Source organism: Podarcis gaigeae, assembly GCF_964106915.1.
Source record: "Podarcis gaigeae genome assembly, chromosome: Z".
Classification (NCBI taxonomy): domain Eukaryota; kingdom Metazoa; phylum Chordata; class Lepidosauria; order Squamata; family Lacertidae; genus Podarcis; species Podarcis gaigeae.
In genome coordinates, this window is record NC_139691.1 from 15,951,687 (window position 1) to 16,225,221 (window position 273,535).

At 45.4% G+C, this 273,535-nt stretch overlaps 4 protein-coding genes and 2 long non-coding RNA genes across 30 annotated transcripts; 2 read left to right on the plus strand and 4 right to left on the minus strand.

The window, feature by feature from the left end:
• Positions 1 to 17,377: 17,377 nt before the first annotated feature.
• On the minus strand, positions 17,378 to 77,732 carry FUBP3 (far upstream element binding protein 3). 11 transcript variants are annotated; one of them, XM_083721481.1, is made up of 20 exons: positions 77,546 to 77,674; positions 77,368 to 77,492; positions 62,968 to 63,073; positions 50,883 to 50,933; positions 50,275 to 50,308; positions 48,458 to 48,504; positions 47,196 to 47,267; positions 45,788 to 45,845; positions 39,520 to 39,682; positions 38,251 to 38,349; positions 36,592 to 36,696; positions 35,253 to 35,355; positions 33,997 to 34,097; positions 32,216 to 32,357; positions 26,547 to 26,707; positions 25,428 to 25,501; positions 24,691 to 24,767; positions 22,869 to 22,940; positions 20,640 to 20,767; positions 17,378 to 19,030 (listed from the first exon to the last, which is right to left on the minus strand). In XM_083721481.1, the coding sequence occupies exons 2-20, from the start codon at positions 77,455 to 77,457 to the stop codon at positions 19,022 to 19,024; spliced, it is 1,692 nt and encodes a 563-aa protein (XP_083577607.1). In that variant the 5' UTR covers positions 77,458 to 77,492; positions 77,546 to 77,674; the 3' UTR covers positions 17,378 to 19,021. The 11 variants fall into 11 exon arrangements, with proteins under 11 accessions (XP_083577607.1, XP_083577611.1, XP_083577610.1 ...); XM_083721485.1 differs by lacking the exons at positions 77,368 to 77,492; positions 77,546 to 77,674 and adding an exon at positions 77,692 to 77,732; XM_083721484.1 differs by lacking the exon at positions 77,368 to 77,492 and having other exon boundaries at positions 77,585 to 77,716.
• Positions 77,733 to 77,880: 148 nt separating this feature from the next.
• LOC310836376 (uncharacterized protein) lies at positions 77,881 to 120,897 on the plus strand. 10 transcript variants are annotated; one of them, XM_083721497.1, is made up of 7 exons: positions 78,268 to 78,344; positions 80,400 to 80,477; positions 82,468 to 82,673; positions 94,095 to 94,176; positions 106,720 to 107,047; positions 107,178 to 107,664; positions 120,454 to 120,897. In XM_083721497.1, the coding sequence occupies exons 1-5, from the start codon at positions 78,300 to 78,302 to the stop codon at positions 106,729 to 106,731; spliced, it is 423 nt and encodes a 140-aa protein (XP_083577623.1). In that variant the 5' UTR covers positions 78,268 to 78,299; the 3' UTR covers positions 106,732 to 107,047; positions 107,178 to 107,664; positions 120,454 to 120,897. The 10 variants fall into 10 exon arrangements, 1 of the variants encoding a protein (XP_083577623.1); XR_014560052.1 differs by lacking the exons at positions 78,268 to 78,344; positions 94,095 to 94,176 and adding an exon at positions 77,881 to 78,000 and having other exon boundaries at positions 106,720 to 106,787; XR_014560051.1 differs by lacking the exons at positions 78,268 to 78,344; positions 94,095 to 94,176 and adding an exon at positions 77,881 to 78,000 and having other exon boundaries at positions 106,720 to 107,664.
• Positions 81,489 to 91,485, minus strand: LOC310836378. Its single transcript, XR_014560060.1, has 3 exons — positions 88,917 to 91,485; positions 83,732 to 83,883; positions 81,489 to 82,267 (listed from the first exon to the last, which is right to left on the minus strand). It is a non-coding gene; the product is annotated as an uncharacterized lncRNA (long non-coding RNA).
• Positions 120,898 to 123,323: 2,426 nt separating the features above from the next.
• Positions 123,324 to 201,895, minus strand: ASS1 (argininosuccinate synthase 1). 2 transcript variants are annotated; one of them, XM_083721490.1, is made up of 15 exons: positions 201,803 to 201,895; positions 198,769 to 198,881; positions 197,388 to 197,456; positions 196,103 to 196,291; positions 189,018 to 189,074; positions 186,693 to 186,767; positions 176,552 to 176,622; positions 176,008 to 176,038; positions 162,659 to 162,749; positions 156,809 to 156,893; positions 155,119 to 155,183; positions 147,998 to 148,129; positions 136,011 to 136,167; positions 125,914 to 125,979; positions 123,324 to 124,568 (listed from the first exon to the last, which is right to left on the minus strand). In XM_083721490.1, exons 2-15 carry the CDS (start codon positions 198,874 to 198,876, stop codon positions 124,517 to 124,519), a joined length of 1,248 nt encoding a protein of 415 aa, XP_083577616.1. In that variant the 5' UTR covers positions 198,877 to 198,881; positions 201,803 to 201,895; the 3' UTR covers positions 123,324 to 124,516. The 2 variants fall into 2 exon arrangements, with proteins under 2 accessions (XP_083577616.1, XP_083577617.1); XM_083721491.1 differs by having other exon boundaries at positions 201,808 to 201,827.
• A 9,511-nt stretch (positions 201,896 to 211,406) lies between these two features.
• On the minus strand, positions 211,407 to 269,707 carry NCS1 (neuronal calcium sensor 1). 5 transcript variants are annotated; one of them, XM_083721494.1, is made up of 11 exons: positions 269,284 to 269,346; positions 259,843 to 259,972; positions 254,240 to 254,581; positions 253,563 to 254,082; positions 232,163 to 232,187; positions 221,295 to 221,433; positions 216,901 to 216,979; positions 216,455 to 216,543; positions 215,800 to 215,877; positions 214,726 to 214,843; positions 211,407 to 212,764 (listed from the first exon to the last, which is right to left on the minus strand). In XM_083721494.1, the coding sequence occupies exons 4-10, from the start codon at positions 253,624 to 253,626 to the stop codon at positions 214,745 to 214,747; spliced, it is 573 nt and encodes a 190-aa protein (XP_083577620.1). In that variant the 5' UTR covers positions 253,627 to 254,082; positions 254,240 to 254,581; positions 259,843 to 259,972; positions 269,284 to 269,346; the 3' UTR covers positions 211,407 to 212,764; positions 214,726 to 214,744. The 5 variants fall into 5 exon arrangements, with proteins under 5 accessions (XP_083577620.1, XP_083577618.1, XP_083577619.1 ...); XM_083721492.1 differs by lacking the exon at positions 259,843 to 259,972 and having other exon boundaries at positions 269,284 to 269,707; XM_083721493.1 differs by lacking the exons at positions 259,843 to 259,972; positions 269,284 to 269,346 and adding an exon at positions 256,411 to 256,507.
• Positions 234,045 to 249,848, plus strand: LOC310836379. The gene is made up of 3 exons (XR_014560061.1): positions 234,045 to 237,782; positions 239,191 to 239,279; positions 241,617 to 249,848. It is a non-coding gene; the product is annotated as an uncharacterized lncRNA (long non-coding RNA).
• Positions 269,708 to 273,535: the final 3,828 nt, after the last annotated feature.

Genomic DNA, 273,535 nt, shown 5'->3' on the forward strand with positions numbered 1-273,535 from the left:
TGGTGCCTATGGGGAGCCCCCTTCCTGGAATAAATAACTGACCCCTGCACATCCGTGCAAGGTTCTAAACCTCAGGCTCTCCTGCACCTTCTTATCATGCCTTTATTTTATTTTATTACCTTTCCTCCCCCGCCCCTTTCTCAATCTATCCAAAAAGAAAGATTTTGGAGGAAGCCAGTTTAATATTCATGACTGTTAATAGAGCAGACCCCTTTTCTTCCAGACTCATTGTTGCCCTGGTATTTCCTTCTCTGTACTCCCACAGTGATTCAGAAGGACTTTAATATTCATGGGTGTTAATAGAGAACCCCTAGTATATTGGGGCATTGTTCGGAGGTGTACATATTGCAAAGGACTCAATAGCCACTGTTTCCCTTTTCTCTTTCTTCTGCCCCCCTCCTTTCCCCCTCCCTTTCTTTCATTTTTTTTCCTGCACTCCAGATTGTGATGGGACCCTCCCCCCTCCCTCCCCCAAGTCCTTTTCTCCTTTAGAAAAGGAAACATCTTTATTCCAGCTTTAGACTTTCTGGTTTCCTATTCAGAAGGCCTCCGAAATAATGTCAGGAGCAAGAACAGTGCATCAAATCAATCTTGCATGGTCTTTTGGAGACCAATTTGACATCCATGGAGTCGTGGTCTCTTTTCGCTAGCTTTTTTTTTTTTAAACAGAGGAGGGGTGATGAAGAAAGACGTGCAAAAGAAGGAGGGGTATTTTGGGAGGGAGAGAAACTAGAAAGAGCCCAAGGATGGAGTGATTCAAGGGGGTGGGTGAGAGAAGGAAAATGAGCAGAGATGTCAATGCGATAAAAAAAGATTAGCCCCCAACAGCTGCTTTGGGTGGGGTGGGGTTAGCTGGGAGGGGTCTTTTCCAAGCCTCTTTCAGCCCCCCTAGTGCATGAATAGGGATGTTATGTGTGTTGTGGGGGGGGGGGGGCGGAGAAAGAGAAGAGGCAAGATTGATTTATGGTTCTTGAGCGTCAACATTTATTGCTCTTAAAGTGTGCAGGGGAAAGTCAAGAGAAAAAGGGGACCCCCATGGAAAGAAGGAGGCCTTTTGTAGGAAAGGGGATCGAATGAAGAGCGGGGAGCTCATCTACAGGGACTGATGGGAATTTGATTGGTGAGGGGGGGGGTGTATATGTGTGATACAGATTCTTTTATCGCGCGCTGATCTCCCTGGTTCTTTTTTTGGGGTGGCGATGTGAGAGAACGGGGTTGGTTCTGCAGCTGATAACTAACTATTGGGGGGGAGGCAGATTTTCCTTTTTTCCCTCAAAAAAAAGGGGGGAGGGAAGGAGGAGGGAAGAGAAAGAGTCCTCAATAGCTCTTGAAGGCCTCTCTGTGGCTACAATTACCAATTTGTGAATGGGGGAAAAGAATAGGGTTGAGTTTCCCTCCCTTGAGTTTGTCCTCCTTTTCACCCCATATCCACACACACCTCTTTTCACCCCGTGTATACAAACACCTCTTCTTTCCCCCCATCTTTTTTCTTTTGAAAGAAATCCACCCCAAATCATACTGGGTGGCCTTTCTGTGGCTAGTTGGTAGTGAGCCACATGTGGCTGTGAAATTAATGAACTTGAGAATTATATAGATGCAGATTGTCTGTCTGTCTATCTATCTGCATCTATATAATTCTCAAGTTCAGACAGACAGACAGACAGACAGACAGACAGACAGACAGACAGACAAGGATATAGAAGGATTATTATTTATTACCTGTCCTTCCACCCTGAGGCTTCAGGGCAGGTTACAACATTGAAATGTAACGTCAGAAGCAGTTTAGCATAATGTATACAGGTGTAATGAAATGGGGGGAAGAATAGGGTTTCTTTTGGATTACACAATTTATCTGCATTTACTGCTGAAAACGCGTAAGGACAATTTTTTATTTTAAAAAAAGGAATCAATTAATGGGCCTATGTTAGTCACGCCCATTCATTTCAATGGGCCTACTCTGAGTAGGGCTCCTGCTGGAGCCAAACCCCTAAGAACTCAGGCATAGCGATTAGAGTGTTGATCTAGGATCTGGGAGAGGCTAGGGTTCAAATCCCGGCCTTTCTGCTTATAGCCTATCTCACAGAGTTGTTTTGGGGATTAAATGAGTACTGGGACCTGGGAGACCAGCGTTCAAATCCCTACTCGCCCCCCACGTACGTGGTTCATTCTAGTTTCACATAGCCACATGGGTCCCTCTCTGCATGCAATGAGTATGCAAAGCCTAAAACCTTTCAGGCAAAGTATTCGGACGGAAGTTGATTTAAGTTAATTAAGGTACTCTATTTAAACTGATGAACGCGACTCGTTACAACTCCCAGCACCTTGAACAAACTACAGTTCCCGGGATTCCTTGGGAGAAGTAATACATAAAGGTATGGGTCATTTAAGTTAGGGGGCATTAAAAAAAGGATGGTGAGGAGAGAGCCAGAGCGCCCCCCCCCCCCATTCCCCACTAAGCGGAGCTCTGATTCCTTTCATTCACCCCCTCCTTCCCAGCAAGCAAATCGATTGGGGACCCCCCTCCCCAGAGGCCAGAATCGTTGGGAGGGAGCGAGAGATACATTTTAAACCAGTGGCTGAAAGTCTGTCTTTTGAACTTTCTCTCTTCAATCCTCCCCCTCCCCAAAAGTCTCCCCTCCTTTCGCCTATGCTAGCAGATTTCCTTCCCAACATCTGCTTGGCCACCAAATCTAGGCTCTAGGGCAGATCTTTAAGCCTCCCTGGTTAGGGCGGGAAAGGGGGGGCAAGTCATTAAAAAGATATTAGCGACCCCGCGAAGACGCAGCTAAAGCACCGGGCCATTTATTGATGTAGTGGCTGGGGGGGGGGGGCGAGCAAAAGGAAACCAACCAATTTCTTTTAAAAAATGAAATAGGGATTTCTGGACCCTGGAAGGAAAAGGCACTCCCGCCTGCGCTGACTTTAACTGCCCGCCCCCCCCCCCACTTCCAATGGGTCCTTTTAGGAAAAACGCCGCCGGTGTCTCTTGCAGCTGAACCATCTGGGAAGGGGGCTTGCCTGGTTCCCCCCCCCCCACCCGCCCGATCAGCCTCTGCCTTGCTGCTCTTCCGTCAGTTTTCTGCCTTCTCCTCCGTTCCCCTCTGGTTGAGTTCTTGGGACTTTTTCTTTCTCTTCGTTTTCTATCTCTCACCCTCTCTCCGCCTCTGTCAAACACGCGCGCCCACATTCATTCTGTCCCTCACCTACTCCTGCCTTTCTCACCCCTTCTATGACGACGACGACTAAATTACTATTCTTACTGCAAATATTCTCATTATTGCTAAATAATAATGGATTTGACGCAGAGTGCCCAATCAGTGGGTCTGGTTTTACTCAGAGTTGACCTATTAAAACTAATGGAACCTTAGTGAGTCAGGTTCATCGAATTCAAGGGGTCTGCTCTGAGTAGGGCGAGCAGCGGATACAACCCAGTTCTTCCCTACCAGCTTCTTCTTCTCCCCGCGCCCACCTCCTCAAATCTTTTCCATGCCATCTCTCCGCACTGACCAACAACAAAATAAAATTAAAACCATCCCTCTTTAAAAAAATAAAAAGGATAAACTAAGCCTGGAGCCATCAGGTACTTTGCCAATGGAAGCCAAGCTCCCAAGCTCTTCCTCCTCAGCCTGAGATTATGCGCTCTCGTTTTTGGTGGGGTCCACTCCCCCCCCCCCCGGCAGATCATTCTCAAGGTGTCATCGACGAGCACGTTCTTTCAGATTTCCCAAGCTCACAAAAGGCCAAGCTGCTGTTTGGGGTCTTCTGCTTTCTGGAAGCCCCCCGCCCCAAGAACAACAACAACAGCAGTAACAAAAGAAAGAAATAGCCAACGTTTTTCAACAGCTCTAACTCAAGGAGGGAGCGGAGGAGGCGCCCCTTTTTAACTAGAGGCGATCCGGGCCTGGGAGGAGGGGGGGGGGTCGCTTGTTTGTAGGGATCACGTTTAATTAGCTGTGGACAATTCCAGGAAGACAAAAGCACCTCAGTCTGGATCCAATCCGAAACTCATTTGGAACAGCCTGAACAAAAAAAATAAGAAAAAGAAGAGGGATCAAGCAAAACAGCTACAAAGGGGGCTTTCTTTGGGGAGGGTGAAGAGGAGAAGGCAGGTGACTGGCACGTGGAAAAGAACAAGCCTCCGTCTCCCCCCGCCCCCTCAGGTCCGAGGTAGGACTTCAGAAGAGTTTTTCAAAGCTGCTTCAACATCCTTGACGGGGCTCGCCCAGCTCTTAATGGGGGAGACAGAGGAACCCTCTTTTTGGAGAGCCGTGCCTTTTCGTCCGAACGCTTGGGAACGTCGCCAACTGTTCCGTGCGCCCCGGCTGCTCCTCGCCTGCAGACAATGCCTTTGGAAAAGCGGGCCTAGGAGGGAAGGAAGGAAGCGGAGCTGGGGAAGGGCATCATCATCCAATTAAGGTTTTCATCGGGCATCCAAGGAAGCTGAATGTTGAAAGTGTGGAACAGATAAAAGAAAGGCCTTCTTCACACAGTGCATAGCTAAACTGAGGAACTCTCCGCTCCCCCAGGAGGCAGGCAGTGGTGGCCACCAAATTGGGTGGCTTAAAAAAAGGGTTGAACAAATCCATGGAACAAAAAAGCACTATGGCTGCGTTCTACTTTGATGGTAGATGGCAGCAAATGTTTCTGAATACTGCTTGCTGGAAACCACAGGAGTGGAGAGTGCTTTTGTGCTTGGGGTCCTGCTTGTGTTGCGGGTGTTCCATTAGGGCATCTGGTTGGCCACTGTGAGAATAGAACACTAGACTGGAACATTAAGCGCATTATTAAACTGTGGAACTCCCTCCCACAGGAGGCTGTGATGGCCACAATATTGCATAGCTTTAAAAAAGGAATGGGCAATTTAATGGCGGAGAGAGCTATCAGTGGTTACTAGCCATGATGGCTGTGCTCTGCTTCCGGGTTGGAGGCAGCAATACGTCTTCAGACCAGTTGTTGGAAACCACAGGAGTTGTTGGTCCCTGTGAGAAAAGGATGCTGCACTAGATGGGCAAATGGCCTGAGCCAGCAGGCTCCAATTATGTTCTTAAGGGCACATCCCAGCTGGGCAAGAACATTTGAGGTGTGAAGCAATGGCCTTGGGAAGGGTTTTGGTGGCCAAGTAAAGGTAAAGGGACCCCTGACCATTAGGTCCATCTCGCTTTATTGGCCGAGGGAGCCGGCGTACAGCTTCCGGGTCATGTGGCCAGTATGACTGAGCTGCTTCTGGTGAACCAGAGCAGTGCACGGAAATGCCGTTTACCTTCCCGCCAGAATGGTACCTATTTATCTACTTGCACTTGGACGTGCTTTCAAACTGCTAGGTTGGCAGGAGCAGGGACCGAGCAACGGGAGCTCACCCCATCGCTGGGATTTGAATCGCCAATCTTCTGATCGGCAAGTCCTAGGCTCTGTGGTTTAACCCACAGCGCCACCCATGTCCCTATTATGGTGGCCAAGTAGAGAAGCCCAAAGGGCTGCATTTGGCTTGAAATATTTGCCACACCTTCTTTTGAGCAACAAGCCCTTGCTTTGGTTAAGTAAATACATGACTCTATCATAGCTGGCAAGAGCTTAGAAATGAAAACAATAAACACCTTTCCTTTTTAAAGAAAGAAAAACATGATATCAGTTGACCCGCTTACGCCCATTCAGCTACACTGATTGGCAGAACTGGCCTTGTGACAAGTAATGGCCATTCCACATTTGTAAGAACTTGCTGTTTTCCCTTGGAACTCTCTGCCTATTGACATCAGGCAAGTGCCTTCACTGCACTCTTTCCCATCACCTGCTAAAATCATTTTTGTTTAGGCAAGCCTGCCCAGTGCTTAGTGAGTTGATGCAAGACTTAACTTGTTCTTAGTCTATTGTTGCTTTAACTTTTTGAGTGTCTTAAATTATTGTTGTTAATGTTCCTTGGTGATATTTTTATTGTTTTGTCTTCTTTGTAAGAAGCTTTGATACTTTGCAACAGAAATACAGTAATAATAATCAAGCGGCGTACAAAGCTTATGAAATAAATAAGTTAATAAATAAATGTAGGGGAGACACTTTGCAAACTTCCAAGAAGCAGGGCTCGTGTCGTCTTAAAATTAATTGCCAAGGTCAAGGATTTGGAAGTAGTGGGCAGCAACCATGTAATCAATTGGCACGCCATGCTGTGCATTAATGGCCTCCACTTTGAAAGATGGCACTCGGGGGATTTTGAAAATGTACCTGCATGGTGCCAGCCACCCAGCAGTCTGATCTTGGAGTGGCTGAGATATTTAAAAAGCCCATTTCATTCCCAGAGTCTTGACTTCTCTGCAGTCTCTCTGGTTCCTGTGTAAACATAGCCCAGGTCCATCAACAGTCTGATTATCATAGCGGAGAAAAGATTCAGGCATTGTGTCATTCTCTTTGCCTCTGTGGGCATCACCAGAACCATTGTGAGATATTTGTGCTCCTTTTCCGCTCCTATAATGATATTTTTTTCAAGATCACTTTAGCAAATAGTCCCGCACATTTTTAATGAAGTGGAAAAGGCAGCCTTGGGGTGAATGTGCCGTGTTTCTGAGCTATCCCATCAGTTCATAATAGGGTCTTGGGAATAAGTGAATTGCTCAGTTTCGGCTTTTTGCAGATTCTCATTTTTTAAATTATTATTATTATTATTATTATTATTATTATTATTATTATTAAATCAAAGCTAGCGTCCTGTAGTGGCTAGAGTTTTGGACTAGGACAAGGTAGGAAGCCTAAGGCCTGAGGGCTGGATGCGGCCCAATTGCCTTCTCAATCCAGCCCATGCATGGTCCGGGAATCAGCATGTTTTTACATGAGTAGAATGTGTCCTTTTATTTAAAATGCATCTCTGGGTTATTTGCGGGGCATAGGAATTCATTCATTTCCCTCCCCAAAATATATTCCAGCCCACCACATGGTCTGAGGGACAGTGGATGGCCCATGGCTGAAAACGTTTGCTGACCCTTGGACTAGGACCTGGAGACCAGGGTTCAAATCCCCCACGCTGCTATGAAGCTCACTGGTGACCTGAGGCGAGTCACTGCCTCTCAGCCTATCCTCATTGCAGGGTCGTTGTGGTGTTTAAATGAGAAGGAGGAGAACCATGTTAGCCATTTTGAGATCCTTGGAGCAAAAGCTGGGATATGAATAACTAAGTAAAACAAAACAGTGTATATACAAAATACTCCAAATCAGCAAAATGGTGTCAATAAATTTAGCCTGGCACAATCTCACACTTTGTACAGCTTGGCATTTTGAAATATCAGAAAAAATAATAAAATAAAAAAATTAAAGAAAAAGCCCTAATGAATAAGACTTCCAACATACTAAGTGGGTTCAAGTTTGAATTTCAAACCATCAATAAGATAGATATTTATCTGTGTCAATTTCCCATTTTGCTCATAATATTGATTATAAATAATAATAGGTTTGTAAAACCCATGCTGCTCTGTAATCTTATATATTTGTGTACATTAAGGTGGGCTATGAGTTCAAGAACTAAGCAGCTAATTTGTAAGTTTGCGGCTTTTGAAAACTTACAAAATTATTTGCTTTTCAAAAAACCCCTATATAGTGGAGTTTGACTTTTTTGTTCTCATTCTCAGATTCTTGCTTTTTAACTTTAAATTTAGTTATATGCATTTCCACGAAAATTTGTTATTTATATCCACCACCAACACCCCATCTATCAGCAGTGAATTTCTCCGTGGTTTTCTCTATGGTTTTGACTAAAATACACATTCTGATGAGCAATTTCCCCCTGAATTATTGCAATCCTGTAAATCATTTTCATGATTATACCCTTTTTCTTTTTTCTCTCTTTTTAACACATACTTTCCTTTAATATGTGCATTTGTTTGATATTTGGGGGGGTTGGAGAATTGCATTGCAAAATTCACAGAAGGGCAAATTACAAAGCCTGGCTGCATTTTGGTCTATGAAGCACAAATTAGGTCATTTCTCATCAAAGCGAAAACAAAACCCAGGGTTGTTGCCCCCTCAGTGTTTCTCAGAGTAGGCCCACTGAAGTTATCAGGCCTAAGGTAGCCATGCCCATTCCTTTCAATGGGCCTACACTTGGTGGGTCTAACATAGGCTATAACCCTGAATTTCCCCCCCTACCAGGGTCTCAAGCAGAGAAGGTTCTTCCTTACACTCCAGAGAGCTTTTGGAAAGAAAAAGCTCCAGGGTGGTATGCTACACTCAAGAAAAAGGGAGCCCCCACCCCAACAATATGAAACATGCATCACATCAAACTGTGGTTCCTCACAGGCTGTGTTTAACTACCAAGGCAAACCAAACAGATATACAGTACAATGAAAATCTGTGGCATTTTAGTGCCTGCTAGCAGTAGCAAGCCTACATTTTGGAGGCCCCTTCACAAACAACAACAAGGTCTGTTATCTTCTTCTCTGGAGTTGTTCCACAACAGATCATTGCAATTTTAAAAATTTAATTTAACTACTTCATCTCAGATTTTGATTAAAATTGCTGTGCTGGATGGTCTCACAGATCAAAATCCTATGCCTTATAGTTCTTGAGTTACGTGAAGGTATGAAATTTACTGAACCTAAATTCCAGGACCCCTAATCTCAGAAGTGCCAGTTTTGGGGCAGTTCTAGGATTAGGGGTCCTGAAATGTAAGCTTTGTTAATTTAATAGTAAATCTGCTCCTGCCTGCCTGCTAGAAAACATCAAAATTTGATTACTATAATGCCGACTGTGTTGGGCTCACCTCATGCCTAATCTGGAGGCTTCAGCTGATGAAAAAACTGCAGCTAAACTCTTGATGGGGACAGCCTATCGCCAGCGCATAACAACAGCGCTCAAAAGTCTGCCCTGGTTGCCTATCCTCTACTGGGCCAGGTTCAAGTTTCTTAATTCATGAGGCCCTTAGCATCTTGGGTCCTGGATACCTCAGGAACCACCTGATCCTTTATGTCCCTGCCCAATCACAGAGGTCTGTTAGCAGGGGAATAGTGGGGGAGCAGGGGGGCTGTTGCCCCAGGTGCACAATCTTCTGCAGAGATCCCCATCACGGTCTGCTTGCAGTGGGGACTGGAGAGTACAGAGGATGAAGATCACTCTCTGCGCAATCCACCCGGCACATGAGTGCTCACCCATTGGTGGTGGGGGCTGGGGAGTGCAGAGGGTGAAGAGCACCCTCTGTACCCCATACACCCAGCATGTGTGCAATCCTCCCCTGCTTGGGGTGTGTGCATGCACACCCACCCAAGCCATTGGCAAGCAGCACTACATCCTTAGCTGTTTGTGGGTCCCCCGTGACTTGGATCCACAGCTCATATCCATCAGGAATCATGCTGCATCCAGTATTGTAGGTTCAAGTCTGTGGAACTTCTTCCCACCTGAGATCAGAGAGGCCCGCTTGAAAAACACTTATCTATTCCAGCAAGGTTTTTTTATTTGAAGCCTGGTTTTATAGTTTAAACTTATTTTTTTACCCTTTTCCTTCACTGTTTTAAATTTTCAGACAACTGAGATAAGAGGCAGGATGAAACATAACCCAGATAAATGGTTATTATTTTGAATTACGAGGGGACACTATAATCTTTTCAGTGTTTTCAGTGTTCCACTGGCCCTGGAAACACACCTAAAGTTGGAGAAAGACAAAGGGGCATCTTTTTAACTTTTCCCTGTTGACAAGTGATCTTCTGAGTGATGCTTGAAATATATACTAGGAAAGCCACCCCTTCCTGGCTTTCCATTTTAACCATTGCCTGCCCACCTGGTCTGCAAAAATAAACAAAGACCAAGAACTACAGGAAGATTGTTGTCCTGCCTGGGGTTCTGGATAAGTTTAATATTCTCCAGTGAATAGCCCAGATATGGGTTCCCGCTGGCTGCTGAGAGTGTGAGGTGGGGTAGGGCAGCTAGGTTGAGTGATATACCCCAGACAATGGGAAGGGCCCAGTTAATTGCTTTGGGGCAAAAAGGACACCTGCACCCAGGGATTAAGAGAGCCATCCAGGAGGGACAATGAGAGATCAGAGGCTTCATGCTCTCCCCCTCCCCGCTAAAAAACTAATTGAAAGAGGATTTCCCTCAGAGATAAGGGAAGGGGTGGAACAAGGATTTCTAAAGCAGGAGGGGTTGTGTTTGTGTGTGGAATTAAGAGATGGATACAAGCACATTACAGGATGCACAAAACTGTACCTGAATCTTTCATCAGTTAATTGGTTGGATTAATTGGTTAAAAGTTTTGGGTTGCATCCGGCAAAGTTTACTTGGAGGAAACCCACTGAAATTAATGGATATAATATATGAACATAAGAAGAGTCTGCAAGATCAGGCCAATGGCCCATCTAGCCCAGAATGCTGTTCTCACAGTGGCCAACCAGATGCCCCAGCAGGGAAACACTCAAGCAAAACCGAAGCAGAACAATTCTCCTCCTGCTATGGCTCCCTGCAACTGGTATTCATATTATTTTCTGCCTCTGACCTTGGAGACAGAGCACAGCCATCCTGGCTAATAGCCTTTGATGACCCTCTCCTCTGTGAATTTGTCCAGGCCATCTAGATTGGTGGCTATCCTTTTGTCCTGTGAGAGTGTTCCATAGCTTACCTAATGGGGTGCATGAAGAACTTGATTTTGTATGTCCTTCATCTTCCAAAATCCAATTTTATTGGATACCCATGAGTTCTAGTGTTATGAGAGAGGAATGATAATGTTTTCCCACCCACTTTGCCCAGGCCATATATAATTTTCTAAACCTCTATCATGCCATGTCTATCATGGTATCCACTTCTCACAGCAGCCAACCAGATGCCTATTAAAGGGAAGCTTACATGCAATAGTGGGACTGCAGTAAAATCAAAATGTTTTGGCAAATGATATACAAAGAGCTAAAGAAAATGTTCCATTTAACATTTGGGGAAAAGCCTGGAGCTTTCTTATTAGGGATAGTGGGAAAAGACCTGCCAAAGAAACTAAAAAATATCTTTATGTATGCAACAACGGCGGCAAGAATCTTAATAGCACAAGGATGGAAGAATGAGAAAATCCCGACGAAAGAACTGTGGCAAGAAAAACGGATGGTTTATGCGGAATTGGCAAAACTGACACACAAACTATGTGATAAGGATAACTGTGACTTTAAAGACGAATGGGAACCTTTTATGAAATATTTGAAGAAGCAACAAAATGAACTGGACTCTTTGGCAGGTTTTGAATAAACATTCATAAACTGTTTATTTTAATATATAGATAGACAACTTGAGGATCTTTACAATTTTATAACATGCAGATAGAAATATGTGTTGAGAAACCAGAGAAAGGAGCTGAGGGAAGTCTGGGGGTGGGGGTGGGAGGTTGGGTTTTTTTGTTTGGGGGGAGGGGAAAAATAATAATAATGTGGATGATGTACCGTATTTTTCGCTCTATAAGACGCACCAGACCACAAGACACACCTAGTTTTTGGAGGAGGAAAACAAGAAAAAAAATATTCTGAATCTCAGAAGCCAGAACAGCAAGAGGGATCACTGTGCAGCGAAAGCAGCAATCCCTCTTGCTTTTCTGGCTTCTGGGATATCTGCGCAGCCTGCATTCGCTCCTTAAGATGCACACACATTTCCCCTTATTTTTTAGGAGGGAAAAAGTGAGTCTTATAGAGCAAAAAATACGGGTATTTTTGATAAAAATTTCCTATATATATATTCCCTTTATATATATATATAAAGGGAAGCTTACATGCCGGACCTGGGTGCAACAGCAATTCTTCCTGCTTGTGGTTCCCAGCAACTGGTAACTCTGCCTGGGGAGGTAGAACATAAGCAGAGGCTGGATGCTGGATCAGGTTGATGGCCCCACCTAGTCCAGCCCCCTGTTCTCACAGTGGCCACCAAGAAGAACCTGGGTCCAACAGCACTCTCCCTGCTTGTGATTCCCAGAATCTGGCATTCAGAGACATGCTGCCTTAGACATTGACACTTTTAATTTTTTTTTGTTTTAAACCATTTGGATACCAAAGTTCAGATAGTTATTTTTTTATATGCTGGTTTGCACACATACCATGCAAGCTTTGCAAAACCGAGTGAGAATTTTTCATTGTGATGACATTCAGTTTCGCCTGAGCACCCGCTGCTTTGGTAGAATCTTGCCCCAGCTGTTTGCCTTTAATGACATAAGGACGAGTGAAAATACACACACACCTGGCCCAAATCGCTGTAGAGGAAAGTGTTGGTGAATGGGTGTTTGTGTGTGTGTCCAACCCCCCACCCATCAATAAGTTATAAATACGGTGAAGGGAAATAAGATCGCAATAAATCAGTGTATTGTCAAATGAAAATACTTAAGTTAAATAATGCTTGAGCCACCAGCAGCGAATCTCTCTCCCCCCACCCTGAGTTATACTTTGCTATTACAAATTACTGTAAATAAGATGGGGAGAGAGTGCGAGAGAGCGTGATTTAAGCACACAGGTTGCTTATGAGGAGGCATGCAAGGGAAGAGACCTATCTCCTTTCATTTAAGAATGACATAGAAAATCTATTTTCATTTCAAAGAATGTTTGGTACATGACCCACACTGTGAGCTTCCTCATGTTTGTTTGAAAGTAAATCTGTGTGCTGCAGGGATTGCTCCCATGCAAGGCTGTGATCCTTATCCAATCTACCTGGGAGTCAGTCCCATTGACTTCAATATGGCTCATTTCTGAGTAAGATCCAAGTGTGGGGAGCCTTTGGCTCTCCAGATGTTGCTGGACTAAAATTCCTATCAGTTCCAGCAAGCATGGCCAGTGGAAGATGGGAGCTGGAGTTCAGCAATATCTGGAGGGCCAAGGGTTCCTCACATCTGGTCTACCATACCTGAACGAATTCCATGGGGCTTACTTACTGCCAGGTAGAGAAGAGGGAGAAATTTGAAGCAGTTCTGTCCTTGAAAGCCTCATAAACTTGAAAGCCTTGTTATTTCTTGCTAGCTAGAGTAAGATGGGTTCATAAATAACCTTGGTGCTCTGGAAGTAAAGGATGGGGGGTGGGGGTGGGGAGAACTGACTCAATTCACATTTAAAGGTGAACCTACCTAATTCACACTTTCTGAAACAATACATAAACTGAAAAGCAGCCATCCTTTGAAATTCACACTTCTCAGAATTTTGCAATGCAATTCTCTAGCCAAGTAGTGTGTACAAAAATTCACATACAAGGGTACAGAATGCAGATAAATACACCTGTTAGGAAAAATAAACATACAAAATACATTTTACTAGGGAGCACTGCTTTACAAAAGCTGTGTACTGTATATTGGAACTGCATTTTAAAAAGTGTGTCGCGGAAAATTCATGTTAAAATGATGAACACTCATGAGAACTTAAAATATTTTTTTTTGCAAAAACTGAGCAGGAAATGTGAAAAACTGAATTTAAGATTGAAAAATTGAGTGGGGGCAGGAGAGATGGATTGGTATATTCACCACTACCCCTGTATGCCTGGAAAGATGGATTAGGATTGCTACCTCAGGCATCAGTGAACCCGATCCAGAGATGTGCAAGTCCAAAAGGACAGATGGTCAGATCTAGATACCCAGAGGACGGATACCATCAGCTTTCTTTCAGTATGATAAATATTTATTCTTGCAATGTTGACAGAACAATATCCAAACGAAAGAATATGTATGGAAATAAAATATCCACTTAAAATGAAGACTAGAGCCATAGCAGTTAGAGAATATAGAAGGTCCCAAGTTCTATTCTGAATGACTTCACCTGGTAGGGCTAGGAAAGCCACTGCCAGTCAGTGTAGACAACACTGAGCAAGATAGACCAATGGTCTGATTCAGTGAAAGAAAACTATCCCATCTTTGGTAAATTTATTTCATCGCACTGGACACACCTTATAAAAACCCAGAGAGGACTGGCTATAGGCCATGGTAAATAACTGAGCTTCTGTGGTTAGAGGCAGCAGCTATCCTCCAAAGACCAGCTGATGTTGCCTTTTATGTTGCCTTCTGAGGAGCTGCTTCCCAGAAGCTTAGGTTTGTATGCAGTAGACCTTTGGTCCAAAGCAGCCAGATAGTTCTTATGGAGGAGCAGATAAATTGAATGGGGGGAGTTTGAGAAGATGCTGTATTTATCAGCAACTGCTAATCTTGGTGTTCCAGTGGAGGGTGAAGGTGCTGCCCCACTGACCTCATTCTGCCCTCAGCTGGCCCTCAGCGGCTTGCCTCCTTGCTTACAACCAATACGGGAGGCGACACAGCCCATCAGCTTCCTCCTCCCTCTCAGTCTCAATGTAAGAAGAGCCTGCTGGATCAGGCCAATGGGCCACTAGTCCAGAATCCTCTTCTCACAACAGCCAACTAGAAGCCCTCATGGGAAGCCCATAAGCAGGACCTGAGCACAAGAGCCCTCCCCCCCCTGTAGATTCCAGCAACTGGTGTTCAGTAGTATTGCTGCCTCCAGCTGTTGAGGCACAGCAAGGATATCCTGGCTGGTAGCCTTTTGAAAGCCCTCTCCTCCATCAATTTGTCCAATCTATTTTAAAACCATCCAAGATGGTGGCCACCACTGCCTTTTGTGGGAACAAGTTCCATAGTTTTAACTCTGTGCTACGTGAAGAAGTACATGTTGTGTGTTGCCCTCAAAGAATTCCACAGGGAGAATGGAAGCAAAACCAGAATTGATTGAATCTGTTTGTCATTGGGGTCTGCCTCAATGTACTGTTCCTCTCCTTAACCTGTTCTGCAAGACCCAATTGAATTACCACCTTTTACATGGAAGCCTCAACGAGGATGGTCTTCCTTGCTCACTGGACCAATGGCGGCCACTAATAGGGCAATTGCATGTATGTGAACTTGTGGCCCTCCAGATGTTGAACTACAACTCCCATCAGCACTGGCTGTTGGCTGTGCTTGCTTGGGCTGATGGGAGATGCAGCTTAGCAATTTCTGGAAGGCCAGAGGTTATTTCAGTCATAAAATAAGAGGTCCGCAGTTCTGGGGCCATCACTGAGAAAGCCAACCTAACCAATCTTAACCATAGGCAGCCAAGGAGGACCCCCCCCCCCCAAGTAGATCTTAGCATATGCACCAGGATCTACAAAATATAGAGGCTACAGCCTGCTTAAGGGATTTTTGGCTCTGCTTTATCAGGGCTTGTGTTCATAAAAATACTGAAGAAAGCTCATTGCAGGCACTGATACTGGAAGAACTTCACAGCGAAAGAGATGAGGATTTTAAACATAGAGCTAAATATAGTTGTAATTTCCAGAACATCAGGAGAAAGTGTAGAGAGGGCTGTAAGAAATGTGGGTGGTGCTGATGGTAGCTCAGAATGATTCTGGTAAGGATGAGCCACGTCACCAGCAGTTAGGTGCAGGAGTAAACATTAATGGAAATATATGGTTCTGTAAAAGCGAAACCATCCACAGTTGGTTCTGGATGCCAAGTTCTCTCCCCCCCCCCCGACTTTCCTGCAGCTCTTAGTGCTGGGTGGGGGTGGCAGAGATAAAGAGATGAAAAATCGATTGCTCGATTTGGTAACATTTCAAGCACTTAAAATACTTATTCCCTGACACCAGACTGCTTATGAAAAACTCGGCTCCATGAGGCGCCATTCTTAATGGCCGGCCCAGTTCTGAGGGCCTAGCGAAAGTAGGTTGCCCCACCCACTCAATATTTAAAGGGAGGGGGGAGTGGGAGGACTAGGGCTGCATGAAAGCCAGTTTCCATAATTCATATTATGGACATTTCCACTAGGGAGCTGCTATCTCATGTGTACTTACAGATACATTTAAGAAAATGCATCCTCCCCAGCTTCTCTCCCTTGGACCATTTATGAGTCTCGGGTTGGACGAGCCGCAATGCTCCTGTCTTCAATTAAAGGACACCTTTGGGTTCATTATCACACAATTGCTCCCTGAGAAACCTACCAAATGCTCTTTTGGCAGCGAGCTTGGAAGATGAATTAGGAGGAAGTCTTCTCCGTAATGTCCTCCTCCTCCCCCCTTATTCCCCATCATCAGCATTTATACCTCCTCTTCCCTGTTGCATACCAACCGTCCGTCCATCCGCCGCCCCCCCCCCCGGCTTTTCTTCTCTTCTGCCCAAGTGGCTATTACCATTCCCATCTTTCAATATGTGCCTCTCGATTCTCTGGAGGTGTATTGAAGAGATGCCATACCCAACCCCTCCTTTCTTCCGGCTTTCAACCGGGGCCCCGAGTTGCCACTTTTGCAGATGGGGTCGTGTGTGTGTGTTTTTAAAAAGAGTGAGTGAACAGATGCCAGGCTGGTTGGGGAGGTAAATGGGTGGGGCGGAGGGGGAGAGAGAGAGAAGAAGATGAAGCTTGATAGTGGGTTTCATTCTTTTCTTTCATAAAGTCAGGGTATGACCTAATCTGGGTTGGGAAACCAGTTGAAAAGTTTCTCTAATCCCAAAAAAGAAAAAGGGACACATTCAATCTAGATTGACAGAAGGGGGGATTTTTTTTGGGGGGGGAGGATAAATAAGGGGACAGACATGCACACACACATGCATACACACCAACATATATAATTTTATTTGTATGCCTCCTTTCCATAGGTCAAAGCATGCTCAAGGTGGCTTACGACATGAACAGAACACATTACATGATAAGAAAAGCAGTCATAAACAATAAATCAAACATCAAAAAAACACACACAACCAAATCCATTCATTCTCTCTCTCTCTCTCTCTCTCTCTCTCTCTCTCTCTCACACACACACACACACACACACACACACACACACACAGCTACTACGAGTGGTAATGATACAATTATCTTCAGGAAAGGAGTTTTATGCCAAGAACTCGGGGGGAATACAGCAGCATTTTGCACCGTAATCTGAGCCACAACCAACCCATGGAGGAAGACTTGTTGGGTTCAATAGGGTTTACTTGCAGGTAAGTGGGGCCAGAATTGCAGACATGAAATTAGGAGGGTTCTGGCTGGGAAAGGAGGGGGAGAAATGAGAGTGGTAGGCAGAAAAAAATGCCACCTTGTTCCCCAAGTTTGAGTTGCAGAGAAGAGAAGCAGGAAATCATCTGAGGTTTTTTCGCTTATAACATGCCTCCTTTTAGCGAGATGATTCCTTGCTCTGGGGCTGTTCCATAACCACCTTACTTTGGGGAGGGAAAGGAGAGACCACCTTTGCAGCTCTGCGGTTGCAAGAGAACCTAGGTGTGAAATTTCAGCACAGTTCACAAAGAATGAAAGGTTTGATCGGGAGCTAACAGCACTATAATATAGCCTTTAAAAAAGCTAGTCACACACAGAAACCCACAAAAAAAAAGATAAAATAGAGAGGATGGGGAGGCGTACTTTTTTTTTTTTAAATGCTGCTTCTACATGACATCTTTTTTTCCCAGGTAATGGAGCAGTGATAAAAAACAGACTTTTAATACTTAACCCACAAGTTTCCTTGTGGATTTGCTTTATTATAGAGAGAGTGTAAAATGCAACTGTCAGTCAAATAAAAAGAACAATTTTTCATTTGTTTAAAACACATCATGCTCAATATTATCCAATTGCATTTACCTATAGTTAGACATTTCAAGCATTATAAAGAAATCAGGGAGGGGGAAGGATCCTAGAACAATAACTTCAGTACAGTTCAAAACGGAATGTCCCGCAGGTCAATTAAAAATGTCAAGAAAAAATAGCTTTACTTCCCGTTATTATTATTTTTTTCTCCTTTAAAAATACACTGTTATCTGTACAAGAAAACACTACAAGTAAACATTGGAAACCATAATATCCCTTTTATTAAATCAAAAAAGTATTCAGCGGCATACCTGGGGTTAATACTAGATTTATTTTTTTTATTATTTCTCTAGGTAAAATTTTGACAAATATTAAGATAAGAAAATACTTATAAACGAACAAAAAAAATTGAGGGGTGGGGGAAAGCAAACACACACACACACCCTGGAATTAAAAAATAGTTACTACTATTTTATATGACTTAATGTTCCACAGTGTTTGTTAAAAGTACTAATAATAGCAGTTTTATCTTAATATTAAAAATAAGAGTATTTATTTCTGAAATAGACAAAAAGTATTTTGTTTTTGTGTGTTTTTTTGTTTTAGACAAAGCTTGGAGGTCTTAGATACGCAGATGCAACCAGAAAATGGAGAACATGGAAAGCAGAATAAAATTGCTAAAAAAAATTAAACACATCTTCTTATATTACCCCTTTAGATCTCTAAAAATTATACAGCCCCCCCTACAAAAATTCCCCCTTGATAACCAGCCTGACAGCAAACAGTAACTGTCTTGATAAAAGAATTCACACAATTAATTACAATAACATACCATAGTTCAGTTTCTTTTCTTTCTTTTCTTAAAAATGCAATAAAATAAAAAAGAGCCAAGATACAAGAAATTAGAAGTCATATATTTAATGAATTTACATATTTAAGAATATTTAAATACTGTTTTTCAAAAATTTCTTTCTTTTTTTTAATTTGTTACATATCACCTAAGACTTCCAAGCCTTTTTTTGTTACAACAGAAAAGATTTAAACAAGGTGGAAGAAAGGGCGGTGGAATACACACAATAAGAGGTGGGGGGACGGGGACTAAAAACACTTGTTGAAATGTCACAGCTCTGGGGTAAGATTCGATGATGGTTATTCTCTGGCTTCTCCCCCCAACCCCCAAAAAAGGACCCTGGAGTTTCACTTATTTTCTTACTCTCTCTCTTCTTTTCCTTATAAATTTGGAAAACAAACAAAAAAGCCTCCCCAAAATAATTAACATTTTCCCCAAAACAGATTACCCAGCAAAGTCCATAAAGTTAAGTACATTACTAATTGTTCCTGATTCTTAGAAAAAAGTTCAGTGTAGATTATCCTAACAACTAGTGTTTCACCAAAAAAACCAAAGCAAGATTTCTTCATCAAAATGGTGCAAATCTAGAAACCCTCTGTTACAAAAAGGTTTGTTTCCACAATGATTCTGAGAGAGCAAGAGAGAGAAAAGGGGGGGGGGGCAGGGAGGAGAAAATAACAAACAAAGAAGAGTCAAGGATGTTGTTCTACTGCTCCTGCAAAGGGGGAGAAGGGGGGAGGGAAGAGAGACACAAAATGAAAAGCCACTGTTAAGAAAGAACACTTTAAAGAACATTTTAGAACACAAGAACCACCTTGCTGGATCAGACCGGGAGGGCACACCTAGATTAGAGGTGGCTAACCGGTGTGGATTTCCAGATGTTGCTGGGCTGCAATTCCCACCTGCTCCAGTGAGCATGGTCGGTGCTCAGGTGTGATGGGAACGAGTCTTGCAACAGTTAGAAGGCCACAGGGTCGCCCTTCCCTGATCTGAGAAACAGCTTCCCTGCTGCATGCAAGAGGTGGAAGGATGCCTCTGTCTGGAAGAGTCATTATTTTGGGGGAATGGCAGCAGCTCCCAGCCCTACGTGGAGATGCCAGTGGGCATCGAACCTGGGAACTCTGATTTATAGAAGACACCTGAGGGCAGCTCTGTAACGGGGAGTTTTAAATGTTTGATGCTTTAGTATGTTTCAACATATGCTGTGAGCCGCACAGAGTGGGTGGTTTATAAATTAAATTAAAATAAATAAAATAAAATAAAAATTCAAAGTAGATGCTCTACTACTGAGTTACAGCCCCTTGGAGTGGGGGCTATAAGGCAGGGGAGTGGGCAAGAGCACCCCCTCTTCTCCAGTTAGCAGAAATCTACCACTGGCCTCTGCACAGAAATGTAGGGGGTGGCAATTCTCAAGTATTCCATGCTACCTCACACCACCTTAAAAAGCTAAAGTGTACGAGCAAAGTGTGACTTCAATTTCAATTCAGAAAAGAGGAGTGCAAACAAACCTCAGCTCTCAGAAAATTTGGGGAAACAGAAAACCAGCTGCTTGCCAGCAGGGAGCCCATTACTTGGAAACACAAGCTACACTATTAACAGTTCTGGCCTTTGCTTTCACCAGGTCCAGAAGAGGCTAAGCCAAGTTTGGAAAACTTCACGTAAGAAGAGCCAGCTGAATGAGGCTAATGGTCCTTCTAGTCTATCCCCTCGTTCTCTCAGTGGTCACATGGATGCCTGTGGGAAACAGGATTTGAGCACAAGCCCTCTCACCTCCTGCAGCTTCCAGAAACTGGTATTCGGAAGTGCCCCTGCTTCTGTGGAGGCAGAGCGTAATCATCGTGGCAAGTAGCCATCGATAGCCCCTCTCCTCCATGAATTTGCCCAATCCTCTTTTAAAGCCATCCAGGTTGGTGGTCATCACTGCCCCCTGTGGGAGTGAGTTCCACAGTTTCACTATGCCCTGTGTGAAGAAGTCCTTTCCTTTCATCTGTCCTGAACCTTCCAATGTTCAGCTTCACTGGCTGTCCATGAGTTCCAGCGTTATGAGAGAGGGGGGGAAAAAACTAAGTTTCAAGTTTAAACGAAGTTAAACTTTGGTAAACTAGGTTTGGATGGCAGTCACCCCTTCTAGAAAACCAGGCAGGAAATGTTTCAAAAACTGGGAGGTGATTCTTTGGGAGCAAGCAGTTGCTGATATGTCACAAGCGATCTTGTAAGATACACAGCACTGGTTGTTTCTGTGAAATTATTTCATGACTAAACAATGCAAGGAAACAGCTATCAGGAAGAAGGGTGTAGATACAGCAGAGAGAAGCGAGACCCACCTGGTTGTGGGCCTGGCCTTGCCCTAATGTCTGCCCATAATAAGCAGCCTGCTGTCTGTAATACTCTGCCCAGGCCATCGTGTAGTCAGGCTGGGAGCTGGCTTGAGACACAGCAGTGGCAGCGTGACCTGGAGGGATAGGAGGTGGAGAAAGAACAACAGAGAGTCAAGCGTCAGAGGAAGCAAGTAAGAAAATACTCAAATGCACCCACCAAACCCTGATCCCTCCCCTTTCCAAATACAGGATCCAGGGAAGGCATCCTTTAATCATGATTAGTTCCCCCCCCCCGCCAACAACCCTCAGGGTTAAGATCCCAAACATACACAGTAAGCATGTCCTCAGCCCAGAACCTTGGGTAGCTACTGACAGTGTCTGACTCAGAGAACAACCGCTTCTTATATTCCTACTTAAATCAGACTCACGAGGACTAGAATCTTTATTTTTAGGAGAAAGGCTACAACACTGTGGTAGAGCATCTGCTTTGCAATACAGAAGGTTTTAGGTTTAATCCACAATGACTCAGGCCCCAAATACCTGGAAGATTACCTCCATACTATACACAATTTTTCTTGGTTGCTAAGACTGGTTGCAAGAGAAATGACGACAGCAGAGAAACCCCTTACACATTGCATTCATAGACCTGATGAAGGCCTTTGACCTAGTCAACCAAAGAGACTCTTCACATAGCTTAACAAGACAGGATGTCCACCTAACCTCCACAAGATCACTGTGTCCTTCCACAAAAAACGGGTGCAGCACCGTCCAGAACTCCAGCTCATCCTCCAGTGACTTCCCTATAAAGAGTGGTTTGAAGCAGGGCTGTGCTCTCAACCCCAACTCCCTTTGACATATTCTTCTTCTTGTTACTCTCACATGACTTCAGTTCAACTGCAGACAGTGTGTACATCCACTCTAGGAGCAATGGGGGTTTGTTCACCCCGGGAAGTCTCTGCGCCAAGACAAAAGTGTCTTGAGATGTTGTTTGCAGATGATGCAGCCTTGACAGCGCACTCTTGAGGAAACTACAGAAACCATCTACCATTTTGCCTGAGTCTGCAGGGAGTTCGGCCTCACCATCAGCTTAGTGAACACCAACATTTTGGGTCAGGATGTCATCAGCACTGGCGAACACACGCTTGAGGTGGTAGATGGTTTTGTCTACCTGGGCTACCTGGGCTCCACCATAACCAGCAACCTCTCCACTGATGCTGAGCTAGACAAGTGTATTGGCAAGGCAGCTACAGCAATGGCTTGTCTCTCCAAAGGGATATGGGAGAATATGATGCTAAGTCCAATACCAAGATGAAGGTCCACCAAACTTACATATTGAGCTTTATGGTAGTGAGACATGGGCAGCTTACACCTGCCAGAAGTGTAGCTTCAATGCCTTCCACATGCACTACATCAGGAAGGCTTGGGGGATCACATGTCCAGCAGAGTCTCAAAAGAATATGTGCTCTTCTAGGCAGGCTCCCAAAGGATGTGCTGTACAAGGAGCTGGCATTAGGCACTAGGTCTGTTGGCAGACCAACTGTGTTACAAAGATGTCTGCAAATGTGAACTGAAAAGCTGACAACATCAACCCTGCCATGTAGTAATCCCTTGCAGACAACCACAGTGCCTGGAGACAGTCAGGTCATGCATTAGTAGCAGTGACCAGAGGAGGATTGACTACTGGGAGGAGTGTAGAGAGAAGAAACGCCATGGTGCATCTGCAGCAGCACAACCAGCATTCATCTGCCCCAGCTGCAACAAAACATTTTTCTTCCGTTTTGGTTTCTACAGCCACAGAAGGAGCTGCAACTCTCCAACAGTTTGACTTCACCCCCAAAGGAGCACTCCTTCATTGTCCTTCATTGAGGTAGACCGGGTGCCACCAAGAATGTTGTACTTCTTCATCCTGGGTTTTGACACTTGAGAGGTATATTTTTGGAACCCAGCTTATTTCTGTAGTGGCAAGGTGCTTTAAAGTGCTTTTAATTTTGTGTTTTAATTCTTGTAACCCACCCTGGGACCTTAGGGTGAAGGGTGGGTAAATTAGCAATAACAACAGCCCACCTGTCCCTGTAACCTGTAAGGAAGGCTAGGCTGAGAGGTAGCGACTGGCCCGTAGTCACCTAGTGAGCTTCATGGCCAAGTGGGTATTTGAACCCTGGTCTCTCCCAGGTCCTAGTTCAACACTCTTAATTACTGCAACACCCGCCCCCAACCCAACTCATTTTCACTCACTTTGTTTCTTGTAATAGTCCTCCCACGCCTTGCTGTAGTCTGGTTGGCTGTTCTGCTGTTGGCTCTGTTGACCTGTACAAGACACCAAGGAGAGAGGAGAAAAGGAGAAGAAAGAATAATGGGTGGGAGGTGCAGAGAACAGTGCTTCTTACACTTGGGGGGGGGTGTTATTGGGTTGTTGTTTTTATTTTGATTATGTATTTTGTGGTTTTATATTTTGATTTTATTCTGTGAACCACCCTGAGACCTCCGACTATAGGGTGGTATATAAATTCAATAATAAATAATAACACCACAACACACACAACACTAGCCCTGCATGATAGGCAATTAGGCCCCCAAAGTAGCTCATGGTGGAGAGTGTACTTCTTCCAAGCATATAATACCAGGCGTTCTCTACCACAACCTGCCCTAGTTTGCTAGTAATGCTAAGCTATACCATAGCTAAGCATCCAGCTTGGATGGCTTTGAAGGGGGATTAGACAAATTCACAGAGCATAAAGCTATCTGCTTTAACCACTGAATTATGAACCTTCCTCTAAAAAAGCAAACCAAGGTTTTAGTCTCCGTAGTTCTGAATAAAGGGCTGAATTAAACAGGAGCACAGGAAGCTGGCTGTTAATGTCTGGCCATTGGTTCATCTAGAGCAGCATTGTGTACAGACTGGCAGTGGCTCTCTGGAATTTCAGACAAGCATATTTCCTAGACTCACCTGGAGATTGAGCTTGGAACCTTTTGCATGCAAATGATGAGCTCAAATGCTGAGCTGCAACCTGACTACATGCCCAGAACAGGGTTTATGGAGAAGGCTTCCCTCTAAAGAGCTGGCATTCTAGATTTTTAATGGAAAGCGGGCAATAAAAACTAATAGCACCTTCTGACCACCTAACTACCCCCCCCATCCTGTTGCAATGGGAAGTTTTTGTAGCAAGGGTGGTTGTGTGGTGGGGGAAGAGGAGGACAGTGATGTGCAGGGAAGCAAAGTCCTAACTTGAAGAGTGTTGAGAGCAGTTAAGAAGGACTTGACCAAAGCATTCTCTTCCCAGGAGAACGACATAGAGTCTGCAGCAAGGTTGATGGGACACCGTGTTCCATGGCAAAGTGTTTTCACCCCACCTAATTTACTGAAGGTGGGGAAATTAAAATCTAGAGGACATGTGGGGGAGGGCTGGGGGAGGGGAAGGTGTCCCCTCTGCTCAGAGGCAGAAGGGGAAAGAAGCAGGTACTTGTTGTTAGTTCTGATGAGCAGAGCTCTGAGCACGATTCAGTCTCAATCTTAAAGGCAATGGAATTATTAGGGTGGGGAGAGTGGGAAGCCCAAGTTAATAGGCTGCTACAGATATGCCTAACACGCAAACCTGAGCTCATGGTTTGTCTTGCTCCAGACAAACCAAGAGCCTAGATCTGGACATAGGGTTAAGCTAAACCATAGCTTTGGTGTGAGTTGTGTGGCAAGCAGGATGACCGGAGGGAGTGGGGGAAGGAATGAAGTGGCTGTGATTTTTACAAGTTCCCATATGCACCTGCTTAGCAAAAGTTTAGCTCAAGTGCTAGTAGAAAAATGGGCTGCCGCATGACAGGGAACTCCAGATATTGTATGTTTGAAGTCATGCTTCCTTTACAAGTCCCAGGGTGGGCAACCTGTAGCCCTCCATATACTATTGGACCATGACTCCCATCAGCATAGCCAATGGTAAATGGGAGATGTAGCCCAGTGACATATGGAGAGTAAAAGGTCCCCCACAGCTGAGCCAAATCAACTTAAACATGGGCGATCCTTGCACCCGTCCTCCTGCAATCTCTACAATTACAATACACTTACTTGGAACCTGCTGCCCAGGCTGCTGCCACGTCGGATAGGTGCCACCCCAACCCTGCGTCATGAACGCCTGAGGACCGCTGTGGAAGACAAGGCCATTAGCAACAGAGGAGTGAAAGGTAGTCCAGGCACATTGGTGAGTTGGGATTAAAGTTTGTTGAAAAGTGCTGAAACAGACCATGCTGTGTAAGAGATTAGGTGTGGATAAGTTTCACTACTGACACATTGGTATAAAAAGGCGCTGGTTCCAGTGGAGTATTTTCTTAGAACCTTTCCCATGCCCAGATGCTGCTGTACTACAACTCCCATTAGCCCCAGGAAGCATGGGCAATAGCCAGGAATGGTGGGAGTTAACTCAGGAGAGCTAACAGTCTCCCAACTTGATTTAAGTCAATGGTAAAACGGCCTCCTGCCCAACCAATAATCCAATGGAAGGAACCAATGAGATTTATGACAGGGAAAGGAAGCCCATGCTATGTTTATCGACCTTCTAAGGCCGCATGTGGCTACAGGCATCCCAGTAACACTTGGGAGGGCCACAGTCCCTGCCCCCAACTCCCATCTCCCAGAGCCTCGAAATTACAGGCTTTAATTAAGTTCATCAGGGCAGTGCACAGACTTCTTGTTCTTTTGTAAAATCATGGCAGACCACTGCTCAATGATAATCACACCTACAATCCTATTTGATGGCGGGGGAGCAGCCTAAAGGTGAAGGGAAAGCAGGCAAGTAAACTACTTACTTTTGGTGAGGTGTAGCAGGTGCCTGATTGAAGGGGCTCTGGCCAAAACCTCCAGGACCACCCAGACCAGTACCCTGGAGAAAAAACAAACAGGTAATTTATTCACCACTCTGTCTGGACTTAGTAAGACTGCACCTGAGATTTAAGGTGCTGAGGAAGGCTTCTCAAAATGAAGAATTACAGATTTATAAACAGCTTCACAGTCAGAGGCTGTTCAAAGAGGGGTACAAGATAAAAGTAGGATAAGCAATGCAAAGCCCACTTTATTAAAAAAACAAACAGTAAAATCATTCCCTGAAACCACTAAGAGCAGTAAATCCCTATATTATGAATTCTAGAAAAACAGTAAAAAAGCCTATCTGCATATATGCAATTAATATTACGTAAGGGATTGGGCCACCCACTGGGTAAGGCCTTCTCAAATAAAAATGCCTTCAAATGGGCGCCTGAGCATTGTGATGTTAGTTGCCTATCTGATTGCAGCTGGCAATTAATCCCAGAGTTCTTATGCAAGATGCATAGGATGTGCTGCATGGGGCTGTTGGGTTTCCCCAGCACTGGCGCTAGGCCTCAGAACAGTTTCCGCATCTGTACAATGGGAACAATGGTGCCCCAAACCATTTCCTGGGACTCAGCATCCGGCAAAAACGCCAACCACCTTTGCAAATAAAAAAAGAGCCTCAAGTACTGAAGGAGAATGACCACGGTGGATGTTTTGATCCTGGTGGGGTTTTTTATAGACCAGGCATAGGCAAACTCCGGCCCTCCATATGTTTTGGTACTAAAATTCCCATCATTCCTAGCTAACAGGACCAGAGGTCAGGGATGATGGGAATTGTAGTCTCAAAACATCTGGAGGGCCGGAGTTTGCCTATGCCTGTTATAGATCAATTCAATGGTGATTTGCAAGGGGTTGGACTAGATGGCCCTTGGGGTCCTTTTTCAACTCTACAATTATATGATTCTATTATTTCAATACTTATCACTTCTTTCTAGCTGTATACTGTAACAATGACATTGTTTTGCTTGTCTTGTTCTTCATTGGACTGCAATTTTCAAAATATTTTTTTATTTTAAAAAATGAAGAAGAAAGTAGATGGGGAAGGGAAAGAAACTTACACCAACTTTCTCATCTATGAGATGTCTCGCAAGCTCAATCTGCTGGGAGATGCCCCGAATAGTGAATATCCGTACATTAGGGTCGGTGTTGGGAGGCGGGTTTCTCTGGAGCTCTACATGGGCTCCAGAATGTTGGTTTATGCTCTTGATATTCTCTCCCCCTGCAAAGAAGAAAGAGGGGAGGAAGAAAAAGGAGAGGGAACATGATCAGACTTTTACTTTATATATTCAGCAGTTATTGTGAGTGCATGAAAGAGAAGGAGGAAGGTCCAACCACATGGATTAGATCTGTCCTCATCACACTGCCATGTCCTTCAACTATCTTGGACTACAACTCCCATCATGCCCCAGTATAAACCAGTTTTCCCAACTTTTTTTGGCCCACCACCCTGCTCTGTGGTTCTATAAACTCACCTCAGTGCCCCCTATTAAAAGCGTTATTCAGAATAGCAGTTTGCATAATCCACTAAGAGAGCTAACAACACAATAAAATTCAAAACAGTAACAATTAATGGCACATTTATTCAAAACACAGTTAAAACTATTTAGTTTTAATTTACCTAACGTAATTGATTAAACCGATCCAATGACGCCTTTTCAAATAGTTATTTACATCTCCAGCTCCCACTGCCACCCATTTGCCTCTTAGTGCCCCCCTGAATCTGGCATGATAGTAAGTTAAAGAAGGCACCCTGGCACTCTTCATGCAAGGAAGGTGCTTCCTTGCATGAAGAATGCCAGGGTTAATCCCCAGAATCTCCAGGTAAGGCCGGAAATGTTTGCTGCCTGAAACCATGGAACGGTGCTGCTGATCATTGCAGGCAATAGGCGTAGGTGGACCAACGGTCTGATTCAGTAAGGTAGCTCCCTATGTCCATATTTAAACCAGCCCTTAATTCAGAACCATGAGGACTGGAATCTTAAGTTCATTTTTAGGGGAAGGACCAAAGCTCAGTGGCAGAGCAGCTGCTTTGCATGCAGAAGGCCACAGGTTCAATCCTCACTGAAATCTCCAGGGAGGACTGGGGACATTCCCTGTTGCCAGCCAGTGTGGACAATACTGAGAAAGATGGACCAGTGGTCTGACTCAGCATAAAGCAGCTTGAGATCTTCCTGAATTGGTAGCCAGCGCAGATTAGAAGGAAACCGGTAGGTTAGAAGAGAGCAACCCTGCAGGGGACCTAATCTGCAGCTTCCTTTTGTAGGTGAATAAGCAGGTGAACAGACACTGGTGCAATTAGCTGCTCCCTCACAGTGCAATCATGCACCCAGAGCACAATTTATCCCAGCAAATTCCCAGAAGAGGTCTTTGGTTATCTCAGGAAGAGCTTGTGGGATGTCTGCCGATGGTGAAGTAAACTCTGAAGATGCTACCTTTGTTTTGTTTTTTAAAAACAAGTGTGAAACAGTAGCAGCTTGTACTAGGGTGGAGCACGACTAATGAAAGTTTGGTTTGACTTGGCGGGCCAGGAGGAGAAAAAGGCAGCAGCACACATACGGTCTTGGAGGAGGGTCTCGGTCTCTTAATGAAATTTGCTTAACAAAGGCAGCGGCTACAATGGGCCAATTCTTCTTCTGTCGGAATTTCACACAAGAGGGGAGGTTAGCCTCAGCTTGGAGAGAGGGAGACAAAAGGGGTGGGGAGTTGTGATATGCTTGACCCCTCCTGGTCCTGGATACAGCCACCAGTCAAAACCCAAGGCAACAGGGTGGAGAGGGCACTCTGCCGATCCAAGCGGACAAAACCAATTAGTTGAGCATCTGCGGCAGCTTGCTCTGTTCCGCCAACTCCCTTTCCGATGGGTTAGCGCAAGTAACTGGAGCAACTCCCAAGCTGGCAGCTACCAGGAATAAAAACGCACGCTGAGTTGATATCCATGCAAAGCAAGCAATTCAACCTAGCATGGAACGAAATGGCTGCTGCTTCTCCCAACTCTTAAGAAAACCATCCAATCTGACCGATTGTATAAGAAGAGCCTCACAGCTGGATCGGGCCAGCAGCCCACCAAGGCTAGCATCCTGTTCTCACAGTGGCTAACCAGATGCCCCAGCGAGGAAACCCTCAAGCAAGACTTCAGCACAAGAACATTCTCTCCCCATCCTACAGTTTGCAGCAACTGGTATTCAGAAGCACTGCAATCAAGCAAATGGTTAAAAAAATCTTCCTGGACTATAACCAATTCAGGCTTCGAGCAGTAGATTAGATGTTATTTTATTACAATCATAACCTGCCCCAACTCCCAAAAGGAAGCCAGGGCAGCAAACATGCCTGTGATTAAAAAATAATAATAAAATGAAAAGAAAATGTAAGTAAGATGTTTAACAACTTCTAAAAATGTCTAAAAAACACATTTATGAACAGACTTTACCAAATCATTCCTCTCCGGGTAGGCCTGCCGAAACGGAAAGGTTTGCAGGGAGATGGTGCCTGCCTAATGTCAAGAGCCAGGGAGTTCCAAAGGACCTCCCACACTAGAGGAACAACTCATAATGAATGCAGAGCAGAGACTGTGTGGCTGTTGTAGAAGTGGAAATTCTACAGACTGGAGGGACTTACTTGGCACACTTCCATTTACATCTATTACACACACAAATGCAAGTTTGTGAAGGAGAAAAGTTGAAGCAACAGCCTTTTCATGGGCATGCATGCTTTTTTCTGCATGTACAACTTAAAAATGGTGGGGCAAGTATTGTCACCGTAACTCCCCCCCCCCCCCCCATGATCAACAGGCACTGCCAGCTTTGCGTTTTGGGGGAGTCTTTGGGCAAGGCTGCCTCCGTGGGGGCCCCTCCTTCAGTTAGTCCGCCTTCCCACTGCATTCAGGATCCCTCTTTGGTTTGTTACTACCAACACAGCCGATTCGTAAGCAATACAATTCCAAAGGGACTTTGCTAAAAAGAGGACTTAAGGCATTATCCTGCAGCTCAATTTACTAAGTCATCACATCACTCAAAAACAGCCCGTCAGTTAAAACCGGCTCATAATGAAACGCCGCCAGCGAGCCCACTATTTGAAATACGTTGTTTCAAAACATGACGTTAGGATGTCATGAAACTTAAATACACCATTATCCTCTTTCTTTTAGGAAGCTTCTTGTTTGGATGTTAAATGTGTAAGTGAGCGTCACCTTTTCCCCCCTCTGCCCCTTGAGAAGTCCACCCATCGGCCTTGGACCTTTTGCCCTCCCAGAGGCATTCAAAAGGGGAATCTCACTCCCAAAGACATTTCCTTCGAGGAAGGAGAAATGAGGACAGATAATTAGCCGCTACTCAATAAAACGTCTGCTTATGCCTCTCAGTGCCGCGTTAATTTGAGTATGAGATTCTTTGAAAAGAAAACAGGAAAAAAAGAGTGTGGTTCTCCGTTTCAAAATAATTAAATTCTTTCTATGGGCTAGGAGTGAGGAATTCTGCAAAGCTAGCTGGGGACGGACTACTGATCTCTCAATAGAGGAGAAAAGCGGTACAATGGAGGCAGTGATTGGTCACAGACTCACTTTTGTCTGACCATTGCCTCTGGTCAAAAAGAAGTTTTGTAGCGTTCTCCCCCTTGCCGCCCAAAGCACTACAAAAACCCACAAACACTGAATGGAGGAAATATTTGTTGCTGCAAATAAGAAAATGCACCACAGGCACTGATGGTGAGTTTCAACTCTCTGGGAAAGTCTAGCTTCCTCCCATCCCCATTCTGAGCAACTCCCAACCCACACAGAGGAAGCGCCTTCAAGGGCAGCTCAATTATGAGGGGGGATGACATGACGTTGTGCTGCCCAATGCCAGACGTTTCGCCTCTGTTCACGAGCGAGGGTCACCCGCTTCGAACATGGCGCCTTTCTGCACAGACCCATTCAACAGGAGAGCTTCCATTCTTCCACCTGACCACGGATGCATGTGGGTGGGTGGGGGAGCGACCAAGCAGGCGAGGCCCCCCACAGCTGGACGTGAAATTGTAAAGCAATTAATCAAACGGGGCTAAAAGGCAATGTTGACAAGAGAAGGGACTGGCCACGCTATCTGTCAAGACTGCTGCGTTTATCATGGAAATCCAATGGGGCCCCGGAGAGGCAGCTGTCTGTCTCTGCAGCAGTGGCACACACAGGAGGGAGGAAGACTTGACCACTGCAGAACAGGCTGGCCCCAGACCTCAACGCCACCGTTACCCTTTTAGAAAAGGAGGACCAGGCTTACCGCCACTTGACCCCCAGAGTAATGATTATATAGTGAGGATATTTAAAAGTAGACCAAAAAAATTGAAAACTGATGCAGAAGTGTAATGAGCTGCAGACTGGAAAAATGAGAGAACGTAACAGGCAGCTCCAACTAGTCAACACATTTACCTGATATATTTACAGTCTATGTTCCGCAGTCTTAAAGCGTTGTGAGCACAGAGGCACTCTTGGTGCCTGCTAATGTAAGACACTGATTCCATTTCCCTGGAAACTCAATGCCCAAGTCTAGGTGTCACCTGGAAGCAGTCACCATGTTGGACTTAAGAGCAAGTAGGGGACCTACTTCAAAACCCCTCCCAACCACGAAGCTCACTATCTTGCTTTACAGGATTCTTATCAAAGAGGGGGGCGCTGTTTCATGTACCTGAGGCTCCTCTGAAGCAGGACGAAAAGATAGCAAATAAGTACTGTCCCAAAAATGTATTCTTAAAGCAGCAGAGCCTGAACCCCATGAAAGGAGCCAGGCAGGTCACTCAAGGAAGGGAGTTTCAGTCTGGTGGCCACCACAGAAAAGGCCCTGCACATTGCACCTCTGTCAGGTGGCTGGGTTTTTTGTTTAGTTTTTAAAGAAAAACCCCATAAGGCAGCTTGAGCATGTAGGCCAGTTTCCACTGGGAGAGGGCAAAGAGATGCTATTGATTGATTGATTGATTGATTGATTGATTGATTGCCTTTATATTCTGCATTTCTTCCAAGTTGGGATTTGGCTTCCAACACTTAAAAACATCATTATAAAATACAGTAGCACCTCAGATTATGTTACCGTCAGGTAACGTAAACTTCAGGTTGTGAAAGTGGCTAACCCGGAAGTGTTTTGCTGCGCGCACATGTGCAGAAGCGCTCTACCACGCCGTGCACATGTGCAGAAGCATTCCCTCCGGTTGTGGAAACCTCAGGATCCGACCAGAGCTCTGGAATGGATCCCGTCCACAACCAGAGGTATCACTGTGCAAAGTAATAAAAAGAAACTAGTTAATAACAAGAGCTATAATACATCCAAACACATGGATGTGTTTGGATTAAAACCAGCAATTCAAATCCAGTTTGCCCCAACAGCAGCCCAGTGATCAGCATTCCCTACTCCTGAGTTTCCAAAGGTCCATCTGAGCAAGGGAATCTTAGCTTGCCAGTGGAAGGAGAACAAAGAGGGAGTTAGTCTGACCTCTTGGGAGGAACTCCACAATATGGAATAAGCCACCAAGAAGTCTCCCTCTCATGTCACCACCAACCATGTCTCTGATGCTGATGGAAGACTGGAAGAAGGCTGACACCAGAACACTGGGAAAACTTCCAATATCTGGCAATGCAGAACTACCTCCCACCTTTAAAGCACAGAGTTTTAAGATTTCCATGCATTGAGTTCTGCTTCCTACAGTCGTTTGGACTAGATGCCCCTTGGGTTCCTTTCAACTTTACAATTCTATGATTCATGCTGCTTACCTTTGCCTATGACCAGGCCGCATTTGTCCGCTGGCACTGTGTAGGTGATTTCATGCATGCCTCCAGGGGTCCCAACACTCCAGTCTCCGCGGCTGCGCCCTCTTCCCCGAGCCACAGTGAGGCTTCCAAAACCATCACGCTCCTTGAAGAAGAAAGAGAGCACACCTGTTAACATGTTTACGGTCCTCCTGGGACTTGCCGTTTGCTGCATCGCCATATGTTCAGACAACAGACTTGCTGCCCAATGGATGCATTGAGTCACTTAAAATCAAAATTTGCCAACCTGGTGCCTGCCTGATGTTTTGGTCTACAACCCCCATCAGCAGCCCCTGCTTTAATAGCAAGACCCAGTGAAACCACAAGGATTCTACACTCAGCCACAATATCTGTGTTTACAAGTCCCTCCCATCCTGGATAATGGGCAACAAGTTTGTTGGCCTTCTGTGACTGTGGTGTGGTCTTGATTTTTGACAGAAAGTGGGGTCATCCTCCTTTCCAAGTTTCTAGTCAAGGGAAATAGGTTTGAAAATGGGAAGTCAGTGTCCAAGTGTTGCAATTTTTGGACAGGTATTTTGCCAAACGATTTTCAGACTAAATTTACTGCACCAACATTCACCAGGGTTAACAGCCAACTTAAGGACGTGTGAATTACCATATTTATCTGTGTATAAGACTAGGTTTTTTAACCAAAATATTAGGTTTAAAATCGGGGTTCGTCTTATATACGGGTAGTGCTGAGGGGTGTTTTCTTAATCTGGAGCCCCAAAAAACAGGGAGAGTCCTATACACGGAAAAATACGGCAATTTACTCTAAAGTAAAGTCTCTTGCTAGTATGCAGAAGAGATGACAACATCCATGTTTCTCAGCTTCAATATATGCAAATGAATGAAAGGTGGTATCAGCCAACCTGGTAACTCATCCAGCTGGTGAATTTCCCCCCTCAAAAATCACCACTGAAGTATGTAACTACCAGCACTTATAGGAGAAGGGCCATGGCTCAGTGGTAGAGCACTTAGCTTTGCATGTAGAAGGTCTCAGGTTAACTCCCCAACATCTCCAGGCAGGGCTTAGAGTGACTGCTTGAAAACCCCAAGAACTGCTGCCAGTCAGTGTAGACAATACTGAGCAAGATGGACCAGTGCTCTGACTCAGCAGAAGTTAGTTCTTATTCAATTCAACCTTTTATTCAGAACTGTATGAGGACTAGAATCTTACTTAATTTTGAGGTGAAGGGCCATAGCTCAGTGGTACAGAACTTGCTTTGAATTCGGAAGGTCCCAGCTTCAATCCTTGGCATCATCTCCTGGTGGGACTGGGATGAATTGCCCAGTCCAATACTCTGGACAACTGCTACCAGTCAGCATGGATAATATTGAACTATAATATTGAGCTACATAGACCAATTGTCTGATTCAGTATAATAATAATAATAATAATAATAATAATAATAATAATAATAATAATAATATATTTATACCCTGCCCATCTGGCTGAGTTTCCCCAGCCACTCTGGGCAGCTTCCAACAGAATATTAAAAACGAATAAAACATCAAACATTTAAAACTTCCCTAAACAACTTTATGTAGGGTTAGGGCCACAGTTAAATAGCAGAACGTCTGCTTAGAATGCGGAAGGTTGCAGTTTCAATCCCCCCCAATGGCATGGGAATGTTCCCCTGCCTGAAACCTTGGAGAGCTGCTGCCAGTCAGTGTAGAAAGCACGAATCCAGACAGATCAGTGGCCTTACTCAGCATCTGAAACTTTCCTATGTCCCACCTACCTGTGCAGTGATAATGAGTTCGTTGATTATGTGAGCTGCGTGCTGACACCGATCCGGAAGGCCCATGACCTGTGCGACTCTTTCCGGACTAATCCCATCATCTGTGGAGCAAGAGGAGACAGACCTTAAATTAAATACAAATACAAAGTGGGAAAAGGCAGGGAGGAAGGAGCTTCCCATGAGAAGGGAACTAAACAAGCCACATGGTCACTCAGTGCCGCCAATATATGCACATCTGGCTCATGAAAGGCTATACAGAACCACCATTCTCAATACAGACAGAACTTACTTTTATTATTTGTAAATGGAATCTCTATCTGTGTTAATACTTTATCATCCCTTTGGAGTTGTGTTGTATCTTTGTAATTTGGTCCTTCAAAGCTGTGACACTTTAGGGTTTAACTTTTAATTCTTCGTTTTAGTTACTTTTTGTTATGTCTGCATTTTTGTTGTTAACAAATCAATAAAAACCAACCAATAAATAAAAAAGAAAATTTCAAAAAGGGATAAAACATGCCTCCAGGACTATAGCTGAGGAAGCAATATTTACATGGTGGCAACAGGAAACTCAGGGGCAAAATCTCCCAGAGGAAAGGACTGCCACATCACATGAAGAATTTAAGGCTATGCAAGCTGGCACAGGAGAAAAAACAAAATATGATACCTTGGAACAGAACCTGCCCTTGCCCCAGACATATTCTAAGACTGACTTACAATTTTGTAATTGTTTTAACATTTTTATTGTGTGATGTTATTTGATGCTTTTATTTAAAAATGCAACATACACTAGTAAATTAAGCTCCTGTTGCTTTGGACTGATTTACAGTGCCCCCCCCTCCAAGCGTTCCCTTGTGCTCTGATCCCCTCCCCAGATCTTTGGCTATGGGCCTTGCACCGAAATGAGATGGGGATGTGACTGTAAGCTCAGGGGTGCAACACCTGCTCTGTGTACAGAAAGCCCCTGGGTTCAATACTCCTGCCATTTGGTGGTGGCAGTACTGAGTTCAGTGAACCGACTTTGTATAAAGGCTATGTTCTCAACTTTAGGAAAGGGGCGTAGCTTGGTGGCAGGCTCAATTCTCAGCATTTCCAGATACAGCCGAGAATATCCCCTGCCTAAAACTCTGGAGAGCTGTTGCCAGTCAGTATACAGACACTATCTGAGCTGAGTGAACCAATGATATAAAACAGCTTCCCTGGAAGGGAGAGAGAAAGTGGTTGCCAGTTACAGGCTATACACTAAAAATTAGACAGACCTGGTTTAAATTGAATCCTAACACCAGCATCATTCTGAATCTTCTTTATCATCTCTCCATTTCTTCCTATTACGATTCCCACTGCAAACCTAGGCACCGAGACCTAGCGGGAGGAAAGAAAAGCAGTGAGAGGAAGCAGACCCAGAAAGGTAGCACACAGATGCCCCATTAGCTACATCAGGCAGCTTGAATACCAAGCCAAGAGACACGTTCACATACTTAAGAAAAAACATTGCTCCCACTTTCTGCAACAGGAAGCAAATTATCCCATGCTAAGTCCAGCTCTGCAATTCCCAGAGGCAGCCACACCCATATCAGGAAGGGGGCAAATCTAAGCATTGTTTGCCCCCACTTTATACCTCAGATTTGAAAGAACCCTACACTCCACATCCAAAGCTGGGTATGGGTAAATGGGAAACCTTAAAAGCCTAGTAGTCAGATGTGGCCCTTTCAAGCTTCTCTGTCTGACCATTGGGACATGCTGGCTGGGGTTGATGAGAGGGAACTGGGCTGGGGGGAAACTGTGAACACTGTTTTGTGCATGTAGCACAGCCTCTTTCCCAAACTTGTTTTCTGTATTTCTGGAAACCTGAAGGGCTGGGAAGGCAGGATGATGAACCCAGAAGAAGGAGGGAGGACAATGACTCCTTGTCCCACAGGCGCTGGCTGATGGTCCTCAGGGATCATATTCCTCCAGACTCAACCCTGGCAATCCAGGGTGGAAGTCAAAAGGGTGACAAAGGCTAGACAAGGATGAAGTTGACATCACTGGACAAGATGAATACACCAAGGGGCTGACTCAGTACATTATTTTGCTTAGCATTTGCTTATACTCTATTGCACACACCCATACCCCGCAAAAGCAGAAGTTGGTGTCATCAGCCCAATCCTGCAGAATCAGGTCTTCCAATAAGAAATTCAGCCAGTGTTTTCTATTTTAACCTTCAAAGGGGTGCTTTAAAATTGTCTTGGCCACCAGCCTTATGCTGACAATTAAGAAACCATTTTCTGCAATATGCTAGCTGATGACAGGTTGTTTAAAATTTTTACTGTGGTTTTTATAATTGTTGTTGACTGCACTGATACTTATTTCTATGAAACTGCAATATAGAAGCATTTATATATATATAAATGTGAAATTTCCACAGCCACCTAAAACTATGCAAGTAACACTCAGCAAATGAATGAATAAACATGATGATGATGATAATCCCCCCACTCCCTATTTTTTCTCCAGGGAGAAGATTCCTGCACTGCAGGGTGTTGGAATAGATGACACCTTGAGAGCCTTCCAACTCTACAATTCTATTATTCTGTAACATACAAGACATGTCCATACCTCTATGCTGCCTCCACCCATTCTGGAAGTAAAGTCGTTGCGTACACCTCTGAAGTCCGCCTGGTCTTTCTCTCGAATGATCTCCAGTACCATCTCTCGTGCTTGCTGTACAAGTGCAGGAGGAGGAAAACAAGCTGATTACAGATTCTTGGGACCCTGGCAATAAAATGTGATCCCTGCCTCCTAACAGGAGTGGCTTCTCCACAAGCTAACCATTTCCCTCAAAGCAGGGGTATTCCATTCCGCCTTTTCTCTTCTGACACGCTCAACACTCCATAACTACTGAGCATGCTCAGTCGACCCTGTTTGGGATGCGGTTTCTTCCCCTTCCCTTAGAGATTGGGGTTTCGTTTGGTATTTTGTTGTTCTGGTTTTGCCAGAATATGCCTCCCTTTTCATTCAGTGGCTTCATCTGCATCAGCCCATTACCACCCGTGTTGAATATTTACAGTGCGCAACAACACTGCCCTGCTCCTACTAGTCAAGCAGACTTGCAAACCTGCAGACTCTGGTTTCGGGGGTGGGGGATGCATCTAACTTCCTGACCTCTCTTAAGCTTTCATGAACAAAGCAAAAGTTTTGTTTCTAGACCTTGTGGAGGTAAATTTAAAAATATTCAACCACCACAAAAAGCTTACACTGTTTAAGAAACTGAGCTTTCAGATTTGGCCCTCCCTCAGTACCACTTTTTCAGGCCACCAATCCATAGTTAACCTCCTGCCATAACCTCACTTCCATTTCCAAAATACACCATTACTTTATTCGAGTTCCAAAGGTGTCTTCTCAAAAAGAAGATTACACCTATTACACTTCTCTCCTGCTAATCTCCCAAGGCTCTCAAGTCTGCATATATGGGTTCCCCTATTTTTATTATCCTCAAAGCAACCATGTGAGGCAGGATTAAGAATGCAAGAAGAGCCCAGCTGCTAGTCGAGCATCCTGTCGGCCAATCTACTGGAAGCCTGCAAGCAGGACATAAGTGCAACAGCACTTTCTCCTTCTGTGGTCCCTGGCACCAGCTATTCAGCATATGGCCTCTGACAGCGGAAGCAGAACACAGGCATCAGGGTTAGGTTGGCCCAAGGTTCTCCAGGGAGCTTCATGGCTGAAGTGGGGAGTGATCCAAACCTAGGGCTCCCCTCACCTAAGAACATAAGATGAGCCCTGCTGGATCAGGCCAAAAACCTATCTAGTCCAATATCCTGTTCCCACAGTGGCCACCCAGATGCTTCTGTGAAGCCTACAAGCAGGACCCAAGCCCAAGAGCAACACTCTCTGTGTTTCCAGCAACAGATAACCACTAGCCTGAAACAGTTTTCCAGCACGCCACACTCAGTCTCTTTATTGCAATTTCATGAAGCATGCAGAGGCAGCTTTATCACTGCAGTGCAAGGATTTGCATACTATTTTGGTTCATTAGTGTGGGTCACTAATGTAAAGGCAGGGTGGGTGTGGGGTGCAAGTTGTAGATGGGAAAAGGACTGTTTGGCCCATAGGCTTTAGATGCCCCCACCCACCTCCATCGTACACACACACACACACACACACACACACACACAATACGAGAGACTGTGGCTCACAAATACTGCCAACTGTGCCATTATTCTAAATCCTCCTAACGTTCCATCAGCACGACGGCAAATCCTCTTTGATACACACCTGTACTTTAAAAGCATCGCCGGTAATCCGGAGAGGTTTATCCGCTCCAGTCGGCAAAGGGCCATCTTGGATCATAATCATTTTCACGCCCGTTCGTTCCTGCAGACGTACCAATGGCGATGGGGAGGGAGAGATAGAGAAAGCGCCACAAAAAAATAAATGGAAATGCCAAAACAGGCAGAAAGGCTACGAAAGTAGGAAAGGGGGGGGGGATTTTTAAAAAGCACAGATAAGCAATAGGAGCACCACCACCACCACCACCACCGCAGCTATGGACATTTATGTAGTTAAGTGGCTTGGTCTGGCCAAGCTTTCCTGATAACTCCATAAAAGAAATGCAAGCAATCATAAAATGAAGAGGGAAAAGCAGACAAGGAAGCCACACTTTACCACCACCACCCAAACACAGACAATTGCAATTTTACTTTGCATTAAAAAGCTAGTGGTCATGGTGCATTCATAGAATTGTAGAGTAGGAAGGAACCCCCACTGGTCATCTAGTCCAGCCCCTTGTAATGCAGGAATTCAATATATTTTATATAAAACCCTGCAGGGGTGGAAACATGGTTGCCAACATAAACTGTTGCAGGTACCATACAACCCAAAATAAACTGCACACTTATACTGGCTACAACTGAATGCTTCCTTCTAACCTTGCTTTGTGGGGTGTGGGGACCGTGTGGGTGCACCCACACACAGGCACACCCAATTTAAGGTGCTGGCTTTGACCTATACAGCCTTATTTAGTTATTTATAAAAAATATGTATATACTGCCTGCTGAATCTCTATCGGCAGAGCAACCCACAGGACTGGGCTAATTACACTAAAGGCTTGGTTTCTCTTTATCAAGTGAACCTCACTAATTCAGAGAATGATTAACAATGCTCCTGCAGATGATCTCAGTGATCAAGTGTTCAGGCCATCCCCGAGATACTCCAGACGTAAACTGCCATCCGGGTTTAGTGAATTAATACATGTATGGCTTAGGGCATCAATGCATCGAGGACGCCTCTCTATACAAATTGAGTGCTGTCTGAGGCGCATCTAGTTCAGCCTCCTGCTCTCTCGGTGGCCAACCAGATGCCCACTATGGGAAGCCTGCAAGCAAGGAAATATGAGCACAATAGCACTCTCCCTATCTGCAGTTCCCAGCAACTGGTATTCAGAGGCATCCTGTCTCCAAGAGCGGAGGCAGAAAATAGAGCCAGCGTGGCTGGTAGCCACAGACTCCTCCTACTAGCATCTGTCCGAAGCTGCATCCTGCCCACCTGTAGCTGCTTGATGGTTTCTCCACCTTTGCCAATGACGAGGCCCACTTTGGACGCCGGAATGAGGATCTCTTGGATTGTGCTGTTGCCGTCCACGTCGTTGTGGAACCCAGGCCCATTCCGACAGCGGTCCACAATCTGCCCCAGTAGCCGCTTTGCTTGTCTTTGGGGGGTGGGGTGTGTGGAAGGGAGAGAACAGAGGGGGAGAGAGAAATAGCCTCAAGGAAAACAGCTATTATATTGCAAACACCCCCATCTTGCTGGGTGTAAGGGGTGGGGACTACCACTGGAATACAGGGAGTTTGGGGAGGGGAGGAGGAAAAAAGAGAGAAAAGACAGGATACAGAAGGGAGAAAATAACCAGCGGCCATGATGGCAACTCTCTGCTTTGGATCAGATTCCCCTCTCTCAGGCGCACCCCATTTTGGAGTAGGAGAGAGCGGAGAAGGAGCTCACAAAGTCCAACCAGCGCCTCAAATGCTTCCTTTTCACTGCGGTGGCTTTTCCTACCCGATATACCTCTCCCATCACCTTGTCCACTTGTAGCTCAAGTGGAAGAGCATCTGCCTTGCATGCAGAAGGTCCCAGGTATGATCCCTAGCATCTCCAGGAAACCCTACAGAGACCTCCTGCCTAAAAGGCTAGAGAACCACTGCCTGTCAGCGTAGACAACACTGGGCTAGAGTCAGTGTAAGGAAAGCTTGGTGCTTAAAATCATTCCTTTATTTAGAACCATGAGACCAAGATCCTTTTGTTATAAGAGAAGGGCCATAGCTCAGTGGCAGAGCACTTGCTTTGCATGCAGAAAATCCCAGGCTCAGTGCTTGGCAATTCCCAGGCAGGGCTGGGAAAGTCCCGTTGCTCTCAAACCTCTCTAGCCACTGCCAGACAGTGTAGGCAAAACTGAGCTAGATGGAGCCAAGGTCTGACACTGTATAAGGCAGCTTCCTGTGTTCAGTCCCTGATGCTTCTGGTCCCTATGGCACCAGTTAGCCACTGGTGAACTGACACCTAGCTCACCCAGCAGCACACAAAAGGAGAAAAAGACACCATCCTTCCACCTTTGCATTTGTGCAGGTTTTGAAAAGGATGAAACTCAAGTGAGTCACCGTGATCATAAATTGCAGCAGCAAAAGGAAAGCGCTCTCTCTCTTCTCACGTAGCTCTGAAGAAACAGACCTTTAAGCAGAAAGCCACAAAGTCTCCACCCAGGTACTCTGTGCAAGAAATGCATAATGCACATCAGTTTTTCTGGATCTTATAGCTTATAGTTTTCCTTTTGCTCCAAAACAAAAATACTGGAGGAAGGGTAGAGGTGAGAGGGAGCCCACTTCAGTACCAGCACAAAATAAATACGCAAAAAATCCAACCAGACTGCTTTGCCCTCTAACATGCACCTCTCAGTTATATTTATCCTTACACCTACGGAAGAAGAAAAAGAAAATCCAGGAAACCTCAATGCTTTTTTCAATCATCCAAACGCAACTGAAAAAAAGGAAAGAAAAAAAAGATCCCAACAGATGGATTTGGAAAAAACCCACCTACCCAAAGGCTGCGGGAGAGAAAGAGCAGCTCCATATGGCTAAGTGGGTTCCTGTTAAAGCCAAAGGCTCGTGGCTCCAAGTCCCAGCGGGGAGGTGGTCCTCAAAATGGCTTGGGAAGAGGCAAGCTCAGCTCCTGGGGAGGGGGAGGGAGGAAACACTGACCCTAAATTTTTCTATAGGGCGAGAGAGAGAGAAAGAGAAAGAGAGCAGAATCCCCACCCACCATCCCCCAGCTGGGCTGCTGGGTGGAACATTCTTGCAAGGGGCTTTGGGAGGGGCAGGGGGTGAGGGGGGAAATAGCCAGCAGCACCTAGGACAATGTCTCACACCAAAGGAAGTGGCCGGTGGTGATGGTGGTGTTAACTGACACATGCCCGGCCCCAAATGGAAACATTTTGACCTGCAGGTTTCTGCAGAACCAATGCCTCATAAGTTAATAAGCATATAAGAAGAGTCTGCTGGTTCAGGGCAATGGCCCACCTAGTCCAGCTTCCTGCTCTCACAGTGGCCACCTAGATGCCCCAGTGGAAAGCCCCTCACAAGCAGGACATGAGAGCAACAGCACCTCTCCCAGCTTGTGATTTCCAACAACTGGCATTGAGAGGCAACCTGCTCTTGATACTGGAGGTGTAAAATCAGAACAGCCCTGCCAGATCAGGCCAGTAGCCCATCTGGTCCAGGATCCTGCCCTCAGAATGGTTGACTAGATGCCTCATGGGAAACCTGCAAGCAGAAGCTGAGCACAACATCACTCTTCCCTTTGATTTCCAGCAACTGGTATTCAGAGCGCACAGGCAGAACATAGCCATCAATAGCCTTCTCCCTCTGATGAGGATAATTAGTTGATTGAGGTATGTTTCTGGTAGTGCCCTTTTTAGACTGAGAAGGTAGATAAAGGAGGCCACTTGAGCATGCAGTCATCCTGGGGAAATCAAGAACTCCCCTCATTTGATCAGATGTGGCCAATGAAAACTAGCCAGTAGACTAGTCCAAAAACCCATCCACCTAGGCAGGTGTTTCACACCCTCCAAGCACTAGGGTTGCCAACGCAATGCTCCCCTCCAGGTGTCTCTTGGGACTCCCATTTCCCCTCACCTTTGAGGATTGGCCTTACTGGCTGCTGGGTGTTAAATACTCAACATCTGGAGAATGCCACACTGTCTGGCAAGATACATTTTCTTCCTTCAAGAGAGCAGTGATTAAAGCATTGGACTAAGACACGGGAGATCAGGGTTCAAATAGCCACTTGGATGGACTTCCAGAAAAAGGGAACGGTGGACTGTCGTTCTATCAGAAGATATTTATGTGCTGATTGATGATAGAGACATTCTGGATATTAAATCACTCTGGAAAATAAGGGTGAATGAGTGAGAGAATCCTCATATACTTTGATTGAGGCTGTTCTCTGCTGTCTGTGACTGGGGACTTGTACAGGGGTCAGAACAAGCTGAAGAGCGAGTACCTGATACTATGTAAGAAGTATGCCTTTATGGGTATAAAATCTGTATCCTCTCTTTCATAAACACTTTCATGATAAGAAAAACTATCTCGGATAGATTTATATGTCTGCTGGCTAAAATCTGTAATTGGAAATCTTGTAAAAACTACTTTCTGTCGTTAAGAGTAACAAAGGGAACATGGGTCTAAGCAAGAGCAAAAAGCTTGATTTATGAATGACAATAAAGATTAAACGGATGAGGAGACTACTTCTTTTCCTTCTTTTGGAAAAAAACGAAACTGAAAGTAAAGAGCCCTCAGTGGGGAAAGAATCTTGCTGTGGCTGTGAAGGTGCTCTTAAGGTGGAACCTTAAGGGGGAGTTGGAACTTATAAAGAGACTGAGTTACAAATAACATCAAAAACATCAAAAGTATCCAGTATAGCAAATATATATTTGACTTTTCCAGTGACTGTTGGGATCATTCAGCAGTTGTTGGCTGAACAATTAAAAACTATCAGATCAATGCTTGATGAATCAGAGGGCAATGAAATGGAAAATATCTAGAGACTTCAGACCAAATCAATGAAAAGCTGGCAGGACTGGATGATGAAATAGTAAAATGGAGGAAAGCAGATGATGGAATGGAATTGCCTTCTATTCAAGGATTTGGAGGAGAGGATGGAATTATAAATGGAGAGATGGAGAGTCATCTGCATTTGACATTGATGGAGCTGCGAGAAAAAGAAGTCTAAGGAAAACCCCAGTCCTGGCCTTTCTTCAGTTCTAGCAGAGAGAAAGTATTCTGCATATGATTTGAAGTGGATTCAGATAATTATGCTAATAAATACATGGTGCTTTCTCTGAAAAAAAATATGAAAAGGGAAGCTCCTAGAGGAGGAGATCCAGAAACTATCGTAAACAACATAAAATGGAAAACAGGAAATTGAATGTGAACATACAGAACTGGGTAAGAATTGAAGAATATATAGTAAGGGGAAGGGGAAATTAATATTATTAATAGAGGTAAAGTTAATTACTAGTAATAACAATTTGGGAATCTCTCCTAAATATTTCGTAAGAAGAAGAAATGAATGATTAAGACACTTTGACTTAGAATATGGTTTGACAGAAAGAGAAGATGGATATTAACACTGACAGAATGTCGTTAATAATCTTTTTCTTATGTAACCGACAGACAGAAAATTGGAAGCTTCTTTTCTCTATCTTTAATGTTTACTTCCCCATTGGTTCCCCCCCCCCCTCTTGTCTTTTCTTATTTCCCCTCCTCCCCTTTTTCTTCATGTTTCTTTTGGAATACTAGGTTTGGGGGCCTTTATTAAGCTCCAGGACTTAAGTATTTGTTGGGTGTGGATGGCTGATGGAGGACCCTGGGTGGAAGAAAGGGAAGTGTTGGTCTCCCAGGGTGAGAGGCTGGGGGAGGGATTCCAAGTGAGAGCTAGGAGGGACTGCTATCCTCTATAGGTTGTGGGGGCTGAGAATCACCTCCAGGAGAGGACTCAGTATTCTACTTGTTCTCTTTGTAGTTTCTGTAGCTATTATCTTATTGATAAACAATGTATTCAAATACCCACTTGGACATGAACTTTATTGGGTGGTGGCCTTGGGCCAGCCACTGCCACTCTCAACCTAACCTATCTCATGGGATTGGTGTGGGGATTAAATGAAAACTAGGACCTGGGAGAACAGGGCTCAAATTCCCCCCATGGCTATGAAGATCACTGCCTTAAGCTAGTTACTGCCTCTCTCAACTTAACCTACCTCTCAGGGTTGTGATGGGAGAAAAATGGGGAGCAGGAGACAATGTCACCTTGAGCTCCTTGGAGGAAAAGTGGGATACAAAAAAATGTCAAAATAAATAAATAAAAGCTTTTGCATCTGCTGTTTTTCATTCCTCTGCTGCTGCCCTTTCTTGACTGATTGTCCTCACTGGCAGAGAGAGGAAAGAGGTTCTCTTTGCTCACCAGGAGCGGGGTGGGGGCTTGGAAATGTTTCTTCTCTTCAACAAGCCACTGTTCAAGTGAGCGAAGACCTTTGGATGCCTCTGCAACAGGCTTTTTAAAAAATGTTTTTTTTACACAAAAGGGAGAGAGATCCTTTGTGCTTGTCTAGGAGGTTTGAGAGAGTATTGAGGGGCCTCCCCTCATTAACACTATAGCTTGAAGATGGTAAGTTACACCAGTCTTCGGGAGCTTCTTCTCTTCATCAAGCTACAATGCAAGTGAGAGAAGACCCCGGGTATCTCACTCAAGACCCCGGGTGTCTCTCCCACTGTTTACTTTCCCAATACTTCGGTGCAAATGAAAGAGGACTTTGGGGTGGGGGGAGGAGGCAAGCAAAGTAAATAAACACAAGCATAGAAAGAGCTTGCTGGATCAGTCCAATGATCCATCTAGTACAGCATCCTGCACTCATAGTGGCCAGTCAGATACCTGTAGGGAAACCTGAGAGGACCAGAGCTTGAGAACACTCTCCCCTCTTGTAGTTTCTAGCAACTAGTATTCAGAAGCACTGTGGAGGTAAAACATAGCCATCACAGCTAGTAACCATTCTCCTCCATGAATTTGTCCAATCCCTTTTTAAAGCCATACAAATTGATGGCTATCACTGCCTCTTGTGGAAGCAGGTTCCACAGTTTTAACTATGCACTGCATGAAGAAGTCCTTTATTTTATCTGTCCAGAATCTTCCAACAACCAGTTTTCTTGGATGTCTGAAAGTTTTCATGTTACAAGAGAGGGAGCAAAACTTTTCTGCATCCACTTTCTCTATGCAATTCATACTTCTATAAATCAGTTTTTATAAACAGAAACAGAGGCTCCCCCAAAAGCTAATTATTTATATGTGGAACCCTCCTCCAAGTGACGGGGCTCATCACTTGCCATTAATAACAAGAGTTGCATGTCAGAAGGCCAGTTAAATGCTTCTCTGGGGTCTTCTCTGCAACACCAGGGTAACATTTCAACCCTTAAAAGGGTGCCCTCGTTCAAGTAAACTCAAGGGTTTTTGTAGAGGACCACAAAGACAGTCTACGCTGCGAAATGGAGGTAAACAGCCCTTCAATGGGCCAAACTGTTGAGCTATTATGTATGAGATAGAAGTGTTTGGAGCAGAGTGAGTCTATGCTGGCTATAAAGAGGACAGCAAGCAACTGAAGAGAAGAAAAAGGGTAAGAGAAAAACAAAAAAGGAAGAGGGAAGAGGACTAAGGGGAATAAGTGGAGACAACCAAAGTTATATAAATGTATATGCCAATTTAAAAAACTCACTCAATGCTCTCCGGCGTTCCAGTCAGCACGCAGGGTCTCTCTGGCATTCCGCCGCTGTCTGTAAAAGACAAAGCAAAAGAAAAGAAAGATCAACAGGTACTGGGTATCTGATAATTCTTAGCAGCGTATCAGTTTCCAGCTGGTTGAATAAAAAAGACTGGATTACTTCAGTGCATTCTATGTTGGGCTGCCCTTGGGCTTGGTTTGGAAGTTCCAACTGGTGCAGAACACAGAGGCCAGGCTGTTCATGGGGGCACCTGGCAGACAGCATGTGACACCTTTGTTGAAACATCTGCACAGGCTGCCCATCCACCACTGAGCCAAGTCCAAGGCAAATTAAAGGTAAAGGTACCCCTGCCCGTACGGGCCAGTCTTGACAGACTCTGGGGTTGTGCGCCCATCTCACTTAAGAGGCCAGGGGCCAGCGCTGTCCGGAGACACTTCCGGGTCACGTGGCCAGTGTGACATCGCTGCTCTGGCGAGCCAGAGCTGCACACGGAAACGCCGTTTACCTTCCCGCTAGTAAGCGGTCCCTATTTATCTACTTGCACCCGGGGGTGCTTTCGAACTGCTAGGTTGGCAGGCGCTGGGACCGAGCAATGGGAGCGATTAGTCTTGTACTAATTTAAAAAGCCTCAAATAACTTAATAACTCAAATAAATAAAGCACACGCACAGACGCACACTCTGCCTGGCTATGTGTAAAACAGAGTTTGGCTTTTGGAAGCACAGAATCTTGAGTTCTGTCCCCTGTATAAACCATCCAAGCAAGCAGGCAAGCAAATTCTGCACACATTCCCTTCAGCGTCCTTGTTTTATTCTCAATATTGTTACTCACGGGGAACGGAGTGATGCCAGGCTTATACTAAAGCTAGCGTGAGCAACGAAAAAAACTCACCTGGCATTGAACAACTTAGGACCAAGGTTGCTATATCCATTGTCAGCCCTACTCAAGTGTAGACCCCTTGGAAATTAATGGACCTAAGAGAGTTGGTCAGGTTTATTGAATCCTCAGAGTCAACTCTGAGTAGGACTAACAATGGCTACAACACCATGGCTCCAAAATTGTTCAGGGCTTTTAAAGCGGTCTCTAGATTGCCGCCTTCTAGGGAGGAAGGAAGGTACTGATTTTGGGAGAGGAATGTGGGCATGTATTTTTCCATTGGGACTGATCCTTCTTGTGAAAGGAGAGGGAGAAGGCTCTGGCCCTGGTGAGAAGCCTTGCAGGAGAGTACTTTTGGAGTCTAATAGAATGTTTTATAGGTCATTTCTATTATCCTAGCTTTCAAGTTGGTCAGAACGTTTTATATTTAATATACCAATCTAAAAGACTAGCAGGTGTGTGTAATCTTAGTGCTGCCTTGGTTCTTTGGGAAGCTGGAGGTGGTGAGGGGGTGAAATAACCTTACCTGGCGCAATCTGAATTTTGCAGCCTGACTCTGCCTGAATCCGAGAAATCTGCTCACCACCCCGGCCGATAACTGAAATAAAATTTGGAATTGGTCAGGATTTTGCTGCTGCCAACAGACTAGAATATTGCTGGGTTTATCATTATTTCAAGAGCAAGATGTGAACAAGCACATGACTGAAGTTTTGCATACATCTATGAAGGGAGCATTTGTAAACTTAAATGTCAGGAAGAAGATGAAGCGAAGATGCAATGCTCCGAAATCACAAGTTTCAGGTCCTCCACCCACCTATTTGTTAAGTGCAACTGAGTTGACACCTTCAGTCAACAAAAAATTTACCACTCCCAGGCAGCTCTGCTAAACCAATAGCTAAGTCTCAAATTCTGCTGGCAGGCCATCCTGCTTGCAGCCTTTGGGGCATCTGGAAAGAACAGGATGCTGGACTAGATGGGCCTCTAGCCTGATCCATCAGGGCTTCTCTTAAGTTCTACTTGCATGCCTGGAAGCAGGCTGCCTTTGTATACCAGTTGCTGGGAGTGCACTCAGCTTGATGACTTCCCACAGGCATCTGGTTCATCAGTGGGAGATCCAGATGCTGGACAAGATAAGCCGCCTTTGGCTGGATCCAGATGCAGGGCTCTTCTTATGTTCTACCACCACTACCTCCGAGTACTAGTTGCTAGGAACTACAGGTGGGGAATGTGCTGCTGTTGCGCTCAGGTCCTGTTTGTGGGTTTCGCAGTGTGGGTGTCACAGTGGCACCTGGTTGGCCACTCTGAGAACAGAAAGCCAGGCTGGGTGGGCCACCTTTGGCCTGATCCAGCAGGGCTCCTCTCCTGAGCCTGGGACCCTGAGCAGGCAAGCACATGCTTCACCACCAAGCTGCACACCCTCCCCCTTGAAATAGCCCTTCAATGGTATATCCTCCCCCCCCCCACATACACCCCAAACCATTTCTCCTCTGCTCACCCCCTCCAACCCCTCCCTCCCAGCACATTACCGGCAAAGTTGGCCATCAAGGTCTTTAACTACAGGCCACTGTAGCACTCAGGAAGTAACTAAATTATCCTCAATTGATTTTAAGGTTCACGTGGAAAGCATTTCCCCCGAAATTGCCACGTTCTCAGCAGCATTAACAGAAATCTGCGCTGTTATGCTGAGCACTACCTATCATAATATATATTAGTCTTCAGATGGAAGGAGTGTTCACAAAGGCCCCGTATGAAGGAAAGAGAAAAATTGCTGCAAACCAGAATACTTACTGAATCCAACCATTTTATCAGGCACTTTGAATTCTTCGGTTATTACCCTGAAGAAAAGAGAAAAGGGGAGACTCATCACGACAGATAGACATCGTCGCCTTTTCCAATAGCATCAACTGTCACAGGACATTTAGGAAATTGAGTTTCCATCTCCAGAAAGTGAAGTAGGAACTAGTTCCAATGTTATGGGAAACTGGGTGATGAAGAATGGAGCTTTTAGCCAGTAGCCCCCTACCAGCTTCCTACAAGGGTGTCTGGAAAGGTGCCCTCAAACCAGTCAGCCAATGCCCTAAGTGCTGTCGGGAAGGGCTTGCTCTGCCCCACCTCAGGGCATGAAGCACATTACAGACATGGGCACGAGCTTTTCAATGTGGTGGTGCTGCAACTCTAAAGAAGGCTTGGCACCAATGCTGCTGAGATTACAAGGCCAGTTGAAAGGACACTTCTTTGCCCAGGATTTTGCAGGGGTTTGATTCAGTTTGGCTGGCTGCAAATTAACAGCTAGCCCATCTGTACTACAGTCATACTTCGGGTTGAAGTAGCGTCAGGTAAGTATTTTCGGGCTGCGTGCTGCAGTGACCCAGAAGTAACAGAGCATGTTACTTCTGGGTTTCGCTGCTCACGCATGCGCAGATGGTCAAAATGACATCACGTGCATGCACGGAAGTGGTGAATCGCGACCCGCACACAGGCGGGTTGCATTCGCTTCTGCATGCAAACAGGGCTCCGGAACGGATCTGTTCGCATCCAGAGGTACCACTGTACTGAGAAGGGGAGGAAGTAAGGAACATAAAACTTACATATTGCTGATTGTGGAAAAACAACAACCTCAAAGTAGGTTGCGCCAAGGATCCTATTCCAAAGGCAAAAACTGGGCTGGGATCCAAAAAGGCAGGCTGTTTTTGAGTATACATCTGGTCGGGGTGTGTGTGTGTGGCTTTGGGCTTGCAGCTCTTGCATACCACCAGAACAGACATCATGCTACACGGCAACCTGCTTTCTAAACCAAGTGGGAAGGGCCACAGCTCTCCCAACAGCATTCTCCAGGTAGGAATTTTTTGTAAACCACTTCGAGGGTTTTTATACGACCAAGCAGTGAACAATTTCACCAAATAAGTAACTCAATAATAGGACATGGGGTGTCCTCTGGCCTCACACATGTGAGAGCTGCTGACAGCCAGAGAAGGCAATACTGAGCTAGATGGATTAATGGTAAAAGGTAACTTCCTATTTGGGAAGAGACATAGCTCAGTGGCAAAGCACCCGCGGTGCATGCAGAAGTTCTCAAGGCTCCAAACCTGACAGCATTCTCATGTAGGACTGGGAATGACCCCGGTCCCAACCCTGCTGCCAGTCAGAGTAGACAATACTGCACTAGATAGATTGTCTGATACTGTGCATACACATACAAAAACAACACTCTTACTGATAGCCTTTCAAAAGAAGCCTATGCTTTGGCACAAAAATCTCTTGTTTCAAGGTTTTCGTGGGTTTTCCCCAAACTCCATTTGGCTACTCTAAGCAGCTTCATGAATCTCAGCCCAAGACACAACGTTTAATTCAATGCAGACCTTCCTTTCTGCGTTACCCACTGCTTACGCGTGCCTCATCTCTTTCCAAACAAATGCATGCAATATCCAGGAACGCAAGCAGAAAACTTCAGTCTTGGGGCGGGGGCGTGTGGGAAGAGGAGAAACTGAGCCTACGCAGTTCTGCCACGTTCTCAACCTCTGACTCTCTAACACTCCAGTACAGATGGCAGATCAATAAACAATTAGAAGTGATCAATAAATAATAAAACATAACCCACTGCTTACCTTTGATGTACCAGGGCCCCTAACTGGTTACCTACTGTGTCGGAGAAGAGAGAGAAAAGAAAAAAATCAAAGCATTAGTACGGATAAACTAACTTCATCTCTATAGCAGGGGGAAAAAAGAGTTCTTACCATTTTCATCAAGGGGGGAAAAGAGAGCGAGAGAGAAAATAAAGGAGAAGCAGCGCTAAAAAACAGCAATTTGGGTTCAGTGGCTGAAATGAATGTGTTACGTGGAACAAGAAACAGGAGGGGATTTCTTGATCAACAACAGCGGAGAAGCGAAGTGTCCAGCTGAACGCAGGATAGGAAATTGATCCACCTTGCTCCCATGTGGTGAGAGGCATGGGGAGGGGGAGAAATCCAGCACCTCAGGATCCCAGAATCCCTAGAAAAGTGCAGCCCACCCCAACCTCCCCAAATTAAACCCAATGTAAAAAAAAATAAATAATAAAAGATCAAGCAGATTGGTACAGCATTTAAAAGGTGGGGAGAATAAGAAGCCATAATACACAAGAGATTTGGAAGGATTTAGTCTAATCAAACGCACTGAGAGAGAACAGAGAGAGAGAGATTGAGGAGGGGTTTGGGAGGGGGGACTTGCAACATACTTCTCTGGGTCTCTCTTAACTGTGCTCCATGGAGCCAATTTACCCGAAGACCTGTTAAAGGAATAGGGCTGTTAAAGAACCTTGCATCATCACCAAGTTTTATGTGCTATGACATTTCTACTCAATACGACCAGGGGAAGAGCTATGTGCAAGGTTGTCTTCTGTGCGTGTACACACACACCCCAATCGGAAAGTTTCCATTAGTTGTTGTCACTACAATTTATTACCTGCCCTTCACCCTAAGGATTACAATTATTAAAACACAACCTTAATGCTAAAACACAATACTGCATGATATCAGAAACAGTTTAACAAAACTTAAAATTACAAAAAGAGCTGTATCCTAAAAATATACATGTCTCAAGTATATACAACTTATTCTTGCATTTGCAGCGGGGTTGAATAGATGACACTTTGGGTCCCTTCCAACTCTACCATGCTAAGATTCTATGTGCCAAAAGCCAGGGTAGGGTGATGTGTCTTCTGCATTCGCCGGAAGATGCATAGTGAAGGCACCATATGCACCTACAACTTAGGAGCTTAGCACCAGGGAGAGTCTGTAGGGAAGGTCGCAATGTTTCAGGTATTTGTGGTCTAAGCTAGTTAGGGCTTTAAACACTAATGTGAGCACCTTGAATTGGGTCCAGAAACAAACCAATACATCTATTTAAAAACAAGGGTTATACAAGATCTGAAGGGAACCCCAGCCAGCAATCTGGCCACCACATTTGAGGCCAACTGAAGTTTCCAAGTTGTCTACAAGGGCAGCCCCATGTAAGGCACATTGCAATAATCCAATGTGGAGGTTACCAGAACACAGAGTACAGTGGCCAAATCATCTCTCTCCAAAAGCGGCTGTTAGTGAGCCAGTTAGTTAGTGAGCCAGTTTGAGCTGAAGAAAGGCATTCCGATCAGTGAGGTCACCTGAGCCTCAAGTGACAATGTTGAATCCAGGAATGCCCCCCCCCCCACCGAGTGCAATAATCTCTCCCACATCAAAGGGCTGAATTGCAAAAAAGAGACAGTAGCAAAGCTATGGGGGGGGGGAGGGGGAACGGATGGACCATATTGTGTCCAACTAAATTATGAACAAGTTCCTCAAGTGCAACAGAACTTCTCTCTACCCTACTTCACCCCTGCATCTGTTCCAGAAAATTGTGGTGGAAGAACACCAGGGGATTGGCCTGGGGAGCTGGAGGCAGAGCAGTGGTGGTGGGAAGTTATGTTGTGCTCCAGAAATTATTTAGCACCCACAATAATTACATTGACTCCTCAAGTTGTGAGGCTTTGAATACATATATAATTGATCTAGAACAAAAGAAGAGATCCAATGATATATCAAACTCAAGGGGTATGCCCACACAAATAAGTGGACTAATGTCTATGAGCTTCAGGGGGCTGACTAAATGCCTAATTTAGGTACCACCTGAAGAGTCTCCTGGCACCTTAAAGGCTCATTGCATCAGCTTCCATGGACTCCAGGCCACTTTGATGGATCAGCAGTTTTGGCGAAGAGTCATTCCTTGACCAACAAACCTAAAATTGTTGCTAAACTTTTAGAGACGATACCTGCCCATACAACAACTGTGAACACAGGAAGAGCCGTAGGTCAGTGGAAGAGCACCTGCTCTGCATGCAGAAGGTCTCAGGTTCTTTCCACAACAGCAATTGCAGGTAGGACTGGGAGAGACGTCCTGTCTGAAACCCTAGACAGCCGCTGCCAGTTAGCTCCCTATGTCCCTGTTTAAATCAGCCTTCAATTCTGAACCCTAAGGACTGGAATCTTAGCTCATTTTCAGGGGAAGCACCACACACAGCTCAGTGGGTAGAGCAACTGTTTTGAAGGCAGAAGATCCCAGGTGCAATCCCCAACATCTCCAGGTGGGGCTGTGAAAGATCCTCTGACTAAAACCAGGGAGAAACACTGCCAGGCAGTGTAGAAAATACTTAGTAAGCTGGAGCAAGGGTCTGATTCAGTATATAGCAGCTTCCTTTGTTAATACAATGGTTTGTACCTTAAGGCTATGTGAACCAAACAGAATCCACTTGCTCACCCAAAAATGGGGGTTTGGGGGGCATGCTCAGTAGGAAGCACCCAACATATCCCATTTTATGCTCATGCAAGCAGAACCTTAGCAGAACGTCTCACAAAAATGAGTTGCTGAGATATAACAACTGGCAGAAACCATTTCAATTGCATCTCCTTGCTGAGGTGCAAACAGACTAAACTTCAATGAGATAAATTTTTGCCTAACCACTACCCTGGGCACCCACATACTATTTTAAACCTGAGATTAAGTAGGCCATCCTAGGAATCAAAGTGGTGTCGGAAGGGCAGGTACAGACACACACACAACACGAAATTGAGGAGTGATAAAATACTACCAAAGCTCATCACAGTCTCTGATTAAATACATGTTTTAGGCAAATAAACACAACAGGCAAAAAGATGGCCAATCTATTTCTGCTCTACATCAATCACCTCCTGACAATACAGGTCCCCAAAGTCATCGACCAAGTGCTAATATTTTTATTGCTCTGCATCTCTTAGAATGGGAGCTGCCACTGAGCAATTAACACCCTGATATGCCTTTTGAAAGTTCCCACTGCGAACTGAAGGAGCTCGTATTGGCTTCTGATCAATCTCATAGGAGCAGTGTATGACGGAGCGGGGAAGCTGGTGGCCAGAGCAGGAATCTACAAGGGATGCAAAGGTCTTTTTTAAATTGTGGAGAATGAGGATGCTGGGAGTGTTGGGGGCGGGGGGGGGGGAGCTTGCTAACTGTCATCCCAAATCCATGTCTGCTCCTCTCTACCCAGGACCGCAGAGGATTAAAGGGATGCTCTGGGATGTCTTCTACCTACTAGAACAGTGTTTCCCAACTGGGGGCCAATTCCCCCCCCCCATTGGGACCACAGGTGAAAATTGCATAAATGGGGGGCCACAGCACAAGGCTAGGGGGCCACAGAGGGAAGTGAGAAGTCAAGGGGGGGGAACAATTGTTAAAAATCCTCATTGGCTGGCTATCCACTTGGCCAATCACAAATGGCTAAGGGGCAGGGCCTAGCATTCCTTTTTGCCACATGCATTTTCTTTGAGCAGTCCTGGTTTGTTTCTGAACTCAGTGCCTAGTTGAGCGGGGTCTTCTGGTGCTACTGACTTGCACCTAGTAAATAACTAAGTGTCTACTCAGCAGAAAGCTGCACTGAGTTCAGTGGGCATTACTCTGAGGTAAGGGTGTGTGGGGCTACAGCGTTTTATCTAGGCAGCCAGGGCTCCTCCGGATGACAATATCTTTTTGCATCAGGTCAGTGAGGACCACGTGCTTTTTTATTTTTCCCCATATATACATAACTCTCTTTGCGCCTTTCGGACTGTATCTGTAGCTTTCCTCCTCTGTATCAAATAACTAGGGTCAAATGAGTGTTGCTTACTTTTAATAATACATGCTTCAACAACATTTCAGTATGTTCCTATCATTTTATGTAACAGTATTTTACATAATGGAGTGCTCTGGTCCATGGGGTCATGAAGAGTCGGACACGACTAAGCAACAACAAAAAAAATTGTATAAATTATAAAAATTATAAAACATGTTTTGCTTAAAAACAAAACATTTAAATAGCTTCCTTTCTACCGGTGGGAGGGGGGGCATGGGCGTAGCCAGGACTTTTGTGAGGGAGCAGGCTTTCGTTAAGAGGGCAGAACATCTTATTTGTATTGGTTTTTACTTATTGGGGGGACAGCTAGCCCTCTTACCCCCTTGGCTACACTGAGGGCTGGGCACAGGAAGGAAACAAGGTTAGAAGAGGGCCATGGTTGGAAAAAGGTTGGGAAACACTGAACTAGAGGACAGAGGGCCTCTTACGCTAGCAGCTTAGTGAGTTTCAATGCTGTGCAACACAGGGATCCAACACTATGATGGAACTAAAAGAAACTCATCCAAATGGTGCAATCTACTAGGCAATCATCACCTGTTTATGCGCACTCTAGTGCAATGATGTTCCTTTGGGACAAAATGTTTTGCTGGTGGAACAAGTATTACATACACACACAAACACCCCACATCGATTCTCGAAACAGACTGTGGGAAAAATTTCAAATTGCTAACATTGACAGCAAACTTCTACTATTGATCCAAGAACTATTCAGCAATACAGAAATAACAGTCAGAGTAGGTTTAAATGGTGATATGACTGATGCTTTTTAAATGTCACGAGGAGTGAAACAAGCTTGCCTTCTGGCTCCCACTCTTTTAAACTTTCATATTAATGATTTGGTGCCAACGCAAATTCCCCATCCCTAGTAATTAGGAACAGAAATATCTCAATATTAATGTAGACAGATGATTTAGTGCTCCTTTCCCAACTGGGCCTCAAAAATCTCTTGGAGGTGTTCAGTACATCATGTAAACAAGAAGGCCTACCTATAAATTACTCATTATTTTAGGCAAACACAGTCCTAGGTATAAATGTTCAGATCAGGAAGCCATAGGACAAACTTGCTCATTTAGATGCCTGGGTGTACTCTTTAGTGAAACCCCCTGTTGGAAGTGTCAAATGCAGGCAGTGCAATTTAAAGCACAGAAAACCATAGGGACATTGATGAAGTTTTATTACAATAAGGGAGGGCAGCTGGTTGAACCTGCCCTAAATATATTTGGTAGCAAGTGCTTACTCAAATTTTCTGTATAGCACTGAAATCTGGGGCTCTGATTTGAACTTCATTAAAGTTTTGGAAACACTGCAAAATATATTTTTTTGGGAAGCTATACTCTCTACCAGAGCTTTTTTCCAGCTGGAACTCACTGGAACTCAGTTCTGGCACCTCTCAAGTGGGCACCATTGCCATTATAAGAGAACAAGGGTGGCATTCTTGGTGAGTTCCAGCACCTCTTTTTCTATAAAAATAGCACTGCTCTCTACCATCAGGTCAACAGCTCTTCTTCATACAGAATCCAGGTAGTCAACAATTAAGGCAAGAGCAGACTGCACTCACTTAATCTTAAAAAATGCTACTATGCCTATTGAGCCTCTTCCTGTGTTGTGCTATATAGAATTGGGTGATAACCAACTCCAGAAAGCAGCTTGTCAAGATATTTTGGACTATTACTATTTTCAAGAACTGAGCTCTGCATTGACTTTGGTAAGTGTCAACTAAGGCATTGGCTCTTCTGAATATAATCCAGAAGGGACCTACAACTAATCTGAAACACAAAATTTTCCCCTTGGTATCCACTCTTGCAAACTAGAGGTAGTTATCTAACTCTGACTAGTTTCCTTAAGAAATGCTTTTATTGAACTGTGTTTCTAAGTGATGCCCACTGCAGTCTTGGATGGTCACTACAACAGAGTCCCATACACAGGGAGATTTTGCATTTGTATTCATGTCATGTTTGCAGACATGAAGGCTGGCACCATCAACTTGGCCAAGTAAGAATCCTTTGCAGACAGCCACAGTGCCTGGAGACTGACAGTCAGGTTGTGTATCTATAGCAGTGACCAGAGGAGGAATGACCACTGAGAGGAATGCAGAGAGAAGAAACGCCACGGTGCATCTGCAGCAGCACTACAAGATGCCTTCATCTATCCCAGCTGCAACAAAACATGTCTCTCCCATATCAGTCTCTACAGCCACAGCAGGCACTGCAACCTTCCAACAGTTTGACTTCAACCCCAAAGGCACACTTCTCCATAGTCTCCCGGGAAAGACAGATGCCAACAACCAGAGGCACCAATAAACTCATCCAGTGTGATTTCATATTAAACTTCCAAATCACTACAACAATTTATAGTGATTTCATCTAACTCCTTTCCCCCTGGTGTTTTCTTCTCTCTAGTATAGCATGTATGTTGGCAAATTAGGTTTTAAAAAGGCAAAATAATATTGGAGCTGTCAGAGATGCACAAGTGAAACTGTTTTAGTGCTCAGGAACTTGGCAATGTCTTTATTTTTATTATGGATAATTATATCATGGATATATGTTCTGTATTCTTTTATTAATACTATTACCTAGTACAAGTTTGTCATGGCCTTTGGGCTAGAGCAATAAAATACAGTAACTTGAACAACAAGGGTTCTACAGGTTTCCTATAATGAGTGAGAAGGAATGCTCAAAGTAGACCTACAGAACTTAATGGGCCTAAGCCTACGTATGTACATATGAACAAAAACTACTTCAACCCACAGTTGGCTCATATTTTTAAAGGACCATAGATTTTTAAATATTTGTTTTTTACAATCGCTTCAAGTAGAAAATAAGTGCATCAAGGAACAGAAGGCTGAGTCAGAACCAGAACTACAGTTTCCTAGTTGCAAGAGCATCTGTCTCTTCTCATTTTTGAACAGGGTGTGGGGGACATTCAATTTGATACACACACCTGTAGCACAGTCCACTATCTCATGTCAAGTTTCTGCCAGGATTCAGAGCAACCTTAAGCAAAACATGTTCAAAAGATCACCTTTTTCCTCTCCTCTATAACACAAACCCTGCAAGACATGGAAGCATGTGCAAGCAGTTAAGACTAGAAGACAGTTATCCTTCCTGACAGCCCTTGTGGAAGAAATAAATTAAAAGAACATCAGAGCTCAAGGTTGCAAGGTACAGACAATCTAAAGCTCTATTTGCTGTCAAACAAGCCCATTTTGCTCTGAAAAGAGTTAGGCTAATAGAGAAGCAAACCTCTGGCTTTTTTTTTTAACGGGGAGGGGATCGTTCAGAATGCAAGCTGCCATTTACTATCGAGGCAGAAAAAAACTTCCCATCTGCCTCCGAAATAGAAGGGTCGGCTGAACTTGCAGCCCCCATCATCGCGTGTGCACTCTTTCCCCTCCCCACTTTTACATCTAGCGGGCACAATTTTAAGTTTAACGGCTGTCATTTTACTGCAAAATAAGGGAAAACGTTGCATAAAAATCGGCCCCATTTTCCAGGAGCAGCCCCCATCATTCAAAAAAAAAAAGTCTGAATCTACCTCAATTGAGATTTACTCTGAAGAAAAGACAAGCAACATCCACAGGATGGATTCATTTTTGTTTTGTCTAAATGAAAACGTTTTTGACAAGTGTTGAAAAGAGGACAATGGCCAACCACAGCAGATTTAGACCACTTCCACCTGCTCCTGTCTTCACTACCTTCACTAAGGGACATAGTCACAGTGGCCTTTGAGGCTCTTAGCTCCTGCTTGTTTCAAGACAGGCAGGCAGGCACATTTTGCAGCACATAATTTAAAAAAGGGGGGGGGGAATCTGTTCTGTGTTCCCAGCTCCATTTCAAGCCCAGGTCAGTTCAGCCAATTCCAGCTGCTGCTGTATATTAAGGATACTTTCAGGGAAGGAGGTGGGTGTTAAGATTGCATCCTCAATATGTCCAATAAAAACCCCTCCACCCTCTCTTCTCCCCTTCCCCCAACACCCTAAGAACTTGTTACAACCAGCACACTGCTGTTAAGCGCCTCATGCATAATCCTCCATCAATCAGCTGCCCATTTACAGAAATGGATAGGTATGCTGTTAAAAGTCATATCTGACGCTGAAGCTCATTGCTGTTCATCCCAGCGGTTGAGAAAGCAGGTCCAAGAATATGCACGAGTAATAGAGGTGAAGAAAAGGAACAATGAGATTTTGAATGCAAGCCCCTTTTTCTCTTGTTGTCCCCCTGCCCCCAGACAGGTTCAGCAGGAACAAAATAGGTAAATGTCAATTCAAAAAGTTCCCAGAACTTTTCCCACTGATGCAAACATTTCCAGGCTTATTTGCACTGGGGGAAATTTCCAGTGTCTTTGAAAGCAATATAATTTAGCATGCTTTAATAAACATAACTAAAAACTTTGAAGCACTGCCATGCTAGCTAGATGTACTTAGGAAATAAAGGTAGTATTCCCCCCCATCCCCCAAAAAGGAAAAAACAGAACATCAGAATAATCTCCTGGTTTGAGAAATTTCTTCACCCCACATGGTAGCTCAATCACCATACAACCAGGGGTACATCCTAGTTAGCTCCCTGCCAGCACCAGGGCTGCTGTGGAACCTTCTCTATGGCCCTTATTTCTCTTTCAAGTGAAGATCTTCATTATACTAGTCTGCATCTTTCTTGGAGTTACTTTTAACTCTTCTTATTTAACGAACTGTTTGTTTTCATACTTCATTGTGGTGGTAACCATTTTACTTGTTTCATATTTGTCTATATTGTTGCAACCTGCCCTGGGGCTCTATGGTAAAGGGTGGGCAAGAAATCAAATAAATAAATGAATAGAACAGGGATCAGCAACAGCCTCCACAGAAGGCTTGGGATCTGGGTGAAAGGGGTGCATTGTGTAGCAAATTCTCTACATTTTCAAAGCTAAGCAGGGTCAAATATGGTTTCACATTGGATGGGGGACAGCGTGTTGAGATTCCTACATGACCCTCAGGCTCTAACTTCTAACTCTACGATTCTCTGAATTCTGAGTTTTGCAGTTGTATTAATGGTTTTTTTGAATCAATGTTATTGTCAATTGTTATAAAATGGTTATTGATTGCTTGAATAGTCTGTTGACTGCAAATAAAATAATGGTAAAGGTAAAATACTTAATAAAATCAAACAAATCAGGGGCAGTCTTCTCCCTTGCTGAAAGAAGCAAGGCTTCCCAGGCTTGAAAGAAGAACCTGCAGCCAAGATGTTGCAGCATGTGTGCTTGGCTGCGCTGAGTGCTTGTGGGGCCCACAACAGTCTCTCCGGTTCACAAATGTGCCCAGGAAACCTTGACGAACACAGTCATAACTGAACAACTCCAGGGCCACCAGCTGTTCCATGTGACAACCAAAGTTAAAACGTACGTAGCAAGCACATATAGCTGACTGGTGCTGAAATGTATTATAATTTAAGTCAGTGCCTAGTCGGGTTGTCTGATACATTTGTGAAGTTTTTGTTTCAGAAATAATTATAGGGAGCTGCTGCCCACTAAAACACTCAAAATGTCTTTTTCGCCAAGCATGACATGGAGAGCACATTGCAGCAAGCCAAGAGGGGGAGGGGGGTCACCCCATAGGTTATTTTGTTTGAGCTTAGAAATAAAGTAAAACTCACTACAAATTAAGAAAAGAGACAAAACGAGTTCAGAGAATGCACATCCTTTCAATGCATTTAGGATCTCACAGTGAGCTAGAAGAACATTTGCATAGTTAGCTTCAGACAAGAGGGCAAAAGCATTTACACACCATGAACTTAAATATGCCTCAAGCATTCAGGAACTAATCACAGAGGAATACAGGTTTGATGGGGGACCTGAGACCTGCCAGTGACCTATAACTCCTATCATCCAGGCTGGTTACGGCTGAGAGGAGTAGAGAGTTTAACAATACATGGAGGGTGAAACAGCCCCGCAGCCCTAATCTAAGAAGAGGCATCCTTCCATCCCGATTGTACCAGGGAATTCTGTTACTTAGATCAGATATGGGGATACATGGGGCCTTCCAGATATTGCTGGATTCCAACTTCTATCATCCCTGGTTATTGGCCACTATTGGTGGCTGCAGGGGCTGAAGGGAGCTGGGGTCCAACAGTATCTGAAGAACCCACAAATATCCCCCAGTTCTTGTTTGCACTAACTAAACTTAAGCATTTTGATCCAGAATTTAGAACATTTAAACATTTCACTTTATATTCTGAAACCACTCTTATTTTCCCCTCCAATCCTTCCCAAACTCACCAATGGTTCCAATATTGGGCGGTGTGTGTGTGTGTTTGTATGTATGTATGTGTCAGATGAGGGTTTTCCATGCACATACCGTACTTTTCCGTCTATAAGATGTCCCCATGTATAAGACACCCCCTATTTGGGGGGACTCAAATTTAAGAAAATGAGGGGAGATGGCCCAGAGTTGCTGAGCTTTTTTGTGGAGGATTGCACAAAATCCACCTCCCATCTGCCCCATCACCGTCAGCAGCTGCCTAACGCCCGCCCAACTGATAGAGCGTCAGCCAATCAACACCACCCATTGATGCAGCAACAAATAACACACACAATAGCTGCTGACAGCCACGGCAGCAACCAATCAAATGTTCACCCTATGCACTACCCATGTATAAGGCGACCCCTCACTTTTTGGCATGATGTTTAAAGAAAAAAATATAATCTTATACACGGAAAACTATAGTACACTGATTTGGCCAACTTATTTCTGAATGCAGCCGCTCATGTGGCTGCAGTAGATGCCACTCCAAGAGGAGTTTTCTGGGAAGCCCTGGATGCAACTGAGGGATGCGGAAAAAAGTCTCAACACACCTGGCTCTTTAAAACCCAGCCAATAGGATTTTTTTAAAGGGGGTATTAAACTGGAGACCATCTTAAAATCACAGCAGGTTAAACAGACCACATTTAGTCAGGGCAGTAAGCTTTCGAATTCCAATCTCAGGAGGGGAGAACTGTTGCACACAGCTCCTGCTTGTGGGCTTCCCACTGATTTGCCACATGAGTAAGAACAGAAGGTTGGACTGAATGGACCAGGGCTCTTATTATTTTCTGTTCACTTGGGTTAACATGAGCCAGCTCAGTGGGGTTCACCAGCCAACCTATCTATGGTCCCACACACAGAGTCAGGCTACTCACATAATGAGTTAGGGGTATATCAGCCTATGGAAACCAACAGACCAATAGGACATACCTAACTCTGCAGCCGTTGGAACTAGCAGACTATAGCTGCCCTCTCCCCTCCCCTCACTTCCCAGGCACAGCTTCAACTGAATTTCACCATCAACTAATCAAGGGAACATTCAATCTAGCTTCATAAGCACTGCCCAAACCTACTTGTCATTTGACAAGCCCTGCCAGCCAGGTGCAAAAATTTGATCAGTGGCGTTTAACTACCACGGTTCTGCTTTGTCTGGAAAAAAGAGTAAAGTGGCTGTCCAGATATAGTGACTGTGGAAGACATTATTCTCTTAATCACTTCTGGCATTCCAGTGTTAATCTTCTTTTTTTAAAATAATTTTATTCATAAATTTTAACAAATAAACAACATTTCAAATTTAGCAATCCATCATTCCTCCTACAACCTCCCCTCCCTCCCTCCATGGTTCCCTCAAAATTTCAGCTTATGCTGCATATTATAGTTACTCTATAACTTCACCTTATGTCACAATAAAAACAAAAAGTTCACCCCTACTGCTACTCTTACTCAAATCCTATTTGCGTTAACATTTTTCCAGTAAGTTTTAAAGTATTCTGCAAATATTTTCCAATCTTCTTTAAAATCAGTCTCTTTCTTATCTCTAATTTTACATGTCAAAACTTGCTAATTCTACATACTCTATCCATTTCAGCTGCCATTCTCCTTTGGTAGGTACCACCTCATCACACCCTTTTTGTGTGTATAATATGCTGTCATATTCCGGAAAGAAATAGATTTATCTGGTTTTTTGGGGGGGGGGGGTATCTGCTCCAGTTATCCCTAGTAAAAAAGCTTCCGGTCTTTTGGGGAAAGTTACCATAAATTCCAACTCATTATAAATCATCTCCCAAAAGTCCTTAGGTATTTTGCATATTCACCACATGTGGCAAAATGAATCTTCTACTACAGGGATGTCTAACAGGTCAATCGGGATTGACTGGTCAATCCCTGGGAGGTTCCGGTCGATCACTGTTGATCGCAGGCTCCTTTTCCTTTGTTTTTGCCTAAGAGCAGCCATCCCCCCCCCATCTCCCCGCCCTTCATTTTCGCATGATTGTAGGAATGGAAGTCGGAGTTTTTGCTGTAAGGCAGATTGTTTCCATAGCTATCATTTGGTGAGCGACTAATCTCCTTTCCCCTTTACTCTAGTCCGACATTTCCCCCTTAATAACGGGCCTTTCCTCCCTAAAGCAAGCTCAAAAACTTTGAGCTGAACCCCCCCCCCCCCCGGGGTAGATCACTGCCAGTTTTCCCCCCTGTAAGTAGATCACAGTCTCTTGGGAGTTGGACGTCCCTGTTCTACTACAATGCTATTCTATTAATTTGCAATAAGCACTCTGCCAGCAGACATCATGCCACGAACACCCTCCTCATAATAATATGAGTAACAGCAAGTATCAAAAGGCAAAACAGAAGAAAACCGAGGAGACTTACTTCCATCATCCAGGGGCCGTTTTACTCCGTAACCGTACACTGAAGGGTCCACAAGCGGTGTGGAATTATTCAAGTGAGGGATCTCACCAATTTTAGCAGCCATTTGCTGTAGAGAAAGAAAGAAGAAGTTTGGAACAACATGAGCAAACTAGTTTACTTCTTATGTGGCTGAAACAGCAAGAAACAGCTTTTACAGCAATATTGCGGGGTGGGGTGGGGAATCAAAATTTCATTATGCTAGAGCGTGACCAAAAGACACACGCTGCAGCATGAGTGAGAGACGGAATCCAAGAGGAGGCTATGCAGATGGCGGCAGGTTTATAAAGGCAGGAGAAGGAACTGATTAGTTAATGAACTGAGCCAACCAGAGCACAGTACGGGTTACCTGGGACCTTGGTGGGTTTGCTCCTATGGAAGTGGTTGACGCAGATACTGCCAACAAAGAAATAGCAAGTTGCACCCCTCCAGGGTCACTGCAACATTATACTCTCCCGCTGCTCATGCCCATTTTCCTGACTAAATTAATTAGAGGTGCTTGTTCCTAGATTCTGTTAACAGTTGAGCAACAGGCTGAAAACAACCCCCACAGAGATGCTTTAGGAGCACATAGGACCATGGTCATACCCTACCCACCCACAGCTGTCATTCTCCCAATGTGGAAACCCATACATGCTGCTCTCTGTACCCCAGAACAGCCACAATACATCACGTACCCCTATGTCAGGATCAAGCTAATAGCTGACAAATCCTGAGCACCTTCTAATACCAGAACACAAGGGGTGGGGTACTAAGAACTCTCCCTCTCTCTATAAAATTGTAACAGGGCTAAACACATTTTCACAAATGCCATATTAAAATGGAAGATTTATTGGGGGTGTCAGGAACAGAAAAGAGACTTGCTTATGATGTTCTTAAAAAAGGTAAAGGACCCCTGACAGCTAAGTCCAGTCGCAAATGATTCTGGGGTTGCAGTGCTCATCTCGCTTTACTGGCTGAGGGAGCCGGTGTTTGTCTGCAGACAATTTTTCCGGGTCATGTGGCCAGCATGACTAAGCCCAGGGGTAGGCAACCTAGCCGCTTCTGGCGAAACCAGAGCAGTGCATGGAAACACCATTTACCTTCCCACCGAGCGGTGCCTATTTATCTACTTGCACTTTGACGTGCTTTCGAACTGCTAGGTAGGCAGGAGTTGGGACTGAGCAACGGGAGCTCACCCCGTCGTAGGGATTCGAACCGCTGACCTTCTGATTGGCAAGTCCTAGGCTCAGTGGTTTAGACCACAGCGCCACCTGCGTCCCTTACGATGTGGACATAAAAACAGAAGCCACCTTATCACACCAGGCAACCCTGACAACTGCAAAGCTGTTGCAGAGACATCTCTTTTTTCCACTTTAACTTGTCTCTCACCCCCTTTTTAAAAAGTACAGTAGAAATGAGAAATCTGTGACCCTAGTGATGTTACGGGGAATCCAACTCCCATCAGCCCCTGAAGCCAGTATGGCCAATGTTCAGGGATGGTGGAAAGTGGAGACCAGCAACATTTGACCCCTGATCTAGCTTGCAGCATCATTCCCTACTGCTTGCAAGAGATGGAAGAAGCCCTCTTATTTAGAAGAGGCAACCCTCATGAAAGAAGAGGTGACCTCTTCTTAGATCAGGGAACTGTGTGGCCTTCCAGACTATGTTGGGACTCCAATTCCCATCACCCCCAGTCAGCACCCCCCAGCCCAAGCCCCAATACCTCTCCAGCTCACACAATCCAGAGGGGCATTAGGGCTCCCTTAAACTGCTCAGCTGGGGGTGGCAAGCCTCCCGCTCCCCAGCTAAGCAAGTCCCCATATCACTCTGGCTCAAGCGAGCTGATGGGAAAGGGGACTTCTTCAAAGGCTTAGGCAGGCAGAGCCTGAGAAGTGCTTGCTGTGGCTGGGAAATATATCGTCCAAAACTGATGTGAAGTCCATTTCACTCACTCTTTACTGACCCCTGCACACTCCTTTTGAATACAAGTGACAACCATTTTAGGTACGTCCAAATGATATATGATCACTAGTGCACAGGTCCTTTTGGACCTGTATGAGGGAAGAATGTAGGTGGAATGGGGGAGGGGCAGAGCACACTTATGCGAGATCTGCCAATACATGTGGGGGCCGGGAACAGAAACCCCCATGTGAAATGGTTGTTGCCTATAGTCACATACATATAACCTTTCCTAACTTCTCAAACTATGGTTTACACAGGTGAGAACAAGTTCCTGGCTTGTCTGCTTCCCACTGTCTGCTTCCCACTGTGTTAAGGCTTTAGCATTCCACTGTGGCTCACATTAAACCACAAAGTATCTGAAGAAGTATACATGTACACGAAAGCATATACCAAGAACAAACTTAGTTGGTCTCTAAGGTGCTACTGGACAATTTTTTAATTTTTTAAATATATTTTGACTGCATCAGACCAACATGGCTACCTACCTGAATTAAACCACAGTTCCCTGTTATATCTAGAGAACTCTAGCTTAGCATTGGTTTATGAATGAGACTGATAAACCAGTATCTCCTGTCTTATTACAGAATCATAGAACTGTAGAGTTGGAAGGCACCCCAGAGGTCATGGTCCAATTCCCTGCAATGCAGGAATCTCAACTACCCTGGTTAGATGAGATTAAACCACACCTCCCCACTTGGAAACTGCCCTTGCAGTGAGAATTAGAATGGCGAAACAAAGGGAGTGGGGAGTGAGCAGCACAACCATGATACATCAGTAGTAGCAGGGAAAAGAACTTACATAGACAGAGACAGACCCATAAAATTGCTGCTCCAAACATCTGCCCTAAAGTACATTCCTCTAGGAAGAACCCCAACCTTCTGATCTACCCACAAAAAAGTCCATACCAACAACATACAACCTACATTCGAAATCAGCAAGAGCAGCATCGTTCAGGCTTCCTAAGAAACAAGAGTTATGTCAGCCAACTCACTTATCTGAGACTTGTGATGCCCAGCATAAAGGGGAGTACGGGGGACAAAAAGACTAGAAGTTCATGAGTGCCTGTCACAATAGAAGACGGCTGTCACAATGGAATTGTCACAAGGGAATGAGCTGTGGGGTCTCCCAAGGATCTGCTCTGGGACCTGTGCTATTGAACTGGGTTCAAAAACAGGGTTAGAAACTCAGATATATAAGCTAGGCACCAGATGGCTCCTTAAACCAAGGTTAGTTGCTAAAACAAAATATCTAGTTGCCATTTAAGGGCAAGATGACTCTAAAGTCTTCTTTTTCATAGACTGACGGTGACTGATTATCAGTTAAACATCTGGTTAGTTCTGATGACAACACTGGGCTAGGTTAAGAACTTTGAGAACTTAAAAGACCATTCATAACATAATAATATTCTTCACAACTGTGAACAAAGCAGTGGGGTGGGGTAAGTGCAGACAAGTTACTTTTAGTCCAGCATCCTGTCTTCAAAGTGTCCAGCCCAGATGCCCATGTGGAACCAGCAAACAGGATTCAAGCAAAAGAGCACTCTCTGAATATCCAGCAACTGATATTCAGAAGCACTGCTGCCTTCAAAGGTGGCAGCAGAGCATAATCTTTGTGGCTAATAGCCATCAATAACCCTCTCCTCCATGAATTTGTCTAATGAAAACAAGGTGGTTGTTTTTTTTTTAAAAAAAACCAGGATGGTGAAAACTCAACCAGACTGTGAAGCACTCTAAAAGACCTCTCTGAACTAGATGAACAGGTGTCAAAAATAACAGATTTTAAGTAAAAGTAAAGTAATGCATACCAGGCAGAAGTAAATCCCTAACTCGACTCATACACTGATGGGGGTCTGAACTGGCAGTGGTTGACCAGGGAAAAGGATTTGGAATCATGGTGAATAATACCACCATTATCATTATTTAAATAATTTATATAAGAAATACTTCTGAAATTCATTTCAAGAAGAAATGCCAAGGCGCTTCAATAAATAGTTCCAGAAAATCAAAGTTTGCATGTTGGTATTTGGCAAGATCACCACTATAATTATTACATGTATAGGGAATAAACACAGACCCTCAGAATCACTTATTAATGAAACATTTTTGGCAAGCCTAGTGGATACTAGGGGACTCAAACCCATAACTCATCCACCACATACCTGCACATTGTGGGTTGAGCCTGAGAAACTCTAGTTTGCCCATGGCCAAAGATGAAGGAGTTGAAACCCAAATTTCTCAAGCTACCTCTGACAAATCATGTGGCCTCCTCAGCTACAATGCAGGTCACTGATAGAGGTCAACTATGCATGTGCAACATACGAGTTCAAAAGTTAAAAGGTCTTGGCACAAACCTGCTGTCAGAATAGAAAGCAGTTTTATGGCCAACAAGATTCTAAGGCAACTCCATACATCTTTTCACATACGCTCTAGAGCAGGAACTTTTACAGGCGTGGGACCCACCTTTAACCCAACCCCCACCACCATCACATTTGTATGCCGCCTTTCCATAGTTAAAATGATGCTCAAGGCGGCTTTGCAATATGAATCATTTTCATGATTGCAAACATAACAGAAGTAGCCATAAACAAGAAATAAAACACATCAAAGGGTACACAACAAAACTGAACAAATTCCCACATAATTCATTTTAAGATCTAAAAATAAAGATACAATAAATAATATCATTGACAACAACACCGCACTAAATAATACAGCAAGATTCTGTTCACCGCCCAGGTCAGGTGGAGAAAGTCTTGCAAGGTGGGGAGCAGGTCTTCCAGACCTCAGAGCTGAACATGTTTGGAGACCCATTCCTTTTTTTCTACAATAGATGCACTGTGTTAGGGCTGTGAATCCAGCCCACCTTAGATCAGTCCACAAGCCTTTTTTGGATGGATGGATGGATGGAGGGTCTCAACACATCAGCTGAAGACCAGTGCTCTAGAGCATGGGTAGGCAAACTAAGGCCCAGGGGCCAGATGCGGCCCAATCGCCTTCTAAATCTGGCTCGTGGACAGTCCGGGAATCCGTGTGTTTTTACATGAGTAGAATGTGCCCTTTTATTTAAAATGCATCTCTGGGTTATTTGTGGGATCTGCCTGGTGCTTCTACATGAGTAGAATGTGTGCTTTTATTTAAAATGCATCTCTGGGATACTTGTGGAGCATAAGAATTCGTTCATTTCCCTCTCCAAAACAAATATAGTCTGGCCCACCACATGGTCTGAGAGATGGTGGACCAGCCCATGGCTGAAAAAGGTTGCCAACCCCTGCTCTAGAGTTCACAAGAGTCCTTTCAATCAAAAAAGGTATTTAACACACACACTGTGTGGTATCAGCCAAGCATTACATAGAAGCTGACATGTCCCAAGAAGGGCAAAAAGTAGCAGGGAAAAATTAAAAAGTTCACATTTCAGTGATGCAGGGGGTTGGACTAAATGAGCTTTTGGATCCCCCTTCCAATCCTACAATTCTATGAGGTTTATTCCCAGTTATACTGCCACAAAGCTTGGGAGCATATTTGCAGTTAGAGAACACTACTAGCCCTCCAGCATTTATCATCATGTCATCCACTATAGACAGAGTACTCACCTAAATCCCCTTTTCACCCCCTCTACTTTCAAGAAGATCATTAAGAGGCCTTAAGGAGTTCCCAGATTGCTGCCCCCTCCGCAAAGGATAACGGAGGGCAGGGCACAAGAACTTCAATCGTTGCTGATTTCTACTTTCTGTCTTCCCATCTTTCATTTTCCTTTCCAAAAGACCAGACCAGAAAGAGGAATCTCTTGAGAAAGATTCTAGACTGGTTTGTGCCCCACAATCAGTAATGATTATGAAACGAGGCAGCCAATATGTCTTCTGGCAACTAACAGATGTTTGGTGGCACAACTTTTCACAGGCCAGAGCAGAAATTGGGAGCTCCCTTGTTTTCTACAACTCTCATCATCCAGCCCTAATTGAACATGCTGGCTGAGACTGATGGACTACAGATTCCCCATCCCTAGCCTAGAGTCTATTTCTTCAAGGTGTGTGAAGTATTACAGTCGACTAACAATGATATTATGTACAGCACTTCCCACACACACACATACACCAAAAAAATAAGAAGAGATTACTGGGAATTGTAAAGCACGCCAGGTAGAATGCAGCTCTACCATTCTCAAGCAAACAGAAAGATCTGTTGAAACATACATGTATGGCAGAGATATAAAGCAGAGCCTTTTGCCAGGTAGCACAAAGGCGTTATAAATCTGCTCTATGGGAGAGAGGCACCTCATGCTCTTTCCTAAGTATGGAGGGTCAAAAGTTGAACAGGTGCTAAATACATTACTGTACTGGTCACCATATCAACTGGTCATGGTGGCTTAAGAGTTTGGCATAAAAGGTAAAGGTAAAGGTACCCCTGCCCGTACGGGCCAGTCTTGACAGACTCTGGGGTTGTGCGCCCATCTCACTTAAGAGGCCAGGGGCCAGCGCTGTCCGGAGACACTTCCGGGTCACGTGGCCAGCGTGACAAAGCTGCATCTGGCGAGCCAGAGCTGCACACGGAAACACCGTTTACCTTCCCACTGGTAAGCGGTCCCTATTTATCTACTTGCACCCGGAGGTGCTTTCGAACTGCTAGGTTGGCAGGCGCTGGGACCGAGCAGCGGGAGCGCACCCCGCCGCAGGGATTCGAACCGCCGACCTTTCAATCGGCAAGTCCTAGGCGCTGAGGCTTTAACCCACAGCGCCACCTGCGCTGGGGGGGGGGGAGGCCTTCCCTGCCCTGCCCACAGTCCCAACCAGAATATGCCAATGGAAAATAAGGCAAATTTATTTCAGGAACTATTTGGGCTCTATTGAGAATTTGATCACACCCACAGCATACATTTAAAACACATTAAACCACAAAACTGCTCCAAAAGAATTATGAAAACTGTAGTTAAAAAGTAATGGAACGTGTAGAACTGTGAGGAGTAAAGTAAAGTTCCCAAGATTCTTGGCTCTGTGTGCTTTAAATGTATGAGATGTAGGAAGCCTGACTGTGAGAACTGCAGTCCACAAAAGTTTATACTACAACAAATCTGTCTTTTAAGATGCCACAGGAATCTGAGCTGCCACAGAATGGCAGCCCTCTGGATGGCGAAACAAGCAAAAATCATTAAATTAGAAGAGAACTCTTCCAAAAGTATCATGCTGGACATCTCCTGGTTCTGGCCCCTATCATCTGACCCCTACTCCCCGCATTCCTCTCCAGGAGCCTCCCCCAAAAGAACCCAAGAATCTCTGACAAACACATCCCACTCACGCCCTGAAGAGATAAAACCAAATGAAAACAGTGAACAGAAAGACAAAATTGCCAGCTTCTTAATTCCATTACACAAATCTGTGTGCTGAGGCCCAACACTTACAGTTCCAGTTGCTGTATCTCAAGAAGGATACAACACAGCTGGAAAAGACATAGAAAAGGACAACTCTTCTATGAGGAAAGGCTACAGTGAGATTACTGAGAATGTTGGCCTTAAAAAGTAGGTACGAAATGTGCAGGGGGAGGAGATACACCTCCACTGTCAGAGGCAATATACCTCTGAATACCAGCTGTGGGGAACTGTAAGTGGTGTGTGAGTATTGTTGCACTCAGGTCTTGCTTATGAGCTTCCCAAAGGCAGCTGCTTGACTACAGTGAGAACAGGACGCCCAACTAGATGTGACTCTGCTGTAACAAAGGTTTAGATTCACAGGGGGGTGGGGAGCTAGCAATAGCTACTTGCCATCTTGGTTGTATGGCAGGGGCAGCAAAACTGTAGCCCTCCAGATGTTCTTGGATTCCAAATCCAATTAGCTCTAGAGAACACAGCAAATGGTCACAGTGATGGGATCATAGTCCAACAATATATGGGACCCAAAGATTGAAGAAGGCTGGCTAAGGGGATGGCAGGTACACCACATGGTATACAATAACAGGCCCTGCAGGAGCATGATTTTCCATTAATTACCCTGATGCCACCGCCCATTCCCTAGGATGCTACCTCACTGTGTCCTAATGGTAGGGCCGGCTCCAGGGTCAGCGATCACACATTCCTAACTCAAGAACTCAACTCAGCCACATCGGCTGTATGTTACCTCCAAGTTCAAGAGGGATACTGTACCAACGTGCTAAGAAGCAACATCAAGGACACTACTGCCTTCATCTATTTCTTTGCTTCCTAGACAGCTTAGGAAGGTATCTAATGAGCAAAGCATCTGGCTTGCATGCAGAAGGCCCCTGGTTCAATTCACAGCAGCATCTCCAGGTGAAGCTGGAGAGAAAATCCTGTCCAAAACTCTACAGAACTGCTGTCACTCAATGTAGACAAGACTAAATGGACCACTAGTCTGACTTTGTGTCAAGCAGCTTTCTATGATTCCACGAAGGGCTCTGGCTCTGCTGCAGAGCACCCGCCTTGCATGCAGAACATCCCAGATTCAATTCCTGGCATCTCCAGGTAGGGCTGCAGCTTTCTACATTACTGCCCACTGTGAGAAAACAGGCTGCTGCCCTTGTGTCCTTGATCCTACAAGGCTCACTTTTTACTAAGCCATCCTAGGAATAGAACAGGAGTCAGTAAGCTTTTTCAGCAGGGGGCCGGTCCACTGTCCCTCAGACCTTGTGGGGGGCCGGACTATATGGGGGGGGGAGAAAACGAATTCCTATGCCCCACAAATAACCCAGAGATGCATTTTAAATAAAAACACACTTTCTACTCATGTAAAAACATCAGGCAGACCCCACAAATAGCCCAGAGATGCATTTTAAACAAAAGGACACATTCTACTCATGTAAAAACACACGGATTCCTGGACCGTCCGCGGGCTGGATTTAGAAGGCGATTGGGCCGGATCCGGCCTCTGGGCCTTAGTTTGCCTACCCATTGAATAGAACATTCATGTCCAAAGGCAGTCCACCTGGCAGGTGGGTGTGGCAATAGCAGAAAAGGGCTGCTGTTTTCACCCCCAGCTTATGGGGCTCTCCAAGATGCTTTGGTTTTACTGGTTTGGGTGGAGGGGAAAATAGAATGCCTGTTTGATTCTACGTCCAGCAGAACTCATTTAGAAGTTCCTTTAAAAAAAAAAAAGACAAGAGAGACGCCATCTACTTTTGGCTCTTCCTCAACTGGACATTTACATCTGGCTGAAGAGCAAAAGCAGAGGAGCCCAGCATAGAGACCAGCAGCCTTTCTGCATAGAGACCAGCAGCCTTTGGTTCCCTCTCAACTGTCACCCAGTGGCAGACTGAAACTGTTATCTTCCCACCCACCCCCATTCTTCTTTCCGCTTGCATCATGTATTTTTGATAGCAAGCCTGTGAGGGTAGGGACTGTCTTACAACTGACCTTTGTTAAGCTGCTCTGTGAGCACCCTGTCCCCCCACGGCCACTACCATGGAGCAGGGTAAACAAAATTCTCTGAACAAAATAGATGAAAACATCATCAGCATAATAAAACTTTCATTTTTCTTCAACAAAGCCCTTTTGGTTTTATTAACCATGACAAACATTAACTGTCCAGAGGCAGTGTACCTTACAAAAAGCAACTGCTGGAGAGGGCCATCGCCCCTTATCCTGCCTGGGGTGCGGCTCCCAAACAGGGTAATGGGATGGTGCTCTGGTTATCTCCCACTTGGACTACTGCAATGCGCTCTACCTGGGGCTACCTTTGAAGGTGACCCAGAAACTACAACTAATCCAGAATGTGGCAGCTAGGTGACTGGGAGCGGACGCCAAGACCATATAACACTGGTCTTGAAAGACCTACATTGGCTCCCAGTACGTTTCCGAGCACAATTCAAAGTGTTGGTGCTGACCTTTAAAGCCCTAAACGGCCTCAGTCCAGTATATCTGAAGGAGCGTCTCCTCCCCCATCGTTCTGCCCGGACACTGAGGTCCAGCTCCGAGGGCCTTCTGGCGGTTCCCTCACTGCGAGAGGCCAAGTTACAGGGAACCAGGCAGAGGGCCTTCTCGGTAGTGGCGCCTGCCCTGTGGAATGCCCTCCCATCAGATGTCAAAGCGATAAACATCTACCTGACATTCAGAAGACATCTGAAGGCAGCCCTGTTCAGGGAAGTTTTTAATATGTGACATTTTAGTGTATCTTTCATCTTTGTTGGAAGCCGCCCAGAGTGGCTGGGGAAACCCAGCCAGATGGGCGGGGTACAAATAAATTATTATTATTATTATTATTATTATTATTATTATTATTATTATTTATTAAATTTGTATACCCGTAGGTCTCAGGGCGGTTCACATGATAAAATCTCAATATAAAAACACAAAATACATAATCAAAAGAAAAGCAACAACAACCCAACAATACCCCAGCACATTTTAAAAGGGCGTTGAATGTCATATTGGCCACTGTCATGAAAACATGACAGTGCCCAATATAGACATTATGGGACTAAGCAAGCAAAGCTCCACGATAGCTTTTTCTAGCTACAACAGGGAGCAAAGGCTTCACGCCCACAGGAAGTCTACCTTTGGAGACCAGTTGCTGAAGGAGGGAAACGGGTAGAGAGGGAAGCCAAGCAAGGGAGGAGAAGGGCCGATTTGGGAAGGCTTCCAAAAAAGCATCTGGGCTTGAAAAAGAGGCTGCTGAGCTACTCCTCCATGTCAGAGGCAGTCTACCTTTGGAGATCAGCAGCTGGGGAGGGGGGGGGCTGGAGGTGAGGTCATGCAAAAGAGAAGGAAGGCTGCTTCAATTCCTGCATTGCAGAGGGCTAGAGTATATGATCTTTGGGGTTCCTCCCAACTCTACAATTCTATGACTCTATGAAACATCCTGCTTTGGGAGGGGGCTTCCAAAGTGGAATCTGAGTTGGGAAAAATGGGGAGGGGCAGTGTTAGAAACTCAAATACATAAGATAATTGCCAAATGGCACCTTAAACCTAGGTTATGGTCGCCACAACAGAATATCTAATGGAAAATCTAATAGTAATGGAATTTAGTAGTAGTAGCAGTAGTAGTATTCATTTCATTTCTATACTGCTTTATATTTCAATGAAAAAAGTGGTTTACAACACATTAAAACATCAAACAAAACAATCCAGAATACAGTCATACCTCGAGTTGAATGTGCTTCAGGTTGAGCGCTTTCAGGTTGCGCTCCGCGGCAACCCAGAAGTAACAGAGTGCGTTACTTCCGGGTTTCACCGCTCACGCATGCACAGATGCTCAAAATGACGTCACACGCATGCGCAGAAGCGGCAAAATGCGCCCCGTGCATGCACAGACATGCCATCGCATTCCATTCAGGATGCGAACAGGGCTCTGGAACAGATCCCGTTCGCATCCCGAGGTACCACTGTACAACAAATTCAAGCTTCAAGAAATATATTTCAGAGCCTTCCCTAAGTGACATTTTGCTTTCCCCATATTTATTTATCTACTTAATTTATATAGCCGCCTCATGGCAGAAGTATTCTAGCATGTCGGACTAGGACCTGGGAGATGATCAGAGTTTAAATCCCCACTAAGTCATGATGCTCACTGGGTGACCTTGGGCCAGTCACAGCCTCTTAACCTACCTCATAGGATTGTTGTGGGGATTAAATTGGGGGGAGAAAAAGGTGGGATATAAATGCAATAAATAAGCTCTTCCGCTTACCTGCTTAAGAAAGCTGAAGCGGCAAGTCAGATGGAGATGTTAGTTACCAACCTGACATCCAAAGATTCCCACATAGTCACAATTGGACCTGCACCAGTTGCAAAATGCACCTGGTGAATTTCTAGCATGGGTATGTGTGGCCAACATTAATTATACGCAGCGTTAGACGCACTGAAAATTATTTGGCATGAGTAGCTTGAAGTTGACTGATTTCAATGAGTCTGCTTCGAGTATTATTATCAATAAATTGTAGTTAAACTTACTACCAATCCTTCACCAGCAGGTCCCAGGATTGGTTCAAACAATTTAAAAACTAGAATTAAAAACAATTAAATTGCAAACAATATTACAATCACAGTAACGGGGTGAGCACCCAAAACACACCTCAGGTGTCAAAGGCCACTTAGGCAGGCTATAACATCCTAGGTCAAAGAGACCCACAGCTGGGCTCTTCTTGGATTCTTAACTTGAAAACCTGGAGAGCTGCAGCTAGTCTGTGTAGAAAATACAGGGCTAGATAAACCCCAAAAGTCTGACTCAGTACAAGGCAGCTCCCTATTTAATTCAAAACCCTGAGGACTGGAACCTTGCTGTAACTTTAGGGGAAGGGCCGCTAAAGTTCATCATTAAAGAACGTGCTTTAAAGGTCCCAGGTTCAATCCTCAACATCTGCCCAACATTCTGGGGAACTGCTCCCAGTCACTGTGACAATACTGAGCTAGACGGACCAAGGGTCTAACTCTTTTTAGAGGAAGGGACCATGGCTCAGTGACAGAGTATGCATGCACAAGACTCCAGGCTCAACCAAAGCAGCATCTCCAGGTGGGGCTGGGAACTCTCCCCTGCCTGAAACCCTGGAGAGCCTCTACCAGTCAGTGTAGGCATTAGTGTTTTAAGACAGATCACAATACTCTGACTCAATATAAGGCATATCTTCCTATGTTCCTAGTTTTAAAACCACGACCCTATTCCTATGCAGTTTGGTCACAAGCCAAAAAGGCTTCTCCACATCTGACACACAGCATTAATATATGTCACCCTTTCCCACACTGGTCTCCCAGTGCATGACAGGTGGCCTCTGCCTCATCCAGGCCTGCCCCAGACCAGCCTTCTGAGCTTGATGGACCAACAGTCTGATTCAGTATAAGGCAGCTCTGCAAGTCCCTATTCAAATCAGCTTTTATTTCAGAACCATGAGGACTGGAATCTCAGTTCATTTTTAGGCGTAAGGCCACAGCACAGTGTTTAAACATATGTTTAAAAGTCCCAGGTTCAATTCCCTGCAGCATCTCCAGGTAGGGCTTGGAATTGCTCCCTGCCTGAAATCCTGGAGAGCTACTGCCTCTCAGTGCAGACAACGCTATCCAACAATGAGCTAAAGGTAAAGGAACCCCTGACCATTAGGTCCAGTCGTGACCGACTCTGGGGTTGCGGCGCTCATCTCGCTTTATTGGCCGAGGGAGCCGGTGTACAGCTTCCAGGTCATGTGGCCAGCTTCTGGCAAACCAGAGCAGCGAAAGGAAATGTCGTTTACATTCCCGCCTGAGCGGTACCTATTTATCTACTTGCATTTTGACATGCTTTCGAACTGCTAGGTTAGCAGGAGCAGGGACCGAGCAACGGGAGCTCACCCCGTCGCAGGGATTCGAACCACCGACCTTCTGATCGGCAAGTCCTAGGCTCTGTGGTTTAATTGACAGCGCCACCCGTGTCCCTTAACAATGAGCTAGACAGACCCTAATAATCTTACTGTAAGGCAGCTTCCTGTGTTCTTATATTATGGGGGATGGTTGTAACTCTGTTGCATGCAGAAGGCCCCAGGTTCAATCTTCAGGAGCATCTCCAGCCACAGCTGGGAAAAGACCACCTGCCAGAAACCGCTGAAAGCTGCTGCCTATCAGTGTAGATGGCACTGAGATAAACAGACTCCAATGTTCCAACTCAGGAAGTTACCTTATGCCTCATTGTGCCCCATGGGGAAAAATGTCTCCCCACACTTGACACACGCCCTTTCCCACAATGGCATCCCTTCTCCCAGGAGGAGTTGTTATGGGCCCACCTTCCATATGCCTACTCCTCCTCCTGCCATGGCTTAGCCTACCCCATCCCAGCCCACTAAGCTAAAGAGGACAACGTTCTTACTAGGTATAAGACAGCTTTCTCATGCTTTCCACTTAACTCATCCCTTTATTCAGAACCACAAGGACTAGAATCTTGCCTTCCTCTTTGAGAGACAGAACTGTGGCTTGGTGGCTCCAAGTCCATTCCCCCATGCCCACATCTCCAGGAATTGTGAAAGGTCCCTGCCTGAAATCCCTTAAGAGCCACTGCCTGCCTGTGTGGGCAACGCAGTCTGCCTCGTTTGGGAAAAGCGGCCACAGTTCAGTGCTAGGAACGTTTACTTTACACAGGACCGTCGAGTTTCCCCCCAACACACACACACCAATCCGCCTGAAACGCTGGACAGCCTCTGCCTGCCAGTGCAGGCAACACTGAGTTCGACCCACGCCAGAGAACTCGGGAAGTTGTCTCGCGCGCCACGCTATAGCCCCTGGATGGGATGCAGTTCGGGGCAGACCCCTGGAAAGGACCAGAAACGCCTCCCCGCGCCGGCCTCCCTTCCTCCCACACACCCCAGGAGGAGGCCCGAGGGGCTACCCTTCCTCATTTCTCCATATGCTGCCTCCTCCTGCTGCCAAGGCCGAGGCGCGCGGGGCGGCGAGGTGAGGCGAGGGGCCAGGCCGGGCCCTCCTCGCCGTCTGCCATGCGGCCTTCGCCCCCACCCACCCGCTCTTACCTGGCGGACGCGGTGCAGCGCGTCGACGAAGCCCTCGCTCTTCCCCGCCCCCGCGGGTGCCGCGCTCGGCCCCAGAGCCAGCTCCGCCATGACGCGCGCGCCGCCGCCGCCGCCTCGGCCCAGGCCTCCTCCCGCCGCCGCCTCGGCCTCCTCCTGGGCCTCCTCCTTCCTCCTGGGCCTCCCCCCGCCCGGCCGCTCCTGCCGGCCGCTCACTCACTCAGCCTCTTCTCCGTCCAGCGCCCGGGGGCTCAATCTCGCTTCGCCTTCCTCTCCCTCCCCCCCTTCTCCCTCTCCCTCTTTCTCTCTCCGCCTGGGGACCCGTACCCGGAAAGGGAAATCCCGCCCCTCGCTTCCGCCCGAGACAGGAAGTAGAAGGAGGGAGGGGCAGCCAGGGAGAGGAGAGACAGGCCGGGAAAGAGGCGCGGCGCTAGCCAAGCGAACCTCTGCTTCCGGGGGAGGCGGGCGGGAGGAGGAGGGGGTCACGTGTCCAGGGGCGGGCTCCGCGTGGCTCCTCAGGAAAGGCCCAGATGGGAGGAGCCTAGGAGAGGAGGAGACGGGACGGGGAGGAGCCTTAAAGAGTAATAGAGTATGTGCTGTGCATATTTGCGGTGATCGAAAGCACACCTGCTGCGGGTTTGTTTTTTAATCTAGTTTTAACGTTGACCACGTTTCTGTTTGCATGATTCAGGGCAGCTGCAGGACTCAGGCCTGTTGCAGCGCTTTCAGTCACCTTTTGTATTTTGATGATGATGGTGATGATGATGATAATGGATGCAACCTGCAGAACTCCAACTTTGGAGTCACGTTTTATATTTGTATAATTTAAATAATAATGTTTATGTCAGCTGCAGGGCTCAGACTTGTTGCAACTTTTGGATTAACATTTTATATTCAGATAATTTAAACAACAACGAGAAGAACAATATTGTTGCATGCTGCCCAAGTCACTGAGCTGCACAAAATTCCAAGGGTTCCAGGTGCTTATGCCATGTTAAGTTTCCTTGGAAGCAGGGATGGTGGATACTAGTATTTAAGGATATATGGGTTTATTTACACAAATTTACACTGGTCTCCCAAGGTCGAACACTCTAGCCCAGGGGTCAGCAAACTTTTTCAGCAGGGGGCCTGTCTACTCTACCCTCAGACCTTGTGGGGGGGGCGGACTATATTTGGGGGGGGATGAATTATCTGTGCCCCACAAATACAGTGGTAACTTGGGTTACATACGCTTCAGGTTACATACGCTTCAGGTTACAGACTCCGCTAACCCAGAAATATTACCTCGGGTTAAGAACTTTGCTTCAGGATGAGAACAGAAATCGTGCTCTGGCGGTGTGGTGGCAGCGGGAGGCCCCATTAGCTAAAGTGGTGCTTCAGGTTAAGAACAGTTTCAGGTTAAGAACGAACCTCCGGAACGAATTAAGTATGTAACCCAAGATACCACTGTAACCCAGAGATGCATTTTAAATAAAAGGTCACATTCTACTTGTGTAAAAACACACTGATTCCCGGATTATCCATGGGCCGGATTTAGAAGGCGTTTGGTCCGGATCCGGTCCCAGGCCTTAGTTTGCCTACCCATGCTCTAGCCACAAACTTTCCTCCTCAATCAACCAAAAGAAATGGTGGGGGGCGGGGTCTGCCTGTGCTTCAAAAGGTGGCAAGGTGACCCTCCTGCTCATTCCACTGAATGGAGCTCTGGGCCCATTCACTAGTTTTTGACACAGCTTCCCCCCCCCCTCGAGTCACAGCGCAGCTGTGTGTGATGATTCACTTAGGTGCCTCATCCTGCCACTTTTCAATGTGGTTTTTCCTTCTCATAACAAACATATATAAACAACATCCTTGCCAGCCAGCTCCCCCTGCCACCCCCAACTAAGCCCATGGGCTGAATGCTGGGGCTGGAGATGCTCCCTCAGGATTACAGGGACACCAATCCTTTGAATTGTTCTCAGAAACGCACCAGAAACGTATCTAGGTTGGTGGCCATCATTGCCTCAGTCTTCCAACATTCATGGAGTTGCCCATTAGTTCAACAGTTTTTTCCTACAGGTCTTTTCAGTGCTATTTTTCTAGAAAAAGAGGTGCCAGCGGTTGCCATGAACTCCTCCCTTGTTCTCTTGGAATGGCAATGGCGTCAACCTGAGAGGTGCTGGAGTTCAGAGCTCCGCCTGAAAAAAAAGCCCTGTGTCTTTCACAAAGCATGTCAGATAAATAGTGGAGTTTGGTGCCTATTTCAACTGCTAGGGTGGAAAACAGGGAGCCCAAACAATAGGTGGAGCAGAGCCAATGAGATGGAGGAGCCAACTAATTCTAGTTTGGTCCACATCCTCCTCCCTAGTGAGCAACACTGAGAGTAAGGAGGCGGAAGCCGTTAGGCCGGTCCACCCCTGGATGAGATGGGGCCCCATCTCTATTTTTTACAATTACAATCGGGATTTGGGCCCTGAAGTTCTAACCACCCTCTGATGACTGCATTAAGGAGTAAGGGTTGCCATATATCCAGAATTCCCCTGACGTAGCTCGTATTCGGCCCTCGTAAACAGCGTCTGCGTGGAAATCGCTTAAATGTCCGGAAAATTCCAGGCCTATGGCAGCCCATGTCTGAAGTGTTGTTTTTGGCAAATTTCATTAAAAATAGCTCAAAAGCTCAACAAGTTTGGGCAAAAGAAAGGGCTAAACAACTTTTGTGTCACTATTTTGAAATATGGCAACCCTATGATAGCTATGAGCACTCATTTGATGGTAATTGATATTGATAGCTCTGGGATTTGGTGCTAATGGATCAACTAACATGCCGATGTTGTGCACACCAGAAAATTCAAGCCACAGAAAAATTCTACGCAGTCTAGTTAAGTTTTATTTCTTATGCCAAGATTAACGAACATGGATAAAAACCACCAAGTTCATAGAGTCTTTTCAAGGTCTTGTTAAAGACTTTGAACATATCTACACTATACATTTAAACTGTGCTCTTTTTCTAGAAAAAATGGTCCTGGAACTCACCATGAATGCCTCCCTTGTTCTCTTAGATTGGCAATGTCACCTACCTGAGAGGTGCCAGAACTGAGTTCCGGCAAGTTCTGACTGAAAAAAGCTCTGGGTTTAAAGTAAGGTTACCAGATTTTTTTCATCGAATCCAGGGACATTTTTTAAACAAAAAAAAGAGGATTTTTTTAAAAAAAGTTATTTTTTAAAAAATTAAGAAGTAATATCTTCTCTTTTGTGGTCTCCTCTGTCGCACAGCCTTCCTCTGGGCCCTGACCTGCTCTCTTGGAGCGCTAGCCACAGTGGAGGAGGCTCAGATAGGGCCTGGGCTCGGCCACATGTCCTTGCCCTCCTGATGCTCTCCTACTTCTTGTCCTCAGTTGGCGCAGCAAGGTCGGGGCTCCCCTCTTTTTTCTCCTTCCTCTTTCTCCCTCTTGCTTCTCCTCCTCTCCTCCTTCTCCCTGTGTCAGCCCCGGAGCGTCGCTGGGCTCTCGCTCCCAGCTCGATTTGGGTCACTGGGCAGGGGTAGCGGTTCCCCCAGTTGACGCTGCAGGCGTCCCCAGATCCCCCTTGGCAGTGGCAGCGGCAGCAGCAGTCTCAGCAGCCCAGAGCCAGCCTGGTAGCACAGATGGCTCTGGCTGGCTTCAGGAGCTGCTTGCTGCCGTGGCATCCACCATTTTGCCTCGTCAGAAGTCCCCATATGATGTGTCTTGTGCCATTGAACTAATCACGCAACATTCATTCCCTACTAATAAATCTACAACACTTAAAATATAAATCCAGGGACGTTAAATGCAATCCGAGGACATTCCGGGGACGGATTTTGTCCAGGGACAGATTTGTAAATCCGGGGACTGTCCCCGGGAAATGGGGACATCTGGTAACCATAGTTTAAAGCACATTTCATGAGCATGGCTTCCCCCACAAAATCTTGGGAACCACTTTACTCATTGCAGAGAAAAAATTTCAGTACTCTTAGCAAATTAAAGTTCTTAGGATTCTTTGGAGGGGAAGCAGTGTCCTTTAAATAGGCTTTAAATGTATTGTACAGATGTGCCCATGCTTTGATACATACTTTTGTGGGAATTGATCACTGCGCATTCCCATTCATTTTGCTATATTGTTTGGTTTTTGTAAAATCAATACAAATAGTTATAAAATATATATATTTGTTACATATGTTATATATGTTTGTAATAAATGTGTATATTATATAGATGTTCAAAAAGTTTATGTGGAGTGTTAGGGGAGGGGTAGAATCTCTGGTGGGGGACATGTCATATTCCTTCTGGGGTTGTCCCCCTTTGGTCCCCACCCTGCACACAGCTCTCACCTGTAGCTCCTAGAAGCTGTCAGCATGGAACTGCGGTCACACCACACCCCAGTAACGTATTTGATTGGTTGGCTAAACTAGGAAAGGTTTTCCATCTAGAAGGAAAACTCTGATCCTAAACCTCTGCTGCCTTGTGGGATTCTTCAGAAGAAGAAAGGGCTATGGAGTAAACCCTACACAAATATGGAATGGAGTCCCTAAGACAGTTGAATGGCGCCTTGTGTGCCTCCTTCCGGTAACTCCTGCAGCCAAGCTGCTGCCAAGGGTGTTGCTATGCTTTCCTTTGGGTCACATCAGCGAGGCTGAGAGGGGACCACTGTCTGGGCAGCCCAGGACCTCTGTACACACTTCCCAGGTTTGCACCCATGGGAGCTCACTTCAATGCTGCTAACACAGCTGTTTGACTTCAACCCAGAGGTGCACTTCGTTGTCTCTCAAGACAAATGGATGCCAATAAAATATGTTTATATATTTATTTTGATTTATTTATGACACATTTCTTATCCATAGCCTTATATATAGGGCTGAAATCATGGTGGCCATTTATCCATTGTCCCCCATAAAGGAAGTGCATCACCCCTGAAAGAGGAAAACAAATCTGCACTAAAAAATTATGCACTCATTTAGATCTATAGTTGCAAATTAGAAACAAATACTATAATGTAAAGATAAATACATTTCCCTGTAATGGGGAAGAATGTGACCAGGTGATCTGTCCAGGTGCTCGCTACTGATAAATGTATATTTCAAGGACTCTGATATCTTTTCTTATCTTTAAGCAGAACTTGCACCAGGTGGCCTTCAAATGGAGAACACTTTGGAATAACAGACTGCCCTGTAAAAAGTCCTGGGATATGGTCTTGAAGGCACACAAGACCAGCATCTTGCTGAAGTTAAGCAGGTCTGGGTCTGATCAAAATCTGAATAGAAGACTATCTGGGAACTACACATACATCATCTTGAATTCCATGATTGAAGAAAAAGGGTATGTCTCTCTTTACTATTGTTATGTATTGGGTTTAACCTATTTTATGTTACAAGGCGTGTTCTAACCAATCACAGAAGCGTTGGTAGACGAACGTTCTAATGGCAAGTAAGCGCATGCTCTTTCAACTGTCAACTGTCAACGGTCAGTTTATGCTTGGGATTATTATCAGGTTGTCCAGTCAGTTTGGTTCTTGTGTTCCTATGAGTAAGCTGTTGTCACTAACAAATGTTGAATAAACTTAGTTGAGGAACTTATTCTGCCTTGGGCTTCTGACTTTTTCGGAACATTTAACATTGGCAACAAGGATGGGATATTGATGGGCTCCCAGTGGCTGCCAGAGGCCCAAGACCGCACTGCAGCACCACCGCCTGCTGCCTCGCAGTAAGCGTGACCTCACCACCACGCTGGACTCAGCAAATAGCCCCGGAAACGAGACCGTGCCTGCCACTTCTTCGCAACCACCCACAATCACACAAGCAACTGCTCCAGGTCTGAGGATGGCTACCAGTCATAGTCGGCCGCCACTGGACTTCAATATGAGCCATCCTGCAGAATGGCCGCAGTGGCTCTGCCAAATAAGGAGCTACGTCCAACTACAAGGCTTCACTAGGGAGGCAGACAAGGTGGATGTGCTACTGATGGTGCTGGGAAGTTCTGCCATCACTCTACTGGAAGGTCTGGTGGCACCCAGGGACATAGAGGCATGCACTTTTGATGAGCTGACACAGGCTACGACAAGACACCTCACGCCTCAGCCAACTAAGAACCACCACCACTATGACTTTGCAGACAGACAGCAACAAGTGCAAGAGTCAGTGAGTGAATACATCGTAGTGCTCCGGGTGATTGCGATGTATTGTCAATTTATTATTGCTGACATCGAGGAGCGACTTCTCGAAAGGTTCATCAGTGGCATGAGAGACAGCCGTCTCCTCTGCAAGCTGCTGGCAAAAGACGACATCACGATGATGGAAGCAATGAATATGGCCACGGCCTTTGGGAAGGATAGCGCCCATGAGGCGGCCTGCAGCCTACGTACCAAAAGGAGAACTCACCGCATCCAGCAAGACCGGTCGTCTTCCGTAGGTCCCCACAATGAGGATGTCCACTGAGCTTCGGACCTATCCGACTGACACCACCGCTCCCAAGCTACGAGCGCATCATTGAACCAGCGTTCATCTGATACACCTTGAGGGACCTGCGCCAGCTGCAGAGAAAACCACGAGCATCGGACATGCAGGTTTTGGACGCCACATGTCACCGTTGTGGGAAGACTGGGCACATTGGTCGAGTCTGCCGCTCCAAGACCTCCACAGCATGACCCAAGCAACATGTCCATGAGGCCTACATAGAGGAGTTACAGTCCACCTCTCCAGCCAGGGTACTTCAGCTTCCGTCTCTGGGGTCCAATAAACTTAGTTTACAACTTTAGATAGAGGGAACCCCGTGCACTATAGAGTTGGATACCGGCTCATCCTATTCCATAATATCTGCTAAGACTCTGAAAGAGCTTTGCCCTAACGGCGGTCCTCCTCTCCGGCTCCCATAGTGCTGCAGGACTTCCACAGAAAAAGAATTGAGCTAAAGGGGGTGGGCACCTTCAAGGTCCAGTTTAAGAAGTACACAAAGAATTTGAACCTCATCATAACTGAAGGCCCATTCACTAGCCTTCTAAGCCTAGCATGGTTTGGGCCATTAGGCTTAGATATTTCAGGGTTTAATCAGATTTCCCCAGGGGCAGATTTTGAATCAATCTGCCAGGAGTTTCGAGCAGTCTTCAATGGAACCCTGGGCCTCTACAACGGACCCCAGATTTCCCTATGGCTCAACTCCACTGTACAACCCATTCAGGTCAAGGCCCGTAGAGTCCCGTTTGCGCTTAAACCCAAAATTGCTGCCGCAACCACGAAAGATAGGCTGTTGTCCCGCATCTCGGACTAGGTGGGGAGGGGGTGACCCGGGAAGCCAGGTCCAGAATTTTCATGCTACACCGCCCACGTAGACAAGCTGTCTATTCACCGAGGATGCGTGTTATGGGGTAGCCGTGTCATAGTCCCCCCCGTTAAGGAAAAAAGTCTTAGAAGGGCTGCATGTGTCTCACCCGGGGATCGTCTGGATGAAGGCATTGGCCCATAGCTATGTATGTTGGCTAGGCATAGATGCAGAGATAGAGGGCTGGGTGAAACGTCGCGAGCCCTGCCAGGTCTCCTGGCTGGATCCACCCAAGGCACCAATAGTTCTGGGAGTCCACACAGTCCCCATGGTCTCAGGTGCACGTGGATTTCGTGGGGCCTTTTCAGGGCCAACACTTCCTAATAGTGGTCAATTCTCAGTCCAGGTGGCTCGAGGTGGTGCTGACCTCAACCATGTCCCCTAGAGTGACTATAAATGCACTCAGGAAGCTATTTGCGACACACGGCTTGTCAGACACACTGGTGAGTGATAATGGGACCACTTTTACTTCGGCGGTATTTAAAGAATTTGTAACCAAGAATGGAATCCGCCATATTCGTTCCGCTCCTTTTCACCCAGCCACTAACGGTCAAGCTGAATGCATGGTCCATACTACCAAAGATGCACTTAGGCGCATAGTCCATAGAGACTGGACTCTCCAGTTAGTGGAGTTCTTATTGGCCCAACACATCACCCCAAGTGCAGTGACTGGCCAGAGCCCAGCAGAGTTGCTTATGGGGAGCCCGACTGGGCTCTTGAGCAATGACCATCCACGGTGGTGTGGGGGGCTCCAAGAGGGTTCTCCCTGGGGGACACTGTGTACGTCCAAAACTATGGGCCCAGACACAGTTGGGTTCCTGGTATCATTGCCCTCTGTACAGGTCCGGTTTCCTACGATGTAGGGTTGGAGGAGGGACTGGTTTGGAAGAGACACCTTGACCAGATCAGAGCCAGGGCACGTCCAAACACGGAACTTCGAGTGGAAAACAGAGGACAGAGAAATGGGTACTTCAGGAGATTCTGTGCCCAGACCAGAGTGGGAACCCAGACGGGTTGCCGGTGACTGAGTTATCCCAGCAGGGCGACTTCAGGCCGGAATCCTCAGTGGATCCATCGGCAGTGACCCCTTCCGAGCCGGCCTTGCTGACTGCCCCACTCAGACTGCGGGTACCAGAGGAACATCGTGGGTCACCCACCTCCTGGGTACTGGAGGAACCTCCTGGGTCACCCACTCGAGCACAGGAACCCTGACAGTCCCAGCGGGAGCGGAAAAGGCCGGCACACCTTGATGACTATGTTTGTTCCTTTTGTTATGCATTGGGTTCAACACATTTTATGTTACAAGGCGCGTTCTAATCAATCGTAGAAGCGTTGTTAGACGAACGTTCTAATGGTAAGTAAGTGCATTCTCTTTCAACAGTCAACTGTCAACATGCTTGGGATTATTATCGTGTTGTCCAGTCAGTTTGGTTCTTGTGTTCCTATGAGTGAGCTGTTGTCACTGACAAATGTTGAATAAACTTAGTTGAGGAACTTATACAGTGGTACCTCAGGTTAAGAACTTAATTCGTTCTGGAGATCTGTTCTTAACCTAAAACTGTTCTTAACCTGAAGCACCACTTTAGCTAATGGGGCCTTCTGCTGCCGCTGCACCACTGCCGCACAATTTCTGTTCTCATCCTGAAGCAAGGTTCTTAACCCGAGGTAATATTTCTGGGTTAGCGGAGTCTGAAACCTGAAGCGTAAGTAACCTGAAGCATATGTAACCCAAGGTACCACTGTACTGCCTTGGGCTTCTGCCTTTTTCTGAACATTTAACAACTATATTTTCTCTAGTCCATCACCGTGCTGTTTTCATTGGCTTCTCCTAAGAGACTAAAGGCAGAGCGGGGGGGGGGGGGGACAGGAGGAAAAGGAGGGGACTCTGGTTTGTAGAAAATAACTTGAAGAGAGGTTAAGGAAAGGCCTTGCTGCAGAGAAGAAGGGTCTTTCTGTGCATGACACCTTCAGCTTTCTGATGGCAAGGTGGAAGAGAAGGGAGGAATTGGTGGACGTAAAGGTGGCGTATGGAGGAAGGGAGAAAATATGGTTGGGAGGGAGGCAGATGGGTGAGACAGTTTAGGGTTCTGGGGATGAGGAAGCTTGAGAGGAGAAGGAATTGGGGAGAGGGAGGAGGAAATAGATGGCATTAAAGGGGGCATTTCCAGGCGGCACTAAGGTAAATGAAGGGGAATATGTCAGCATCCTTTTCTTCCTTGTCTGTTCCTTTGCTGCCTCATATGAGAGTGATAAAGGATGATGAGCCCTCACTTATTCTGTAAAACCTGCACACATTTCATCTCACCCTGGCACCATGTGTTGTGAAAATGAAGTCCTAGATCAGGGGTCAGCAAACTTTTTCAGCAGGGGGCTGGTCCACTGTCCCTCAGACCTTGTGGTGGGCCAGACTATATTTTGGGGGGAAATGAACGAATTCCTATGCCCCACAAATAACCCAGATGCATTTTAAATAAAAGGACACATACTATTCATGTAAAAACATGCTGATTCCCGGACCATCCACGGACCAGACTTAGATGGTGATTCGACCGGATCCGGGCCCCGGGCCTTTGTTTGCCTATCCATGTCCTAGATTCAATGTAGTAATTTAGAACAGGTATTTCATTAAGTAGTAAACACCCATGTATGTACAACATATGTAACAACACAGCTCATACCCTCCAACCGCCCCAGTTTTTGGGGGACACCCCGGATTCCCAGAAGCATTCCCAGCTTCTGTTTGGATCTGGGAATGTCCCCCTCCATAACCGCCGCTGCTGAGCTCAGGAGGATGAGCTGGCAGATCCTCTCCATGGCCACCGCTGCCAGCCTCCTCCCTTTGGCAGCTCATAGTGGCTGCTGGAGAGTGGGCAGAACAGAGGCGTAGCTAGGGGGCAACAGGTGTACTGGGCACCAATCACCCAGGGGGCAGCACTTACCATGGGGCTTGCAGTGCGCCCAAGCTACGCATCTCTCCTAGGAATGACGCAGTGGCTCAGGCGCCTGCAGGCTCCGTGCTGCCCAAAACAGCAGCGTGGGGCTTGCGTCCACCCGCCACATCCCCCTCAGCCGCCCTACAGCTGAGGGAGAGGAGGTCGGCAGACTGAATGCAAGCTCCACACTGCTTTTTTGAGCAGCGTGGGGCTGGCCTGACTCAATAGAAGGCAAATTCCTGTGTTCCATACCAGGCCTCAATTAAAAAACATTCCATTTTTGCTGGCCCTGAAGTCTGAGTGGAGTGAGTTTGTACAGACCTAAAACATAATTCTTAGCACCTTCACTGAACAGTAGGTCCCAGGATCTTTTGCAGGGGGAAGCCATGACAGTTAAGCTGTATATTTGTAGTGTAGATAATATGTGCTACTAGCTGCAACCAGACACCTTCGAGTTACTTTTGTTGTTTTGTGAGGTAAATGTGATGTCAAAAAGAGAGCTACAGCTGTTGGCAACACATGTTGAGATATATAGAGGGGCAAATGTGCACCAGGCAGGAAACTTGAAGCAGGAACCATGGCCGCTTTCCATGCCACCTTCCCCAAGAAACTCTGTTGTAAGGCAAGTGTGCCGTAAAATTACGTCAAGATCAGGAAGGAAAACGATCTGGCATTTGGGCACTCTTGACAACCCCAGGGCCTGTGGTGTTTTTGAAATGGATCAGCTAGGCAGCTGACAGCTTAAAGCTGACAGAAAGATTGACGGCGTTTTTGTGAGGAAAGAAAAACAGCGGCAAAATGAAGCTCGGGTGGGGGGGGGAAGCTGAGGGAATCAGACAGCATCAAATGGTAATTGAAAGAGGAGGAAATTACAGTCCTTAAACACTCCCCAGAAACAAATTTTTGATGTAAATCTTTTTTCTCTCATTCATATATATATATATATATATATATATGACAAGAAAAGAAATCTTGATTCAACAACACTCTTCTCCTCACAAGAGCTTGCGCATACAGACACACACACCCCTTTCTCAACACACACTCACACACACACACACAAGCATTCAGGAGAATCAAAATTAGTTGTGACAGCTGAAATTCTGTACTCATCTAAGGACATTTTGACAGGGTACTTAAAAAAAATACACATAAGAAGAAAAGAGGAAAGTGGTTCGGCGTAGCGCTAGGGGGTGAGGGGGATGTGGGGGGATTCAAAGTGATACAAGACGCATAATTCGAACCTCCTTGGATTGCAAAGCTCCTTTTACCTAAGGGGCCTGCTGCCTTATTTTTATCCAAATGGCTCAATTACCTCAAAGCCCCACAGAGAAAATTATGGATGCTGGCCTTTATTTTCTCTCGCTCTTCCTTCCTTCATTTCTCTCTCTCTCTCTCTCTCTCTCTCTCCCTCTCTCTCTCTCTCTTCTTCTCTCTCATCTCAACAACTGTAGATATTTTGTTTTCTTTACATTCTCTTTTGTTTTGGGGTGTTTGGTTCCCCCCCTTTCCCCATCCCCTCATGGTTATCAGGGAGGAGGGTGTGTGTGTGCGTGCACACACCTTAAATGTGTTCTCATATAAAGGTTTTAGAAATTTCAAGAAATTACGAAAATTTGGAGGTGAGTGCGGGGGGCCAATGAGTTGTGGAAATAAAATGAAATAAATAAATAATGTGAAGGCCAATTTTTCTCAGGTAAATATTCCCACTGCGCCTTCTCCCCCCCCCCCATCTCCTCTCTCAAATTCACTCACTCTTTTTGCACAGTCACCCCACCTCTCATTTTCATTTTCCCCACCTCTCTTTTCACTGCCCCCCTTTCCCACCACTCCATTTTCTCTTCTTTCGTACACCTCTTAAAGCTGCCGTAATAGTAGCCTGTTTGGCACTTCACTCAGCCTCAATGAGAAAATATCCCCTCTCCCCATCGACGGCTTCGTTATTTCCAAACCCTGCAATAGCTCCTTTGCAAAAGGGCCACGGGGAGTAGCCATTTTTCGGCATTTTCCTTTGCCTCATGTTTGTCATCCTTCGAATTACCACTCCAGGGGGTTCTGCTCGGACCAACACTGGGCCTCGCTATTCACGCCTCTCCTGCTCCTTGAGATCATGCAGGGAGAAATTAGTTATTTATTTTGAGCGCCCGCTGCAACTCGTTTTATCTTCAGAAGTGTTTGTTTTGATTACTGGCAGGGGGAGGGGAGCAAAAAGAACGAGGCTCAGCAGGGAACAGCTTTGGAAACGCTGAGCCGTGGCGGCCTCACGGCCCCTCCACACCCAGCAGGGAGTGCTAGAGAGAAGTGTGCAGTGGATATGTAGTGTGTGTTTGTATATATAACAGACAGACAAACAGATATGGTTGCATATGGGGGTGAAGAATGTTAGCAGAATGAGTGCAATGAAGCAGACAGAGTCCAGAGAAAGAGAAAAGTGATATTACTTCACCGATGTAAAAAGGAGGATAGGTGGAGTAGTTTTTCACAAGGAGTCATTCCATTCAGGGCCAGCCCACCCATGAGGCCAGGTGAGACAACTGCCTCAGGCAGCAGGATCTACCAGAACGGCAGATCCCAATGTCAGTCTTCCTTCCCCAGTTGTCCCTGATGTAGATCTTTCCTCACCTTATCCCCTCGTAGGAAGTGGTGGGACCATTTCGGGTTCCACCTCAGGTGCAAAATGTCTTGGGCTGGCCCTGGTTACAGTTTTTGTGTCCACTTTGTCCTCACATCCAAACTTAGCAGGTGATAAGTGCAAGGAATAGGGCTGGGCCACAGGCAGGAACACCTGAATCCATACCTAGGAGGTACCAAGGTATTCTGAGCAACTTGGGCAGATGAAAACCAGGAGCCTGAAATCTGGCAAGCACAACATTTATCTCTGCTTATCTGCCAGAGGCAATAGGAAGGACACAGTCTTGCTGTATATACCAAGGCTGGATAATTCCAGAGGACTTTGTACCATCTGCTAAATCAGTGCTAAGGAAACTGGCCCTCCAGATGTGAATGGACTCCAATTCCCATTAGCTTCAGCCAGCATACCTGATGATCAGGGATGCTGGCAGTTATAGTACAAAAACTTTGGAGGTCCACAAGTTCCCCATCCCTGGTTCAGAAGAGGAGGAGTGGGAGACAGAGGCAGGTGGTAATAGTGTCTATATTTAAGTTATTCTAAGAGCCCAGAAGATAGATTTTCAGACAGTTGGCATATATTCTGAATGGCCTCTCCGAATGGAGAGTTCTAATGAAGCAGCCTTCTCATTGACAATCAGGCCTGGGGACTTCAGGATTTTTTTCATTTCTGACACTGACAGATGGACACTCCAACTGCAAACCTATAATCCTTTGATTTTTCTTGGTGTTCAATGTGTTTAACTCCTCCTTCCCTGAAAATGCAGGAAGCCCCTTGGAGTCAGAGAGTTATAAAGAGCGTAGTAAAGGGTCAAGACCAAGAGATGAAATGCAGCTACTTCCTCCCTAGAGATGAAACTGGTACCAATATCTATTAACACACACTCTCTCTTTAAATCCATTTGAGCTTTGAGACAATGAGTGTTGTGGGTTGATTTGTTAAAATGCCACATTCTGCTTTGTTATTTTAACTGATCTCTATAGGTTCTGTATCAGGACAAAAATAATTATTTTAAAGGGTGAGTGGAGAACCTCAGGTCTGGGGCCCCAAAACAACCCTCCAGGGCTTGCTATCTGGCCCTTGAAATTCTCCCTAGGCCACACCCTTCACCACCCTTCCTTTGCACCCTCCTCAATCGTTTTTCTCTACTGGGATATGTCCTTGAACTGTATCTTGCTTACTTTGACGGAGGATGGGAAGAGGTGTATGTGTTTAGAAACATCTAACTTGTTAAGGGATGTAATTAAAAAAATCAAAGCAGGGACTTCCGGGTCGGCGCCATCGCCGAATGGCGGACTCCCTCCGAGCTCCGGAGGGAGTCTGCTAGGTAGGGGTCGGGTCCTGCCGCGCCGGCGACGCGGGGACCCTTAAAAACCATGGGCGGAGATGCCCATGGACTTGGTGACTCGGCGGGCACCGTTTGCGCCCCCCGACCTGCGAAGGAGCCTTTTTAAAGGCTGCGGAGCGGGTGACGGGGGGTGTGTGGTGCTATGAGTCCACTGCTTCCCCTGCCTAGCGAAGCCGCATGCCATTCGGTGGAGAGGCAACGACTTCTTCCTTGGAAATTTAGGATTTGGACTGAAAAGAATAACCCGTGAGTAAATCTATTGGACCTAAAAGGCAAATTGGATCTATGAATTTGGAGCGAGCGGGGGGGTGCAAAAAGGAAGTCCGCCCCCCCCGTTGTAGATGGTTTAACGCAAGGATGTGACAACTAAGATCGAGAGATGAACTTGCTTATCTGAAAAAAATTTAACTTCACGAAGGGAAATTACAATCTGTGCTGGAGGAGAAGATTAATTTGTGGAACTAAAGTGCAACCCCCCCGGGAACTGGGAACGATCCGCTATGAGAGGCTGGCGAAGAGACACAGAAACTTTGACAGCTGTCAAAGTAGCTGTCAAAGCAGGGAAATAAAAGAGAACTTTGTTACGATGGCTTTGCTGGTTAGATTTGTTACAAATTGGACATAAATTATTGGAAATAAAGGCAACAAGTTATTTGACTTCTGGGTCTGACTTTGTAAGAAACTAAGTTATTATATTCCCTCTAGAGGGAGGATGGGACACTGCAACAGTTGTTGCAAGTGGAAAAATACTATGAATTTGAACAGGATTTGTTATCTCTTGGGAAAGCTGCAAAAACGAAGCACTATTTTGTCTACAGAGGTTTTTATACTAAAGGAGACAATGGATTTATCTATTGAAGAAAGGAAGGGACTCAACGCAAGTTATGTTCCTGAATAACAATAGCCTCTGTGGAGAACAAGAAGTTTCTGAATTAGAAGGTTTCTGCAGCAGAACAGGAAAAAGCAATCTGAGGAATAAGAGCTGGACTAAATTTGAAGTTGGACTTTCTGAGATTGGACTTTCTGAAATTAAAAGCTATCAAAAGATGGCAAAGTGGAGCTGAGACATAGACGTGGATGCACCAGGCTGGCAGTAGACAACGGATGAACTTTGGGGATCGGAACCGGGGAAAAGGGGGGGGAGACATTTGGAACCCAAAGGCTGTAAAATTATATATTCTTTCTTTATTTTCTTTTTTTTATTGTCGGTTGTTTGAAAATAAGGGAATTTGTGGAAGGGAAATGGGGTCGATCTTAGGGAATTATATAAAATATAAGGAGAAATGGTTAATTAAGAAAAATAAGATAAATTAATTTGGAACAAATGTGTTATTTAAAATTACAAATAAGGTTTTAAAATTTGGGGAAAGAATTTGTGGAATCAATTTAAGGCAAATGGGATATAATGTGGGGGGGGGGAGTCCAGGAAAGATGTTATTGAAACTAAATGCAAACTATATCTGCTTTTCTTTCTATCTTTCCTTTTTATTTTGGAAAATCTTAATAAATATTATTTTAAAAAATAATAAAAAAAATCAAAGCAGTTTGCAGCAATAAAACATAAAACTGCACAACAGGCCTAGCAAAATAGAAAAGTTTTCAGTGGGTGTTTAAAAGTTGATACAGAAGACACACACTGAATCCTACTGGCAGAGTATTCTGCAGGACTGGGCTGATGACCCAAAAGGCTCAGTTTCTTGTTAAATGAATGACCAACTACCTTCCTGCAGATGATCTCAGTGATTTCACTGGGATAGAAAGGTTTAGGCGTTAGCCACCATCAATCTGTTAGCCACCATCCATCCTCCACCCAGCTCCAGACACTCACACAGGACAATCACTGCCTTCACTGGTTCCAATTTAAAAGAGAGGTAGAACTGGGTACCATCTGCATATTGATGGACACCCAGTCCAAACCCCCTGATGATCTCTCCCAGTGGCTTCATATAGATGTTGAAAAGCATGTGGGTGAGGACAGAGCTCTGAGGTACCCCACAGGTGAGAGCCCAGAACTCTGAACACTCATCCTCCAGCATTACTTTCTAGACATAGCCCAGGAGTAAGGAGCAGAACTATTGCATAACAATGCCCCTTGCTTCCAACTCCTCTAGAATTTCCAGAAGGATACCATGATCAATGGTATCAAAAGCTGCTGCTAGATCCAGCAGAAAATTGTAAGTTCAACCTGATTGGTGGAAGGTACCAGTTTTACAGGTTGCCTTCATTGGTGGGAGAGATTATTATGTCTCACTGGTCAGTTGCTACCCACCTTTAGCTGGACAGTGTCCAGTAAATAAAGTGTTGACCTGTCATAGTCCACTTGCTTCAGTGGGTGCTTGGAACTCGAGTGTCACTAAACAAGTGGACTGAACTGCTTCAGGCAAAAAAAGAGAAATAAACTGTCTTGTGCCTAGATAGCTAGAATGTCAGGACCATTGCAGGTCAATGATTCACGGAAGATGGCCATCATTGACCATGAACTGAGAATGCTCATCATTGATGTTGCTACTCTACAGGAGACCAGACTCATTTCAAATGGCTGCCTCAGAGAGATATACTACACCTTTTTCTGGCAAGGAGAGCATCCAGAAGAACCACGTATTCACGGTGTAGGCTTCACAATGAAGAACTTCCTTCTGTCTGTGATAAAGGGCTCAGAACATTTGTTTTCCCTTGACTTCTCAATTGCCTTCATTTTGGTTAACATCTTGAGCATCCAGGACAGACGGATGTCAACAAGGACCAAAACTCAGGCATCCTTTGAAATTTGCACTTCTCTGAATTTTGCAGTGTGGTTTTCCTGCCAAGTAATGTGTTTTTGCCTGCCAACCTAGCAGTTCGAAAGCACCCCCGGGTGTAAGTAGATAAATAGGGACCGCTTACTTGCGGGAAGGTAAATGGCGTTTCCGTGTGCTGCGCTGGCTCGCCAGATGCAGCTTTGTCACGCTGGCCACGTGACCCGGAAGTGTCTCCGGACAGCGCTGGCCCCCGGCCTCTTGAGTGAGATGGGCGCACCAACCCCAGAGTCTGTCAAGACTGGCCCGTACGGGCAGGGGTACCTTTACCTTTACCTAATGTGTTTTTAAAAATGTATATACTGGAGCAAAGTGCCCATAAAAATTAATCCCCCCTGCCATGAAAATAACATGAAAATGCTTTATTTTAGGGCAAAATGGCTTTGGAAAAATGTGTCTATTAGGGGAAATTGCAGCTTGTAAACCACTTAAAAGTTATGTCGGCGATCAAGCGTTATATACATTATATACGTTTTTTAAAAATTAAAATAAATCAATGAAATAGAAGGATGTGTAGGTTGGCAGAAATTTGCATTGAAAATGTTGAACAATGTTATTTATTATCTACTTATCTGTTGTATTTATAACCCACCGTTTTCTCGTAAGGAGCTCAGGGTGGCATACATAGTTCTCCTCTTCCTCATTTAACCCCATGAGGCAGGTTAGGTTGAGAGGCATTGAATGGCCCAAGCAAGCTACATGGGCTAGTGGTGATTTGAACCCTAGTCCAACACTCTAACCACTTCATGTGGACCTTTCATAAAAAGAAAATGCAAGTTGATGTAGAAATGCTGAAAACCAAATTTAAAATTGGAAAAATGAGAAATGAAATTGAAAACTTCACCTCAGTGTGCCATTGCTTAGAATTGCAAGAGGGGAGAGTGCAGGGTCTGCTTGTGAGACGTCTATTAGGCCATTCAGCTGGTCATTGTGCAAACAGTGTGGTGGGCTAGTTGGGCCCCCTTTGGCCTGATCTCGCACATTCTTATGTTCTTAACAAGTTTTTATTTAAAAAAAGCTTGCTTCACAATCACATTCCACAAATGAAATCAGAAAACAAGTCAACACATGATATGTCTCACTCACATCTTGTTAACATATTGTTGAAATTTAAACGGGTCTGAATTTTCTATTCTATTAAGCCCTGAGGCAAAAGCAGTATGGCAAGGCAGAGAGGCCTCTTGCTCTCCCTCTCCCTCTCTTGAGTAGAAAGCCTCAGTAATGTCAAAGCAGCTGGTTTTGCCCCATAGAGGCCTGTGTCAGCCTACAGTAGAGGCAGAGCTTGTATCTTTGGTTGCAGGAGGCTCAAACCCCAACATTAAAATAATTAGGTCAATAACGTCCTTAGGAGGACAACCAAATTTAAGCACAAATTCGACCCACAGCTGTGAGGCATTCGCGAGTTTTTTTGCGGAGAAAGTCCTGTTGCTCCGCCGTGACCTCCCTGCCAATTTAGATACAGTGACTGAACTGGAGGCCCCTCGACTGACTTCAGGTCCAGTGTTGGACCATTTCGATCGGATACCCCCTACTGATGTGGATAGATTCCTCCAAGTTGGTAGGCCCACCACCTGCCTCCTTGATCCGTGCCCGTCTTGGCTGATTAGGGAGTGTCCAGATGTTGTGCGGACCCCCCTGGTTGAAATTATCAATTTGTCCCTTGACACGGGGACATTCCCAGGGGAATGGAAGGAAGCAGTGGTGTGTCCACTCTTAAAAAAAACTTCATTAGATCCCTTAGACCTATCCAATTACCGCACAGTTTCAAATCTTCCATACCTGGGTAAGGTAATTGAGAGAGCGGTTGCTGAACAGCTTGGTAGGTTTCTGGAGGAAACATCGGCATTAGATCCTTTTCAGTCCGGTTTCCGTCCTGGTTTTGGGACGGAGACGGCTCTGGCTGCCCTAACAGATGATCTCCGTAGACAACTGGATCGAGGCGGGTCAGGACTGCTGATCCTTTTAGATTTGTCAGCAGCCTTTGACATGGTCGATCATGATCTTCTGGACCACCGCCTTGCAGACGTAGGGATACAGGGCATAGCCCGTAACTGGTTGTGCTCTTTTATCTCTGGTCGGGGACAGAGGGTGGCATTAGGGAGGGAAATGTTGTTGCGCCACTCCTTGGTGTGTGGAGTGCCGCAGGGTGCAATTCTCTCCCCGATGCTTTTTAACATCTTTATGCGCCCCCTTGCCCAGATTATCCAGAGCTATGGGCTGGGCTGTCACCAATATGCTGATGACACTCAGCTCTATCTGCTGATGGATGGCCACACTGACTCGGCCCCGAACATACTGACCAGATGCTTGGAAGCTGTGGCTGGATAGTTTTGTGGGAGCCGATTGAAACTAAATCCTTCGAAGACAGAGGTCCTATGGCTAGGTCGGGATGGCATGGGGATGAGGGACCAACTCCCTTCTCTTGCGGGGGCCCAATTAGTGCCATTGCCTTCCGTTAAGAGTTTGGGTGTAATCCTTGATGCCTCCCTTTCCATGGAGGCGCAAGTTACAGCAACGGCCAAGGCGACATTTTTCCACCTTCGCCGCATCAAGCAGTTGGTCCCTTACCTTTCCCGCCCCGACCTGGCCACAGTGATCCATGCAACGGTCATCTCCAGGCTTGACTACTGTAATTCGCTCTATGCGGGGCTGCCCTTGAAGCTGTCCCAGAAACTCCAGCGGGTACAGAATGCTGCAGCGAGGCTCCTCACCGGGTCTCTGCCATGGGAGCATATTCACCCAGTGCTTTTCAAGCTGTACTGGCTCCCGATGGAGTACAGGGTCAGATTTAAGGTGCTGCTTTTGACCTTTAAAGCCCTTCACGGCCTAGGACCCTCGTACCTACGGGACCGCCTCTCCTGGTATGCCCCACGGAGAGCCTCAAGGTCCATAAATAATAACACCCTAGTGGTCCCAGGCCCTAAAGAAGTTAGATTGGCTTCAACCAGAGCCAGGGCCTTTTCAACTCTGGCTCCGGCCTGGTGGAACGCTCTGCCTCATGAGACCAGGGCCCTGCAGGATCTGATTTCTTTCCGCAGGGCCTGTAAGACAGAATTGTTCCGCCTGGCCTTTGGCTTGGAGCCAATTTGATTCCCTCCCTCCCTCTCTCTCTCTCTCTCTCTCTCTCTCTTTTTCCCTCCTCTTTCTTTCTTTTCCTTCTCCTGCGATGAGGCTACATTTTTATATTTTAATGTTGCATTATTTTAATGTTGTATTTTATTTTTGTTTTTAAGTTGTAATCATTCATCTTGTTTTTATTATTGCTTGTAAGCCGCTCTGAGCCCGGCCTTAGCTGGGGAGGGCGGGGTATAAATAAAAAATTATTATTATTATTATTATTATTATTATTATTATTATTATTCCAGCTCTCGTTCAGAACCCTCCCTGGCAGACCCCGTTGCATTGGGGTTTGAGCCTCCTGCAACCAAAGATACAAGCTCTGCCTCTACTGTAGGCTGACACAGGCCTCTATGGGGCAAAACCAGCTGCTTTGACATTACTGAGGCTTTCTACTCAAGAGAGGGAGAGGGAGAGCAAGAGGCCTCTCTGCCTTGCCATACTGCTTTTGCCTCAGGGCTTAAGCTAGGCGTGTCCATCATGATTTCTGCAAAGCTATCTTTGTAAAAGTTAATGTCATGAATCTCTGCTCCCCTGTTTCCTTATCCTAGGCCATCTGCTGCATTATTAAAACTCCCCCCCCCCTCCTGCAACCTTAGAGAGCTCAACTCACCACACAGGATTTACTGCCACACCTTAAAAACCATGTTATTAGTGCTATGTAGCTTAGGGGTCAACATGTCACAGTAGACCTTCATTGATTTGGTTTATTATTTTCTTTTTCTTTTTTAAAGAAACCCTTTCCCCACGGCTAAAGCACTTTGCCTCTCAGAGTGGTCTCAGGCTTCACGGGCCTCTTTCCCCTACCTTCCATCGACTGACCTGAGCTTCTCTGAGGGGATGGAGGCGAGAGGGAGGGAAACCTCAATCCAACGCTGAAGGCCATCAAGTGTTTCTGAAAACATGGCTGGCGGGGTAAAAAACCAGCTGGGTGGTTGAACTCTTGACCCTTGAGGAAAGATGTAACGTGTCTCCCTAGTTTATTTTAATCAATACCTCTATAAAATAAAGCCGCATGAGGCTGGCTTTTGAGGGCTCTCTCTGAAATCCCAGGACACCTTCTGCTTGTTTGCAAAATCAGAAACTGCCATTTCTGGCTTTTGGTTTAGTGTTGAGCAGAATGCCAGATGGCCCACATGGCCTTGGGGTGGGGAAAGGTCAGCGGACCTTGTAAGAATCTTCCAGCGGTCCTCAGATGAGATCTTCACAACCTTCCTCAGTGGGGAAAACAGAAGCTCGCTGTTAAAATGGACGCTTGGGACTAGGAAGGACCGCATAATCAGGATCCCATCCACAAGAGCTTGTATAGGCTACCAAGTCAGGTACAAGGTTCTTATATTAACAGGTACAAGCCCTTAACAACTTGGTTCCAGGATACCTCAGGGACCACCTGACCCCTTATGTCCCTTGCCCAACCCCTGAGGACTTCTGGGGAGCCACTGTTAGTGGCCCCCTGTGACACAGATGGCTTTGTTTTCCCTCCACTGTTGGAGGCAGCAAGCCTCTAAATACCATTTTCTGGGAATCACAAGTATGGAGGAGAGTGCTGTTGCACTTAGTTCCAGTTTGCAGGCTTCCCATTGAAGCATCTGATCGGCTACTGTGAGAACCAGATATTGGGCTAGAAGGACCACTGGCCTGATCCAGCAGTGTTCTTCTTATGTTCTACCTCTATTGTTGGGGATAATTTTTACTTCTGAATACCAGTTGCTGGGATTAGCAAATGGGGAAGAGAGTGTTGTTGCACTCAGGTCCTTCATGCAGGCTTCCCAGAGGCAGCAGGATGCTCAAATAGTCTTTTGCCTGATCCAGCAGCCAGGCTCTTCTTTATGTTCTGCCTCCATCATAGGAGACAGTAATGCTGCTGAATACCAGTTGCTAAGAATCGCAACTGGGGAGAATGCCGTTCCACTCATGTCCTACTTTTAAGCTTCCTCTTGGGGCATCTGGTTGCCACTGTGAGAACAGGATGCTAGTCTAGATGGGTCACTGGCCTGATCAAGCAGGGCCCTTCTTCTATTCAAATGGAGACAAGACAGATATAAATATTAATACTGGGCTGAATGAAGCAGCTGCCTGAAGCAGCAAGCCCTGAGAAGTTTGTGTGTGTCAGGAACACGCTGTAGTTGTAGGCTGTGTGCACCACACTGCCAGGCCTGTGCCCTCTAAGTCAACCTACTGCCCTCAGGTGTGGAAGAGAGCAGTGTTATAACAACACTCAGCCAGCATACCCTCCAACATTTCAGCCATGAAAATAGGGATGTCCCATTCCATAATGGTAACTTTACTATTTATACCCCACACATCTTACTGGGTTGCCCCAGCCACTCTGAGCTGCTTCCAATATATATAAAAGCACAATAAAATATTAAACATTTTTAAAAAACTTCCCTATGCAGTGGTACCTTGTTTCTCGAACTTAATCTGTTTTGGGAGTCCGTTCAGTTCCCAAAACCATTTGAAAACCAATGTTCCAATTGGCTGCAGGAGCTTCCTGAACTCAAGTGGAATCTGTGTCGGACTTTCGGCTTCCGAAAAACGTTCACAAACTGCAACACTTACTTCTGGGTTTGTGGCATTCGGGAGCCGATTTGTTTGACAACTAAGCCATTTGAGAACGAAGGTACCACTGTACAGGATTGCCTTCAGGAGATGGATAACTCCATACCCTCCAACATTTCTCCCATGAAAATAGGGATGTCCTAAGGAAAACTGGGACAGTCCAGGATCAAATAAGAAACTGGGATGGTTTCTATAAATCAGGGACATCCCTGGAAAATAGGAACACTGCAGGGTCTGAGCCAGTACCAGCTCCTGTAACTGTAATGGCAGCCATCTTGTTTTTCACCTCAGGCAGCAAAATTTATTCACATGGCCATGACAGGAAGAAGTGAGGAGGAAAGGAGACATCCCAGTAGCCGTTAACCATCGCTTAACAAAAGTGGAAATTCATATGTCATGAGTGTGTTAACCAGGGAGGGAGGGGCCCCTCATACCTCTCTGTCACAATTCATGGGGTGGTTTAGTACTCTCCGAATGGGAGATTGATATCCCATGATGCATAAGTCCCTGTAATATAATATATGTCAGAATGTGTACGTGCGGCATATGTGTGTGAGTGGGAGAAAAACTGAAAATATGGGGGGGGGGGGATTGTGGAAACAGTCTCCAGTTGCTCCCTAGATAATGGAATAGAGATACAGGGAATTATGAATTGACCTCACTTCCCATTTTGCCAACCACACCAGCTGGGGTTTCTCACATTGTCGGATCTGATGGAGGACTCTTCAAAGTGTGAGTGAATTTTCAAGACAAGACAATAGCTGAGGTACTGTGGGAATCGTGATGGGAAAAGTTAGGGTTGCCATATTCCCAAAAGGGGGGGAGGCCTTTTGAGCTGCAAACTGGTGGGGAGGGGTTGCCCTGCCAGGCATAGCGCTGGAAGAGCCTAGGGGGGCTTTTCCTGGCACTAGATGCCAAGGGAGGTGGAGCCTCAGGCTTCCGGTGTGGGGAAGATCAGGTAGTGGAGGGAGCAGGTTGGCTGACTGCACGCACATGTCTGTGCATGTGCCCAATTAGAGCTTCTCCTACACACCAGCTCCTGGCACACTCACAAACACCCACAGCCTGTCAGCAGAGGAGGAAGAGGAGGAGGCTTGACCTGGTGAGACAGTTAGTGGGGAGGTTGTTTCCCCCTCCTGCACACACACACCTCTCCCTATAGCAAAGTGCAAGGAGTTCTATGTTATTGGTGGTGGTGGTGGTGCACTAGGGGAGGCAGAGGCTGCTGGAAAGTTGCCCCCAGCCCTCCTGTAGTGTCCTCCCAGTCTTTACTGTTGGCTGCAAGGTCCGCTTGGAAACCTCTCCTTAGCAGGCACTGGAGAGATGATAGGCCAGCACTCACCTCACCAAGGCCGCGTTTGTGTGCTGGAGGAATGGTGCTGCTGCTGCTTCTCCCAGAAAATAAAGCCACTGCAGTCATTTGAATCCTGTGCTGCTTTTGTTTTGAGAAACATGAAATTGGTTGAGCCTGTTTTTGGATTTTTAAAGCATTAAAAAAAATAATTAAAAAATATGTTTCTTTTTTAGTCGTCCTACTTGCCATACGTCAGAGTTTTCCTGGACATTTTGCCAATTTGACAAAAATCCGCCCTGACGCCATTTTGTCACTCCTATTCCCAGACAGTCCAATTTCTTGGACGCATGGCAGCCCTAGGAAATTTCCATCCAAACCAAACAGTAGTCAGTTTTGTCTTTTGTAGGGTTTGACACTGCCTTTCAGCCATGAGACAGACAACAATAATTTAAAACTGATTGAAGGTTAAATATCAAAGGGAACCACCAACTGACCAATAGTGCTTGCTTATTGGACTAGCGCTGTCCCAAGATTTTGTCCTCTTATTTTTCACCAGTTTTCTTCCTCTGCAAAAGAGGCTTCCATTTTTCTGCCTTCCCCCCCTGCTTTTCACACTTGTGCATGTGTAGCTTCTGGAAGAGTTACACTAAGATCATAGCCCCAATCTATATTGCAAGTCCAGGGGCTGGGTGCAGTGCTCTGGGCCTCTCTCTGTGGCCCTTTGAACTCTCTCTCTGACCACACCCCATTTATCCAGGCCACGCCCCTCACTGGCCCTGCTTTTGTACCTGAGTGTTTTTGCCTGGCTGAGGGCTACTTTTCAGTGGTGGGTGGGGCCAGAGGCAAAAGTGGGTGGAGCACGAAATGCCTTCAACACCCATCTCTTTCTATCGTCCATCCAATACTTTTTTTTTACTTTCCTGGATGGACGATAGAAAGAGATGGGTGTTGAAGGCATTTCGTGCTCCACCCACTTTTGCCTCTGGCCCCACCCACCACTGAGAAGCAGCCCTCAGAAGACTGTCCAGAAGGAAACGTGTTCCTATCTTCTACTGGTTGCTTGAATATTAAACCCAAAATTAATTTCTATCCATTAGCTTAAAAATATGTGTTTTTTTCCAGTTTATCTTCAAAGGACAGCTGTGGGGGTCTTGCTTGAAAGAAAGACAACTGGAGATGCCAGATGGTACCTTTCACTGGACTGAACTCCTGATCCAGGAAATGCACATTCTGGGATGGAGGAAAGCCGTGTGGCTTTCTCCAGATGCAGCTGATAGGACTGTGCATCCAGTGAAAGGTTATGTTTTGTCTGGGAGACAGGGAAAGAAGAGCTTCTGAGCTGGAGCAGTCTATCTGAACTTGGGATTTCAGCAGCAAGACCTTTTGAAGGCTCACACAGCTATTTTTTTCAGTGGCCCCACCTGCTGCCTATCACTCCCCCAGCAGGCATCTAACTCAATATGACCATTTCTGAACACATGCAGTTAACAGTTCTGGTAGAGATGAGCCTCTGAGTTTGAATTGGGTGGTGGGAGGGAGGGGAAGATGAAAGCCCTTAAAGAAATCTACAAACCACAGTTGGAGGCAGTAATGAATACCAGTCGCTGGAAACCACAGGAGGGGGCACATTGCTGTTGTGCTTAGATCCTGCTTTCAGGTTTCCCATTGGAGCAGGATGCTGGATGGGGCCCCCTTTTGCCTGATCCAGCAGCCAGGCTCTCATGTTTTCCCTCCACTGATAGCATGAATGCCTCTGAACACCAGCTGCTGTGAATCGCAGGAGGGGAGAACACTGTTGCACTAATATCCTCCTTGCAGGCTTCTGCTAGGCTACTGGACTAGATGGGCCACTAGTCGAGACTACACCAGAGCTCTTCTTTAATCCATCTGTGCCCCCCCCCCAGCTGTCACAAATCATCCTCTTTGCCCAAATGAGCTGAGTTCCCTCTAATTCACCGTAGATGTGTATTTTGTCAAGTTGCTCCGATGGTTTGTCGATTTTCAGTAGAAAATCTCTCTCTCTCTCTCGTGTGTGTATGTGTATACACACATATACACACATATATATACACATATATATACACATATTCCCTGTTCCTCACAAACTCCCTTTTTGCTCCTTACTGGTGACTTTTGTCCTTGATGGGTTCAGCATCTGAATGAGACATTATTATATCACATAGAGGGAGCTATTAAGGAGAAAGTGGCGCCCATTCTCCCCTAGACAATGCCAGGTTTTGCTAATTCTCTCCTGTGTTATCCGCATTTGGGTCCCATCTGGCTGGCACAGTTTGCTCCAGTCCCTCCCGCCATTATGTTACCGCTTGCCTGTTTGAATAATATTGCTTCCCCCTCCCCTTCTACGCTTTATCCACCTCTAGCCTCCCTCTCCCCTCCTCTCCCTTTTCTTCTCTCTTTTAATAGTCTCCCAAAGGCCAGAACCGAACTTGCTTAATAGAGTAATGTCAAATGTGTTCAAAACAGACCAATAAAAAAAAAACCTAATGCATTTCCTGCTCTTTGTCTGTCAATCGCTCTAGTGCCTAACATTTTCCACTCTGAAAACCACTTAAAACACATCTACAACAATCCCTCACAAAACAGCCACTTGTTGGCTAATTGTAGGAACCTCCCTCCTCATTCCCCCCACCTCTGCTGTTCCGCCTTTTCCTCGTCTTTTGCATTTGGAGGATCGATCCTGACCGGAGCACTGCAGAGCGCCGGTGGCTCTGAACCAGAGTGCCACAGCAATTGAGGGGGGTCTGTGCGGAGCTCAGCACCTGAACAGATCTGGCCTTTTCCTTTCAACTCCTGGCAAGAGGGGAGGCCACATGCATTCGGGGCCTTCCGTTCCGACGCTACTGAGTCACTCTGGTGACCTTGAGCATGTTGCTTAAATGCGAAATTGTGTTTTTAGGTTGGCTGCCTGCTTTATATTCGTTTTGCTTTTTTATTTATTTAAAAAAAAGGTTGGTGGGGAGAGAGGGAGGGGGAAAGTATTTAAGTGTTTCAAGTAGCCTTCCTGCAGGGCTTCGTTATAAAAAAGAAAGAAAAGAAAAGACAGAGAGTATTTTCTATAAAGAGATGACATCCGATTGGCGGCTGCCATTGGAGAGTTATAGAACTGCTTAAGCAATGGAATAAGGGGCAAGGGAGGAGGGTACACCTCAAGACTATGGGGCAAATGCAGCCCACCAGGCCTCTCCCCAGGGACATACCTCTTTTCCCCAAGCCACCCTCCTCACTGGCCCTCTTTCACCCCTCAAATACAGTGGTACCTCAGGTTAAGAACTTAATTCGTTCTGGAGGTCCATTCTTAACCTGAAACTGTTCTTAACCTGAGGTACCACTTTAGCTAATGGGGCCTCCTGCTGCCGCCAGAGCACGATTTCTGTTCTCATCCTGAAGCAAAGTTCTTAACCTGAGGTACTATTTCTGGGTTGGCGGAGTCTGTAACTTGAAGCGTCTGTAACCTGAAGCGTCCCACTGTATATTTATCCTTGACACTGCCTCTAGCTTGTTGGATGGGGAGCAGAGAGAGCAGCATGTGAATTTGTCAGAAACTACCCTGCTTTCACATTCCTTACTCCACCCACTTTTGCCTCTAGCCCCACCCACCACTGGCACATGGTCTCAGAAGGTTGCCTAAAGGGGAATGGAGCCCTTGGACACAATCCCTGATTTAAAACAGAAGGACCCCAGGCTATTCAAAGTTGGTGCGTTGGGTATTGTTTACATCAAGGATGGACAATCGGTTGACATCTAGATGTTTTGCAAAGCTATTTCTCATAATTCATTTTTGTATGTTTGTTTCACTATGCATTTTCATGCACACACTACCCTGGTATATTCATTTATTTACATTACTTGGTTGGAGAGTGTCATTGCAAAATTTGGAGAACTGCACTTTTCGAAGGGTAGCAATGTTTCTGTTCACATTCTTTTGGAAAATGTGTATTGGTTAGGCTTGACTTTAAATGTGAACTGAATCCAATTCCTCCCCTTTCCCTTGGCTGGAAGGATCCATGTTTCCATGCACTTTTTAAGAGGGAGGACAATGATTCTTGTCCCTCTCTTCTGAACTGACTTAGTCACAATGCGAGAATTGGCAAGCAGGCAATGCAGAGTGAGAGTGGGAAGCATTGTTTTTGCTCTGAATGGTTATTAAAGCAGAAGAGGAAATGATGGTGTGTCCAGCCAGTTAGATGGGCTAGGAAAAAATACTTTGCCCCTGTTCTTGGTGGCCACAAACGTGGAGACTTAGCTTTTTGCAATCTGTAATTAGATACTGCTATTTATACGAAGTATAGGCAACCCCTCGTTTATCTAGGAGTTACATTCCAAGGCACCATGCATGTTGGTGAAATCATGTATAATGAAAACCCACTGAAAAAGCCTGTGAACAACCTGTTACGTCCCTGCCTCAGCTCCACCCTTTTAGTTTCAGGGACATCGTTATGATGTTTCTGGGTCACTTCTGGGTTTGTTGCACGCACTTATTGAACGTGCATAAATGGGCAGTTTATAAAGTAACCTTAGCAGGAAGGACAATGCCTCCAAAAGGTTTACAATCTAAATACTAAGCCAGAGACAGAAAGGTGAAAAGCAGCCCAAGACAAATTGAAGCAATGCAATTAAGCATAGCAATACAGAAGTTATTTAGTGGTTTTTGGTTTCCAAACCATGCCACACAATTAGCTGGGGAAAGTAAACAACAGACTTGTAAGGTAGATCAGTGTTAACTGTCCTCACATTGCAAATGAACATACAATCAGGTTGAGAATGGCTTGCTTAAGACCACCTAGTGAACTTAAAAGGAAGGGCTTGTAAGTTAACTCACAAGGAATCGCAGGAAGAATTTGGGGAAGGGCTGTAGCTCAGTGGTAGATCCTGACATGCAGAAAGTCCCAGGTTCAATCCCCAACATCTCAAAGTAGGGCTGGAAGACTTCTCTGCCTGAAATCCTGGAGATATATAAGGCCACATCCAATGGCCTATGAGGACTAGAATCTTTAGTTTTAGATGGATGACAGTAATTCAATGGCAGAACACGTGTTTTGGCCCAAGGGTTTGGCTCAGTACAAGGTCACTTCCCCTGTTCCTAGCAAGGGTCGTAGCTCTGTAGTACAGCATCTGCTTTCTATACAGAAGACCCTAGGTTCAATGCTCAGTGACATGCCTAGGTAGGGCTCATAGAGACCCCTGCCTTAAACCCTGGAGAGCTGATGCCAGACAGTGTAGACAATACTGAGACAAATGAACCGCTCAGTAGAAGACGACTTCATATGAAGATTTGGAATGGCTGGTCCTGTTCATCTCTCTCTCTCTCTCTCTCTCTCTCTCTCTCTCTCTCTCTCTCTCTCACTTTTGCAGGTTGTCTCATGACCCAGAAAGGCTGTCAGGCCAACAGCAGCAGAGGGGCAGATAATGTCAGCGTCTAAGTGAGCATCTCACATAACCAAAGAGGTCACCCTGGTGACCTCCCCTTCCCCCCCTTTTCTACAGAGAGGAAAAAGTCAAGAAAAAGCCAATATCTTCTGTTACGAGGGTCCAACAAAACATACCTGTCTTTTTGGATGGCCACATTCTCAGTTTGGATGATGGGGAAACAGGGAGGGGTGTTCAGGCAGAAAGGAGACCCCACAAAGGGCCAACTGACCACTGCTATTGAGTGACCAGATGGGTGTCCAGAGTTCCTTGTGTGAGTCCCTTGTCTTTTCCTTTTACGGCGGTGAGGCTTTGAGGCCTAGACCCCTCGGGGCAGCCTTTTGTAATTGCCATGCTTATCTGCCCTCCCTGGTTTTGTGATCCCGCCTGTCCTTCTCCCTCAGGTGGTTCCCATGATGGCGTGGACCGTCAAGGAGGAATAAAGCTCCCTTTCAGCAATCGCTGGTGAAGGCTTTGGGAAACTCCCAGGGAGAGATGCAAGGCAGATCCTTGTGAAATGCAGAGACAAAGCCACCTTGTTTCAAGAAGTTTACAAAGGGAGCCCATCTCCTCCTGGGAAGTTTTCATCCAAAGGCTCTCGACCTCAGCACAAAGGGAGTCTTCTCGGCCAAGTTGGGTGTATGTATTTAATAAACCTACTAGCAGCAGGCAAGGGGCCACAGATGGTTTTTGGAGATGTTGTATGTTTTTTTGTCTCTGTTGTTCTGAACATTTTATATTTAACAACAGAAGAAGAGCTTGGCAGCTGGATCACGCCAAAGACCCATCTAGTCCATCACCCTGTACAGAGAGTGGCCAACCAAATGCCCCAGTGGGAATCTCACAAGCAAGACCTGGTTCCAACAGTGCTGTCCCCACTAGCAATTCCTGGTAATTGGTATTCAATCAATCAATCAATCATTTTATTTGTATGCTACCTTTCCAAAGTTAAAACAATGCTCGAGGTGGCTTACAACATATAAAAATTACATAACTACAAACTTAACAAAGGCATAAACAAAACAAAAAAATCAGAAAGTATACAACCAAATCAAACAATTTCCTCATGAGATCCCAAATAAAGACACAAAATATTAACAACAATAACACCCACACCCACCACGCAAAAAATACTCCAGCCCAAAATTCTGTTCAGCAGCCTCAGCTATTGTAGCTCGAGTTAGTCAGGGCCCTGCCCTGCCAGGCCAGGTAAGAAAAGGTCTGCAAGGCAGGGAGCAGATATTCCAGGACTGACTGTCAAACCTCCTCTGACAGTAGAGGTGGAACATAACCATCCTCGAATGATGCATCTGACAAAGTGGATTCCAATAAAGCTTATGCCGTAATAAAAAGAATGGTTAGTTTTTAAGGCACCACAAATCCCTTGTGGGAAACTCAGAAGCAGGACCTGAGTACAAGAGCCCTCTCCCTACCTGCAGTTTCCAGCAACTAGTATTCAGAAGCATTGCTACCTCCAACTGTGGAGGCAGAGCATAGCCATTGTGGCTAGTATAAGGTTACCAGCCCTCTTTTAAAGCTATCCAAGTTGCCACTGCTGTCCCCTGCTGGAGCGAGTTCCATAGTTTAACTATGCACCGCATGCATAAATTCTTCCTTGTGTCTCTTCTGAATCTTCCACCATTCAACTCCGTAGGACATCCATGAGTTCAAATGTTATGGGAAAGGGAGGAAAACATTTCTTTTTCCATTCAATGCATAATAGTATAGACCTCTGTGATGTCTCCTCTTCCTTGTCTTTTCTCTGAACTAAAACATCCCAAATGCTGCAACCTTTCCTCATCTCTCTCCCTTAAAAAACAAAACAAAACATCTGTTTTTCTCCCAATGTGGCTCTGCAAGCAGAACCAACACCCCCCAGCCAAGTAGAATAGCATGCTTTTATTTTAATTTTTCTCAAAGCCTGCATTCAAGGAGAAACTGAAGAAGATAGGGAGAGTTCAGCTCATCCTCCTCACACCCATGCTGTGTTGTAAACACACCCACACAACTTTGGAGGTATTTTGGATGACCCCGGTTGGTGTGGCATTGTGCACCATCGTCTCTTCACTGGGTTAATGATGTCGTTGAGCCCTCAGGGACTGAATTAACCCTGCATGTGGTTCCTTGAGGTGGCTGTTTATCTGCCACAATGCATTATTTATTACACTTTACGGCGCTGGACTCTGCTTCCGAGGGGTCTCCATCTGCCTCCCTCACTCAGGGAGACGGATGTCACATGTATCCCTATGGGGGAACATATCACTTTTCCCTTACTGTACTGCCTGCTCTGCCACAGCCTTAGGGCTATAAAAGTGGGGTGTGTTTAGTAGGGATGGGGAACCTGCAGCCCTCTAGATGTTATTGGTCTCCAACACGCATCAACTGCATCCGATACAGCCAACTGCCAGAATGACAAATGGGATAGGAGTGAGGGGAATTGAAGTCAAACAACATCTCGGGAGCCACAGGTCCCATATCCTTGATCTAAGAAAGACCATTCTCTTCTGCATAATGGGAGAATGCCTATACAATGGTACCTCAGGTTACATATGCTTCAGGTTACAGATTCCGCTAACCCAGAAATAGTACCTCGGGTTAAGAACTTTGCTTCATGATGAGAACAGAAATCGTGTTCAAGCGGTGCGGCAGCAACGGGAGGCCCCATTAGCTAAAGTGGTGCTTCAGATTAAGAACAGTTTCAGGTTAAGAACGGACCTCCGGAATGAATTAAGTACGTAACCCGAGGTACCACTGTATGCAGAAGCTGTCTGTCATGTGAGAGGAGGGAATGCTCTTGTTAGATCAGGTTCCCCACTGCTGATCTAAAAAAGAGACATTCCCTTCTCAAAGGATGGATGAGTGCAAGTGAAGGGAGAATGTCTCTCATGAGAGAGGTGGGACCTTCTGCATGCAAAGTGCCACAAAGGCAGTATCAGAATGACATTTCACCTGCCAACACGCCACCCGCAAATACATGCAACAGGGAAATTGTCAGCTACGAAAAGAGGAGCAGTTAGTGACTCAAGCTCAGGATTGGAAGCTAAAGGCAGCCTTCCAGGACTCTCTAATCTGGTCCTCAGGAGTCTCCGTAGGTCACACCCCTCACCAGGTCTGTTTCACACCCTCTTTGACTGTTTTGCCCAGCTGGAAATGTGTCTTTGGAACTCCAATCATGCATATTATTTACCTGGAGGGGAACAGAGGGGTGGATGGGTGTGGACACCAACCTACTTACATTCATTTCTCCACTCACTTTTGACTCTGGCCCCACTCACCCACTGGCATGTGGCCCCCTGGTGCTTGCCCAGAAGGGAATGTGGCCCTCAGGCTGAAAAGCCTTCCACATCTTTCCACTAAGTGAAAGGGACTCCACTATCCAGGGACTCTCCTGGCTTTGCTGCCTCCTGGAAATGTGGGAAGTGAGAACCCAGTGAACACATGATGGGCTGCAATTCATGGGCCGTAGGGGTGGCCTGGCCCACTCCTTCCATGCCCCCTAAGCTGTCCAGTTCGCCCCAGCCAGTGAAGATCTAGCAATGAAAAGGGAGTCTCTGTGCCTTTAAAGAAAAGGGTCCTTTTCTTCCTCTTCTTCTCTTGTGTGCTGCCGTTGGGGAGCCCAGCGGTGTGTCGGGAGGAAGATGCCAGAGGCCACCTGCAGAGATCCTGTACAGCTGGGGAAGATTAGCCTTTTCCACTAGACCAGAGCCATTACCTTCTTCCAATATGCTATCACTTCCGCTAGGAGAGCCTGCAGATGAGATATCGATTGACAGTGACCCTGGAGGAGCCCCTGCACTCCTCAGCCTGAGAGGCGTACAGATCAGCCCTGCTGGCAACGCAGTGTGCCCGAGGTGGAAGCTAACGGGAAGGGTCATCCAACAGCTGTCCGTTACCCAGAGGCCTCTGGGCTTGGCTCAAGAGGGCTTGCAGCCCAGGGCAAGAGGGGTAAGGAGACCAGAGAAGGCTGTGTGGGAGGAGTTTCAAGGGAGGGGGAAAGCCATAGTGATGCTGCCAATGTTATCAAACCAGCGTTTCCCAGCCTGGCTTGCACACACAAGTAACACTGGTTTGTGCTCATTCAGTGTTATCAGGCGGACCCTTGGAGAAGATTCACTGGGGATGGAGTGACTCCCCTTTGAAGAAATTTTGTGGTCAGTGCCCCCCCCTCAAGTAAAATAGGTCCCAGAAGTCACCATGAAGTTGTTATAGTAAGTTGCTGGGCAACTTCAGGCAGCCCTGAACAGATGCCGGTTTGACAACAGCCACATTCACCACCTGCGGATGTGCTAAAAACTACAAGCTGTCTCCCTAGCTGGTTTGAGGGTCACCCCTGGTTCTGGTGCAGGTCAAATAAATGTGCTGGCACCTCCCTTATTGTCTTATATTTAGGCAAATGGCTAGGGCAGCTTGGAAGGACATTCACACAAACACGCTCAGACCCTCCAGGTGTCCCTAGGGACGTCCCTGGTTTAGAGAAGCTGTCCTGCATTCTGATTTGATCATGGAATGTCCTGCTTTTCCTTAAGATGTCCCTATTTTCATTGGAGAAATGTTGGAGGGTATGCACGCATGCATGCAATGGCAGAGGCCAGGCTGCAAAGCTTAAAGCCTGCTCCCACTACATGGGAGGCACCGGGCGGATTGAAGAAAAGGAAATATGAATTGGCCCCACCCCATAGCTTGACCTAGGAGCGTGGCTAGGAGCAAGGTAGAGTCATAGATCTAAAAAAAAACGTGCAGACCCGCACATGCTGGCCAGCTTCCCTTTTGACTTGAAAAGTTTGTTTTGGGCTTCTCAGAAGTATGTAGTGCAAGAAACTGATGGGGGAGTGCTAGCCCACCATGGTGCCCACCTGAGAGGTGCCTGAACTACGCTCCAGCACACTCTAACTGAAGAAAATGCTGATTTTTGTTCAGGGACTTTGGAGAAAAGAAGAGTGAAATGGGAAATTATAGAAGTGAATAAAATTAGGCATGACATGGAGAAAGCAGGCTGGGAAAAGTTTTTCTCCCTAGGGAAAAGAGGGGATGGAGACAGCACAGCAATAACAATGGCAGTGAAGACAGGGAAAGCAGGTCCACTCTAGATGGGGGGGGGGCACTGAGAACATGTGAAGAGCCTGCAGGGTCAGGCTAGTGGCCCATCTCATCCAGCATCCTTTTCTCATAGTGGCCAACCAGATGCCTGCAGGAAATCCTCAAGCAGGACCCCAGCACAAAACTGGGGCCTCAAGAGCATCGTGATGGACAGACAGAGATTCCTAGAGGGCCACATTAAGCTTGTGGGCCTAAATCCCCTCACATATCCATATATTAATAGCCAATATTCAACATTAATAATCACAGTTACTATGTGTTGGGCCCAGGATGATGGCAGCAGCCTGAGTCAAGACAGGGATTTTACAGAAGCTCTGCAGTCAAGACTGAAAAGCACATGAAGTCCAAAGACTAACCATGGAGACAACACTCAGATACAGGAGAAGACAAGCAATTTTTACTTGACCCAGGAAGTAATAGAATCACAGAATTGGAAAGGACTCTGAGAGTCATCTAGTCCAACCCTGTTGCAATGCAGAAATCTCACTAAAACATCCTTAACAGACGGCCATCCAACCTCTGCTTAAAACCCCTCAGGGAAGGAGGAGTCCATTCCACTGTTGAAAAGCTCTTATTATCAGAAAGTTCTTCCTGATGTTTAGTTGGAATCTCCTTTCTTGTAACTTGAGTCCATTGGTTTGGGTCCTACCCTCCGAAGCAGGGTAGGACCATTGCTCCATCTTCCATGTGACAATCCTTTAGATATTGGAAGAAGGCTATCATATCCTTCTCAGTCTAAACATATCCAACTCCCTGTTCCCTGTCCAGGAGCATCCAAGACCTAGCCTAGGTAGGCAGAATTGGTTTCCAGGGCTTGAAGGTACTTTCACCAAGGAGGCTGCTACATGCACAGTTCAGTGGTTTGCTTCAGGGGGAAGCAGCTGCCATGGGCTGGCTGGAAGCAGAGGAGTGGTGGGAGACACTAGCTGGGGAACCCCCAAGGGATGACACCTCAGAGCCAGGGGATTGGTGGTGGGATGACAATGAGTGGTCAGAGGGAGAAGAGGAAGCAGACTAGGAAGAGGCGGTGTCAGAAGCTGAAGAGGTAACAGGGTTTAGTGAGCAGGAAGAGGCTGTGGCAGAGAGCAGTTCAAACTCCGAGGTAGAAGCAGGGGCTAGAGAGGCAGTGAGAGGGCAGGCTGCTGAAGAATCCAGGGAGCCTCCCCCTCCTGCTGTGGCCAGCTTGTCTCTTGGAAAACAGAGAGAAATGAAAAGGGCGGAGCAGAGATTGGTTGTGCACAGTTTGCAACTGCTTGGGAAGGACCCTGGAGAGGAGAAGCCTTAGAGAGCAGAGGCGGCGCGAAACAGCAATGGCGGTCCTCTTCGCGCTGTGAAGAGGGGCTCCGCGAAAAAGGGTCGTCCGCTACGGCAAAGCGGAGACCCATCAAGAAAAACCGCAGGCAGAGCGAGCCTGCGGCCGTGGGACTCGGCGGGCGCCTTGAGCCCCCCCAGAAGCGGAGAAGGAGCCTCGTAAGAGGCTCCGGAACGTGAAAGGGGGAGCGGCGCTGTGAGTTCATCGCTCTTTTCGTGGACGCAAAGCCGCGCTGCTGCTGCTGATGAGCGCCGACCTTTCTTCCTGAAAACATCGAAATTGGAGCAACATACCCGTGAGTAAAGGGTTTAAATTTTTTTTTTTACCAAATTGGAGAAATTCGGCTGAAAACGGGAGGCGAGTAACAGGAAGTCCGCCTCCCGACTCTGCTAATTAGATCAAAGCAAGGGCTCGGAAGCGAGCTGAAGTGTTTAAAAGGGACTGTAAAAGTGGAAGAAAGAGTGCATTGATAGACTGTGTATCTTTGAGGAGAAAAGGGAAAGAACTGTGAAATTTATGGACTTTTGCTTTTTGGAACTGTCCCCCTATTTTTGGGCTAAACGGAATTAAAAGGGGTAACCCTGTCATCGGGCTGCCAGTGTATAGAAGAGAACTGTCAAACTGTTGTCAAACTGACGACATTGTAGCAGAGACTTAAACTGTTGCATGGACTGAGATATTAACGTTTAACATTGTTGCTGAGACCTCCTTTGACACCTTGTGGCTGGAGTTAAAGAAACTGGAAGCTTTGGAAACCTTCCTTTTGCGCATTGGAATTACAAAAATTTAACATGGGGAATATAGGAACTTCAATGGCAGAAAATAGTTCCTTCCTTTTTTGAAATTTTGAAACACTCCCCCTATAGGACTGTGGAAGTATAGTGGCCTGGGAATTGAACTTTATTGAAATTCTTTGTGGTTTAATTGTTTATATTTTGGACTTGTCTTTCCCATGGGACAAAAGATCATTTGACCTTGAACAGAGGCAGGTGTGGAATGAGCGGCTCAGGGAGAACAAGAGCAGCTAAAGCTAAAGATAAAGAAAAAGAGAAAAAATCTGGGCAACTTACGCAAACAACTTTAACTCATCATCGTAGATCATCCGTCCCAACTGTGCTGACAGCACAGGAGGTGGAATTTGTACAGCCTGCTACAGAAGATATGGCAACTGGAGGATCTGAAACAGTTTTGAAACAAATTTTGGAACAACTGGCAGTTTTAAATCAAAAAGTGGACAATCAAACATCAAAAATTGACCAAGCTACATCCTCTATTGGCAAATTAACTGAACAGGTTTCGCAGCACACCCAGGCGATTGAGAAACTGCAAGGAGCTACGGCAGAAAACTACAAATTAGCTGTGGAAGCCAACCAAAAAGCAGAACAGGCGAACATAAAGGTTGATGAAGTTAAAGAGGAAGTAAGGCCTCTGAAAAGACAGGTAGGGGAACAACAAGCCTACCTGTCATTGGTTGAACTGAAAAGTAAAGAAAACAATCTCAGGATAAGGGCTATCCCGGAACTGGAGAATGACAATTTAGAGGGATTTCTGACACTTTTGTTCTCCAAATTCTGGGGAATTGAGGAAGAAAAGGATTTTAAAATTGTGACAGCCTTTAGACTGGGAAAATCTGTAAAGAAAGACAAGTCCAGAGACTGCTTAGTTATTCTGAGATCAAGAGAAGAGAGGGATAAGATATTAGGCCTACACTTTAAGAAATCTTTGGAGATAGAAGGCAAAAGGGCCGAAATTTACAGAGATATACCCAAATATCTCTTGGAACTTAGGACTACCTATATAGACCTGACTAAATTGTTGAGACACAACGGAATTCCTTATAGGTGGGAGTTTTCCACAAGGACTTTCATTTACTTACAAAGGAAGGAAAATAAAAATTAAATCACCTGAAGACCAGCAGAAGTTCCTACACGACCACGAGGAGGACCTGCAAAAAGGAGCTGCAGCTTCTTGGCCTCCACCACCACCGGGACCACCTTCAAGAGTCATACCACCTGGATCTGGACCAGCACTACCTCCTCCGGGATCGGAGGGAAGCTTAGACACCCCATTGTAGAACCCGTCAATTGATTCAGGATGTCTCTGCAGCTTCTCAGTTGGAACATAAATGGCGGAAATTCCCCGGAAAAAAAGAAGGAAAGTTTTTCACATCTTGAAAAAGGAACAATTGGACGTTATTTGCCTACAAGAAACACATGTGACAAGGCTCCACAGAAAAGTGCTAATTAATAAAAGACTAGGCCAAGAATTTATTTCTTCGGACAAAGTTAAGAAAAGAGGAGTGGTGATATATGCAAAGGAGAGCCTGTCACCGAAATTCTTATTTAAAGATGAACATGGCCGAATTTTGGCGATTGAAATACAGACACAAGGAGAAAAAATTTTGATATTAGGAATATATGCTCCAAATGAGGGAAAATCGGAATTTTTCAGGAAGCTGCATGAGACTATGCTGGATTACTTGGACTATAATAATATCATTATGTTGGGTGATATGAATGGGGTTGTGTCTGTAAACATGGATAAGTCACAAAGTGCCAACATATCGAAAGATGGCAGACTACCTAAAACCTTTTTTGAAATGACTGACAATATGGACTTAGTTGACATCTGGAGGGTTAAGAGCCCTCTAGGGAAAGAAGGGACTTTCTTTTCTGAAGCTCATCTGACATGGACACGAATCGACCAAATATGGACAACTAGAGGACTGGCACCTAAGACTAGAAAAGTGGAAATCTGCCCAAAAACCTGCTCCGACCATAATGCTTTGAAAGTGGAATTGAGACTAAATACAACCGGATCCTTCAGATGGAAAATGAACGACACTATATTAAGAGATCAGGAGATTGTTAAGAAGGCCCAAAAAACTTTAAAGGACTATTTCGAGATAAATTTGAATACCACCGTGGAAAAAAGAATAATCTGGGACGCAAGTAAGGCAGTCATGAGAGGGTTTCTAATACAACAAAACACGATTAAGAAAAGGCTCTGGAATGAAAAGAAGGAGAAGATATTGGAGAAAATAAGAGAAGGAGAGAAAAAATTAAGATCTAGGCCTAAGTCGAAGGATGTGCTAAGAGAAGTGAAATTTTTCCAGGCGCAATATTCAAAATTGATAAATCAGGAGGTGGAATGGAAAATTAAACAAATGAAACAAAGATCCTTCGAATCGGCGAATAAGTGTGGGAAACTGCTAGCCTGGCAGTTGAAAAAGAGACAAAAGCTTAACACAGTTACAAATCTAGAGATTGAAGGGAGAATGGTTCAGAAACCCGAGGAAATTAGAAAGTGTTTCCAGAGATACTTCAAAGAACTCTACTCACAAGGGCCGCAAAAAGCTTCCGAGGTGGATCAATTTCTTAAAACTAATGGATTACAAAAAATACCCCTGGAAATGAGAACAATCCTGAATTGTAACATCACACAGCAAGAAATTGAAAGTGCCATTCAGAATCTTCAATTGGGCAAGTCTCCAGGCCCTGATGGTCTAACCTCCAAATATTATAAAGTTTTAAAGGACTATTTGATACAACCCTTGATGGAGGTTTGTAACCAGATTATGGAGGGAAGGAAGGCACCGGAAACGTGGAAAGAAGCTTTCATCACATTGATACCTAAACTAGAAACTGAAAAGACTCAACTTAAGAATTACCGCCCCATCTCACTCCTAAATGTGGATTACAAAATTTTTGCAGATATTCTGGCAAGTAGACTTAAAAAAGTATTAAATGAAGTGATCCATAAGGACCAGGCTGGCTTTCTCCCTGGTAGGCATTTGTTTGATAACACAAGAAACATTATTGACATTTTGGAACTTCTACAAACAAATCTTAATACTAGAGCGGCCTTAATTTTTATTGATGCAGAGAAGGCCTTTGATAATATTTCTTGGATGTTCATGAAGAAAAATTTGGAAGGGATGGGAGTGGGGCGGGGGTTTGAAAATGGTATAGAAGCAATCTATACAGAACAAAAAGCTAAATTGATAGTAAACAATGTGGTGACAGAGGAGTTTAAAATTGAAAAAGGGACACGTCAGGGGTGCCCCCTATCCCCCCTATTGTTCATCTCAGTTCTGGAGGTGTTGCTAAACATGATTAGAAAGGACCGGTTGGTTCAGGGAATTGAGGTCGGAGTGAAACAATATAAATTGAAAGCATTTGCAGATGACTTGGTATTAACATTACAGGAACCAGTCTCTAGTACTAAAAGAGTGTTAGAATTAATTTCTGACTTTGGTCGGGTGGCGGGGTTTAAGTTAAATAAGCAAAAAACCAAGGTTTTAGCAAAAAATTTGACAGTTACAGAAACAGATGAGTTCTCTAAAGAAACGGAGTTGAATGTGGTTAAAAAAGTAAAATACCTAGGGGTGTACCTGACCTCCAAAAATTTGAATTTGTTTAAAGATAACTATGAGAAATGTTGGTCAGAAATCAAAAGAGATTTGGAAACATGGTCAAAATTGAAACTTTCCTTGTTAGGCCGAATAGCTGCTGTAAAGATGAATGTATTGCTGAAAATGTTATTTTTGTTTCAGGCCCTACAGATCGTGGACAAGGTGGAATGTTTTGGAAAGTGGCAGAAGGATATTTCTAAGTTTGTTTGGCAGGGCAAAAAGCCCCGAATAAAGTTTAAAATATTAACTGATGTGAAAGAAAGAGGGGGATTTGCCCTGCCAGACTTGAGGTTATATTACGAATCTGCAGCCTTCTGCTGGTTGAAAGATTGGATCTTATTGGAGAACACTGACGTCCTAGATCTGGAAGGGTTTGACAATGCGTTTGGGTGGCATGCATATTTGTGGTATGACAAGGTTAAAGTGCACAAATTGTTTAAAAATCATATTGTCAGAAAAGCAATTTTGATGGTCTGGACAAAATATAAAGACTTATTGGAGAGTAAGACTCCGAGGTGGCTCTCACCGGTGGAGGCCAAGGCACGTAAGAAACTTAACATGGAGGCCCTTTGGCCTAAATACGGGGAAATAATTGAAAAAATTGGAGACAATTGGAGGTTGCTGAGCTTGGAAAAACTGAAAACTAAGGTGCGAGACTGGCTGCACTATGCGCAAATTCAGGAGGTCTTTAAAATAGATAAAAAGGTTGGATTCCAGGTGGAAAAATCGAAACTAGAGACTGAATTGTTAGAGCCAAAAAGTAAACTACTTTCGAGAATGTATAACTTGCTGCTTAAGTGGAATACACAGGATGAGACAGTCAAATCCGCCATGATAAAATGGGCGCAGGACGTGGGGCACAACATTATGTTTGTAGACTGGGAAAGGTTATGGAACACCGGTTTGAAATTTACGGCATGCACTGCCTTGAAGGAAAATATTATGAAAATGGTATACCGGTGGTACATGACCCCAGTCAAGCTAGCTAAGATATACCATCTGTCTGACAATAAATGTTGGAAATGTGGAGAGGCGGAAGGGACATTCTTTCATCTCTGGTGGACCTGCCCGAAAGTGAAGGCCTTCTGGGAAATGATCCATAATGAACTAAAAAAGGTACTGAGATTTACCTTACCTAAGAAACCAGAGGCCTTCCTTCTGGGTATGGTAGACCAGAGAGTGCTTAAGAAGGACAGAACCTTTTTCATGTACGCTACCACAGCAGCAAGGATCCTGATTGCAAAATATTGGAAGACACAAGATTTACCCACGCTGGAGGAATGGCAATCACAGTTGATGGACTATATGGAATTGGCTGAAATGACTGGCAGAATCCGAGACTTGGGAGAAGAAACAATTGAGGAGGACTGGAAAAAGTTTAAGGACTATTTGAAAAAACACTATAAGCTGTATGAATGTTAAAAAAAAAATGCACCCTTCAGGAAACTCTAGCTTCAGCAAATGTAAGTTAACGAAATGAAAATTAAGACACAAGAATTTAGAGGTAAAATAATGAAATAACTTTATTGTGTTTAATACAAAGCATACAAGAATTGGGTTATAGTAAAATTGAAATCAGGGAACATGATAAAATGGAAGATACAATAAGTTTTGAAATAAGTTAACAAATTGCTGATGTTTTATATGACAGAGAACGCAGGGTTTGGAGGATGTGGGGAAGTTCTTTAGATTGGATGGAAAAAGAACATGGAAATTTGTTATTCTTCTATTCTATTTTCTTATAACTATCCTTTATTCTTTTTTCTGTATTTCTTAAAATTAATAAAAATATTTAAAAAAAAAGAGAGAGAGAGCAGAGGGAAGGCAACTGCCTCAAGGCAACAAGACCAATGGGAAGAGTTGTTGGGATCACTAGGCCTGAGCTGTTTTGGCATCTTTGCATAAAGAGTTAACTTCTTACGGATGCTAAAGAAAGAGGTGGTTTCGCTTTGCCAAATTTGAAATTATATTCTGAAGCATCTTGCCTTTGTTATGAGACTGGATTTTGCTAGATAACACAGATTTATTGGATCTGAAAGGTCACGACAACAGATTTGGGTGGCACACATATTTATGGTATGATAAAGTGAAAGTACATAAAGGATTCTTGAACCACACATTAAGAAAGCAACCTACGAGGTATGGGACAGATATAAAAACTTATTCGAAAGGAAAACACCTTGGTGGGTCTCACCCTTACCTTTCAGTTAAAAAGGTAAATATGAAAGGGAATTGGGCCTTCTGTAGAGATTTATTAATTGAGACAGAAGACCAATTAAAATTGAAAACATTTGAAGAATTAAAAGAATATATGACAGAATATATATTCATAATAATGTATATGATATAATACCATCAGATAAATGATATCTTTTAAATATATTAAAAAATGGTTTTGCTACAATAAGATCAAGGTTTGAAATAGATCTGTTGGAGAATAAGATGAAAATATTATCAAAAATGTTTAACTTACTTTTAGAATGGCATACAAAGGATGAAGAAGTTAAGGCAGTCGTGATATACTGGGCTATAATATTCATTTGTCATCTTGGGAAAAATTATGAAAGGAAGAAATGAAATTTACTGCATGCCGCTCGCTGAAGTAAAATATTATGAAAATGATGTATTGCTGGTATTTAACACCAAGCAAAATTGCAAAAATGTATAAAACGAGTTCAAACATGTTGGAAATGTAAGGGAATATTTTTACCATATTTGGTGGTTATGTGACAAAGTAAAAGACTTCTGGGAGATGATTTATAATGAGTTAAAGAAAATACAGAAACCTTTTTATTAGGTATTATAGGTAAAGAGATACTGAGAGTAGACAAGTGACTATTTTTGTATGTAACAGCAGCAGCAGTATGACTAGCCCAGAAATGGAAGCAAGATGAAATGCCATCGAAAGAAGAGCGGCAAGCGAAACTGATGGACTATGGGGAGTTGGCAAAACTGACGGGAAAGATCCGAAACCAGGAAGATCAAGCATTTGAAAAGGACTGGAACAAATTTGTACTTTATTTAAAAGATCACTGTAAAAATTTAAAGACACTGGCAGGAATGTGAAGATACTTGTAATGTGAAATTCTGCTATATTTTACTTATGATTTATATAGATTTGGAAAATGTAAAAGATGTAGTTAATTATGGGATAAAGAAATAACCCATGGAAGGGTGGAGGGAAGTTCAAGGGTTCAAAAGAACCTATTAAGTAGAGGTGAAAAATGAATATTGTGAGGATATTAAAAATGTGGAAAATCAATTTAAAAATTATAATAACAAAATAAAAGAGTTAACTTCACTGACACTGTGTTTTTTTACTGCTGAGCTACACTTGACTCCAGTTCCTAACAGTAGCATGCAGATCTCAGCAGCTCCTGAAGGTCATCTTATAACAGTAGTCCTGGTGTGGCAGGAGAGGATGGCAAGTGTGGTGGGAAGGTTCAAGGCCAAGCAACATGTAAACATTGCAGTATGGTATAGTCATACCTCGGGTTAAAGTTGCTTCAGGTTGAGCATTTTTGGGTTGCACTCCACGGCGACCTGGAAGTAGCAGAACACATTACTTCCGGGTTTTGCCGCTTGCACATGCGCAGACACTCAAAATTATGTCACGTGCATGTGCAGAAGCGGCAAAACGCGACCCACACACATGCAGATGTGCAGTCGCAGGTTGCGTTCACTTCAGGATGTGAACGGGGCTCCGGAACGGATCCCATTTGCATCCAGAGGTACCACTGTAGTATCAAATTATTGTTTTAATTGCAGAAGACACATATATATCTGTCAGGGGCTCAGGAGCAGAGGCACAGGGAAGAGGGGAGATGGAGAGCGAGGGGGAGGAATCCGAGGGGAGCGTAGGAGGGGACAGTGGTCCGAGGGATTCCATGAGCCTCTCCAGCGAATCGGAAGATTCACAAAAGGGGGCGCCAGTGGCCAGGGGCAGGGGGTTCCCAAGGGGAACGCCCCAGGAGCAAGGGGGCAGCAGGGACTCCCAGAACAGTAGTTGGAAATCAGGACCAGCTTCCCCACCAGAGCAGAGTGGGGGGGGGAAGAGTCCCAGGTATCGGGGCCAGTGCTTTCCCCACCAGGGAGAAGAGACGAGGCAGAGCTGACCACGCCTCCATCAGAGAGTCAGGCAACGGAGGGGAGGTCAGATCCGGCCAGTGTCATGGAAGAGGGAAGCAGTGATAGAAGCAGTGTAACGGTTAGGAGAAAGGTCACTGGGTTGGCGCGAGAAACAAGTTCAAATGTACAGGAGCGCGGGACAGCAGAGATTGAGGATTGGGAACCGGGTCCTAAAGCCCGCCGGAGGCAGGGGGAGGAGTTAAGCGACTCAGCGTCGGAGGAGTCCAGAAAGGGCAATGTCCCGGTGGGCAGGAGGACCCAGAGGAGGAGAGAACAGCGCAGAAGGTGGAGCAGGGCTAGGATCTTAAACTGGTGCGGAAGGGGAGGTGATTCAGACGGGACTTCGCCGATCTAAGGTCTAAGACGTAGGGCTGCGCGCTCTGGGGTTTGAAATGGAAACTAAACTTCAATAAAGACTTTTGTACATTACATCAACCTGGCGTTGGTCCTCTGTGAGCTGGGACCTAGAGGCAGCTCTGACAATATCTTTTCAAGATTAAGCACTGCTGGGAGTTGTTAGCTTTTGTTTTTCAATGTATTTCTTCTCAATAAAAAAATTGGTGCTGCGTAAGCAAATTTTCATTCTGAAAAAGTGTGGCCCAGAGAAAAAAGTTTGAGAACCACTGTCTTATGAAACCGAGCAAAGGGTAGGGAGAGGTGGACAAAGGTGTGAGGCTGTTCAGATTATAACAGATTTCCTTAATTTATTGTTCCTCTGTTCTTCAGTTCTGGTTTGTAAAGTATGGGGTCAAAGTGAGATTTTTCAGGGTACTTTCAGTCCTCACCAAGTCAAAGCAGGATGTTAATAAATGTTCCCAAAGTCAGGTCACAACCCCCCTTCCCAAGTCCAGAGCAGCTTTGAATTGCTTCAGTACATTCAGTAAGGTACCTGTATAACTATATGTTATCCTAGATCTCTGTTTCTGTAGGTCCATGGGGTTTGCCAAAAGTGAGGCTGTCTAAAATGCTGCCTGTGGAGCTTTGGATTTTTGTTTTGGTTGTCATTTTAAAAAGTAAAAAATCATCAGCTGCTGTGCTTTAAGTTTAAAACCTTCATTTAGTGTTGTTCAGCTTTATAAAGGAGAACTCTGCAGGCAGCTAGACAGTGTCAGGTTGTAAGAACTATCAGAAACGATCAAACACCAGAAATGCTAGTATAAAATATGCAAGCAAGAATATACACCACTCAGCCAACTCTAAATTATTTTATAAAGAGCACCCCCTGCTCCCCACCTCTTTGAAATTTTGAAGTGTATGGATTTTGGAGTTTTAGCTGGTCTAATAAAAGTATTGCCCTAATATGAATTATGGAGGATAGTTAATACATAGGGCTATGGCAATGATTCAGTTCACACTTAAAGGCAAATCAATGAAATTTCATAATTCCAAAACAAATTGAAAACCAAAACACAGACACCCTTCAAAATCTGCAGTTCTCCAAACAATTGATGTTTACCAAAATGTGTATATGAGAGGGAGAGTGTATATAAAAATAAATATATTTGTGAAACTAGCAGACAAAGATGCATTATCTTAAAGAACATTGCTTGCAAAAATGTGTACATGAGTCAAACAGACAAATTTGCACTAAAGCATTAATGAATTTTCATGAGGAATTATTTGTTTATTTGAGCGTTGTGGAAAACTGAATTTAAGAACAGAAAAATGAGAAACTGAGAGAACTGGAAATGACTAATCTTTCCACCCCTATTCAGGGACAATGGGAGCTTGAGTCCAAGAACTCCTGGAAGGCTACAGATTACTCTCTCTTGGTTTTACACCCTTTCAGCGGTGTGACATCAAGCTCAATATCTGCCGAGCAGGATATAAGTTTTCCTCTAAACACACTTTTGTACCTTGCAGTAGCACAAGCAAATCTAATTCTCATTGGTTTTTCCTTCTATGTTTCAAGCTCTTCTGGAACCAGTTCAAGTCCACAGTTGACGCTGCAATTGGAATATTGAAAAATTCCACATTTCCCCACCACGCAACCTTCTCCATTTTTCTCTATCCTTTTTTACCTTGATTTTTATTTTCAAACTGAAGCATCCCTGTAGGGATGTGGGCGGCAGTGGCCGGGGGGTTGGGGGGTTGGAGGCAAAAACAAATTGAGAAATTCATTTTAATAAAGGGACTTTTTTTAAAGGGTGAAATTAAAGCAGACCTCGTTGCAATTAATGCAAAGACAAAGAAAGCAATGCTCTTAGTGGTGATCAAAATGGAAGGAATTATTTTATTTCTTCACCTCCCTCAGCCACCCCCATTCCATTTTCCCTTTAGTCTCCCCACAGGTGGAGCGATGGGCTTGGGTAGAGTCCAGGGCCCTCTTTCCTTTTGCTGCTTCTTCCCTCCCACCCACAAAAAAAAAAAAGCAAGCCCAATCCAGCATGTCCTTCAGATGCACTTAAACTCGTATGAAAGGACAAAGACTAAAGCTTGGCAAAACAGCTTGGCTGAATAAGTGTGAGGGAAACAGTCAGAAGCAAAACAGAAAGAAAGGAGGTCCCATTCATTAAGATTCCAGAAATAATGGCACAGATATTTTAATAACATATTCGTGTGCAAACTGACAAGCGTGGTGATGCTCCCGCCTTTCCACCAACCACCTTTTTCTTGATTCCATTTCATTGGTGCCACTAAAAGACTGTAACAAAACCATTGTGGGATCCCTCAAGGCACAGGGAGATGAGTAACTATTACCAATTACTACCGCAATTAGCCCTGAGTGGCACATAGGTGTGTTAGCTGGGTGGGAAAAGAAAAAGCCTTCAGCCCCCACCCCACCCATTATATTATTTCTGCTGTGCTTTGACCTTGCGTTGGAGTCGATGATATTCCTTCAGCCTGGAAACCAACAGAAAGAAAGAGAACGTGAGAGAAATTCATTCTGAATTAAAATTAGTATTGGGCAAAGTTGAGACAAATAAATGAAACGAGTGGGGAGGGGGGAATAAGTGCAAGGTGATATGTGAGTTTTTCTAAATTTTCCTGTCTCCTGCTGAAAAACTCATCATTGTATAATTAATTTATCCAAAGGGAATAAAACAGTGTACATTAATGCATAGGACAAAGAAGTTAACAGGCTGCTACTGGGGGCAGGGAGGGGCAAAAGAGACTATTAGGTAACTGAGAAGGGTGTGTGCATAGGACAGATTATGTAAAAACCCAAAACAAAATAGGTGATTGCGGATAGCATTAATTAGCTGTGCTTTCTATTCCTGGAAGCTGGGCTTTCTATTCCTGGAAAGTTCCATTAGCTAAACAGTTAGGGCCATCTGATTCTCTCCTTTATAGAATCCATGACTGTAAGATGAAGGCACACTGCATGCAGAAGTCCAATGAATTAGGGAGAAATGAAGTCTTTTGCAAGGGATGTTAGGTTTCTCTGTATGTAAGGAAATCTTTCGTTATGGGGAGCATGTGATGCCCCCACCCATACTCTGAAATGGAAGAACTCAGCCATGCCAGTAGGGGTGGTGGCCATCAAGATTGTTGGGGTGGAATGTAGGGAGACCAAAGAGGTGGAGCCAGAGCCAATGAGAGTTGGAGCCAACTCACTCTAGTTTTGTCCCCATTCTCCTCCCTGTTCCTCCTCTAAGGAGACCCCAGGTTCCACATCTGGGCAGGGCAGAAGCCACCCCTCTGCTTTTCACCCCAGGCTCCATCTCCACTGCTGGGGGACAGATGTCTACAGGGGCCCTGGGACCCATTCAGCTGAGTGGCAAACCTTGGGTAGGAAGAGGAGAATTATCAGGTAGGAGACTAGTGGCTGCTAGTCAGTATAACAATACTGAGCTATATTGACAAAGTGGTCTGATTAAGGAGATGACACTGTCCTGGGTTCCTACTTTAATTCAGAACCCTGAGGAACCTTATTTCATTTAAGGTAGGGGGAACCATATTTCATTTAAGGTAGGGGGTCTTCCTAAAAAAAAGCTTTTGGGGTGTGGCAACCCTATTTTAGGGGAAGGGCTGTTATGCAGAGGCAAATCATGCACTTTGAATGCAGAAGACCCTGGGTTCAATCCCCAACAGCATATCCAGTTGGGGCTAGGAATGCCCCCTACCGGAAACCCTAGATAGCTGCTGCCAGTCAGTACAGACAATATTGAGCTAGATAGACTAGTGGTATAAAGCATCTGCCTAGAACATTGGCAGGCTTCTGAAACTATAACGCTTCAATACAAACCGAAGGGAGTTAATGTTGATAAAGCCGGTAGCGTCTGATGGCTCATAATCGCCCTGGACATCCATGCTGCAGGAAGGAAAGGGAAAAGAATGATTTGGCGGCTATAATAATGACAGTAACACAGTGCCAAGGTTGGCTTTCAGCGGTGGAAAGGCAGGCATCCCGCACAACTTCTAGAGACCAGGATAGGTGTGTGTGTGTGTGTGTGTGTGTGTGTGTGTGTGTGATCTGTCATGGATGCTTTAGCAGAGCGTCCTCCATTGCAGAGAGATGGACTAGATGCTCCTTGGCATCATTTCCAACTCTGCATTTCTGTGATTCTATGAGATGTTTAAAGAAGGGGCAAGGAGCCCTTTTCAGCCCAAGGGCCACATTCTCTCCTAGGCAACCTTCCAGGGGCCACATGCCAGTGGTGGGCAGCAGCAGAGGCAAAAGTGCACAGAGAAACAAACGTAAATTTTTATTTTGTACACTAGGCTTGTTTCTACGCATACCTCTTCTATATACTTTATCCATCCAGAGAAGCAAGGGGCACTGGATGTGCATGTGCCATATCTCTGAAGCACATTCCTCCCACTGGAAAGAATCCTGAGAACTGTAGCTTCGGGTCAGTTCGCAGGATTTTTTGCAAGTATGGAACATGTTTTAAATGCACTTTAAGTGCATTTCAAGTGCATATGCTGCCAGTTCAAGGACATGTTCCACATGGGCGGGGGGAGCTCTAAAGGGCCAGTGAGGGTAGTGGCCTCAGGAGGTCTTAGGGCCACATAGAGAGGTTTAGAGCAGGGGTAAGCAAACTTTTTCAGAAAGTCCCTCAGACCTTGTGGGGGGCCAGACTATATTTTGAAAAAAATAATAAAGAACAAATTCCTATGCCCCACAAATTACCCAGAGATGCATTTTAAATAAAAGCACACATTCTACTCATGTAAAAACACCAGGCAGGCCCCACAAATAACCCAGAGATGCATTTTAAATAAAAGCACACATTCTACTCATGTAAAAACATGCTGATTCCTGGACCGTTCAGGGGCCAGATTTAGAAGGCGATTGGGCCGGATCCGGCCCCCGGGCCTTAGGTTGCCTACCCATGGTTTAGAGGGCTGTAATTGTCCCCTGGGTGCCTGAGGTTTACCACCCCCATCAGTTAAAGAACACAACCTTGACAACCCAAAGTAACATATTTCACACACACACACTCAGACACACATTCCCAAAATGACCCCAGGTGCTGCAGTGCACTGTGGGAGGCAGAATGTGGTTGTCCTGGAGTCCAAGCTGGGTGACAAAGCCCTCTCTGTTTCCTACGTCAACTGCAGAATCAAAACAAAAAAAATTCCTTCCAGTAGCACCTTAAAGACCAACTAAGTCAGTTCTTGGTATGAGCTTTCGTGTGCATGCACATTTCTTCAGATCTGAAGAAGTGTGCATGCACACGAAAGCTCATACCAAGAACTGACTTAGTTCGTCTTTAAGGTGCTACTGGAAGGAATTTTTTTTTGTTTTGACTATGGCAGACCAACACGGCTACCTATCTGTAACTGCAGAATCAAAGGCTCTGAGCTTCTGCCGAGAGGGGAGCCCCCTCCATGAGCTTAAGTCCCCTACCTTACCAGTGATCTGTTTCCCTGCAACTTCTATCTCAAAAACCAGGAGCCCCATTAAAGGTGCTCAGAAATACCCCTTTGTTAAACCAAGCACAGTCCCATTAATTAGAAAGCAATAAAAGATATCCTACAATGGCTTGGCACCCCCCAAAGTCTCCAAAGCAACCCATTTCCCCTCTCCCCCACCTCCCCGCATCATTTCAACTGCAAGGGGATGGTTTGCTTTGCAAAATGTGGGGGAGGGGGTTGTCAGTGTGGGTGTTTCACATTGGCACCAGCCTCTTAATTTGACCCCATAGCAGATGTTTGAGGTCCAGGGGAAAGCTAGGAATGCAGCTCCCTCTCAAAGTTAAATTTCAAAAAGTCAAAATCTCAACATAAAAGTTGTTGAGTTTTGGGGCAAAGTTGTGGAGCTTTTTTTTTATTTTTGCCCAAAGTTTCTAAATCTCTCTTTTTAAAAAAAAAATCTACACTTCTGACATGGGTTGCCATATGTCTGAATTTTCCTGGACATCTAAGCGTTTTCCTCCTGGGGCACTGTTTCCGGTGGCCGGGTCAGAGTAGACCCAATTTAATGGCTATGATGAAGGTCACATTCGCGCCATATATTCAAAGCACTATAATACCACTTTAAGCAGTCATGGCTTCCCCTAAAGGATTCTGGAAGGTGTAGTTTGCTATGGGTGCTGGGAGTTGTTAGTAAACTCCACCCAAAAAAAAACCAGAGCTACAATTCCCAAAGTTCTACGTGGAGAGGAACTGGTTGTTAAACCACTTCGCTGCTGTTCTACAACTCTGGACGTGCCTGGCCATTGGCCATGGTGGCTGCAGAGGCTGATGGGAGTTGGAGTCCAGCTCAACTTGTTCAGGCCCTGTTTCTAAGCTTCCCACAGGTACCTGGTTGGCTACTGTGAGAGCAGGAGGCTGGACTAGATTGGCCACTGGCATGATCCAGCAGGCTCTTCTTAGGCTCTTATATCATCATTTCAAATCCTCTCCCATGCAACAACAACAAAAAGACAGCATATTTTCTGCTGAGAAGCCTCAATCAGATCCATTAATAGCAGCAGCTATTCCATCAGACTGCTACAGAGAAGGGAAGAGAAGCAGAACCATTCAATTGGCACAGCTGAGAAATGAACAGCTTTTGGCCTCTCCTCTCGGACTTTGCCACAGCAGCTGGTCATTAAAGGAACTTGTAAGTGAGAACTGGTACAAAACTTTGCTCATTTCCTCCTCCGGCCAATTCATTTTTTTCTTTGATGCTGTGTCTTTTCTTTGTTTAAGAGCATAAGCCTGCGGACAGGGACTGTCTATTTTTAGTGACCTCCTCTGAGAGCCCTTTTTGGCCAAAGAGCAGGATTTAAAATACTGGGTTGTATCCAATAGTGGTCTTACTCAGAGTAGACCAACTGAAATTATTGACCATAACTAATTTAGGTCCATTAATTTCATCGCATCTACTCTGAGCAGAATCCAATTGGTTACACTTCTTTAAATATTCTCTTTAAAAAATAAAATAAAATGTTCCCTTACATAAAACAAACCTGTAATTAGAAACATGCATTTTAAATACTCTCCTTTGTAAAATAAATAAATACAAATAAATCAGAATACTGAATACTTTGTCATGTAAAAAAAAAAAGCAGCAAAATCTGCAGTTAAGAGAGTTGTGTTTTGAGTGCTCCCACATGTGAAAAAACAAAAGCTTGCCTTTAAATGTAGTTTTCAATACTCCGCTGCATTTTAAAAATAATCATAATCACCATCCTATTTTAAGTCTGAAGAGAGGCACATTTTGGCCTCTGCTGCTAGCCAGGGGTTCAAGGGCCACACTGGAAGTTAGCACCTCCAGGGAAAACATCATGGCAAGGGGATAGCCACTTGGCCCCCATCCATCAGTCAATGAAGGACCAGCTAAATGTAAGAAACTTGCAGGCTCATCTCTTCCAGCATTGTTAACTGGATTCAGTGACCAATCCAATGCCCATGATGGGAAGCCAAGAAGTAGGGCTTGAGCACAACAGCAATATTCTTCCCTCAAGCAACTCCCAGCAGCTGGTATCCAGAGGCAATACCGCTTATAATGGTGGATCTGCTCCAACTCTTGATTTCTTCATCCCACTTGTCTACTAGACAGTAGTAAGCCTGCGATCAGAGACGCCTTCATCTTTTAATACCTGCATGGCTCTTAGCAAATTGCAAGCACTTCCTAAGTGTTAAATCATATTTTTTTAAAAAAAATACATAATGCTTCCTGATGTTAAAAGAAAGAAAGAAAATGAAACACAAACCCTTTAATTAGTACAGTAGCAGAGCATGAAGCGTTGCCATAGCTCTCTGGGCCTGATCTGCTAGTTTACAGCATGCATGGGATCTTTTTTTCCCCTGCTGAGGACTGGCCTTGAATCTTATCAGCTCATTTTGCCTAATCCGCAGATTGTCTCAGCACTAAGAGCCGGGCAAAGGACATCAAGGGGCTCATTGCAACCATGGCATAATCAGGGGGCTCTAATCACACCCTGTTAATTATTTTAATTGTTAAATATGGAACTGGAAAACAAGGATTGGGGATTAATGGCCATTATAGCTCTTCATTATCCGACACAGCAGTTTCAGTTTCCAGAAGGGGCAGGACAAAAATGGAAACACTGGCAGGGATCTTGATTTTGACAAAGCAATCACCTGAGTAAGGCATTTGCTTTTAATTGAAAGTGCTACATGCTGTTGCTTGCTGCTGCCACCGTGAGATTTTATTGCTTTAACGTATATTCTGAAAGCTGATTTGAGGGTTCAGTCCTTGCATGCACATTCATACACCCACAAGACTGGGGCGCATAAGATCATACACGGTGTGGATAGAGCAGATAAGGAAAGGTTGCATTTTCCCCCTCTCCTAGCAAAAGAACTCAGGAACACCCGATGAAGCTGAATGTTGGTGGTCTACCTGCACATTTTCAGGGGATGAGGTCATGGATTCAGACAAGGTATGGTGGTTGGAGAAGGTATGGTTCCCAGAGCCAGCCCTGGATAGCTCCAGATAAGTCCATCTTGACAGCATGTTTCCAGCCTGAGGAGGTCCTTCTCTGACTCCAAAAATCTCACCCCCAAAGCCCCAGCAGAACCACAGTCTCCCTGTACCCCTGGAGTAATTGGCAGTTGAAGCAGGCTAGTCCTCTTTAACAGAAGATACATCTCTCAGGGGAGACAGGACAAGCTCCATATAAGGCTCTGTCTGGGGCTGTCTGTTGCTGAAGCAACATTTGAGCTGTGCTCTGTGCTCTGTCCAAGGTCCTGGCCTCCAGCCTCGCTGGATTTGCTTGGGGCCCCAGATGTAGCTGGACTACAACTCCTATGTCTCTGACCTCTGGCTGAGCTGGCTATGGATTATGGGAGTTGGAGTCCCTCAATACAGGGAGGGTCGCACAGTCCCTGATCTATCAAGAGGCATTGCTTTCTGGATGAGTTCCTAACAGGCCGACATAATTACAGGGGTACCTCGGGTTACAGACGCTTCAGGTTACAGACACTTCAGGTTAGAGACTCCGCTAACCCAGAAATAGTACCTCGGGTTAAGAACTTTGCTTCAGGATGAGAACAGAAATCATGCTCCGGCGGCATGGCAGCAGCGGGAGGCCCCATTAGCTAAAGTGGTACCTCAGGTTAAGAACAGTTTCAGGTTACGAATGGACCTCCAGAACGAATTGAATTCTTAACCCGAGGTACCACTGTATTTTAAAAGAAAACACACTTGGCTTTAATAACTGTAAGAATAAGACTGTGTATACACCACACATTAATCCACATTGAATCACAAGCTGGGAGAAAGAGGGGTTATACATATATTAAATAAATAATGTTAAAGAACCCCAAGAACTTTGGGAAGTGGAGTTTACCCTGCCAGTTCCCAGCACCTGCAGCAAACTACAGTTGCCAGGATTCTTCAAGGTGGGTGAGAAATCTGCTTTAAATATCTTTTAAATGTCTAAACAAAAAAAATTCCTTCCAGTAGCACCTTAAAGACCAACTAAGTCAGTTCTTGGTATGAGCTTTCGTGTGCATGCACACTTCTTCAGATACCAAGTGTGCATGCACATGAAAGCTCATACCAAGAACTGACTTAGTTGGTCTTTAAGGTGCTACTGGAAGGAATTTTTTTTGTTTTGACTATGGCAGACCAACACGGCTACCTATCTGTAACTGAATTTTAAGTGTCTGTGTATGCAACAAACATTTAATGCACCCCACTCAAAGAATCCGAGAACTGTAGTTTACTCCACAGAGAACTTCCATTCCTAGCATCCATAATGAACCACAGTTTCCAAGATTCTTTGGGGAGGGTGGTAAACATGGTTTAAATGTCCATGTCCACACCATACATTCAAAACAATAACCCCAATGAATCCTGGGAACTGTAGTTTACCCCAGAGCTCCAGTTCCCAGCACCCATAATAAACAACAGTTCCCAGGATTATTCAGGATGGATAGGTAAATGAGCTTTGAATGTCCCTGTACATACCATACATATAATCTTCCCCATGAGAATCCTGGGAACTATAGTTTATCCCACACAGAACTTTCATTCCCAGCACGCATAACAAACCACAGTTCTCATTATTCTTCAGGGTGAGCAGGAAGTGCACTTTAAATATCCTTTAAATGTTTGTGTATACATCAAACATTTAAAACAAACATCCTAAAGAATCCAGGGAACTGTTGATTATCCTACACGGAGCTCCCTTTCCAGGCACCCACAACAAACCATGGTTCCCAGGATTCATCAGAGTGGGTGAGAAATGTACTTTAGTTCCCAGGATTCATCAGAGTGGGTGAGAAATGTACTTTAAATGTGCGTTTAACATATGCAGTGTATGCCTCAGTATGAAAACCCCAAATGAGCTAGTTTCTTGCCTCTGCAAAGGGGGTGGGGAGAGAGAGACACCCCACACATATAACTCTGTTCATTTTCTAAAAATTGCAAAGAAAAAACAACCCTTTTTTATTGGGGGGGGGGAAGAGAGTTTACAATGATGTTACCTCCCCTGACGGGCTGCAGAAAAACCTCTGCGCTTTTATTTTTGCTCAGCCGAGTGGTTCTGACCTGCTCTATAATTACGTTACTTTCTACCTACTGCGCGGAGGCATTTTTGCTGCGATGCACCTCGTTCGGCTCCCTCGCGGGTCCCCGCCATGCCGTCACTCAAACGCTTTTCAAACCAGTGATGTAGAAATCAAAAAAAGGAACAGGGGGAGGGGGGGTAATGGGCTAAAGACACACTGAGAGTAAGTGCTCCTGTTTCAAACCCCCCTCTCTTTCACTTTCTCTCTTTTTTTACCTCCCATCTTTGGCTCCCCCATAAAAAAACCCTCTCTCTTTTTAAAAAACGTTATTCATTTAATCTCCACCGCATGAGAATGCAAACGATAATGAAAGGTTGGGGGACGGATTATTAGGAGCTGTTGATTTCAAGAGGGAGGGAGGGAAAGAAGCCGAGATATGGGGGGAAGAGGATAATTTGACATTTACTCTGACTGATCTAAACTGATTTGGGTATATTTATGGCTTATAAAGTGTTTAGAAGGATTGAAAGGGGCTGAGAGGAGGGGAGGGGGAAGTCGTGAGAGAGAGGCAGACAGCAGAATAAAAGAGGGGGAAAGTGCAATGTGGGGAAGAAAAAAATAGATCTGACTTTTAAACAAGACCTTTGCTTAATTTATTTATTTATTATTATTATTTTTAAAAAAACAGGTTAGATGAAGTACTTGCTCCTAAGTTATTCATGGGTTATGTCTGTGGGGAAACTTTCTCTGCCTCCACTTTTAGCACAGGGGGGTGTTGATTCCTTGAGTCAAGGAGCTGAGCTGTAGCTTAGGGGTTGAGCAGCTGCTTTGCATGCAGAAGGTCCCAAGTTCAATCCCTAGTGGCACCTCCTGGCAGGGCTGCAAAAGACTCCCATCTGAAATGCAGGTCTTGTTTAAAAGTCAAATCTACAACCTCCTGAAATGTTGAACCAGCTGTCTAGCCCTAGTTCTTCAGAGACCGGTGCCACAGGGGAAAGGAAGAACCACAATTCTTACTTGGGTATTGGGTTTGTGGAGACCAGTGGCAACAAAGTACGAAATTTGCGGTAAAGTGTCTCCATGCAGTGCCATGTTGCCAGAAAAAATGTGTTGTCATTTTGAAAGGGGAGTGGGGTCTGACTAAAATGCAAGAGCAAACGGGCCGATTTCTTCAGAAGGAAGGATGGTGAACTTACACGAGCCCAGAAAATCATATCCTACCACTCTAAAACAGTTAACGAAAAGGCTTTGATGGTGGTCCTACTTAGTCAGTTACCAATTTGCCCAAGCTGGTGAAGCCCATACCATCTCTGAAAACCTTATCAAGCCTTGCGTAAATACATAAGGTAAAGGGATCCCCGACCATTAGGTCTAATCGTGGCCGACTCTGGGGTTGCGGCGCTCATCTTGCTTTACTGGCCGAGGGAGCCGGTGTACAGCTTCTGGGTCATGTGGCCAGCATGACTAAGCCGCTTCTGGTGAACCAGAGCAGCGCACGGAAACGCCGTTTACCTTCTCGCCGGAGCGGTACCTATTTATCTACTTGCACTTTTTACGTGCTTTCGAACTGCTAGGCTCACTCCGTTGCGGGGATTCGAACCACCGACCTTCTGATTGGCAAGTCCTAGGCTCTGTGGTTTAACCCACAGTGCCACCCGCGTCCCTGCGTAAAGACATAGTTGAAGGTATATTGGATGGAAAAGGTATGACGTTAGTAGGCACAGCTCCTTTGTCAAATAACACAATCTTGTGAAGAATCAGGGACTTAGCAGAGGATGTGAAGCTACTTTACACTCACAAATAAAATGTACTGAATTTTAGCTTCAAAGGGATGACTCAATGGATGTGGCCGTGTTAGCAATTCCAACAGTGCACTACCATTACTTGGGAGTCTTTTTCAAGAGAATCTGCTTCTCTGCAAGCTGTCACTGACTAAGTTGAAATTTTTCAACTTAATAGATGAATTTTTCACATTGAGGGGCATCAAAATGTTGTATGTTGTACATGGGGAGTCTGCACACATCTTTACTTCTTCACACAGAAGTAAGGTAGCTTTCTCGTGGCAAAACTTTGACTCAACTCTTTGAAATGAAGGCTGAAGTTTCTCATTTCAAAGTCAGATGATCACTTTGCTTTGGGAGACAGGTTGTGTGAGGAGCATTGGCTCATAAAATTGGCATATTTAACAGATTTTTTATTTAAAAAGTTAATGACTTAAGTCTCTCACTTCAAGGAAAAGCAGTACCTTTTTTTTTAATGCTAGTGATAAAGTAAAGTGGTACCTCCACTTATGTGCCCCTCTTGTTAATATCCTTTGAGATATGCACACGGCAAACCCAGAAGTATATTTCCGGGTTTCGCTGCACACACATGCACAGTAGCACTCTACCGTGCTGTGCGCATGCGCAGAACAGGCACCTCTGGTTGCAGAAACCTTGGGATCTGACCAGAGCTCCAGAACGAATCTCATCCACAACCGGAGGTACCACTTTACAAGCCTTTAAAAGAAAATCAAGTTTTGGGCAGAATCAATGAAAATTTGAAATCTAGACAGCTTCCAAATGGTAAAAGAATTTAGAGAAAAACTAGATTCTGCCATGCCTGCAGAAATCTTAAATGAGTTTCACATTCACCTGCTAAGTTTGCTCTATAGTTTCAACTGTTATTTTCTGGAAGTACTCCATGAAAAAATTAAAGAAAACTTTTGGGTTGTAAACACATACTCTGCTGTGTCAGAAAAGCCAGTATGTCTGTCACTGGAGTGCTTGATCAATTTGACATCAGGTTCTGTGATAAAAGATAATTTTGAAACTAAGAAGTCACTATCAGAATTTTGGGGTCAGCTAAAAGACGAATTTAAAGTTTCATCAGATAAAGCAAAAATAATCCTGCCCTTTGCAACAATTTAGTTATGTGAATCAGGGTTCTCTACCTATGTGGATACTAAAACAAAATGCAACTCTCATCTTAATGCAGAGCCTGGTATTCGGTTGCAGATGTCTCAGATTCAACCAGATACAGCCACATTGTGTGAATCAAAACCGTCCCACCCCTCTCATTAGAATCTAAGTTCCGGAGCTATGCTTTATCATTCTTTTTCAACATTTCTTTTGTTTTGTAACTGTAAAAATGGTTTTAAATACCATATGAGTAACATATTGTGGATTTACGCTGCTTTGAATTCATTCTTAAATGTTTTACCTTACTTTATATTTTTCCATTTTTATTTATTTATTTTGTTTATGTAGTTAAGTAAGTTTCCTTTTCTCTGGAATTAGTGGAGAAAATAACATTTTGAATGAAATAAAATGATATTTAACATGCCCAAATGCAGAAATCGTTGGACCCACTATTGGCTTTCTTCACATGCAAGGGAAGTCCCTAATTCACTGAGGATTTGAGACACACTGGCCCCCTCACCATGCTTACCTCACTAGCTCCTCGTTGTACAAGGACTGTGTGGACTCCCTTCCCAAAATGTAGACCTTGCCTTTCAGGACAGAGACATGTACCGTCCCTTCCACAAGTTCTTGGGATTGGACAATGCAATGGCGGATGTAGTCACACTCTGGGCTGTACCAGAAACCTGCAGCAGAAAAGTAGAACACACAGGCTGAAAGTCATCAGTGGCACCTTAATAAGAATGTAAGAAGAGTCTGCTGGATCTGTTCAGTGGTCCATCTAGTTCAGCGTCCTGCTCTCACAGTGGCCAACTAGCATTGCTGCCTTCAGCTGTGGAAGCAGAGCATGGCCATGGTGGCTTTTAGATACCAATTGCATCCTCCATGAATTTGTCTAATCCTCTTTTAAAGCCATCCAGGTTGGTGGCCACCACTGCCTCCTGTTGGAGTGAGTTCCACAGCTTAACCATGTGCTGTGTGAAGAAGTCCTTCCTTCTATCTGTCCCGAGTCTTCCGATACTCAGCGTCATTGGCTTTTATGACCTAGTCACCTCCTCCTGTACAAGGCAGCTTATCACACTCAAGATCTGATCAATCCACATAAAGTTTCAGTTGATATTAGCTCCCAGCAGAGAAACATCTTCAGCACCAATGGAGCTGTCCAAGGTCCTAGTGTCACCTGCCTTCTGCATGCGTGGATACTGTCTGCATCCTATGGTAGCCTCATGTTCCCATGGAAGCGAACACTTCAGGTTGTGTGTGGAGGTTTTGGCTTCCTTTACGACCTTAAATAAGGTGGCCCAACTTCAAGCTCTGGCCCTCCATATGTTGCTGAGCTACACAGATAACATAGGACTTCACCCTTGTGGATCACATAGGAAACTGCCTTTTTTTTAAGTCAGACCACCGGTCCATCAAGCACAGTATTATCTACATGGACTGGCAGTTGCTTTCCAGGGCTTCTGACAGCCGTGGAAACAGAGGAACACATATGACACTTCTTTACAATGGGTGGTATTCCAGCCATACAAAAGCTTATAATTTCTGTATCTCAAAACACACCCTCTCAATCCAAAAAGAGCAAGAGGCATTATCACAGTTCAAGGACACATTCCAGCAAGAAACTGCTGACCACTGCCACGTGTGGTGTGCTGAATTGCTGCAGCTTCCCTAGTGAAACACCAGAAGGTTGTAGACCAGAGCCAGTGAAGGGTGTGGCTTGAAAAAGTGTGGCTTGGGGAGAGTCATGAGGGCCAGATAAAGAGATATGCAGAACCACATTTGGCCCCCAGGCAGGACAGAGGTATTCTACCTCTGCTCTCACTCCTTGAGTAAAAACAATTAGACCCCTGCAATGCAAGAATCTATGTCCACCAGTGGTAACTACTCATAATGCAGGGAAGCTAGGCATGGATTTAGGGAACATAGGGAGGGTCTAGACATCCTGCCAGTGCTGGATGGTGGGAAGAAGTCAAGAGTTGAGAACCAGAGGTCAGGACTGAAAAGCAACCACAACTGAAGGATCTGAAGAGCAATGTTAGACACATGAAGTGTAGGTGGGTTCCCATGAGGCAAGACACAGAGATAGCATCAAGAACCTTTACTGAACTACATAACTGGGAAACAGAGGCAAAGCAACTACTTATATACATTTCTGAAAGTCTGGGCCACTCCTAATGAGATTGGCTGTCTACACTTCCATACTGCAAATCATGACTCAAAAGTTCAAGGGCCAATGGCAGAGGCCAAAATCCTGAAACGTTCTGTGATTGGACAACATGTATTGAATCAGAACACAGGAGCTCAGAATCCTTAGTCCTGAGTCAAGCTCAGGCAAACACAGACCACTGAATGCATAACAACACACATGCTTGAAGTCAAATAAAGCTTGTCAGGAATTGCCACTGAGGCAAGAAACCCTGTTAATTCTCCCTGCCTAGGAGGAGTCAATAGCCAACCTCAGTGAAGTCAGCCAGTAACGTTCTTTGCTGAGAAACTGCAGTGATAAGGCTTGCCAGAAGGGAGCCAGCCGTTCCCAGCTCTTCACGTGACAAGCTGCAGTGATTCAACTTGCCACATAGGGCAGTGGTCAGCAGTTTCTGTTGCCCCCATCTTTTCCACTCTTCACCCCACCCCCATCCATCTTTCTTCACCAATCTCCAAAACCTTTGCCTCAGCTTCTGAAATTGGGAGCATTGAGTTGTTTCTAACACCACAAATCGCATTCAGGAAAGAAATGAGGAATGCCAAAGTAATGGAGACACCTTCTGTCTCTCCCAACATTTCCAAAACCCTTGCAGGTCACTGTTGGAACATGACAAAGAGACAGAATCTTGGTAATCGGCAATAATATACATGTAACACTACCAAAGACCATCTGGGGGGAATCACCTGAAACCAGGCAGCTGCAGTGCCTGGAACAGATGGCAGAGAGCATTCAGGTGGGTATGCATTTCCACGGGCAAGGCTTCCTGCCTACACAGGGGAACAGGAGCACCAGCAACAAATTCAATCTCACAAGAGGAACAGGAGCAGCTTGGACAGAATTTGGACCAAGAGCTGGAGACGATCAAGGATTGGAATCGGAAGACAGGAAACAAAGCCTTCTCAAGCCATAGTTCCAGTTACAGATAGGTAGCCGTGTTGGTCTGCCATAGTCAAAACAAAAAAAATTCCTTCCAGTAGCACCTTAAAGACCAACTAAGTTAGTTCTTGGTATGAGCTTTCGTGTGCATGCACACTTCTTCAGATACCCTGGTACCAAGAACTAACTTAGTTGGTCTTTAAGGTGCTACTGGAAGGAATTTTTTTTTGTTTTCTCAAGCCATATTTCCCGGTGGAAACCACTCTTTAGCACTCAATCAAAGCAAATGGCAATTCGGGGTTTCTCTGGATGGATGTTTGCTCTGATTTAGCACTAAAAGAGCAAGTTTTCCATAGGAAAGGAGCAGGGCAAGGGGAAAACCACTCAGACCCATGCCTAGAAAGCATGAGTCAAGTAGAAAACCACTCAGACCTGTGCTTTCTAGCCACAGGACTTTCCCCAAAGAATCCTGGGTGCTGGGCATTGCTGCGAGACCCCTATTCCCTTCCCAGAGTGATTTAGCAATCACTCCTTCTTCACAAGGAACTCTGGGAAATGTGCGGGGAAGAGGGATCTCCTAAAAACTCTGAAGAGGGATCTCCTAACAACGCTCAGCATTATTATTATTATTATTACTATTATTATTAAAATTAAAATTTGTATACCACCCTATACCAGTAGGTCTCAGGGCAGTTCACAAACACAAAGTTACAATATAAAAGCATAAAATACATAAGAAAAATAATTTAAACAATTAACAATACTAATATATACAAACTAATAAAAAATACTCCAGACCCCACAATTCTTTGTGGGAAAGCCATGCCTGTTCAAAGCAGAATGAAAATGCTTAAAATGTAAAGAGTCATGGCTTCCCCCAAGGAATCCTGGGAAATGTAGTTTGTTAAGGATGCTGAGAGGTGTTAGGAGGCCCCCACATTCTTCTCACAGAGCTCCAATTCCCAGAATTCCCTGGGAAGAGAGATTGGCTGTTAAGCTACTTTTGCCTAAACTAAAAAAACCCTCAAATGCTGCAACCATTCTTCATAAGACGAGTCACTCTATCTCGCCTTGATCATGTTGGTTGCTCTTTTCTGAACATTTCCATATTCTACAATATTCTTCTGGAGGTGAGGTGACCAGAACTGTACACAGTTTCCCAAATGCAGTTGCACCAAATATTTGTTCCTCAGTCCCAACCACAGACACAGACTCTTCCTCTGCCATCAATAAGTTACCTTTGAAACAGAATCCCTTAGTGGTGCTATCCCCGCCCGCCCCCCCTCCAATCTGTCATGCTTCTGCTGTCTTGGAGGCAAAACTGAACATGATAATTGGGCTTCCTGACTCTGAAGAGATAAGGCCTTTTGGAGCAAGTGAACTTTTCACAGAGGGTTCTCTTCAGAGCTCAGGGGTCTTTATCAGGTTGGAGATCAGGACCCATCTGTCCCAGGTGGACTCCCTTCCCCATCTCTTTCATATATCAAGTAACCTCATGCCGTTACTCAAGCAAGGGGGGACAGTCTCACCTTTCCCTACAGATCATGGCTGAGGGGGCATCTGTCTACCCTGAGCTGCCTCCTTGCCATTGTCACCAACCCTCTGGTGGGAGGGAGTTCAGACCCTGGGAAACACAGGACACAGGAAGGTACCTTATCCTGATTCAGGCCACTGGTCTATCTAGCTAGCTCACAATTGTCTGCACTGACTGAACAAAGCTCTCCAAGCTTTCTTGCAGGAATTTCTCTCTCATCAACGGTAGGACCAGCCCATTTTCTTAATGGTAAAGACTGTCCTCTTCCTGGACACTGCCCTGGATTAGTTGCTACTCCTGCTTCCAATTAGTCCATAACACTGCCAGAGGAACAGACAGAGGATGAAAGAACTATCCTATTTCACTGTTTTTGGTGGTCAGAACAGTTTATCCCTTTAATCCCTTTGCACTCTCACTTACACACAGGTGGCTCCCTCACCGCCACTGCCGCCCTCGGCTTTTCATTCGCAGCTGGCTACTAGTGCTTATGCAGTGACCAAAACATGTTTGCCTAGGTCAGACTGTAATTGCTTTTATAATTGCATTGAATCAAAGGTGGTCAACCTGTGCCTGGGTTAACACAGAACTGCAACTGCAAGAAGGGATTTGCATCATGGAATACTCTGGTGTAGTCATTTAAATAAATCCTTGCACCTAGAAATCTAGCATGTGGGCAGGAAGACTAGGTTTCCTTTCTAAGAGCACAAAAGTTCATCATGCAAGCCCACACCTACTCACTGAAATGCAAACCTCAGACACAGGATTATTTTATTATCCAGATAGATAAGCATAGAATACTATGCATTCGGGAAAATGTTGGAGGGTGCGCTGCCTGATGTCAAAAGGCAGAGAGTTCCAAAGGGCAGATGCCATCAGGCTAAAAGATTGATCTCTTACAGATGCAGAATGGGCGTTATGAGGCACCTGGAAAAGTTCCAGTTCCACTGTTGAAGCAGCTGACTGGGTAGAGGTGAGCTAAGGTGACCTTGCAGGTAAATTAATCATTATGATTACTATTAAATGTATCAATATCCTGCCTTTCATAGGTGCCGCCACAGTATTATTTTGTTGTTATATATGAAATCAAAATTGTTTCACTTGTTTTTGCCTCTGGCCCTGCGCACCGCCAGTACATGGCCCGCGGAAAGCTCTCTGGAAGTCAAAGAGGCCCTTGGGCCTAAATTCTTCTACCCCACCCCCAGGTTAACATAATCGCTTCCTTAAAACACCCTTCTCCCTTTTTCTCCATCCACTATTCCTCCCCCCCATCTGCCCCTTCAAAGCAAATTTCCTATTCAACGGGACACCTCCCCGCTTTCTTAGTCACCTTCTCACTTTGTAAGAGTAATTCCACTCCTAATCCTCGCAGTGGAGGGACCGTGGGAGAGATGGCAAGATTTCCAACACCTGGCTTCTACCTGGCAGCGAGAGAGAACAAAACGGGGGAAGTCTCTCGCATTTGCCGTGCCACCTTTCCCACAGCACGATGGGGAGCAGGGGAGGGGGATTTTGCAGGGGGGGGAGAGGAAAATGACAACCGCTAATTGCCTTAAATTCAGAGAGACTAGTTACAATAATTAGGTGTTTAAGGAAGACAGGGGCATGAAAGCCTGGCCTCCAGCAGGTTCCCTCTGCTGAGTGGAGTCCTCTGTGATCTGCAATATTGTTATTTGGCCTGTGTTTATTTTAATTTTTTTTAGGAAAGAAAATGCTTTTTTTTAAAAAAAATGTTCTCTTTGCCTAAATGGTTTATTTATCATCTTGCAAATGGTTTCTGTTCTTAGAATGGAAAACATCACAAGCCTGGAGTGGGCACGGCTGTGAGGGTTAGGTTTTTTAAAATTAAAAATAAAAACTTAAATGGCTTTTTTTTTATTTAAAAGAAGAGGTGTTGTATGCTGGCACTCAACTTTGATTCTCTGGAGGTATGTTCCCACCCTGTTGCAAAAGCTCAGGGCAAGCTGCAAAGGATAGGACCTGTTCTGTGTCAAATGTTGCCCAAGAGACTTCTTAAGAAAATAAAGAGCCTGCTGGATCAAGCCAACAACCCATCTAGCACAGTGCTCTGTTCTGACACTGGCTACTCAGATGTTTGTGGGGAGCCAAAGTGGCGTAGCGTGGGTTGTCAGCGCCCGGGGCAAGGCAAGTAATTTGCACCCCCTAACCCGTGGATTTGCGCCCCCTAACCCCCAGATGTTGCGCCCGGTGCGGCTGGGGCCCCCTGCACCCCCACGCTACGCTACTGGGGAGCCACAAGCAGAACTCAAGCACAACAGCCTTCCCCCCTCCTGTGGTTTCTAGCAACTGGCATTCCAAACCATTACTGCCTCTGAACATGGCGGTAGAATGTTATGGGACAAAACAACAACAACCCACAAAAAACTGCTTGAACACAGACCTAGTGATCTCAGACCTGTGCCTAGAAAGCACAGCCCTGAGTAAGACAGTTCTCTCTGTTCCTATTTAATTCAGCCCTCTGTTTAGAACAATGAGGACTAGAAGCCTTTTACATGAAGGACCACAGCTCAGTGACACAGTGCATGTTCTGCTTGCAAGAAGGCTGCAGGCTGAATCCTTGACAGGCCAGACTGAGGAAAGGCTCCTGCCTTAAACCCTGAGGAGCCTCTGCTAGTCAGTGCAGACAACATTGAACTAGATGGACCGCTGGTCTGGCTCTGTTTAAGGCAGCTTCCTGTGTATTTTTCTTTAAATCTGGGAAACAGACTGAAGAAGGGCAAATAAACATAGATCTACCACCCAGACCCTCTCATAATGGAGGGGCTTCCCATGCCAGCCCCCATCTGGAATGTCACAGCCTCCAGCACAGCCGTTCTTTCTGCCCCTCCTCTTCTTTTCACCCTCCAAATTGCAGCAATTCTGTAATAGCTGGCCCTGCTGACCACAGGACTGATTGAAATGTCAGAGGTAACAGTCTCTTTTTCTCCCCGCTACCACTCTCCCTCACACACACCCAAAAAAGCCTTCTCAGAGCTACCTTTGCAAACCAGAAATTTCACCTGCCATTTCCCATGGTTTGCTCATACAAAAGATGACCAGATCCTCAGTCATGGGGGGGAGAGGGGGAAAGGGGAATGCACAGTGCCCCAGTGTGGGCTCAGCATCACATAGCAGGTTTCCTTCAAGAAAGAAAGGAGGAATAAATTAAACCACAAAGATCCAACAATATTTTGCTGGAGCAACAACAGAATCTGCTTCTTAAAAATCCTATCTAGATTATTTCCAACCAAGCATCTCCCCCAGTGTACCAAATTTTATGGTACTTCCAAAAAACCTTGGGTTGATTGAACTAAGTCCTACTCACAGCATACCCATTGAAAAGGGGGTCAGAAAAGGGCAAGGGAAATAATCGATGGGATGGAGCAATTCCCCTATGAGAAAAGGATGTAGCATTTCAGACTAAAAAGTTTAGAGAAAAGGCAAGTTAGAGGCAACATGAAAGCTGCTTATATAAATGATGTATGGCATAAAGAAAGTGAACAAAGAAAAGGTTTTCACACACACAGCCCTTAACATTAAGGACTCAGCTACACAGCTCCAATAAAACATTTTAAATGTCTTGTAAAGGGCAATATACAAATGGGACACTAGATGGCGACAGTGAGCTATGCCAAATTCAATGCATTTTTCAAAACTTTTTTTAAAAAGCATTTTCACAGCAGTTTTTTTAAAAATAATTAAAAATACATAGATTCTACCTAAAACTTGTAGACATCCAACGGAGATGAATGTTGGAAGATTCGGGACAAATACAAGGAAGTCATTCTCCACACAGCAAAGAGTTATGTAAACTATGGAACTTGCTCCTGCAGGTAGTGGTGATAGCCACCAGCTTGGAGGGCTTTAAAAGAGGGTTGGACAAATTCAAGGAGGAGGATAAGGCTGTCCAGGGCTACTAGCCACAATGGCAATGCTCTGCCTCCAGGACTTTAGGCTGCAGCAATGCTTTTGAAGACCAGTTGCTGGAAAACACAGGAAAGGATTTCTCTTGTGGGTTCTGCTTGCAGGTTTCCCACAGACATCTGGTTGGCTACTGTGAGAATAGGATGCTAAACTAGATGGGCCATTGGCCCGATCCAGCAGTGCTCTTATTATATTCTTAAATTAATGGGCCTACATTAGCCATGCTTTCAGCCTGCAGGGAAGAGCCTGTGGCCCCTCCATTTGTTACTCAACTACAACTCCTATCATCCCTGACCACATTGGCTGCAGGAGCTGATGGGAGCTGGAGTCCAATCAGCATTGGGAAATCCTCAGGCCTTCCTTCCGTACTGCAGGGGACTTGGAAAGACCTGGGGGAGATGGAGTGTCAGCAGGGAGCTGTCCAGCAGCAAGAGCAAACTTGTTCCACTCATAGAGTGCTTGCCAGTTTCCAAGAAAGCAAGACTACAGGAGGGGAATCAGGTTTTTGGGAACCCAGAGAGCTGCCATGGAAGGCAGATACTGATCCAGCTCAACTAAAGCCTTATGGTCTCATGAAGGCTAGGGTCTCGTCTCTCAAGAAGAGCTGCTCACAGTTTAAAGGGGTGGTGTTCTAATGGAAGGAACCCAAGCACTTTACTACTGTTGGAATGACCTCTGATTATCCTCAGCTTTCTTCAAAGGGGGCAGTTTGGATCTGTGGAACAGGCAAAGATAATGGTGCTCCATAACACTCATTCTGCATTTCCAATAACTTGATCTATTAGCATAGTAGCACACAACCTTTGGAACTCCCTGCCTATTGGCACAAGACAGGTGCCTTCACTGTAGTCTTTCCGACACCTGCTAAAAACATTTTTATTTAGGCAAGCCTCTCCAGATATGTAGAATGCTGACAGGCATTTTAATGTGGTTTTTAGCTTATCAATTATTTTAGGTTTTTTTTTAATGTTTGAAAAAATTGTTTTCAAACTGTTTTACTGAAATTTCATTGCTTCACTTGTTTTGAAAAACTATAGTTATTTATTTATTTTTAAAAAAACCTGTATGAAAAACATGCTGGAGCTGCTGTGTCACCAGATGAGAACCACTCCCTATAGCCATCTAAGCTCAAGAGAAAATAACTTTTTTGCTTGAAGGCTACATTCCCTTCTGGGCACCCCCTTGAGGGGCAGGTGTCCGTGGTGGGGTGGGCAGATCAGAGACAAAACTGGGTGGAGCAATGGGATGTCGATTTTGGGTTGTCTCCAACTGAGTTCAACATAGATCAGGCCCATGGATTGTAATGCAACTTAGTTATGCCTAGCAAATTCAATGCGTCTGAATAGGACTGGTACTGATGACAACTCTTTACCTTAGTACAGCAAGCTAGTTTCTCTCCATCCTCCATACAGCAAGCTAAAGGAAGGACACACTGTCTAGCCAGGCTATAAACACGTGAGGAAGGCACAAAACAGAGCTGGTGGTATTGTGGCCTAGGGAGAGGTCAGAGGACCAGACAGAGAGTTCCAGATTTGTTGGGATGTCAGAGTTTTGTGGGTACAAGTCACCCCTAATTCTTAAGGAACGAAGCAGAGTAAGGTCAAGGAAACCACCAAGAGAGATTGAAGACTGCAGACTCCAGCTGTGTGCTGGTGGGCAGAGACCAAAGTAGTTTAGGATTTCAGGGTGGGTGATGTAAGCAAACAGGAGGATAATGTTAGGTTTGCAAGCAGTTTGGAAAGCAGAGAAAGGCTGGGCAGAACATGATGTTGGCTGATAGTGGCAAGCTGATAAAAAGGAGACAGAGAACATGGTTTTCAGCTGTTCTTTGAATCCAATGCTGTGCTTGGCTAGGGCCTCTTGGGAAGTGAATGCTCTGCAAACGCTTCACCTAGGTTCAGGTTGTATATATGTGTGAATAAACCATATATCATAAAGACACCACAGTCTCTGCCGTGCCTCATTGCCTGAAAGGAAACACGAGCTCTGGATAAAATGCACCGGCAACCTCTGGAATCCTACACTGCTGAAGAAGATAGGGGTGGCATGTAACAATAGCAAGTGTGTCAATTACACACAGAGACTCAGGAACTACATCAGTTACTGATGGTGCTCAAGTCTAAAGCTGTTTCCCTTGAAAGGGATAGAATATTTGCAAATGCTTAACAGAAGAGATGCAGTGAGCACTTCCAAGATATCTGCAGACCCCAAGATCTAGGCACTTACCTAAATTCATATTTAACACCAAATTATTAGCACAAAATGCTAGGGTCTCAATGTTTGCATTTCTAGATGCTTCTTATTCCCCAAAATACGGATTTTAACACATTTTGGTCCTTTTGTCTGTGTTTTAAGCCAAGGACTGCATTGCAAGATTCAGAGCCCTGCAAAAGGAGATCTGCATTCCAATCTTCACCTTAGTTGAAGAAGCATGGATCAGGCCCGTTCACATCAAAATGGAATCCCTCAACCATCCCAGGTGGGGAATTATGACTTTGTTCTCCAGATGGTGACTTGTGGCTGGGAACTATCTATTTCATAACCTGGTCACTGGCTGTGTCAGGAGAGGGCTTTGGGAGGCCACAGGTTCAGACATGGCACCATATTGCAGATAGGCTGTTAGCCAATCACTGAAATCACAGTCTGATTTTGAATTGTTCCATCAGTATTGCACTTGCAGATGCTGGATAAAAAGAAGAGTTAGCAAAAAGCATGCTTTTATCACATGCTCAGATATCTGAACATGATGCACATCATCATAAGAAGAGGCATCCCCTTCTTTGGGAGGAAGAGAAGGGGAAATGCCTCTTTTAAAAATTTTCTGGTTTCCCCCTTTTTTCTTCTTCCTGTACACTTTGCGATACATCCTCCTCAAATAGCCTCCTTAAAAACATTTCATTGAAAGTCAGGGTAAAAAACCAAAAAAGAATTAGCAAAGAGCAAACAGTTAAATACAAGGATGGTGAGTGCTTCTTTGGTTTTTAGAATCCCTTGTAATACACACACAAAAACACATATAAAGATATATACAATGTGTCTTCTAGATAAACGGCTGCTGGTACTCACCATGAAGTTGTTACAGTAAGCGCCACATTTTTAACCAGTGCTTTTCTTTGAGGAAAAAAGGGGCCAGTACAGCATACCTTTGAGTACCCCCAACAAGCACTCCATATATGTTATGATGGTGGTACCTCAGGTTACGTACGCTTCAAGTTACAGACGCTTCAGGTGACAGACTCCGCTAACCCAGAAATAGTGCTTCAGGTTGAGAACTTTGCTTCAGGATGAGAACAAAAATCGGGCTCCGGCGGCGCAGCAGCAGCAGGAGGCCCCATTAGCTAAAGTGGTGCTTCAGGTTAAGAACAGTTTCAGGTTAACAACGGACCTCCGGAACGAATTAAGTACTTAACCTGAGGTACCACTGTACTTATATTTTTTAATTTCTTGTTTGTTTGTTTGTTTGTTTGTTTTAAACTGACTTATTATATTGTTGCTGTTGTTGCTTTTGTTACCATTTATTATCTGACCTTCACCTTAAGGTCCCAGGGCAGATTAAAACAACTGAAATATGATGTTAATCTTAGTAGATTAAATTTGTGAGTCTCCCTCCTGCCCCGCAACAGAAAACCTAACTAGTTAATGGAACAAATGTTATGGGCCTTATTTCATATGAAATCTGGAAAGAAAGATGTAACATGAAAGTGTGGACTGACAGTTGCTTATACCTTGAACTCTGTGTGTGTGTGTGTGTGTGTGTGTGTGTGTGTGTGTGTGGCGAGGAGAGAACTAGGTTAAATTTATCTGGGTAACTGAGCCACCCCTAAAATACAAGGAATAAGCAATGGTAGTGAGCGACATCTAAGATGCAGACTTCCTCTGTTGCTTTATACCAAAGCATAAATGAAAAACAGAGAGAGGCACTCTTGGAAGGAAAACGTTTTTTTTTTGTTTTGTTTATTTGTTTGGTGCTACATACCATTGTACACCAGCTCAGCAAATTTCAAGGCCAACGCTTGCTTGATTCTCCTCACTTCCCGGTCCATGGTGAAGGCCTCAATGTCTAAATGAGCGTGGTACAGTATGGTCCCCGCCGGAGTCTCGTAGATACCTAGCCATTTCACAAGGCAGGGGGAGAAAGAAAGAAAGAAGATGGGGGGAGAAGAGAAGAGGGGGAGGGGGAGAGGAATGAATGAGACCCAAACTGTCAGGAAATGACAAAAAATAATGATTTGGCTGACAGAAGGAGCCGCAGTCCTGGCTCCATTCACTCTCAGCTTGCCGTAAAATGCATGTGTCATTATAGTCATGCTGAGGCCGAGACAGTCCACTCCGCACCTTGCGGAGAAAATTTCTAGATTCCCTTCTTTGAAGAGGCACTCCAACGAGGCTAAATGACAGGGTTTTGGAGGCGACTCCCCCCACTGAAGCAAGCCCACCGGTCTGTGCCTGAAAACCTGTAATTAAACAAGCCACGCGGGGCAAAGTCGTGGGGGTTTGGAAGAAAACCTTCCCCCTCGCTCCCCCCGCCCCGCAACATGGTTCCACTGAAGAAGAAGTGAAAGCCCCTCTCCCGTCTCAGCTGTGACAAAAATGGAGGGTACCTGAGAAGGTGGGGGGGGACGGTAGTTTTAATCTACCTTCACTTGGGGGCTGCCAACCCAGACTGTTCCCGCCACAATCTGTTCCTCATCGCCAAGCTTAACTCAGTTTAGGGGATATGGGAGAATGTCCATTCGGAGTCCACATTTTAACATGTGGTTTACCTTGTGTTCTGTTTGTAGCAAGATGATGCATAAAACACAGCTTTCCTTTGAAATCCATCCATGCAAAGCAGGTTCCATGATCAGAATAAATGTGTGGAAATAACGCAAGGAAATGCATTGCGTGAGGAAGGGGGAGTTGCTTGCAAAAAATTACAAATGGCAAAAGTGTGCCTAAATAAGAGGCCTTGAGAAAGGCATTCTATGGAGCGAGTTCCATAGTTTAATTATGAGCTGCATGAAGAAGGGTTTTCTTTTATCTGTTCTGAATCTTCCAACAGTCAGCTTCATGGGCTACTCTGGGTTTTCTTCAGACCGCACAAATGGGATCTCTACAACTTGTAGCATTATAAGAAGGGGATAAAAACTATCCCCCCATCACCTTCCCATGCCCTGCATCATTTTATAAATGTCTATACTGTCATCTCTCACTTGCCTTTTGTCTAAAGCAAAAAGTTCCAAATACTGCAACCTTTCTTTCCTCAGAAAGGAGTTGCTGCATCCCATTGATCATTTTGGTCACCTTTATCTGTATCTGACGGACAAATCTTGAAGGAGGGCTGCGTTTCAGTTTGCATTTTGTCTCAGAAAGTGTGAATTAGGTAACTTTGCTTTTATACATCAATTGAATCATATTTCTCTCCCAGCTCTACTTCTGGTCCACTTTCACTCCCATCTAGCAGAAGAGTTCCTATCTAACTCAGTACTTTCCTCACTGACTGGCAGTGGCTTTCCAGGATTTTGGATAGGGGTCTATCCCAGCCCTACCTGGAGATGCTGGTGATTGAACCTGGGACCTTCTGCATGCAAGGCAGATGCTCTACCACTAGGCTATGATCTTGCCACCCAGAAAGACTGGGGGAAAGCCTGACACCTTGATGTATCTCTTTTGATGTACAGAGAAAGAGGAGAAAAAAAATCATGCCATGGACAGGAGATCAAAGACCTTTCATGTCTCACAGGTTGGTTTGATGGGGAACCAGCTGGACCTACCAAGTCTTGATGTTTGTAGACTCTTGCTCACAGATCTTCACAGCCCAAGAAGCTAAGAAAGTTTCTACAGCAGGGCAGAGGAACCTCAGGCCTAGGAGCCAAATGTGGCCCTCCATGAGTTTCTACCTGGCCCTTGGAAGTGTCCCCAGGCCACACCCCTCAGTGGCCCTGATTCACACCTCCAGGTGTTATTTGCCTGGATGGATGGAAGTGTGTCCCTGAACTCTTGTTGGCTTGATGGAACATAGGGAAAGGGTGAGTTAGCTTGTCTACAAACTAGCCTACTGTACAAAGCGAAAATTTACATCCATTGGTTCACCCACTCAGGCCTCTGGTTCTACCCACCGCTGGCCTGCACCCCTCAAAAGGTTGCCCAGAAGGGAATGTGGTCCAGAGGCTGAAAAACATCCCACTTCCCTGCCTCACAGAGCTAGGAGGAACTGGTCTGATCCAATGATGGCACTGGCCAGGGTCCCAAGATTATATTACGGTAATCCTGGGAGGATGGAGAGGGCAGTGTGAAAACCCCAGGAGCCACTTAAAGAGGAGCTCCAGGGGAAGGAATGGTGGGTGGAAAGTAGGTGGACACACACTGTCAAAGGAATCCCACTAGAAGGTTTCCAAATTCTCCCCTCAGCATTTGCAATTCCAAATGAGCTTGCAATGTTTGGCAGTGGTTAAGTGACAGGGCTAAGGACACATGGCAGACAGTTGCACTGGTGCAATGCTAAGGAAGAGAGGAATGTGGTGGAGGGGATGGAGAGAGAGAGAGAGAGAGAGAGAGAGAGAGAGCATCCTTGTTCCTTAATCCCTTGAGTGTGCCCAGGAGCCGGATGCTGCCCAATCGCCTTCTCAATCGGGCCGGCGGACGGCCCAGGAATCAGCATTTTTTACATGAGTAGAATGTGTGCTATTATTTAAAATGCATCTCTGGGTTATTTGTGGGGCCTGCCTGGTGTTTTTACATGAGTATAATGTGTGTTTTATTTAAAATGCATCTCTGGGTTCTTTGTGAGGCATAGGAATTCGTTCATTTCCCCCCCCCCCAAATATAGTCCGGCCCCCCACATGGTCTGAGAGACAGTGGACCGGCCCCCTGCTGAAAAAGTTTGCTGACCCCTGTGCACCACAGAGGGCATTTTAAGAAACAACAACATAGAAACAAAAATATCTGTGGCAAGACAAGGGTAACAGCCTCATATCACCAAATCTGCGCAGATACCCTAATCCACTCCAATTAATCTGTCTTCTCCTTTCCTCGGAAGATGTTAAAGTTAATTTGGACAGATAAAAAGCTTGGTTTTCTCTGTGTGTATATATAAACTTTCATCCACCCATTCCTCCTCCTCCCTGGGCAGCCCCCCCCTCCATATTGCCCCACACATTTCTCTAAAAGAAAAAAGGGAGTGTTAGAAATGGATTATTTTCTTCTGTCTGTCTGCCTCCCCAGTTCTCTCTCTCTCTTTTTTGTTTTTGTTTGATTTGTGACAGGAACCCGAAGCCACAAAGACTGTAGGCCTGGAAGCTGGGGTTTTTTCCTTCTTGACAGTCGAAGTACGATCCACCATGCATGGGGGAGAGGAAAATGACAGGCGCCCGTCCTGCGTCGCCGCACAGGAGACAAGAGCCACCTTCAAAGTGACACTCACCGCCGCTCCAAGTGTCTATTTTCATCTCTCCATGTTTACAGGAAAAAGACAGAGGTGTCAGCGATGCGTGGCTCACGGCATTTCAATCACGCCGTAATTGCTGCCGTGAAAGTGGACGAGGATTGGGGAGGGGGGGGTATAAAAGACAGCTGCCGCTACTTAAAAATTTCTAATTTGTAACCTCGGCTGTCTGTTTACCTCCAGCAAAGCTGTTTCGGCTGCCTTGACAGCAATCCACCTGTGACACTCTGTAACCAGAGGCACTAACTCCAGCGCACTCCGGAGCATGAAAGGAGGGCGAAACCTCTCCCCTTCCATACATGAAATCACGAGAAGAGCCTGCTGGGTCATGCCAAAGGGAATCCATCCAGTCCAGTGTCCAACCACAGACCCTCAAGGGAATTCCACAGGCAGGACACAAGAACAAGAGTATTCGCCCTTCCTTTGCTTTCCAGCAACTGGTATTCAGATCCATTGCTACATCTGACTGCTGGTAGCCATTGGTAGTTTTCTCCTCCCATCATGTGTTTGTCTAATCCTTTTTTAAAGCTATCCAAGTTGGAGGTCATCTCTGTCTCCTATGGGAACGAGTTCCATAGTACGACAGTGACCTCACCCAGACTGCCATTAAAAAAATAGTAACTTATGGACATAAACAAATCAATAAAATAGAAATAAATAGAATTACAAAACAGCAGCATAGTATAACTGGGAGAGACTTAGCTTGCCAAAGTACTTAAAAGCATCAGGTAAGCCAAATTTCACATTGTACTGAGGAGACAAAGTCCTGTGCATCCCCATTTGTTTTTTATGAGATAAAATCCCACCAAGGAGCCTAAAATCTTTCTGGGACCTCCAAGCATTTTGTTACACGTAATTTATTATTGGTTGTTTTTCCGGCTAATGCTAAACACCACATATTTTTATATCAAAGCAAAAGTCACAAATCCTGCAAGATTTAGGGGAAACTGAGGTTCTGGCAGCCCCTAGCACTCATGTCAAGAGTTCCTAAGAGCTGAAACATTTTTGTCGTTTAATGTGGACAGTTAGCTTCATGGGCCTCCATTAAGTCTCTGTGGTCCAAATGAGGCTCTCCTCCAAATCACTGCCTTCCCACACTTTTCACTTCTTCAATCCATGTTTTCTTTTACTCTATCCTTTTTGAAGTATTCTTGGTGTTAGGAAATCCAAACCAACTGAGAGAAAAGAGTTGGGGAGGCAGGAACAACTCCCCTATAAAGAAAGTTTGCAGCATTTGGGACTTTTTAGTTTGGAGAACGAGGTGACATGTTAGAAGTTAATGAAATTGTGTTTCTTCCCCCCTCCTCTCATGACCCTAGAACTCATGGGCATCCAATGAAGATGAATATTGGAAGATTCAGGACAGATAATAGAGAGGACTTCTACATGCAGCAAATAGTTAAACTATGGAACTTGCTCCTGCAGGAGGCAGTGATGGCCACCAGCTTGGATAGTTTTAAAAGAGGATTGGACAAATTAATGGAGAAGAGGGCTATCAATGGCTACAAGCCATGATGGCTATGATCTGCCTCCTAGGCTGGCTTAACGGTCAATCCCTCTTCCCAAAGAACTCTGGGAATTGTAGTTCCAAGAGGAGAATAGATTGTCACCTAACAATTCCAAGCACCCTAAACAAAGTACAGTTCCCAGAATTTTTGGGGGGAGCCATGGCTGTTTAAACAGAAGCTGAAGCTGAAGCTCCAATATTTTGGCTACCTCATGAGAAGAGAAGACTCCCTGGAAAAGACCCTGATGTTGGGAAAGATGGAGGGCACAAGGAGAAGGGGATGACAGAGGTCGAGATGGTTGGATAGTGTTCTTGAAGCTACGAACATGAGTCTGACCAAACTGCAGGAGGCAGTGGAAGACAGGAGTGCCTGGCGTGCTCTGGTCCATGGGGTCACAAACTAACTAAACAACATGGCTGTTTAAAGTGGTACCACAGTGCTTTAAGTACACAATGCAGATGGGGCCAAAAAAAAAGCAGTGTCGAAATAGCAACAGGTTTGAATAACATATCTTTTAAAAGATTTGTTGTTGTTGTTTTACGAAGAAGAGAAAACCGGACGTCTCCCCAAGCACACACATACACATACACATACACGCATGTATCCCTACTGCCAAAATCAGTAGTTTTCATCCTGAAACATTCTCCTCTGAAAACCTTCACCTCTAGGGGGCACCCACATAAAAGAGACATGCCATTCACTATTCCTGCAGCCGCTCCTAGAGATCTGAGGGGAGTTTGGTAGGAGAAAGGGAGAAATTGTTTCAAGGAAGCTGAAGGATCTGAAAGAATGGCACTTCCTGAGCTGCAAGCATGACTCAACATCTGCCCCTCACAAAGCCTACTCGCCGTTGCTGATATTGGGGTGAGCGTTCACACCATAGTCAATGATACCTTCAACCACCCCACCTGCAATTCTTTAGAATCATAGGATCAAAGAGATGGAAGGGACCCTGATGATCATCTAGCCCAACCCCCTGCAATGCAGGAATATGCAGCTGTCCTATATAAGGCTTGTACCTGCAACCTTGGCATTATCATCACCACCACGCTCTAACCAATTGAGCTATCCAGGCTATCAATTTATTTATTACTTTTATTAAATTTATTTAATGCATTTATAGAACACCTTTTATCTCCTCGGAGGTCAAAGCGGTAGATGTGGCTCTTCGCCTCCTCAATTAATCTCCACAACAGCCCTGTGAGGTAAGCTATAGGCTGAGAGGCAGTGACTTGCCCAAGGTCACACCCAATGAGCTACGCGGCCAAACAGGGATTTGAACCTTGGACTCCCAGGTCGTAGTCCTCATTTAATCCCCATAGTAACCCAGTGGGGTAGGTTAGGCTGAGCTTCAATGGCAAGTGGGAGATTTGAACTCTGGTATCACAGGTCCTAGTCCAACACTCTAACCACCACACCATACTGTTTCCAACCTATTAGGAGCAATGATTGGAACAAACTGCTCCAAGTTTTGAGTGACCTCAGAAAAGAAGGTTTAGCGTTGTCCCTTGTCTGGGGGAAACACAGGAAGCTGCCTTATACCGAGTCAGACCATCTAGCTCAATATTGTCTACACTGACAGGCAGCAGCTCACCAGGGTTTCAGGCAGGAGATCTCTCTCAATCCTACCTGGAGATGCTGGGGATTGAACTTCAGACCTTCTGCTTGCAAGACAGATGCTCTGTCACTAAGCTATGGTCCTTTCCAAGGTTCAGGAAAGGAGGGAATGGAAGTACAGCTTGTGTGTTACTGGATTATAGCCAACACCAGCCCAATAATTAGACAAGGAGTAGGGAACCTTTTGGTCCCAAAGGGCCAGATCTCCAACCAGATTTAAACAACTCAACCGCTTCCAAAAACTTAGGCAAAGAGGTGCATCTCAAAGAGGTGCATGACTAATCAACAAGGAGTACAGCAATGTTGCTAGGCCCACCTCCAAAGAGTGGGCACTTCTTGGCTAAGAAGTGCTAAGGCACTCCCATACACCACAATCCGTGGGCCTCAAAGTACAGTGGCACCACCAGCAGGGCCTCCACACATGATCCTGACATCCAGGCAAGCCAACATAGTAGGGAGCCCCCTTCCCTTCTGATATAGGAGCTCAAATTAGTGTGTCAGGTCTGGGTTTAGCTGCAGCTTTGCAAGTCCAGAAAGAACAATGCTTACCTCGAGACTTCATTCCGATGAACCGGTTCTCCACGATGTCCATGCGTCCAACACCATGCCTGGCACTGTGGAGAGGAAGGAGGTGATAGTCAATGCTCACAGGCGTGGAACAGACTCCCACAATACATGCTGGACTCTCTTTCCTTGGAGGTTTATAAGAAGAGGTTGGATGGCCAGCTGCTATGTATGATCTGTTTGAGATTCCTGCATTGCAGGTAGTTGGAATAGATGACCTTGGGGTCCCTTCCAACTCTAAAAAATTCCATGGTTCTATGTTTTTCTAAACCTGCAGGCAAGGCAGTGCAAAACACCAGAAGCAAAGGATGATGGGAAAGGGAAAGGGCAAAGGTCTCTCACAGGATGGCTGGGTACAAGGGCTTTGACCCCTTTTGGGCAGATGACTTAGCCACTGTACTCCATGCTCTAGAAACTTCCAAAATGGATTACTGCAATGTGCTCTGTGTGGAGCTGCCCTGGAACATGACTCCAATACTTCAGCTGGTGCCAGGTTCAGTGGATGGGGTTAAATTTAGAACCCACATACCCCTCCTCCCATTTTAAATCAGCTGCACTGGTTGCCAGTTTGTTTCCAGACCCAATTCAAAGCACATTAGTGTTTTGAAAGCCCTAAACAACTCAGGCCCCATATACCTGAAAGGTCACCTCCTTCCCTACATAACATCCCAGGTGCCAAGACTGGCAGAGGGGGACCTCTTGGTTGTTCCACCACCCTCAGACACCCAGGAGAGGGCCTTCTCTGTGGCACCCCCTAAGTTGTGGAGCTCCTTCCCCACAGAGATATGTCAGGCAATTTCACTATACAGCTTCCAGTGAATGCTAAAGACACACCTCTTCATCCTAGCCTTTGACACCTGAGGTGTATATTTTTAGGGCCCACTGTATTTCTATGATTGCAAGTTGTTTCGAACTTGCATGTGCTTTAAATGGCTGTAACCCACCCTAGGTCTTTATGGTGAAGGGCAGGTACAGTGGTACCTCGCAAGACGAATGCCTCGCAAGACGAAAAACGCGCAAGACGAAAGAGTTTTCCGTTTTTTTCGCAAGACGAATTTCCCTATGGGCTTGCTTCACAAGACGAAACGTCTTGCGAGTTCTTGCGAGTTTGTTTCCTTTTTCTTAAAGCCGCTAAGCCGTTAATAGCCGCTAAGCCGCAAATAGCCGTGCTTCGCAAGACAAAAAACCGCAAGACGAAGAGACTCGCGGAATGGATTAATTTCGTCTTGCGAGGCACCACCAAGAAGGACAAGGAGGGACATGTATATTTCCTCTCCCTCTTTCTCACAGGAACACTGCCTTATATGAGGTATATATATATATTGGACCCAGCTTATTTTTGTGATTGTAAGGTGTTTTAAACTGTTTAAAATATTGCATTTTGACATTTTAATCCGGGTAATATAATGCATTTTTGTATGTTATCTTCAGTAAATATGTTGCTTTTCTTACACACGTTTTATCCTATTTGATGCATTTTGGGGCACATTAATTGGCTGGAGAACCACAGTGCAAAATTGGGAGAAGGGCAAATTTCAGAGGATGGCTGCGTTTGTGGTTCATGTATCGTTCCAGAAAGCGCAAATTATGGTAGGTCTGATGTTAAACATGAACCAAAATGAATTTCACTCTCCCTTCATCCTTCCATGGGGCCAACACAGACGGGGAAACTTACGCAATTTCATTCAGGTAAACGAAGAGCTCGAGGGACGAATGGTGAGCAGTGCCGTATTCGACATTGGTGACCTTGATGGGGACACCTGTCAGGCAAGAGAAAAGGGACATGGAGATGGATGGGGTGGGGGAGAGAAAGTCGGCACAGGAAACAGACGGGCAGGGAGGGTAACAGGGGAACTGGACTTTGAAATCCCCTTATTAATGTCAAGAGCGCCTCTTTAAAACATCACCCTGGACGTGTTAAATAGATGTGACAGATATGAACTCTAAATAACTTCTTAAAAAGGCATAGCTAAGCTGCTCCACTCAGAAGGCTCTGGTGTTTTTTTCCCCCTTTAAAAAGCGGGGTCGGGTGAACCCTCACACAATACGAGGCCGAAAAAAAGCCCTGAGAGAAAAGAGGTGGGGTTTTTTTTTAAGGCAATAAAAGTTTCCCCCCTCCCACATACAACTGCCCCTTCCCACCCGCCCGTCTATTCCCCCCACCTCTTTTTTTTTTTTTTTGAGGAGCTTGAAATTGCGGGTAAGGCCTCGACTAATTAAATTTCACGCTCCCTCATTGTCTCAGCCCGTCGCACCTTCTGTTCCACCAGCCACCGAGACTCGGCCCCGGCGGACAAACTCTACACCCCCACCCCACAATTAAAAAAGGAGGAGGAGGAGAAAGGACGGGAAAACTGAGGCGCAAGTGAAAACACAGCGCACGGCCCCTGTTAACATCCATTTGGCGGACAAATGCCGCACATGTCCCCAGTTATCCACCTGACAGGAATGAATAGGGAGCTTGACTTGGCACTGTTTGTGGCCAAAGACCGAGAAGATTCTCAGGGAATTCAAGAATACACTTACTTCCATTTTATTTTTAAGAGGGTGACAGTGAGGGGAAGTGGCGGTAACCCCGAGAGTGGGAAGCCCAGAGGTGTGGCAACCAAAACAGAAAGAAATATTATTTTCTGTTCTTTTTAAGAGCATGAGGGAAAGACATGAAGAGCCCAAGGTGGTGACTGAAAGAGAAAGGAACCACTCTTTTCTTCTCTCCCCCCCCCCCCGCCCCAGTATGAAATGAGCAATAAATGTATACGGAAGCAGGACACAGGGGAGATGTGTGGGGAGGTGGAGAAGAGGGTGGGAGACCCATAAAAGAAAAATAGGGGGAAACTTGGCAGTGGGGGGAGGCCGGTGAGCCTGTTCAGAGGCTAATCTCTCTTCCATCTGCCCTCCTCATTACCATATAGAGCTTTATCAGTCACTAATCAGGATTCAATAGCTTCCTTTCTAGTCTTTATTACAAAAGGCCCGCTGTGTGGTGAAGGCTGCCTGTCAGCGTCTCCATTCTAAACCCATTTATATATTTTATTTTTTTGTTGTCCCCCCTGCGCCTTACACACACATACACAGGAAAGAAAAAGTGGGCTAGGAGACTGGAGGGTTTATGAATTCGGCTGTAAATGACTATTAAATGTAAGCCCCGGCGATAATGAACCCTAAATCTCTTTCTGGTCAGCACAGCCGTCAGCACCTCCTCGCCATCGTCTTTCTCGGTCTATTGTAGCCTTTTCGGACAGCAATCGGACGTGGCCCGCCTGGAGGAGTGCAGGCATTGTCCAGGAAAGCTGCTTATCCCTTTTAAAATAGTTAATAATTAGATTAGAACTTCAAATAAATTAACTAGGGGGTAAAACAAGGATGTGTTTGCAGGCGAAAGGAGGGTAGCAAGTGGGTGCGTGTGGGTTTCTGTGGGTGCCAGAGCATGCCTTTCTCACAAAACACAGAGTGAGTTATTAAACCTCACTGCATCACTCTGTGTCGTCCAGTAGGGATGCTGGGTGGACACATGGTGATGGAGGGAGAATCCATTGATGGGTCTTCGCTTTCCCTACCGGTTAATTTATTTGTGCTTTGATCAGGCTATTAACTATATTGTACCTTGGCGTCGTAGTGGATCGCTCTATGAAAATGTCGGCCCAGTGCACAGTGGCTGTGGAAAAGGGAAATTTCATGCTAGGGATCGTTAGGAAAGGAATTGAAAATTAAAATGTGGATATAATGCCTTTATAAAAATCTATGGTGTGATAGTGTTTGGAATACTGTGTACAATTCTGGTCACCTCACCTCAGAAAGGATATTGAAGAATTGGAAATTATCAAGGGGCTGAAGCGATTCTCCTATGAGGAAAGGTTGGAGCCTTGGGGATTATTATTATTATTATTAGTCTAGAAAAAAAGGCAGCATGATAGACAATGATAAAATTATGCATGGCATGGACAAAATGGATACAGAAAAGCGTTTTTCTCCCTCATAACACTAGAAGTTGTGGATATCAAATGAAGCTGAATGTTGGAAGATTCAGGGCAGATAAAAGAAAAGGGATTTTCATGCAGCACATAGTAACTCTGGAATTCACTCCCACAGGAGGCAGTAAAGGCCACCAACTTGGATAGTTTTAAGAGACAAATTCATGAAAAAGGGTATCAATGGCTAGTAATAATAATAATAATAATTTTTTATTTATACCCCGCCCTCCCCAGCCAAGGCCGGGCTCAGAGCGGCTTACAAGCAATAATAAAAACAAGATGAATGATTACAAACTTAAAAACAAAAATAAAACACAACAATTAAAATAATGGAACATTAAAATATTAAAATGTAGCCTCATCGCAGGAGGAGAAGGAAAAGAAGGGGGGAAAAGAGAGAGGGGGGGGAGGGAGGGAATCAAATTGGCTCCAAGCCAAAGGCCAGGCGGAACAACTCTATCTTACAGGCCCTGCGGAAAGAAATCAGATCCTGCAGGGCCCTGGTCTCATGAGGCAGAGCGTTCCACCAGGCCGGAGCCAGAGTTGAAAAGGCCCTGGCTCTGGTCGAAGCCAATCTAACTTCCTTAGGGCCCGGGTCCACTAGGGTGTTGTTATTTATGGACCTTGAGGCTCTCCGTGGGGCATACCAGGAGAGGCGGTCCCGGAGGTACGAGGGTCCTAGGCCGTGAAGGGCTTTAAAGGTCAAAAGCAGCACCTTAAATCTGGCCCTGTACTCCACCGGGAGCCAGTGCAGCTTGAAAAGCACTGGGTGAATATGCTCCCATGGCAGAGACCCCGTGAGGAGCCTCGCTGCAGCATTCTGTACCCGCTGGAGTTTCTGGGACAGCTTCAAGGGCAGCCCCGCGTAGAGCGAATTACAGTAGTCAAGCCTGGAGATGACCGTCGCATGGATCACTGTGGCCAAGTCAGGGCGGGAAAGGTAAGGGACCAACTGCTTTATGCGGCGAAGGTGGAAAAATGTCACCTTGGCTGTTGCTGTAACCTGCGCCTCCATGGAAAGGGAGGCGTCAAGGATTACACCCAAACTCTTAACGGAAGGCAATGGCACTAATTGGGCCCCCGCAAGAGAAGGGAGTTGGTCCCTCATCCCCATGCCATCCCGACCTAGCCATAGGACCTCTGTCTTCGAAGGATTTAGTTTCAATCGGCTCCCACGAAACCATCCAGCCACAGCTTCCAAGCATCTGGTCAATGTGTTTGGGGCCGAGTCAGTGTGGCCGTCCATCAGCAGATAGAGCTGAGTGTCATCAGCATATTGGTGACAGCCCAGCCCAAAGCTCCGGATAATCTGGGCAAGGGGGCGCATAAAGATGTTAAAAAGCATCGGGGAGAGAATTGCGCCCTGCGGCACTCCACACACCAAGGAGTGGCGCGACGACATTTCCCTCCCTAGTGCCACCCTCTGTCCCCGACCAGAGATAAAAGAGCACAACCAGTTACGGGCTATGCCCTGTATCCCCACGTCTGCGAGGCGGTGGTCCAGAAGATCATGATCGACCATGTCAAAGGCTGCTGACAAATCTAAAAGGATCAGCAGTCCTGACCCGCCTCGATCCAGTTGTCTACGGAGATCGTCTGTTAAGGCAACCAGAGCCGTCTCCGTCCCAAAACCAGGACGGAAACCGGACTGAAATGGATCTAATGCCGATGTTTCCTCCAGAAACCTACCAAGCTGCTCAGCAACCGCTCTCTCAATTACCTCACCCAGGTATGGGAGATTTGAAACTGGGTGGTAATTGGATAGGTCTAAGGGATCTAATGAAGTTTTTTTTTAAGAGTGGACACACCACTGCCTCCTTCAGTTCCCCTGGGAATGTCCCCGTGTCAAGGGACAAATTGATAATTTCAACCAGAGGGGTCCACGCAACATCTGGACACTCCCTAATCAGCCAAGACGGGCACGGATCAAGGAGGCAGGTGGTGGGCCTACTAACTTGGAGGAATCTATCCACATCAGTAGGGAGTATCCGATCGAAATGGTCCAACACTGGACCTGAAGTCATTCGAGGGGCCTCCAGTTCAGTCACTGTATCTAAATTGGCAGGGAGGTCACGGCGGAGCAATAGGACTTTATCCGCAAAAAAACTCGCGAATGCCTCACAGCTGTGGGTCGAATTTGTGCTTAAATTTGATTGTCCTCTTAAGGACGATATTGACCTAATTATTCTAAAAAGTTGTGCCGGGCGAGAGCTAGCGGATGCAATGGAAGCTGCAAAGTAAGATTTCTTAGCAGTTTTAATAGCCATCTCATAGGCTTTCATAAGCGTCCTATAAGATGTTCTTGAGGCTCCGTCACGAGTCCGTCGCCATACTCGCTCTAGCCGTCTGAGATCCCGCTTCATTTTCCGGAGCTCCTCAGTAAACCAAGGGGCCCGGTTTCGACGGGGTCGCAGAGGGCGCTTAGGTGCGATCTCATCAATGGCTGCCAAGAGCCGGTTATTCCAGTCCTCAACAAGGTCATCTAATGAGTCGCCAGGAGGAGCAGGGTTCCGCAAGGCTTGTCGGAATCTATCAGGATCCATCAGTTTTCGCGGACGAGCCCAAATAGGTTCGCCACCCGAGCCAGGGAGGAGCGGGAAGTCAATCTTGGCTTTCAGAGCGTAGTGAAAGTAGTAGCCACAAAGGCTCTGCTCTGCTTTCATGTTCAGAAGAAGTAATGCTTCTGATCCAGTTGTTGGAAACCACAGGAAGAGATAGTGCCCCTGGGCTCTGGTCCTGTTTTGAGTTTTTCTCAGAAGAAGCATCAGGTTGGCCACTCTAAGAACAAGATGCTGGACCAGATGGGCCACTGGCCTGATCCAACAGTCTCTTAGGTTCTTAATCAGTAGATCAACCAAAGCTTGATTTCCCATCATCTGATTACTCTGTTTGATGGCCTTTGGATTCATATGTTAACAAACTCTACTGAAAAGCACCAAAGCCTCACCTCAAAGCTTGCTCCAAGCCCCCTAACTATTTAGAGCAGGCATGTCCAAAGTCTGTTTTGGAGGCCTAATGTGGTGCACCAGTCAATGTAATCTGGCCCCGTGGCAGTATACGTCCTGGGGTAAAAACTCAGCAACTTCAATACTAAAAAGAACTCAACAACTTTGGTTGGCCCTCACGCATGTTCTTTGAAAAAAGTTTGGGCACCCCTGATTTAGAGTGTCCTTTTCTGCACCATTTCCAAGCCTACAACACATTTTTATTTTAGATCATGGGTAGGCAAACTAAGGCCAGGGGGCCGGATCTGGCCCAAACACCTTCTAAATCCAGCCCGCAGACATTCCGGGAATCAGTGTGTTTTTACATGAGTAGAATGTGTGCTTTTATTTAAAATGCATCTCTGGGTTATTTGTGGGGCATAGGAATTCGTTCATTATTTTTTTCCAAAATATAGTCCGGGCCCCCCACAAGGTCTGGGTGACAGTGAAAAAAGTTTGCTGACCCTGCTGAAAAAGTTTGCTGACCCCTGTTTTAGATGTTGTGACCAGAACTGTACTCACTCTTCAGAATGTGGCCACAATGCAGCATTGCAAAAATACTGTCCTTACCCTTCTTGAATTCAATCTCTAAGATGTCTGGAGTGTCTGGGGCTGTAGCAGGGTCTCTTGTCCTTTTGTAAAGGCCAGGGGGTGCCTGGTTCTGTAAGAGAGAGAGAAGAGACAGAGAGAGAAATGAGTGTTAGCAACACTGGATGCAAATCACCTAAATCACCTGGAAATTTGGGAGTGAGGACAGGAATGGAAGGTGTGGTTTGGAAAACCCCTCCTGGCATTCACAGTACAAGCATACATTTGTTTCTGACCCAGGGTGAGCTATGAAATCAGTTCAGGGTGGCTTTGATCAGTTCAAACCAGGGGCGGGAGGAGAGATGACTGTGTAGGCACCTACTGGCTAGTGCCTGTGATATCGTCAACACATGTCCACTCATGATTTGTTGTCAGCCGCACACAAGGACTGCAGGGAATGTTCTGCTGAATGCAGCTCATTTTCAGGGGGAAAGGGGTGAACAAATAAAATTTCTGGTGGGGCGGGGCTTAGAAAAAATATCTTCTGAGAATTTTCAGCAATGTTCTGTCAATAGCAGACTTATGGAACATGACACTGGTTACAAGCAGAAGCAGCTTTTCCTAAAAGTATTGGTTAAATAGATAGGGAAAAGGATCTATTTCTAGAAACCAGCCATGAGACCTAGCAGCAAAAACTCTAGTTTTCAAAGTTTAGATAACCTTTGACATACTAGATGCTGGGAGGGAAGAAGGTGTGAATGATGGGGCTGCCACCATGCCTCTATAGCTTCTGGTCAGCCACTGTTGGGAAGGAGAATGCCAAGATAGAGAGACAAGTTGATTGGATAGCCAGTGGCATAGCATGGGCTATCAGTGCCTGGTGGCCGCACAGAGAGTAGGGGGAAGGAGGGAAACGGACAGAGTACGCATGCACATTCAACTGCCTAATGGCATCTGCATCACCCAGGGAGATCACAGCTGCAGATATAAGAAAAAAAGCTGTTCTGTCGTCTGGAAAGGTTACTTCCTGGTTTGCATGGAGCTCAGCTACGGAAGCATGCAGCTGTATTGAGGCAGAACCAAGTGTTGAAATTTTGCACCCCTAACAATTTTGCACCTGGGGCAACTGCCCTTGTGGGGCCCCCCCCATGCTATGCTGCTGTGGACCAGCATGTCCTGTGTTCTCACATGGTCCTGCCTACATTACAACATTCCCTGCAGGCTGTGGTGATGGCTACCAACTAGGATGACTTCAAAAAGAGTATCATACAAATCCACGTTCTTCCTCCATTGTCAGAAGCCTCTGAATACCAATTGCTGGGAAGCACAAGTGGGGAGAGTGTTTCTGGTGTAATCAAGTGCTTGCTTGTGGGACAATCTGATGTTGTAGAGTTGCCTGGCCAGAACTTCCTTTTAAGAAACTAAGCATTGCCTTGGCTGGATCAGTCGAAGGTCTAGCCAGCAGTCTCTCCCCAACAGCAGCCCAGCTGAATACTTCTGGGATCTCATGAATAAACCACAAGGCCTTCTGAGCATGGCAGTCTGGCATCTTGCCTCTGGTCATGGGGGCTTCATTGGAGTTGCTAATGGCTTTAACACAGGAACATAAAAGCATAAGAAGAACCTGCTGGATCCGGACAATGGTCCATGTAGTGGACAACCAGATGCCGGTGGGAAACCCACAAGCAGGATTTCAGCAACTGGTGTTTGGAAGGACTGCTGCTTCCAGCCATGGAGGCAGAGCAGAGTCACCATGGCTAGTAGACATTGATAGCCTTCTCCTCCATGAATTCGTTCAATCTTCTTCTAAAACTACCCTAGTTGGTGGTCGGCACTGCCTCCTGTAAGAGTGAGTTCCATAGTTTAACGATGTCCTGCTTGAAGAAGGACTTTCTGTAATCTGTCCTGAATCTTCCAACATTCAGCTTCATCAGATGTCCACGAGTTCTAGCATCGTGAGAGAGTGTGATGGTTGGGCATTCAGAGATATACTTCCCCTGAGCATGGAGGCTTCCTTGGAGCTCTTAACAACTTCCCTTTGACAACTTCCCAGCCTCCTATGCATGCAATCCGCAAACACACACGCACACACCTCTCTTTAAAAGCCTAAGACTGCTCAGGCAGCAAAAAAAAAAAAAAAACCCTGCCAAAGGAAGGGTTGGGATTTTTTATTATTATTTTGCCACCCTTTGCAAAATGAGAGCACCGGAGGTGTTTGGGAACAAAGGGCCTTGTGGGGAATCAGACAATTTTTTCCCCTCAACTTGATCTCATCTTTTCCTTTGACGCCCCCACAGCTGGAGGTGGAATAGCTATGGAGGAACAAGTCAGGCAGGAAAAACGGTGGAGGGTGGGGGGAATGCGACTTTGGCAGAGAGGGAAAAGATAGAGGCAGAACCCCATACACTTCCAGAGAGAGAGAGAGAGGGAGAGAAATGGGGCTTATTCTGCACTGACCGAAAAACTAATGACTAGCCTTGACCCCAGCAGGTGCTCTGGGAGACTGTGCATTTTGACGGTGTCCCCAAGGTTAATACACCCAGGGGGGAAATAGAGGAGCAAAGCAAAAAAGCCATTTCAAAACACATCAACCTTTATGTATATATATTTTTCCACCCCCCTCACCAGATTTTTACAGCACAGGGGTGTCTTATCTCTTAAAACCGGGCTGGTGGGAAAAAGAGCAACAACATTCCCATAATTAGTTTATGCCTCGGGGGCTTCTGATGAATTTCCACATTTGCCGGCATGCAGTAAGTGGGGGGTGGAGCTGAAGAAGAGAAAGGGGGGGGGAGAGAATAAGGGAATCTCTCTTGGCATGTGGAAATAAATTCCTCTGTCTACTTGCTGGCTTTGCAATTTCACAGAGTCCAGCTTTTTCCAGGGCCAGCCTCCGACTCTGAGGCGTCATGTTACGCCAACGGCTGGAGAGCGGAACTCTGCACAACATCTAGGCCCGAATGCAGGATGGCTTGATGTTTACAGGGGTTTGAAAAGATAAATTCAGTTTGAGCAAGGGTGGGTGACATCTCTAGCTGTATAAACTGTACAGCTGACACAGGTTTGCATCAAGTCCACTGTGAAACCACTTGCTTCCCAACTCCAGGGACCTAGCGATGAACCAATCTGTCCACGTTGGTTTCACTCCCCTCCCAATCTTAAAAGTTTAGTTTGCCGCATTTATGCATCAGTTGCCAAATTTAAAGGTGTATTTTAAACATGTGTGTAGAGTGGTACCTCAGGTTACATACACTTCAGGTTACATATGCTTCAGGTTACAGACTCCGCTAACCCAGAAATATTACCTCAGGTTAAGAACTTTGCTTCAGGATGAGAACAGAAATCGTGCTCTGGCAGTGCGGCGGCAGCGGGAGGCCCCATTAGCTAAAGTGGTCTTCAGGTTAAGAATTAATTCGTCCAGAACGAATTAAGTACTTAACCTGAGTTACCACTGTACTATATATTTTAAAAAGTGGTCTGTCTACTTGTTTTTCTGCTTGTCTGTCTGTCACTTCTCTATGCATTTGGATGCCTCTTGAGATATACTTGGCATGAAGGTGGAAGTAGGTGGCTTTTGTCAACACGTCATTTTGAATCAAGATGGTGGACCAAAACTTGACTTCACCATGACTTTGCCCAGTTTTTGGTGGGCCAGTTCCAAACTCACAAATTATACTGCCCATTAAAAAAAACAACACTGTATATGTTGGTTGCCATGCAGCATCAGACAATCCATACTAGCATACTGCATAATGCACAATTATGCAAGCCATTTTCTATAATGATACTAGAAAATGCTCCCTAATAAAGATTAATTTTCACCAATGCATGCATTTTCATACATACTTCCTCATGCATATTTTCAGACACATTATTTGCTTGCCGAACTGCACAGCACAGAATCTGAAGACACACATATTTCAAAGCATCATTGTGCTTCTGTTTTCAGGAAGTTCAAATGAGGTAGATTTGAATTAAAATGTGAGCTCAACTGAACCTAATTTCTGTTCTTGTCTTTGCTGTAAGCCCCACATTCCTTAAAGAGTCACAGATGAATATATATTTTTTTTTAAGCCAGCCTACTAACTACCTCTCCACAAACGTTGCTCAGAACAGCTAACAGCAATACGATGTCATGAAACAAATTTCAAAATATAAAAATGTGGGCATGGATCCCAATGAAGAATTCTGTTCCAGGTGGGTTCTTTTTACAATAAGATCAGCCCAAGTGCAGTATGAGGTTCAGGGCTGGCTAAAGGAAGTATTCATTCTGCATGGTGCATGGTTAAGAAATCCCCTGTGAAATAAGGGGGCTTCCACTGCTGGTTGAAACAGTTTAGACAGATGCACTGGAGATCAAGCCTGTCAAAAGCTATTGCAATGATAACTAAATGAAGATATTACATTCTTACCTGTTGCTGGAGGCAGTTCTAGCCCATCCAGTTCACCTCCATGATTTAGAATAATGTGGAGCCTCTGCTTCTGCATGCAGGTTCAATCCCCAACATCTCCAAATAGAGCTGGGGGAAAACTCCTGCCTGAAACTCTGGAGAGGCACTCCCAGTCAGCATAGACAGTACTGAGCTAGATGGACCAGGGCTCTGATTCAGTATAAGGCAGCTCCCTATGTCCCCATTTAAATCAGCCTTTCATTCAGAACCATAAGGACTAGAATCTTAACTCATTATTAGGGGAAGGCCCACAGCTTAATTGCAGAGAGCTTGTGTTGCATTCAGAAAGTGCCAGGTGCAACCCTGAGCGTCTCCAGGTAGGACTGGGGAAAGACAACACTGAACTAGGTGGACTCAATAGTTTGATTGAGGAGAAGGCAACTTCCTATGCAGGGGTCGCATGTCCCATTTCACCACCGAAGATGAAATGGGAAGGTGCCTCCCTTGCGTGGGTTGTGTGGCAGTGCCAGCAAAGTGGAGGCAGCGACAGTAGGTTCTGGTGAGTTTCCCCGAGATCTTGCTGGGTCAGAGCTGTTGCTGGAGACACTTCTCTGCCATCAGCAGAGGTGGTGATGTGGGCAGGGTCCCTGCAGGGATGCCTCCTCTTGGGCTTCTGCCACCTGAGGCAACTGGCTCAGTCTGCCTCATGGGTGAGCTGGCCTCTTCCTATGCCTTCCTATTTAATTGTGGAGTGTCCAGTCCTTCTCTAATTCAGAAGCAGAAGGACTGGATACTCCGCAAGCTCTTTCAAGTACCCCATAGGGACTAGAAATTTTGGTTGTTCATGAAAGCAGAGATTCACCTCTGGTGACCCACCACTGAGGTATAGTTCTTCTCCAAAGGTACTGTGGCTCAGCGTTAGAGCATTTGCCTTTCACGCAGAAAGTCCCCAGCAGTCCCTGGTTTCTTCAAGGTAGGGCTGGGAGAGCCTCCCTGTCTGAAAACCTGGAAAGTCACAGCTGCCAGTCAGAACAGGCAATACTGAGCTAGATGGACTGACTCAGTAATACAGCAGCTTCCTAGGTCCTTATTCAGGGTGTGTGTATGTAGGGTCTTCCAAGGAAACCCCTCATATGCACACAGCCCCCTGGATCAGAAGCTGTTCAAGTCACTGGGAAAGGCTTCCACTTAGTACAAAGAGCCCCTGGCTGTGGTCCAACTAGAACATTTATCCCATCAAGCAGACACCACCAGCAGATGGGAGTGCCCAAGGAGAAGGCTAGGGGGCAACCATAAGGGGGGGGGGAATGGAGCAGTGGGGAGATGTGCAACTTAAATTATTTAAACATTACAGATTGAACTCGCTCACCAACAAAAAGTGGGTGCAGCTCCATTTTGGTCAATGAAGCTCCCAAGGGAATATATTCCCAGTACTGGAAGGTAGGATCTTTTCCAGGTTTCTCAGGTAGCTGGGATGCAGCTGACCTCAGCAATTATTTATTTCCTTATAGTGATAAAAAAAATTATACCATCAAAAAAAGCAGAGCAGCTTGCAATGATGATATCTATATACATTTTTTTAAAAAAACCACTTTAAAAAATCAGAGATTATCAACTCACTATAGAAAGAAATTTCCTTAATAGCCTACAAAGGCTGGGCAGAATAGAAATTTTTTCAGCAGGCGTTTAAAAGTTAAAACAGAAGGTCCCTGCTGAATCTCTATTGGCAAATAGTTCCAAAGGGCTGGGGCCATGACACTCCAGGCTCAGTTTCTTTTTGTTTTCAGATGAAACTCAACAACTCAGGAAATGACCTACAATGCTCCTGCAAGAACGAGTGGTCATTCTGGGATATAAAGGTTCAGGCCGTCCCCAAGGTACCCTGGATCAGAGTTGTTCAGGGCTTTGTAAATTAACAACTTGAACCTGGCTCAGTCATTGATGGGCAGCCAGTACAGCTGTTCTAACAAGGGTCTCCCATGTTATTGACTAGGTGCCCCCATCAGCAGCCCGACTACCCCATACTGTACCATCTGCACTTTCCAAACCAGGCCTGCAGGAGGCCCTACCTAGAGCGCATTGCAGTAATAGAGCCTTGAGGTTGTAGTCTGAGGCTCTTCTTTTCCAAACTGCATCGCAACTGCATCATTGCAGGCCCGCAAACCAAAATTTGCTGAGAAACTAGGTCTTCCACAACCTGCCTTCTCCCTACTGTGGGGCTTTTTATACCCTCCTTCATTCTAGCTGAGGTCCTGCAACTGGGGCCCTTCCCTACCATAATCTTGGTGGAGCCTCCTGGTAGTGTCCAGATATGGTCTCCTCAGGAGCCATTGCCTGGTTGGTGCTTGGTGGTGAGGATTGGGGCCTGCAAAGGACCATCAAGCCTCTTTAGCCCATCACACGAACTTCCAAGTTCCAGTGCTATTAAAGGACAACAAAAAACAAAACCTCTTTCTACGACCGTGATGGAAAGCTTCTTCCCACCAACACCAAATGCTAGAATGAAATGCCAACACAATTAGAGGTGAAAGGAGTCCACTGAGGACAAAAGGAGATGTATTGGCATACTTTGGGGGAATCTAAAGTGTACCAAGATAACATCTGTGGAGCCAAACATGCACCCCAAATCAAACATGTGCCCTGAAATCTGAGCATGATCAGTTCTCATGGGATGTCATTTTGGAAAATAAAAATGGTGAAAGGATGTCTGCTTAAGCAGCAGCAGCTCTTGGAGGGGCTAATGGCTAGTGAGAACCCTAAAGAGGAGCACTCCTGCAAAAAGAGAAGTGCATGCTGCAACATTTTGTGGCAGGCCCCACTTTTAGTTAGATCAAAATCTAACAGATGTCCTTGGGCTTCTGGGGACCCATGAACAAAAAACATATCCCCTGAATTAAGCTGGAGTAACGACCAAACAGTCCTGCCTTTGTTTCTCTTTTGATTCATTGCTGGGAGACATTTTGGGAAGTTCAACCCCTGGAAGCACTGGAGTCCAGCTCACATTTTGGGAATTTCCCTCTGGACATATTGTCCTCTGGAGACCACAGTTTCACCAGCCCCTGGGCATTCTGCTGGGCTTGTGAGCCCCCAGGCTGGACTCTGAAAAAGGCCCTGATGCTGATGTCCGCTGCACCATAACCATGCCAGAGAATGTGCAACCTAGGTACAGGAATGTGTGACAAACACGCCTCTCTCTTTCCTATATTTCAGGGATCAGGGAGGGAGGGAGGGAGGGAGGAAGGGATCAGTCAGTCCCGGTCCTCTCAGTTTCTCATTTTTCCAATATTAAATTCAGTCCTCTAGATTCCTGCAGCAATTTGCAATAATAATAAAAGCCATCTCCTGAAAATTCATCAGAGCTGTGAGGGGATAGGGGCGCAAAGGTGAGGTGTAAAGGGAGGGGCACTATGTTGGCAAGGGGTGAGATTTTGGTAGAGGGCAGGTGGGGTTGCTGAGCAACGTGAACAGGGGCAGGAACCCGCAGTATTACATAATTGTAAACGTTAGTTGGTTGGAAAACTGCACTGCAAAATTCGGAAAGTACAGATTCAAAAGTTCAAATTTTGAAGGATGGCTGTGTTTGCAGTTCACACACTGCAAATTTCATAGCTTTAAAGAAGAAAAGAAACCAATTTCTTCTCCATCCATAATTGTATAGCTCAATTTTTTTGTGGGGGGGGAAACTCCAGTTCCCAGCATCTCTGACCACTAGGTCATACTAGAGTCCAACAACATCAGAGAATAAGAACATATGAAGAGCCCTTGGGCAGTGACCCACTTAGCCCAGCAGCCCCACAGTGACCAACCAGATACCCCAAGGGAAAGCCCACAAGCGGGACCCAAGTACGAGAGCCCTCCTCCCTCCAGTAGCTTCCAGCAACTGGTGTTCAGAAGCATGACTGCCTCCAACCACGGCATCACCCCATCATGGAAGAACTCCAGCTTCTCCACCCCAATGTACTGGTGTCCTGACTGTACAGCATGTTGCGGGAACTGTGAGCCTTCCAGCCCTTGTTGGACCATGCTTCCCACCACCCATGGCTGTTGGCTAAGCCAGCTGGGGCTGGCGGGTGCTGCCACCCTAGATCTCCATGGACCAAAATGAACGGCGGGTGTTCAGGCTACTTTCCCCCCCCTGAAAACCTCTCTCTATTTTGAGTTGCAGCAGGAGTTAGATGGGGGGGGGGAGAGTAGAGGGTGCTGATATGCTGACACCCTGTCCCTTCGTCTTCTCCTCCTCCACCCCCTTTCACCATCATCACCCCCCCAACAGACATGACCCCCCCCCCAGACCTGACAGCCGGAGGGATTTGAAAACAGATGGTTGAGCTATTTTCTGCCTCTGTGAGGCCCGATTGAGGAGCAATGAGGCAGCTAATACCTCGGAAGATAGAAATTTACTTGCTTTAACTTCATATGGGTACCCTGAAAAGAGTTCATTCAGTCCCAGGCACAACAATATCAACCCTGGATGAATAAACCATTTGCAGCATCGATAGCTGTACATCACACTTTAGTTCATGGACCATTTACTTCCAATTTTTTCCTCTTCTTGCCCCACTCCCTGATTCTTCATGCACACACACCCTCCCCACAATCACCCAGCCTCCTTCCTCCCTCCCTCCCTCTCCCCCCACCTTCATTCTTTCCCCATTGCCCCTTCATCCCTTTAAAGATGACATCCCAAGACCAGCCCTCCTATGGTGTGGGATAAATAAGGAGGCATTGATATACTATAACAAACCTCTATGTTGTTTGAACTGGGACATTTTCCTTCTTCTTCTTTTTAAGGGGGGAATAGAATTTGCCAAAGCATGTACCCAAATGATGGAATGAAGCCCATAATGCCATGTTGATGTATTTATTTAATTATTTTTTAAAAAAATCTATTTAGTTGTTTTATTTAACGGCCCTGGTTTAGGGAATTGTAACTATAGACCCAACTTTGCTTTCAAGACATTTGGTTAAAGAGTTTTAAATATTTCACATACAGATGTGTGCCTTTTCTAGGCACTCAATTCTTCTCTGCCTTTTACCCAGTGCTTTTTTTCTTTTTAAAAAAATGTTTAGGGTTACTCTCATTTTCCTACTCATATTGAAATACCGCCCCTCAATGAGCTCCAACTTAGATACACAAAATGTTTAAGGGTATGTGTACCCCTGCATCCCCCCAGAAACAAAGCACTGGTTTTACCTTTCCCTTTCCTGATCCCCCCCTCTCCCACCCGCCTTCGTTCTGCTTCCCTCACCCCCCACCCACCCCACCAACCTGGAGTACTAAAGTTTTTCATGATCTGAGCACAGGTTCTTCCTTGCTTTCCAAATAAGTATGATCAAGCCTTCCTGAAAAGCACAGCCAGAGTAAAATTGGAATCTGCCGCCCGTATAATTTGGGCTTCTGCGTTTACGCATTTTGAGTACATGTGTGTGTGTTGTTAAAATAACAGACCCATACATGAAAATGCAGCATTTTTTTTTCTTTGATGTAAAAGATATCGTTAGGAAGGGGGAAATGGAGCGAAGGGGGAGGGAGAATCCAATCTCTCTTGCTTTAGAGCGGGTCATAACCTTGTTTCATTAGGTTTTTGTACAGATGGGCTTGTTGCATGAGCGAGTGTTGAATATAGACATTTCTGTATATATACCCTAGGAACGGTTTTTTATTTTTTTAGGGGGGTGGGGGTGGGCAGGGACACCGTTAAGGTTTTGTTATGGGCACCAGAAAATGCCCATTTCACAGGAGGAAAAACAGGGGATCATTCATTAATTAGGTTTCTTACCCCCACTCTTCAAGCACAAGATTCAAGTGTGGACTAGAGAGAGGTGGAAATGCAATGGATTCACGTAAGCTTCACTCATAGTCCACCTATTGAAATTAATGGACTGAAGACTGTCAGAAAAGCCTGCTGTGTCAGGTCAATGTCCCAGCTAGTCCAGCATCCTCTTCTCACGGGGCCAATCAGACATCCAAATGGGAATCCCACAAGCAGGATATGAGTGCGCTGGTGACTCTCCCCACCTGTGATTCCCAGCAACAGGTATTCAGAGGCATCCTGCTTCAGACAGTGGAGGGAGAGCATCAAAAGAGCCTGGCTACTGGATTAGGCCAAAGGCCTATCTAGTCTAGCATTTGGTTCTCACAGGTAGGAACCCTAACAAAGAGGACATGAATGCAGGAGACCAACTTAGTTGTGTTCGTTAATTTCTATGGGGGAAACCTAGCTGAATACCACCCAATATCCAAACCCAGTCAAAACAACTTGCTGTGCAATGGAATAGGATGGATCCTAAAATGGCTGAAGGCCAGAGTACAGAGGTACAATTTCAGCATATCTGTACAATGAGGGTGGCCGGCGCACCTCTGCAGAGAGGGAATTCCATCATCTTTAATTTATTTGTGGGTTGTCTAACATGGGGCAGTGCTGAGGTGACTTACCACCAAGTTTAAAGACTTTACAGATTTCATCAAATGCCTGGGAGAAGTGAATTCTGTCTGTCTTTATTAAAATTTAGAGGCGGTCCTCTGACTTTACACCCCCCCACACAAAGGCTCAGTTTTCAATGACTCCACACTCAGTTAAGCCCAAGCCCCACTACCTGAGTCCCCTACTTTTTAAGTTTTAATGGTTTTATGTGTTCTTTTTGTAAGCGGCTTTGATTTTTAAAAATGAAATAGTAGTCTATAAATGTTTTTTATAAATAGATAACTAAATTTACTAATTGTTGTTGTTGTTGGGTTGTATTCAATGCTAATCCTATTTAGAGTGGATCCATTAAAATTAATAAACATGACTAACTTACGTGCATTAATTTCAATAGATCTACTCGGTGCAAACCTTACTTGGATACAATTAGTAGTAGTAATAGTAGTAGTAGATGTATTTATTATTATTTACCCACCCTTCACCACAAGGTTCCAGGGTGGGTCCCAACCATTTGAAGTACAATACTATGCACGACTTACACCAAATTAAACTGCCTTCCCAACCTCTTTCAAGTGATGTTTCCTTGGGAGGAAAGTAATCATGCAGAGACATGACAGCACCCTCCCTTTAGGGGTACGTTGGTGCTTACAGGAGCCTTTCATTTTACATCTCGCAGCACATTAGCAGTCCTCTATGGCAGAAAGCTTCAAGAAGCATCACCCAGTTACCAGGAATGGCACAAGAACCTTTATCCCAAACATACACAGAAAACTTTCTTACCCATCATCACCTCCCCCACATCCCCGGCCAACCCTCCGTGCCTGATTGTCTAATTAGTGCTGATGGATAGTTTAAGTAGCTCCCCTGAGCGTGGCAAGTCCAGCAGAGCATAAAGTGGAAGCGATTAGGACCAGCAGGCAACAAAGCCATCCAGCCCCATTAAGATGCAGCGAGGGCCATGCCCAGGAACTCCGGAGTGACACGCAGAGCTGCCAAACAAGGAGGACAGCTCTTGGAAGTGGGTGGACAGTGCCTGCTGGGCCTGCCCCCCCCCCCATAGGAGCGCTTAAGGAGTAATATCCCCATGGGCTCAAGCTAGGGGGATCTCTGGAAGAGGCACAGGTCCAAGGCCTTGTGGGATGCTTCCCTCAAAGAATCCTGGGAAACGCAGCTTGTTACAGGTGCTGAGAGTTGTTAGGCCTTCCCAAGAGCTACAGTTCCTAGAGTTCCCTGGGAAGAGGGCTTGAGTGTCAAACCACTCTGAGAGTTAGTTGGCTCTGCCTGGCTCCTCCTATTGTTTGGCCTTCCTGTTTCCTGCCCTACCAGTCTCAATGGGCAACGGCCACCACGGGATTTGTACACAGAACCTGGCTGTTCTGATCCCATTGAGCTCTGCCCACCTCCTGCACTGAGCATATGCCTGAGCTATTCATGTATTTTCATGCAGAATTATACATGGGGAATAGTATATTATAACTATAATATGCATTAAAAAATGCTACTCCTGTGTGGTACTATAGTTCTGCAACATCATGCTTTACCTATTAACACATGGTTATTATTTTTTTAATACAGTTGTGTATCTTGTTGTATGCATCTGTTTTTGTACAGGAATAGCCAACAAGGCACCAGAAGTTTTATTTATTACTTTATTTATCTCATTTATACCCCACCTTTTCCTCCAAGGAGCTCAAGGTAGCTTATGTGGTTCTCTTCCACCACCACCCATTTAATTCCCACAACAACCCTGTGAGGTAGAATGGGCTGAGAGAATCAGCAACTGGCCCAAGGTCACTCCCAGTGAGCTTCATGTTTGATGGGGGATTTGAGCCCTGGTGTCTCCCAGGTCCCAGTCCAGCTACTGCACCACATTATCTCAGACTGGTTTGGGACCACCATTCCTAACCACCGGGCATGGTGACTGGTGGGAGATATAGTCCAAAACATCACATCAGCTATCCCTGCTTTAGGAAACCTGTTCATACGCATACAATATTGTATGCATAATAATATCTATAAATGAAAGAATTGTTCATATTTTTAGCAGAACTGGTAAAAACAAAAATCATTTTGCTTCTTGTCAAGGCCAATGAGTGAAATGGGAATTAAGAGGAGAGGGAGAAGGAGGAGGAGGAGGAGGAGGAGAAGGGGGGAGGAGGAGGAGTTTTAGACTTGATATCCTGCCTTTCGCTCCCCTTAAGGAGTCTCAAAGCAGCTAACAATCTCCTTTCCCTTCCTCCCCCACAACAAACATTCTGTGAGGTGAGTGAGGCTGAGAGACTTCAGAGAAGTGTGACTAGCCGAAGGTCACCCAGCAGCTGCATGTGGAGGAGTGGGGAAGCGAACCCAGTTCACCAGATTACGAGTCCAACGTTCTTAACCACTACACCACCACACTGGCTCCCTGACTGGCAGTAGCTCTCTGGGGTTTCATGCAGGGGTCTCTCCCATCCCTACACGGAGATGCCACAGGGGACTGGACCTGGGGCCTTTTGCAAGCAAAGGAAGTGCTGTTCCGCCAAGCTATGACCCTTTCCCATGTCCCCTCTGTTTTTTCTTGGTAGGCACTGCTTACCTTAGGGTTCTCCAAGATCCCGGCCTCATAGCTTTTGAATATGGAGATCAAGAAAGGGAGAAAAGGAGAAAAGTTTAATTAGTAACTGGGTCTCTTGTCCTCCTGAGCTGCTTGTGGCATAGGGCTGACCTCTGTCAGAAACAGGACACTGGGCTGGGTGGCCATTTGCTCTCAGACAGCAGCAGCAGCAGCAGCAGCAACAACAACAACAACAACAACAACTTTACTACAACAACAACAACAACAACAACAACTTTATTACAGTGGTACCTCAGGTTACATATGCTTCAGGTTACATACGCTTCAGGTTACAGACTCCGCTAACCCAGAAATAGTACCTTGGGTTAAGAACTTTGCTTCAGGATGAGAATAGAAATTCCGCGGTGGTGGTGCGGCAGCAGCAGGAGGCCCCATTAGCTAAAGTGGTGCTTCAGGTTAAGAACAGTTTCAGGTTAAGAACGGACCTCTGGAATGAATTAAGTACGTAACCAGAGGTACTACTGTATTTGTACCCCACCCATCTCTGGGTGGCTTATTGTCTCACCTGATGTGCATAAGGTTTTCATCCATGCTCCATGGATTGGTGGGCGTCACTGGAATAGGGATGCCATGCTCCTACAGACAAGATAAAATGAAAAGGGGAGAAGGCATTAAAACTGGGAAACAGAGCAGTGCAGCGTCAGGAGAAACAGCTTTTGCTATGGCAGACAGACAGCAGTGCAACCTGTTGCTTCTGCCTGCTTCTTGCTTTTCAGATCATCATTTGTCACAGGATATACGCCCCTTTCGCAATATTTTGCAATATTTGCAATGTTTTTGGGGAAGTTAGCTGGAGCAGAATCGTAGAATTTTAGATTTGGGAGCGACACCAAGGGTCTTCTTATCCAACCTCCTGCAATTTAGGAGGGAAGCTCTGGGATCATGTGAGGCTGAGTCTTGCCTATTATTTATTTATGTATTTCAACCATTTATATACTGCTCAATCACAGTTGTCAGTTGTCCAAGGAAACACAATACACAATGCAAATTAAATTCAGTTAAAAATTACAAACTCAGAGTTCAGTTAAAAAGCCTCCTGGAATAATTTTGTAAGTATTCAGTAGGTGCCAGAAGGATACTTAACATCATGCACTTAAAGTACAACATTCGAACTTGCAGCAGACTAGTGGCTTAAAGTACGGGGTGTTGGTGTTTTAGCATTTTCCTGTTTAAAATCATTTTCAGCTTTGCAATTCAGCAGGGAATCCCTATCCACACATGAACAGAGGATAATTTGATTGGGTCAGTTGATAAAGGCCAAACCCCTCGTTCTTAATTGCAAGTGAAACATATGCATAATCACATCTATGAACCCAGGGAAGTCTGACCTTCATATATCTAGCTTAGTACTGTCAACACTAACTGGCAGCAGCTCTGTCCAAGGTTTCAGGCAGGGGGTCTTTCCTACCCTTACCTTGAGATGCCACTGGGGATTAAATCTGGGACTTTCTGCATGCAGTGCAGATGATGTCACTGAATCATTGTCCTTCATCTAAAAATACTGTAAGGCTCTAGTCCTCATGAATAGAAGATGCTGGGGACTGCCCAAGGGATCTTCTGCATGTACAGTAGATACTCTAGCACTGAGTTGTGGCCCTTCCCACTGCCAGAGGTGTCTAGGGAAGATTCTCTTGTATGCACTGGCGGAGGAAGAGGAGTGGGGGGGGAGCGCACCGCCCCCAGCAGCGTGAACCCGGTGGGGTGTCATTGTGACTGCCCCCCACCTGCACTAGGTGCCACACCCCTGTAGGTAGTGCACCACGCCCCTTGATGCGCACCAGCCCTGCCCCCACCTGCTCTCCGCCCCTCGGTACCGGAGCATGAAGCTCCGCCACTGCTTGTATGGATTTTATTCAATCCAATTTTTTAGGCAAACTGTCCTGATTATCACATGCTGGACCTAATGAACAGATCACAGCACAGTTAATATCCTTCAGTTAATATCCTCTCCAATTTTTTGCAGTCCAGTATTCATCTTTCAAAAAAAAAGTCCAAACAAAATATAGCTGTTATAGTAATGTTGTGTGCTTTTTATATATACTTTCTAAAGTGCTCAGAAACCTATTTTGGCATGCATTAAGCAATAGTTATACAAATAAATCACAGCAGTTTGCCAAGTATTAATTTTATGCAGTTTAAAAAAAAAAGTTTAAAAGTGCGTAGATTTATGCAGAAACAGGATAGAAAGGTCATATGCATGAACACATGCCTGGCAGAGAGCAGATCAGAAATGGAATCATCCATTCTTATCCTATAAAAAGTTTCACGCTGTCCCTACCTGCCTTTCACAAGGCCTCAAGACGTTTCACGTTTCCTCCTCTATTAATCTCCTTATCCTATCTCCCCCTTTCTCTCTCTCTCTCTCTCTCTCTCTCTCTCTCTCTCACACACACACACACACACACACACACACACACACACACAGCATATAGATAGTCATAAACCTCAGCTCTGTTACGGGGTCACCCACTCAGTCAATTAGCCGGCGACATTTCTGTGGGTGAAATGGTCTGTGAAAACTGGGTGACTTACACGACGGGCATGGAATTAGCGGGAGATGTAGCAATGACATGGTTCTCAGCCTGACAAACGACACAGCAGCGGGGTGTTGATCGAGGGGGTGTTAGGCTCTGCCAGGGAAAGGCAAGGCTCCATCAGCGTTTTCTTAACTTGAAAGATTTGACAATTGGGACAATAATTTATTTTATTTGCCAGAGGAGATGTTTGCTGTTTGTTTGCTTTTTTGCAAAGTTGCAAAGAGGGGCATGCAATTCCTGGACAAATCCAGTCAGCGGGTGCTGACGTGGTGCTTGTTCCTTCCTGCATTACAAAGTCTTGAATCAGAGCCTGGGTGACCATCTGTTAGGGATAGCTTCCAAGTCTAGGTTCTTTGCATTGAGGAGGGTGTGTGCGTGCTTGTTAATTTATTATTTAGTTATTAAGAGATTTATTACCCAACCCTTTGCTGCAAGGTCCCAGGGTGGGTGACAAGAACCATGTCACCATTCAATATTGAAATCCAAGAAAACACTTTAAAGCAACAGCAATGGCCGAAGAATGTACCTCAGGCCATAGCCCATCCTACCTCAAAAAGGGGTATTGTAGGGTTCGAAAAAGTTCAGGAAAGGGCTACCAAAATGATCAAGTGGATAGCGCTGCACTAAGAAGAAAGGTGGCAGCACTGGGGGCTTTTTAGTTTAGAGGAAAGATAAGTAAGAGATGATGTCACAGAGGTTTATCAAATGATGCATGGCTTGGAGAAAAAGAACACAGAAAAGTTTTTCTCCCTCTCTCATGACAATAGAACTAGTGGACACCCTATAAAGCTGAATGTTAGGAGACTCAGGACAGATAAAAGAAAGGACTTGTTCATATAGCAGAGTTGATGAGTGGAACTGATTCCCATAGGTGCCAGTGGCCACCAACCTAGATTGCTTTGAAAGAGGATTGGGCAAATTAATGGTGGAGAGGACTGCTGATGGCTACTAGCCATGATGGCTATGATCTGCCTCCACAGCTAGACACAGAAATGCTTCTGAATACCAGTTGCTGGAAACCACAGGAGGAAAGAGAGGGCTCTTGTGCTCAGGTCCTGCTTGTGGGTTTCTTGGTTGGTAGAGCATGAGATTCTTAATCTCAATGTTGTGGGTTCAAGTCCTACATGGGGCAAAAGATTCCTGCATTGCAGGGGGTTGGACTAGATGATTCTATGAACTACAATTCCATGTAGTCCATAGCAGCCAGACTCTACTTATGTTCTACTGCCACTGTCAGAGGCAGTGACTCTGAATACCAATTGCTAGGAATCATAAGTGGAGAGAATGCTGTTGAATTCACGTCTTGCTTGTGGGCTTCCCATCATGGGCTGGCCACTGTGAGAACAGGATGCTGAGCTGAATGGGCCGCTGGCCTGATCCAGAAGGCTTTGCTTACGTTCTTATGACAGAAGCTATCTCACAAAATCCCCCACGAATCTTCACTGTTGAAGACCAGTGCTTCCAAGTTTCAGCAAGGAGGGACATGCCTTCCTGTTGCTTCCATGAAGGTGGCAGAAAAATTAATTAATCAAATCATTTGCATTGGCATGTCTGCTGTCGGGGGCTGGAGCACCTCAGGCCCAGAGGCCAAATGTGGCCTTCTGAGCCTTCCCCCCCCCCCCGATACCTCACCCACCACCAGCCCTGCTTCCACACCCTCCTTGAGTGTTTTGGCCTGGCTGAAATGTGTCCTCGAAATCTGATCGTGTCTCTTGCTTGCCTGGGTGGACGATAGAGAGGGTACGTTTGTAGAAACTAACCAGCACCAAGGGGCTTCTGGCAATGCCCTCCACTGCGAGAAGTGAAGCTACAGGGAACCAGGCACAGGGCTGTCTCTGTAGTGGCTCCCGCCCTGTGGAATGCCCTCTCCCATTAGATGTCAAGGAGATAAAGAACTACACAACTTTTAGAAGACATCTGAAGGCAGCCCTGAATAGGGATGCTTTTTAATGTTTAATGTGTTTATGTTTTTATATATGTTGGAAGCCGCCCAGAGTGGCTGAGGTAACCTGGGCAGGGACAAATAAAATATTATTATTATTAGGCAGATGTAACCTTTATATTCTTTGCTCCACCCACTTTTCCCTTTGGCACCGCCCACCACTGGCATACTGTCCTCAAGTGGTCACTCAGAAGGGAATGTGGCCCCTCAGGGCTGAAAAAATGCTCCTTGCCCCACGTCTTTCAGCTCACAAGGCACTCTTCCTGGCCTGCTGTTCTTTTCTCACCCATCCATCGGGGTGAGGCTGACTGCGCGAGCGTATAGTTGTCCACGCTCCGAGTCCTGTGAAAGGGAGCAACCCCCCCACCCACCCACTTCACACTCCAGCGACCGCACTGGTCCATTAGCTTTGAAGAGCTCGTTAGTCAATTAAAGCTCCCCTTTGTTTATACTGAATGGGCTGTTATAAGAAGCGGAGGGCAGGCTGGGGAAGCTAATTCTCTTTTTATGACCACAAATCTCTCTCCCCCCCACCCCACCCGCCATTCCCCGTCCTGGAGCCCACCCCGGAGGCTACGCGAACACACACACACACACACACCGACGAGCCTGTGAAACATGGATTAGGTGTTCTATGCAACCATGGGTTTTAAAAGAGGCAGTGGTTTAAAGGTTTCAAATAAATAAAGTGAAGCAAAACCCTGGTCATTTTCTTTTCTGTTAGTGGCACTCTGAAAACGCTCCAATTCCACCTGTGTTTTAAATGAAGTTAGACTAAATTTTATCTTTATTTTTCTCGAATCACAGGAATACCTGTTAGGGATTCAGGAGACTGGGCGTTGGACTCCAGAAGCTAATAATAATTAGCACTCTTGAACCCAGCATTGCTTGGTAATTCTTAGGAACCCCCAAATCTCTGGAGTTTTGAAATCTGGCTAAAATCAATGCAGTTTTGAAAGGTACAGTCTGCAATCTTGTTTCGAAACGGCATCCAATTTTATCCAAACCTGCTCCTAGGTCTTGGGAACCGCTGTGCAAAATTTGGTTATGTCCTCTCAAGAGGTATCCAACTGCAGAGTGAATAAGCAGATAAAATATACAGTGGTACCTCTGGTTGCGAACGGGATCCATTCCGGAGCCTCGTTCGCAACATGAGCAGAACGCAACCCACGTCTGCGTGGGTCACGATTTGCCACTTCTGCACATGTGTGTGACGTCATTGTGTCTGTCTGCACATGCACAAGCGACAAAAGCCGGAAGTAACCCTTTCCAGTACTTCCGGGTCACCACGGGACGCAACCTGAAAAGACGTAATCTGAACCGAACGTAACAAGAGGTATGACTGTACCATAGAGAAGGGGTAGAGAACCTTTACCCCCACCCCAAGATGTTGCTGGACTACAACTCCCATCAGCCCCAGCAAGCATGGTACTTGTCCACACCTGGTGTAGAAAGTAATACCAGCCATAGGATAGTAATAGTACCAGTACAAGAATCTTTTCCAACCCTTCCTGGAGATGGTGGGGATTGATACCTTGAACTTTGGTAGTAGCAGATTCTGGGTACTATTTACAACACGGAATAATATTTACTGACTTTACAAGTCATTTGGTACACAAGCAAGGTCTCCAAGTGACTTGCAAGCATTTTCAAGAACTGCTCAGAGCCCTGACCACTGCCCAGCTACTCACAGGGACAGATGCGGCAGGCCTCTTAAGGGTGTTCCACATCAGTCCCTCTGATAGACTGGCCGTATGAAAGTTTTGTACAGTAGGGCTGCTTAGGTACTGGATCTGTGACTTTTAACATATATAATCTGCAGGCTCCACCACTAAGTGATGGGTCCCTTTGTATCATCGCTAAGAACATAAGAGGATAAGGACTTAAGAGCCTGCTGAATTAAGCCAATAGCCCATCTAGTCCAGCATCCTCTTCTTGCAGTGGCCCTGCTGGGAAAACTGCAAGCAGGACCTGCGCACAAGAGCATTGTCCCTCCTGAAGTTTCCAGCAAGTGGCATTCACAAGCACTGCAGAGCCGGCATAGCTAGTAGCCATCGATAGCACTCTCCTTCATGAACTCACGCTAATTCTTTCATACAGACATCCAAATTGGTAGCCATCTGTTGCTTTTCAAATTGGTAGCCACTGCCTCCATGCAGGAGTGAGTTCCATAGTTTAGCTTTGCACTGTGTGGATGAGTCCTTTATTCTTAATAATAATAATAATAATAATAATAATTTATTGTTTATACCCTGCCCATCTGGCTGGGTTTCTCCAGCCACTCTGGGCGGCTTCCAATGGAATATTAAAATACAATAACCTATTAAACATTAAAAGCTTCCCTAAAGAGGGCTGCCTTCAGATGTCTTCTAAAAAGTCTGGTAGTTGTTTTTCTCTTTGATATCTGGTGGGAGGGCGTTCCAAAGGGCAGGTGCCACCACCAAGAAGGCCCTCTGCCTGGTTCCCTGTAACTTGGCTTCTTGCAGTGAGGGAACCGCCAGAAGGCCCTCGGAGCTGGACCTCAGTGTCCAGGCAGAACGATGGGCAGACACTCCTTCAGGTATACTGAAGGCTGTATTAAAGCTTCTAACATCCAGGAGGAAAAACTTTCCATTAGGGCATTTGGTTGGCTCCCCATGAGGACAACAGACAGTGCAGGGCTAGATGGGCCAGTGGCCTAATCCAACAGGTTATTCTTATGCATGTGTTATTTTTCGACTGCCTTTTAGTCTGGCTCTCTAAGCATTACAAAACCCTGGCTGAATCTGCTGGACAGGAGATAAAGGAACAGTTTGCTTGTGGTAGAACAGGCTCTCTAAAAGCTCTCCAATATCCTCATCCAGCACCTTAGATTCAAACAACAATACCCTGGTGGTGAATGAACACAAACAAACACAAAAAAACCCCAGGTTGTGCATCCATTAACCAACCATTTCCCCTTCCCCCCTGCCCTTTCCCTAACACACAGCCACAGTTTGAAAAGTCTGAAACGCAACTCTTTTCGTCCACATTAATTGCTTCGAGCGGGGGCCCTCTCCTCAGCTTATAGCTGTGGCCTTTTTTTTTCTTGGGAAGAGAAAAGGCGCACACTTCAGTTTCCCATACAATAACAATTAAAATACACACACATACATACACACAAACAGAGAGAGGGCGAAGTTAATAATTTGACCGTTTGGCAACATATGGGAGTCTCTTGGAAATTGCCTACTTAGGAATAAATAACAGATGGTAAAAGACAAGTGTCGGGAAAAGCACGTGCCTCTTTATTTCCAAAATACAAAATTTAAAAGGGAGGCCGAGAGCGACAGCATCCGGTCTCAGAACCCTCTGCAGAATAATTTTTTCTGACTCAACACAGCGTTGGATCCGCTTTAGACGGGCGTTGTTGTTGGGTATTTTTTATTTTAAAAAAAGAACTAGGAAGGAGAGAGAGAGAGAGAGAGAGAGAGAGAGAGAGAGAGAGAGAGAACCTCAAGCAATTTTCTGGTTTATACACTGAACTGCTCTTTTCCTCTTGATTGATTGAGCCCAGTTGTCAACCATTTCCATAAAGTCGCAGGGAAAGAAAAGGTCCCCTGGTGGGCAGCCAAGGGGCTCTGATGCAAAACTTCTAATATGTTTTATTGAAACTTGTTCTTCCAAAAAAAAAAAAAAAAGCGGGGAATAAAAGGCATTGGGGAGGGGAGGGCAAAAAAGGCATTTACTTTGTCTCTCGAAGGAGCTATTGAAGTGGGGACAAGTTTCTGCCTTCAAAGTGGATGACAATTAACATCTAGGTAATTACGGGCCTTTTTTTAAAAAAAAAAAGGAGAAGGGGGGAAGTATCCGTACGCCCCAAAAACCGAGGATATGTGGAAGCCTCCTGCAGGGGGTGCCTGTAATTGCTGCGGTAACGAGCAGGCGAGATTGCGCTCAGCTAAAATCCAAAGTGGCCTTGAAGGTTAGAAAATTAAAGGTTCGTTGTGATGAAAGAAGGGGGAAAATGACACGTTGTGAACGGTGTAGAGAGAGAGAGAGGAGGCAGAATGGACGGCAGTTTTTTAAAGCACTCTGGAAGGTTTCAGCCCCCCCCCCCCCCAGGGGACATGAGCAAAGCAGCCTCGATTTCACAGGAACGGGGTGCTCAGTGATGGAGTAACTGTGTTCCAAGTTTGAGAAGGGGAAATGAAAAGAAGAAGAAGAGTTTGGATTTGATATCCCGTTTTATCACTGCCCTAAGGAGTCTCAAAGCGGCTAACATTGTCCTTTCCCTTCCTCCCCTACAACAAACACCTTGTGAGGTAGGTGGGGCTGAGAGAGTTCAGAGAAGTGTGACTAGCCCCAGGTCACCCAGCAACTGCATGTGGAGGAGCAGGGACGCGAACCGGGTTCACCAGATTAGGAGTCTACTGCTCCTAACCACTACACCACACTGGCTCAAGTCAAGTCATAGAATGATAGAATTATAGAGATGGAAGGGACCCCAGGGGTCATCCATTCCAGCCCCCTTAGTGTAGGAATCTCAACTAAAGCATCCATGACAGGTGGTCATCTAAACTCTGCTTAAAAACCTCCAAGGAAGGAGAGCCCACAACTGCCTGAGAGAGTCCATTCCACTGTCAAACAGCTCTTACTGTCAGAAAGTTCTTCCTGATGTTTAGTTAGGATCTCCTTTCTTGTAACTTGAAGCCTTTGGTTTGAGTTTAACCCTCTGGAGCAAGTTTGCTCCATCTTCCATGTGACAGCCCTTTGGATGCTTGTCATATCTCCTCAGTTTCCTCTTTTCCAAGCTAGGCATACCCAGCTCCTTCAACCGTTCCTCATAAGGCTTGGTTTCCAGACCCTTGATCACCTTGGTTGCCCTCCTCTGCACACATTCCGGCTTGCCAATATCCTCCTTAAATTGTGACGCCCAGAACTGGACACTGTACTCCAGGTGTGGTCTGACCAAGGCAGGACAGAGTGGGACTATTACTTTCCCTTGACCTGGACACTATAGGTATTGCTGCAGTGTAGAATAATATCACCTTTCTTTTACCTTTGCCTTCAGCCCCGCAATAAAAAATCTGAGGGGGCAGGCACCCCCCCCAACAAATTGATGGGCATAGCCATTCAAATAGTGTACATGCATCACATCACGATCAATTATGCAGCTCAGGGCTTACCTCCCCTCCCTCCCCAATATTTTATTCAGGTTGGCACCCCTGGCCTTTGCTAACCCTGCTCTGAGTTCAAGACAGACAAAGGAAGATTTCAAAACGTATACGCTGAGTAAAACTTATTTGAAGACCATTCCGAGGCTGCAACAAATTTCCACATGGAAGCACCTGCTGAGAATCCAAAGTACAGTAGCAAAATCCTGTTCATGACCCTTAAATCCAGCCGTAACCAGGGCATAGAGTCAGAGGCTGCAGAGCCATCAGCTATGAAATAAGGCCAGGTCTAGGACTTCCAGCCAACTGCTGCAGACCAGGTGACCACAGCGCCTGAGGTCCTGGAAGAATGTCCTGCACTAGAAAGGGCGAGAGCTGGGTTGCTCAGAGGCCCCTTCTTCCTGTGGGCCTGAGAAACCAAACACCTCTCACACTGCACACCAGGAGGCGGGCTACAAAATGGGAAAGGGACATCTGCCTGGCCTGTTAAGAACCTGAGGTTCTTCTTCTGAGCCTAGAAGAAGCAGCCCAGGGGGCAGAGGCTTAAAATGCCTCAGGCTGTTCTCAATGGCGATGAGAGCAAATGGCTCATTTATTACTAAATTTATTATTTTTATTATTTATATACTGCCTATTCCCCCAGACCAGGGCTCAAGGCAGCTTAAACAAACTGATAACACAGATAAAAAACAAAAAACTAAACACATATAAAATACCATTATCTTAAAAAGTAATTAAACCCAAATAGGATAAAAACAATATTTAAAAAAACCCAAATGTATTAAAACACAGATGACAGAAACAGCACAGCACTGTTTAAAGCCCCAACCTTAAGAAACAGTCAATTCTCAAAGAACAAAACAGTCTTTCCTTGCCAGTGGAAGGACAAGAAGGGAGCCGGACTGGCTTCTCCAGGAAGGGAGTTCCAAAACTCCAAAGAACCAGACCTTTAATTGCAGGAATTAACAGGGGTATGGCAGTTACAGGAACGAGGGAAAAGGACTAATGCAGGAGATGGGCAAATTCTCCTACCTTGGCATATTCCATGAGGTCACTTCGGCCTCGAAAGCGGTTGTAGAATTCCAACATTCTCCAAGGAGCAATGATCTGCAGAGAATGGTGGGAAAGAACTGGTTATTCGGGAGCGCTTTCAGCAAATATGAGTTTGGTAGAATCAGGTTCCAACATAAAATCAAGGCCAGAGTAACCAATGGCTTCTAGCCGCAATGTGTTCCATCTCTGCTGTCAGAGGCACTATGCCCCTGAATACCAGTTGGTGGGAATCACATAGGGAGTCACATAGGGAGAGTGCTGCTGCACTCAGGACCTGCTTGTGGGCTTCCCATCATGGGCATCTGGTTGGCCACTGTGAGAACTAAGATGCTGAACTAGATGGGTCACTGGCCTGACCCAGGAGCCAGGCTCTTCTGAAATTCTTCTGCCAGAAGTTGAAGGTCAGGGTCCACTGTTAGTCCTCCTTAATCAGAGGACATGGATAACTTAAGAACATTCATTCCAGTGAGTCTACTCTGAGTAGAGCCTGGTAGGATATAACCCCAGCAACATTTGGAAGATACATTATAGGCCACTTTCACACCATACATTCAAAGCGCTATGATGCCACATTTAACAGCCACAATTTCCCAAAATAACTATTGGAGCTGTGCGAGCTATTTTCATGATTATATGCATTTTTATGCACACTTTACCCTAGTGTATGCATTTTTATTTATTTTTTTTGGGGGGGGGTACATTGCTTGGCTGGAGAAGGGCAGATTTCAGAGTGCAATTTCCAAAACGTGCAAATTTGGGTTGGTTCACCTATAAATGAGGCCAGAGTTGGATTTCTCCCCCTTAGACCTGGTCCACAAGGTCCACAAGGTGAAGACCAACCCCTTGGGGGCAGTGGGATTACCTGCTAAGACACATGGGGATACTTTGAAATGCTGGTATCACTGGATCAAATTCATCAGTTTTGTTGAATCAATTTTAAATGGATTTTCAATAAGTGCTAATTCATTGTTACTGTTTTGAATCTTATTGTGTTATTATCTTCTTTAGCGAGTCGTGCAAACTGCCATTCAGAATAATGAGTTTCTGGAACCAAATTGATAGTGGCTTTGAAAAGTTTGGGAACCACAGCTCTGGAGACTTTCCCCAAAACCAGCTACTAGAATGAACCCTTGCCTGGAGTAGAGAGAGTTTCAAAGCTCTTTTGGATAGCCAGGAGCACTGGCCATTAAGCATCTCCTGTATTAATCTCACCAAACAAAGGTAATCCAAGATGCTCTCAAGCTGTTACTGTAACTTAATGACCTGCCCAAGGCAAGGTGCAATTCAGGTGTCCATTTCGCCTTCTCCAGTTTGGGTTAAAACAGGAGGCCGATTAAAAGATCAGAACAACCCATTTGAAAGCCAGTAGATTTGCAAACCAATTTTCTGGGTTTTTTATGTAACTCAGAAGAACTGACTTCAAGTTTCAGTTGTTCAGCTGGGAAAGGACATCAGCGGAAATAGGATTGCCTTCAAATGGGCATCAGCAAAAAAAAGGGGGGGGGATTCCGTGTAAGACAACAGAGTATATTGAAGCTTCAGGGATCAGGCAATTAACAGGTTAGAACAATGGTTCCCAAACTTTTTCTGGCTACTTCCCTCTTGGCTCCGTAGATTCATCTCTAATGCTCCCTCCCCTAGAAAATAGCAATATTCAGAATAGCAGTTTGCAGGCCCCACTAAGCAAGATAACAGCACAATAACATTCAAAATAGTAACAATTAATTGCACATTTATTCAAAATCCAATTAAAACTATTTAGTTCAATTAATTCAACAAAACTGCTAAATTTGATACAGAAATGCTAGCTTTTCAAAATATGATGGTCATTTACATATCCACCAGCACCCTCTGCTGCCCACTTGCCTCTTAGCACCCCCACCACTGGGTTAGACAAACAGAGGCCACATTCGCACCACACATTTAAAGCACTATGATACCACTTTAAACAGTTATGTTTCTGCCCCTGCAAAGAATTCCAGGATCTGTAGTTTGTTATGGGTGCTGAGAGCTGTTAAGAGGCCCTCTTCCCCTCCCAGGGCTACAGCTCCCAGAGTGGTTTAAACAACGAATCCCTCATCTTAGGGAAATTCTGGGAATTGTCGTTCTTGGGAGAGGAACAGGGGTCTTCTGCAATCACCAGAGAGAATAAACTCCCCCATCTCATGCTATGAACCAGCATCCCAACTGAGGCCCAATTCAGTTTGATTTTCTATTCCACCCCCCTAAAACAAATGGCCCCTCTGATAATTTATCAACTTTGTTTTGATGGGAGATCATCAGTGCACTGGTACAGCTCCTTACCTTGATCTGAGGGCAGATGGCATAGTAGGTGAGCTCAAAGCGAATTTGGTCATTACCCTAAAAAGGATAGAAGAACACAGAGTACAATCAAACACTCCTGAATCGCAGGCAGGTTTCAAATCCTGCCATGCTGATCAAGGGCTAGCATTTTTCCCCCCTGTCCCACTGTGACTGATTGGCTGCAGACTGACTGAGGTTCACTAGGAAAGTTGAGAAAGGCCAGCTCTTCATGAGAGCCCCCAATTGCTTCCTTTTGCCGACTTTAAAGCTTCTAGCCCTCATTGCAACTCTTGAAAAAGAGCTTTATGGGGAGATACATCAGTAACTCTTGATTTAATACCTGTACAGACCTTCTTTTCTCTAAATTAAAAAGGTAAACTTTGGTTTACACTGGCATCCTATAAAAAGTTCTTTTAGCATTTAGGGATAGGCAAATCTGTCAGTTTTGGTCTCTTATTTATCAGATAGTGACATTTCCATAGAAGCTGGCTTTTTTATTTTAAAAATATCTCACAAAGCCTATATTTGTAGCAGTACCATGCCACTTTAAACAGTTATGGCTCCCCTCAAAGAATCCTGGGAACTGTAGTTTGTTAAGGGTGCTGAGAGCTGTTAGGTTATCCCTGTCATTCTACAGAGTTGCAGTTCCCAGTGCTCCTTGGGAAAGGGGATCGGTTTTTAAACCACTCTGGGAAATGTAGTTCTGTGAAGGGAATAGGGGTCTCCTAACAATTCTCAGCACCCTTAACAAACTACAGCTCCCAGAATTCTTTGGGGAAAGTCATAACTGATTAAAGTGATATGATACTGTTTCAAACAAAGCATTAATCAGAAGAATGGAGGGAAGAGATTAATTAGCATCATGGCACACGAAGGGGAAGGAAGGTTAACCTGTTCCACTATCTGCTGGAAAGTTTCAAGTGCATTCTGGATATTTAGGTTTATGCACGTAAAGCAGATTAAAGTGTTCTGTCACCCTGGCTCTAAAAGAGAGAGACTTTTGCAGTTAGGAAGGGGAAATGCTTGAGAAGAGTGGGGTGAAGGAATGATTAATGGGAAGATGTGTAAAACCCTGCCAGCAAATCCAGAGAATAGCAGGATGAATACTCCTTTATAGTACACCCTCATTGCAAACAAACTCTCCTATATTGCATAACCTCCCTGGAAACAAATGAGAAAACATACTCATTAAGGTCTGAGCATAGCCTAACCTCTCCATTGGTTTTGTACAAGCAAATCAGGAGGATATTCAATAAACAGGTCATCTGGAGTAGTCCAGAGTTCCCACTTGCGACTCACAAGCTGTAGGAAGAGGTAATAAGTGTCAGGGAAAGCACCTATCTTTTAATGAGAACTGTAGCTAATGGCTTGATGGGCTCCCCCTGTACATCAATGGGCATGGTACACCCCCAGACAGTGTCTTTCTCTAATTAACCTTCTCAGTGAGCGTGTAATCCCTCGCCCATCTGCTTACCATTATTGCAAAAGGCAAATACTGGCACAAAGCCATCCCAAAGATGGATCGTTCCACTCAGTTATCAACCAGCAGGGCTGGGGTCTGGTCTGTTTGATGTCACCAGGTGCACATACATCTCACAATTTTCAAAAGCAAGAAATGTGTCAGATTCCAGTGGGGAGGGGGACCTCTGCTTTGATTCGTGGTCAAAGTTTCTAGTCCCTATGGGACACTTGAAAGAGCTTCTGGTCATCTTGGTTCAGAATTAAGAGCTGATTTAAATAGGAACACGGGAAGCTGCCTTCTCCTGAGTCAACCGGGGGGTCCCTCTAGCTCAGTGCTGTCTACCCTGTCTGGCAGCTGCTCTCCAGAGCTTTCAGGAAGATGGTCTTTACCCTTCCCTGCCTGGAGATGCCTACGGGGATTGAACCTGCAACTTTCTGCCTGCAGAGCAGGTAGCCTACAACTCAGCTAAGCCCCTTCCCTTAAAAATTAAGATTCCAGTTCTCCAAGTTCTTAATAAAGGATGGGAATTATACAGGGACTCAGGAAGCTGTCGAACCATTGCACACCAGTATTGTCTACACTGACCAGCAGCAGCTGCTCAGGGTTTCAGGGCAGGGTGCTGGGGATTGAACTTGGAGGCCTTCTGCATGCAAAAGCAGGCGACCTCCTAGCCTTCCCGTCAAAGAGAGCTAGTGTGGAATAGGGGTTAGAGTGTTAGACTAGGACCTGAAAGACACGGGTTCAAATTGCTGCCTGGCCGAGAAGCTTACCGGGTAACCTTGGATTGCCACTCACTCTCAGCCTAACCTGCCTCACAGGGTTGTTGTGGGGATTAAATAAAGAGTGTGAGGACCATGTATGCCACCTTGAGCAACTTGGAGGAAAAGGGGGGGGGATTCCAAAATACAGTCCCTTTACACGGTTTCAAGGTGAGGAGATAACTCAGAAGGCCCATAGTCTCAAAAGCTTCCCAAACTAAGCAACGACTGCATATCGCTTTTGAGAGTTTACAGTCTTACCATCGCACCCCTTCTTGGATGGAGACAACTGGGGGGTTATTTGGACCTATCACTGTCTGAGAGCCTAGACTGCCTCACAGGGTTGTTGTGAGGATGCAGTTGGGGAGCAGGACAGCCATGTGTGCCATCTTTGAAGAAAGGCGGGGTATAGGTGTAATCACAAGTAATAAACAGTGCCCATGGAAATTAGGTGGAGATGTTCTTGAGGAGAGGGCTGGAAAGAGAATACACATGGCTAAACTTGTTCCTGACTGCAGGAGCCTCCAGGGACTATTACAAAACACTCTGGAGGAAACATCTATAAGAACATTCATTTCCCTTGCAGGCCCCAAACAGCCCCATCTGCTGCCCAGCCGCAAGGTCCTGCAGATGGTGCGCGGTGCATTAAAGAAGTTGGCAATGCAAGCAGAGAATGGACTGCTTTGGAGACAGGGAATCATGTTACTGGTTCTCCTGGCCTCCCTAACTATTTCCCCTATGAGAGAATGGTTGCAGCATTTGGGACATTTCCGTTTAGCGGAAAGACAAGAGGTGACACAACAGATATTTATGAAATTATGCATGACACAGAGAAGGTGTATAGGTTTCTTTCCCTTTCTCATAACAGGATTTCCCAAACTTGGGCTTCCAGCTGTTTTTGGACTACAGCTCCCACCATCCCTGGCTAGCAGGAGCAGTGGTCAGGGATGATGGGAATTGTACTCCAAAAAACAGCTGGTCCTGCTCTAGAACTTGTGGCAACACACTGAAACTGAATGTTGGAAGCTTCAGGACAGATGGAAGAAAGTCTTTATGCAGCGCACAATTAAACCATGGAACTCACTTCTTCTGCAGAAGGCAGTGATGGCCACCAGCTTGGAGGGCTTTAAAAGAGGATTGGGTAAATTCATGGAAGGGAAAGCTGTTTGTTCATGGCTACCAGCCACAATGGCTGTGCTCTGCCTTCCACAGCTGAAGGCAGCAGTGCCTTTGACCACTGGTTGCTGGAAACGACAGGAGGGGATAGTTGTGCTCAAATCCTGCCTGCAAATTGGGGCATCTGGTTGACCACTGTGAGAACAGGATGGCAGTCCATCTCCCCTGTAGGTCCAGGGAGATTTATTTTATTCTATTCTTTTGAGCTCACATAAGCCGTTGTTTATTTCATTCCTCTCAACACCCAGGCAGTGGAGTTAATGGACTGGAATCAAAGGGGAACAGAGATCAGAGCAGCCTTTAATGGCCACAAAAAGCTTCATCCCTGATTCACAAACAGTCCACAGGGACTCCTTGGAAGGATGCTGGGGGTTCATTGTACAGTCTCTCTCCCCCCCCTGCTGGACAGTTTCTGCCTTGTCAAGCCTTAGAAACTCTGAGTCAGCAACTTTAGAATGGGAAGGAAGTGGCTTTAAAAGCACGGTTTCATTGCACCCTCTCGTGGAAAGAAGCCTGCTTTACAACTTTCCAGAACAACAACAGAAATAAAGAGCACTTATTATTTCCATATTGATTTCCAAATTATTTCCAAAGTGAGACCGAGAATGAGCGCTGTAACTTCACTAGAGTGAGATTTGAATGGGTGGCTTTGTATTTTAAATCCCCTGTTTTATAATTTAAAATTATAAAACAGATATGGTAGAATCAAAGAATTGTAGGGTTGAAAGAGACCTAAGGATCATTTAGTCCAGCCCCTTGCAAGGCAGGAACGACAGCTGGAGAATCCCGGGTTGCTGGAAGCCACACGATGGGAGTTTGCTTTTGTGGTTGAATGTTTTGTGGTTGTGTTTCCCACACACATCCGGTCAGCCAGTGTGAGAACAGAATGCTGGACTAGATGGACCCCCTTTGGCCTGACCCAGAAAACTCTTACGTTTTTATGTCCTGGGATTAAAGGATCATCTAGTCCACAAATAGAGAGACTGTGTGGTTCTTCAGAACTTGTTGGACTATAACATCTTGTTGGGCTACAGTCCCTGATTGGGCACCAACTCCCATCAACCACCAGTCAGCATGGCCAATGGCCAGGGATGATGGGAGTTGTAGTCCATTAATATCCAGAGGCCTCAGGTTCCCACGCCCTCTGCTCCCACCCGATTGTGGCATTTCCTTTCAGCTGAGCTGTGTGCAGCACTGCCATCATTCCAGCTTCATCGAAAGACACATTCATTTCTCTGGGCATTTGGAGAAACAGTGAATGGGGTTTGATGGGCTAGGATTTCTTGTCTGTAATACTGTGCAAACTGTTCCCCCTGAAGATCTCCGCATTGCAGAGCAGGTGCCCCAGGAATCTTGGGGTTCCTCAAGCGGTTGCTTAGGCTTAGCATGCTTCCATGGTTAAATCGAGGAGCCAGCCAGCCAGCAACTCCAGGGCAACAGATGGACTCTCCCCTCTGCCGGAAAGCAGCTTAATTTTTAACCGAAAAAGAAAACAGGCTGTCCAGATTTGCAAATGCATGGCATCCAGTCTTCTTGAACAACCCCAAAGGGCATAGTCCGAAAAGGCTACATTATCTTCCTCCCGCCCCTACCCCAACTTGGGATGGGTTTCGTGAGAATTCCAGATCTAGTTTTGTTTTTAAAACAAGCTTCTAGTTCTCATGTTTGTGCAGTGCCATTTTAAAAGGCTATCTTTTGATTCAATAGGACTGCATACACATTTAAAGCACTTTTAAAGCAAATTTCCCAGCAGCCCAAGAGCTCTGGGGTCCATAGTTTATGCCTCACAAAGCTATATTTCCCAGTAACCTTAACAAATCACAGCTCACATGATTGGGGGGGTGTACTTTAAATGTCTGGTGTGTACACAGCCTAAGGGTTGATTAGGTTGCTCTTCCATGAAACCCCAGTCCTAAATTATGGGCTGTCTATGGCAGAGCACCTGTTTGACATGTAGAAGTTCCCAGGTTCAGTCCCTGACATCTCTAGATAGGAGCTAGTAAAACTCTGGAAAGCCACTGCCAGTCAGTGCAGACAATGCTGAGCTAGATGTATCAGCTGTCTGGCTCCGTATAAGGCAGATTTATGTTCCTATTTAATTCAGTGCTTTATTCTATGAGCACTAGAATCTTGGGTCACATCTACTTCATACCTTTAAAGCACCCTCAAGCCCTTTGAATAGGCATGGCTCCCCACAAATCCTAGGAACTGTAGTTAGTTTGGGCTGCTGGGAACTGTAGCTCCATGAGGTGGCCTCCAAGCAACTCTCAGGCTAAGCAGTTGAGGCCATTGAAGGAGCAAATGGAGCACTGCCCCCAATCTCAGCCAATATGAATGTAAGAAGAGCGTGCTGGATCAGGCCAAACACCCATGCCTCCTTTTGTCACAGTGGCCAACTTGATGCCTGCAACAAACCCACAAGCAGGACCTGTTGGCAAGGGTCCTCAACTGTCCTGTGTCTCCTAGATACTGTGGAGGCAGAGCAAAGCCATCATGGTTAGTAACCATTGATATCTCTCTCCTCTATAGATTTGCCTTATCCTCTTCTAAAGCCATCCAAGTTACCAGCCTTCACTGCTTCCTGCAGTTGTGAGTTCCATAGTTTAACCATGCACTGTAGTGCTCTTGTTCAAGAAAAACATGAAATTGTTACAGTAAGTGGCTGGGCGACTCAGTGCAACCGTGAACAGATGTTGGTTTGACAACAGCCACATTCATCGCCCGTGGAGGTGCTAAAAAATAAGGCAAGGTGTCTCCCTAGCTGGTTTGGGGGTCACCCCTGGTTCTGGTGCAGGTCAAATAAATACACCTCCCTCGTTCTCTCAGATTCAGGTGGATGACTAGGGCAGCTCGGAAAGGCCTTTGTAGAAACACACACCTGTGCAACAGTAGAGGCCTGGCTGCAAAGCTTACAGCATGCTGCCACTACACGGGATAATGATTGAAGAGAATGAAATACGAATTGGCCCTGCCCCATAGCTTGACCAGTCATGGCTAGGAGCTAGGTGGAGTCATAGATCTAAAAAAATGTGTAGACTGACACATACCGGCCTGTTTCCGTAATGTTCGCTTTGGGCTTTTCAGAAGTACATACAGTGGTACCTCTGGTTGCAAACGGGATCCGTTCTGGAGGCCCGTTCACAACCTGAAAGGAACGCAACCTGCAGTGGCACGTCTGCGCATGCACATGACGTCATTTTGCGCGTCTGTGCATCCATGAGCGGCGAAATCCGGAAGTAACCCTTTCTGGTACTTCTGGGTCACCACGGGACACAACCTGAAAAAACGTAACATGAAGCAAACATAATATGAGGTATGACTGTAAAGGCAAGAAGGGAAGGGAACGCCGGTCCACAATGGCACTCACCTGAGAGGTGCTGGAACTGCATTCCAGCACACTCCGGTTGAATAAAAGCACTGATGCACTGCATGAAGAAGTCCTTCCTTTAATCTGTCCTGAATCTTCCAGTCTGCGCTCAGCCAGCTCCCACCTGCCCACAACCAATCCAGGGAGTGGCACTGCCTGACCACTTCCTTGTCTTCCTTAAGTCTCAGTGTTGTCCTTGTAGAACTCAGCAGAGGAATGATGGGGACAGAACTGGAATCAGCTGGCTCTGGGGCCACCTACTGCTGGGCTTCCTGCCTTACATCCCACCAGTCTCAATGAGCACCAGTCGTCAGATGCTTACCTTGCCTGTAGCTCCATGGGCAACATACTGGGCACCTTCTTTCTGCGCTATTTCCATCTGCTTACGGGCAATGCAGGGCCTGGCCAGTGAGGTGCCCAGGAGGTATCTGTCCTCGTAAATCGCGTTGGCTTGGACCGCCGGCCAGATGAATTCCTCCACAAACTCTCTGCTGATATCTTCAACGTAAACCTGAGACCGATGGAGAGGAGGAGAAGGGATGGGATTGTTCCCAGTTATTTATCAGAAGCTGGAGGGAGGCACGTTTTGAACTCAGAACCCTGCCAAGGGGTGATGGGGGCAAGTAAAGCCTGCCCCAAAAATTACATTCCTCATCTGACACCCTGATCCAGGTGCCCGCCCTCCCCACTTCAGAAAGTTTGCAATCCACACAACAGCTATAGAAATACAGTTTTAAAACTGTAATACAAGGCTGTATTTTACAAAAGTTACAAAGTGCCTAGTAAGTATATCTTGGGAGTTAATGCACAACTAGGCTGTGCTTAGTGATCCCAAGTGCAAACTGTGGTGCAGGGCCAGCCCAAGACATTCTGCTGCCTGGAAACCAAAAAATGGCATCAAATCACACCACCACCACCACCACCCCACCATGCAACCTAGAGCAGGGTGAAGTCAGCCTGGGGCTGACTTTGCCTGGCTTCAGCTTGGGCAACAGTTTTCCAGTGGTCCCCTTCAGTGGCACTAACTTGAATAAAATATTGGGGAGGGGGGCACTGCCCAACACCCAACCGGAAGTTCGACAGAAGGAGGGAGGGAGGGAGGCTGGAGCCAAGTGAGTGCAGCCCAGGGAGAGGCCCCCAGCCCAGTGTAGCCTTCCTCCCTGGCCCAGCAATTCAGAAGCCCAGGCAGTCAGGCACCAGGCATGGGAGGTGGCACTGCCCAGGCTGGGGCCAGCGCTGAGAGGCTCCTGTTGTCAAGCTGCAATTGGCATGGCCACCTATTGGCAGCCATGTGAACTGCAGCATGATGACAGTCTTATATTTTATGTCTATAGGAAGATTTATACTTTGAGAGTATTTCTGTGCTGCCATTGTAGGCAACTTCCTCCCACGCCATCATTTCATATACACAGCTGTAGAGGCAACTTTCCACATAATTCCAAGAACAATCCACTTGCAAAACTTCTGACCTGTTAATAATGCATGCATAACATTCTCTCCCATCAACCTGACAAACTAACCCTGCAAATTAGGCCAGTCTGACAGCTCTGTGGATTGCAACCCATTTGATTGACTGTTAGCATGTGGAGGGGGGTCTTAGGAATCACCTTTTCGGCTCCCAAGGAAAGTGCTTTCTTTCTTGCCTTCTCAAAATCATCCTCTTGTCCAATGTTGGCCTGGAAGAGTAGACACCGTGCCATATATTAATATTTGTTTTGGGGTAAAGGGGGTGGGGAGATGGAAGACACACATAGATCAGATTCTTTGCTGAACTGTGGCTAACCCAGAATTTCAGCCAGAACTGACCCAAGATTTAACCAAGTCTTACTGCAAAATAGGAGGAGGAGGATACTGCAGAGTTGGAAAAGGTTCAGAAAAGAGCAACCAAAATATTCCCCTGTGAGGAAGGGTTGCAATGTTTGGGACTTCTTTGTTTAGATAAAGTGGATAGAAGAAGAAAAAACATTTCCCCCTCTCTCATAACGCTAGAGCTCATGGATCTCCAACAAAGCTGCATGTTGGAAGATTCAGGGTGCTTAAAAATATGTCCTTTTTGCAGTGCAAACTATGGAACTTGCTTCCAAAGGAGGCCTGGATGGCTGCTAACCTAGATGGCTTTAAAATAGGATTAGACAAGTTCATGGAAGAGGATAAAGCTGGCCACAGTATCAGTTGCTGGAAACCACAGGAGGGGAGAGCTGCTCTTATGCTCGGGTCCTGCTTGCTCAGCAGCGTAGCAACCCCCACTGGCACCTGGAGCAGACCAAAGTTGTTGAGCTTTTTTTAGGGCAGCCACCAGAGTTCCATAGCTGCTGATTTCAGGCATGGGAAGTGGCTCTGCCCCCCTGCAGAGTCTGAAATGCCTGGTTACCACCATGCCACCTTCAAGCTCCCCTGCTGCCCAGAATCCCACCTCCAGATGAATAGCATCCACCGTGCTGCACTACAAACGTCTGCACTACTCTAAAGACCCCCATGCCACCCTATGCCACTCCCACCTGGTGTGGACTGCCCCCGCTGGCTAGCTACGCTACTGTGCTTGCTGGTTTCCCACAGGCATCTGAGAGTCCCCGGTGAGAACAAGATGCTGAGTATACCTGAAGGAGCATTTCCACCCCCATCGTTCTGCCCAGACAGCTCTGAGGGTCTTCTGGCAGTTCCCTCGCTGCGAGAAACCAAGTTACAGGCAACCAGGCAGAGGGCCTTCTCGGTAGTGGCACCCACCATGTGGAACACCCTCCCAGCAGATGTCAAGGCAATAAGCAACTATCTTACTTTTAAAAGACAACTGAAGGCGGCCCTGTTTAGGGAAGTTTTTAATGTCTGACGCTGTATTGTTTTTAATATTTGGTTGGAAGCCGCCCAGAGTGGCTGGGGAAACCCAGCCAGATGGGCAGGGTATAAATAAATTGTTGTTGTTGTTGTTGTTGTTACACCTATAGCTCTTCCTCTCCTGGATCCTGCTTGAACTCCACCTTGTTAACTTACCAAGTAGGCGATGACCTTGTAGCCTTGTTCCTTCAGCCAGACCAGGATGCATGAGGTGTCCAACCCCCCGCTGTAGGCAAGGACCACGACGCCTTTGCTCTGAGACATTGTCTCTATCAGTAGAAACAGAAATGGTTCCTCACACTGGATACCAGACAGAGGTTGGGACAAAGATTCTTCAGTCTCCCACACACACAACAACAACAACAGTGGTCTTTTCAGTGGTGGCTCTGCAGCTGCAGAATGCTCTCTCCATCATTATTAAATTTCAGGAGGAACTTGAAAGCCCCAGGGAATTCAGTGGCTGAGGAATACTCTTCTTGGCAACCATTGGCCTTGGGCACATCCCTATTTCACTGAAATTTTTATCCCAGGGATTCGAAACCCTTTTTCCTGCCTGAGGGCCACATTCCCTTCTGTGCAACCTCCCAGGGGCCAGGGGCAAAAGTGGGTGGAGCAAGAAATGCAAATTTTATATTTGGATAGTAGGCTAGTTTTCATAGACACTCTCTCTCACATCCATTTCTCTAGCCTCCATCCAGACAAGGAAGAGGCATGGTCAGAGTTCAAGGACACATCCCATCCAGGGAAAGAGACTCAAGGTGGGTGGGGGGCAGGGCTGGTTGGGAAAGAGACATGGGGAGGTCTTTGGATGGCAGAGGAGGAGGTGGTGTAGCCTAGAGAAAGCCCCAGAGGCCATAAAGACTTGGAGGGTCACATACAGCTGTGAGAATTCCCCACTCCAGAAATTAGACCATGAGTCCACCCTTGTTTTAGACACCCAGGTCATACCTGTGCCGTGCACTCTGATACCACTTGTTAAGAAATCCTCCCAAATTCCCCCTCAAAGAGCTACATTTCCCAGGGTTCTTTGGGAAGAGGGAATGGTTGATAAACTACTCTGGGAACTTCAGTCCTGTGAGGAGAAATGGGGTCTCCTAATGTCTCTCAGCACCCTTAACAAATTACACTTCCCAGGATGTTTTGGGAGAAGCCATGACTGTTCAAAGCAGTATGAGGATGCGGCCTCTGTTCCAAAGGCCAGTTTGAACAATAAAGTTCTTAAAAGACATCTGAAAGAAATCAGGGTGAAATCAGACTGCAGGCCGTTTGCAGCCTAAGAGCTGAAAGGTGTCCAGCTCTGCTTTAGAGATCCATGTGGCTGTTTCTACCATCATTTGTCCAATTAAAAGTTGTTTTTTTACCCCTCAGTGGACTTGGCACATTGTGTAGGTAGCCTCGTTGGCACCATCACGCCTGGCATCAGCATAAATGATTGAGAAGGCCAAACAAAGACCTCCACAGTTCCTGCTTTGGACAACCAGCCTGGACTGCATTTTCAATTTCCTCTGTGTGCAGCCTGGGATTTATTTGGAAGAGGGGAAGAAGAACGAATGGGGGTACCAGTTGCAGACAGAACAAAAGAATAGCCACAATCCACAACTTTTCTGGGTTTGCTATTTTTTGCCAAATATTTGAGGGCTTCTGTACAAGCCAGCTCATGCAGCATGGTGTCAGGACCCAGGAGATTCAGGATCAGTCATGAAACTCACTGAGATGCCCATGAGCCAGTCCCTGTCTCTCAGCCTAACCTACCTCTCAGGGTTGTTAGGAGGATAAAGGTGGGCATGTCCTGAAGAGTCAGTGTGGTGTAGCGGTGAAAATGCTGAATTATTTGTTTATTTCTAAAAAATATTTAAATACCACTATTTCATATACAGTAGCACATAAAACCACACAATAAAAACCATTATAAACAATTAGAATGAGAAATCAGCAAGCTATCGTGGAAAGATGTGTTTTCAATTCCTTGCATAAGTCTGACGGAACAGAAAAGTTTTCAGCAGGTATTTAAAAGTTGGCACAGAAGAGGTCTACTGAATGTCCAGAGGCAGGGAATTCCACAGGACTGGGCCAATTAAACTAAAGGCTTGGCTCTTTGTTCTTGTCAAATGAGTCTCACCAGCTGAGGGAATAGCTAACAATGCTTCTGCAGAGGATCTCAACAGTTGAGCTGGGATATAAGGGTTCAAGTTGTCCGTGAGGTAAACCCTAGACCTAAATTGTTCAAGGCTTGGTAATTTAATACAAGGACTTTAAACCTGGCTCAGTAATAGATGGGCAGCCAGATTAATCTGGATTAGCCTAATCTGAGGTTCTGGCCCTCCAACAAAAGCCTGCCCTCCCCAACAAAAATCCTGGCTAGGCTCATGTTTGTTGGGGTGTCATGAGCATAAAATAGGAGAAAAGAAACAAAATGTTTCATTTCCAGAATCAAAGCTGGCTACAAGCAGATGATAGCTACTGTGAAAAGTATCTTTTTCCACACCCCACAATTTGCTGGATTTAAATACAACCCACCCACCAGATAGAACAGAAGGCAAATAAGTTCATTACGATAGGCTCCCTTTACTGAATATAGGGCAGAGCTGCTGGCGAATAACATTCACCAGACGTTTTTCATTCTACTTTCCCCTTTTAACTCAAGGGGCACCAAAAATGTTTGCTTTGGAGGTCTCTACAAACAGCCCTGCAAGGTAGCACCTGCTCTTTGTTAATGCATTTTGTGGGCACTGGGGAAAACTTGAATCCGAGGCTTCCCAGGTCATCCCCTTAGTGGCTATCATTCACCCCCTTTCCTTACACCTTTATGATACAAAAGCCAAAGCTGCCAAGTTTCTAGTTCCACCTACTGCATAATGCATAGCAGCCCTGCTGGCGTTTATGTGTGGCTATCTGAGGTAGGTTTAAATGAGGGACTGGAGATGCCCAGTCAATGGGGGTTCACTGCCAGCTGCCCTAGTGAAAAGCAAAAGCCCCAGAATTACTCTCGCACTTTCAAACAGGTTAAACATACACATGCAGTCCTATTCAAATTATTTTTCCACATTGCATTTATCCACTTTAGAACACAGCCTCAACTCTTGTTTCCTTGTCTTCCTGGATCTTAATCTCCTCTTAAAAAAAAAAAAAACCACCCCCTTTGCAATTTATCTCCTTCACCTTCTGTAAAATTTAGAAAACTCTCACTCACCCCACCACAGGGAATCTGCCACAGATGGAATAGTGCCACTCAGCACACAAAACTATGTGTGCCTCTTCTAGAGAGCCACTCTGGATTATAAATCACAGCCACTTGTTTGGGATGGGAGGAGCCAGGAATGACTGAGGTGTGTCTAACTCTGAAAGGGACTGCTCTGCATACTGCAGACCTCCCTCTTCACTCATTCACAATTTCCTCTCTAAATTGGGTTATGGAGTGAGGAGGGTTTTAAAAAGACAGCCTTCCCCAGGGATTGAAAGGCCCCCACAAAGATCTCCATAGGGCTAAGGAAACCAAGCCTTATGAGGAACAGTTGAGGGAGTTGGGTATGTTTAGATTGGAGAAGACAAGATTAAGAGGTGATATGAGAGCCATCTTCAAATATCGGAAGGCAAGCTTGTTTTCTGCTGCTCCAGAGGTTAGGACCCAAACTGATGGATTCAAATGACAAGAAAGAAGGTTTCAACTAAACATTGGGAAGAGCTGTCTGATGGTAAGAGCTGCTCCGCAATGGAACAGTCTCCCTCAGGAGGTGATGGGCTCTCCTTTGTTGGAGGTTTTTAAACAGAGGTTGGATAGCTACCTGTCAGGGATTTTTCAGATGGGATTGTTGCATTTCAGGGGGTTTGACAAATGGCCCCTTGGGTCCTTTCCAACACTACAATTCTGTGATTCTGTACTTTGGACAACAAGCCTGACAGAAGGTATTATATAAGAACTGTAGTACTGCCAACTTTGGGGGGCACTCTTCTGCCTTTGACAGGAGCCAGGCAGGTGAGCAATTCACAAGTGATGTTCTTCCTGGGTTAGAGGGGAAAAGTGCTGAAGAAAACTTTATTTTCTGCATGTCTGGCTATGGGTTTAAAGACACAGGAGCAGGTTCAGGAGCAGAATTTGGTAACCCCCTTGTCAACAGAAGATCCATGGCTTGTGATTGCTGGCTCAAGGCCAGAAAGAGAGAGAGAGATAGTGGCCTGCTGTGCCAGAATGTCACCTGTCTTTTTTGGCACCTGGGTGTTGACATGAAGATGTTTGCTGACTCTGCATTCTTCACAATCCAATCCCCCTTTCTTATGCAGTCTTGTGGCTTCCAAACTCTGTGTGCTGAGTCAGCAGCAGACAAAGCAAAGGGCCAAGGCACACAATCTTGCCTATTCTGGATCCAGGTGCGGGACATCCCCTCTGTAAACACAGAAGGATTGCCCTCTTGGATCAGACCCCAAAGTCCATCCGGCTCACATTCCAAAAGCAGAACATTTGATGCTTTAGGAAGTTCAAAAGCAGGCATAACTGGAAATAGCCAGCCAGCCAGCCGTCCGCCCGCCCACCCCCCACTTTAGGGATGCAGAGGTAAGGAATTCAGTTCACTTTGCATTAAGGAGACAAATCTATCTTGTACTTTGTAAAACAATATGCAAACTGAAATGCAGCTATTCTTCGAAATTCAGACTTATCCAAATTTTGCAATGCAGCTCTCCAGTCATGTGATACATGAAAACCGCATGTGTTAAGTACAGTGTTCATTAAAATGCACACATTAGTGAAAATAACATACCGAACAGCGGGTGGAGTATCACTGGGTTCATTTCATTGGAAAGAGAAAATTCTGAAGACTTTATAATACCAGGTTATTCACTGGTATATAAACTATGTAGGTGGGAAGTTACTCTCTAATGTGTCGTGAACTTTACCATTATTATTATCACAGAGTCATAGAATTACAGAGTTGGAAGGGACCCCTAAGAGCAGGGCTGGATTTAGGTTTGATGAGGCCCTAAGCTCTGAAGGTAATGGGGCCCTTTATATGTCCAGCTGTCCCTTGTCAACAACAAATTGTCGCTGTTTTTTGTGTTGAATATATACTACCGGTATATGGCAGGGGTGTCCAACTCCCAACAGACTTCGGGAGCCGAAGTTGTTTAACTTCTTTTGGGGGAGCCAGCGATCTACCACAGATGTCCAGTGATCTAACGGTGGATCACGGTCTACCTGTTGGACGTGCCTGTTATATGGTCATTTATGGATCTAATAGGTATCTAAAGCCATTTGCCACTGTTGCTGTATATAGGTTTTATTTTATTTGTTTTTTAATCTTATATTTTGAAAATGTACATCCAGGTGGTTTTTTTCCTTTAAATTTTTGGGGGGCCCCAACGGGATTGGGGCCCTAAGCTATAGCTTGTCTAGCTTATACAGTGGTACCTCAGGTTAAGAACTTAATTCGTTCTGGAGGTCCATTCTTAACCTGAAACTGTTCTTAACCTGAGGTTCTCCGGAGCAGCAGAAAACTAGCTTGCTCCATCTTCCATGTGACAGCCCTTAAGCTATTTGAAGATGACTATCATCTCACATCTCAGCTTTCTCTTCGCCAAGCTAAACATGTCCAGCTCCCTCAAGCATTCCTCATGAGGCTTGGTTTTCAGACCCTTGCTCCCCGTGGTCACCCCACTCTGTGCACTGTCCAGATTTTCTTCTTAAAACTTCCAGGCATGGGAACTCTGGTGAAGCACATCTGAGCCGCTCCCTGCCCCTCATCTGCAGATGTGCCTCTCTAGCAAATTTCATTTAGATACCAAGAAACATCAGCACATTTTGCAGATTTGCAGATGTTTACCCAGGGTAAATTTGTGAGCGTGTGTAACCCCCATGGCCATAAAAGGCAGAGGTTCCTTCTATGCTTTTCTCCAAAACTGTTGTCAACCGCCTTCTGATTTTCAGATGAAGGGTGCTATACACATTTAATTTATTATTAATTACATTATAGTTGTGATCATGCTCCCCCCTGTGGAAGTGCCATGGTCTGATCACTACGCTCTGAAAGCCAAGATTGACTTCCCGCTCCTCCCCTGCTCGGGTGGCGAGCCTATTTGGGCTCGCCCGCAAAAACTGATGGATCCTGATAGATTCCGTCAAGCCTTGCGGGACCCTGCTCCTCCTGGCGACTCATTAGATGACCTTGTTGAGGACTGGAATAACCGGCTCTTGGCAGCCATTGATGAGGTCGCCCTCTGCAACCCCGTCGAAACCGGGCCCCTTGGTTTACTGAGGAGCTCCGGAAAATGAAGCGGGATCTCAGACGGCTAGAGCGAGTATGGCGACGGACTCGTGACAGAGCCTCAATATCTTCTTATAGGACGCTTATGAAAGCCTATCAGATGGCTATGAAAGCTGCTAAGAAATCGTACTTTGCAGCTTCCATTGCATCCGCTAGCTCTCGCCCGGCACAACTTTTTTGAATAATTAGGTCAATAACGTCCTTAGGAGGACAACCAAATTTAAGCACAAATTCGACCCACAGCTGTGAGGCATTCGTGAGCTTTTTTGTGGAGAAAGTCCTGTTGCTCCGCCGTAACCTCCCTGCCAATTTAGATACAGTGACTGAACTGGAGGCCCCTCGACTGACTGCAGGTCCAGTGTTGGACCATTTCGATCAGATACTCCCTGCTGATGTGGATAGATTCCAGCAAGTTGGTAGGCCCACCACCTGCCTTCTTGATCCGTGCCCGTCTTGGCTGATTAGGGAGTGTCCAGATGTCGCGCGGACCCCCCGGTTGAAATTATCAATTTGTCCCTTGGCACGGGGACATTCCCAGGGGAACTGAAGGAAGCAGTGCTGTGTCCACTCTTAATGAAAACTTCACTAGATCCCTTAGACCTATCCAATTACCGCCCAGTTTCAAATCTACCATATCTGGGTAAGGTAATTGAGAGAGCAGTTGTTGAACAGCTTGGTAGGTTTCTGGAGGAAACATCGGCTTTAGATCCATTTCAGTCCGGTTTCTGTCCTGGTTTTGGGACGGAGACAGCTCTGGTTGCCCTAACAGATGATCTCCGTAGACAACTGGATCGAGGCTGGTCAGGACTACTGATCCTTTTAGATTTGTCAGCAGCTTTTGACATGGTCGATCATGATCTTCTGGACCACCGCCTCGCAGACGTGGGAATACAGGGCATAGCCCGTAACTGGTTGTGCTCTTTTATCTCTGGTCGGGGACAGAGGGTGGCACTAGGGAGGGAAATGTTATTGCGCCACTCCTTTGTGTGTGGAGTGCCGCAGGGTGCAATCCTCTCCCCAATGCTTTTAAACATCTTTATGCACCCCCTTGCCCAGATTATCCGGAGCTTTGGGCTAGGCTGTCACCAATATGCTGATGACACTCAGCTCTATCTGCTGATGGACGGCCACACCGAATCGGCCCCGAACACACTGACCAGATGCTTGGAAGTTGTGGCTGGATGGTTTCGTGGGAGCCGATTGAAACTAAATCCTTCGAAGACAGAGGTCCTATGGCTGGGTCGGGATGGCATGGGGATGAGGGACCAACTCCCTTCTCTTGCGGGGGCCCAATTAGTGCCATTGCCTTCTGTTAAGAGTTTGGGTGTAATCCTTGACGTCTCCCTTTCCATGGGTTACAGCAGGTTACAGCAACAGCCAAGGTGACATTTTTCCACCTTCGCCACATCAAGCAGTTGGTCCCTTACCTTTCCCGCCCCGACCTGGCCACAGTGATCCATGCGACGGTCACCTCCAGGCTTGACTACTGTAATTCGCTCTACGCGGGGCTGCCCTTGAAGCTGTCCCAGAAACTCCAGCGGGTGCAGAATGCTGCGAGGCTCCTCACAGGGTCTCTGCCATGGGAGCATATTCACCCAGTGCTTTTCAAGCTGCACTGGGTCCCGGTGGAGTACAGGGTCAGATTTAAGGTGCTGCTTTTGACCTTTAAAGCCCTTCATGGCCTAGGGCCCTCGTACCTACGGGACCGCCTCTCCCGGTATGCCCCACGGAGAGCCTCAAGGTCCATAAATCACAATACCCTAGTGGTCCCAGGCCCTAAGGAAGTTAAGATTAGCTTCAACCAGAGCCAGGGACTTTTCAACTCTGGCTCCGGCCTGGTGGAACACTCTGCCTCGTGAGACCAGGGCCCTGCAAGATCTAATTTCTTTCCGCGGGGCCTGTAAGACAGAGTTGTTCCGCTTGGCGCCAATTTGATTCCCTTCCTCTCTTTCTTTTTTCTTTTCCTTTCTCCTCCTGCGATGAGGCTACATTTTAATATTTTAATGTTTCAATATTTTAATGTTGTATTTTAATTTTGTTTTTAAGTTGTAATCATTCAACTGGTTTTTATTATTGCTTGTTAGCCGCCCTGAGCCCGGCCTTGGCTGGGGAGGGCATGGTATAAATAAAAATTATGATGATGATGATGATAACGACGACAGTGAAGTGTTGCCTAGAGCAGGAATGGTTTAACAATGAGGATACCTTAGAAAGGTGACTGAGGACAACCCCAACTGTGCAACATCTACAGTAAAGAGTCCTCCTCAAGCTTGAACTGTGACCCTGAGGAAGCAGACATGGAGCATAGGAAACTGCCTTATACTATTTGGCCATTCCAGCTCAGTATTGTCTACACTGACTGGCAGCAGCGCTCCAGTATCTTTGAGATGGTTTCTTTCACAGTCCTAACCTGGAGATGCCAGGCATTGAACCTCAGACCATTTGCATGCAAAGCAGATGCTCTGCCCCTGAGAAGGTGAAGGCAGCACAGTTGGAAACTGGTTTGGATTTTAGAGGAGTTACTCCAGAGAGCTTTCTGTTCTGGAGCTGCTGAATGACTTCCCTTCGTTCAAAGCCACTTCATAAAAGCTGTCCTCTGCGGGGTCTTGCTGAGCAAAATGAGATATCCTTTCACTGCTTGGGGCTGCTGATGTGTGGCACCAGGCAACACCACTACGTCAGTGGGAGATGCAGTTGCCTAGCAACCCCACGGATCCATCTCCTGCTAGGATGTGAATCCTGAATGAAACAGCAACGACGCACGCTCACCAGCCAACAGCACTGAAGCACCTTGTGGATGGATGGACAACCCATTCCTTGCACCTTACATTTGGCAAAGTGAAAGCCCAATTAATGTGTTACATGAAATAAACCAGAGGGGGGCGGCGAGAACTTCCAAAGGATGTCAGGTCCTACCACTGGTAACTCATGGAGACCAAAACAGGGTCTTGTGATGCTGGTGCAAAGTGGTAGCTTTATTTACTGAAGGGTGTGGGGGGGGGTCTCTCAAAACTAGGTCTTCTACAACCAGTCATCATCACCTCCTCCACCTATCAGAATTCTGGTCTCTCAGGAAACCAAGGGCATTAGATGTGCCCTATAGGACACCACAGTAGTCTAGTGACAAATTCAAAAGTGCAGGGTCCCTTCATGATATCCACAGCAACACTTCTTCCTTGTCCACCGTTGCAGCCCTCAATGTTCTTCACATGTACTTTCTCCAGGGGGACCCCAGGAGCCCATCCTCAGTGGTTGACTTTCGTTGTGATTGGTACCCATCAGCAAAAAGGGTGAGAAGACATCTTCTCAGTGGCCAAAGAGCTGGCATCTTGAAGCCAATAGGGACACACCAGGCTTTATAAAAACCCTCACATCCATGTCAGTCCTCAGTCAGAGTAGCTACAGATGGGCATGCCTTGCCCTTCCAAAATATGATCCTGTCCCAACCTCCGAGCCTACCTTTGACCATATTTACTTCTGGCCCTGTGGGAACTCTGATGTTTGCAGGGTCTTGACAATGAAGCAGGAATAATCTGACCTACTGTTATGTAACCTGGCCATGTGTCCGCTTCAGGAATACTGTGTGCTGTTCTAAGCAGGCCTTCTCAAAATAGGATATTTAAGTGCTACTGGGGAGGGGGATCTCACTCCCCCCCAAATAAAACTGCCAGAGGGCTGGAACATTTTTTTCTGACTGAAAAAGGTTACATGAGCTCTAGCCTAGGGGTGGGGAACTGACTAACAGAACAAACCTATTCTTGTCCACTGGGTGGTAGTCAACGTGAGAAGATTGGTGCTCTCACAAAGGAAAGGCCTTTGTGTAATGAGGAACACAGTTGAGTGAATAAAGACTTTGTTGTCTCTCATGCACACACAGAAGACAGTTGTGCCCTGTGGTTCCTGGAAAAGCTTGGTGGTGTGGTGATGAAATAACGTTCTCATCCTTGTCTGAATTGGGGGACTCGTGCAGTACCCCCAAAATGGCTGAAATATATTCAGACGATACAGAAACCTGAAACTGATATAGACTTTGTTCAAAGTATCATAACATAAGAGTCTGTTGGATCAGGCTACTGTGGTTCATCTAGCCAGGCCTCTTGTTCTCATATAAACTACCCAGATGCCCCAGTGGTAAAACAGCAAGCAAGACTAGTCTGGGCAGCTCAGTTGGTGTGTGGTGCTGATAATGTCAAGGTTGCAGGTTCAATCCCCGTATGAAATAGCTGCATATTCCTGCATTGCAAGGAGTTGGACTAGATGATCCACGAGGTCCCTTCCAATTCTACAGTTCTATGATCTGAGCACAAGAGCCTTCTCCCCTCCTGCTGTTTTCAGTAATTGGCTTTCAGAAGCACTGCTGCCTCCATCTGTGAAGGCAGAGCAGAGCCCCTGTCGCTAGTAGCCATTGATAGTCTTATTTTCCTCTTTCAAAGCCACCTGAGTCAGTGACTACGATTGCCTCTTGTGGGAGCAATTTCCATAGTTTAATTATGCATGATGCTCTTTAACACCTATATGAAGCCACTGGATGTGGTCATTAGGGGTTTTGGAGTGAGGTATCATCCAAATGCTGATGACATCCAGCACCATCTCCCTGTAACATCTGAATCAGGTAGGCCATTCAAGTCCTGACCTGGCGTCTGGACAAGGTGATGGACTGGATGGCAGCCAACAATCTGAAGCTGAATCCTAGCAAGATGAACACCCTGTGGGTGCATGGGTCCAGATGACAGGTCAGTTGCCTGTTTTGGACAGGTTTGCAATCCCCACCCCACCTCCAGATCAGGGTGCCTTCTAATAGTTTTTGCTTATATGACAGCTACAACTGGGCAGGGCAGCAGCTGACCTCAGAGAACTACAGTGGTGCCCCGCAAGACGAACGCCTCGCAAGACGAAAAACCCGCTAGACGAAAGGGTTTTCCGTTTTGGAGGCGCTTCGGGGACCTCTTTTAAATGGACCTCTTCTGAAGGCGGGCGGGGGGCAAAAGTCTTTGTCCCCCTGCTTGCCTTCCCGGGGGCTTTTAAATCGCCCCGGGACAGCGGAGAATTCCTCCGCTGTCCCGGGGTTTTTAAAATGCTGGCGGGCGGCAGCGAAGGCTTCGCTGCTGCCCGCCAACATTTTAAGATCGCCCTGGGACAGCGGAGAAGTCTCCGCTGTCCCGGGAAGGCAGGCAGGGGGGAAGCAAAGTCCTTCGCCCCCCGCCGGCCTTCAGAAGAGGTCGGGGGACATACTGTCCCCGGACCTGGTCTGAAGGCGGTTTCCATAGGAACGCATTGATTGATTTTCAATGCATTCCTATGGGAAACCTTGCTTCGCAAGACGAAAAACTCGCAAGACGAAAAGACTTGCGGAACGAATTAATTTCGTCTTGCGAGGCACCACTGTATCACATCTCACCATTTTCCAGTCAGGATCAACCCAGAGCTTGATTAGCCCTCGTGGGAAAAAGAGGAGCCTGCCATCCTCCAGGATTACACACAGGAGCTGAGCAGGCAACATCTCTAAATAGAGGCCCAGACCTGAAAACGTCCCATTCTTCATATCAGGTATATCCAACCTGGTGCCCTCCAATGTTGCTGGGCAACAACCTGCATTATCCCTGACCACCACTGGCTGTACTGGCTGAGACTGATGGGTTCTGTAATCCAGCAACAGGTTACATGACCAGCCAGCTATAAAATTGTTATTTTTCATGTTAGTAGCTCCCTGGGCAGGTATGGAATTTGGAGCTCCACAGTAGCAATGTCAGGAACAGGACTAGGCCTGGAGTTGGGAATTTATCCTTGATAGAGATGTGAGCCTGTGGCCCTGCAGATGATATTGAACTACAAGTCCCAGCAACCCCTGCAAGCATGGCCAATCATCAAGGAAGATGGAAGTCGGACTCCAGCAACATTAAGAAGGGCACAGGTTCCCCTTCCCTGACCCAAGAAGGAACAATTATTAGAGGAATTGAAGTTGAGATCTATGTTTAGTGAAGCCAGCTTCACATGTGCAGGATTATGGCCTAACCACAAAATAATTAAGAACCAATTTTGGAGGGGCCTAGTTGAAAGTTACAGCGAAAAAGCGCTCAAGATAAGATGCAAAGAGGCCTCTGCAAGTACAAATTGGGCTGGGCAACATTTTCCAATGACTATGATTGGCTGAGGTGCTGGGGTGAAAGAAGAGGGCAGAATAAAGTGTGTTTCATAATGGAAAGTTCTCACAGACTTTTTGGAATCTGACCTGTAATACATTACTAAGTAAAAGTCTAATTGAGAATCTGGTTTGAGCCTCTGTATTGAACCCCTTAAGTGAATTTTCTCCCATGGGATCCATTTGCCACCATGTCATTACAGGGTTCTGCCCAAAGTGAGGTTGCAGCTAATTTTTAGAGGTTTTTCCCCCTTAGACGAAACTTCCAAAGAATTCTGAGGAACTAGCTAAAATTCCCCAGTGGTGATATTAGCCTTAAAACAGAAGAGAGTTAAAGAAAGATCGGATGCTCCCAACAACATGTAAGAATCCAAAAGCCCACAAACAAACAAAAACAGAGGTACTATTATCACCATCATCATTATTATTACTTCCTTTCAGAAAGAACTGTGTTTTTGTTGTCATTTTTTTTAAAGCTCCAACAAGATTGGCCACATTAACACTTCTTTAGTTTCATGCAGAGAGAGAGAAAAACTTGGGGTACTGGATTGTTTCATCATTCCTCTTTTACAATGTAGGCAAAATGGCAAAATGAATGCAGGAGGGGGCAGAAAATAAAGAAATACAAAAGAGGTGGGGACACAGCATTCAGAGGGGGTGCTGCAGACATCGCAAGTCCCAGATGCAAGGCCTGCCAAGAGCAAGACGTTTGGGGCCTTTTGGGGTAGGGCGATGGATAGATGGACGAAAGACAACATAATCAGGGGGCACACTGACCCCCTTCTACCCCAGCCAGGCAGCACAGCAGACATATATAAGTTGTGGGGATCTTTCTTTCTTTCTTTGTTTCTTTGTTTCTTCTTTTTGGCTTAGATTTCTTCTGTGAGGGACAACACCCCTGCAGCATGAGGTTTTTTTTTTTGTTTGTTTGTTCTTTTTCTGAGACACGAGACAAAAAATTATACAGCAGCTTTGACACACAAAAAACGGCAAATAAATAGCTACCGCTTGTTCAGAGGTCATTCAAAAGAAGAAAAAGCGTCTCACTTTTCCATCACGCACACACACACAAAATGAGAGCATACAATAACAATGCCACACCCCAAATAATCATCAAAATAATGTGTGTGTGTGTGTGTGTAGCATTGCAATTTGAACCACAAACCCAAATGAGGATGGACATCAATTTCGAATGGATTTTTAACCCCCCCCCCAACACACACACGTGCGACACCCCCAGGATTTTAAAAGCAAAAGCTTAGCTGCGATTAAGCCATCCACTCTGACAGTTCCGGTCCAGTCCAGTGGCGCCCTGACACAAGACGTCTTAATGGGACCCTACATCTCCAGTCTGCATGATTCTTCCCCCCCCCCCATAAGAGATATTTAAAAATGGTGCTCGTTCTTAATCCATTTGAAACAAACAAAACAGAATATTAACATGTGAGAGTATTCTTCATGGCCCCAAGGAAATGGCGCTTATCTTTTCATCATCCTCTTCATCACTCCTTTCTCCTCCTCCGCCCCCACTTTTCTTTTTTTCTTTTTTCTTTTTTTTAAATCGTTGTTAAATGCAGACGCTGGCAAATGGAGATGACGAGCTGGTTTTTGAGCACAAAGTGGTTGGGTTGACGTCACGCTCCAAGCACATCCCTCTCCCACGTTTTTAGCGCGATGAGGGGTTGGCATAAGTCAGGCGAGAGAGTCTGGTCTGAGGTGGGTGTTTGATGGCACTGGAAGGGGGTTCCTTCAGGTGTGTCTGAAAAAAAGGGAGCAGAAAAGCAGTTAAAAGGGGGACAAAATTGTTACAAACATTTTGACTTGATGGACATTCCTATGCTTACAGACTAAGGCAACATTCACACCATACATTTAAAGCACAATATCACTTTAGGCAGCCATGGCTTCTCCCAAAGAATTCTGGGAACTGTAGTTCAGTAAGGGTGTTGAGAGTTCTTGTGAAAACTTACTATTCTCCTCACAGATCTACAATTTCCAGAGTTCCCTGCAAAGAGGGACTTATTCATTATACCACAGTGGGAACCCCTCCCCTTAATGGCTGTCTGTTTTAGGTTTTATTAGTTCTAAATCAGATTTGAAAAGCAATAAGTTGGTCTCTCCAAATGGTCTGTTGATCCTTGGTGGCGTTTGCTGACTCTACTGACACAACAAACTTGCAATAAGGACATCAAAAGCTTGCCAATTATTTGACCTCACAGGCAGAACCCACTCCTGTGGCAGAATTTCCAAACTCCCAGCACTTGCATTCAGGTTGATAAATCTGTTCTCTCATTGCATATCCAACTCAAAGGAGACCTACTGATATTAATGAACATGACTTGCTTAGGTTTCTTAATTACAATGGGTCTCCTCATGAGCAGGCTAACTGGATAAAACCCAATGTATTTTGACAAGCCACTAATCAGTAAATTATTCACAGAATGGAAATCATAGAATCATAGAGTTGGAAGAGACCACAAGGGCCATCGAGTCCAACCCCCTGCCAAGCAGGAAACACCACCAGAGCACTCCTGACATATGGTTGTCAAGCCTCTGCTTAAAGACCTCCAAAGAAGGAGACTCCACCACACTCCTTGGCAGCAAATTCCACTGTCAAACAGCTCTTACTGTCAGGAAGTTCTTCCTAATGTTTAGGTGGAATCTTCTTTCTTGTAGTTTGGATCCATTGCTCCGTGTCCGCTTCTCTGGAGCAGCAGAAAACAACCTTTCTCCCTCCTCTATGTGACATCCTTTTATATATTTGAACATGGCTATCATATCACCCCTTAACCTCCTCTTCTCCAGGCTAAACATGCCCAGCTCCCTTAGCCATTCCTCATAAGGCATCGTTTCCAGGCCTTTGACCATTTTGGTTGCCCTCCTCTGGACACGTTCCAGTTTGTCAGTGTCCTTCTTGAACTGTGGTGCCCAGAACTGGACACAGTTCTTGAAAATTAGACAATGAGTTGAGCAATGCTATCCTCATATTCTACCTGTTCATCAATTAAAATGGAAATTTTATCAAATTCAAGAACCCGAAGAACAGCCTGCTGGATTAGGCCAATGGCTCATCTAGTGCAACACCCTGTTCTCATAATGGCCAACAATATGCCTCTGGGAAATCCTCAGGAGGACCTGAGCACAACAGCACCCTCCCCTCCTGAAGTTTCCAGCAACTGGTAGTCAGAGGAAGCATTACTGCCTCCACCTATGGAGGCAGGGCATGGCCATTGTGGAATTAATTTGTCCCCTCCTCTTTTAAAGCCACACAAGTTGATGGCCTTTACTGCCTCCTGTGTGAGGTCCAAAATTAAATTATGCACTGCATGAAGAAGGACTTTTTAAAATCTGTCCGGAATCTTCCAATGTTCAGCTTTTTGGGATGTCAACGATTTCTAGTGTTATGCAAGAGGGAGAAAAACTTTTCTGTAATCCTTTTCTCCATGCCATGTATAATTTTATAAACTTCTATTATGTCACCTCTTCCTCACCTTTTATCTAATCTAAAAAGTCCCAAGTGCTGCAACCTTTCTTCACAATGGAGTTGCTTCATCCCCTTAATCATTTGGGCTGCCCTTTACTGAACCCCCCTCTTAAAGAAAGCTGAGGATGTATTCCCCATAAATCAGGGAGGGGGCACAGGATCCAGATGTTCCCAAAGCAACCCCCCATCCCCACAGCCCCCCCTCTATATATTTTTTTAAAAATACACCCACTTACCAAAGCATAAGACTGCAAGCTATACGAGTCCGTCATAGAGGGAGAGCGCCTGAACAATGGAAGGGTCAGCCTTGGAGCCCTCCTGGAACTCCTGCAGGGTGAGTTTTCCATCTGAATTCTAGGACAACAGACAACAGTGAGAGATCAGAGAGGATAACCACAACAACTCTGTGAGGTAGGGGCGTGTGTGTGTGACTGGCCCATTATGGCTGAGGGAGGATTTGAGCTCAGGTCTCCCCAGCCTCACATTTTCTACCTAGAGATGCTAGAGACTGAACATAAGCTGTGGCTTTGCTTGCTCTCAGGTTCAATCCTCAACCCAAAATACTGTTTCTGTATGGAGTCAAGCCATTTGGGCCTACCTAGCCCACTACTGTTGATCCTGACTGGCAGCAGCTCTCCAGGACCATCAGGCAGGAAGTCTTAACTGGAGATGATGGGGCCTTCTGCCTTTGAAACAGATGTTCTACATGTATAGAGCCAAAGGCCTCAATCCCTCATAGGAAATCTTCTGGGGACCAGATGATCATGATAGGTGGGACCATATGCAAAAGTGGGTGGAACAACAGGTGTTGTCTTGTATATTTGAACAACCGAAGTCAGAGAATTGCACCTACACACCTCTCTCTACCCAACATGTAGGAAAACAAGAGGCATGATCAGAGTTCAAGGCTACATCCCTGCCAAGCAAAAACACTTCAGGAAGTTCTGAAGTGAAGCAGATAAGGGCAGTGGTCTGAGGAGAGTGCAGAGGGCCACATTTTGCCCCTGGGCCTGAGTTTTCTCTACGCCACTCAGCTACAATTCTTCCTCCTCCTGCAGAGACTGCCCATGCAGATCTCCGGATCCATTTCTGCCCATGGGGGGAGTTTGCTACATGTGGGAATAAGCCTGACAACAGGGTGGTGGAGACAGCCTGCCTTCTCGATCCTCAAAAGGCACCCTCAAATTCATTGAAGCAGGACATGGGGGACATTGGTTGTGATCTCTGGTGTGGGATGGTGGCAGGGAAAACGGGCCTGGCAATTTCTGGATGGTTGCCTCAAGGTGAGACAATGTCTGGATGCATCTTACTTTATCCATCATGGCAAAAATCCGGTCCACCCGCTTCTCTGGGGTGTTTTCCTCTTCAGGGAGCTCCACAGTGTTCCCCTGAAGAGAAGAGAAGAGAAGAGAAGAGAAAGAGAAGAGAAGGTGGGGGGTTCAGTCTCTGCCTCCTGGCCTGGAATGAAATAAATAAACAAGCTTCTCCCAAAGAATTCTGGGAACCTGTAGTTTGTTAAGGGTACTGGAAGTTCTATGGGGACCTGCTTATTCCTCTCATAGAGCTACAATTAATTCCCAGAATATGGACTCCTTGTTAAACTACTCATAACAAACTCCTGTGCCCAGAATTTTAGGGGGGAACCTTTGGCCGTTTACGTTAGTATCATAGTGCTTTAAAGGTATGGTGTGAATTAGGCCTAAGACTACAAAAGCCTTAAGAGGTTTTATTCACCCCAAGGAGTATAATTTGTAGCAGCATGGGGGAAAAACCAACATAAACTTCCAACTTCCCCCATTTACAGAAGCATCCTTGACTGGTCGCCTGGAAATTGTTTGTGAATTACCAAATTTTGCTCCTCCAGGGTGGAGCCTAGCATTTGCCCTTCCCTCCACCTAGTTTCTCTTTCTATAAATAACAGCTGGAGTCTTACTCATATTGCATCCTGCTCTTTCAAACACTCACCACCATCTGGTAAATGGCATCAACGATGTCCAGCATCTCATTCCTAGTGATGTAGCCATCGTTGTCAAGATCATACAGCTTAAAGGCCCCTGAAACCACAAGTAGAAGGTTAGGGAGAGTTATGCTGACCTGAGGCTTAAAAGCCCTAATTAAATGTTAGCCCGGCCCTCATCTAGGCATCATCTGGATGCCTAGATGGTGTGTGTGTCTGCATGCGCATGTGCGTGCTATGTACAGTCCTAGCAGAAGACTTTCATAAGCTGCTATCTGAGAGCAAGAGGGAAAGGGGCAAGATCCTGAGGGTGCCACATGCCAAAAAGGAAGCCTTAGCTCACATTGCAAAGGTCAGTTTTACTCGGGGATGGATTGTGGGAGCTGAGCCCTAATTTAGAGTGCTGAATGCTGATAGGACCAGTTTTAATTTTCAAATCCAGTTGACCACTTACACCGCAGTTTCTCATCCAACGTCCCCCGGGAAGTGACCGACAAGGCTTGGATAAACTCGGAAAACTCAATCCTTCCATCCTGAGAACAACAGAAAAGTGATTTGGTAAGGCTGGAGCCACCTAGGATGGCCCAGGGCAGCGGGGCATCTCCAGGTAGGGCGGAGAGAAGCTCCCTGTCTGAAACCCTGGAGAGCTGCTGCCAGTCAGTGCAGATGTTATTGAGCTTGATGGAACAATAGCCCTGACTCTTATAAGGCTGCTTCCCAAACAAGGTAGTTTGTGATGACTGGGGAAGAGGATGGGATCTCACAGTTGGAAAGGGCACCATGCACTCTCTTGCATTGCAGCACGGGATAGAAGCCTCAATCTATTTCTGCTCCACGTTAATTCCTCACATGCTCTTTCAAAAATCTATCCTGTCCTGTGTCCAATCTATGCTAGTTTTGAAAAAATATGCAAGAAAATTCCTATTTAAATACATATTTCAGGATGCATTTTATCCCCAAACAAGATGTTCCTAAGTGGAGTTTAAATTCTACATACACATTTGTAAATGCATTTTATTTCAAACTGCACTCACAGAATTTTCACATGTTTAAATCTGTTGAGCCGAGAGCTCTGTGTGTAATATTCTGTAGGATATTTCAATCCACATATCTAAGTCCAGGAGCTGCAAAATCCATGCCGGTTCACTTTGGGAGACACAGAAATCAAAATTCCTCAAGCACCTGGAAATACAGCATAGCTGAGCATTGCTACAAACGAGATTCTGTTGGAACTATCAAGGGCAAGCTTTCCCACCTGCCTTGCCCCACTCCATGCCTAGTGGGGGGGGGGGTGTATTTTGTGGAAGTTTTATATTTTGTTGTCAGGCATCATTTCAGTTGTTCTTAGTGTGAGATGTTTGTTTGTCTTACAGACATTTTGTTTAAATTGTGATCTGTTTTGTATGCTCCACACCACAGCTGGGGCACTAATGCTTCTGAATGCCATTTGCTGGAAACTGCAGGAGGGGAGAGTGCCCTTGTTCTCAGATCCTAATTTTGGCTTCCCACTGAGGCATCTGGCTGGCGACTGTGAGAACAAGATGGTGGACTAGATGGGCCACTGGAGGAGGAGGCTTTAGATGGCTACTAGCCACCATGGCTGTGCTCTGCCTCCCTGATCAGAGGCAGTAAACACTTCTTCATCTTTTTAGATCATATATGGCCTTTAATGAGCATTCATTCCAATTTGTTTGCAAGGTTATACAACAGGGAGCATTCTTCCTGATTTGTTTGAAAGGTGTTGACACATCTTCCCATTAGTTAGTCATTCATTCATCCCACTCTTTTCTATGCATTTCTCCATCATTCTGCAATACCAACAGTCACTGGGAGATCCAAAGGTACCTTTGCCATACTGGTTGCTTTTGATGTGTTGGGTGTTATTAACAGCTCAGTCTACCTTAATATTTCCTAAAGGTCACAGCTTCAATAGCTCTTATCTCAGAGGAATGCCGGGAGTACTGGCCAATTAACTTTCAGTTTCCTTAATGACAAAAAGCAGAAAAAGGGGGAAGACACTTCACACCAAGAATTCCCTTGTCCATTTAAGATTTATTTTGAAGCATAAATCAGGCTTTTCACTCTGTCTTAGCCAGATAGGCAAGATATAAATAATAAAATTGTTGTTACTATTATTACTATAACTACCAATTTTCCTTCTATTCTTCTTAATGACAGAAATTTGTTATTCCAAGTTTCTGGACTGTAGATTTTCACCAGCAGACAGATAAGTCTCTCTAGTTTGTGGTTTTTCCTGTCCCAGAAACATTTAAGAAAGAGAAGGTGTGAATATTTCTACCCATGGAGGGTGTTTACATGGTGTTTTGGCAAAATGTCACTCCTTAGCTTGCCAGCTCTTTCTAGCCCCCGTCCAAGCCCACAGGTGCAGACAGCAGAAAGCAGCCTTGATCAAAGCATTCAAGGTACTCTTTGATCACCCTTATCACCAGAGTGATTTAATAGTCGGACTATCTATCTGACTATCATCAATGGCGAGCTAACAGAGAGACAGCCGAACCACCATTCATCTTCCTGGAAGCCCACAATTCTCAGCACTCCTAACAAACTACAGTTTGAAAGGTTCTTGGGGGTGGATGTTATAAATGTATACTGTGGATGCAGCCTAACAGAGGAATACCTTTTCTAAGATGGGACCTTCATAGGTACTTTCCTTAAGTTAAATTATTCAATATATTTCTAGCCCATCCTTCATCAGATTACCCTCATCAAAACAATCCATTCAAACAGTAAACACTTGTAAATATCAGTTGCTGGAAATATCAGTAGGGGAGAGTGCCCTTGTGCTCAGGTCCTGCATTTGGGTTTATCATTGGGGCATCTAGCTGGCTATTGTGAAAACAAGATGCTGGACTAGGTGGGCCATTGGCCTGATTGAGAAGGCTCTTCTTAGGTTCTTAGGCTCATTCTTAGGTTCTTATCTTGAAATGTTGTTGTATTTTATTCTGTATGTTGCTATGAGTCACTTTGAGCATGAAAAAATGGAAAAGTGGCATACATATAAACTGATTCACAGTGATGGTGGTGAGCATAGCCAGGTGCTGGGCTCCTCCAGTTCCCTTCCCACCTAAAAAGTAAAATAATCCACGGTTCTGCAAAGATGTTTACAAGTGTCATGGCCTTTGCTCAAGGTGGGAGGGATGTTCCTCAGTGGGATAAACCTAATTCTCTCGGATCCCTTTCGGAAAGGAAAAGGGGAGCATTAAAATGCCAGAGGAGGAAAGCGGTTGTGGGGAACAACTTAGAAAAGAGCAGGTGTCTGATTAGCATTTAGCTTTACTGCAGCTCTGCTGATTTTGAGATGGTGGAGGTGAGTTTACCAGCTGGCAATGTTTAACCGGATGGATTGTGTAATTCCTGCTACTTTTACTGGATGGGGCAGTTGTCCCAGCAGAGGCTTTCCACAGTTGCATGACATGTCTTGCTTCCATCCCTCCTACTTTGAGTGTTGTAATTATTATTATTATTATTATTATTATTATTATTATTATTATTCTGCCTTTTTTGCAGACTGCTAGTCAAGTTGGGTTACACAAATTAAAACAAGCTCAGATAATTATTATTTGTGGCGGTGGGGGAATGAGACACAGAGGAAAATCAAAACTGACAGATCTACCAGTCCCTAGTCAGGGTTCAAACTAGGAATAAAACTATTTATCCTGCCTAAATAAGGCTACTGAAATGAAAGAAAGCTGATCACACATGGTTTTCTGCTTATGACAGGACTGTGAGCTTAGCTCAGTTGTGTAACTGCGAACAAATCTCTAGACTCAGAATATGCTCAGAGGCACCCTTGTTCTTTCATTTTAATGGCATGTCTTTTGCACCTTGGAGCTGGTATTGGTAGATGATATTATTATTAACTATTAATATTATTTATATTCTGCCTTTTTCCCAGACCAGGACTCAAGGCAGCTTATAGAAATTAAGACAAACTAAGATAAAATACACAAGGCTAAAAACATTAAAAAGATAATCGCGAAAAAGTAATTAATAGAATTAAATTAAATTAATAGAATTAAAAACATATAAAAACAAATCTAGTAAAATACAGATAATAAAAAAGCACAGCACTTTCTGAAAGCCCTTTCCTTAAACAGTCAGTTCCCAGAGGTCTGTTGGAAGAAAATAGACTTTACCTGCGGGTGGAAGTTCAACAAGGGGAGATCCAGTTTTGCTTTAAAGAGGGAGTTTTACTTAATCTCATTTCCTCCCTAATAACAACAGACCAATAAATGGGTAAATAAATAAATTCACCCCTAGGGACTTGAGCAGGCAACAATTTTCAGCCACAATGGAGCAAAGGGATGGATTTTCCTCCCTTTTTAGACCAGCTGTGCTGGAAATTGTTATGGTTTGGAGGTGGGACATTGGCCCAGGGTTTGTCAGGTCAGGAACATCCCAGACCCTGAGATTTCAGGGCCAAAATCTGAAACCAAGGTGTTGTCACAGGGGGCAGTGATGTCATGAGGGTGGGCCCTAGACACGGAGGTTACTTGGGACAGGGAAGCAGAGGAGGACAGACCCTACACTGTAATTTGCAGCCAGCTCCTGCCAGGCTGTAGCTTGCAAGCTGCATGCACAGTCCTCTTAATAATTTTGTTTATTATAATTAAAGGTCCTCTCACCCACCTGGAGATTCAAGCCCTCTGTCTGCCACCTGGAGGCAGCCAGGCCAGTCTGGAGACTTCAGGTGATACCTGGCAACTGTGTGTGGGTGGGTGTACATGCCTTCTAACTGGCAAGCTCCGTTAATGCTTCAGAGGGGAGGATAAGGAAGAATAAGGAAGTGAGGGGGGAGCGAATCACAGCGGAACGCAGTGGACTTACTTTGTTCTCGTCGAAGACGTTGAAGACGAATGTGGCAAACTTGGTTGGGTCCCCAAAGGGGAAGAACTGCTTGTAGATCTTTTGGAACCCAGCAGCATCCAGCTGCCCACTGGGGCAGTCCTTGATGAAGCCTTTGTACCTGCACAAGGAAGAAAGGGGAGGGGGAAACAGCTTAAAGCATATCACCAAGGTGGCCCACAGTATTGACAAGGCGCTACAGATTCTGTTCAAGGTGGCTCTGATGATACAGCCTTGAGCAAGGCAGAAAGCAAGGGACACGGGGTTATATCCAACTTGTTCTTCTCAAGAATATACCCACTGAAATTAATGAGCCAATACCTTTGGCTGGTCTGCTCTGAGTAAGACTGGCACTGGGTGCTGCTACCCATGGGATCCAGCTCCCAGGAAATCTCAGGTTATACCTTTCCAGAGTTTATTTTGCCAGCAGCACTTGGTGGCCATTTTCCTTTCCCAGAATGCCCTTGGCTAATAATAATAATAATAATAATAATAATAATAATAATAATAATAATAATAATAATTTATTATTTATACCCCGCCCATCTGGCTGAGCCTCCCCAGCCACTCTGGGCGGCTTCCATAAAAACCAAAAATACAGTAAAATATCACACGTTAAAAACTTCCCTTAAGATGTCTTCTGAATGTCAGGTAGTTGTTTATCACTTTTGACATCTGCTGGAAGGGCGTTCCACAGGGTGGGCGCCACTACCGAGAAGGCCCTCTGCCTGGTTCCCTGTAGCTTCGCTTCTCGCAATGAGGGAACCACCAGAAGGCCCTCGGCGCTGGACCTCAGCGTCTGGGCAGAATGATGGGGGTGGAGACGCTCCTTCAGGTATACTGGACCGAGGCCGTTTAGGGCTTTAAAGGTCAGCACCAACACTTTGAATTGTGCTCGGAAACATACTGGGAGCCAATGTAGGTCTTTCAAGACCGGTGTTATATGGTCTCGGCGGCCGCTCCCAGTCACCAGTCTAGCTGCCGCATTCTGGATTAGTTGTAGTTTCCGAGTCACCTTCAAAGGTAGCCCCACGTAGAGTGCATTGCAGTAGTCCAAGTGGGAGATAACCAGAGCATGCACCACTCTGGCGAGACAGTCCGCAGGCAGATAGGGTCTCAGCCTACGTACCAGATGGAGCTGGTAAACAGCTGTCCTGGACACAGATTTGACCTGTGCCTCCATGGACAACTGTGAGTCCAAAATGACTCCCAGGCTGCGCACCTGGTCCTTCAGGGGCACAGTTACCCCATTCAGGACCAGGGAATCCTCCACACCTGCCCGCCTCCTGTCCCCCAGAAACAGTACTTCTGTCTTGTCAGGATTCAACCTCAATCTGTTAGCCGCCATCCATCCTCCAACCGCCTCCAGACACTCACACAGGACCTTCACTGCCCTCACTGGTTCTGATTTAAAAGAGAGGTAGAGGTGGCTTGAGGGCATTCCTGGAGGGCGGGGAATGGCAGCCAGCAGAAGGGTCACTTTTCTCCTCCCCCACACCCCATGGCATGGAATAACACAACATCCAGGAAATACTGGGGAATGAAAATGTCTCCCTTGCCTAACATAAATGCATTAGAAGAGCCGAGCCTGTTGGATCAGTTAAGAAACCGAGAGTGAAGGCAGCATAACAGCTCAAAAGATTGAGCTAAAATCAGCCATGAGTTCATTTCTTGCCTCTGCCATGAGTTGACTAGCTTGGTCTTAATCAAGTCCCTCCCTTAGTCTTACCCCCAATGTAGAGGAGAAGAAGATAAGAAGACCCCTGAAGCAGGATCATGACAATGGGACTGCACCTACTTAATGTTAGTATTTGTAATGTAATTTCATTGGGGATGTATTTCACAAAGAACAGATGATATTGGGGAAAGGATGTGGCAGTAGGCAATTGGCAGCTGAGAATTGGTAGTTGGCAATTGGCAGTTGAGAATAGGTAGTTGGCAGTTGGTTGGTTATTTCTGTTAGTTCTATATTGACTGTGAAAGTGAGAGGTGTGGGGACTTCATGCAGATGCTGTCTGGAGGAGTTTGGAAATAATACTTGTTGTTCAAATGTTACCAACCTGACAAGTAAAAAGATTTATACTCAACTATTTGTGTAAAAGTGGGTGGTTGGGTGTATCACACTGGCATCCTGTTCTCACAGTAGCCAACAAGATGCCCCAGTGAAGAAGAAGAGTTTGAATTTGATATCCCGCTTTATCACTATCCTAAGGAGTCACAAAGCGGCTAACATTCTCCTTTCCCTTCCTCCCCCACAACAAACACTCTATGAGGTGAGTGGGGCTGAGAGACTTCAGAGAAGTGTGACTAGTCCAAGGTCACGCAGCAGCTGCATGTGGAGGAGCAGGGACGCAAACCCGGTTCACCAGATTACGAGTCCACCACTCTTGTAAACAGGACCTAAGCACAGGAGCCCTCTCCCCTCCTGTGGCTTCCAGCAAGTGGTGCAGAAACATTGCTGCCTCCAACCATGGAGGAAGAGTTCAGCCATTGTGGCTAATAGCCATGGATATCCCTCTCTTCCATAAATTTGTCTGATCTTTTAAAGCCATCTAGCTAGGTTGGTGGCCATCACTGCTTCCCATGTTCCAGCTGGCCAAGCTGGCCTGATCCAGCAATGTGGTCTCATTTTGCACCCCCTTCATTCCACTGTGCTGCAGACAATGGCCCATCTAGTCCAGCATCCAGATCTCACAGGGGCTAACCAGATAGCCCAACGGGAAACTCATAAGCAGGATCAGAGCACAGTTCCCTCCTGTGGTTTCCCACATCCAAAGGGAGGCAAAACACAGTGGAAATCCATCTTACTCCCTTGAGTCTGTGGTGGGAGCAACAGGAACAAATGGCCAAAATATTTACTAACCAGCACCCTGTTCCCCCAGCTGTTATTTCTGACTTAGGTAACACAGCAGCAGGAGTTATAATAATATTTACAGGAAAAGGGACCTTGATGGATGCGGCAGCTGTCACTGTGGGATTCTGGATTACCTTTCCTATGCAGGCATGAGGCTTATGGGTAGGCTGGCTTGATCAAAGCATGCCATTAGAAGGTTGAGGGTTTGTTTGTTTTTTAAATAGGTAGCTCTTCTCCATATAAGCCCACTTGCAGGGGGGAAAAGACTGGCTGGCACACCTCTCCTCTGACTGGCACGAGAAGGCGCCTGATCCTCCCTACATGATTACAGGAGGTTTGGAATCCCAGGGATGATTTCACTATTCCCCTATACAGTCATACCTCATATTACGTTTGCTTCAGGTTGAGCGTTTTCAGGTTGCGTCCCACAGCAACCCGGAAGTACCGGAAAGGGTTACTTCCGGGTTTCGCCGCTTGCGCATGTGCAAAATGATGTCACGTGCATGCGCAAAAGTGGCGAATCGTGACCCGCAGATGCGGGTTGCGTTCTGCTCATGTTATGAACCAGCCTCCGGAACGGATCCCGTTCACATTCATATCATGATTCGGTGACATGACAGAAGTTTATAAAGTTATGCCTGGTGTGAAGAAAGTGGGTAGCGAAAAGTTTTTTCTCTCTCTCATAATACAAGAACTCACGGGCATTCAATGAAGCTGAATGTTGGAGGCTTCAGAGTGGATGAAAGAAAGGACATATTCATGCAGTGCAAGTGTACACTATGGAACTCGCTGCCACTTGAGGCAGTGATGGCCACTACCTTGGATGACTTTAAAGAGGACTGGACAAATTCACGGAGGAGAGGGCTATCAATGGCTTCAAGCCATGATGGCTGTGCTCTGCCTCCACGGTTGGAGGGAGCAACGCTTCTGAATATCAGTTGCTGGGAATTACAAGTGGCGAGCGTTCCTATTGCACTCAAGTCCAGCCTTCAGGCTTTGCACAGGCATCTGGTTTAATCACTTTGAGAACAGAATGCTAGACTAGATGGGCCAATGGGAGCAGCCTTCCAAGGTTTCAGGCAGGGGACATTCCCAGCCTTACGTGGAGATGCTGGGAATTGAATCCTCTTTTAAGACCATTCAAGCTGGTGTCAATCGCTGCCTACTACACATCAAAAGGCAAAAGAAAAGAAAAGGTCTCTGACCCAAGGAACAAGCTATCTAGATTTCATCAGTGGGAAGACCAGGGAGACAATGCAGGGTGCTCTGCCCACCTGCCAAGATGGCCCATGGGGAAGGTCCCCCCCCCCCCCCGTGTGTGGGAGGTCTCTTTCTCAAAAGACACCTTAAGATACAACAAAGGGCTAAAGCAAAGAGTGAATCCATATCCCTTTTCTCATAGACACTGTAAGATGAGGAGACCATTCAACCCCGGCCCCCAAAACTCTGCTCTAAAAGAGCAATCCAAGATAAGCCACAGGAAGTCCTTGCGTTTGGGGCACCCAGGGGAATCTGGGCTGATCAGGTCAGAGATCAGGTGTTTTCCGTGAAACCAATCCCTCTGACACACCTCAGACACACAAAAGGAACAGCTGATGATACATTTGCAAGGGCTGCCTTCTGCTGGTGAAGGCAAAGTGAGGGTGACCTGGTTTCAGACCCTGCTCTCCACTTTAATCTATTCCCTGAAATTATCTCAACAGCAAAACCTCATCATCTTCCACCTCCAAGAGCATTTAGCCAGATTTTCAGCAAACAGAGGCCAGCACCACCTACATCCCCCCTTTTTTTGGATACATATATTTTTATTGAATTTGAATATTACATCACAAAATTAAAAAGGAAATTTTTTGATCGTTTTCAGCACAGCTGATCCAGGAGGTGGTACAGTCCTAATATTGACAGAATGGACTGCACCACCACAGATGGTAGGTGGGGAGAAATATCATTTTCAAATATTTATCCATGCTGATTAACATTTAGAAAAGGCATCGCCCCACAAATAGAAAAAGCGCTAGCTAGAATCCTATCTTGCTCTGCTACTTTTCTTCTGGCAGGGAGCTTGCTTACTTATTCATTTATTTATTTCTTGCATGTATTTCCCTTCTTTTTCTCCATGGATGTTAAGGTGGCTTACATGGTTCTGCCCAGTGTTGATCATTCTAAGAAAAGGTATTCCCCTCTCAAAGGACGGGTGAATACAAGAAACGGAAAAAAAATCTATTTGGGAAAGGCATTACTCCATGAGAGAGAAATGCCCCTTCTGAGATCAAGGCTAAGGAACCACATTCAAATATTGTTGGACTCCAACTCTCATCCACCACCAGCCAACATGTCCAAAAGACAAGGATGTGAGTAGTCCAGCAACATCTAGATGGCCACAGGTCTCCCAAGTCTGCCTGAGGTACCAGCATAAAGTTCGCATGGTTGTGCTACTCAGTGTGGTTAACAAACCCACTTCAAACAATGGTTTCCCATTTCGGTTCAACCATTCAGATGCACCACTGACACTGCAGCTATGCTCTACATTGCATCTACAGAGCACTGCACCATCGGAGTCCTCCTTCAGTTCACAATCTCCTAAAACAGGTCACACTATCAAACTACCTCACAAGGTGAGAGAAGGCCCAAGAGAAAGCTCTTTTCTACTTGATTTAATTTAACACATTGCCTATAAGAGAATGTCAGATTCTTTCCCACACACTCCCTTTTTCAGTTGCATGAAACAAAATTGAGGTGGGGATTACTCCCTCTCTGGATACCATGGGCATAGCCAAGGGGGGGGGGGCATAGCAAACTGAGGTTCTGATCCCTCAACAAAAGACCTGCCCCCTCAACAAAAGGCCTCCCCCTCTAACAAAAATCTTGGCTACTCCCATGCTGGATGCTGTTTAGTTTAACACTAGTTGAATTCCCCACTTTTACAGCCTGTTCTGATGGGGAATTAATCCTCCCTTCCCCAAACCAAGCTGTGCGGGAACCATCTCCTTCCCACGTGCCAAGATAAAATGGGAATAAACAAGGAACAGGAAGGGGGGGAAAACACAGAGAGAAATAGCAGATGGGGGCGGAGAAGTGGGGAGGGGGTGAGATTACGGGAGCATTATGCAACAGGGCCACCCGAATCTGTCAAGTATCAAACTGAGTGGCAAGGGAAGGGGGGGCTGTGTGTGCTAAGATGAAACTGATCAGGAAATATGACAGGCAAAGAGGCAGCATCTTCTTTCCCTCATTGCTGTCCATGACACAGCAGGAATCAGAAATGGGGCGGTGATGCATTTGAGGGCTGTTGGAACAAAAGAAAAATGGGGAGGGTGGCCACCTTTGTGGGAGTTTGCAGAGGGGATAGCACTAAATCAGAAACACAGGAAGATGCCTTAGAATCACAGAACTGTAGAATTGGAAGAGATCCCGAGGGCCCACCCACTGCAGTGCAGGAATATGCTGCTGTCCTATAAGGTGATCAAACCTGAAACCTTGGCATTATCAGCACCACACTCTAACCAACTGACCAAAGAACATTAAGATGATCCCACCTAGTCCAGCATCCTGTTCTCACAGTGGCCACCCACATGCCTGCTGGAAACCCACAAATAGGACCTGAGCACAAGTGCACCATCCCCTCTTGCCATTTTCAGGAACTGGAGGAGGAGATGGTTATTGATAGCTACTAGCCACAATGGCTATGCTCTGCCTCCATGGTCAGAGCCAGAGCATAGCCAACGTAGCTAGCAGCCATCAATAGTCCTCTCCTCCTGCATGAATTTGTCAAATTATCTGTTAAAGCCATTGAAGTTGGTGGCCATCACTGCCTTCTGTGGGGGGGAGTTCCACAGTGTAACAATGAAGTTAATCATTATTGTTCACTTTTTATTATTATTATCAGTAGTAGTAGTAGTAGTAGTAAAATCCTGCCTTTCTCTAGAGACGGGATTCAAGGCAGCATCCAATATTTAAAAAACAACCTTCTATAATGCAAAGTAATAAAAAGAAACTAGTTAATAACAATAGCTAAAATACATGCAAACACATTTAGCGCCAGCCTTTCAAATCCAGTGATCAGCATCACCTGCACCTTAGTTGGTCTCAACAGGAAGGTCTTAGCCTGCAGGCAGAAGGAAAGCAAAGAGGGAGCCAGTCCAACATCTCTTGGGAGAAAATCCCACAATATGGGAGCCACCACAGAAAAGTCTCTCTCTTTCTCTTGTGTCACCATAAACCATGCTTCTGATGGGAACAAGAGAAGGTGCTCACCCGAGGATCTGAGTACATTGGGTGGGTTTGTAGAAGGAGATACAATCTTTCAGGTAAGCCTGGGCCCAAGCCATATCAATCATCTGCTGAGCATGAGTGAAGCACAAAAGCTCCAAATCGAAGAGCTCTCCTGCCCCCATACAAGTTCACCTCCCATCCGCCAAACCATTCCCTGGAAGTAAACTGAGAAAGGAATAGAACGGAACATCCATGCCCAGCCATTTAACGCTTAGCCAGCTGATTAACTATAGGGGGCGGGAGAGTTGTGGGCGGAATTTTTCATTTCATTTCAGGCGGATGCTGTTCCCCTTCCCAGGAAGAACGAACTAAGTGTTTATTCTTCTGTGACTAACAGTGCAATTTGTTGTTCAATCTGGAACAAGCCAGGCCTGCTAGCTGGCCACACTCAACTGCAAATAAGTGAGCATGTTTGCATCAGCAGAGGGAATGCGCAGAAATGTTTCTGCGATGTGCTATGTGCTAAGAAAGGAATCTCTGTACAGACTAAGGGTGCCTCTTCTCTCAATTTCCTGGAGCAGTTATTGGTAAGAGTGTGCAGTGATTGCCATCCATATGAATGGCTTTAAAAGAGGATTAGATCAATTCATGGAAGAGAATATCAAACGCTACTAGCCACAATAGTGATGTTCTTTCTCCCACCATTGGAAGCAGCATGTCTCTGAATACCCGTTTCTGGGAATCTGTGCACCCAGGTCCTACAAGTGGGGCATCTGATTGGCCACTGTGAGCTGTGTGGACCCCAATGGACTGATTTAGTAGAAGGAAGAATAGAAGGAAGGGTCATTGCACCTTTTGATCATGCCTAGTAGTTATTGATAGCCTCATCCTCCATTTTTTGCCTAAATGCTTTTCAAAGCTGCCCAAGTTAGTGGCCATTCCCAGTCCAGTAGGAACAAATGTCCATCATTTTAATTATGCCCTATGAGTGAATGTGCTATTAGGTCTGTCCTGGATCATTGACCATGTTCTCCCTCCACAGCCTGATGCAGTAATGCTTTTGAATACCATTACTGGAAACTGCTCGAGGGGAGAATGCTCTTGTGCTCAGGCTCTGCTTAAAGGTCTCCCATTGAGGCATCTGGTTGACCACTGTGAAAACAGGATTCTGAACTAGATGGGCCTTTGCTCTGATCCCACAGGGATCTTCTTAGCCATGGTAGCTAAGTTTCTCTGTCTATCTCTGCATACCAGTTGTTGGGGAGCAACAACTATTGTGCTCGGGTCCTGCTTGTGGACTTCCTATTGCAGCATCTCGCTGGCCAATGTGAGAACAGGAGGCTGGACTAGATTGCCATCAGCCTGATCCAGCAGGCTCTTCTTTTGTCCTACCTCCACTGTTGGAGACAGTATACCCCTGAAAACCAGTTAACATACATCACAAGGTACTGTTTGTGGGCTTCCCACCAGGGCATCTGGTTGGCCACTGTGGGAACAGGAAGTGGCACTGGTTTGATCCAGTAGGGCTCTTCTTAGTTGCAGTTGCCATTTTCATGCATGTTCACCCAGTTTGGAGAGGTTCCTTTGGAGCTCTCTGCAATCATCTCCTTCTATCCTTATGGTGCTGAATAATTTGATGTCTTCTGTAAACTTGGTAAAGCTATAGCTCTGTCAGTGTTTTCAAATTCTGATATTTTGGTGTGGGTGTCAATTTATAGAATTGTTGCTGTTTTATTAATTTAAAACATGTTTTACCCTGCTATTCAGCAGGAACGTCTCCCCAGGCAGCTTAGAAGTAAAAAGTCTCTATGTATTTGTGTAGATAGATAGATAGAAAGATAGATATGATAAAGATAGAGAAAGAGATAGGGGTGTGGGTGTGGGTGGGTGTGGGTGGGTGTGTGCTTACCCTGTTAGCTATCTAAAAGACATCACAGAAAAGAAAAAAGGAGGGGGAGAAGCAAACTCAGGCAGCAGCTCTTAAGTTAATGAAAATTCCTATAGAGATTGGCTGTGATGGAAACAGATTGAGGGTTTCCAGGGTTTCAGGCAAGGGATGTTCCCAGCCCTACCTGGAAATGCCTGGAATTGAATATTCTGCTCTTAACCTGCATTTGCGTTCCAGGCTGTAAACAGTGGAGCCTGTCTTGCCCTGATAACAGCTGGACGCCTTCCAAAAAAAAACTAGAGAGGTTTGGGGAAGGAGCCAGCCTTTCTAGACTGTATGTATGCCCTGGAGGAAAGGCACCATTGATTGCACAGCACAGCTATTTTTATTATTTTTTTAAGCGTTATCTATAAGATGAAAATATAATGAGAAGGTTTTGCAAATCAGATACATGCAGGGTTTAATTCAAGCAGGGTGGGGGAGAATGGGAGCTTGTGCAATCCTAGCAAAGAAAAGAGAGCCTCTGAGGGAGCGCAGAGCATTTTCCCACCATAAATGTAGCACATAGCAGCCCTTGTTTCTTGAGCTACATCACGTTTCTCACTGTAAATGGAATTTCTGCACCCTAACTTCTGCCAAAAGACTGATATTGATTTACTGGAAAGATAAAACCATGGCCCGCTTTAAACAACTGATAGAAGATATGACAACACTCGCAATATACGAACAGATTGCATTTAGATGTAGACTGTGCATGAATAAAAAAAATGATATTTGTAATGCAGTTGTAAAAATGCACATGTAAAAACTGTAATACATTGTTAGTAATTTTTCATTAGTTTGAATAACTATATTGCTTACATAATTATATATATATATCACAAATTCATTTTTTTTGCTTTTTCTTTAATTTTTGTTTTTGTTTTCTTCTTTTCCTTCTATTCTATTCTATTCTATTCTATTCTATTCTATTCTATTCTATTCTATTCTATTCTCTAACTGAAAGTTTTCAATAAATAATAATAATAATAATAGCCTCTCACTGCATTTGGTTTCTGACTATACATTAGGCAGAACTGTCAGATAGTGAGAGCTGTTTGACAGAAGGTAATAGAATCTCCTTTATTGGAAGTTTTTAAACAAATGTTGGAAAGGCATCTGTCAGGAAATCTTTAGGTGAAATTTCTGCATTGTAGGGGGGTGGACTTGATGACCTTTGGGAACATTTCCAGCTCTCCAGTTCTATGGTTCTTTACAACTAACACAGCGGGAGTCAGAGGCAAAATAATTGGAGCAATAAATGGAAAATAATTACCTTTGTATAGTTGGCTAATTGTTGTTGTTGTTGTTGTTGTTTTCTCTCTCTCTCTCTCTCTCTCTCTCTCACACACACACACACACACAAAAAAAAAAAAAACCAGTGTCTATAATATTCCCCCAGGCAAGCAAGAAGCACTATCAGAGTTCAATGACACATTCCAGCCAGGCAAAAGCACTCAGGGTGCAAAGCTGAGTCAATGAGGGGTGTGGCTAGAAAGTGGGTGTGGCCTGAGAAGAAGGGGGAATGGCTTAGGGAGAGTTCCAAGGGCCAGAGAGAGGGGTCTGGAGGACCGCATTTGGCCCCCAAGCTTTAAGTTCCTCACCCCTGCTTTGTTCCTCTGCCCAGTCAAGATTTCATTCCTCCCAAATTATCAGGCCTACAGATGCTACATTCCATTCCAGAAATTGCATCCCACAAATGAGACAAGAAATTATAGAGACCATCAGGCAAGCATATAACATGCACACCTGTGCAATGGTAGCAGTAGACTCCCCATTTCACTTTTTTCATGCTCACGAACACAAATGTGCATGCTTGTGAACTCACAAGACTCCAGAATAGCTCTGAGTACTCACCACTGCTGGACCTCCTTCTCCGTAACTGGAAAAAGAACAGAGAAAGAGAGAGTGTGTTTACTGGTCACTCAAAGAAAAATGCAGTTTTGAGTTCTCAGTTCTCACTACCTAAATGTTTTAATCTAGTTCATACATTTTGACTCACTGCTTTAAACTTGATTCAAGCACAGTACCATTTTTTATCAGCAACTGAAGCCTTGCTCACACTTTATGGTACAAGCTGCCTCTACACACATGCAAGTGTTTGTGTGAAAGAGTGCCCACTTGTTGATTTGCACAGCTCAACTGCCTGGGTACACAGGCACATGGATCCTCCACTCTACTGAATGTTACATGTGAATAAAGTGAACATCTCAAATGTTTGTGAACACAAATTAGTCACTCATTGAATGTAACCACCAATTTGAACATTCTGCCAGTGCTGCTGTTGCTTCTTCTAATGTTGAAGGCAAGCAGTGAGTGTCAAGAGCTCCAGATCAAAAGAACAGTGGGAGATATCAGCAACACATCTTTACAACAGCAATAAAATCTAAGAGGCAACCCCTCCCCCCAATATAATAAAACTCAGTCTAATGAGGATAGTGCTCAGCAGCCAAATAACGTTGAATGTCATTTAGAAAAGAAAAACAAGACGGGTTGGGTCAGAACGAAATGGAGTAATGTGGAAGAGGCTGTGGCTGGCTGGCTGGCTAGCAGGCTAGAACTTTAAAGAAAAAGAGATTTTATTAAAGCTTTTTCATAATGCAATAAAATAAAAAACTAATCAACTAAAAACAAAGAGAAAAAAACATCAAAGGAAAATAAGAGAAGAAAGAAAAGAGAAGTAGAGAAGAAAAGTGAAAAGGACTTTTTATTTTCTGACTGTCAGTTACGTAAAAGAAATTATTCAAAATACAGACTCCAAAGTGACACCCATCTGATCTCCTTTCTGTTACACAATATTTTCCCAATCTTCTGACCAAAATAGATTAATTCATTTTCATTTTTACACAAAAGTCCAAAAGGGATTATCTAATTATTATTATTATTAATATTAAATGTCAGCAATAGTTTTTCTCTAATTTAGAATATTAACCTTGTCTCCTGTAACCTCAACATTCTTCCATATATTAAATAATAAGTATTTGTCCACACAAGAGTCTCTCCACTGTGATCATATATGAAAACAATATTCCATAATTTTTTTACTCATTAGTTCGCACCCAGTTTCACATCATCTGTTCCTATTGACTGTTACAACTCCTGTCGTTTTCTATCTTGATTTTGAAAAAAATATTGCTTCTATTTACTCTTTACAGCCATTCCTATTCCAAGAAAAGCGCTAGAGGTTTGATAGCTTTTTTCTCTAAGTTCAAACTGCATACAGAGTCCTTTCTCTCTCTCAACTCTATCTCTGCCAGCTCAGGATGTCTCTTAATCCCTTCTCTTAAGCTTAGGGCCCTCGTACCTATGGGACCGCCTCTCCCGGTATGCCCCACGGAGAGCCTCAAGGTCCATAAATAGCAACACCCTAGTGGTCCCGGGCCCTAAGGAAGTTAGATTGGCTTCAACCAGAGCCAGGGCCTTTTCAACTCTGGCTCCGGCCTGGTGGAACGCTCTGCCTCATGAGACCAGGGCCCTGCAGGATCTGATTTCTTTCCGCAGGGCCTGTAAGACAGAGTTGTTCCGCCTGGCCTTTGGCTTGGAGCCAATTTGATTCCCTCCCCCTGGTTACAGTGATACATCAGGATAAGAACTTAATTCGTTCTGGAGGGCCGTTCTTAACCTGAAACTGTTCTTAACCTGAGGTACCACTTTAGCTAATGGGGCCTCCCGTTGCCGCAGTGCGATTTCTGTTCTCATCCTGAAGCTCATCTTCTCATCTTATGTTCTCATCTTAACCCGAGGTACTATTTCTGGGTAAGCGGAGTCTGTAACCTGAAGCATCTGTAACCTGAAGTGTATGTAACCCGAGGTACCACTGTATATTGTGCCTCTGAGTTTAGGCACAGTGTACCTCTGTGGGAGGGATGATCCATTATTTGAGGGGATGTGGCCTGGATAAGTAGTGCAGCCTTGAGAAGGCCCTGAGGTCCAGTGAGAGAGGTCTTATAGGCCTCATATGTCCTGCAGTCCCTCGGTTCTCTCTAGATAGATCAACGGTCTGTCTGGGTATAAACCAGCTTCCTACATTCAAGTTTGTTTCTGACCTCCTTCCGCCCCTCCTGGTTCTTCCTGCTTCCTTCTAATCACCTCTTTATGGAGGCAATTGTACACTGCAACCTCAATGATGCCTTTATTACAGCTTCAGACCTGTAAAGTCTTCTCCCTGCACCTCATTAGCTCATTGCTGTCCTGACAGGCCTTGATGGAGCAAGTCCAACAAAGGTATCTGTGGCAGGAGGGGAGAGGCAGCCCAGAAATGTCTCAGAAGAAACCCTTATGTTGAAAATGAGCAGCCTATATGGAATAGGATGCAACAGCTGGGCGGCTGTGGTCAGGGAAAGGAAAGCCAATAGAAAATTAGCTTTGGAATCTGTGAATGGCAGAGATGGGCGTTTTAGAGCATAGAGACCTGCCTTATTTTGAGTCAGACCAATGGTCCATTCAGTTCAGTATTGTCTACACTGACTGGCAGCAGATCTCTAGAGTTTCAGGCAAGGAGTCTTTCTAGCCTTACCTAGAGATGCTAGGATTGGACTTGGTAACTTCTGCATGAAAAGCAGGTGCTCTACCACTTAGCTAGCTGCAGCCCTTCTCCTAACAATAAATAATTTCATGGTTCTGAAATAAAGGGCTGCTTTAAATGGGAAGCTGCCTTATATCTAGTCAGACCATCCAGCTCAGTATTGTCTACACTGACAGTGGCTCTCAAGGGTATTAGGTGGGATTCTCTCCCAGCCCTACTTAGAGATGCCAGGGACTGAACCTGGGACCTTCTGCAGGCAAAGCAGATATCCTATTGCTGAGCTAAAGCCCCTTCCCAAATGAACCCACTCTGGAGAGCTGCAGTGTGAACAACCCTGAGCTAGATGGCACAATGGTCTGATTCAGGATAAGGAACTTCCAATGTTTGTAACTGAAATCCCTTGCGGACCTCAAGGGGCGAATAAAGCTTATATTCTCCCCCCCCCCCCTAAACACACACCTTGTTTTCAATCAGACATTACTGCTGATGATCAGAGACAAGATAACTGACACTGCATTCTCTTACAGAGAAGTGGCCTCAGTCCTGAATCTGAACCATTCCAATAGGCAAACACTCTCTCCTAGTCATTATTGCCTGTTTCACTTGCTGGAGCAAGGAGGGCACATCACCATTATTACCCTAACCCATGATCTCACTGTCCACACTGATTGGCAGTGAAACTGTGGAATTCCCTGCCACAAGAGGCAGTGATGATGCAGTGGTTAGAGCACTGACTTCAATGGCTTTAAAAGAGGATTAGACAAATTTGTGGAGGATAAGACTATCTATGACAGTGGCTGCAATATGCCCCTGAATACCAGTTGCTAGGACTTACAAGCAGACAGAAAGCTCCTGCTCTCATGTCCTGTTTGTGGGCTTCTCATAATGGGCACCTGTCCGGCCACTGTGAGAACACGATGCTGGACTAGCTGGGCCCCCTCTAGCCTGATCCCTCAGCCCATTTTAATATCCTTATCATTCTAATATTCTTTTTCATACTTCATCAATCTGTCAAGGGTCATCTAATCTAACCCCCTGCAATGCAGGAGTCTCAACTAAAGCATCCATGACAGGTGGCTATCCAGCCTCTACTTAAAAACCTCCAAGGAAGGAGAGTCCATCACCTCCCAAGGAGTCTGTTCTGCTGTTGAACGGCTCTTACTGTCAGAAAGTTCTTCCTGATGTTTAGTCATAATCTGCTTTCTTTCAACTTGAAGCCATTGGTTTGGGACCTACCCTCTGGAGCAGGAGAAAACAACCTTGCTCCATCTTCCATGCAACAGCCCATTAGATACTGGAAGATGGCTATCATATCTCCTCTCAGCCTCTTCTTCACCAGGCTAAACATACCCAGCTCCTTCAACTGTTTCTCATAAGGTTTGGTTTCCTGACCCTTGATTAACTTGGCTTAAACCTCTTGACTCATTCCCTGACAATAAATTTCCATTTTGTGTCAATTGGCAAGAAAAAGAAAATAACAAAGATTAAGAGAAATTAATCAATATATCTTTCCCTTGCTATCTCTAAGTCTTAAAAGCACGTAGGACTGGATTATTCTTCCAGGAGGGGTTTTAATTAACCTGAAATAAGTTAATATTAATTCATTACTTGACAAGAAAGAGAGAAAGAGAAAGAGAGATATTGTGCAGGACGGTGGTGTTTTTTTAATCTGCGCGGCTTTGGGAGATAGATGCAGGAAGGAGCTGGCTTGAGCATGTTAGCAAAGGCTGGAAGGACAAAAGGAGCATTAGCCGAGTGATGGATTGACACACACATGCCTAGCGGGAAAGAGGGTTTTCTGCAGCAGAGGCAGCCACGCCGCAGTGACCACGCTCATCACACTGGTGAATGGGGAGGCAAGAGAACCATGCACTTCCTCTGCCAGGGACACCTGATAATTGAGTTCCAGCAGTGTTTAGGAACACGAGAAGCTGGCTTGTGCTGAGTCACGGCATTGGTCCATTTAGCTCAGTGTTCTGTACACTGACTGGCAAAAGCAGATTTCCATAGTTTCAGGCAGGGGTCTCTCCCAACCCTACCTAGAAATGTCATTGGGGATTGAACCCAGGAAAAAAGAAATCTTCCTTAAACTGAATCAGAGATATTGGTCCATCAAACTCATTACTATCCATACTGACAGGGACTGAACCCAGGAGATCCTGCATGTCAATCAGATACTCTGCTGCTGACCTAAGATTCTAGTCCTTATAGAGTAAGGGCTGGATTCAATAGGAACATAGTAATATGCTTTGCACTAGCAGATCTATGTGGTTGTCATGCTGACAGCTCTTGGCAGCCACCATAGCAATGCCATCCAACTGTTCTCTCTCTCACTCAACTCTCTCCCCATTCACACAAAATGCGCCATCGCAGCTGAATACAAGCACATTTCACACTTCTCTGCCCACCCACCAGCACCGCACTCCCGTCAGTAGCATTTACACTTCCTTCACAAGCAGGGCAAAAGTAAAAAAATAAAAACCGGCAATGCTCAATTATCATAACTTAAGCTTCTAGCAGATGGTGAAAGAATGCAGGGATGTGGGGGCAAATAACATGTAATGTGGAAGGCTGTAATGGTCAGTTTTGTTTTGTTTTGTTTGTTTTGTCAAGTAGTTTTGCTTGCATAAAGAGCTGGCTTTGAAAGAACTGAACTGGTGCATGCTTCCTCCCTTCAGCGGTAAAAATAAATAAAACTGATAACACACTTTCAAAGAGAGCAGGGGCAGTTGACCAGTCTTCTTGATGCTGTTGGAATACAACCCTCACCATCTGAGAATACTGGCTGGGCAGGGTGCTCAGGCTGATGGGAACTGGAGTCCTAAAACATCTGGAGGGCCACATGTTCCAGAGCAGTGAATCAAGAAGAGGAATTATCCTTTCTCATATGGGAATGCCTCTCCTAAATAGAAGCCGTCTTCCATCTATTGCATTCATCCAACTTTTGAGAAGGTAATGCCTCCTTTTTGCATTGCAGAGGGTTGAACTAGAATACCCTTTAGGTCCCTTTCAACTCTACAGTTCTGTAGAGTTCTGCCTTGGGGAAGCTGACCTAAGAAGAGGCATTCTCCCTTCTCTCAGGAGGAATGCCTTCTATTTAGAAGCAACAGGTATGGCCTGTGGAGAGAAGGGGTGTGGCCTGCAGAGAGTCAGGTAGAGAGGAACTGAGGGCCACATCTAGAGCCTGGACTGGACTATTCCCATCCCTGATTTAAATCCTCATCAGAGTTTTGACTGCCGTGTGTGCTTTCTCTTAGAATGCCAGTCTCGTACACCATGATCAGTCACAGACACTGGCGGAGGAAGAGGGGAGTGAGGGGAGCGCACCGCCCCTGGCAGTGCAATCCCAGTGGGGTTCCATCGCAGCTGCCACCCAGCCCACGGTGGGTGCCCTGCCCCCAGGACTTGCACCACACCCCTGTGGGCAGCGCGCCTCACCCCCAGGACACGCACCAGCCCCGCCCCTGGCACCGGAGCATGAACCTCCGCCACTGGTCACAGAAATTGTCAGTGCTGGAAAATAATCCTCATCCACTGACAGCCCTGCCTGTCATTCTCATTGAGGCTGTAAATCCATGTCTGGACTGTACTACTTTAAATGGGACACAGGTGGCACTGTGGGTTAAACCACAGAACCTAGGATTTGCCGATCAGAAGGTCGGAGGTTCGAATCCCCATGATAGGGTGAGCTCCCATTGCTCGGTCCCTGCTCCTGCCAACCTAGCAGTTCGAAAGCATGTCAAAGTGCAAGTAGATAAATAAGTACCGCTCCGGCTGGAAGGTAAATGGTGTTTCTGTGTGCTGCTCTGGTTTGCCAGAAGCGGCTTAGTCATGCTGGCCACATGACCTGGAAGCTGTACGGCGGCTCCCTCGGCCAATAAAGTGAGATGAGCGCTACAACCCCAGAGTCGGCCACGACTGGACCTAATGGTCAGGGGTCCCTTTACCTTTACCTTTACTTTAAATGGCAGAGGTAGAGTGGGGGAGCAATCCCGTGAGTGGAGGCTGCTCCTTCCAGGTTAGGTCTCAACAATCAGCACAGGCAGGGCTATGAAGGAGGAGGAGCTCATCTTTAAAATTTCCCACAATGCATCAGAGTGAAGCTAAGCTGGGAGTGTTGTAGGAAATGGAAATGGTTTCTTGGTGGAACATCCAGCGAGGCCCAGATAAAGGATCAGCAGTGGTGCCTACCAAGGCATGGGGTCCCTGGCAGTCGCCACAAGCTTCCAAGTGCTGGAGCCAACCCTGTTCATATCTCCCACTACGATCTTGCAGAAAAGCTCAACGAGGATCCGCAGCAAATTTCATAGCATATTTGCAGGATGTAGATTTTGCTGAGCTGAAAACTTTGCATTTTCAGGCCCAGGCTTTTGGAAATGAATTGTACAAAAGCTTCTCTGTTAAAAAGCAATCCACAGGTTTCCTGCATCTGTATCCTGGGGACACCAAGTAAGTCCAGCAGACCTTTATCAACTTCATGTCAGATGTTAGCTCCACATACACAAACACCCACCTCCACAAAACTTTGCAAACCCATAAAACAGGCTATTTCTCACCCAAAAAACCCTTTATAAATTCATAATTTTGAAATTGATTATTACTTGAGAACTGAGATCCTGGTGGTGCTCTTAGCTTTTTTTTTTTTAATGCTTTTTGGTTCAGTGATTTCCTGCCCCATCAAAATTCCAGCAATTCTAGTTAAACATTAAAAGTGCAAAAAATAAGTATGTAACTCATTCAAGTCTACATTTCGTTGAGGTAGTCAACCTACATCTGGGCTTCAGTTACAGTCCACAGGTGCATGCTGCTTTATACAGCAACAACATAATCCCTGCATGTCAGGATAACAGAACCCAGAATAGCCTTCTCCCTTACACACTAGGTCTCTAGATGCAGGCTTCACGCTTTTTGTTTATTGCAATGGCTTTTCAATGTATTTAGAGGTTCTAAACTTTTTTTAAAAAGCTTTAGATTGTTTTAAATGGTTTCTAAACACTTTGAATGTGTTTGTTTTAAATCTAATTTTAAATTGTGCTGTTTTAAGATTTTGCTACTTTATGCCCTGGGTCCCTTTTGGGAGGAAAGGTGAGGCACAAATTTAATAAATGAATAAATAAAAACCTAAAACTACATGCACACACACACAAAAACCCTATAAATATAAAAGCAGTTGTTAAACAACCATAGTAAGTGTGTGCTGAATATGTGTTTGACAGCAATGTTTATTTATTGCATTTCTATCCCAATTTTTCCCCCAAGGAGCTCAAGGTGGAGTACATAGTTTTACTCTTCTTCATTTAATCCCTATGAAATAGGCTAGATTCAGAGGTAGTGACAGGTCCAAGGTCACCCAATGAGCTTCATGACCACATGGAGGATTTGAACCCTGGTCTCTCCCAGGACCTGGTTCTCATTTAAACCCCGCAATAAGTCTGCCCAGTAGGTCAGGCTGAGAGGTAGCAACTGGCCCAGAATCACCTAGTGAGCTTCATGGTTGATTGGGGGATTTGAACCCTCGTCCTGGTCCTCATTTAATCCCCACAATAACCCTGTGAGGTAGGTCAGGCTGAAAGAGTGACTGTGACCCATACAACAAGAAGCTCTATGACCTGATTCAAACCCATCTCCCAAACCCTAGTCCAGCACTCTAACCATTACATCACTACCAGCTCTCATATGTGTGCGTGTGAATGAGAGAGACAGGGTGACTCTTCCCACTTCCCACTCTGATCCCACCCACTCGCATTTGGGGGCCCCCCTCTCCTGGCATGAGGCCAGGGAGGTTGGCAGCCGTCAGGAGTGCGGTAAAATGTTTCCTTGCTCTTCACTAAACACCTCATTGGGAAATAGGCCAGAAATTTCTCGTCCCCACCCTCCCTCCTCGCCAGGCTTAAATATGAGATGCCGACTTTCAGAAATTTGTTCCCAAAGGGGATTTGCAGCTGGCTTCCTTCCAGCACTGATTTGTTGCTAGGCCAGTGTCACACGACAGCGAGGGGAAAGGCGGCGTTGACGGGGTGGAACCTATTGTGTGCGGGGAGCTGGAGAATAAAGAAATCCATGACACTCCTGAGCTTATTAAAACAATGCCTACGTATCTTCAGCCCTGGCGCTGGCATCTGTGCCATCTGAATCAGAGGAGAGGGTCTCTTCAAAGGCTAGCAACATTTTAAAAATTTGCTTCAGCAGAGCAGGCGTGGAAGATCCACTCTCCCTTTCCACCACCTAGCCCACCCACCTATGCAGAATTTCTGCTCCCTCATGGACACCAGGCCAAGCTGTCAAGATACAAGGCTGGGTGGTCAAGACAAAAAACACATAACTAAAAAAAAAATCTGCTCCAGATTCCTCACTGCTCTCCCAGCACCCAGGAAAGCGTGGGTGGAAGTGCTGCTTATTCTGAGAGAGAAGGCATGACACCCATGCATTTCTAGAGTCAGTGCGCTATTAGGCAGCTGTGGCTTCCCCCAAAGGATCCTGGGAATTGTAGTTTGCTGTTACATGCCAAGAGTTGTTAGGAAACCCCCACTCTTCCCCTCACAGAACTACAACTCCCAGAGTGGGTTAGCAATCCTTCTTCTCAGGGAACTCTGGGAATTGTAGCTCTGTGATGGGTAGAGTGTGAGCCTCCTAACAACTCTTGGCCCCTAACAGCAAACTGCAGTTCCCAGAATTATTTTGGGGAAGCCATGGGTATTTAAAATGACATGGTTCTGCTTTAAAGGTATGCTGCAGATGGTGCCTTAGTGGACTACATCCTGGTGTTGCTGCTGTTGATTTTTAAAGGTGAATAATAATAATTTGCAGTAACTGGTATTCCGAGGCATCTTACCTCTGGCAGGGGAAGCAGGATGCTACAAAGCCTTCTGAAACCGAGTCCAGGGCTGGCAAATTTGAAAGTAAGTTCCCAGGTCTGCTGGAATCTTTATTTTATTTTTAGTCTTGCTTCCTAAGAATGCAGCAACCAGTCTCGCCACTCCCAACACCCTAACAAAAGGCCTTCGAGCAGACTCATCTCACTCACCCACCCCCCAGGGACAGCAACAGAAAGTTACGCTAATTCGCAATTAAAATCTCTTCAGATGCCATTAAATATTGAAGAAAAAGGACTCAGCAGGATTTGGGAAATGGAACCAGCAGACAGAAGCTCTGAGTCAAGATTGACAATGTATCATGATAACTGCAGGGAGTGGCCTTAAATCAAATTACACCACGGGATCCATCAAGCTCAATACTGTCTGCAGTGACAAGTAGGAAGCAGCTCTCCAGAGTTTCAGGCAGGAATTTCTCCCAACTCTAACTGGAGTGGTTAATATTATCATTATATTACTACACTGGGGGTGCTGAGTTCAGATTCTCCACCCCCAGTGCCAAAATGTCAGCACCACACTCCACCTGGCTTCCACCACACTTTTGATGCTGTTCCCTTTCCAGCTAGCCACTGCCACATTTGATAACCTAAATTTCTGTCCTTGGGACTGAACCCCCTTGTGATTCCCAGGAAATGCCATTCAGTGGCTGGCTGCCTCTAACAGAGGAAGCCGAATGATAGGTTATCCATAACCTCTGGTGGGAAGCTGGTTTGCTGGGAAAGCCAAACCAGTACAGTGGTACCTCAGGTTAAGAACTTAATTTGTTCTGGAGGTCCATTATTAACCTGAAACTGTTCTTAGCCTTAGGTACCACTTTAGCTAATGGGGCCTCCCACTGCCGCCGCACGATTTCTGTTCTCATCCTGAGGTAAAGTTCTTAACCAGAGGTACTGCTTCCGGGTTAGTGGAGTCTGTAACCTGAAACGTCTGTAACCCGAGGTACCACTGTATTTATTTCACACATTCCTTTCCAGTAGGTATAGGCCGCTTTTCACCAAAGTGTGTTTTACAACAGTCAACAACAAAGCAACCCTTCTATCAAAGTAATGTGGCATTTAAAACACAGCATTACAGCATAGCTCTTCTCCCCAAAGGTGGAGCATGCAGAAGGTCCGATGTTCAATCCCCAGCATCTCCTATTCAGAATCAGGAGGATTGGTTTCTTAATTTATTTTTAGATGAAAGTAATAATTAGAAAAATTCATGGAGGAGAGGGCTATCCATTGCTACTAGCCACAATGGCCATGCTCTATCGCCACAGTCAGAACAGGAATGCTTCTGCATACCAGTTGCAGGAAGCCACAGGACGGGAGAGTCCTCTTGTGCTCAAGTCCTGCTAGAGGGTTTCCCTTTGGGGTATCTAGCTGGCCACTGTAAGAACAGTATGCTGGACCAGATATACTCCCTTTGGCCAGGAGGCTCGCCTTATGTTCTTATGGGCCGGACTAAGTACAGGGCAGCTTCTTATTTTCCCTCCAGGTCACTTGTGAAATTCTGGGTTAGAAGAGCGACCAACTGGCACCCCATGGGATTAGGCTCTGGGGGCCACTAGTTGTTGCCCACCACCCCCGGGCTGCGACAGATTGCCAATCCAATCCAGCATGACCAGCAACCTGCCATGCATTCTTTGGAAAGACGCTGCCTGCTCTGAGCCTTCTCGAAACGGTGCTGGCTTTTTAAGGGTTGTGCATTGCACCACTGTGCAGGGAAAACACATGAACCTGTGGCGTCCTCTTTGATTGCCTTTTTGGGTAAGCAATTCTGTGGACTGCAGCAGAGGCGGCAACAGAGGAAGGGGAGGGAGGGTGCGGAGTGAGCACACCTTTGCCTGGGTACGTGCTCTGGATTCAACAGTTTTGCCAAAGCTGGAGTCTCGGACTCAATCTGCACATTTCCAAGGCGAGAAAAGAAAGGAGGGGCAGAAACCCCACACTCCTTGAAACATGCCCCCAAAACAGCTCCACTTTTTTTTTTTGTCAAGAGAATCGCCCCACTCAATGCAAACTGATCACGCCAAACAGAATAAGTCAGTGGCTCGTTGAGCTAATAAAATCAGATTGTGTGAAGCATATTAAACAGGAGAGTTGAGAGTCCTTTCAAAAGACAGATTAGCCCAAAGATCAGCAGAGGATGGAAAGAGAGCCTGTTAGGCATTGTCTGAAAAGTTCATTTGTACAACATTAAGAAGTGTTGTGTAGGGACAAAGCTGTCGTCTACCTAGGGCATTGGTCTTCAACCGGTGCTTCCAGATCCAAGGTGGGTCACAACAGGAGCATTACTGCTATGCAAATATATGATGAGAGATTTAGAAATGGGTCCCAGATGCATATTTGGGTTAAAAGAAGGCCCTGGATCTGGAAATGTTAAACATTGTTGATCTACCTGATGTTCAAGATCCTAAGAATGGCCAGCCAGACATCTCCAGGAAGCCTCCAAGCTGCTAGTCCCCACTGACTTTTATCGGTTTTTATTCTGCCTATTTCTCAGACATGACTCAAGGCGGCTAACAAATCCAGAGCTTCATATACATATGAAACAATCCACATGCTGACTCACACCACAAGATCAAAATATTATTAAAAAAATAAAAACCCAACAAACAAACAAACCCAGGGCATCAATAATAAAACATCAAACCAGAAAAATAAATCAATAACCCATTAATAGCCTTTTATAAACATTTTTTGATTTTTAACTAACTTTTTTTGTTTTTAAATAAATAGAAATATTAGATACAAGTACCCAGCATTACATCTAATAGTGTTCATTCTATCCATTGACTTTAGACGTAAGCTTACACACTCAGTGTTCAAACATTTTACTTAACATAACCTCTCGACTGAGAATATTGAATGGTTGGTATAATTTTGCTTGTTAACATAGTTAAAGAAAGGGGTCCGTGTTTGTTGGAGGGTGTTTCTATGCATATGCCTTTAATTGCCCTCCTCAGACTCTGCTGTATTCCATTTATTATTTCCCCATATGCTCAGGGATATTTCAGTCTGGTTCTTCCATTGCTGAGCTACTGCTAATTGTTCTGCAGTCATTAAGAAGCTGTCCAGTTCTCTGTGGTGGAGAATGGAGCCCAAGTCTATGTCCAAAGATCGTAGGGCTAAGGCAGGATTTGGAGAAAGGGGTTGACTTATCATGGTGGCTATAATGGAGAATACTCTATTCCAAAAGTTTTTAACTAGGACATTCCCACCAGACATGAATAAATGACCCCAGTTCACAACAACTCTTCCAACATGAAAGGGAAAAGGAGGGATTAATTTCTGCAAGCCTGACTGGTATCCAGGGCCAGTGCAGAATGACCTTGAGCAAGGCCTCCTGTAAGCAAGCAGAGATGGTTTTATGGCAGCAAGGCAGAGGGGTATCCAGCTACCCTCCCATTTGTGATCTTCAGTTGGGTGGCCTAATTCCTATAAAAAATTGAAGGCCTCTAGCATCTCCTGCTTTATGGCATTACCAATTGCTGTATATTAGGGAAGCAGCACCCATCAGGTCATAGGATGACTTGCTGTAGAAGGATTCAGACAAGGTAAGTGTGTGTAAACCCTCTCCCCTGCTCTCTAAACAAGGTGCAAAAGAATGAGCCTGATTTACCTCAAACCAGGTGCTGTAGTTCAAATGCCTTTTAATTTAACTTGCAGTTTCTTTTGGATATTGCTTTCCCTCTGGGAAGCAGGTCATGGATTATGTAAATGCCTACATCTTCCCAATCCTTAAACAGTTGATATTTATCTGTGTGGCTGAAAGCTGGATGATAGAGGAATGGGACCAGTGGTAAGGTTCAGGGCCCAGTGTTTCACTCCATGTTCTCCACACTATCAGTACTCATCTTGTAAATGGATGGTCTATTTTCCTTACCTCCTGCATATACAAAGGTAAGAAAAGGTGACTTCTCATTGAAGGTGTGGAAGGGACCATCTCAAGTTGGACCCAAGGGTCTTCTGTTCTTACCCTGAGCAATGGGATCAATGATTTGATAAGTAGCAAAATAGAACATTTAAGTTATCATTTCCACTCCTTCTTTTGTTCAGTGTCTACAAAGTTTTGTTGCTTATCCTAGATTTTTTGCCTCCCAACACAAATGCATTGAGTTTCTTTTGCCATCTCTTTAGATGAAGAGGAGGGATGAGAATAGGCAAACTTGAAGGGGGGGAAAGTGTAAGCATTTAGGTAACATTGACATTTAGACCATGGCTATTTGCCTCAACTAGCTAAGGCTAAGATGTTTCCATTCCCAAAGTTATTTTTATACAATCCCCTATAGCTTCTATGTCTCAGTTGTCTTGTGTCTGCAGTAAGTATTTAAATCCTCCAGGTGCTATGGCAAATGGAGAGTTAACTAGCAACCAGTCTAAACTGACAGGAGGGAGCAGGGATTTACAATAGTTGATTTACAATCCTGCTACCCTGTGATACATTTCTAACTGCCACTTATTAAGTGGATTTTGCAGAATTAAGAGGGTGTCATCTGCAAACATGTATTCATTTTGTGTACCTCATTCTCTCTATAAAAGTGTCTTTGTGCAGTTGAATGGCTAATACCTCTACGATCAATGCAAACAGCAATGGCAGCAGAGTGTCGGGTGTCCCTTAAGAGCTCGATAGCCTGAGAGTCGAAGCCATTGATTGAAATGATTGGTTTTGATTTGGAGTATAATTGCTTAATGAGGTGCAAGGACTTAGATCCAAATTTCAATTTGGTTAGCAGGTGTATCAGAAACAATGAATCAGTTCTAACAAAAGTCTTTTGGCATCAAGAGAGATTATTCAGCTCTATTTAGCTCATGTATAACATTTAGTGTCCTAATGAAACTTGTGATGCTTCTCTTCTGGCCAGCATGAACCCTGTTTGGAGATATGTACTGAGTTATAAACATATTTAGACGCTTGACCATTATTGATGTGAACAACTTTGTGTCTACATTAATGAGAACTATATGACTCAAAGTAGCATCAGTTTTGAAGAACACCATGTTTGTGATGCTCCCCCCCCCCCCCATTCTAGTTGTACAGTTTGGTCAGCCATGGGGCAAGCTCATTGCGAAATGCTTTATAAAACTCTCCTGTAAAATCGTCCAGTCCTGAGGACTTTCTGGATTTTAAATTCTTAATTACCCCTAGGACTTATTCCCAAGAAATGGATTGGTTTAGGTACTAATATTAGGTCTTTGTGTGACACTGACTTATGGGGAAAACATGAGAATTCCCTGCCTTCTAGATGTAGTGTCTGCCAGGGGTCCACAAGGTCCCTTTCAGTTAATATTTCCACCTAGAATGGGTTGCAGATTTTGTTCACAGATCAGTGCCTACTTCGGTCCTTTGTGTCATTGCTGCAGCAATTGAAGTCTCTGCCTGTTATGGTTTGTCCTCTTTTTAAATGGTCTAATTATGTTAGCATCTTCCAGAGAAAGTCTTCTTGTGCTGAGTTGGGTGCATAAAAATAAGCAATGGTGATTTCATGGCTGCCTATGACACCTTGAACAAAGAGGTATCTGCCTGTCTGTTTCTTCCCAACTTTCCTCAACACTCAGAGGGCAGTGCTTGCTTATCAGGACACCCACGCCTCTGGCTTTCCCAGAGCCCGGGGGCTTGTAGTTTCTCGCCTATCCAGCAAGGCAGCCCTCTGGTTCCTGCACTGATGCGTATCCTGCAGGAGAACAATGTCTGGATGTTCCCTCTGCAGGGCTGCCTCCACTCTGGCTCTTTTGACTGGTGATCCTAGCCCTCTAACGTTGAAGGAGAGAAGCTTCATACATAGTTTGGCTTTGAGGAATCAAAGTAATGTTGGTAGAAATGTGGATAGCAGAGAGTTAAATGCTAAGTATGTAGTTCCTGCTCTATTAAAGATGGAATTTTTCAAGAAACTCGGTTTTTCTGCTAGACTTCTATAACTTGGAAATCAAAGGACATAAACTGAAAACTACATACACAAATGCTAGAGTGTGCTTCCCTGCTTGCCAACAGGAACGTGGGAGTGGTGGAGATCCTTCCCATGGTACCCAGGATCAATTAAGGGGGCAGGCGGGGGCTTGTTGCTAAGCTGCACACCTCCTAATGCCTAAGGACAAAGGCTCTTCCAAATTACTGTTGTGCTTGTTAGCGTGGAGTTCAGATGCTTTTTATGCATGAAAATAAAACAAAACAATTTCTTACTTTCTAATTGGAGTTGCCTTATTTCTTTCTGCCCTTTTTTGGTTGTCCAGCCTGAGAAGGTGCTCTTGTGCGCTCGAGCTGAGGAGCGATATCTCCTGCTTGGAGCTGGAGCTCTTTCCATATGTTGCCAGTCTGCTGGTTATCACTTGCAACCCAGGTTCTGCTTTTTAGCTGGACTATCAACCTAAAAGGGAAGCCCCAGCAATATGCTATGTCCACTTCTTTTAGAGCTGATGTATAAGGCTGGAGAGCCCTCTGCCACCGCGGTGTGGCTGGGCTGTTATCCTGAAATATTTCGGCGGTGGCTTCACCATATTTTAGGTTTCAGAGCACATTCCTTAGTGCTCTGAAAATTGAGTCTTTGAGTCTATTCTGTTCAAAAAGAATTACCACTTCTCTTGGGGCTTCCCTGGTTCTGCTTCTGCCTCCGGGAACCCGATGGGCTTTTTCTATGGGCGACAATGGTATCTTTAAATTCAAGTAGAGTATCTAGTAAATAATGAATTGAACCATGTCCCCGCCCCTCCTCCTGGTTCTCCAGTAGGTGTTGTAGATGAAAAAATTTCCTCCTATCCCTCTCAAATTGTTCCTTCAGCTTCCTAGCCATCATTTGTAAGAGTTGGATCCCAAATTGGTTAGTTAGAGCAAGATTGTGTGCATCATTTGTTGTTTTAGAAATATATGACAGTTGATTAGATAGCACATCAAATTTCTGCTCAAATAGCTAGAGCTGCTCCCCAGACCAAGACCAGTCCTTGCCTTATTTTATTAATGTACTCATCTAAGTCTCTGTCCTCTTCCATTGTGGCAGCTACTGTCCTTTGGGGCGGGGGGGGGGGCTTTATATTGCCTTTGGTCATGTCAGTGTCTGAGGCCTCCTCCGAAGCCTCAGACAGGGCTCTGTCTATTTCTTCTGAAGATCTCACCTCACAGATTTGCTTTTTGGTTCCCAAATTGCTTGGCTCATCATCTTGCTGGGGCTGCATAAAACTTTTTGTTTAGATATCAATACGCTCCATTCTGCTTAGATTTTGTCCCGGGGCAACTGGAGACAAAGAAATATGCCACCATTTAGCTTTCCAGATACCCCCCCCCCACCTCCTACCAACCTTGTAAAAACAGCTACTTTTTAAAATCAGCTGCCTAAAATAGTAAGAGCATAAGACGAGCCTTGCTGGATCAGGCCAAAGGGGGTGGGAACCATCTAGTCCAGCATCCTGTTCTCAGAGTGGCTGACAAATGCCCCAGTGGGAAGCCAGAAAGTAGGACCTGAGAGCATCAGTGACTTTCCCCACTTATGAATCCCAGCAACTGGTATTTAGAGTCATTACTGCCTCTAACAGTGCAGGGAGAATACTGCCATTGTGGCTAGCAGCCATTAGCCATATCCTCCACAAATCTGCAATTCTGTTTTAAAACCATCCTAGTTGGTGGTCATCGCTACAACACCATCAGCCCCCAACCTGTCAGGGCCAATTCTCATGGGTAATGGGAGTTGTAGTCCAGCAGGATCTAAAGGTCAGCTATCCCCTGGCCTATTAGGCCTTTAAAAGGTTAAACACCAGCAGCTTGAATTGAGCTTCTCGGCATCTCAGAGGTAGACTGCCCCTGACTTGGAGGCACCCCTCCTAACTATCTCTGTTAAATGCTGTAGGCAGACAGTTAATTTTATCAATTCCTTTCCTGAGAACCAGGTGGACTGCCTAGTCATGTCAATGGAGCCATCCTGTTTAGCATCTGTCTTCTGAAAAGAACCAGCCAAAGACCTCTGCAAACCTCCCAAGCAGGGCATTAAGCCAGCCAGCCCTCCCTGGTCATCTGTCCCCACCATCTGTCTGCACAGGCTCCTTTTAGCCAGCATGGCTAAAAAATATTGACTAACAAATTTAACAGAGGACTGGGTTAAGTCCTCTTTTTAAAAATCAAGGGGCTGGCCACCCACATACCTCATATCAGCGTTAATTCCTTTAAATTAACTGTGTTAAAGGATCAGTTACAGATAGGTAGCCGTGTTGGTCTGCCATAGTCAAAACAAAACAAAATTTCCTTCCAGTAGCACCTTAAAGACCAACTAAGTTAGTTCTTGGTATGAGCTTTCGTGTGTATGCACACTTCTTCAGATACACTGAAACAGAAGTTTCCAGACCCTTCTATATAGTGAGAAGGTGGGGAGGGGTATTACTCAGAAGGGTGGTGGGAATGGGTGATTGGCAGATAGCTGTGATGAGCCTGTTGACGACTCTTAACGACTGCAATAGGTCTTGTGTTAAAGGAGTCTTTGGAGATTGGTGCTCATTTGGGGCTGATAGGGCAGAAGGCAGAGTGCCCAAGCAGTGGGCGGAGCCAGAGGCAACAAAAAGCAGAGCCAACTAATTCTAGTTCTGTCCTCATCTCCTCCCTGCCTAGTTCTACAAGGAGCAACACTGAGACGGAGGAGGAGGAGGAAGCTTGACTGGTTGTAAGAAGGCAGGCAGGTACGGATTGGCTAAGGGAAGTCTGAGGTGGGGGGGCAGTGCCCCATTTGCCCTAATGAACCAACCTCTACTGTATTCCATTCATAGAATCATAGAATTGTAGAGTTGCAAGGGACCCTGAGAATCATCTAGTCCCTGCAATGGAAGAAATGCAGTTGTCCCATATGGTGATCGAACCTGCAACCTTGGCATTACCAGCACCACGCCCTAACCAACTGAGCTATCCAGGCTACATCTGTTCTGAAACTACGTCAATCAGATTTAACTGGGAGACAGCCGCACCCTCGTCACGGACTCCTAGCATCACAGGCACATTACATTTTAGGTGCTTCCAACTGACATGCGATCGCAGACTCTTGGACCTGGGAGAAGGCAGAACAGGGGGCAGGGAGGAACAGAATGGGGCAGAGATACTTATACTCACTCTGCCAATGCACACAACAGCTGGCTGTATAAGAGAGAAAGAGCTGTCCATTAGCCCTCTCCATACTAAAAGTTTGGTCAATAAGAATGTAGAAAAGTTGCCTTATGATAAATCATACTATCGGCCTATTGAGAACAGCGTTGCTAACATCAACCTAGTGATCTCCAGGTGTGCTTGGACAATAGCTCCCATCAGCACCAGTCAGCATAGCCAAAAGCTCATGGGCGCTGGGAGGTATTGTCCACCGACATTTGAGGGCACCAGGTTGGGGAAGTCTGGTCTTCTCTAACTGGCAGTGGCTCTTCAGAGATTCAGGACTCTTTTCCCAGCCCTGTTGGGAGATACCAGTGGGTTTGAATAAACAAAACAAAGTTATAGTCTTCATGTAATCAGGAACATGGGATGGACCCTACCTAGTTGACAACAACAAAGCTCTTTCAAACCCAGCAATGGAAGTGGGAGGCAGTGACATGTCCTCCCTAAAAGTTAGCTACCCACATAGATAAATATTTCACATACATATTTTCAGCAAACAATGAACTGATATTCCCATGCAGTTCAATGTACTGTCACACACACACACACACAACCCTTCTGAAAAGGTAGTACAACACAACAAACAACGGATCAAGCAGAGCCCAAAGACTCAGATTCAAATTCACACTCAGCCACAGAATTCACTGGCTGACCTTAGGCCAGCCCCCACTTTCCTTCCAGGCTCTTCTACCTTGCAGGGTTGTTGCAGTGAAAAAAATGAGGATGCAAGGAAGGAAAGCACTCTAGAGTTCTTTAGAAGAAATGAGGTTTTTTTAAATACAACTTTCATAATACAGAAATAATACTTCCAAAAAGTTCCTTTTTTATTTTTTATTTACTATGCTAAGATAGGGCACAGACAAGACAGGAAAAACAGGATCCCGCTCCCTGAAAACAACTCCATGGAAAATGGGGTGGGAAACCAACAAAAATAAAGAGAAAAGATGAAATTGAGTTTTGACTGTATACGTTAAAAATATTGAAACTTAATAAAACATAAGTGTGAAAAGGTGGGGGGGGGGAGAGAAAGAGAAGCTGAATTCCTTCAATCTAATATAACCACATTCTGGCTTCATCTGTGCAGCAGGAACCCACCCCTAAAGAGCAGAGCAGCTCTCCAGATGACTTGAGTAAGTGAGCCAAACTGAACAGGCAGAAAAGAGGAAGCAATCTCCAACACAGCTCCCGGCCTCTTGTTTTCCCTGAGGAAAAACAACTTGAAACACAGAAATCCCAAGCATGAGTTAAGAGCCATCTTCCCGCCATCGCCATAGGAAAAGTCATTGCACCACAAATCAGCGACCCACTTTCATTATTAGAAAGGCATTTTGCTTCCCTTGCACTAACATAATAGGGGAGAGGGAGGTACAGAATCTCAGAACTCCAAGGAGCGCTCTCCAGCTAAAATTCAGGACTTTGCGAACAAAGCTCCATCTAAATACCAAAGGAAGCCACAAATGGACCAAATATATATACAGTACAAGTTGCCTGTCACATTTGTCTGCTTAGTGTAGACCCATTAAAATGAATGGGTCTAAGTTAGCTGTGCCCATTCTTTTCAATTTAATAGCTGGCTCCTGTGAGAACAAGATGCTGGACTAGACCATTCATCTGATCCAGCAGGGCTCTTCTTATGTTATTAATGGGTCTACTCTGAGTAGGACTTGCACTGGCTAAAAACAAATGGGTCTGGTCTGAGTAGCACAAACTACACCCCCCATGGGGGGTGCGCCCAACACTGTAAGTCCTTCTTAGAGGAAACCCACATAGAACATGATGCACATGGCTACAACTTGGGTCCATTCATTTCAGTGGGTCCTCCTTTGCACAGAACTTGTATACAGCCATCCATCTTCACCTAATGCCCTTTGTTTTATTTCTCCATATACACATTTTTTCTCTCTCTCTATCTTTTTCCTCTTCCAGATTGTTAAATCTCTCCCCGCCCCACAATGCCCAGTTTCAGGATTGGCAAAAAGACAAACCGTTCTGCCTTTGCCACGACCCCCCCCTTCCGAGCCCCCAGGCTACAGCGGGCTATCAGCTCCCCAGAAATGAAGGAGGAGGCTTGGCTATTATGGTGCATGACGTTCCCCTTCCTCTCTCCTCCACACACGTGAACTCACACACATCCATCCTGACTCCATACTGGCTCACAGCCAGTCCCCACCCCCAGGAGAAGCTGAAGGGGGGGCGATGTTGCGATGCCGCCCGAGAGCATCTCAACACGACATGAATCACCACAGAACATGTGAGCCTCCTTGGCGGAAGAAAGAGAACCTGCTTGCCTTTTCTATTATTGTTTTTACTTTGATCTATGGAGCCGTGGAACTATTGACCCCACCTCAGCAGGCTTCTCCTTGCAAAAATTACTCCCTCCACGCCCACCCACCCTCACTCCCAACGCCAGCACCTCGGACCACCACCCCGCCTCTCCATCAATGCAGCAGATTTTGCACCACTCAACTACGGCAGGCTTGCAGACCCTGTATCCTGCCACTATTACCACCACCCAGATCTCCTGGCCAAAGTCTTTGTGTGTCATCACACAAGTACACCCCCTCTGCCTCCCAGCCGCCTCCCAAAATCCCCTACAACCAACAAAGATCCCCCCCACCCTCTGCAGTCCAAGGCCTTCTCTGCATCCTAGCTGGCTCCAGTACCTGGAAAGTTGCACCGTTAAGAGAACCCAAGATTATTATTATTATTTGCTGTTCAAAGTAAATTTTTAATTAAAAAGAGAGAGAAAGGAATGGCTTACAGTATGTCTTCCTCGTCAGTTCTTCCACAACTTCAGGCTTCAACTTGCTGTTCGATTTCCCCATCTCGATCTGGCAAGGTTTGTCCACTGGACTTTTTAACAGGGCATAAATTTCTCTCAAAGCCCTTCTTGCACTTAGCGGAGAAGCATATAGGAAGCCGGGGTGGGGGAGTGGGGGGCAGAGAGATCTGATGTGAAGGGTGGAGAACGACAGAGGGACTGTCTCAGTTTCAAAGCCAAACCGGACCCTTCCGATTTCCTTCAAGTAGCGCTAACACACACCCCAAAAAATTGGGGGGGAGGGGATGGAAAGCGGAGGGGGGAGGGGGGAAGAGAGAGAGGTGGGGAGAGAGAAAGAGAAACAAGGGGGTAATAAGCTTTATAAGTTCAGCTGCAATTCCAGTGTCCGGATCCGGAGTCCCAGTGGAGGTTTACGTCCCCTTATTTTCTGGCATCCACAACTCAGCTCTGCAAAGCAGTCACAAGCAGATGGCGAGGCGGTCGTCTCCCTCCATACCGGCTGGTGAAAAAAGGGGAAGGTGGGGAGTGAGAAGACAGAGAAAAACCTTTCGTTATTACAATTATTATTTCCCAGTGAAACAGGGAAGGTCGTATTGTTATGTTTCAGCAGGGCCCTCCTGAAATAAAAATGACGAGATTTCGCCAAGCTCACTTGCCTTTCCTTTTTTTTGCAAAACAGAAACGGGAAATTCGTGGAGCTTTTTCTCTGCCTCTCTCCAGACAGCCTTTTCTCCTTCTTCCCTTCCTATCCGTTCTCTCTTGCTCGCTCCTCCTCGCTGGAGCCCAGTGGCAGTGTTGCTGCTGTCGTCCCTGGTTACAAAACTGCCCTCCCCTCTCCACCGCTGTCTCTGGTGCTCTGGGTTGCTGTAGCAAAACGCAGGATCTGCCACTGCACTGATAAGGTGCTAACTGGAATCTGCCAGTCAGGCAGTCGGATGGGCTGCCTAGCAGGCTCTTCCTTTTGTCTTCTCTTTGCTTAGCCTTTTTTTAGATCAATCCTTTGGGTGTGGGGAGAGAGAGGAGGAAAGAAACGGGGTGGGGGTGGGGAGAGAACAGCACAGATGAATAAGGCTTCTCGTGCAAGCACTTTTTTATTTTGCTTTGATTTTTTTAAAAAATCATGTCTTATCTTGTTTTTTAAGTCAGTGTTGCTTTGTTAAAAAAGAAAAGAAAACGAGAAAAGGAAAGAAGTTTATGCATCAACCTGCTCCAACCCTGAGGCCCTCCAGATGTTTTTGGACTCCAACTCCCATCATCCCTCTCCATTGCCTGTGCTGCCTGTGGCTGATGGGAGTTGAAGTCCAAAGCAGCTGGAGCACAGAGGGTTGGGAAGGACTAGCGTACATTATTGCCAACAATAAAAATTGTGTGTGTGTGGGTTTTTTATATCTCCAGGTCAATGTCAGGAATGATTATGCTTCCAGCTGCTTTTTGGACATTTACCAACTGACGTGCCTTGGCAAGTGTTGAAATTTACCAGCAGGCAATGAAAAGGGGGGGTAGCATTTGGGGAATGAACAAGGTTTTGGAAAATGATGGAGGGGCTTGGGGGTTGCCTCTAATGGTAGTCCTAGTTTAGTCCTAGTCTATTAATTTCAGTGGGTCTGCTCTCAGGAGGCATAGGCTTAGCTAGGAGCCATAATGAATAAATAAAATAATGTATACAACTCAGAGTAGACGCACTGAAATTAATAGGCCTTAGATAGTCCTACTCAAAGTAGATGCATTGGCTTGCATCCAACTAAATTCACAGTAAGCACATTTTGAAATTAATGGGACCTAAGTCACTTTTGTTCATTTCAATAGGTATATGCTGAGTAGGGCAAACATTGGAGACAACCCAATGTTCTAAACTTGGGAAATACATATGAAGAATACTCAGTGGTTCTGGAGACGAAAAGAGAATGCTTGCAGTTGTTGATAATGCTTTGGGCTAATGCTCAAATTCCATTCCACTTTTTCTCACCTACTGGTAAATGTCAACACTTAACAAAGTAAATGTTAGTAAATATTCAAAATGCAGCTGGAAGCATAATAATTTCTGACACTGTCCAGAGGACCATACTACTACTACTACTACTACTACTACTACCACCACCACCATTATTATTATTATTATTATTATTATTATTATTATTATTATTATTATTTCTTAAACCCTGGAGAGCTGCTTTCAGTGAACAAAGGCAATATGAAGCTAGATGGAACGATAGTCTCCCTCGGTATAAGGCATTGCTTCCTATGTTTCTGTTTAAGTCATTCTTCAGAATGATGAGGACTAGGATCTTAATTTCAAGGAATGGCTGTAGCTCAGTGGTAGAGCAAGTTCCAGGTTCAAGTTCCAGGTAGGGTCGGAAGATATCCTTGCCTGAAACCCTGGCAAGCTGTTGCCAGTCAGTGTGGACCATGCTGAGTTAGGGGGACTAATGGCAGCTCCCTATGTTCCTAATGCTCTTACGTGTTCAAAGAATGCTTTCTAATGGGAGTCAGCTCATACATTCAGCAGGAAAGTCACTAAGTGGTGACCTCATCGGCCCTATGAAATCATGCCTCAAGGCAGTTATTAGGTAACCCATCAACAAAGCACCAAGTCAAAAGGAGAAGAGACAGGCAAGGGAAGGGCAGACTCTCGAATGAATTGTAGAGTTGGAAGGGATCCAAGGATCATCTAGTCCAGCCCCCTGCAATGCAGGAATGTGTCAGTGGACTTTGATCATGCCTCTTGCTTGCCTGAAGGACACAGAGGGGTGTGTAGAAACAAGTCTACTGTACAAAGATAAAATATGCATTCATTGCTCCGCCCATTATTTCCTCTGGCCCCACCTACCACTGGCATGTTGCCCAGAAGGAGAATGTGGGTCAGGCTAAAAACACTTTCCCACTAATGACTCCAGTGGTGATACCCAGAGCAGGAAGCCAGTCTGTGGATATCACATGACCCACTCCAGCCTATCACAGTGAAGAGTTCTTGCCTATGGCCACATGGAGGGTGGTGCTAAATTCCTTCCTCACCTCTCCAGGGTCCTGGGTTCTGGAGCTGGTATCTGCTCTCAAGCCCTAACGCCTGCCTGGAATAGTATTTCCAATCTCCACTAAGCTTTTCAGGAACCCAGGCAAGCAAGTTTCTTGGGATCTTGCATTATTAAGATCATAGCTACTGTAGAAATTAGGGTAGCTCAGGTTTAGAGAAATGCAAGCCTTATTTCCAAAGCAGATACTCCAAACCATATGGAAAAATAAGAAGCTGCCTTAATCAGACCATTGGGTCCATCTAGCTCAATACCATATACGTACACTGACTGGCAGTAGCTCTCTAGGGTTTCAGATAGGGGACCTTCCCAGTCCTATCTGGGGATGCCAGGGATTGAACTTGGGACCTTCTGCATGTAATGCAGGTGCTCTACCACTGAGCTATGGCCCTTCCCTTTGCTTACAGCCCAGGTCTACGTACACACCACAACCCCATACTCACTACAGTGATACCTCAGGTTACAGACGCTTCAGGTTACAGACGCTTCAGGTTACAGACTCCGCTAACCCAGAAATAGTACCTCGGGTTAAGAACTTTGCTTCAGGATGAGAATTGAAATCGTATGGTAGTGGCACAGCGGCAGCGAGAGGCCCCATTAGCTAAAGTGGTACCTCAGGTTAAGAACAGTTTCAGACCTCCAGAACGCATTAAGTTCTTAACCCAAGGTACCACTGTACTAATAATTGTAAAAGTGCAAGAGCCTGGAATCAGACACAGAATTCAGCTTCTTGTAAACCTCAACTTTTTAAAAACAAACGAACGAACACATACACATTCTAGTCCCCTTGATGGCAAATACTACAGTACAGCACTTTTAAGTGAAATCTCAGCACCCAGAAGGGTATCTGAATACAGCATAAGAAGAGCTGGCTGTATCTGGAGATTTGCTTCAGAGATCGAGACTGTGGGGAGCTCTGAAAAATTAATAAATATAATTTGGACTATAATTTGGTCTTCTTTATTTTAGTTTTTTATTTTAATTGGAGTATTATGATTGGATATATTAATTGGATGTTTTTTATTGGAAAATCAATAAAAATAATTTAAAAGAAGAAGAAGAGCTTGCTGGATCAAGCCAAAGGCCCATCTAGTCCAGCATCCTGTTCTCACAGTGGCCATGCAGTGGTAACCCACAACTAGCTCCTCCTGGTGGCTTCCACCAATGGGTATTTAGAAGCATAGGCATTCCAAGGGGGTTGTGGGAGAGGTGCCGCTGCCTTTGCCCCAACCAACCTCTCTCCGATTATGCCAAAGCGCACAGATTGCATAATATATACCCAGGTTGCGAAATTCCACAGGGCACACACACACACACACACAGTACCACAGTCCTGCTCACTGCTGTCGCAGCTATGATTTCCTTTTCCTTTTAGTGTGCTAGCCATCTACCCCTCCTGCTAAATCCCCATGTCCTTTGTTCCAGAAGCCAGTTTTCAATTAATGCCACTCTGCTACGCCTCAATTAACAGAAAAGGCAACTTTCTGTGAGCGGGAGAGATAAGGGGGAACCGTGTATAGATTGGATTGATGCAAAGTCTGGGTAGCAGAAAGGCCTTCTCAAAATGAAGCACATCGTCATCTTTTGTTTGCCAGGTCTTGGCAAAAAGCCATCTGTCTAGTCTCCACAGAGGCAAGGTTAACACCACCCTGGATGAAATGTTAGACTCTTAGCTTGGCCAAAGAATCGGTCCCTACTGCCTGTCCCAAACTGCTGTCTATTTAGGAATCCTGACCCAACATCACTTGTATTATTATTTACTTATTGCATTTATATCCCACTTTTTTTCTCCAAGGAACTCAAGATGGCATATATATTTTCCCCCTCATTTAATCCGCACAGCAACCCTGTGAGGTAGGCTAGGCTGAGAGGCAGTGAATATCCCCCAAGATCACACCCTGTGAGTTTCATGGCCAAGTGGGGATTTGAACCCTGGTCCTAGTTCTTGTTCAATCCCCACAACTACCCTGTGAGGTAGGTTAGATTGAGAGGCGATGACCCAACCAAGGCTTCACGACACTGGCTCTATTCCCAATTGATCCAAGAGCTCAGGCAGAGTGCAACGAAATTGAAAACTGCCCCCCCCACACACATCAAAACTTCCAAAATCTTTATTACAGTACAGTGGTACCTCGGGTTAAGAACTTGTTCTGGAGGTCCGTACTTAACCTGAAACTGTTCTTAACCTGAAGCACCACTTTAGCTAATGGGGCCTCCTGCTGCTGCTGCATGATTTCTGTTCTCATCCTGAAGCAAAGTTCTTAACCTGAGGTACTATTTCTGGGTTAGCTGAGTCTGTAACCTGAAACGTCTGTAACCTGAAGTGTCTCTAACCCGAGGTACCACTGTAATACTCTTATTAAGTCAATTGAAACGGCAAAAGCCCGTGTGGTATAGTGGTTTGAATGTCAGATTAAAAATCCCCACTCTGACAGGAAGCTCTTTGGGCAACCTTGGGCCAGTCTCTGCTTCTCAGCCTAATCTACCTCACAGGAGTGTCGCAAGGATGAAACAGGGCAGGGTAAGAACCTTGTATGTCACACTGAGGTCCTTTGAGGGAAGGTGGAATACAAACACAATAATGAATAAATAAAATAAAATGCAAACGAAACCTTGCTTCCCTGTCTCTGTGGGAGTAACTGCAGGGTTTTGATATTTCAGAACACTGGAAGGGGGTGACCACACTGTTGTGTGACCTTTCCCCTTGCCCCCAGCCTTAGGTGCAACCTGAAACTACAGGAATTTTTCCAGGGCGATGGGGGAGTGGGCTGGTAGATAGATAAAACTTTATTTGCATTAGCCAATAGCCATAGCAACAGTTAAACGTTACAGTACACGCAGAAAAGGAAATTTGATATAAGAGCACCATTTAAAGTCCTGAATCAGCCATTAGTTAGTGGCCGTTATTCTGATTGCCCCTGCTATGAACCTAGCAACCTTTGCTGTTATCTGCTCATTTTGATCTGTTAGAAGAAAGGACATCTTGGCAGTGGTTGAGCGCCCTGGGATGGTTAGTACGAGTGGGGTGATGATCTCGTTCCTCAGGTATTTGTAGAGAGTACAAGACAGGAGGGCGTGGGGGAGTGGGCTGGTTTTTCGCCTCCCCTTTTTGCTTCATGTCTAAATTTCATAGAATCATAGAGCTGCAGAGTTGGAAGGGATTCCAGAATCATCTAGTCCAACCCCCTGCAAAGCAGGAATCACAGCTAAAGAATCCCTAGTCAACCAACCTTTGTATAAAAACGTCCAATGAAAGAGTCCATCACTTTCTGAGGTCGTTCATCTCAATGCAGAAAAGCTCTCATTCTCAGAAAGTTCTTCCTAGCGTTTAGTTGGAATCTCCTTTCTTGTCACTTGTATCTGTTTCAGGTTAATTTACAGTTTACCTTAGAATTAATTATTGAAATCCAATATAAGTCCTAGTCAGACAATACTCACTGAAGCTACTGGTTCATTAATGCCAGCGAGTCTACTCTGAGCAGAATTTGGCTGGATGCAATTCAGAAAAATCTTACAGAGACACAATGGGCAGACTCCATCCTCAGTTGAAGTTTTAAACCAATGGTTTGTTTGTTTACAATTAAGCAGTATAAAATTTTAGGAAATAAATAAACAATGCATAATTTAAATCATGGATATTTCAATTTATTTTAATTGCGGTGGCGCTGTGGGTTAAAGCCTCAGCGCCTAGGACTTGCCGATCGAAAGGTCGGCGGTTCGAATCCCTGCGGCAGGGTGCGCTCCCGCTGCTCGGTCCCAGCGCCTGCCAACCTAGCAGTTCGAAAGCACCTCCGGGTGCAAGTAGATAAATAGGGACCGCTTACCAGCGGGAAGGTAAACGGCGTTTCCGTGTGCGGCTCTGGCTCACCAGAGCAGCGATGTCACGCTGGCCATGTGACCCGGAAGTGTCTCCGGACAGCGCTGGCCCCTGGCCTCTTGAGTGAGATGGGCGCACAACCCCAGAGTCTGGCAAGACTGGCCCGTATGGGCAGGGGTACCTTTACCTTTACCTTTTATTTTAATTGTATTCTTAAACCACAAATATCACTCTCTTTCTTTTTTTGAAGCAACAGTGACAAGACTCTCCCCTAACCTCTGCCAACTAATTTGGACTACTGCAACACACTCTGTGTGGGGCTTCCCTCGCGCTTTTTCAGCAAGCTTCAGTTAGTGCAGAATGCTACAGCCTGGTTGCTTACAGGCTGTCATCATCTAACACCTGTGTTCAGAGATCTGCAATGGCTGCCAATTTGCTCCCAGGCCAAGTTCAAGGTGTTGTTGTTGTTGTTGTTGCTGCTGTTGTTGTGTTGTTGTTGTTGCTGCTGCTGCTGCTGCTGCTGCTGTTGTTGTTGTTGTTGTTGTTGTTGTTGTTGTTGTTGTATAAATCCCTTAACAACTTGGGACTGGTTTACCTACGAGATTGCCTTATCCTATAAATGTCCACTCAACCATTTTGATCTGTGCAACTGCACAATTACAGATTTCACATAAAACCCATTTCATACAGTATTTGTAAGAACTTGATCTTTAGTGTTGCGGCACCTGCACTTTGAAACGCCCTGCCTATTGATATCAGGCAGGCGCCTTCACTCAACTCAATTTGGCACCTGCTAAAAGCCTTTTTGGTTAGACAAGCCTACCCCGATGTTTAGAAACCTGAGGCGAGTTTTAATCTGTTTTAGTGAATTGTTATTTTAACTTTTTGAAAGTCTTAAATTATTCTTATTAATCTTTCTTATGGACAGTTTTATTGTTTTATATTTTCTGTACATTGCTTTGAGGGTTTTCTTTAAAACCAAGCAATGTATACCGGTATATTTCATGAAATAAAATGATAATGAATAATTTCTAGCGATGTGAACCTGACATTGTCATAAACAAAATAAAAACTGCTAGAGAGGACTGCCTGCGTGTGTTTTTTTAATCTACAGATTGGGGACTGATTTTTTTCTGAGAAGGAATTGAAGTAGCAATGAGATCAGCTAGAAAACATAGCTGAATGTTTTGTTTTCAAGAACCGAGCTGATCAAATCAGATTTTCAGGTGGGCCCTGGATGAAATTAAACTTTGATTAGGGCAAACTCAAGGACTAGAGGTCCAAATCATTTCATGATTTCACTACTGCATTGCTAATTTGATGCTTGATGCACAAAAGGGGGAGTGTTATGTGAGAAAAAGACTGCATCTTTGGGGGCTTCTTATCATTTAGGAGAGAGGAGCTGTTGCAGACCTCAGAACACACCAAGGTGGCTGTGGAAGGTGCCGTGGTGGTGATAGCTGACTCCCTACTGAGGGGCACAGAGGCAGTGCTGTGCAGAGGTAACAGTATGTTGTCTTTCATTGCAAAGGTTCACAATGTGACAGAGAAGTTGCCAAGCCTTAAAAAGCCCACTGACCACAACCCCTTCCTTCTTGTTCATGTGGGTACAAACAATACTGCCACACACAACCTTCAACGTATAGCAAAGGGACTATGAGAAGGCCTTGGGACACAGGTGGTCTTTTCATCACCCCTTCCCATTGAAGGTTGTGGCCCTGGAAGAGAGAGGGAAATGCCGAAAGCAAACCACTGTGCAGGTGGTGTAGTCAGGAAATGTTTGGCTATACTGGCCACGATGGTCATGCACTGCCTCCACAGTCAGAGGCAGCAATGCATCTGGATACCAATTGCTGGGAACAGCAAGTGGGGAGGAGTGCTGTTGAACTCAGGTCATAAGGAGGTAAAAAGAGCCTGCTGGATCATGTCAAAGGCCCATCTAGTGCAGCATCCTGTTCTCACAGTGGTCAAGCAGATGCCTGTGGGAAACCAGCAAGCAGGATTCAAGCACAAGAGCACTCTCCCCTCCTGGAGTGTCCAGCAACAGACATTCAGAAGCATGACAGTTGCTGGCAGAGCATAGCCAATGTGGCCAATAGCCACTGATAGCTCTCTCCTCCATGAATTTGGCCAGTCCATATAAGTTAGTGGCCATCACTGGCCCCTGTGGGAGCAAGTTCCATAGTTCCACTCTACGCTGCCTCACAAAATACAACCATAATGTACAAGAATAAAAACATACAGGATAACATAAACCCATTTGTGTTACTTGGAACCTTGTGGTGTTAATTTATTATGCTTGGTTTTGGTATGGAAATTTGTTCCTATATGTTTGGTTCTAGGTATCCTACTTTTATTTTATTTTATTTGGAATCTGTTATTCTACTTCAATAGGTTTTTATTATAAATATACGTTAAACATAAAAACATTTCTGTTTTGCTACACCCCTGCCAATTCCATAGCCAGCAGGTTATATAAAGGCATGCTTCTCACCTGCTACATCTGGGCTGCTCTGACACAGAGCTTCTCCTCAAATTATTAGCACCCAGCAAAGAGTCCAAAAGGCATCTCTGGAAAGAGACACAAAGGCGATCCTGCAACTTTGCAAAGGCAGCAGCGGTTCCTATTGTTACCAAGAAGCGTGTGTGTGTGGCGGCTCTCTACTGTAGGAGCGAAGAGCCTTTTAACTTTTTTTCTGCCAAGGACTGCACCCAGCTACAAATAGCCAATCCTTTATTTTTTGCTGCCAAATTGAAAGTTACCTGCCACTCTGAATGAAAATTAGTATGGCAACTGAGGGCCAAATGAAGGCATCTCAAGGGCAGGAAGTAGGGTTGCCATGAATTTGGTGTCAGGGAAGTGTGTGTACCCCTCCCCAGTCCCCAACCCAACCTGTCCTTTATTTTGTCCGAACTGTCCTGTATTTTGCCCGACCAAAGTGGCAAGCCTACCCGGAGGTCTAATTAAAATTTAGTGAGACAACTGAGGGACAAATGAAGCCATCTCAAAAGAGGGTGACTCTTCACTCGGTGGCCCAGTTCAAATGAGTATGGCAAGTGAAGGCCAAACAAAGGTATCCAAAGGAAGGGTAGATCTCAGCTCAAAAAGGCCAATTACAAATTAGCATGGCAACTAAAGGCCAAGCAAGGGTATCTCCTTTGAGATGCCCTTGCTTGGCCTTTAGTTGCCATGCTAATGGCTCAGAGGACTAGTTTAAAATTTACTATGCCTTGGCTCAGAGGACTAGTTTAAAATTTACGATGGCAACTGAGAGCCAAACAAAGGTAGTCGAGGGGAGGGTAGATATTAGCTTGGAGGCCTTATTCGAAGATAGCATGGCAACTGAGAGCCAAACAAAGATAGGGCAGGTGAATCTCAGCTCAGTCTAGCAATCATTCATCCCCTTAAGAAAGATAACAGTCATCTCTTCATGCAACACAATCACATTCCCGTAAATTGCAAGACTGTGTTGGTTTCTTCAAAAAGGGGAGAGGATTGGTTCATATTACCCTTACAGAGTGATTCCTTTCCTAAGGAAAAGAGGCCTCACAATCAATCATCCAGGGACATATTCCCTTCAGCAGCCATTTGAAAAATACATAATCTGCTATTAGCCAGTCTTCTGAAAACAAGCTCATTAAAGCATCAGTGCTTAAAAACAGAGCACCCGTATTTGTCAACATGTCTCCGGAGTAGGGAATGGATTTAAACAGGCTGAGGCAGGGAAAGCGAGAGAGAGAAAGAGAGAGACAGGTAATCAGAGGTAAAGCACATGTTCTGCATGCAGAAGGCCTGAAGTCCCAATCCCATTGGCATCTCCAGGCAGAGTTAGGAAACTCTGGAGAGATGCTGCCAGTCAGTGTGGGCAATACCAATGGTCTGATTCAGAAAAGGACAGCTTCCTGTGTTCTGATTTAAACCAGCCTTCCAATCAGAATCTTACTTTAAGGGTAGCCCAGCAGTAAAGTATCTGCTTTATCCTACAGAAGGTCCCAGGTTCGATCTCGCCTGAAACCCAAGAGAGGAAGCTGCCTGCCAGATGGACCAACAGATTGATTCAGGATATGTTTTTGTTTAAATAAGCCCCTTATTCAGAGCCATGAAGACTAAGATATTAATTTTACAGAAGTGTTGTAGGTGAGTGATAAAGTATCTGCTTTGCATAAAGGTAAAAGGACCCCTGACCGTTAGGTCTAGTCGTGACCTACTCTGAGGTTGTGGCGCTCATCTCACTTTACTGGCTGAGGGAGCCAGCGTACAGCTTCTGGGTCATGTGGCCAGCATGATTAAGCCGCTTCTGATGAACCAGAGCAGCACACAGAAACACCGTTTACCTTCCCGCCGGAGCAGTACCTATTTATCTACTTGCACCTTGATGTACTTTCAAATTTCTAGGTTGGCAGGAGCAGGGACCAAGCAACGGGAGCGCACCCCGTCGCAGGAATTCAAACCACTGACCTTCTGATCGGTAAGCTAGGCTCTGTGGTTTAGACCACAACGCCACCCGCGTCCCTCTCCCAGTTCTTAGGGCTGCCAATATATATGTGCTTGAAAACACAAGGGCAATGTGGGGAAAGATGACTACTAGCCACAATGGCTATGCTCTACCTTCACAGTCAGAGGCATTAATGCTTCTGAATACTTATTGCTGGGAACCAGGAGGGGAGAGAACTCTTGTGCTTGAATCCTGCTTGTGAGCTTCCCACTGGGGCATCTGGTGGGCCACTGTGAGAAGAGGATGCTAGGCTGGATCAAGCAGGGCTTTTTTCTTATTTTATTTTTTGCATTCACACCCCATCTTCCTTCCAAGGAGTTTGATGTGGCATACATGATTCTCCCCACTCCCCATTTCATCCTCACAACAAACCTGTGAAGTAGGTCAGGTTGAGAGGCGATGACTGTGGCCCAAGGTCACACAATGAACTTCATGGCCAAGGGGGAGGATTTGAACCCTGGTCTCCCAGGTCATAATCAGACACGGTAACCATTACACCACACTGCCACTCACCCCTGAAGACTTGGTCTGGGGTAAAAAAAAAAAGTCTAGCCACCCTTGGAGACCATCCTATTCTGCTTTTGCCACATACAGAGGTAGAGGTGGCTGAGAATCAGGAATAAAACTTCTCACTTTCTGCACATTTGCAGAATCATGCCGCGTCGTTTTCTATGCAGGTCACAGAATTTTAGATTTCCTCTGGTGCAATGTTTCATTTTGGTTTTGGCAGAACCAGGCAGGCAGAGACAAGGTCCTGACCTGCCTGCTGCCCACAGTGCATCAACTGACTTGATGCCAAAAGAGAGAGAAGATGCAAAGTGATTTGGTTCTATTTTAAAACCTGCCCTGCCTCTGAGATCATGTGGCCAGAGCATGAAAGTCACCAGAAACAGCACAAGTCAAGGCTGATTTGCTCCCCCTTCCTAATTACAGGATTTGGTTTATTCGTAACGCCAGGAAGCAAAACTGGCAGCATCAGGCGATTTGAAGCCTAGATGCTCAAGGGATGGACAGCACAACATAAATAGTACAGAATTGCAAAGAGACCCAAAGCGTCATCTAGTCCAACCCCTGGAATCACAACATGAATGTGTCAATTATTATTATCACTGTCACCACAAATTAAATGCCTTGTGATTGCCTTTATTAATATTATGCCTTAAAGTGGAAAAACTAACTCAGAATTGTCTACACTGACTGGCAGCAGCTCTTTGGGGTTTCAGGTAAGGGACATTCCCAGTCCTACCTGGAGATGCCAATAATTGAACGTGGTACAAGATTCTAGATCTCATGCTTCTGAATAAAGGACTGATTTAAATAGGAGCATAGGAAGCTGCCTTATATGGAGTCGGACGCTTGGTTCATCTGTTTCAGTGCTATCCACACCTACTGCGGTGGCTCTCCAATGTGTCAGGCTGAAGCCTTTCTGCAGCCCTACTTGGAGATGCTGGGGGTTGAACTCAGGACCTCCTTCATGAAAAGCAGATGCTCTACCACTGAGTGAAATGCCCTTGTCCAGAGATCCCCCAGGTGCCAACTTTGCATTCTCCCCAGCACCAGGTTAAAACCTGGTTATTTATTCTAGCTTCCAAAGTCATGGTTAATCTCACTGTTGCATTTTTAAATGACCATTGCTTGGCTTTTAAAACTACTTCTGCTTTTTATCCACTCCTGACATTGCAGGTGGATGCATGTATTGTTTTAATTGTTAGGTGCCCCCCACTCTGAAACATTTGGAGAGGGGATGGGCTACAACAAGCATTTAAATAAATAAAGCATTGAAAATAAAATCTTGCAGATGCACCGGTTCAGATTCCAAGTCACTATACGAACTACAGCCAGCTCTGGGATGAAGCCTCCGGTCTCAAATTTCTACGGCTCTTGTTACCTCTCTCTCCTTTCGCATGATAACTGCAATGTAATCAGGAAGCATGCCAGATATTTATTATTATTTTTTCCTGAGTAGCAACACCACACAACCTCAAAAGCAACATAAAGATATTTGAAACCCGGCAGAGCTGCATTGAGCTTCCTATTCACATACACACAAACACTCATCCTGCTCATTAAGTGACTGTTGGCAACATACGGCCACACACCTTCTGTTCACCATATTGCAAGCTGCTAGAGCGAAAATGCGCATGTATAGATTTGTCACCTCTGGGGCGCGGCAAGGCTAAGAGACAAACAGAGAAGGAGAGAGAACATTTTGATGCTTGAAAACAATAAAAGCCCCTCCAAAGCAGCTACTTCAGTAGTCCAAAGCTAAAGATGGAGAAACCGGAGGTGGGTCCAAGTCTACTGAGGAATGCAACACTGTTGTGCTGGGAAGCCTGGCATTCTTTCAAGTTCCTAGTCCTCATTGTGAAATAAATTTATTTATTTAAGCCATGAAGCTCACTGGCTGACCTTGGGCCAGTTACTGAGTTGATCAGACAGCTGATGGTCTCTTCCAACTTACATCTTCCACTAAGTCAAACCTAGGAGTTAAACAGCTCTTGTTTCTCCCTTGAGATGCAGTGGCAGAGCTTTGTGCTCCAGCATTGGGCAGGCAGAGAGCAAGAGGGGGCGGGGCTCACGTCCTGTGGGCATGGTGCACTGCCCACAGGGGCATGGCACATGTCCTGGGGGTGTGGCGCCCAGTGCAGGCAGGGGGCAGCCACGATGGCACCCCACTGGGATCACGCTGCCGGGGGTGGTGCGCTCCCCCCCCCACACTCCTCTTCCTCTGCCAGTGTTGAGATGTTATCTTCCTTTCTTGCCAAAGGTTTAAAGGTAACAGTTTTAATCCAGGCACCTATTAATTCCAGAATGGCACTCTCCATTACAGGTGCGATGATCATACCCTGCCAAAACAGATAAGGGGCTCTGTGCTGGTCATTGACCATAAAAATAAAGATTTGATTTAATAAGATCATAACAGAACGGAATTCAAGCGGCAACTCTGTAGATACTGAACACACAGCTCCTGGTGGAAACAAGCTGTACATCTGAGCCACGGGGAACCATCAGCAGTGACTCCCCCACTGACTGGGCACAGATATGAGGGATCAGGCAGTCCTTACTGTATCCCAGACCCAGGTAGTTAAGGGTCTTGTAAATTAAGGTTTCATATATCTCTTAAAGCTTAGGAAGGGAATGATATACACCACGATATTATAGTGAACCAGTGTGGTCTTGTGGTTGGTGTCTCAGACTAGAACCTGGGAGTCTGGGGACCAAATATTCATGCGACTATGAAGTTCACCGATTGAAATTGGGCCAGTTGCCAACTCAGCCTAGCCTACCACACAAGGTTAATATGGAGATCAGGAGGGCGATGTACACCACTTTGAACTCTGTTGTAAATACAATTAATTAATACAAGAACCTTGAACATGGCCAGGTAATGCATGGGCATTCGGAAAAAGCTTCTGAGCACTGGAGCTATGCTCTTATGTGCAGAACATCCCACTGGTAGACCATGCACCTGCCATGGGCATCAGAGCTGTCCCACCTCCCACTCTGGCAACCGTGGCCACCAAACGTCTCTCTTCCAAAGGCACATGAAATGTGGATCCAGCTTGCAACCCCCTTTTGCCAGTGATGATAGAATGCATTTTAGGTCAAAAGGCGGTGCTTCGGATGCACAATTTAGTCATTACCTCCCAATTACAGATGCAGGAAGCAGAATGCACTCAAGACAGTCTTAAAAGGATGGCTTTGGAAAATGGCATTGTTTGTGCATTTCAAAGTAGCTTATATAATAAGATTATAAGGACGATTCCCTTCCCTGCACTCTCAGCATATGTCCCAAATTAACTAGCATCTCCAGTAGGGCTGAGGGGTCCCTGCCTCCCCCCCCCCAAAAAAAAAAAAACCAAACTGTGGAGAGCTGCAGCTGCCAACCAGTGCGTAAAGTGCTGAGCTAGGTGGACCAGTGACCTTACTCAGGATAACGCAGGACCCATAGCTCAGTGGTGGAGCATCTGCTTGCATGTAGAATGTCCCAGCTATGAAAGAAGCAGCTTCCTGTGGAAGCCAGAATCATGAGGACTAGAATCTTGCTTTGTTTTTACGGGAAAGGCCATAGCTCAGTGGTCAAGCAACTGCATGCATAAGGTCCCAGGTTCAATCACTGGCATCTCCACTTAGGGCTAGGAAAAGACACACCCTGGTGAGCCCCTGATGCCGGCCAGTGCAGACAGTACTGACTCCGGGTAAGACCATGCAACCAAGTGAGATTCCCAGCCGCTGATGGAGGAAAGCCTTGGCAAATGGGCTTCCATTCAAGAATGCGGGCTGGGAAGGGAGGGGGGGTGCAAGCGCAGAAGGAGGCGCCACGTGTATCCCGATCGAAGCCTGCTTGGGCTACTCACCGCTGCAGAAGGTCTCGGCTGCCGCTGCCGGGAAACCTCGGCGTGGCTGGAGGAGGAGGAGGCCGCGCAGCGGAGTGGGGGGGGGGGGGACGCGCTGCGGCTCCGAATTGGCTCCGCTCCCAAAAGGCGACGCGCCAATCCGAATTCGCCCACTCCGCCGCTTTCTAGGATCTGGGGTAGCGTGGGAGGCTTTCTCGCGAGTCAGGGGTGAAGCCGCTTCGGTAGTAAGAGCTGGACTGGGCTTAACTCCCCACCACCACCACCCCGCCACTCTGCAAGCGCGCTTCGCTGAGGATCGCGGCTTCCCCCGAGTGGCCCCTTAATTCGGGAGGAATTGAGTATGCAAAGAGATAGGCTTTGTGGAATGATCAGCAGTAAGGTCCGCGGCAGTCAAACGGGCTCCGGTCATAGTCATAGTCAATGCGGATTTGATTTAGCAGTGCAGTCTTTAACACGGCTTATTCCGCAATAGATTTGCAGTGTTAAATTACCTGATTTGGTCTCCTTTTTTCTCTTTTATTGAAGAAGAACAGGGTGTATTTTAATGTCATCATCACAGAGGTGTCTGTGGAGGGGATATATTGACTGAAAATGTCTAGCAAACCAGATCGGTAGTTAGGTTCCTATTGAGGGTATTCGACAAGCCAACATGACAGTGATGCGGGATTGAGGATTGGAGTGATCATTCTGTGATACCATAGCAGTGGACAAAGATGTATTGTTACTTTTGAATAGATGTTTATTAAAAAATAAAATAAAATACCTGAGCGGTTCAGATCTTTCACCTGCCTCATCCCAAGGAGACGGTAGGACCCTAAGAAGAGAGGCAGAATGGTGCAGTAGTTAGAGCATGGGACTAGGACCTGGGAGACCTTGGGGACAGTTACTTTCTCTTGGCATATACTACCTTGCAGGGTTGTTGTGATGATGCAATGGCGAGGAAGGGGAATCACAGGCACCACCTTGATCTCCTTGGAGGAAAGGTGGGATATGATTGCAATAAGTAAATAATAAATAAGAGCCTTGCAGCTGGATCAGGCCAAAGGGGGACCATTTAGGCCAGCAGCCTCTTCCCATAGATGCTCCAAAGGAAACAACACCACTGATTAGTATACAGTGGTACCTCAGGTTACAGACTCTTCAGGTTACAGACTCCTCAGGTTACAGACTCTGCTAACCCAGAAATAGTACCTCAGGTTAAGAACTTTGCTTCAGGATGAGAACAGAAATCGCATGGCGGCAGCGGGAGGCCCCATTAGCTAAAGTGGTACCTCAGGTTAAGAACAGTTTTAGATTAAGATCGGACCTCCAGAACGAATTAAGTTCTTAACCTGAGGTACCACTGTACTGCCTTTCTGTCAGAAACAATGCTCAAGGTGACTCACGGGGGGAAAAGAATAACATGAAGTTACAAAATGCAGCAACATTTTTAAAACGATGCCTTTGTCATTCATAATAAGGCCTAACAAATAAAATAAAATAAAATAAATAAAATTACAGACAGACAGACAGCCCAATGAGGACTGAGTGTACTAAGTAGTCATTGATTATGAAGCACTTGTGAATGGGAGAATGGAAAACTGGGCATGTGGGAGAACTGACAGAATAGCATATATTGAAAGGGGGCATTTGGTTGACTGGTACCCTGAACAGGAACACCCACTGCAACATTTTGTGGCAGGTCCCAATCATGTCTCTCAAAGTACTCTTTGGGTGGGCAGCTGATGAGTTAGGGCAGTGCTGTTGAGCAGGAGCAGCTAAACGATGGGCTGGGCATATAGATATTCCTGCTTTGCAAAAGACTCTATGGCCCTTTGGGATCCTTCCAGCTCTAGAATTCTATGAATCTATGATCTCAAGGATCCACTTGAAAACCATGCCAGCTGGGCCTTCAGGGCAATACGCAAAGGCTGTTTTTGCTGCCCCCTGATTTTTTTGAGAAGCGGTTCCTTTGCCCGTTGAAAGCCCCCTCCAGTCTCCAATCTGCAGACACACCATTGATCCACTCCTTGACTGGCAAGGCACAACCTCACAGGAGGGCTATTTTAAGATTGCCCCAGATGATTCAGTTCCAGACCACAGCAGCCAGAGACGCCTTCGGCAGCCCTTCCTGGCCTCCGGGAAGAAGCCAAGGACAACACTGGCAGAGTTCGCCTCTTTTGCAATGTTATTGTACCTCCAGGCATCCCAAAGACCTTCTGCTGCCTTAAGAGAAACTGTACTCTTTATATTGTCACCCCTTCCGCTGGGAACTGTCCCCCAGAACATTGGTGTGGCACAAACCCGTTTCCTCCATATCCCCCTTGCCCTGAAGAGTAGGAAGGGAGCCCAAGGGTCATCTAGTCCAACCGCCTTAATGCAGGAATCTCAACTAAAGCCTCCCTGACAGATGGCCATCCAACCTCTGTTAAAAACCTCCAAGGAAGGAGAGTCCGTCACCTCTTGTGGGAGTCTGTTCCACTGCTCTTACTGCCAGCTCTGACTGCCATAAAGTTTTTCCAAATGATTAGTCAGAATCTCTTTTCTTGCAACTTGAAGACATTGGTTGGAGTCCTACCCTCCACAGCAGGAGAAAATAAGCATGTTCCCTCCTCCTTTTAACAGCCCTTAAGATATTTAGAGATGGCTATCATATCTCCTCTCAATCTCCTCTTTTCCAGGCTAAACATACCCAGCTCCTTCAAGCGCTCCTCATAAGGCTGAGTTTCCAGACCCTTGATCATCTTGGTTGCCCTCCTTGCACACCTTCCAGCTTGTCAACATCCCAGAATTGGACACAGTATTCCAAGTGTGGTCTGACTGAGGCAGAATAAAGTTATACTATTACTTCCCTTGATCTGGACACTATACTGCTGTTGATGAACCCTAGAATAGCATTAGCTTTTTTTTTTTTTGCTGTTACATCACACTGTTGACGTATGTTAAGCTTGTGGTCCATCAAGACCCCTAGATCCTTTTCACATGTACTGCTAGCAAGCCAGATGTCCCCCATCCTATATTTGTGCATCTGGATGGTTCTTCCTGTCTAAGTGAAAAACTTTTTGTTTGTCCCTATTGAAATTCATTTTGTTAGCTTGAGCCCAGTTCTCCAATCCGTTAAGGTCATTTTGAATTCTGATTCTGTCTTCCACGGCATTACCTATTCCTCCCACTTTGGTGTCATCTGCAAATCTGATGACCATCCCCTCAATTCTTTCATTCAAGTCATTTATAAAGATGTTGAACAACAGCTGGCCCAGTACAGAACCCTATGGCATCCCACTTGTCATTTTTTGGCAAGATTATGAGGAACCATTAATGAGCACTCTTTGGGTTCGGTCAGTCAACCAGATACAAATCCACCAAATGGTTACGTTGTTCAACCCACATTTTATCAGCTTCCTCTCGAGAACATTCAGTATTATTTTACATAGTGCATGTGCAATGTTTCTGTGTCAGAGTAATGTGGGCAGGTTCTATTTTTTGTTGCTTTTTTATGAGCCTTTTCAAAGCTAGTCAAAGCTTGATTGTTAAGCTAATGAAGCTGCGGACCCAGCCCTGTCCTCCTCTGTAGGTTTCTGCTCACATTAATGACACTATCTAAAGAGTAATATTCAACAGGTTCAACCCAAGGAGCAATTATGCTAATCTCAGATCCAAAGGACTGAGACCTCATACTGCTGTCGCGCGACTCCAGAGTAAAGTTCCCTCCCTGATCAATTCTAACTTCTGGGAACGTCTAATGTCCTTCCTTGTAACTCAGTAATCAAGGCTCTTGTGAAATTTACCACCTGCCAATATCCTGACTCGTAATCTGAAGCATTTGACAGCCAGCTGTGTCATGTGTCATCTCATGACACAATGTGCCATCGCATTGTTGCGGTGACTCGTGACTCCAGGTGGGTGGCAGGCGGGTTAGAAAAAGCTTGTGGTGAGACGAGAAGCAAAAGTGGAGAATGCAGGCCTCCTCTTACATTGAGTCCATCTAGCTCAGGATTGTCTATCTACACTGGGGTTGAGAAACATAAGAGCCACCTGCTGGGTAAAGGCCAGTGGCCCTCCTACTCCAGCATCTCCCTCTGTGTGGCCAATCAGATGCCTGTGGGAAACCCACAAGCAGGATTTAAGTGCAAGTACACCCTCCCCTCCTGTGGTTTCCAGCAACTAGTATTCAGAAGCATTGCTGCCTTCAACTATGGAGGCAGAGCAAAGCCATAATAGCTAGTAGCCATCAGTAGCCTTCTCTTTTAAAGCCATCCATGTTGGTGGCCAT

Coding starts and splice junctions, on each gene's coding strand:
- ASS1 (XM_083721490.1), bottom strand. CDS start 198,876: ATGTCTCAGAGCAAAGGCGTCGTGGTCCTTGCCTACAGCGGGGGGTTG. Junction 156,894..162,658: donor AGAGATTGAATTCAAGAAGG/GTAAGGACAGTA, acceptor CTTGCCTGACAG/GTGTCCCCATCAAGGTCACC. Junction 136,168..147,997: donor TGCTGAGCTGGTGTACAATG/GTATGTAGCACC, acceptor TTTCTGCTGCAG/GTTTCTGGTACAGCCCAGAG.
- NCS1 (XM_083721492.1), bottom strand. CDS start 253,626: ATGGGGAAATCGAACAGCAAGTTGAAGCCTGAAGTTGTGGAAGAACTG. Junction 221,434..232,162: donor GAGAAGGAGGTCCAGCAGTG/GTGAGTACTCAG, acceptor TTCCTTGTGCAG/GTACAAAGGCTTCATCAAGG. Junction 214,844..215,799: donor TTTTTGCCATGATGGATAAA/GTAAGATGCATC, acceptor CTGTTGTCCTAG/AATTCAGATGGAAAACTCAC.
- FUBP3 (XM_083721481.1), bottom strand. CDS start 77,457: ATGGCGGAGCTGGCTCTGGGGCCGAGCGCGGCACCCGCGGGGGCGGGG. Junction 48,505..50,274: donor GGGGCCCTGGTACATCAAAG/GTAAGCAGTGGG, acceptor TCTTTTCTTCAG/GGTAATAACCGAAGAATTCA. Junction 38,350..39,519: donor AAACCATCAAGCAGCTACAG/GTGGGCAGGATG, acceptor GTACGTCTGCAG/GAACGAACGGGCGTGAAAAT.
- LOC310836376 (XM_083721497.1), top strand. CDS start 78,300: ATGCTGCCCAAGTCACTGAGCTGCACAAAATTCCAAGGGTTCCAG. Junction 80,478..82,467: donor AAAAAAGCTCTGGGTTTAAA/GTAAGGTTACCA, acceptor CTTATCTTTAAG/CAGAACTTGCACCAGGTGGC. Junction 82,674..94,094: donor TCCATGATTGAAGAAAAAGG/GTATGTCTCTCT, acceptor GCTACTCTACAG/GAGACCAGACTCATTTCAAA.